This window comes from Mustelus asterias, chromosome 15, assembly GCF_964213995.1.
Source record: "Mustelus asterias chromosome 15, sMusAst1.hap1.1, whole genome shotgun sequence".
Lineage (NCBI taxonomy): Eukaryota > Metazoa > Chordata > Chondrichthyes > Carcharhiniformes > Triakidae > Mustelus > Mustelus asterias.
The window spans coordinates 78,608,599-78,889,987 of NC_135815.1; the positions used below are offsets into that span (position 1 = coordinate 78,608,599).

Consider the following 281,389-nt stretch of genomic DNA (forward strand, 5'->3'; position numbering starts at 1 on the left):
CAAGTGTGGCATTAGCAGAAAGGAATTCATGTCAAAAGATAATACTGCACTGATATCTGTGGCTGAAACTGTTGCTGATTTTTTTGTCTTGCCAGCTTGGGCAAAACCAGCAGTGCACCCAATTTGTCTTCAATCCCTAATCACACTGTTGATGCGAGAGCTATGATCTGGTCACAGTGCTTAAGGTGGAGCATTTGACTTGAATTGTTGTTTTCAGCTGCTGACCCATGCTGTTGACTCACTACTGGTGCCAGCATGTTGCATTATCTATTTCTAGATTAATGCAAATGTAATTAAAGAGCAGAGAGGTTGAACACAGAGCTTTAATGGCAATTTGTTACTGCTTCAGCTTACATGTGCTAATCGACTGTGCAAGAGGACTAAATCAGGTGATATTTCATCACTTTGCTTGATGTCATATATATTGGCATAAATAAATGATTTTATTTAACATATTAGCATAACACTAATGCAACAGCATTGCCAAAGGTGCACTTGCCTACTTCAGAGTGAAAGTGAGTCTTTAATATATAAATTTAACAAGTCCTGGATTCGACTGTTACTTAGAGTCAGTGCTGACAGTATCTGTGGCTGAAACTGTTGCTGATTTTTTTGTCTTGCCAGCTTGGGCAAAACCAGCAGTGCACCCAATTTGTCTTCAATCCCTAATCACACTGTTGATGCGAGAGCTATGATCTGGTCACAGTGCTTAAGGTGGAGCATTTGACTGCTTCTCTCCATGAATGGAGAGAAGATCAGTGATTCAATTTTGCTGTCAGATGAAAAAGAAGGAGAAGAACTTGCATTTATACAGTGCCTTTTACAACCTCAGGGTGTCTCAAAGTGCTTTGCAGCCAGTGAATTACATCTCCTAATGACCAGTTACACAGCAATAGCAGAGGGCCAAATGCAGGTATTTTGGAGGTATCGTTGATCAAAGATGAGTATAAGGAGGGACAAGAGAAAAACATTACTTTTAATAAACCCACATACTGTGGACAATGGGGATGGAATTCTCTGGCCACGCACACCCCAAGACCGGAAATTCCCACCCAAGCTCAACGGACCTTCAAATGGTCCGCCAAATTTTCTGTCTCACTCGCTATGATTCCTGCGGCAGGGAGATGGGAGAATTTCAGCCTAGAAATCTAAAATAAAAACAGAAAGTTCTGGAAATACTCAGCAGTTCTGATAGTATCTGTGGAGAGAGAAACAGGGTTAACATTTTGAGTCAAATATGACTCTTCAATTGATTCTGTGTTCTGAAGAAGAGTTATAATTGCCTTGAAACATTATTTTTTTAAATGGGAGACAATTTGCATTTAAAAGTACCAATAACAAAATAACAGTTATCCTTTGATTTGATGAGATCCAAATAATTTTTTTAAAATTCTAAAGTGCCCATTATCTTTGGCAAAAAGGACTGAAATAATCAGCAAAGTGCCCTATTCTAAATTATATAAAAGTAGATCTCATTAAGTAAGATACTAACATTTCAAAGTAATTAGTCTCTTTTAAAAATAAACTTTGGTGCTTCTCTAAGGCACCGTATTAGCACATTGCTGAATTACAGAATATGGGTGTTCCTGAGTTATTTCCCATGAGTTTCTGACCTCAGCCTGGCTGTCTGGGTAACAAATCAAACTGGGGGCAGTACTTTTAAAAAGAGGCGATAATATGGAAGAGATCAAAACCACTGTGACAAAATTTTACAACCTATTCAGAAATAAGGGTTACCTTCTCTCTCGCTCGTGTGGGCCAATATTACTGAAAGACACCTCGCATAAATTTAAAAGAAAAAATAATTTTATAAAATATATGCACGGTAGCACAGTGGTTAGCACTGCTGCTTCACAGCTCCAGGGACCTGGGTTCGATCCCCGGCTTGGGTCACTGTCTGTGTGGAGTTTGCACATTCTCCTCGTGTCTGCGTGGGTTTCCTCCGGGTGCTCCGGTTTCCTCCCACAGTCCAAAGATGTGTGGGTTAGGTTGAGGGGGATGCGGAGGTTAGAGGGATTAGCGTGTAAATATGTGGGGGTAGGGCCTGGGTGGGATTGTGGTCGGTGCAGACTCGATGGGCCGAATGGCCTCCTGCACTGTAGGGATTCTATGATTCTACATATGTATGAAGAAAATTAGATGCTTTATCATTATTTGTCGGATTCTTTCTTTTATTTCCCTGTATAATGTTTTCTTGACTATTTTATTAGTTTAATTCATTGAGGCTCTGTCTTGAACTTATCTTTATTCTTTTGCCCCAGTACTTTCACTTTTCATTTTGAAAGTGATAGAAACCTGTTTACAAAAGGGTTAAAAGATTGGCTTTCCAGGTAATAAAAAGCTGAGATTGTGATCATTAATACAGTCCTAAAATAACTGAACACCATCCAAAACAATATGAGTAAGGTCTAGGACACTGAACAAACAACTATACTGCCTCTTACAAGTTGGCTTGGACACATAGCAAATATAGAAAGAAAGAATTCCTCACTATTTTTTACCATTAAATCAGATGCTCTTTTGGGAAGACATATTTAACAAGCTGGTTCCTACACTACTTTTACTAGTTTTATATTTACCTCATCATTGTTCAGCAATTTCAGGAAGATATCTCCCACAATGCCTTGCCATTGCCATCTGTTCATCCTCTCCTCTAGACTACACAGCAGAGCAATGTGAAGTTGGGTGAGGGCTCTGAGGGAACTGGGTAAAATATTACTGCAAAGAAAAGGCAGTCAAAGAACAATTGATCAAAACAAATTGTGTCAACATGTCGCGTATCACAGATTTATAAACGACTTCCAGCGCAGGGAAAGATCCAACTTTAATTTCTGTTTAATGTCAGCTCTCAAAATTTCCTCGATGGAATTTTACAGCCAACTCCAGGAGTGGACTGGCAGGTGGCCATAAAATCGGGGGTCATGTTGTCAGGCTCCGTGCCCAAAGCATACTTGCCTTCACTGGTATTTTAACAGTGGCAAGGGTGACACCAGGCAGCCTTCCCAACTGTTAGTTGAAGCCCTGAATGATAAACTGGCCATTTAAGGGCTTCCTCATGCCACCGGTGGTATTTTACCAGTGGAGGGAGGTGTCAAAGCCACATGGCAAGGCTGCTGGAACGGTGCGTTCCCAACAGTTCTGAAATGAGGAAGAATAAGTTACAGTAAGAAACTGTGCGATGAGTTTTAGTTTCAACTCACTGGGGATGTAGGGAAGATCACAAAGAACAAGAGGAAAATTCTGAGGAACACTCACATTGTTAGAATAGAGAGAGAGAGAAAGAAAGACAAGAGAGAGAGACATACAATTGTGCAACACCTTGCAGACCAACAGAACATCCCAATGCACGTTGCAGTCAATACTTTTGATGGTAGTCACTGTTGTAATGTAGAGAAAATACAACAGCCAATTTGCACATAACAAGCTCTCACAAACAGCGATGAAATAAATGAACAATTAATCTAATCTTGGAGATAGGATATATGGATTTCTTGAAACATCAGCATAGCTGCAGGTGCTGAATTGTGATGAAGGGTGAGGAGATGCAAGTTGCTATTCGTGGATAATTCAATTGTTGAAATGTTATTATCTTCTTACATAAAGCTATTGAAAGCAATCAAAATGGCCTAGATACACAGCTCATTTATTCATTATTATCCATTCATTGTGGGCACAGAGGAGCACTCCTGCTCAAGAAAATTTAAAATAGACATTATGATAAATAAAGAGTGAGGTAGTGATTGAGTGGCTATTTAACACAAAGCCATTTATCTAGTTCATGATATGTTTTGAGATTTTCCATTGAGAGAGGAATCCTTTTGCCAAAAGATTTATAAGGATTCTATGCTGCAACTTTGTTTTTAAAACAACAGTGATGGGTCCGTGCCTCATCTCCTCAGTCAGTCTCTACGGTCATCCTGGACTATGGCGACTTTACCTTTTTGCCACAGTATGGAAAGATGATAACATACTGCACTAGAAGTAAGTGTGAAGCTGATTACAACTTCATTCTGGGTGCGTTTGTGTTCATTATTTACAATTAAATCTCATTCAATGAGTTCAACTCTAAGAAGTGAAGTTACTAAAAGCAGCAATGTTTGATAGCTCTTCAGAGATGGCAGGTGCTTCAGTTATGTAACTGTCAGGTGGTGAAAAATAAACATCACTGTTGTTTCCATACATTCAGTGCCACTGCCTTCCTTAACTTCACCAAAATTCTAAATGCCAAATTTATTTTTCACCACCTGACAGTTACATAACTGAAGCACCTGCCATCTCTGAAGAGCTATCAAACATTGCTGCTTTTAGTAACTTCACTTCTTAGAGTTGAACTCATTGAATGAGATTTAATTGTAAATAATGAACACAAACGCACCCAGAATGAAGTTGTAATCAGCTTCACACTTACTTCTAGTGCAGTATGTTATCATCTTTCCATACTGTGGCAAAAAGGTAAAGTCGCCATAGTCCAGGATGACCGTAGAGACTGACTGGTGGTGATTTAACCTGAGGATCACCCACACCTCAGACGAGGGCACAGTTGGGAAGGCAGGACCTTCATGAATAACCTCAGCCAGTATGGGAATTGAACCCTCACTGTTGCTATCACTAACCAGCTGTCCAGCCAACTGAGCTAAACCAAGCACCAAGGTAGTCTTCAGGAAGTTACCTAGTGGTTCTTAGATTCCTAGCAAGGCTAATAGAGACCTCATCAGAACTAATGAGCATTTTGTATCCAATGGTTTCAAAACCGTACCTTCTTAATATTTCCTTCCATGCTTTGGACTTAGTAAGAGTGAGTTATTAGTAGCAAAATAGCTTAAGACCAATGTCAAGGGTAATAGTTAACTGCAACATTCCAAATTCATTCTGCTTTGTTGCTAAACTGGAGTTTCCCTCCAGGGGCAGTAAACAGAGAGGGCGGTGTCCTGGGTCCGTGCCTCATCTCCTCAGTTATTGACCTATGATTTTCACAGAGTGGCCAATTAACTACCAGAGGGCATGTTCAACATCTAATTAAAGATGGCAGGTGGGCTCATGAAACTAGAGGGTTTCATAGAGAGCAGTTCAAATGGAGCCACCCTCTCTCCAACTTTTAAAGTCATTAAGTAAAAAATAGATTCAACAGTCAAGTAACCGCTGTGGGGGAGGGAAGGGGTAATCCCTCTTCAGTATGGCCTGTGGCTACTCCTGTCCCCAGTCAGGCAAGGAGCGCCTTTAGGTTTCCCTGGAGTGTTGGCCTTCCAAACTGCTGCTTGGTGTCTGCCTCATGCACCTAAACTGACCCTTGCTCCCTGTGGGAACCTGGAGACTGACTGGAAAATTCTAGTTGGTCTCTGTTAATTGACCTTAATAAACTGAATTGGCCACCTGTCACATGTGGGCCCCAGATCCTGTGTTTGCAAAAATGACCTGGAGGTGGGATAGGTCCAGGGAACTGGCACACAAGCTGCTGGAGCTAATTTTCCTCTGATCTTGTCTCTGACATATAAGATAATGAAGGGGCTAGACAGGTTAGAGGCAGAGAGATTCTTTCCACTTAGAAAGGAAACAAGAACTAGAGGACACAGCCTCAAAATAAGGGGGAGTCAGTTTAGAACAGAGTTGAGGAGGAACTTCTTCTCTCAGAGGGTAGTGAATCTCTGGAATTCTCTGCCCATTGAAGCAGTGGAGGCTACCTCGTTAAATATGTTTAAGTCACAGGTAGATAGATTTCTGATCAATAAGGGAATTAAGGGTTATGGGGAGCGGGCGGGTAAGTGGAACTAAACCACTATCAGATCAGCCATGATCTTATTGAATGGCGGGGCAGGCTCGAGGGGCTAGATGGCCTACTCCTGCTCCTTTTTCTTATGTTCTTATGTTCTGACAGGAGGGTCATAAATCCAACCCACAATGTTTGGAATTTTGCATATACCAAAAGGACTACTGACATGATGTGCACTAGATGCAGTGCCTCTTCCGACCAATGCAGCACTGTTCCTGGAATGACTGGAGAGTTGCCAGCCATTCTGATTGGCCGGCAGCTCTGCAAGGGAGGACCTCCACCTGGTGATGGACAAAAGTCCCACATTCTGCCAATCAATGTTTGTTAGAACATGAAACAGCATCAGGTTTTCAACAATACATAAGAAATGTAATAAACCCTGAAGCACTGCTTCCTACCTGGCTCAGCCTGAATTGGTGGCCAGAGAGAGGGGTAGCGTTGGTGTCAAGATAGCTTTAGTATCTACAATGTTCAACTGATTGAAGTTATGTTTCATGCAAGGCAGGTTCTTCATACTAACAGATTTTCACAGTAATTCCATTACAGTGTTAATGTAAGCCTACTTGTGACACTAATAAATAAACTTAAAACTTAACTTAGATTGTCAAATAAGCTATCTGATAACAATGGAGACATTACAAAATGTAGTGGAGAGGTAGTGGTGAGTTTTGTTGCTATACATGTGGAAGCTGACACCACGGGCTGGGTTTTACAGGGCACTGTGCTCTCCAAACACACCCACCCCTCCCAACCCACCTCACCTCCCCTCCCTTGGCTAAAAGTTCAGAGAGGAGAGAATCCATTCACAATTCCAACAATTGCCCCACAACAATTTAATAATTGGAGCAGTGTTAATTGCTTTAAAGGCAAGACTTCCGCCTCTCTCCCAGGAGAGAGTGCTATCTTAGAGACCAGCAGTGGCCACTGGTGGGACATCAGACAGGAGTGTTTTACAAGCAAATTAGGCCTGAGACTGGAAGGAACCAGTGTACTATGGGGTTTGGGTTCAGGAATGGTGGGACAAAAGTGGCAGGGAAATCTGGGAGAGGGAAGGGCAGGATGGAGGTCACACTGTGGCTTCATGGAATTGTTAACTTCAGATTATGAGGCTCCAGTTGGGTGGGTTGAGCAATGAAACACGGAAGAAGCTTTATGAAGCAAGCAAGTTTCATTAGTGGATGGAGAAGAGAGGAAATTTGAAACTGAAAGTTGGAATTGATTTTTTTTTTGTTCATTCATACGCTTACTATTATAAACCTAATTTGCAGGAGTCTGTTTGGTTATGTGAGAAGTTGTCACGGATTGAGATTTTGTTTACATTGTGGAAAGTATTTTATCCAATAAAATTGGTGAGATAATGGAAGTAGAAAATCAGCAGTTATAAATTAGATAAATTGAAACATTTACACACAACCAATGAGAATGAAGTAAATTGACAAAGAATTGTAAGACAGCAACTGCGATGTGGGCATAATGAGAACTATTCATTATATATGAAGAGGAAGAAATGAGGCTGGGTCCCAAAGACAGGGTTTACATAATTTATCAGTGAGATGCTGGACTCATGACAAGGAGAACACATCAATCAAACTTATATGCGAGAGCTGTCTTTGAGGAAACAGCACAATGTGTTTCAGTAAAAGAATGATCAGGACCCATGAGCCTTGCAGATCCCAAACTTGAGATGACGCTATATTAATCCCACATTTTACTTGGGACTAACTGAAAGCATTCTATAACAAGTGAGATATTATAGATTGTTAAATTCTTCTCATTATATTTGTCAGATTTTCTTGATTCTCCGTCATTTGTAACTTTTTTGAAACTGTTTCTAGTGCACGCTATAACAATGAGCATTTGTTGAAAATAAAATGAAAAATTGTTGCTAAATCCATCAGAAGTTCAAAACAAGTCTTAAGTTATCATTTTTAAAGATATTGCAAACTGTACCTCAAATCTTTGCTCTTCAGTATCAGATTCTTTCCACTCACACTGAGATTTGTCTTCAGAATTAGTGAAAGATTGAATGTGTACATTCTTTCTGACTTCAGTAGTTCCATAGCAGCTTGGTACCTTTTGACTAGAAAGTGTAAAGGCAGAGAATGATTGGTTGTAAAATATGTTTGGTTACCTTATTTGTTGTTATTTTAATAGTTTTCATGAAATATTCATAACTTTGGCTGTAGTGTAATTTATGCTGTGTAACAAAAATGTTCATAGGTCAAAATTTTGCGCTCCCCCCACCACTCACCTGGAGTTTTGACCTAATCTCTGACACCCCAATCAGCCCCCCCACAGGCTTTCCCTGCACATGACCCCACCACCTCCTGCCAATTACCTTTCCTCCAGTTCCTGGCATTTTTTTGTTCCAGGCAGTTAGCTGCAGTGCCTCTTCCGGCCACTGCAGCACTGTTCCTGGAATGACTGGAGAGCTGCCAGCCAATCTGATTGTATTTGTTAGAATATTTGTTAGAACATGAAACGGCATCAGGCCTGATGGAGTTGGCAGGGATGCATTCCTTGTGGCCCCCGGCCATCCTGAAAATTCAGACCCTTGAATCACATGGCACAGGAAGAGGCCATTGGGTCCATTGTACCTCTTTGAAAGAGCTATCTAATTAATTCCATACTTATATAAACTTCTTTTACTCTAAGACTATCCTTAACATTCTTAGTAAGCCACAGAAATCTTGCTGAGTTTATTTTTCAGTGGAATATATTTTTGTTGACCTTCTTGAATTTTTTCTTTAAATGTTTCTGTTGGTAACATACTGTTACAATTCTTAGTCTATTTATTCAATCAATCTTAGCAGGCTCTCCCCTCATACCTACATAATTGGCTTTGTTTAAGCTGAAGATTCTTGTTTGGGATTCAAATATATTGCTCTCAAACTTAATATGGAATTCAACTGTATTATGATCACTATTTCCCAGTGGTTCTTTTGCTATGAGATTCCTAATTAACCTTGCCTTATTGCACAATACTAGATCTAAAATAGCTGTTCTGTTCAAGGAAATTCTTATGAAAGTATGGTACAAACTCATTTTCCAAACTACCTTCACCAATTTGATTGCTCTCGTCCATATTGCTTAAAGTCATCCATATCATCACACTGTGTATGTTACATGCTCCAATAATTTCATTCTCAATGCTCAGACCAATGGTATAACTACTGCTAGGGGGCCAGCATTTTGTGATTCTTGATATTCCTAATCTCCACCCATATTGATTCTATTTCCTGACTTACAAGCCAAGATCCTTTCTCACTAATGCCTTTACTATCAGGACTAAATGTTGTGTACCCTGGAGTATTTATTTGCCAAACTTGATCACCTTGTAACCATGTCTCATAATGGTGATTAGATTGGAACACCTATTAGTGTCACTAATTAATCTGTCTTTAATGCAAAGGAGGTTCACCAGGATGTTGTCTGGTCTCAAGGGTGTTGATGATGAGGAGAGGTTGAATAAACTAGGATTGTTTTCACTGGAAAGACAGAGACTAAAGGGAGACCTGATAGAGGTCCACAAAATTATGGGAGGCATAGACATGGTGGATGGTCAGAGCCTTTTTCCAGGGTGGAAGTGTCAAAAGCAAGGGGGCAGAGGTTCAAAATGAGAGGGGGAAAGTTTAAGGGAGATGTGTAGGAGAAATTTTTCAGAGTAATGGGTGCCTGGAATGTGCTGCCAGAGGAGGTGGTGGAAGGAGACATGTTAACAACATTTAAGAGGCATCTGGATGGGTACATGAATTGGAAGGAAATAGAGGGATATGGATCAAGTAACCCCTGCAGCAGAGCTGGTACCAAACAGTATTGGTTTCACCTTTGCCTCTGGACAATACTAACAGTTGGCAGAGGGAGATCCTGATTCCTCAACGGTTCAGAATCTCTATTATATTTGACCAGGACTGTACCCTGGAAAGGAGACCACACCATTGTGGCCACCGTTAGCGCAATACAGGAAGGAACAGTAATCTCTCACTCGATTGGCACAGAACACAAGTACCAGGGTTTGCTTTCAATAGTTTGTGAAAGCTTCAGGCTTCAGTGAATAGCTACCGTCCATTGTACCAAGTGTGTTTGCTACTGTCCCACTATGGCCTACTGGACCATTGAAGCTTAGTGAATCCTCTCTCAGCCGGAAGGTTGCTAATCTCTGCACTAAGTAAGAAAAACTCAAACGAAGGCCATTACCAAAGAAAAGCCAAGCAGCCTGCCATAAAAAGGTTTTTTAAATTTAGTTAGGGCATCATGATCAACACGGACTTGGAGGGCCAAAGGACCTGTTCTTATCCTATACATTCTTTGTTCTTATTGTAGATGCTTTGCATGTTCAGATAATCATAGAATCATTGAATCATAGAATCTACAGCACAGAGACAGGCCCTTAGGCCCAAACTGGTCCATGCTGACCAAAATGCCCATCTAAGTTAACCCCATTTTCCTGCATTTGGCCCAAATCCTTCTAAACCTTTCCTATCCATGTATCTGTCCAAATGCCTTTTAAATGTTGTCAATTTGTGTTAGTATTTGCGTGTTAAGAAAAGGTTAAGAATATGGCTTTTGCTTAGTTTGCCTATTGTTTTGCATGGACTGTGTACTTACTGTGTAAATTAGAGTATAAAATAGATTTATTTTGTATTTTGTGTCACCCTAACAAATCTGTATGGCTGCCATTCTCAGTGCCAACGCCTGAAGAAATACTGAAGGGTTTTGCACTGATGCTGGGAGTGTCTGTCAGGTGGGATTCACCCAGCTGATGGATGCAAATTCATGCACCCCAACAACCCACCGGCCAGCCCAGCTGTTTACAGATTGGGCACCTGATCTCCATGCTCAGAGACAGGCCCCCCACCCCCCCAAAAAAATGAAATGTGACCCCACCCCACTGTCCTTGGGAGCGCCGCCAACCACTCACAAAAGAGGGACATCCTCCCCACTCACCCATATATAACGGGTCACCCACCCCTCGACACCACACAGGCATGAGGGTAAAATGATGCCCTCCCACTCAGTCTCCCATTCATCCCCCCCCCCCCCCTCCACATTCAGACCTGCCACTCATCCCCCCTTCCCCATTCAGGCAGTCCATCATGCCCCACACCTTGGTAATGCCAGTGGAAACTACCCCATGGGACCCTGGCACTGATACCCTGGCCTCGCACTTTGGATAACGAGAGTGGTCAAGGAGATAGGTCCAGTGGGCATTTGCCCCTCTGCTGCTGCCAGGCTGCAGAGGGAAGGTCCCCTGCAGATCCTGGGGGTTGAATGGGCTCAGGCTGGGGGCAAGGGGCTGACCTCACCACTCTCCCCTAGGATGAGGGTCTCGTGGCTGGACTGCCCCATCTAGCCTGGGCAGATTTGAAGATTAGCCCCGGCATAGTGATTTCAGACAGCCGTGTGATCAACATCTTAATTCTTTAATCTCCTTGCCCCCTGGACAGCTGGCAGGCTTTTAAATCACAATAGCATTCCATTTTGCAGCAGGGACTTTCCCTTTCTTTCTGTAAGAAGCTGCATGTGTGAGCAGATCTCTTTGAAGTCTCTGACAGAGAGAAAATGTCAATTTCACTGTTGGGGGCGGGAGGGGGGGTCCATTCTCCACAGCTATGCAATCATCCCCAGTATATTCATGCAGCTTTGATTTGAAGTCAATAAGTGGTTTAACTTCCTCTTTTGCAGACTAATTATTCCTTTTGAAGAAACCAAAACTGTCAATCAAGCTTCAATTGTCTGTAAACATTGCAATTAGAACAATAGAGGTACTTGAGATGCATTCAAGCATGAAGGGAAATGAAAATAAACACAGATGACTGGAGGCTGAGTAGAAATACATTAAGGTGTCAATGGAAGCTTATTTCAAAGCATTGCACTTTGAAATTGACAGAGATCAAAGGTTTCTAATGCAATAGAGAGGGTTTCAAAGCTCTCAAGGCTTGCAGACTTCAAATCATTGTGAATACATTGGGGCTGAATGCACAGTTGTGGAGAATGGAAAGTGGCAGTCAAGCCATGAGACCCCTATCTTGAGGGAGACTGGTGAGGTCAACCTCTTGCCCCTTGCCCAAGCCTACCAATCCCCAGGACCCTTGAGGGAACCCTTTCTCTGCAGCCTGGCAGCAACGGAGGGGCAAATGGCCACTGGACATACCTCCCTGATTCCCCTCTGGGCCCAAGGTGCCAAGTCAGGGTGTCAGTGCCCCCAGGATGCCAGGGTGCAGTGCACCATTGGCACTGCCAAAGTGTATGGCCTGAAGGTGAGCCTGAATGGGGGGTCTGAGGGAACCGGGGTTGAGTGAGGATTCTGAGGGGGAGGGGGGGGGGGGGCTACAGGGGGGTCTGAGGGGGAAGGGCACCTGAGGGGGCTGTGAGGAGAGGGGGGGTGCTGGAGGGGAAAGGGGGCTGTGGGAAGGGGGTCAGGTCACCCTCATGCCTGCGTGGTGTGGGGGACGGGTAACCTGTTATTTGAGTGGAGGAAGGGAGGCTGCCTCTCTTTGCTGAGGGGTTGGTGGTGCTCCCGTGGACCCCTTGGGGCCCAGCATACCAGGCCCACACTAGTCAGCACCAGCAGCAAAGCCTGCCTGGTGCATTTCCTGCTGGAGAGTTGGGCCAGTGAATGGGCCATCAATCCCGCTAATTGTAACGGGAGCAGGTGCCAAACCCATTTTTTGTCCTACGTCTGATTCTCTAGGCTATCATGATTCTCTAGGCTATCGTGATTCTCACCAACAGCTAGGGGGTCCAGAGAATATCGCATATCGGAAAGATATAGCTAGGGTGAAGGAGTATTGAATTATAGTTCATCTTTTCTTGTCGAATAAATGTTTTATTCTTTTGTATGAAGTTAATTACTCTGTTCAGTAGCCACCTTTCACACCCCTAAACAAAAAATACAAGTTAGGATCTATCAAGCCGGGTTCCATCCTGGGATCTGACTTGTCCAATAGTAAAATCAGCTGGAATTGTAACAGAAGTATGAATGTATGGACTTTAGCTTTGGACAAGATTGGACTCTGCAGGTTCTCCCTGCCCCCTGAATGATGAAATAGATTGTTGTGACTATAAAGGTTCTCATATGAATACGTTAATAGCCACCATAATAGTGGAGATGGAATCATTAGCAACAAGGAACCTAAATGTTCAGGAGGTGGAGGGAGAAACTTAGCCAATTATGTTTTTTCTAATTCTGAGGAGACTTCAAAAAAGGAATCACCAATCAACAGAGTACCTATGAACACATTTTTTTCCTTCCAATACAACATTATAAAAAGTTGTATTATTATTTAAACAGTAACATGTTACCTTGGTATTTCTTTTTCAGATATTGAACATTCTTGCTGTCTAACTGACTTGTGACATGGTTGGTTTCCAATCCATTTTCTTGGGAAGTATATCTGCTTTGGTTCAATTCTTTGCAACTGTCTGAATATTCCACCATTGGTTTTGTGTCAACATGTTGCTGAAACTCGTGATCATTTCTCACCACTGGTGACATCAACTCATGTATTGGGTGAGCATTGCCAGGTGAGTTTTGCCCTCCTTCCATGTCTGTTTTATGCACAGCTGGAATACAAACAGATCTACTGAACTATCAGAATGGGTTAGCATAACTTCAGGCAGTTGACATCTTTATTTTGTGAATCAGCTTCAAAATATAAAGGTAGCAAGCAAATTCACCCTGGAAACCTTACAAGTAGCCTGCAAAATCTCAAAGAAAAAAAGGGCAAAAAATTCAAGAAAGGTCACCCCACCCCACACAAAATGTAGGGTGGGATTTTCCAGCCGCGCTCAGCCCAAAAGTGGAAAACCCGCCCGAGGTCAACAGATCTTTGCATGCCCCTACCCCCCTCACGCCACTACGATTCCCGTGGCAGTTGGGATGGGAAAATTCCCCCCATAGAGTTTGATTGGAGGAGCAGTGAGTGTGGAATAGACAGGTCTGTGAGGAGCTGCTTCTCCAATCACAAACTCTGTCTCTCTCATGCATGATGTTCCAGCTCCTCCAATCACAAGTTCCCTCCCTCCTGCTCTTGCTGCCCCTCCAGAGACAGAACCTATGATTGGAGGAACAGGAAGGGGGGGAGATAGGGAACCTGTGATCAGAGGTTGAGGAGCACTGCGTAAGTTACTACATAGAAGTTTTTTTTTCAGCCCAAATATATTTTGCAATTACATCCATTACATTGCAAGAAGGCTAAGAATCTGGAATAGGAATTAAATAAAACTATATTATACAAAAAAATAGTTGCAGACTAACATTCAAATACAAATAATGATTCACAGACATTCCCTCGAGACCACCCCTAATTGTTTTTCAAATCATAAAACAGTTCTGTATCACACAAGCAGAGTTACTCAGTGAGTAAGGGCTCGGGACAGGGACGGTGAGAGGGAGGGAGTGGGAGAATCAAGGAAGGAGGTAGCAAGTGAGAGAGGAGGAGAGGGAAGCATGAGGTCATTAGGAAAGAGGTGGTGGGTGAAGCAAAAATAACGACTCAATTCCCTTCAATAATCAAATATAGTACTGAGGTGCAATATGTTGGGACTGTGTGCCAATGTTGTGGAATGATAGGAAAGAGTTATATGACATACTGTATCTGTCAAAAGTAGCAAAGTCAGTAGGACAACGCATAAAGTAAAAACTGAGGGAATGGCACTAAGTATTTTCTGACAGAGGGAGAAAAAAGTTCAAAGAAAGTATAGTACGAATCTTACTTTACTCAAAGAATTTGAAGTCATCCCTACCTTTCTGGAACATGCTATGGGGAAGGCTCACAGAATAGCGTTTATTCAGTGTAGGTTCATAATTCACGTACATTTTACAGTATAAAGCTGGGTCTACCGGATATTTCTCTCCTGTGTTTTGAGCTTCCCAATTCCACATTTTATTGCTAAAAGAAAATTATGAACATTAATTCCTCAAGATTATGCATTTGACAATCATTCTATATCACCATCACGTGAAATAATAAAAGGCAATTTGAAAATGTCAACCAAGATATATGAATAAAAGAATTGCACAGCCATTACTCCACTTGGCTTTTACTTAAAGCCTAGGATAGAAAGCAAGGTGGTAGACAATGTGCACCACATATCAGATAGGTTATTTATGCTTTGTAGCTTTCCCTGGGGAAAAAGGAAGTCACTGGTTTAGTAGCATGAGGGAGAGGGATGTACTAAGTTTTTGTAGCATTGGCTGGAGTTCTCGTGTTGCTTGGAAGAATCATAGTGTAGATAGTAGGACTTTTCAGCACTGTGGTCCTAACTTTAGAGGTAACTGAAAGGGAGATAGTCCACAGCATTTGGACTGGGAAGGCCATGGAGTTTGACAACACTGAAGCCTGATGCTCCAAGGGCCAGGCAGCAGGGAAGAAGATAAAAAGGGAATAGATATCCCCCTTCTCCAGAAGAGTAAATAAACAAATTGCACAAAAACAAAATATGCCGGATGTTGGCAATTTGAAATTAAAACAGAAAAAGCTGGAAACACTCAGCAGTTTACAGATGCACCATAGAAAGCATTCTTTCTGGTTGTATCACAGCTTGGTATGGTTTCTGCTCTGCCCAAGACCACAAGGAACTACAAAAGGTCATGAATGTAGCCTAATCCATCACGCAAACCAGCCTCCCATCCATTGACTCTGTCTACACTTGCCGCTGCCTCGGAAAAGCAGCCAGCATAATTAAGGACCGCACGCACCCCGGACACACTGTCTTCCACCTTCTTCCATTGGGAAAAAGATACAAAAGTCTGAAGTCACGTACCAACCGACTCAAGAACAGCTTCTTCCCTGCTGCCATCAGACTTTTGAATGGACCTTCCTCGCACTAAGTTGATCTTTCTCTACACTATGACTGTAACACTACATTCTGCACTTTCTCCTTTCCTTCCCTATGAACGGTAAAACTTTGTATCTATGCAAGAAACTTTTCACTGTAGACTAATACATGTGACATAAATCAAATCAATAAATCAAATCAAATCAGTTCAGCAGCATCTATGGAGAGAAATGGAGGTAACATTGCAGATCGTGTCCTTGCATCAGAACTGAAAAATGTTAGAGATGTAACAGTTCTTAAGCAAATAAACACATGGGTTGCTTTCATCAAAATAACTCAAAAAGTAAAACCCCTATAGGCATATTGTTTTGAAAAAGAGTTTTAAAATCCTTGTTTTATACTTGTTTTGATGGAATAACTCAGGTAGAAGCCTCAATCTGCATGGTTGCCCAGAGCTAAGGAATTACTTGGAGCTACTCTCATTTTGTCCCTTTCTTTCTGACAGTTTATTTACAATAAAAAGCACCCAATTTTATCGTTACTGGAATTTCTCTAATCTTTTTTAAAAAATCAACTTTGAAAATCAACAGTGCAATAAAAAAGTGCAGATAAATATTTTGGTATTTCAGTTTAATAAATGCTGCTGGTGCATTGTGGCAATTAGGTGTTCAGACTGCACAGTCCATATTTGGTAAATTGTCATACCTTTGGGAATGGATATCATAAGTACTGGGGAAGACTGAAGTTTTCAAGTAATTGTTTTGATAAAGGCATTACAATAACAATGGATTCATGTTCTCATGAAATATATGTTGAATTGATTTTCAGTTTAAGGGGGACAGCATGGTGGCACAGTGGTTAGCACTGTTGCCTTACAGTAAGAAGTTTAACAACACCAGGTTAAAGTCCAACAGGTTTATTTGGTAGCAAAAGCCACACAAGCTTTCGAGGCTCTGAGCCCCTCCTTACAGTGCCAGGGACCCAGGTTCAATTCCAACCTCAAGTGACTGTGTGGAGTTTGCATGTTCTCCTCATGTCTACATCAGTTTGCTCTGGATGCTCTGGTTTCCTTTCAAAGATGTGCAGGTTAGGTGGATTAGCAATGCTAAATTGTTGTTTAGTATCAGAGGATTAGCAGAGTAAATGCATGAGGCTATGGGAATAGGGCCTGGTGGGGTTGTTGTTGGTGTAGGCTCGATGGGCCAAATGGCCTCCTCCTGCTCTGTAGCGGTCCTTTGATTCTTAGCTGAGAATTCAGAAATGTTGGTTACTGAGAAAAATGCTACATGATATTTTAATTCCTGGAAACATATTCGCTGGAATTTTACCACCCCACGCACCATGGGAATCGGACAATAGGAAAGAACATTGACCTTGGGCGGGATTTTCTGGCTTTGGGGCAAGTGCAGCCAGAAAAACCTGCCCGATGGACACGGACCTTTGCGCGGTCTGTGTCCCGCCCACCACGGGAATCTTAGTGCGTGGGATAGGAACATTTCTGAGTACAATGTAGAGAAAAGATAATGAACCAAATTTTGCTGTAAAAGCACAGAAACATAGAAATTAGAAGTCGGAGGAGGCAATTTGGAGATAATACATTCAGTTCCAGCTTCCAAATCATTAATATATAATGTGAACAGTTGGGGTCCTAACACAGATCCCTGTGGAACCCCACTAGTCAATGACTGCCAATCAGAAAAAGACTCATTTATGGTAACTGTTTGCTTTCTATCCATCTCAAGACATTATCTGCAATCCCATGTGCTTTAACTTTACATAGTAGTCTGCTTTGTGAGACCTTGTCAAAAGCCTTCTGAAAGTCTAAATAAATCGCATCCACTGGTTCTCCTCGGTCAACTCTACTCCTTACATCCAATTCCAATAGATTCGTCAAGCACAATTTCCCTTTTGTAAATCCATGCTGATTTTGTCTGATTATACCACAGCCTTCCAAATGCTGAGTTCTGAAATCCTTGATAATCGACTCTAGCAACTTCCCCTGTACCAACATTAGGCTCACTGATCTATAATTCCATGTTTTCCCTCTATCTCCCTTTTTGAATAGCTGGCTTACATTAGTTACCCTCCAATCTGTAGGAACTATTCCAGAGTCCAAAGAACTTTGCAAAATAACCACCAATGGATCTACTATTTCCAGGGCCAATTCCTCAAGTACTCTGGGATGAAGATTATCAAGACCTGGAGATTTATCCACCTTCAATCCCATCAACTTCCCCAAAACCATTTCTCTACTAATGCTGATTTCATTCAGCTCCTCACTAAAACATGTTTCTCTCAGCACTTCTTGTACATTATTCATGTCTTCCTTTGTGAAGACTGAAGCAAAGTACAAATTTAATTCCTCGGCCATTTCTTTATTCCCCATTATGAATTCTCCCATTTCTGACTGTAAGGGGCCTATGTTCGTTTTTGTCAATCTTTTTCTCTTTACATATCAATAGAAAATTTTATAGTCAGTTTTTATGTTCCCCGTTAGCTGACTTTCATATTGTATTTTTCCCTTCTTAATCAATCTCTTGGTCCTCCTTTGCTGAAGTTTAAATTGCTCCCAATCCTCAGGCCTACTACTTTTTCTTGCCAATTTTTAATGCTTCTTCCTTGAATCTGATGTATCTCTAATTTCCCTTGAGAGCCATGGTTTGGCCACAATTTATTTACCATTCTTGTGCCAAACAGGAATAAACAATTTCTGGAGTTCACCTATTTGTTCTTTAAATGCCTGCCATTGCCTGTCCACTGTCTTTCCTTTCAGTAGTGTTTTCCAGTTCATCATGGCCAATTCAGGCCGCATACCATCATAGTTCCCTTTATTGAGATTCAGGACCCTGGTCTCAAAATCAACTACATCATTATCCGCCTTGACAAAGCTGATCATCTAACAGAATCTACTCTACTTATTTAGATTTTCCCTTGTATGTTAAAATATTACATTATTTGTATGGCAAATTGCTGAGGGTGCAAGCTGATAATGTCACAACAAGGGAAATAGGACCTGCGTCCTGAATGAACAGGAGAAGCATTGTGTATCTCCATAATCAATCAGACTGAAGGATTGTGAAATTAATAACGTAAGAACTGAGGATATGCCAATTAGAATGGGTGAATTCAATGTCAATCAGGGGCGGCACGGTAGCACAGTGGTTAGCACTGCTGCTTCACAGCTCCAGGGTCCCGGGTTCGATTCCCGGCTCGGGTCACTGTCTGTGTGGAGTTTGCACATTCTCCTCGTGTCTGCGTGGGTTTCCTCCGGGTGCTCCGGTTTCCTCCCACAGTTCAAAGATGTGCGGGTTAGGTTGATTGGCCAGGTTAAAAATTGTCCCTTAGAGTCCTGGGATGTGTAGGTTAGAGGGATTAGCGGGTAAATATGTGGGGGTGGGGCCTGGGTGGGATTGTGGTCGGTGCAGACTCGATGGGCCGAATGGCCTCCTTCTGCACTGTAGGGTTTCTATGGTTCTATGGTTTCTAGATGCAAAAATTAAATAAAATGAGGGAAAGAAAGAATGGGTTAAGAGAGAGGGAGATAGAAAATAAAAAAGTTATATTTTAATCATCTCTAATTACAGTTAAAACATGAAGGAATGAGACTTCACATTTGTAATAGTTAATTTTTAATGAGAGAGATTGATTGGCAGTAATTAAAACTAATCATGTTTGGAACTCGGGGTCACAGTTTGAGGATAAGGGATAAACCTTTTAGGACTGAGGTGAGGAGAAATTTCTTCACCCAGAGAGTGGTGTATCTGTGGAATTCACTACCACAGAAAGCAGTTGAAGCCAAAACGTTGTGTGATTTCAAGAAGAAATTAGATGTAGCCCTTGGGGTTAAAGGGATCAAGGGATATAGGGACAGTGGAGGCAGGATCAGGATATTGAATATGATGATCAGCCATGATCAAAATGATTGGCAGAGCAGGCTCAAAGGGCCGAATGGCCTGCTCCTGCTTTTATTTTCTATGTTTCATCAGCCTAGAATGGACAAGACTTAAATATCTGTGGCAAATTTAGTTTGTATTCACCACACAAATACAGCAACTTCATGCCACTTGATGTATTTCAGCCATCAGATAGACAGCAAGATGCTGTTTTTACAAAGCTAATGGCGGAGTATTGCAGCTCGGACAGCATGTTTTGGGTTAAAGGCTGGAAATTTACCGCCTCGTGCAGAATGGCATTCTCTGTTGGCCTCAGGTGGGATCTCACAAGCCTTGGGCGGGCGAGGTCGTAAAATACCGGCAAAAGTGTTTAACCATTTATTTGTTCCTCATATACCATTTGTGCATAAATAACGGTGAGCATCAATTGTCCTCACTATTATTTTGACAGGAAAATCTGGGTCACCATGCCACCTAATGTCATGAGAGATCATTATTGTCAGCCAAAGTTGTAATTTAACATTGGATTTCCTGTTAGATCATCACAAGGTGCATCATAGGTAAGGTTATGGGTAAGTGTATTACAGCTAAATGTTTACATTTTAATGAACTTCTCCTTAGAAGTTTTTACAATAGCATTTTACAGTGTAAACTCGTGACGCAGTGTGGATCCCACACAAGACTTTTAACAGTACATTGATATACATGTTCATGGTGTGGGAGAAAGCATGGACCATGATTGCATCAAAAGTAAATCAAGGATTGGATCCTGGACAGGCATGTGTATTAGCTGAAATTCATATCAAGGAAGGATGCATTATTCAAGTCATTTGAACTCCATTATGTAGCATTTGAGAATTTAAAAAATTTGGTGTATGTAACTCTGAAACAGTGAAAGTGGGAGGAGAATATTGGATGTTAATGCAGGCCAGCAGCAAGAGAACATATGTGAAGGATGGATGGAAAACTTGAGTAAGTGTCTGAAGTGAATGTAATCTTGATCTGAAATTGAAGAAGGTCTTGTAGAAAGGGAAAAGTGAATGAACATTGCTGGCAACAATTGCATGTGTTGCAATCATTAGTACTGAGGGCGCGAATGAGTGAGAAAACGGGAGAGAATTGCACCCATTTTTGGCAAGCTCCGAATCACAATCTTATGGCACATGGTGCAAAAAGAGTGATGGTCATCACATCTGGTCTCCCGTTGGCGGAGACCATCTGTGATTCTTGCTGCTGAGAAGCTCGACCGGCGAGTTAAAGTGAGCCCAGAGACTAGTCCGGTACGATCAGGGGAAGCGGGAAACCGGGCATGTTTCTCCTTTTTTGCCTCTCACCCAATCGTACCACCTTGCCTCACCGAAAGTCGGGCAGGGCGAGGTCGTAAGATCACACCCTTGAGTAACAAAAATTGCTGACCATACTTACAGGAGACTTGGATTTACTCAAACAATCCTGTTAGATTTTATGCAACACTTTGTCAACCTATTCTTTCCTCTATACTTGAATGCTTCCATTTCTTAAAGCATCTCAATCAAGAACTAATGGTGGCTATCCAATTGACAGAAGCTTAACTAAGTGACTAGATAATCTGTTTGAGCTTGCAACCTTCTAGCTAAGTTTCAAAATCTCAACCTGGGCCCCTTCCTGAAGTTTCCTGAACCACAGCATACATTTGTACCTTGTTCAGAAAGCAATTCATTAACTTCTTCTATTTCACAAAATGCTGTTTTCTAAAAATGTGATTAGATTCATACAATTAGAGGCACATTCCCTGCACAATGTGATACCTATTTTGTGCTGATGTAGAGCTTGTTTTTTTCTGATTCTGTTGATGGTCGTGCTGGAGTATTTCTATAAACTCTGTCATTTCTTTCTGTCTTTCACCAAGTTCTTTGATTTGAGTGGTTGCTCCTTGAAGTTCATCCTGTAAAATGAATTTTTAAAACAACCTTGTTACAAAAAAAAACTTCCAAGTCAGAATCCTACTCCAGACACTGAAGCATGTAATCCAGCCTAGCACTCCAGTGTGCTACTGAAAATGTGCTGCATTATTAGACCTGCCGGGGGGCGATTCTCCTGGCTTTTGCAGCTGGGAGACTCAAGCGGAGGCCATTTCGCGGGCTTCCCGCTGGGCGCTACAGCCTCCACAAGTATCCGGCCACCGGATTTCCAGCGCCGTCAGCTCTGCGCCAGAAATCGGCACGGAGAGATATAAATTATTTAAATCGTGATTTACATATAATTCGCAGGCCCGGGACTGAAGTCTCTGGGTCCACTAGCAACCCCCCCCCCCCCCCAGCTCCCCCCCCACCTTCCCCCCCCCACCAGGAGTGTTTCACTCCAGGTGGGGTTTACAACGGCTCCCCACTAATGGGGAGCTGGTGGCCCGACCCCGCCTAGGTGAAGGACAGCCATTGAGGTCCCCCAGGAGGTCAGGGGTGAGGGGGGTTGCCCCCTGGGGATTGCCAGCCTGGCAATGCCAGTCTGGCCTCCTGACACTGTGCAAAGGGCAAAGTGGCAATGCCCAGGGGCATCTTGGCATTGCTCACCAGGCATGGGACAGTGCCAAGAGGGGCCCTAATGGAGGTGGGGCCTTTGGGGGCAATCAGTAGGGTTGAGGGGGGAACCCGTTGCCACTCTGCACTTGGGATCGTAGGCAGAGTTCTATGATCTCTGGCCAGCGATTGGGGCTGGCCATCAGGGTTGGGGGGGTCAGCCTGCTGGGAGGGTCGGGGCTGTTGGGGGGTGCAGATCGGGACTGCAAGGGGGGAGATCAGAACTGCAGGGGTGGGAGGGAGTCGAGGCTGGCCCGGACATGTCTGGGGGAGCCAGCGATCGGGCTGTGACAGGATCAGAGAGGCAGCAATGCGGGGCTGGCCAATGATTGAACTGGCCAGCAATCGGGAGGCTGGCAGTGCGGGGCTACTGCGCATGCGCCGATCTCGATGCTGACAGATCGGCACATGCGCAGTGGCCCGCTCAGTGCTGAGCTGCCAGCCTCTCCATTGGGAATAGGCCCTGCCCACTGATTTTTAGCATGAATCACGCTGGTGCACTCAGCAATGCTCAGAATATGGGAGATTCACTTTGAAAATCCCGCTAAAAAAGCGAATTAGACACTTAGAATTTTTTTGGGAGAATCCCACCCATCACCTTTGAAGCAAGACATTAAACCAGGGCCCTATCTCCACTCTTAAGTGGATGTAAGAAAGCCCATAGCATTATTTTGAAGAAGAGCTGGGGGGTTTCCCCCAGTGTCATTACCAACATTTTCCTGTCAACTGACAACACTAAAGGATTAACCGGTTATTCACCTCGATGCATTTGCTATGCAATAACTGTTGCACTTTCCTACATGATAACAATGATTACATTTCAAAACTGCTTCATATGTTTTAGGACCCCTGAGGTTGCGAAAGGCACTATTTATGTGCAAGTTTGTTTATTTGTTACTATGCAAATTATGCCAATAGTGGAGTCTAAGGGAAAGATTTTTGTCATGGAGGCAGGAAACCTTCCAACTCGGCAGACCCATCTCCATGGAAATGATGCCCACACACACGATTTACGCTCCTGGTGGATAGGGATGGGCGTCAGACCTGCTGCCTCTGAAGGTGGTTCGGAGGTGGTCGGGTGCCATGGCAACTTGCTTAGAAGGCCTGCCTCAGTTCTCTGAGACTTCAGCCCAGTCTTATAAAAGGGTGTGGAGGCCCCCTAGACCTCACCCTCCACCTCACCCACTCCTATAAGCCCTCATACCCACATGCGTATCATGACATCTTTAAACTGTCAATCAAAACATCGCTTCTCGGCCTTTTGGCTAAGATCAAGTGTAGTATGGATCGCCTGCACTTGGTTGAGGTCATTAGGTTACGCTGAGGCTTCATATGTTTCATATGAAGCAATTTTTAAAAGCGGCATCTCGGCCTTTTGGCTAAGATGCAAATGAGCTCAAGTCTTGGAGGAGGATCCTCCCCCTTCTCCAATCAGCTTGACACATGTAGATCAGGCCCAGGACAGGGTGGTTTTGGTCTCCCGTCCTGTCTTGTCAGCCTGGATCTGAAATGTCTCAACTTGTTGAGACTCTGAATTGGATTTGATTTGATTGAATTGGAAAAGTATATTTTTAAAAAAACTGTCAATCAAAACATGAACTCAATCCCCCTGCTGAGGTAAGTGAATTTGGAGCTTTTGAAACTCAAAGCGTTTAAATGGATCAACTGTAATAACACTTCTTGGAAAATGTCAATATTTAAGTGTATCAGAATTGCAGGAACAGGTAGTATTTTTTAAGCTATATCAATGGCCTGTCAATCAATACACTCCAGCGATGTTTTTTAACTCTGACAGTTACAGCCTGCTTTCCCCCCACCCCACTTTTGAAGGGCTAGAGATTTAAACAACTTCAGATCATGATACTTAAACAGACATTATCAGCTCTGAAGAGCATTTATGCTTCCTCCATAAATTAGTGACTCCAATACTGCCCTTGGAACAATGAAAATGGGGTCTAGTTGAACTCAGCACAAATTTCAAATAGCCTTGCTGAGTTTGTGTTTCCCACCTGTATAGTCCACATGCTGTCCCTTCCTCCGCTAACAAAAATAGGATATGCCAGAAATGGGGCGGCACAGCCCACCATCTTCAAAGGCCTCCAGAGTCAACTCGACTCTGAAAACCTGGCCCTAAATGTACTTTGTAGGGACATTGAGAAACAATAGAAGTGTTAATAGCAGGCTAATGCTACAGACGAGAGGCTAATGTATAGAATTCAGAGGTTTGTGACATTTCATGTTCTTTTAAAAAGCATTATCAGGGACATAGACAAGCGGTTTGTTTGCTCATTCTCTGTCTGGGAATGGTTTAACATAAATGGGGAACTAAGAAAGAAGAAATTGTATGTTGTTTAAAAAGTACATTAAGCAATCAATAAGTAGTGTGGAGTACTTGAGGAACCATTACTGTTTTAGGAAGGAAATAAATATGGAAAACCATAGCCTTATTTTCAATCTGTGCAAAAGACATGGGGAGGGTGTGATTTTCTGCCCCAGTTTCAGCAATCAGGAAAGCTGGAGGGGGCAGAGAATCCAACGGAAGTCCCAAAATGTCTTTTATGGCAGTAGGATTTCCTGCTGTGATTGTCCCTGCCCCCTGCCAATGACATTGTGCCGGGGGCAGGGGTGTACTCTGGGGACACTCCTATGTTCTTTGGGAGAGTTTCTGGAAGGTTCTGTGTCCACGGGGGGAGGGTTCTGTCCCTGTGCTGGGGGGTGGGGGGAGGTCAGTTTTTTTGTTTTTACAAAACCCTAATCTGTTAGAAACTAAGGTTGCCAGCGGGGCAGGCTCATTCAAAGCGCCCTACCAGCATAACTTCACGGGACCCGCTCTTCCATTTTTTGTCTCTAAGTGTTCACAGCTGATGGACTGCTCTCTACTTTTTCCCAGTAAGAAGTCTCACACCAGGTTAAAGTCCAACAGGTTTATTTGGCAGCACTAGCTTTCGGAGCCTCAAGCGCCTTCTTCAGGTGAGTGAGGACTTGTGTTCATAAACAGGGCATATAAAGACACAAATTCAATTTACAAGATAATGGTTGGAATGCGAGTCTTTACAGGTAATCAAGTCTTAAAGGTACAGACAATGTGAGTGGAGTGAGGGTTAAGCACAGGTTAAAGAGATGTGTTTTGTCTCCAGCCAGGACAGTTAGTGAGATTTTGCAAGCCCAGGCAAGTCGTGGGGGTAGACATAGTGTGACATGAACCCAAGATCCTGGTTGAGGCCGTCCTCATGTGTGTGGAACTTGGCTATTAGTTTCTGCTCAGCGATTCTGCGTTGTCGTGTGTCGTGAAGGCCGCCTTGGAGAACGCTTACCCGAAGATCAGAGGCTGAATGCCCGTGACTGCTGAAGTGTTCCCCGACTGGAAGGGAACACTCCTGCCTGGTGATTGTTTTTTTCTGATTCTGAATACAGTCACATTGTCTGATTCTCAAAGGGGTGATTGTTGAGCAGTGCTCATTCATTCGTTGTCGTAGCATCTACATGGTCTCCCCAATGTACCATGCCTCGGGACATCCTTTCCTGCAGCGTATCAGGTAGACAACGTTGGCCGAGTGCAAGAGTATGTACCGTGTATCTGGTGGATGGTGTTCTCATGTGAGATGATGGCATCCGTGTCGATGATCCGGCACGTCTTGCAGAGGTTGCTGTGGCAGGGTTGTGTGATGTCGTGGTCACTGTTCTCCTGAAGGCTGGGTAGTTTGCTGCGGACAATGGTCTGTTTGAGGTTGTGTGGTTGTTTGAAGGCAAGAAGTGAGGGTGTGGGAATGGCCTTGGCGAGATGTTCGTCTTCATCGATGACATGTTGAAGGCTCCAAAGAAGATGTCGTAGCTTCTCCGCTCCGGGGAAGTACTGGATGACGAAGGGTACTCTGTCCACCGTGTCCTGTGTTTGTCTTCTGAGGAGGTTGGTGCAGTTTTTCACTGTGGCACGTCGGAACTGTCGATCGAAGAGTTGAACGCCATATCCTGTTCTTATGAGGGCATCTTTCAGCGTCTGTAGGTGTCTGTTGAAATCCTCCTCATCTGAGCAGATCCTGTGTATATGGAGGGCTTGTCCGTAGGGGATGGCTTCTTTGACGTGTTTAGGGTGGAAGCTGGAGAAGTGAGGTTATCCGTGGGCTTGCGGTAAAGTGAAGTGCTGAGGTGACCGTCCTTGATGGAGATGCGTGTGTCCAAGAATGCAACCAATTCTGGAGAGTAGTCCATGCTGAGTCTGATGGTGGCATGGAACTTGTTGATGTCATCATATAGTTGTTTCAATGATTGTTCGCCATGAGTCCAAAGGCAGAAAATGTTATTGATGTATCTAGTGTATAGCATCGGTTGAAGGTCCTGTGCAGTGAAGAGGTCTTGTTCGAACCTGTGCATAAAGATGTTGGCATTTTGAGGTGCGAATTTGGTCCTCATGGCTGCTCCGTGTGTCTGGATGAAGAACTGGTTGTTGAAGGTGAAGACGTTGTGGTCCAAGATGAAGCAGATGAGTTGTAGAATTGCATCTGGAGATTGGCAGTTGTCGGTGTTGAGTACTGAGGCAGTTGCAGCAATGCCGTCGTCATGGGGGATGCTGGTGTAGAGTGCTGAGACATCCATTGTGACGAGGAGTGCTCCTGGTTCAACTGCTCCATTTCTGTAGGAAGTCCGTAGTGTCATGACAAAAGCTGGGGGTTCTTTGTACAGTGAAACTGATAGCCAAGTTTCGCACACATGAGGACGGCCTCAACCGGGATCTTGGGTTCATGTCACACTATCTGTAACCCCCACGACTTGTCTGGGCTTGCAAAATCTCATTAACTGTCCTGGCTGGAGACAATACACACCTCTTTAACTTGTGCTTGGCCCTCTCTCCACTCACATTCTTTGTACTTTTAAGACTTGATTACCTGTAAAGACTCACATTCCAACCATTATTTTGTAAATTGAGTTTGTGTCTTTATATGACCTGTTTGTGAACACAAGTCCTCACTCACCTGAAGGAGGAGCTTGAGTCTTCGAAAGTTTGTGCTACCAAATAAACCTGTTGGACTTTAACCTGGTGTTGTGAGACTTCTTACTGTGTTTACCCCAGTCCAACAACGGCATCTCCACATCATCTCTACTTTTTCCACCAAAGACAACACTTAGAAGAAAATCTGAAAAGATCATGGATTCCGTTCATCATACAAAGACATTTCTACAATACAAATTATTGCTTTGTTAGTCAATAAACAGCATTGGAAAGTTTTTGGTAAATCATTTAAAAAATGATTGAATCTATGGGCAAATTTACAGTTGGGTCTTATTATGTGATAATAAAACAATGAGATATAAGCAAGACTAACCATCTCCAACTTTCCAAACTGCTTGTCTGACATTCAGGCCTGGTTGATCAGAAGTTTCCTCCAATTAAATATTAGGAAGACTGAAACAAATGCCTTCAACAATTTACTGTTTCCTAACAATTATCCCTCTTGTTGGTAATTGTCTAAGGCTGAGCTAGAACATTTGCATCCTTGGTATCCCATTTGACCCTGAATTGAGCTTCAGACCACATAACCATTCCATCGTCAAGCTTGCCTACTTCCATGTCTGCACCATTGTCCAACTCCACCCCACCTCAGCTCATCTGCTGCTGAATCCTTATTCATGACTTTGTTACGTATAGACTTGACTATTTCAATGCTTTCCAAACCTACCCTCCATTAAACTCATCCAAAGCTCTGCTGCCCATATCCTAAATTGCACTAAGACCCTTGCACCTGTCCCCTCAATGCTTCTTCCGGTCTGTAAACACCTCAATTTAGAAATTTCCATCTTTGTTTTCAAATCCATCCATGGCTTTGTACCTTCCTATCTCTGTAATCTCTTCCAGCCCTATAATACTTAGAGATCCCTATGCTCCTCCAATTCTGTCCTCCTCTGTTTTAATTACTCAAATTGTGGCACAATAGCACAGTGGTTATCACTACTGCCTAACAGTGCCAGGGACCTGGGTTTGATTCCAGCCTTGGGTGACTGTCTGTGTGGAGTTTGTATGTTCTCCCCGTGTCATCATGGGTTTCCTCTGGGTGCTCCAGTTTCCTCCGACAGTCCAAGTTTAGGTGGATTGGCCATATTAAATTGCCCTTTGGCGTCCAAAGATGTGTAGGTTGGGGGGATTAGCAGGGTAGATGCACAGGGTTACGGAGACAGGGTGGGTGTTGGGCCTGGGTAAGATGCTCTGTTGAAGAGTCTGTGCAGACTCAATAGGCTGAATGGCCTCCTCCTGGACTGTAGGGATTCTATAATTCTCTGATTGTCAGCTTTACCTTCAGCAGACCAGGTATTGCAAGTCAACTTAGCTAATTGAATGGTGACACAGGCTTGAGGGGCTGAATAGCCTACCATTTTCGTTCCTATGTTCCTATATCAACAAAGATTGTAATTCTGTCTGCATAATGATTATTTAAAAATGTTTCCCATGTGAACAATAGAAAAATAAATGTTTGATTGTTTCTACATCCTGATTACGTAATGTATAACAACAGAGTTCGTAATTATATGCAGAAATCAGAAAATTACTGGATGCCTTGCTGAATTGTGAGGTGAGTGAGTTTCCTTTACTTTAAGTTGAAACAGGGGATACTATTGTGATATGATAGGTCACAAAGGGACCGTGTAATGTGAAAGGATCTACAGAGACAAAACACTTATTAGCAAAGTGAGCAGCAACCTTTATTTATCGTTATCAGCTTCTGATCCAGCCAATTCGTCAAATTTAAAATCCTCATTCTAGTACTCAAACGACCCTATGGCCTTGCCTCTCCCAACTTCTATAACATTTCCCAGTCCTACTGTCCTCCAAGAATTCAGCGTTCATACAATTTTCATCTCTTTGTATCCCGCACCCCATCCAGGCCCTAAGCTCCAGAATTCCCTCCCTAAACGTCTCCGTCCCTCTACCTCTCTGTCTTCCATTCTGACAATCTTGAAAACCTACCTCTTTGACCTAACATTTATTCACCTGTCCTAACATCTCTTAAAATGGCTCAGTGTCAATTTTAATCTGAAAAATATATTCGCTTTCAAAGGCTAGATTATAATGCCAGCATTGATGGACTTGAGACTGAATGATCCCTTCCAAGCATTTCTGAATGCCTACAATCTGTTGAATCATTGAATTATAAGTCTAAAAAACTTCCTACGGCAGAAAATATTTACATAGAAACATAGAAGATAGGAGCAGGAGGAGGCCATTTGGCCCTTCGAACCTGCTCCGCCATTCATCACGATCATGACTCATCGTCCAACTCAATAGCCTAATCCTGCTTTCTCCCCATAATCTTTGATCCCATTCGCCCCAAGTGCTATATCAAACCGCGTCTTGAATACATTCAATGTTTTAGCATCAATTACTTCCTGTGGTAATGAATTCCACAGGCTCACCACTGTTTGGGTGAAGAAATGTCTCCTTATCTCCGTCCTAAATGGTCTACCCCGAATCCTCAGATTGTGACCCCTGGTTCTGGATTCCCCCACCATTGGGAACATCCTCCCTGCATCTACCCCATCTAGTCCTGTTAGAATTTTATAAGTCTCTATGAGATTCCCCCCCTCATTCATCTGAACTCCACCAAAACAATCCTAACCTAGTCAATCCCTCCTCATACGTCAGTCCCACCATTCCTGGAATCAGCCTGGTAAACCTTCGCTGCACTCCCTCGAGAGCAAGAACATCCTTCCTCAGAAAAGGAGACCAAAACTGCACACAATATTCTAGGTGTGGTCTCACCAAGGCCCTGTATAATTGCAACAACACATCCCTGCTCCTGTACTCGAAACCTCTTGCAATGAAGGCCAACATGCCATATTTATTTTCCTATGTGAGTCTGACGAGGAGAAGACTTGCATAGCTTATCGATGAGGCTGATTGCATTTGTGGCAGGGGAAAGTTGGAATCTTTAATTAAAATTGAATAACTGAATATTTATATAAAGAAAAAAGCATGAGAAAAACCTGGGGGACAGATAGGATAAGAAGAAATTATTTTAAGCAATAAGTTATGGGTGGGATTTTTTGGTTTCACATGCCTGAAACTAGAAATGACTGCCCATGATCAATGGACCTTTCCATGGTCCGCTAAAATTTCCATATGAGTTGTGATGATTGCAGTGGCGGGACTGGAAAATTTACCCATGATCTGGAATGCACTAAAATTGTGGTGAAAACCAATTCAATGGTAAGTTTTCAACAGCAATAATTTGCACTTGTTTGGTGCTTTTAATTAATAAAATGTCCTCAGGCACTTTACTAGTGTTATCAACCAAAATTTGGTAAGGAGTCACAGAAGGAGATATTAGGACAGGTTACCAAAGAGGTATGTGGTGGTAGGAGCATTTTAAAGGAGGAAAGAGAAATGGAGAGATTTGGTGAGGGAATTCCAGAGCTTGGAGCATTAGCAGCGGATGGCACAATCACCAATGGTGGAATGTTCAAAATGATCAAGAGGCCAGAACTGGTGAAACACAGAGATGGTTTAAGGCTGGAGGAGGTCACAAAGATAGGGAGTGGCAAGGCCATGAAGGGATTTGCAAACATGCTGCCGGTTTGGGGAGGTGGGGGGGGAGATTCATCGTGGGCGGGCACTATGGCATAAAGCTATTTAAGTACATTTAAATTTATTCAAATTAATGGAAATCAGGTTCATGTCCTTTCTGGGTATGAATTTGGTCACTTCACCAGTGGGAAGAGGGAAAGATCTCAAACTGAGATCTCGCAGGTGCAAATCCCATTATGGCCCTCTTGTGAGACCTAGCAGCCATAACGGGATTTGCACCTGCGGTGAAAGGGTCCGCTACATTCCACCCATTGTTTAAGAATAGTTTAGATAGATAAGGTTAATATGGTGGGCCCATAGTATTAGGGCTACTGCTTATGTGGAGGATAAAAACCAATATATTCATTTAGAGTTGATCAACAATTCTACCCTGTTCTTTGGAAAGAAATGGATATAATTTTTTTGATGACTAGAAACATTTTCACACCTTAAATAAGCTTATTGTGTCTTTAAGCTGCTTCAGTTTTTCTTGCCATTCCAGTTCAAAAGTTCGAATGCTTTCCTTCAGGAAGTGTTTGGCATCCTCAATTCTGGCCAACACTTGCATGGATCCTGTGAATTCAGCTTTCAGGTCAGCGACCAAAGCCTGCAACTAAATAACACTGCATGAGTTAAGCACAGACTACACATTATGGAACTCTGCCAACAACTCCAGAGCCTTGAGCACATTATCCAGGCTGACACACAGTGCAGTGCTGAGAGAGTGCTGCACTGCTGGAGATGCTGTTTTTCAAATTAAACTTTAAACCGAGGCCCAGTCTGCATTGGATGTTGAAGATCCCATGGCATTAATTTGACAAAGAGCAGAAAAGTTCTATTGAGTGTCTTGGTCAATAAAAATCCCTCAACAAATATCACAAAAATCAAATTATCTGGTCATCATCATGTTGCCAGTTATGGCACTGTGCTCTGCATAAACTGGCTGCAATATTCCCCACACTACAAGTGTGATGACACTTGAAAAGCATTTCATTGGCTGAGAAGTGCTTTGGTGGGCTCTTGAGGTCATGTAAGGTGCAATATGAATGCAAGTCATTTTTCTCTTTTATAATTTCTAGCTTGTTAAAAATTCTCATCCCTGTTTTCAAATCATTCCATGGCCATGCCCTTTCCTATTCCTGTAACCTCCACCAGCTTTAAAATCCTTTGAGATACTGCACTCGTTCAATGTGAACAATTTGCACATCCCCAATTTAAAAATAAAATGTTTTTATTGAAGATTTTCCATTTTACCAAATGATGCCATGATGCCACAAACCCCCAAAACCCAGTACAGCGCAGAATAATCATCATTCCGCATGTACATTCAGAAGACACTGGCAAATGACGTAACAATTGATTCGGATTATCAATTACAATTTGTTATAATCAGCGCCTCCCTTCGCATGGATGATGCAAAAAGTGGGGGATATCAGCATAACAGGATAAAGCCATGGGAATATGGCACAATGGTGCACATTCACCCTCAGGATAACATGGATCAAGCTATCTAGCATAAGGGAGACCCAGGGTGTCAAATACAATCAATTGGAGCCTAAAACAGTACCTCAAAACCTCTGAAAGGATACCCCAGAAACAGGGGGACATCAGGATACAACCCAGACCCAAGATGTGGCGTGACAGTGTACATTCTCTCACACAGGATAACAGGAGCAGAGCTACACAGCCTCGCCGGAAGAGTGCGGATAAAACAGTGCCTAGGTATCTAAACTCATCCTCAGGCCCCACAGATAACAGGATACCTTCCACTAGGAGTATAATTTCCACACCTCCCAAATACAAAATTTCCTTGCCTACACAGCCTGAGAAAGAATGCACTATTTAGACAAATAGAAGGACAGCCCATAAGCCAAAGATTCTAACACCATGCTTGGGCTCACAAACAAACAAGTCTCATTCATCCCCAGCCACACTGGAGGTGCTGCTCAAGCCCCACCATCAGCTAAAGAATTTAACCCATTTTCTACCAAGGAGATCCCACCAACTGGAAGTAGGAGAATTGCCAAGACACCCACAAACGTGATATCTTCTTTCACTCCAGAGAGTGTAGCATAGTATCTGGGCTGACTTTGTAGTACTGGCGGAGGACTGCGCTGTCAGTGATGCCTTCTTTTGGATGAGATGTTCACCTGAGACCTGTCTGTCCTTTTGGGTGGGCAATGAAGATCCCACAGTGCTCTCTGGTGTCCTGGTCAATATTTATCCTTCAACAAGCATCACTAAAAACAGATTATCTGCTTATTAGCACATTGCTGTTTGTAGGACCTTGCTTTGTGCAAAATGGCTGTTGCATTTCCTACATTACAACAGTGATCTGAAGTAGATCAGTTCCACTTACCCGCCTGACCCCTATAACCCCTAATTCCCTTACCGATCAGGAATCCATCTATCCGTGATTTAAACATATTCAACGAGGTAGCCTCCACCACTTCAGTGGGCAGAGAATTCCAGAGATTCACCGCCCTCTGAGAGAAGAAGTTCCTCCTCAACTCTGTCCTAAACTGACCCCCCTTTATTTTGAGGGCCTCTAGTTCTAGCTTCTTTTCTAAGTGGAAAGAATCTCTCCACCTCTACCCTATCCAGCCCCTTCAATATCTTATAGGTCTCTATAAGATCCCCCCTCAGCCTTCTAAATTCCAACGAGTACAAACCCAATCTGCTCAGTCTCTCCTCATAATCAACACCCCTCATCTCTGGTATCACCCTGGTGAACCTTCTCTGCACTCCCTCCAAGGCCAATATATCCTTCCGCAAATAAGGGGACCAATACTGCACACAGTATTCCAGCTGCGGCCTCACCAATGCCCTGTACAGATGCAGCAAGACACCTCTGCTTTTATATTCTATCCCCCTTGCGATATAGGCCAACATCCCATTTGCCTTCTTGATCACCTGTTGCACCTGCAGACTGGGTTTTTGCGTCTCATGCACAAGGACCCCCAGGTCCCTTTGCACAGTAGCATGTTGTAATTTTTTTCCATTTAGATAATAATCCAATTTGCTATTATTTCCTCCAAAGTGAATAACCTCGCCTTTGTCAATGTTATACTCCATCTGCCAGATCCTCGCCCACTCACTCAGCCTGTCCAAATGTTTAGTCTTTGATGTTTAGTCTTTGCAAGGTAAAGGTCCATTTGCCAAACAATAACAGTGCCACCTTGTCAACAGGTTTAATGACAATGTTATGGTTGGACCATTGCCCTCCTCTGTTTGGCTGAATTTATTCTTGCCTTGAACAATATATTTGACTCACTCCTTTACGCCAAATAAAAAGGTGTTCCCATGGGAATTCCTAGGGTCCTAGTTATACCTGCTTTTTCTTGTGATACATGCAGCATTCTTTGTTCCAGCCATACACTGTTCCCCTCTTCCACCTCTTTTCCTAATATATCAATTACTGTATTGGTGCCATTTATTGCTCTCATCTCAATGTGCTGACATGGAGGAAATTGACCATGTTTCAGAAACCCGATAGAAGTTATTTAATGACGATTCACATTGAGTCGCCCATACTTCTTAATAATTCAGCTTCTGCTCACAAAATAAGCACATACAAAGAATGGTGTAAGAACGTTTACCTGCGAGATCTGTAATGTTAACTCTGTCCCTGCAATGACTTCAGTCTCTGCTCAGAAAAATAAAATGAGATTCAATTTATGAAGAGTACATAATTTGAGGACATCGAGTTAAGATAATTGACAAAAGAACAAGAGGGGAGAGATGAACAACATTTTTACAAAGTAAGTTGTTATCAGCTGAAATGCATTGCTTGAAAGGGTGGCAGAAGCAGATTCAATAATACATGTCAAAAGATAATTGGATATTTGAACTGGAAAAAAAAATCAGGCTTATGGGGAATAGATCTTTCAAAGAGCTGGCACAAGGCATGATGGGCTGAATGGCCTCCTGTACTGTATCATTTTATGATTCTATAGAAATGTTGTGTTTATATATATATTTATGTTTCAATATAAATGGAATGTGAAGTATAATTCTATCTGGGTATCCAAGAGTAGAGTAAAACTACCATCAGCTGGGACTATTGACAGTGAGATACCCAAATGACCTCCTGGGAGGAGATATGAATGTATTACAAAAGCAAAATACTGCAGGTGCAGGAAATCTGAAAGAAAAAGAGAAAATACCAGAAATACTCAGCAGTTCCAGCACATCCATGGACAGAGACATAGAATTAACAGGCCTGATTTTCACCTTTGAGACCGGAATTGTGAGTCGGGCCATTTCCCAGCATCACAATCCCGCCTCTTGTCCAGCAGTGCCTGCCCATGCGGGGATGGGCTGGAGTCGGGCACGCTGCATCTAGAAGCAGTCCTGGGCGGAAACACAGGCAGGTGAATGTTGAGGTGGGCAGTTTAGAACGCCTGCCTCCATATGATGGGATATCTGCCCAGTTCTCCTTATTCCTCACCCCTCTGAACTCATGCCCTCTTGAAATGGCCTATGCGCTTTTGGGGAGAAACCTATATTTTATGTTGGCATGATGGTCCCTTTAAGAAGTAGCTTTCTCTAGGGATAAGATTTTTCAGATGGGGTTTCCCACCCAGCCACCCAAAGAGTTGGTAGAGAACACAGCGCTATAAATACTTGCTGACATGCATTCATTTAACGCAGCGAGGACCATTAGTTGGCTGGAGACAATATTTCTACCCCTCATTTGGGAGGAAATCCAGTTTCAGTGGTTACTTATGTTTTAAGAACAAAACCCTATTATCAATCATTGCATTACAAAATTTGTCATGACACCAGGTATTGCAGATACACTAGCCATGATTTTCCAATCCCACTTAAATTCAGGGGTGTTGCCAGGTGACTGAAGAATTGAAAATGATAAACTCTTGTTCAAAAAAGGGAGTAAAGATAAGCCCAGCAACTACAGTGCTAATCAGTTTATCCTTGGTGGGGAACTTTTTAGAATTGATAATCCAGGATAAAATTAAAGGTCCTTTGGGCAATGCGAGTTAACTAAGGAAAACCATCAGCGATTTGTTACCGTCAAATGGTGTTCAACTAACTTGCTTTATTTTTTTGATGAGGTAACAGAGGGTTGATGAGAGTAATGCTGTTGATGTTGTCATGTGACTGTACCTTTAAGAAAGTTTTTTCTTTAAATCATGCAGCTTCCAGCTTCAGTGATGTCATTGTGGGTGGAGCTAAGCTGTGGCAGTCAGGTGATTGGGCTTTCAGTTTTGTTTGTGGCAGTCAGGTGAAAGGGGTTTTTTCCTTTGGGCTTTCAGTTTTGTTTTGCGGTGTGTTGCAAGCAGTTATAGCAGCAAGCTAAGAAGCAGTCTCTACGCCCCGCCCCCCCCCCCAGTTCTTCTCTATAAGGAGCTGTGTTTTGGGGAAACAGATTCGATTACAACCTCTTTTGAGTTTCTTCACAAGGGATTTTCAGCATTAAACCCAGGAGGCTGGATTCCTGTAACAAGTGGACATTAACCTCTACTGTATTGTACTTATTTGGAGGGTTTTGTGTATTGGATGTTGGCTTTGGTTGGAACACATTAGAGATATTCCTCAAGAGTTGTACATTATAGTGGTTGTTGTGTTTCTTGTCTGTAATTGTTAAAAGTTCTTGCTAATTGTCTTACTATACATGTCAACAATATTCTTAATTAAACTTTGTTTGTGATAAAAGCTCCTCATGGATCAGTTGAATCATACCTGGAGTGAAACCTCTCATGCTAATCCTAGCCAAATTCAACGTAAGACATTATAGGTCAGGCAAGCTTCACAGAACACCTTGAAGTATCCGACCTGATTTGTAACAATGTGGTGTTACATGAACTTCAAAAAGACATTTAATAAAGTACTGCACAACAGAATTGTGAGCAAAGTTACAGCTCATGAAATAAATGGGACAGTAGCAACATGGATATGAACTTCAAAAGGACATGGACAGGTTGGTGGAATGGGCAGACAAGCAGCAGGTGAAAAATGTGAAGTGATTTATGTTGGTAGGAAGAACTTGGAGAGACAACATAACATAAAGGGTACAATTCTGAAGGGGGTGCAGGAGCAGAGGGGCCTGTGTGTGTACATAAATCATTGAAGGTGTCAGAACAGGTTGAGAAAGTAGTTAATAAAGCAGTTTGGGTCTTTGGCTGTATTAATAGGGGCAGAGAGCACAACAGCAAGGAAGTTATGTTAAATTAGTGTAAAACACTGATTCAACTTCAACTAAAGTATTGTATCCAGTTCTGGGCATCACACTTTAGGAAGGATGTGAAGGCATTATAGTGGGTGTAGAGAATGGTTCTAGAGGTGAGGAATTGCAGTTGCATAAATTGGAGAAGCTGGGACTGTTCTCCTTGAAGGAGAGAAGGTTGAAAGAAGATTAGATAAATGTATTCAAAATCATGAAAGGTCTGGACAGAGTAGATAGGAAGGAACTGTTCACATTGCTGTTGCTTCTTTCTCAATCCTTCCACCAATGTGAGGAAAACTTTTTCACTTAGTGAATGGTTAGGGTCTGAAATGCACCACTTAAGAGGAGAGTGGGGACAGAACCAATCAAGGATTTTATCTGCAAAGGAAAAATTTGCAGGATCATGGGGAAAAGGCACAGGCAAGTGACACCTGATGAATTGCTCCTTCAGAGAGATGACACAGACATGATGGATCAAACAGCCTCCTTCTGTAACCGTTTGTTGATTCTAAGAGGGTGATTATTAATCCTGTAGCATGATAACCCATGCATAAGAATTAAGTTTTAGATTATTGGAGGCTCAGCCTTTTGAAGTGAGCACATGTAAAGAGGGTTGAATTTGTTGAGGCATGTAACAAGAAAGGCTTTGTTTTCGACGTGACCTAAAAAACATCTCTGCAAATGACGATGGGACTGTTCTTCACAGCCTCATCTACTCAGTTTATTTATCACACTGGCTTTCCAATAGTAACATATGGTTTAAGAATTTTAAAGCACTGCAAACTTGTAGAAACTTTGCATCCTTTTTGGTGACTAGCTCAAGTGGGACAGAGATGAAGGTTTGGTAGCAGGATTTGGCACTGTCTTTCATTGTAATGGGGCATGTACTGAAGGGACCCAAAATGGGGATAAATAATCACTAAATGGTATGAAAATAACAACTTGCATTTATATAGCACCCTTAATTTAATAAAGTGTTGCAAGCTGCTTCACGGGAATGTTAACAAGCAGATTTGGAACCGAACCACATGAGATGATCCTATTAGGATAAGTGACCAAAAGATTGGTCAAGAAAATAGGATTTAAGGAGAGTTTTGTTGTAAAGGCATAGGAAGGGAATTTCAGAACTTATGGCCTAGACAGCTGTGGACATATGGATCAATGAAAATTGGGGATGTGCAAGAAGTCAGAATTGAAGGACTATAAAATCTAGGAGAGTTGCAGGGCTGGAGGAGCTTAAAGAGATAGGGAGGGATGATGTCATGAAAACAAGGATTTGAGGCATTACCAAACCAGGAGCCAGTGTATGGGATTCTGTGCAAGTTAGGACATGCCTAATAGAGTTTTGGATGAGCTAAGATATTCAAGATCCAAGATGTTTCTGGTATCTCAGCCAACTAAATGATATGGAAAGTCCATGAATGGAACAAATGAAGGAATTAGGATATTTACTAGCTAATGAAGTGGCAACTATTTGAAAATTACAGTAATGTTTCTGTCCCAAATAAAGTATACAATGCAGAATTACGATATTATCTTTAAGTTCGTTTTTCTGCATTGAGGTAAAGTCTCCTCTAATCATTTCAATGAAAGAATTGGCTCAACTGAAGTTCCATTGAAAGACCTTCAATTGCAGGATGCAGTAAAGTGAGAACATTGCATTTCTGATTCATTGTTGCAGCATATGATGCTGGGCAGGATTTTCCATACAATCTGTGGCCCACTGTTGGCTGACAATGGGATCTTCTGGTTCGCCCTTATCAACTGAGTTTTCCATTGTATGCAACCCTTGCTGCTGGGAAACCTGCAGCAGGGGTCTACTGCGGGACCGGAAGTTCCTGCCGACGTGAACAACCGGAAAATTCCATCCACTGTCTTTGTAAAGTATCCCCCCTGTTCTTTTTCCCAATCTCCTCTGAGTGGTAGAACTTCAATAGTAACTATCAAGATGAAATTGGATATACACTTGAAAAGGAGAGATCTAAAGGGCTATGGATAAGAAGTAGGGGAGTAGAGCTATTTGGAAAGCTCTTTCAAAGAGTTGGCAAGGGCTAATGGACTAAATGGCCTTTCTCTGTGCTGTATGACTTGATGACTAGGCATTAACTGCAGCCAAAGCGGCTCGAGAAAATAGGGCTTATTCCTAGATCTTCATCAATTCTACTCTGAACCATCTTGAACCATCCGTTTGCTATATGGATACATATAGTGGAGACATTGAGCTGCATCCAAAAATCCTTAGCTTAGTGTGTTGTCTCACCTTTTAGCAATTTTAAATAATGGCAAGTATGTCCGCAGCTGTGGACCATTGTGGTTATTTGATTGACTAAGACAATGCACAGAGATACCAGATAGAGTGGGCAGTGCCAAATATAGAATGATTTTAAAAAAGGAGCAGCAGGAGGCCATTCGGCCCTTCAAGTCTGCTCCACCATTCATTGTGATCATGGCAGATCATCCATCTCAATAGCCTGATCCCACCTTCTCCCCATATCCTTCAATCCCCTTCACCCCAAGTGCTATATCTAGCTGCTTCTTGAAATCATACAACGTTTTGGCCTCAACTGCCTTCTGTTGCAGTGAATTCCACAGGCTGACCACTCTCTGGGTGAAGAAATTGCTCCTCATCTCTGCCCTAAATGGTCTATCCTGTATCCTCAGACTGTGACCCTCTGGTTCTGAACAGCCCCTCCATCTGGAACATTCTTCTTGCATCTACCCTGTCTAGTCCTTTAGAATTTTATAAGTTTCTGTGAGATCACCCCCTTTCCCCCACCCCCCAGCTCCCCCTCATCCCCCAGCTCCCCCTCATGTCTCCTGACTTAGGATATTCTGCTATGCTGTGTGGTGAAAAATAAATGATTGTTATTGATAGATAGTTGGAATGTCAGCTGTTCTTTGTTTCTTTATGATGGAACTGAATAGCTTATGACTTTGGCGAAGAGTAGTCAAATAAGTCACCTGATTTTTCTTGTATGTTTCAGAAATTACTTTAATTATTCATTTGTTCCGCACCTTCAGTTAGGAAGTTGGGTATTGAATTATCTAGTGAAATTCAATTAATTTGGATTTCAAGCAGAATTATTACTTGAAGGAAGCACATTGAAATATAATAGATAAAATGTACCAAACGTACATACAAACATGCAAATTAGGAGTAGGCCATTTGGCCCCTTGAGCCTGCTCCGCCATTCAGTAAGACCATGGTTGATCTGATTGTAACCTCAACTCCACATTCTCATTAACCCCCAATTACCTTTCGCCCCCTTGCTAATCAAGAATAAATTTACCTCCTACCTTAAAAATATTCAAAGATTCTGCTTTACTGCCTTTTGAAAAAGAGTGTTTCAAAGACTCATGACCCTCATCCCTGTCTTAAATGCATGATTCCTTGGCTAAGATTCTCCCGTCCTGCTGCAGGGAATGGAGATGTGGCTAAGTGCCAAATTCTCTGTCCTCTCTGGCAATGGCGGTGAGGCATGAACGGCCAGAGAATTCCAATCCTTATTTTTAAACAGTAACCCCTAGCTCTAGATTCTCCCACAAGAGGAAATATCCTCTCCAATCCACCCTGTCTAGACCCCTCAGGATCTTGTATGTTTCAATCAATTTACTCTTCTAAACTCCAATGGATACAAGCCTAGCCTGTCCAACCTTTCCACATAAGACAACCCACCCATTCCAGGTATTAGTCTAGTGAACCTTCTCTGAACTGCTTCCAATGCATTTACATCCTTCCTTAAATAAAGGAGACTAATACTGTGCACAGCACTTGAGCTGTGATCTCACCAATGGCCTGTACAACCAAAGCATAACCTCCTTACTTTTGTGTTCAATGCCCCTCGCAATAAATGATAATATTCTATTGGCTTTCCTGCTGTACTTGCATACTAGCCGATTCATGCACCAGAACATCCAGATCCCTCTGCATCTCAGAGGTTTGCAATCTAAATTGTATGCTTTTTTATTTATCCTGCCAAGATGGACAGTTTCCTACAATATACTCCATTTACCAGATCTTTTCTCACTCACTTAACTTGTCTATATCCCTTGGTAACCTCCTTATGTCTTCTTCACAACTTACTTTCGTACCTATGAAATGTACCATTCTCCTCGTGTCTGCGTGGGTTTCCTCCGGGTGCTCCAGTTTCCTCCCACAGTCAAAAGATGTGCGGGTTAGGTTGATTGGCCATGCTAAAATTGCCCTTAGAGTCCTGGGATGCGTAGGCTAGAGGGATTAGTGGGTAAATATGTAGGGATATGGGCGTAGGGCCTGGGTGGGATTGTGGTCGGTGCGGACTCGATGGGCCGAATGGCCTCCTTCTGCACTGTAGGGTTTCTATGATTTCTTTCTATGATTTCTATCTTTGTGTCATCAGCAAACTGAGCAATCAAACTTTCAACCCCTTTATCCAAGTCATTTATATTGTACTCTTACATTAACACTTTTGTCTGTTCAAATAGTTCATGGCACAATTACTTAGAAAATATTATTTTGCATCTATCAGCAATAAATAAACATTTCAACATCATACCTTCATTTTTCTTCTCCATTATTGATTTCTTAAATTCTCAACTCCAGGCTTCCTTTCGATGGTTCCAAAATGCCCACTGATCATGCAGCTTGGGTGACAAAGGGTGGCTGTTTGTCTATTGTAAGCATCAAGATGTTGTGATAAACCACCATTATATGTGCGATGAAAGGTGGCTTTATATGTTCAGTGCTTTGATGTTCCCTATGGATAGAATGGAAGCAGCCTAATTAGCAACGCATGTGAAGTGTAGATAGCTGTGCAAATTGAACTTGAGCAAGATGTTCATGAAATGATCGATTAATTTCTGCATAATATAAGGCTAGGTTTCAAAGGTGGGACTAAATAGTATGTTCTTTTAATTTAGGCTTTGTTAATATCAGAAAATGTGCAAAGAATAGATATAAACAATCCATTACACTCTCCATCACTTACACACACAGTCCGTGCTTAGCATGAGTAGCAGCCATATTAGACAAATGGCACCAACCATTACAATAGTGCGGTTTATAAATCTATTAATGGTGCCAACTATTTTGGGCAATTCACTAAGTACCCACTCATTTAAAAAGTTCTGCTGAAATTATCCAAATCAGGCTTTCAAGCAGGTTAGGGTCTTAAAGCAGCTATTTATATCAGTTAAAGGTTGATTACCTTACTGATAAGATTTTGAATGTCACTGCTCATAATCAGGAGAGGCTGTTGCTAAGTGAGATTTCCTCTTTAAAAAAATTACTTTTTGGTTTACCAGATATCACCTATAGCAAATTGATTGTGTTAAAACCATGGGACTGCCAAAGCAGTGGGGACTGATCTGGAAATGCAATAATGAATGAACACAGATTTAGAAGGCACCTGATCAACATCTCCAGGTTGAAATTGCAATGTGACATGATGAAAGGTACCTAAATTTATAGAAAGATTTGGATAAAGTCTCACAAATATGCTACTTCACAAGCTCTGGATATCCTACACGAATTTTCGGTTAATAAGGAATGAGATTGGAAAGTACTAGCTATGGGTTGTGATGTGGCACTGGGGAGGTTTGCTGAATGAAATACTGTCTTAAATTTACACCCTATCAGAAGATTTTGACTTTCAGGTGATTGATTGGCAGAGGCCCCCATCACTTTGAAGCTCCAGTCTCAACCACATTTGGTAGAATACCAAAGAATACCAAACAGGAGGCTTGATACATAGAAAGAAACATAGAAAGAAACATACAACTTGCTAAATAGAACATTGAAAATTGGATGAGAGCTCCCACCAGAAAGGCAAGTTGTGAGGGTGCAGGGAGGATAGTAGGTCATGATCGTGGTGGGTGTGGTTCCTGAGGTGGCAGGAACCTCACTGCTCTGAGATCCACTAAGATAATTGAGCAATTATCTTTGGGATATAGCATCTTTTCTTTCATCAACTGTAGTAATTCAGCCACACGCCAGTTTCCCATTACCGTCACCAACCTTTATTGTGTACCAAAGGAAAAGGCTGCTCCCGTGGCTTACAGTCAGGTAGTCTTCAATTCAGGACCTACAACACCAGTCCGGGTAAAGCTACAGGCTTAGATACTCCTGCTGGCTGATTCCCATTGAGCGAGCCACTGCTCACTCAATAAGGCAGCTCGTACTCTACAAGGTCCATGGGTAGACCTATTAATGATTCCCTGTGGCCTTCGTGGTCATCATAACATCCCTCCCCATTAAGTCCACACCTCTCCTAGTACCCTCTTTTCGAGGATGTCACCGTCAAATCATGTAACCAGCTCTTAAAACAATTATTCAACTACTTAAATATATAATAGTTCTGACCTAAAATGGCAATTCGGGTTTTATTTGTGCAATAGGAATCTGATTTCCACATTCCCTTCGTCAGACCCCACTTAGAGTACTGTGCTCAGTTCTGGTCACCTCATTACAGGAAGGATGTAGAAATTATTGAAAGGGTGCAGAGAAGATTTACAAGGATGTTGCCTGGATTGGGTGGCATGCCTTATGAGGATAGGTTGAGGGCGCTCGGTCTTTTCTCCTTGGAGAGACGAAGGATGAGAGGTGACCTGATAGAGGTGTACAAGATGTTGAGAGGTATAGATCGGGTGGATTCTCAGAGGCTTTTTCCCAGGGCTGAAATGGCTGCTACGAGAGGACACAGGTTTAAGGTGCTGGGGAGTAGGTACAGGGGAGATGTCGGGGTAAGTTTTTCACTCAGAGGGTGGTGGGTGAGTGGAATCGGCTGCCGTCAATGGTGGCGGAGGCAAACTCGATAGGGTTTTTTAAGAGACTTCTGGATGAGTACATGGGACTTAATAGGATTGAGGGTTATAGGTAAGCCTATATATAGGCCTAGGTAGGGAGGGACATGACCGGCGCAACTTGTGGGCCGAAGGGCCTGTTTGTGCTGTAGTTTTTCTATGTTCTAAAACAGGACCTATTGCTTGAAACAGAGCAGTATTTTAGATACCTAGGGGTTCACCCCCTTTTCAAAATGGAGCCTGCTACCTAGGCTGTTAATAGGGTAGTTATGCTACCAATCCTATTTTTGAGGTCGCTAATGCACTGTTAAAGCCAGGCAAGAACAGAGAAATCAACCCTTATAATCATAAGTATAATAACGATTAATTGATTTTGCAGGTGAGAGTGGAGGGCAAAAATAAGCTAGATGAAATTCAATGGGTGGGATTCTTTGGTCTTGTTCATCCTGCCCTCTCTGCCAGTAAGAACAGAAAATTTGGAGCTCGGCCAAAACTCGATTTTCTGCAGTGGCACTGAAGAATTCCAGCCACGGACGAGGTCAGAGGTTTTTTTTACGGCAAATATGGTTAAGTGCAGAGTAATACACAGTGATGCAAGTATAAGGACAGCTACACTTCTTATGTGCATTTCTGTGAGAGGCTTTTATTAAACCGATCTCAAAATGTCTGCCCCTAGAGGCAGAGTGGTGATCAGCACATCTGGAGCAATGCAACACGATGGCAGAAAGTCTTTGTTGCGCTTGCCTTGAGGTACTTGTGAACTGAGGACTGCCTTGTCCATGTCACTCTTTAGCAATTGTGTTTTAGACCAATGTAATTTCACACTAGCATGGAGGCCTGACAGGATGCTGGCAGGTACCTCTCTGACGAAGGGTCTTCCACACTTGAAACATTGGCTCTATTCTCTGTCCACAGATGCTGTCAGACCTGCTAAGATTTTCCAGCATTTTCTATTTTTGAATTGGGAAAACTGCCAAGTTTGCCACACATCACTGGAGATGGGATTAGAAAATTTACTGCAGCCATTTTTATTTACTCAATTTATTTGCCAGTATAAGGTCAGCTGTACTTCTTTAGTGTGTTTTGGTGAAAGGATTTTATTGCAATGATCTCAAGATATCTGTCCCCAGAGGCAGACTCCTCACTGCAAACTTACATGGCAAACCAGTTAGTTATAGAATCATAGAGGTTTGTCCATGCCACCCCTTTTTTTAAATCCCTAAGCTAGTCCCAATTGCCCGCATTTGGCCCATATTCCTCTGTACCAATTTTACCCATGTAACTGTCTAAACGCTTTTTAAAAGACAAAATTGTACTCGGCTCTACTACTACTTCTGACAGCTTGTTCCAGACACTCACCACCCTCTGTGAAAGAATTGCCCCTCTGGACCTTTTGTATCTCTTCCCTCTCACCTTTAAACCTATGCCCTCTAGTTTTAGACTCCCCTACCTTTGGGAAAAGATATTGATCGTTAGTACATCATTGCACTTCCAAAACCCAAACGCACAGCCTCAGAATGGGAGAGAGACTGGGGAAAAATTGCACAAAACAGTCGATTAAATGGTGGGATGAGACTTCCACCCAACTGATAACATGAACATCTGATCATATTTTTCCTGGGGTCGGGAAAATTGTTCTCACTGTGTATGCAGGGCACAATCTCCGTGACAATCCTGATCCTGGTCAGGTTTCTAACAGGCTGTTGGAGGGGAAATTGGGCAATCTGTTGCAGCTAAAAGTCTGCAGCAGCAGAATTGGGCACAAGCGTAGCATGTCAGTCAGAAAGAGGAGAGAGGGAAAGTTGGAGCACTAGAATACTGATTAGTAATGGCAAGAGGACCAAGACTTAAGGATTGTCAGATGATGCTAGCAGTAATAAGGGTCAGAAGACACAGCCATTTGGCATCCAGGGAGTTTTGTCCCAGGAAAGGATGCAGCATGGAGGAAGGTCGTACTGTACTGGGAGATGGAAAATCTGGGGAAGAGCTGTCAGAGGCAGATGGACAATGGACGAAGAGAGAACTTGCGTGCACAGATATAAATGTTTGTTACCTGCTAACAGTGTGATGCAAAGCCTTGTTGTTATTGTTCAGTTAAGCTTTTCTGATTCACAAGTTAGAAGCAACATCCCAGGATGAATGCCATCTTGTGTCCCTCTCAGAAGTTGAAATAAGGATCTGGTGAGCAGTGTAGCACTTGTTGGGGACTCCTTTCCCCACTCCAACATTGCAGCTTAACTACTCAAGCACAAGTCCGGCACGGTGGCACAGTGGTTAGCACTGCTGCCTCACAGCCAGGGATCCGAGTTCAATTCCCGGCTTGGGTCACTGTCTGTGTGGAGTTTGCACATTCTCCCTGTGTCTGCGTGGGTTTCCTCTGGGTGCTCCGGTTTCCCCCCCACAGTCCAAAGATGTGCAGGTTAGGTGGATTGGTCATGATAAATTCTCCCTCAGTGTACCCGAACAGGTGCTGGACTGTGGCGACGAGGGGATTTTCATAGTCACTTCATTGCAGTGTGAATATAAGCCTATTTGTGACTAATAAATAAACTTAAACTTAAGTCCAGATTCATCCAAGATGATTCATCCAAGGCTGAGAACATTATTAATACAGGAGAAATCACTGTGGACCATGATGAACTATGAGAAGTGAATGGAAAGGAAAAAAATGTGTTCCACTGAGATGGGGTGGAAGCAGACAGAAATGAGTATTTAATGATAGATATTGTCCATGACACCAGTGAAAACTCCCCTGTTCTTTTTTGAAATGTTGCCTTGGGATCCTTGAAGTCTGCATGAGAGGGCAAACCAGGTTAAAGTCTCATCCAAAAGACAACACTTGTGACATTGCAACTCTCCCTTAAAGAGACACAGGAATGTCAAATTGTGCTTAAATCTCTTTGATGGGGCTTGGAATCACAACCTTCTGACTCTGAAGTGAGAGTGCATCCCACTGAGCTACAGCTGACAGTTAAAACAGATATTTTTTACCATTTTTTTTTCAAAAATGAAATCGTCTGTACTATTACTGCTATAATATACGAACAAAGAACAAAGAACAAAGAACAATACAGCACAGGAACAGGCCCTTCGGCCCTCCAAGCCCGCGCCGCTCCCCAGTCCAGGATTGAATCCTGAATCCAGGATCCCCACCCAATTTTCCAGCCTATCTACATACCAATATCCTATCCACCGAGCTGTCCCTCACAGCTACGATGCTTTGTTCATTACAACCTATTAACTTACCCCCACCCCCCCATTCCAGACCATGTGATCTCCAGGGAGAGTTAAATACATCAGCTGAAATTTAATTACAGATTATACTTAATGCAGACATTACTGTTAATTATAAATGACCAAAACCGAAAATGGCGTGTGTTTTTTTTGGCTGCAAAGGGATTCTTCCTGTTTGTAGTTATGCACTATTTATGGGAGAGAACTTTTCTGCAGTTAGTCTCGAAATTGTGTTCACTATTTTGGATCACACAATTTCAAAATAATATTCCAATAGTCCTAATAAATTTATGTGGCAGTCTCAGATCATTGTGAACTATCAATTGAAGTGCAAGACGAAACTCCCAGATCAAAGTACAAGCATAAAAAAATCTGCTGTTACCAACCAGTCTTGTGAGTTGCAGCTTAGGGATGATTACACCATTTCGTCCAAAGAAGTAACAAATTGTGCTGAACGAAGAGAAAAACATTTTATCCGATGAATAAAAGTTTTCTAGCACCACATATTTAAAATTCTTTTGACAAATGTACCTATGCAACAAACATTAGAAAGAAAAGTTTGAAAATATACTCACGGGCAATTTAGTTGCTTATCATCTTCTTTAAATACTGCAGTATGTTGCGAAGATGAATCTTCTGCCCAAGCTCTGTTAACAAAAGACTCAGTGTTGAGTAACTGCTGGATGTTTACTGGATGTTGATCATGTCAGAAATTGGTCATGAACTTAAATAAGGCAGTTAGTATCTTATGGATCACCATTCATGAGTCAGTGTGTTAGCTCCCGAAACCAGAATAGCCACTGTCAACAGAGTGCCTTTTGTATCATAACCTTAATGCTGCTGGTCCAAAAGGCTTTGTAAGCCTTTAAAGCAACTGGCAGATCCCCTGTGGCATTGCATGCATTAAACAAATTGATACACTATTTTATAGAGAAAGAAAGACTTTCATTTATATAAAACCTTTCGTAACCTCAGGAAGTCAGAAAGCACTTTCCAACCAATTAAGTACTCCAGAATTATACTGTTAGTTAATGTTAGAATGTAAGATTCCTCAAATAGCAATGTGATAATGACCAGGTAATCTGCTTTAGTGATTTTGGTTGAGGTATACATGACAAGACATTGGGGAGAACTCCTTTTCTTTGAAAGGTCTTGGTTAATCATCAAAGTCACAAAGTGGGGCACTGTAGCACCCATAGTTTCAGAGCCAGTTTTCTAACCAAAATGACATCCACACCATGCATGCACACATCTGGCATGGCCCAACCCAAATATCATCTAGGTGAGGATGTTAGCCCTGGAGATTAGGAGCTTGCACTGGGTGTAAGGAAGGGCAACACCTCTCATGGGTAGGATTGCTGCACTCTTTGGACTGACTCACCCTGTTTGGTCCTCACCTTCATCCAACTCTCACCAATACTCCAAGTAGTTGTTAGCATGCAACAGTGGCCCACCCCGGTAAACCGCTTTGAGCCACTAAGGGTAGCCATTGGGTTTCCTACCTTTGGCGACTTAGAGATTTGTCCAGAGAAACATATCCACTTTCACTTGAGTTGGCTTTGGAAACTTCTGCAGATCAGATGACAGGACAAAATATCAGACAGTGAGGTGTTTACCCAGGCTGGCCTGCTAAGCATCCACTCCATATTGAGACAATCAACAACTGAGTTGGGCTGGTCACGTGGCCAGAACACCTGACACAACATGCTTACAGAAGCAAATCTTCTATGGAGAGCTTGAGTCTGGGATGTGCTCTCATGGTGGTCAAAGGAAGCACTACAAAAACACTCAGAAGGTTTCACTTAGGAAACACCAAGCCTTGGGAGAAGCTTGCCCAAGATCGCTGCACCGAGCACAATCAAATCAAAAATGGTGAGGCTTCTTTTGAAGGCAATTTCATGAGGCCGACAGAAAACATAGTAAGAAGAATCTTTAGCCAGAAACTCATCCAAGACTCAATCTTGGATCTTGTTCAGTTTGCAGCAGAATCTTCTAGGTGCATATTGGCCTTAGCAGCGATCACCCATCAGAACCCTACCAAACATCTCGGATGATGAACATGGTCACTTTCACCTCAAAAGGTGAACAAGATGAGGAGCTTGCACCAGAATTGTGCAGAAGGATTTGACTTCAGTCAACATGTAATACTGATTTAATACCACCTTGTTGCTTTAGCAAACACCCTCTCTTAACTTCATGCAGCTGGGAGGATTTTCCACAAGCAATATTTAAAGGGATCATCAACAACTTGCAGGTTAGTTGCTGATTCCTTTCTACTTGCCTTGTTTGAGTTCATGGAACTGCAGGGTGGCTTGAGGAGATGTTTACAGCTGGGGACGTCTTGAAGGAAATTGACACAAATGGGGAAGGCATTTGCCTTCAAGAGTTCTGAACACACCACCTGCTCCCTGTCACGGGTGGTATGGTTGAAATATGCCTTGGGCAGAATCATAGAATCCTTGCAGTGCAGAAGGAGGCCATTCGGGTCAGCATCAACCACAATCCCACCCAATCCCTATTCCCGTAACTCCACATATTTACCCTGCTAATCCCCCTGATGCTAGGGTCAATTTAGCATGGCCAATCCCGCACATCTTTGAACTATGAAATATGAGAGAGAGATAGAGCAGAGGCAGCAGAAGACAAACTGTTCACAGAGAGGAGGAAAAGGCAGATAAGGACTCTCAGCAGAAAGCCTTATCCATCTAGGGATCTTCTGGGAGCATTTTTCTTGCCTCCACTTAAGCCAGGAGTATTGTGTGTACATTTCTTATACTTTACAAAGATAGTTTGCACAGAACTCTGCCATGTCTTGAAACCAGACCTGCAACCAAAGAGCAGGGTATGGACAGTGCTGCCAGTTGCTGTGAATGTGGCTGTGGCTAAACTTCTTCACATTGAGTTTGGGATCCTTCCAGATTGGAACAGATTACATATTTAATTTCTCCCAGTTGGCCATCCATTGCTGCATTAGAGAGGTGACATTATGGCAGGAGACAGGAGTTCATTGTGTTCTCTTAGAACAGAGAGAAGCAGGTGGAGCTGGAGACTCGATATGTCCATGGTGCAGGATGACAATGAAAGCAAGTGGCTTTGTGCGCACTGCATCTCAACACTGATCTCAATACTGCAACTGCAAAGATTGCCATTTGCTGAATGTGCAGTTGGCTTGTGACAATGCTCAACATATGATGCTGGTGAATACTCACTAAGCTAGAAGCAATCATGATGCTTTCTGCCTGAGCCAGCCCACTGTTCCCTCAGTCATTGCGCCACCATGACAAACCAGAGGGTAGCTGCTAGATGACGAGCTATCCATTTAACATTTGGCTCATGATTCACAACACAAGCATACATGGCCAGCCTATGTAAAATTAGAGCATTGCTGCAGGGGACACATTATCGAGCAGATTATTGGGGTGCTCAAGCAACAGCTTCAGCTGCTCTGGAGAAGCTCTCCACTACTCGCTGGAGTGTATGTCCTGATTTGTAGTGGTCAACTGTATTCTCTGCAACCAAACCATCATGAGGGTACAACGCTTGCCACTAAGGATATGGCAGCCACCTCAGGAGGAGGCAACTGGCATACAAATGTTCCAGTTGGGCTGTCCCAGATCACTTCATCTATATACAATGGTTGTCTTGGCTCCCAGCCAAATATACATAATGAGGATTGTACCAGACACATATTAAGCTTGTTGGCTGCAGTCACTGGCTTGGTGCCTCACTATGTGCAGTTCCTGCCTATATGCTATCCTCTAAAATAAAGGCAGTGTCAGTACCTGAGTTGGTGGCTGTGAGTGTGAGATCGAGTAACGCTGTTTCTTCATTCAGCATGTTGAAATAGCCGTGCCCCAGAGAAAACATTGATTGAATGACAATTCAAGCTATGATCTCTGCTGTCAATTTCACATGTTTGTTTACACAACATTAAGCGCTTTCAAGCATTTGTGGTTTTTGTTATTGATGCTTTAAAGGATCTGGATGATTAACATTTTTATTAACTTGTAGTGAAATGACTTTTTTTAGTCATGAATGAATTACCATTTTCAAAGCTTTTATGTTTACCTGTTCCACTGTCTCAACAGGGTTCATTAATTCTAGACAATGTTTTGTGGCTTAATGGGCATGTAAGTGCCATAGCTTGACATGGAGTGCATGAAGGGCCATGAGTGATGGGTGGAATAGCAGAGCTTGGCATGAGGGACCAGAAGGGATAGGTGGGGGCATCAGGTGGTTTGGAGGGTGAGGGGGTTTGAGGGGTAAGGGCTGGAGGGTCTTTGCGTTTTTATTTTAACTAGGACAATTGCACCAAGGCGGGCCTTTTAAACGGCCTGCCTCCATACCTGGCAGCCTCTGCGGATGCCTCCAAACGTCTCCTTGGGTCGGCTGGCTTAACTCCAGCCCACACCCACCCCCGGCAATGAAGATCCTGCCTTTGCAAGCTCTTTCTCCTGGGGCAGGTGAGACAAACTGGGAATTTTTGCAACTCCCGCTACCTGCTTCAAGGATGAAAATCCAGGCCAATGTTTCTTTACTCTGCACGATGCACAGGCCAAGACTGAGCTGGAGTTCATAGAATCATAGAAACACTACAGTGCAGAAAGAGGCCATTTGGCCCATTGAGTCTGCACCAACCACAATCCCACCCAGGCCCTACCCCCGTATCCCTACATATTTACCTGCTAATCCCTCTAACCTACGCATCTCAGGACACTAAGGGGCAATTTTTAGCATGGCCAATCAACCTAGCCCGCACATCTTTGGACTGTGGGAGGAAACCGGAGCACCCGGAGGAAACCCACGCAGACATGGGGAGAATGTGCAAACTCCACACAGACAGTGACCCAAGCCAGGAATCGAACCCAGGTCATTGGAGCTGTGAAGCAGCAGTGCTAAACACTGTGCTACCGTGCTGCCCATTTTCCATTCTCCGTGGCAGTGCCAGCATGTGTTCTGGCAGGCCTACCAATCCACCAATCATTTCTATGCACATTGCCCATTTAAATCCCCATCTGAATTCTCTGCAAAAGAGTTTGTTTATGACCTCCTCCTGGCTGCAGTCACTTGCTTGTTGCCTCATTATGTGCAGTTCCTGTCTGTATGCTACCCTTTAAAAAAGGGCAATGCCAGTATCTGTGTTGGTGGCTGTGAGTATGAGATCGAGTAACACTGTTTCTTCATCATCAGTGTCCTGCTCCTCTTGGCCTTCACGCTCCCACGTCACTGCTTGGCCAAATGGTATTTTTGGGTATCTAAAAGAAGAAAGGCACATCTGTAGCATTGTGCTGAATGGAGAGAGAAATGTAAAATGTTCATGTTGACCACATTTGCAGCTTGTGTATCAGCAGAGATTGTGGGATGAGGGTGAAGTTGAATGTGAGAAGATGGGTTAGGTAGAAACATACTAGGTGGGATTCTCTGATCTCATTCGTCCTGCCCCTGCTGCAAGTGAGAATAAAGAAACCCATCCGCATGCGAGGTTGGAGGTTTCTGGCGACTGTCTTCTTCTGAAGACTCAGCCCTGTCATTAGCACAGTTTTAGTGGTGGCCTCTCCAATGATGGTGACTATGTTCCATGAGGCTGAGGACAAGCAGCTCTGTCTGTTCCTGCTGGTTAGCTACGCTGCTTGAGGTTATGCGCCACTTTATCCTGCAAGAAAAAGAAAAGCGAGTCAGTGAGTGTGATGCAATATATTTGGGTAATGTGGCTATCATGATTGAAAGCTGGCAATGTGTGCAAGATGTGAGGTAAGTGTATGAGCTTGCAGCAGTGCTATGCGTATGAGGCTGGTCTGAATGTGAGTTATGAGACATGCTTGATAGAGACTGTTGGTAGATGAGAGAAGAGGGTGTGGTGAGTTGAGCAGTGAGGCTAGTGGATCAGTCATAAGGATATGGCATTTAAAGATTCATTTACTGACAGTGACCACTTTCAGGAGGTCATTAATCTTGCAGCACTGCATCCAAGTCATCGGGATGACATTGTTTTCATTGAATTTGAAGGCTATTTGTTCCATTCCCTTCTAAGTGCTGGACGGCCTCCAGGTCTCCTGTAGGAGAGGATTTCTCTCCTCCTGTTCACCTCCTGCATCAGGACCTCGCGTTTCGCATCAGACATCTGGGAACCATTTTTGGTCAGGTTGTGCCATCCTGCCTACTTTTGTTGGTTACAATGCTCTTCAACGACTTCCAGTAGCTGTGGCAGCCACTGTGCTGCTTTTAAGAGATACTGTGGCCATAACGGCTTCCTGCAAGTGGCAGGTAACCAGTTAAGGTCATATAAAGACCAATTAAAGCTATGGATCATAGAATCCCTACAGTGCAGAAGCAGGTCATTCGGCCCATCGGGTCTGCACCAACTCATCAACAGAGCACCTTATCCAGGCCCTATCCCTCTAACCACACATATTTAACCCACTAATCCCTCTAACCTACACATCTTGGGACACTAAGGGGCAATTTACCATGGCCAATCCACCTAACCCACACATCTTTGGAGTGTGGGAGGAATCTGGAGCACCTGGAGGAAACCCACACAGACACAGGTAGAATGTGCAAACTCTGCACAGTCACCGGAGGCCAGAATTGAACCAGGGTTCCTGGTGCTGTGCGGCAGCAGTGCTAACCCACTGTGCCACCATAACCTCAGTTTTGAGTGGCAATAGATTTTTGGACAATGAGAGGATTAAGAGATATGGGGAGCAGGAAGGGAAATGGAGATGATATAGAATATTTATATGAAGCCTTGGTTAGGCTGCATTTGGAGTATTGCCTGCAGTTCTGGTCACCACACTACCAGAAGGATGTGGAAGCTTTGGAGAAAAAGCAAAGAAGGTGTATCAGGATGTTGCCTGGTCTTGAGGGTGTTGGCAATGAGGAGAGGTTGAATAAACTAGGATTGTTTTCACTGGAAAGATGGAGGGTGAGGGAAGACCTGATAGAGGTCTACAAAATTATGAGAGGCATAGACAGGGTGCATAGTGAGAAGCTTTTCCCAGGGTGGAAGTGTCAGTTACAAGGGGACACAAGTTCAAGGTGAGAAGGGGAAAGTTTGAGGGAGATGTGCAGGGGAAGTTTTTCCACACAGAGTGGTGGGTGCCTAAAACATCCTGCCAGAGCAAGTGGTGGAAGCAGGTACATTAGCAACATTTAAGAGGCATCTGGATGGGTATATGAATAGGGAGGGAATAAAGGGATACAGACCTGTACCTGTACAGTACCTGATACGCTGCAAGAAAGGATGTCCCGAGGCATGGTACATTGGGGAAACCATGCAGACGCTACGACAACGGATGAATGAACACCGCTCGACAATCACCAGGCAAGACTGTTCTCTTCCTGTGGGGGAGCACTTCAGCAGTCACGGGCATTCAGCCTTGGATCTTCAGGTAAGCGTTCTCCAAGGTGGCCTTCACGACACACGACAGCGCAGAGTCACTGAGCAGAAACTGATAGCCAAGTTTCGCACACATGAGGACGGTCTAAACCGGGATGTTGGATTTATGTCACATTATCAGTAACCCCCACAGCTTGACTCCTGGACTTGCACAATTTCACAAGCTGTACTGTCTGGAGACAATACACATCTCTTTAACCTGTGTTGAATGCTCCCTCCACCCACATTGTCTGTGCATTTAAGACCTGGCTGGCTGTAGAGATTTGCATTCTAATCAGTATTCTGTAATTTGATTTCTGTGTCTGTGCCCTGTTTGAGAACAGAGACCACTCCATCTGACGAAGGAGCATTGCTCCGAAAGCTTATGGTATTTGCTACCAAATAAACCTGTTGGACTTTAACCTGGTGTTGTGAGACTTCTTACTGTATAAAAATTGGTGCAGAAAGAACATTTCACTAGAGAGTAACATACTGAAAAACACTTTCTACTTGTTTTGAAATTTTGGTTGTATATATAGGGCAATATTTTGGAAGCCAACCAGAGGTGGGAACGGAGGCAGACGGGCTTGGAATATCCTGCCACTGGTTGACATGCCAATTTCCCAGCATAGTCTTGCGTCTGAACTATTTCTAAGGAGGCTGAGTCGGGGATGAGACAACTGCCCATCTGCAAGTGGCCAACTGAAGCCATTAAGGCCAGTTTCACTGACTAGAATCACCCAATGGGCAATTGGAACACAGACAGTGAAAAGGGACCGTTTCCCAGAGGCAGACTGGGGAGCGAGCACTCCTAAGAATCCTCTTCCATTGCACTAAAATTACCCTCCGCAAAGGCAGCTGTGGCTATTGTTATTCTCAAAGATTTTAAAAAGGCAGAGAGGGCCCCTCCACCTTGAGGCATCCTCTCTCTCTAAGTGGGCTATAACCTTTTCAATGTGAAGGACTTCTATTGGCCCTGCAGCATTGTGAGCCCACCTACTATCCTTAATTGAATGGTGTGCACACCCTCTGGCCATTAAGTGGCCAATCCAAGTAAAATCAGTCTTTACGTGTCACTGTGTTGGGACTGGCAAACAATCCTGACTCTAGACCAAAGATTCGGCAAATAATTTTTATTTTAAGGTAGAGAAGGGAATCTGTTAGTTCTACATTAATTGTAGGCAGATGATGGGCATTAACTAGGGATTCACTTGTGCCCCTATAACTACATGCACTGTCCCTCCATAGTTTAACTGGTTCATCATTTTGCTCCAAAAGAGTATAAATACACACAGACTGCAACTGCAATGATTATAGTAATCCATAACTGTGTAAATAAATGCTTATAAGAGATCGGTTCCAGTTATATCCTTCATCAACTGGCTTTAGTAATAGAAGTATCCAGCACAGAAAAAGGCCCATTGGCCCATCATATCTGTGCCAGTCAAAGATAAACCATCCAACTATTCTAATGCCATTTTCCAGTACTGGGCCCACAGCCTTGTATGCCTTGGGAAGTGCACACCTAAATACTTCTTAAATTTTATGAAGGTTTCTGCCTCCACCACACTTCCAGGTATTGAGTTCCAGACTCCCACCGTCCTTCAGAAGAAAAGGTTTTTCCTTACATTCCCTCTAAACCTCCTGCCCCTTACCTTAAATCTATGCTCCCTAATCATTGATCCCTCCACCAAGGGGAAAAATTCCTTCCTGTCTACTATAACTATGCCCTTCATAATTTTATACATCTCAATCATGCCCCCCCTCAATCTCCTCTGTTCGAAGGAAAATAACACCAGTCTATCCAATCTCTCTTCATTATTAAAATTCTCCAGCCTAGACAACATCTTGGTTAAAATCTCCTCTGCACCTTTTCCAATGCTATCACATCCCTCCTATAATGTAGATTCCAAAACTGCACATAATACTCTAGCTGTGGCCTAACCAACTTTTTATATAGTTCGAGCATAACTTCCCTGCTCTTAAACTCTATACCTCAGCTAAGAAAGGCAAGTGTACGTTATGCCTTCTTAACCACTTAACCTGCTACCTTAAGGAATTGGTGTACATGCACACCAAGGCCCCTCTGATCTTCAGTGCTTCCCAGGGTCTTGCTGTTCATCATGTATTCTTGCATCACCTCACACTTATCCATCTTTTTGACCAACCAAATAAACTAAATCAAATTATCAAGGGACAAATTAAAAGGGGCAGCTCCTAAAAGGAGGGGAACCGCCCGAAACAAAAGACGAAGTAGAAAGGAAACTTAAAACATAAAATTAAAATATGATTAAAAGAGTCGATAATGCACCCCAGCCCGTGGTGCCCAGCAGGCACTGAAGACATTAACAGTGCCCTCAGATACTGCATACTCCCTCTCCAGGAACACCCGGCCACGAATATAGCCACAGTAGAGGGGCAGACAGTCGGGTTGGATGATCCCTCGGTCGCCCGCTGCCTGGACCTGTTTATGGCGAATTTTGCCACTCTCACACTTATCCTGGATTGAATTGCATTTGCCATTGATCAGCCCATGTGACCAGTTATTTAGCCTGTAATCTAAGGCTATCCTCTTCACTATTTATTTCCTCACCAATTTTCATATCATCTATGAACTTACTGATCAACCCTCTTGCATTCAAGTCTAACACTAGTGCACTCCCTATGTTATGCAGTGTGTGCCGGCATTGTCACATTATTAAATATGTGAGTTAATCTCTCGGTGCAGCATGAGGTCATCCCACGACACTAGCAATATACACTCAACAGAGCAATTGGACAGCAACCTCACACCTACAACACATTGTTAACTCCATTATTTGATCAGGGATACAACAGGAGATAATCAAAGTATTCTCGTTAATATTTTGTTGTTTTATTTGTTTCATTAAAGTAAACATTTTAGAACTATCCAATTGAATGTTTTAGTGTAAGCTAAACAGAATGTGCATAATATGGATTCTTTGAAAGAAGATTGTATTTATACCTGTAGCAGGGGATACGGAAACCCCTGCTTTCTGAGAGCATTAAAACAAAGTAGATTAGTTAAAAAAAAGGGACCACAGTGTGCCTTAACTACATCAAAAGGTATCACAATGTGCCTCACTTATATATTATACAAAGGTATTGTCTGTATAAGCACATATATAACCATTTTTGAACACGCATTATAGATTTAAACTGTATTTTTGTATTTTCTTGTGAGCTTTGGCCAACAAGCAATTTACCCCTTGGCATAATGGGAAATAGGTTTGATTAGACAGACCGCATTCTTTTGGAACAAAGAAGTATAAAGCATATACCCTGGGGTATATGCTTTATATAAGGGGCAGGCCAGGCAGATACAAGCTATCAAGGTTTTTGAAATGAATAGAAAGATTTAACTTCTAGCTGCAATGAATATGAAGGAACTGGATAGGGTAGAGATGGAGAGATTCTTTCCACTTAGAAAGGAAACTAGAACTAGAGGGCACAGCCTCAAAATAAAGGGGGGTCAGTTTAGGACAGAGTTGAGGAGGAACTTCTTCTCTCAGAGGGTGGTGAATCTCTGGAATTCTCTGCCCACTGAAGTGGTGGAGGCTACCTCGTTGAATATGTTTAAATCACGGATAGATGGATTCCTGATCGGTAAGGGAATTAGGGGTTATAGGGATCAGGCGGGTAAGTGGAACTGATCTACTTCAGATCAGCCATGATCTTATTGAATGGCGGGGCAGGCGCGAGGGCTACATGGTCTACTACTGCTCCTATTTCTTATGTTATGTTCTTATGTTCTAATAGACATATTCAGCCTCCACTGATTATAAGGGACAAAAAACAGATAAGGAAGATGACTCCTTTCTCGTTCCCAGGACTGCAGGTGTTAGGAGTGACCCTTGAACCTACCAGATTTGCGTAGGTGAAGATACTAGGCAACGGGGGGGATGAATCAATGGGTTCAGTTGACGAATGAATCCCTAATTCTGCTAGAAGGTCAAGTGCTATTGGCCAAAGTAAATAAAGAGTATGAATGTAATTGGACCATCCAGTTTGGATGACAGGTGGGGCAGGAGGATCAAATCTTCAGAAGTGTATATCTGTTATACTCATGTGATGTAACATCAGAGAGAGATTAGAATCCTCTGACCATCTCTCTCCCAATACGTGTTGGTCAAATAAAGAACGTCTTTAACTGTATGCTGTCTTTCGCAAGTCTTTGTGTTTGCTGAGATTGGCTGAATATAAGACCCCCAGTGGGACACCCCGAGAAAATCTCCTTACGATACTCTAATATTTCAGTTGGACATAAAGACGATGGTGATGTTTTTAAAAAACTATATTAAGATTGCATAACAATGTTCCAGGAATCAGTCCCATCCAGAAAGGGATTACATATCCAGTTTCAACTTCAGTCCCGGCGCAGCTTTGTAATGAAATGTGCCAACCCATTCATAGTCATCTTCATCTATGAACTTGCCTTCTCCTTCCAATCTGCAAAGGAACAACTTGTGAAAAAGTATATAATTGCAATGACATTTATAAATTCCTTTATATAAATTATACATTAAAACATCTAAGTAGGATGGAATGAACATTGAATAAAATAGATAAGCTTATTAAAAGCTTAGCTCTCTACTAATATGCTTGTTAATGAATTCTCTAAGAAATCAGTATAACAGCCACTCATGTGTGTTCACTAAAGCCTAAATAAAACCTAATATCTGAACTCCAGAGAAGAAATTTGGTGAAACATTGGCTCACAAATCAAATATGATGGCATTCTGCGTTGAGAAAATACTGAAAGCATCTTTTGATAGATCAGCTAGAGAGGACAGTGCGAAACTGAGCCACGTACGATCAGATGATACAGCACAGGAGGAGACCATTCTGCCCATTGTGCCTATGCCCGCTCCTCAAAAGAGCTAACCAATTAGTTGCACTCCACTGGTCTTTCCTCAAAACCCTGTAAATTTTTCCCTTTCACTAGTTTATCGAATTTACTTTTGAAAGTTAATAATAAATGTACTTCCACCACCTTTCAGGCAGTGCATTCCAGATCATCATACCTCATGTTATAGAAAACCTCTCCTCATCTCACCTCTGGATCGTTTGCTTAAATCTCTGTGCTTTGGTTACTGACCTTCTGCATTGGAAATAGTTTCTCCATCAAAACTTCATTATTTTAAACACTTCTATTAGATTTCTTCTTAATTTTCTCTGCCCTTAAGAAAACAGTTTCTCCAAATAACTGAAGATCCCTCATCCCTGATACCATTTTTATAAATCTCCCCTGCTCCCTCTAATGCCTTGATATCCTTCCTAAGTGTAGTGCCCAAAATTGGACTCAATGGCCGGAATCTTCCGTTCTGGAGTCTAGATTTGACAGCAGACATGGAAGTGGGAGTGATTCCTGCTGAGGTGGGCAGGACGGTTGACCATGCACAATCTTGTGCTGTTCAGTTTATTACGAATGCATCTGCGAGGAGCTTGTTGAATCAAAGAACAAAGAACAAAGAAAATTACAGCACAGGAACAGGCCCTTCAGCCCTCCAAGCCTGCACCGACCATGCTGCCCGACTGAACTAAAACCCCCTTCCCTCCCAGGGACCAAAGCCCTCTATTCCCATCCTAATCATGTATTTGTAAAGGCGCCCCTTAAATGTCACAATCGTATCTACTTCCACTACCTCCCCAGGCAGTGAGTTCCAGGAACCCACCACCCTCTGTGTAAAAGACTTGCCTCATATATCTCCTCTAAACTTTGCCCCTCGCACGTTAAACTTATGCCCCCTAATAATTGACTCTACCCCCCCACTCAGAACAGATGCAGGACGTTCTAGAGGAAGAGGGTGAACAGCCAGCTGTTGTGGTGCATATAGGCACCAACGATATAGGTAAAAAATAGGATGAGGTCCTATAAACTGAATTTAGGGAGTTAGGAGTTAAACTAAAAAGTAGGACCTCAAAGATAGTAATCTCAGGATTGCTACCAATGTCACATGCTAGTCAGAGCAGGAATGTCAGGATAGCTAAGATGAATACGTGGCTTGAGAGATGGTGCAAGAGGGAGGGATTCAAATTCGTGGGACATTGGAACCAGTTCTGAGGGGGATGGGACCAGTACAAATCGGATGGTCTGCACCTGGGCAGGACTGGAACCAATGTCCTAGGGGGAGTGTTTGCTACTGCTGTTGGAGAGGGTTTAAACTAATGTGGCAAGGGGTTGGGAACCGATGCAGGAAGTCAGAGGGAAGTAAAGTGGGGACAGAAACAAAAGGCAGTAAGGGGAAAAGTGAAAGGCAGAGAAACCAAAGTCAACAATCAAAAAGGGCCACAGTACAGAGACTGTGGGAAACTCAGTGAATGGGTGCAGTAAGGCTAAGAGAAGTAAAACACAGGGAGAGTGTACAAAATCTGACCGGACAGATGGTCTGAGAAAGCAGGGCAGAGAGCAAGGGAAGTCTATTTAAATATAAGATGCCTGACGGGCAAGGCAGATGAACTCAGGGCATGGACTGGGATATTATTATAGCTATACTGAAACGTGGCTAAGAGATGGGCAGGACTGGCAGCTCAGTGTTCCAGGATACAGATGCTATAGGAAAGATAGAACAGGACGTAAGAGAGGAGGAGGAGTTGGGTTTTTGATTAGGGAAAACATCACAGCAGTGCTGAGAGGGGATATATCCGAGGGTTCGCCCATTGAGTCTATATGGGTAGAATTGAAAGATAAGAAGGGAGAGATCACCTTGATAGGATTGTACTACTGGCCCCCAAATAGTCAGTGGGAAATTGAGGAGCAAATCTGTAAGGAGATTACAGATAGCTGCCAGAAAAATAGGGTGGTAATAGTCGGGAACTTTAACTTTCCCAAAATTGACTGGGACAGCTACAGCATTAGGGGCTTGAATGGAGAGAAATTTGTTGAGTGTATTCAGGAGGAATTTCTCATTCAGTATGTGGATAGCCTGACTAGAGAGGGGGCAAAACCTGACCTCTTCTTGGGAAATAAGGAAGGATAGGTGACAGAAGTGTTAGTGAGGGATCACCTTGGGACCAGTGACCATAATTCCATTAGTTTTAAGATAGCCATGGAGAATGATAGGTCTGGCCCAAAAGTTAAAATTCTAAATTGGGGCAAGGCCAATTTTGATGGTATTAGACAGGAACTTTCAAAAGTTGATTGGGGGAGTGTGTGAGCAGGCAAAGGGATGTCTGGTAAATGAGAGGTTTTCAAAAATGTGTTAACCAGGGTTCACGATAAGCATATTCCTTTTAAAGTGAAGGGCAAGGCTGGTAGAAGGAGGGAACCCTGGATAACTCAGGATATTGAGGCCCTGGTCAAAAAAAAAGGAGGCATATGACATGCATAGGTAGCTGGGATCAAGTGGATCCTTTGAAAAGTATAGGGGGTGTAGGAGTAGAGTTAAGAGAGAAATCAGAAGGGCAGAAAGGGGACATGAGATTGCTTTGGCAGATAAGGCAAAGGAGAATCCAAAGAGTTTCTACAAATACATAAAGGGCAAAAGAGTAACTAGAGAGAGAGTAAGGACTCTTAAGAATCAACAAGGTCATCTACGTGTGGATCCACAAGAGGTGGTTGAGATCCTAAATTAATATTTCTCATCAATATTTACCCACGGCCCGGAATGCAGCCCCCATGGACCAGACCTATCGCGGGCCCGCCGCTCCCCCCCCCCCCCCCCCCCACCCCCCCACCGATCACATGCAGAGTGGCAGCAGGCCCCCCTCCCTCCCCCACCGATCGCATGCAGAATGGCAGCAGGCCCCCCCTCCCTTCCCTCCCCCCCCCACCGATCACATGCAGAATGGCAGCAGGCCCCCCTCCCTCCCCCACCGATCGCATGCAGTGGGCCCCCTCCCCCCATTGGTCCTGTCCCCTGGCCCACCCCCATTGGCTTTGCCCCTGGCCCATGCCCCATTGGCCCCACCCCCTGGCACTGCCACCACAGGCCCCATCCCCCATTGGCTCTGCCCCGGCACTGTCCCCCACAGACCCTGCCCCCATTGGCCCCACCCCTGGCACTGCCCCCACAGGCCACACCCTTCATTTGTCACACCTCCTTGGCACTGCCCAGTGGGCATTGCCAAGGTGCCAGGCTGGCACTGCTAGGGTGGCACTGCCAGTCTGGCCCTGCCCAAGGGGCACCCCCACTTTGCACTCAGCCTCCCTGGGGAGCCTCAATGGCCTCCGGTTCCACCGGCAATGCTAACACAACTGTTCCCCATTATGGGGAGCAGGTGTTTTCCTCGCCGGAGAGAACCTCTCCTGGCGAGGTCACAAAGGCAAGCAGGCCCAGACGATTGAGCGCCGGGCTCATTAAACACATTGAAATGTATAAGTTAAATAAATTAACCAGCCTCTCGCCCATTTCCGGCGAGAGGCTGACCGCACCAGAAATCCGGGTGTTGTAAAATCGCAACAGGTGCGATAACTGCCGCCATTTTCTCCAGCCGCTTTGTGCCCGATTTTATGACATTTTTCCGCTGCAAAATGGGCGTAAAGTGGCCGAAAAATTCCACTCCATGTGCCAAATGGTCTCCTTCAGTGCTGTAAAGTTTTATGATTCTATTCACGCATATCTTCTCCTTTAACTAAATAACCAGATCTCTTTTAATGTTTATAGTCACTCACTTGTTCTCATTGAAGCTTCCAATATATTTGAACCCATTTGGCCATGTATAGGTCCCCATACCGTGGAATTTGTTGTCTTTAAATTCTCCTTCATATATCGCACCTGATGGATGCTCTAGTTTTCCAGTGCCATTTATCTTTGAGAAAGAAGCACAAAAGTTCCATGAAGGTAATGCAATGTATTAGAAAATTGTTATTGAATGACTTACTGAAGGAATGTAAGGAAAGGAATAGGTCAATCATTCAATGATGTTACCATCACTGAAGCCCCCACTGACAACATCCTTGGTGTTACTCTTGACCAGAAACACAACTGGACTAGCCATATACACAGTGGCTACAAGAACAAGTCAGAAGTTTGGAATACTGCGGCGAGTAACCCACCTCCTGACTCGCCAGAGCCTGTCCACCATCTACAAGGCACAAGTCAGGAGTGTGATGGAATACTTCCCACTTGCCTGGATGGGTGCAGCCCCAACAACACTCAAGAAGCTTGACACCATCCAGGACAATACAGCCTGCTTGAATGGCATCCTTCCAAACGCAGGACCACTTCTATCTACAAGAAGGGCAGCAGATACATAGGAACACCACCACCTGCAAGTTCCCCTCCAAGCCACTCACCATCCTGATTTGGAAATATATCGCCGTTCCTTCACAGTTGCCGGGTCAAAATCCTGGAATTCCCTCCCTCATTGGCATTGTGGGTCAACCCACAGCACATGGACTGCAGCAATTCAAGAAGGCAGCTCACCACCACCTTCTCAAGGGCAACTAGGGATGGGCAATAAATGCTGGCCGGCCAGCGACGCCCGTGTCCCACAAATGAGTAAATAAATGAATAAATAAAACCCACAGGACGAGGATTGCAGTGTTTCAAGAAGGCAGCTCACCACCACCATCTCAAGGGCAACTAGGGGTGAACAATAAATGCTGGCCAGCCAGCGACGCCCGTGTCCCATGAATGAATTTTAAAAATCAGCTCTTTGAGCCTCTCCCCACCCCCCAATCAAATAGCTCATGGCTAATCCATATCTTAACTTCATTGACCAGTCTGATTCCTTGTCTAACAAAAATCTATCAATATCAGTTTTGAAATGTTTTATTGGCCTAGACTCTCCAACAACCTTGTGGGGGAAAGTTCTGTATTTCCAGTTCCCTTTGTGTGAAGAAGTGCTTCCTGACGTTACCACTGAATGGGTTTATTAAATCATGTCAAACACTCTGAACATGGAGGGTATCTCAAACATCACAAGCAGAAGAAAAGGATGAATGAAATCAATCAGAAAATAAATTAAATAAATTGCAAAACAAACGGGCCTTTTAATGCAATTCTGTGAATTAGCTGAATCCTTTGCTAGACCAGCTCTCATACCATAACCTTGTTATAAAATTGGGAATGTACATTTTTGATAACTGACTGGAAATCCTGCGAGGTGGTAGCATAGCAGTATAACGCAGAGGCCTGGACTAATGGCCTAGGGGCATGAGTTCAAAGCCCACCACGGCAGCTAGGGAAATTAAACTGCATTAATAAATCTGGAACAAAGACTGATTGGGAAATGGAAGGGAGGAAGGAACTCATGAAAATTACAATCACCAAGTAAGTGGTATTGAGCAAATTGTTGGGTCTGCAGGTAGACAGATTCCCTGGTCTGGATGGATATCACTCTGAGAGCTTGAAAGAAGTGGCTAAGGACATAGCTGATGCATTAGTTTTAATCTTCAAAAATTGCCTAGATTCGGGGAAGGTTCCATTAGATTGAAAGGTAGAAAATATCATTCTTTTATTCAAAAAGAGAGGGAGACAGAAAGCAGGAAACTACAGGGAAAATGTTAAAAGCCATTACTAAAGATGTTATAGTACGGCACTTGAAAAAAATTCAAGGCAATCAGGTAGAGTCAACATCGTTTTGTGAAAGGGAAATCATGTTTAAGCAATTTACTGGAGTTCTTTGAAGGAATCATGTGAGCTGTGGATAAAGGGGAACTGGGGATGTGCTGTACTTAGATTTCCAGATGGCATTTGATTACATTCCACATCGAAGGTTATTGCGTAAAATAACATTGTGGGGGTAACATATGGCATGGATAGAAAATTGGCTAGCTAATAGGTAACACAGAGTTGGCATAAATGGGTATTTTTCTAGTTATGATGTGGAGATGCTGGCGTTGGACTGGGGTAAACACAGTAAGAAGTCTAACAACACCAGGTAAAAGTTTGTGAGCAGACCTCCCACTCCACCTGACGAAGGAGCAGCACGGTCTGAAAGCGAGTGGCATTTGCTACCAAATAAACCTGTTGGACTTTAACCTGGTGTTGTTAGACTTCTTACTCTTTTTCTAGTTGGCAGGATGTAACGAGTGGTGTGCCACAGAGATCAGTGCTGGGGCCTCAACGTTTTACAATTTATATAAATGTCTTGGCTGTAGGGACTGAAGGTAGGGGGCGGAATTTTCCTTTTTTTCTTCTAAGTGCTGGGCCAGACGAGAAAAGTGGTGTGCAGCTTGCCAGTTGCACAGATGGCTTTTCTCGCCATATTGTCCAGCACTTAGAAGAAAAAAATTCTGGAGGCATGTCTCACACTGTCACGGTGGTGGGGCAGGGCCTGAAAAAGCTGACAACTTCGGGTATCCAGAGATGAGGCCCCCTTTTTAAAGGGCGCACTGATCTCTGGTTAAAAAATAGGAGACGCCCCCATGCACATCAGAAACCTCACCCACCCCCCCTACATACACGGGGAACCCCCTCCTATGGAGGTCCCCATAGGACGGCTTAGTACTAGGATGCCAGGTGGCAGTGCCAGGAGCTGTACTTACCTGTGGGCCCTGGCAGGTTCCCTCTACCTGGTTCCTATTTCTAAAATAAAAGCAAATTACTGTGGATGCTGGAATCTGAAACAAAAACAGAAAATGCTAGAAAATCTCAGCAGGTCTGATGGCTTCTATGGAAAAAGAACAGAACAAAGGTTTCGAGTCTAGATGACCCTTCATCAAAGTCCTGGGTGGGAAATAATTACGTCATTGGTGGGCTGGGGACAATCGCATCCTGAGCCGGTGAGAATCTTGGTTTTGATCTCTCGTGGGATTTTGCACTGGTGTCAACATTTGCGTCCACAGCTAACGTGGGCACAAAATCCCAGTTATAGTTTGGTGACAAACACAAAGATAGGCAGGGAAGTAAATTGTGAAGAGGGAGTAAGAAGGTTACAAACAGACATAGATAGGTAAAGTGAGTGGGCAAAAATCTGGCAAATGGAGAATAATGTGGATAAATGTGAAATTGTCCATTTTGGCAGGAAGAATAAAAAAACTTATCTAAATGGTGAGATTGCAGAACTCTGAAATACAGAGATCTGAGTTCCTAGTGCATGAATCACAAAAGGTTTGTATACAGGTAAAGCAAGTAATTAGGAAAGCTGGGAGCTTATTTGTTGTTATTTGTCATAATTTGTTATTATTTGTTGTGAGGGGAATTGATTACAAAAGTAGGGAGATTATGCTTCAGTTATACAGGGCATTGGTAAGATCGCATTGTAGTATTTTGTACAGTACTGGTCTCATTATTTAAAGAAAGATGTAAATGTGTTAGAAGCAGTTCAGAGAAGGTTTACTAGATCAATACCAGGAATGGGCGGGTTATCTAATGAGGAAAGGTTGGAGAGGTTAGGCTTGTATCCACTAGAGTTTAGAAGAGTAAGAGGTGACTTGATTGAAACCTTTAAGATCCTGAGGGGTGGCTGTGGAGAGGATGTTTCCTCTTGTAGAATCTTGCACTAGGGGTCAATTTTTAAAAATAAGGGGTCACTCATTTAAGATAGATATGAAGAGAATTTTTTTCTCTCAGAGGGTCGTGTGTCTCTGGAACTCTCTTCCTTAAAAGGCAGTGGAAGCAGAGTCTTTGAATAGTTTTAAGGCAGAGTTAGATAGATTATTGATTAACAAGAGGGTGAAAGGTTATCGGGGGGAGACAGGAATGTGGGGTTGAAGTTACAATCAGATCAGCCATAATGTTATTGAATGGTGGAGCAGGTTTTGAGGGCCCAAGGGGTCTACTCCTGCATCTAATTTGTATGTTCACAACTAGTACCTGTAATAATGATCATGAAACTACTGGATTGTCATGCAAAGCCATCTTGTTCACTGATAATTAGTCTTTAAGGAAGCAAATCTGCAGAGTCGTACCTGGTCTGGCCTATATATGACTCCAGACCCACACCAATGCGGTTGACTTTCTCTAAAATGACCTAACAAGCCACTCAGTTCTAGGCAGCTGATCACCATCTGCGAAAGAGCATTATGGACGGGCAATAAATGCTGGACTGGGTGGCACGGTGGTTAGTACTGCTGCCTCACAGCTCCAGGGACCCAAGTTCAATTCCAGCCTTGGGTTACTGTGTGTCTGGAGTTTGCATGTTCTCCCCATGTCTGCGTGGTGATTGGTCATGCTAAATTGCCCCTTAATGTTCCAAAATATATAGGTTGGGGGATTAGCAGGGTAAATATGTGGGGTTACAGGGGAAACCTGATTACGGGTCGGTGCAGATTCGATGAGGTGAATGGCTTCCTGCTGCCCTGTAGGAATTCTATGAATGTCTGCATCCTAAGAACGAACATAAAATCGTATCAAATTATAAGTTTAGCATTGTTAAACTTAGATTAACATATCAACCATCAGCTTTTCAATCCATTGCATCAGTTTGTTAATGTTTTACAAGAGAAATAGTTACTTTTTTAAACTGGCATTGAAAGTTGTCAACATCAAATAATCATTTATTTTGAGATAAAAAGAGAAAATGCAGGAGATACTCAGCGGGTCTACATCTTTGTAAGTGAAACAGAGTTAATTGGGGCAATTCTCTGGCCCTGCGCACCCTGGCACAAGGGATGGGGCCTGAAGGGTGTTCCTGAAGGGAGCATGGCTTTAGGCAACCCCATAGAGGAGCGTTGCGCACTTGGTGGGGGGTGCCTGAGGCCTTGTGTCGATGAGGATGGATGGGGGTGTGCCAGGTCACCCTCATGTCTGCATGGGGGGATGGGTGATCTGGACATTTAGTGACGGAGTAGAGGTTGGTCCTCTGGGGTGAAGGGTTGGGGGTGTTCCCATGTTGGAGGTGTGTTGCAATGTCTGTGGGAGGGGCAGGGGGACCTTCAACTTAACTGTGAGATTTAAAAGCAGTATCCCAATCTCTGAAGAGGCGGATTTACCGGCTTCCTTTGGTCCAGCACATCTCATTGCTGGCAGGAAGCTCCCCAATCTCCAAAAAAATGACTTAAGTGTGGGTGGATTGCGATGTGGATTGGGCTGAACCACTTGGCAGAATTCTCACTGCTCTTCACGCCGGAGATGACACTTAGGGGGGGGATTCATCGACCCTGTTCACCACCAGCGGGAATCCCAATGGCCTGCTGAATAGGGCATTGGGGCTAAAATGGGATTCTCATTTACCCGGCCCGCCCCACTGGCCACGATTGGGTTCTTACCGGGTAATTATGCAAAACCCCCCATGCACCCACATCCTCAGCTGGAAGTCACGTGTGTTCGATTTGGTGATGTTCTTGAAAAGTGGGGCCCTGGGGCAATGAAATTCAAGGGGGAGCAAGGAGGTAAGTGGCCATTGTTAAATTTATCTGTGTTGCATCGGGAGTTGAGCGTCTTAACTGGGGAAAGTGAGGGTCAAGCAGTAGGGAAGGTGACCTCGGGGTCCCCCTGGAACACGGGTGCCTTGGCTAACCAGCTTCCTTGTGCGTTTAAACATTAGCAACTAACTCTCACCACGTTAGTTTCAGGCACCTGACTGTTAAAAGTGTCTATTCCCCTTTGCGTCCTATAACAGCTCTGAAGATTCTGCTCAGTGCTAATCCATGCACTATGCCCATCTGGACCCCTGCATACTTCTTCCAATCTGGCCTAGCCCTGAGTTTATTAAATGACCGCCAGCTGTCGCCAGCCCTCCCAGAACTCCTCTCTCTCACAGGATATGTTAGTGCACCAAGAGCTCTCTGCCTTGTAAGCCTGAATGAGCACAAGCTGTTGTTCAGCTTGTTAAAGTGAGAGTTCATGGAGTTCCCTTCATTCACAGTCCCACAGCAGATGAGGGAAAGGAAATCGCTGAAGTTAGTGCATACAAGGATCAGATGCTCCAGTAGCAAGTGAAAGATGTGCTGGCAGCAGCCCACATCACATCAAAAGCTGCACTGACAAGACATTCATTGAACACTCCATGAAGGCTGCTGCTCTCTGTCCCTGCCCCACATCTGTTCTCTCTGGTCTCATCCTTATCCCTCTGGATAACATGAATACACTGGAAAGCTTGCAGGAGATCATAAGTGCCTTTTGACAAGACTCTCACCTTAGCCAGTGGCTATATCACTCAGTGATGCCAAGGTTCCAGCAAAGGCACATCTCTCACTGACCAAATCCTTAGTCTGTGGCACCACTTCAACTTCTTCAGAAAGATGCTTGCCTTCACACAATTAACATCCTGACCACACAAACAGCTGCCACAGCTCAGGCAAGAAGCCACAAGGGGCCCTCATTGAGGAGAGGCCCACTTGCACTCTCTGGGAAACCCAGAGGAACGGCCACAGCGCACTTTACTAACACCCAGTGTAGCACCCACAGGCTCCTTATGTGTGAAGGAGGGATTGTGACTGCAGCATTTCAAACCAAGGAGTCGCCGGCAACTCCCTGAAGGCTACCGGGGTGTAGTGTCAACTGTGGTTCCTGAAAGGGGCTGGGGCTTTGTGGGGTGGCGGGCGATGTACTGTCAATCGAATGTTGTGTGGCAGGTCATATTGTGTCTTCCCAGCTCTTTGGAATCTGCCGACCTGCCAGGAAGAAGGTGATGTGATGCTCACTTAGGAGGTTCCACCAGGCATCCTTCCTTGCCTGAGACACCAAGAGGTGCCCTCTCTCATCCATGCTAGTCCTGGTCCTCCTACCAAGTTCCTCAGCATCGATAAATCAGCTATCCCCCATGGACTAAACTTTATCAAGTCTTAGGGAAAGAAGCAGTCACAGGCAGGGACATGAGGCTCACAAGCATGGGACCACCGAGTGGCCTCCACTGTCACCACATCATGATGCGCTCCATAACTGATGAGGTGAAGGGAGGGATGATGCGGACAGGAGGCCATGTGGCAAGATGAGGAGATATGGGGCAGTGTCTGTGACCATGCAAGCTATCTGGTGTGGGCAGCAGCTGCTGTAAAGCAGCTGGGTAGCAGAAATGCTGAGGGTTGGTCAGCCTTTAACAATTTGATCACAATCAGGATTAGAGGGGAGGTTACAGTGAAAGGATGGATTATATTGCTCACTATCTCTCTCTCATTTTTCCACATCCTCACAGATTGAAGATGAATACTGGTTTGGAGCCAGGCCAGCTTGTATTATTGCTGCTGATAGGTATCAAGGTACGTAGGAGGTGGTGAGAGTGCCAGGGCAAGCCCAGGCTTGACCCAGAAACCACAGGAACCAGCCATCAGGGTACTGCCACAGAGGCTCAGGTGCTGGCCGTCCATCAGGCTGAGGTGGGGAGGACAACGATACTGTTGTACACATGTCTACAGGAGGCCCTCGCTGGTCTTTTCATGAGCTGTCAGAAAACATGTGCCGCTGACAACACCACCTACACAGGGACACAATGTGGCACCTGTGGCAGGTACTTGTACACCTGGAACAAAGAGGAGGAAGAGGACACCCACTTCAGTGGCTGTGAAAGTCACGGTTGCCCTGAACGTTTATGAAATTGGATCTTTCCAGGGCTTGAATGGGGACCTGTGTGGGATCTTACAATCCTCCATGCACAGGTGTATCTGCAAGGTAATGAATGGCTTGTATGCCCGAGCATCGGACTATATCACCTTGAACATGGACCAGGTCCACCAGGATGCCCAGGTTGCAGGATTCATTGTCATCACTGGGATGCCCCAGGTCCAGGGGGTGCTTGATGGCACCCATGTTGCTCTTGGAGCACCATGTTGAGAGGGAGTGCCCTTCATCAATAGGAAGGGGTTCCACTCCTTTAACATATAGCTGGTGTGTGACCACCAGCTCAACATTATGCACGCCTGTCCACATTTTCCTGGGAGCATGCACAATGCCTTCATTCTGGCAAACTTGGAGGCATCCGATGCCTTTGAGGGTAAACCTCGACCAAGCGGTTGGCTAGTGGGGGACAAAGATTACCTGCTAAGCCATGGTTAATGATGCTTGTGCGGAGACCCCAGACCGAGATGGAGAACTGCTACAATGAGGTCCACTCTGCCTCCAGAGCATCATCAAGCGGTACATAGATCTTCTAAAGATATGGTTCCGTTGACTGGACTGCTCTGGCATGGCTTTCCAATACAGCCCCCAGAGCTTGGATCATGGTCCCTTGCTGTGTGTCACAAAATAACCCAACAGCAGGGTGACATGCTGGAGGAGGAGCAGGAACAAGCAGTCTCATCGGAGGAAGAGGACCGGAAGATATTGAGGAGGAGCCCAAAGAGGACCCGGAGGATGCTGGACAGGCGATGGCCAGGGTGCTACAGGGCCGGAGGACCAGGGAGGCTCTTGGAGCCTCCAAATATGCTGACTAGGAGGATAAATATTCGACAGCTCATTCCCTACTCGCCCCCCTCTTTTCCTCAGACCAATGGTTTAATAGTGAATGTTACATTTTGTGCCCCTTTCTCTCTAACGCTGTAAGACATCACCCATGCCAACTCAGTGGTCCTGCAGTCCAACTTCTTAATCTTTCGTGGCCTCCCACTACTTCTAGGTGTTTCCAAAGATGGCATATCAGAGCGGGGGCGGCCTGTTGTTTTCTGCACCCTATGGTCTGTGATGCCTTTGGCAGGCATTCTCTGGAGGGCCTTGACTTGGAGGGCTCCGGCCAATTCTGGGTGTCACAGGTGATTTGTCACCTTGTTCTGCCTGCTTCCCAGGAGATGCACTGGTGTCAAGATAGGGGGTGTGGGGGTTCCGAATGACTAGAGACAGTCTGGGTCTACCTAGAGGAAGGTCCAGGGATGAGCTCCAGTGCATCTCCCTCTGTCAGGTGCTCTGTGGCTAACCTGGGTCACTCGCTGGGATGGAGGGGCTGCTGAATGAACTCCAGATGCCACAATGTGATCTGGCAATGCCAATCCTGGAGGCCCGTCATTGTCTGAGCCATGTTGGCAATGACCAACGAAGGTCCAAGTTCTGGAGCACCGCTGCAATGTCCAGCTGCACCTGTGAGATGTCCGTGTGTGACTGCGTCCTTCTGTCCTGCGCCTTAGCCATTGACATCGCGGAGTGAGCTAAGCCTTGGAAGTCATGAGACATGGCTGGGATGTCTTTCCCGAGGCTTCCTACTGCAGACACCACCCTTGCAGTATTGGTTTGGGTACCAAGCATTGCCGACACCATCTCCTTTTGGAAGCATTGGACTCCTCCAGGTGGCCTTGCAATTTCTAGAATATTGTTGACACTTCCTCCTGTAAAGCCTGGCTCTGCTTTTGCATCTGTGCCAGTGCTGGGATGACCTTTTTCAGTGAATCAACATCTGCCTTGGGGGGAGCTGGTTCGTGGGAGCCAACAGACCTCCGAATGCCACCTCGCTTGGAAGTTCCTACTTCCATCTGATGTGCAACAGCAGCCGTGTGGTACTCACCACAGAGTGCCCCAGAAGCCTGTCCACTAACATGTCCCACTGAGGTGAGTGTCTCTGCGCTGGTGGAAGGTGCTGGTGAAAGCTGTGCCGAGAATTTGGTGTCCTCCCCAGAGCTGTCTGTGGTCAAAGGTGCTCTGATGGGGTCTGGGAGCCCAGATGGTCTAGCCTCATCTGATGGAGATCCTGGAACAGACATGACATGGGGTCAGCTGATGGGAATATCAAGGGTGTGGAAAAGGATAGTCACTTGATATAGGTCATCTGGATAAAGGTGCATCAGACTCTCACTTCCTTGGGGCATTCTGACCTTTCAGTCTGCCACTGCTCGCTCAGGGGCAACCCCATGATTACCAGGGCCCTCTCCTCACAGGGGGTGAGGACGCATAGCTCGGGCATGCACCTGCCTGTCTTCCCACACTCCCTCCTGTTGTGGCTTATCTTGTCCTATGCTGGCACAAAGAGGATATTGTGAGACGGTGGCCCAGCGGTTAGGGGGGGATTCACAGCAGGTGCTATTTATGAGCACTGCAACTAGTGATGAGGATTGCTGCAAACAAGGGTGGGGGAATATAAGGAAGATTAGTAGTTGGGTGCTTGAAGGTTGTAAGGTTTTAAGTGAAATGCCAGATGCTGCCTGGTTTGGAGGGTAGGTCTTATGAGGAAAGGTTGAGGGAGCTAGGGCTGTTCTCTCTGGAGTGGAGGAGGCTGAGGGGAGACTTAATAGAGGTTTATAAAATGATGAAGGGGATAGATAGAGTGAACGTTCAAAGACTATTTCCTCGGGTGGATGGAGCTATTACAAGGGGGCAAAACTATAGGGTTCGTGGTGGGAGATACAGGAAGGATATCAGAGGTAGGTTCTTTACGCAGAGAGTGGTTGGGGTGTGGAATGGACTGCCTGCAGTGATAGTGGAGTCAGACACTTTAGGAACATTTAAGCGGTTATTGGATAGGCACATGGAGCACACCAGGATGATAGGGAGTGGGATAGCTTGATCTTGGTTTCAGATAAAGCTCGGCACAACATCGTGGGCCGAAGGGCCTGTTCTGTGCTGTACTGTTCTATGTTCTAGGTTAGGGATGGGAGTGATGCCAGGGGCAGACAGATGGGTAGTCACCCTTGCAACTTGGAGCATTCATATTCTTCCAACATTGAAGTGCGGTCCTCCTTGGGATGCTGTTGCAACTGACTGCCTCTGCCACTGTATCCCAGGTATCAGCCACCAGGTTGTCTCCTCCCAAGCCTTGGAAAGAGAGTGGCCACTCTCTCCTCAACAGCATCCGGCCCATATCAGCATTCAGAAACCTTGGTGCAGGTCTTCTTGCAGCCATGGTTCTGGCTGAAATGAGCTTGGATGCTGCAGGGAGCGCTTAAATGTTGCTCCCACTTGTCAGGGCTAAGAGCTGATTCCAAACTCCAGCGACTCAGCCACTGCTGGAGTGGGAAAATCAATGTGATTTACATTGGGGCCAGGCTGGCCAATTAGAATAGGCTAAATGAGGCCTGCTGAGCACTGCCAGCATAGGCATTTAGAGCCGATTCAAGTGAATCATGCCCTTGGTCATTTTTTGGGAGAATTCGGCGCAATGTTTCAAATCTGTATTCAAGTCAGGTGCTGCCAGACTTGCTAGGTATTTCCAGAATTTTCTGTTTTTATTTCAGAGTTCCAGCATCAGCAATATTTTGCTTTTATATCCAGTTACAGGTATGTGTCTAGTCACCCAGAGAGATTTATTCATCTCCTCTGCAGCATTGGCAGAGGGTTGGGATGCTGCTACCATCTTGCCATTTTAGCTGGATAAAATGTGTGGGATGGGGAGATTACAGAAGTGAAACAGGTAAAGCAGATAAATAATTTAACACAATAGTTTGAAATGCAACCATGCTGGTGTTTATGCTCCTCTCAAGCCGCCTCCCAACACCTTTCATCTAATCCCGAACAGTGGCAAACTTGTACTATCTACAAAATGCATTGCAGGAACTCACCAAGGTTCCTTAGGCAGCACCTTGTAAACTCATTGCCCACTACCCTCTAGAAGGACAAGAGCAGCTGATATCTGAGAACACCACCACCTGGAGGTTTCCCCTCCAAGTCACTCACCATCCTGACTTGGAAATATATCGCCTTTCCTTCACTGTCACTAGGTCAGAATCCTGGAACTCCCTCCTTAACAGAACTCTGGGTGTGTTTACATCTGAGGGATTGCAGTGGTTCAAGATGGCTGCCCACCACCACCACCTTCTGAAGGGCAACTAGGGATGGGCAATAAATGCTGGTCTAGCCAGCAGCGCCCACATACCATAAATGAATTTTAAAAATCCAATCAACATATCCTTCTATTTCTGTCTCCTGTACCTGCTTATCTAGCTTTCTCTTGAATGCATCAGTACTGTTCACATCAACTACTCTTTGTGGTAGAGAATTAGTTGTGGGATCGGGTAACTGTGTCTTATCGTATGCTGCTTCCATTGCTTGGGCATGCATACAGTCCTGTGTTGTAACTTCACCAGGTTGGCATCTTATTTTTAGGCATGCCTGTTGCCGTTCTTGACATGCCCTCCTGTGCTCTTCATTGAACCAGAATTGATGCCCCAGCTTGGTGGTAATGGTAATATGCCAGGCTACGAATTTACAAATTATGATTGAATACAATTCTGCTGCTGCTGATGGCCCGCAACTTCTCATGGATGAGACCCGCCGCAACAGGTCCATAGCAGACGCCATCTCCCTGGCCCTGCACTCAACCCTGGAACACCTAGATAACAAAGACACCTCTGTCAGACTTCTATTTCTTGACTACAGCTCAGCCTTCAACACCATTATTCTCATGATACTCATCTCCAAACTCCGTGCTCTGGGCCTCGGCAACTCCCTCTGCGACTGGATCCTGAACTTCCTAACTCACAGACCACAATCGGTAAGGATAGGCAACAACACCTCCTCCATGATCATCCTCAATACCGGTGCCCCACAAGGCTGTGTTCTCAGCCCCCTGCTATACTCCTTATACACCTATGACTGTGTGGCCAAATTCCCCTCCAATTTGATTTTCAAGTTTGCTGATGACACCACTGTAGTGGGTCGGATCTCAAACAGTGACAAGACAGAGTACAGGAATGAGATAGAGAATCTGGTGAACTGGTGTGGCAACAATAATCTCTCCCTCAATGTCAATAAAACGAAGGAGATTGTCATCGACTTCAGGAAGCATAAAGGAGAACATACCCCTGTCTACATCAACGGGGACGAAGTAAAAAGGGTCGAGAGCTTCAGGTTTTTAGGTGTCCAGATCACCAACCACCTGTCCTTGGTCCCCCCCCCCGGCCGACACTATAGTTAAGAAAGCCCATCAACACCTCTACTTTCTCAGAAGACTAAGGAAATTTGGCATGTCAGCTATGACTCTCATCAACTTTTACAGATGCACCATAGAAAGCATTCTTTCTGGTTGTATCACAGCTTCGCATGGCTCCTGCTCTGCCCAAGACCGCAAGGAACTACAAAAAGTCGTGAATGTAGCCCAATCCATCACGCAAACCAGCCTCCCATCCACTGACTCTGTCTACACTTTCCGTTGCCATGGCAAAGCAGCCAGCATAATTAAGGACCCCATGCACCTCGGACATTCTCTCTTCCACCTTCTTCCATTGGGAAAAAGATACAAAGTCTGAGGTCACATACCAACCGACTCAAGAACAGCTTCTTCCCTGCTGCCATCAGCCTTTTGAATGGATCTACTTTGCATTAAGTTGATCTTTCTCTACACCCTAGCTATGACTGTAACACTACATTCTGCACTGTTTCCTTTCCTTCTCTATGAATGGTATGCTTTGTCTGTATAGCACACAAGAAACAATACCTTTCACTGTATACTAATACATGTGACAATAGTAAATCAAATCAAATCAAATCAAACCGATGTCCAGTTTTGAGTTGCTAGATTGGTTCAAAATCTATCCATGAAATGAAACAAATCATTTGGAAAAACAAATTAAATCTTGAAAAACATGTTTTGAAGTAATTGAAATGAAATCACTATTGAAGTGGAGATTCAGATAAATTTTGAAATGTAAACTGATTCCTATGGCTTTAGGTTTCCACCTGGAATTTCTGCTACTTAATTAAAGTATCTATGTTCCAAATTAGTAGTGGTTCTTCAATGGTAAAACAACCAACTGATATTCCCACATTGAAGGGCTGCCTGCAGTTCAAGGGCCATTTAATTCTGTGTTATGACTGTTTGAATTGATGACTAGTTTTACATTTGGGTCATGCAGTGCCAGATTAACCAAATCAATAGTCTCCATAAGTGTGGAACATCCAGCAGTCCTGAAAATGTGGTGGTCATTTCGATCATCTGTTTGGGAGTATGAGCTGTCCTGACCAAGAAAGCACTCAACTTTTCGTATTGAGGAGTTTCACAGCAAATAATCTGTTTAAAAAGTGCTCTGTGGTTCTCCAGAATGAGCTTGTGGCATAAATGTTGACAGCTATGATCATTTTCTCTGTGCTTTAAGAACTTTCAATGCTGTGGTCTTGGTTACAGGTCCAGCTTCAGAAACCTCCAAAGCTGCATGGCTGAAGTCCAGCCTTCAGAAAGAGTGTCTGGATAAGGTCTTAGAAAGTGTGCCTCAGTGTTATTATATATCCTACTAGATGGCCATAATGGCCTATCATTCCTCTGGTGCTGCTGGGTTAACCTAGCTTCCCTTACTTGTAAGTTTATTTATTAGTGTTACAAGTAGGCTTACATTAACAATGCAATGAAGTTACTGTGAAAATCCCCCAGTTGCCACTCTCCAGCGCCTGTTCGAGTACACTGAGGGAGAATCTGGCATGGCCAATGCACCTAACCAGCACGTCTTACAGTCTGCTGACTCCTCTTCTTTTTCCTCCATTCGAATCATGTAAAGTGTGATCCCTACTGTTCAGTCCTCAAGTCTAGCTCAACAAATGTGTTGAAATACTGTATCCTCCAAAGGTATTGCAAAATGTAGGGGAAGGCTTCCTGAGTACAACAATAAAAATTAAAATTTGAGTAGCTGTAATAAGTCGCAACATACAGTCAAAAGTATCAACAAGTAATTTAAGTGCATCTTTAGCCAAATGCTCCTGCACTGACGAATATGCCTTGGCGTATAACAAGATTTAAGGTAATCCTAGCCTAATTTCTGTTGTTCACACAAAGCCGGATGAACCTTCAGCGCTCACTGAAACTCCATGGAATTTACGCCATGCCAAAACACTTCAGCAGTATGAACCTCAGTGCACATTAGTACTGTCATAAATTTCTGACTAAGCCAGCATGCAATACTGGGCTCATCCACCCTCAAAGTGCTTGCAATTTCCAAATGGGGTCAACAGTCAGGAACAGGGACTTTCACAGATTGTTGTTGAGCTTGGGGTACTGAGGCCAACTTAAGTGGTCCAGTCATAAATCCTGTGAAGAGTAACTAATTCATCACCAACCAGTGATATAACTCAGGACCTTCATAATCTGTAAGTTACTTTCCCAGTGAATTATCAGGATAGATTATAAAGCTTTTGAAACAAGCAAAAATAAATGTTTTAAACACTTCCCACGTAATTCTATTTGGCAAAGACATAATTTAAAAATAAATCTGCTTTTTGAGAGGCCTATTATAAACTAATTACCAATACCATTGCAGGTGTGGGCACTTATTGTAAATTTATTCTTACAATACCAAAACACAAAGTTTAAGTGGCTGTCATGATTCATAGAGAGGTTTTCAGGAACATGGAGCCCCTTTGCAGTTTCCTTTGTTTGTTGGAGCCAACAGATTTGACTTGTTCTTCGATTGATAAGAAAAAATAAAGGACTGGCCATGGTTTCAAACAGGATGGAAAGCAACTGAAAACAATAAAGACTAATGTATTTTTGTAGAACAGATTGCTGGCGCACGTAATCTTGAGTAAATTGTTGGGGTAATATCTTTCAAAGCCTATATTCATCACACAGTCTTAGTACCTAACAGACAGTAAATCCTTTCCTTGCATCATATGTCTTCTGCTCCTAGCTCCTATTCTCTGGGGGTCAAAGGTCTCTGTTGAAATGAAAAAGTTTGATATTTTTACAAATAGTTTCTATTCTTCTAATCAATTGGTTTGAATAGACAAACGGAATCATTGGAAGAAAAGTACTCATTAAGATTCCCCTTCCCCTTTAAGGGAATCAATTTAAGAAAAACCTCTCTTTTGAAATTTTTAACCTTATTAGCAAACAATGTGTCAACATATTGCAGCTAGTAGTCACACCTCTCCCATCCATGCTTGCTACTGTTTATCTTTCAAATATGAGCACTGGATTGTTTAAATACATTCCTTACCTTGTCATTTTTCCATTGCCCTGTGTAGATAATACCATTGGGCGTCGTATGAGTTCCAAATCCATCTCTTTCCACTGTACCATCTTCAGTTCTTATACATTCCCCATCTATAGAAGAACATATCTGATTTGGGCAGGATTCCAAGCTGGACAGAATAAGTAGCTCAGATGATGTAATAAACCTTGAGAGTGACACTCCAGCATATGTAATATCAATGAATCCTGAGGTAACCTTGCCTGTTGAAATATGCAATCCAACTCGCCTGGTGATTCAGTTGGGTAAGGTGATGAATCACAGAGTTCAGGGCAAAATATTAACATGCAAGAGAGGAAAGGGGGCCGGTTGCTGCTGCGGGCAGAGGGAGGTTAAATCAGCATAAAGACTGGTGTGTCAGAAACCCACCATGATAAACTTACTTGTCTTTAACTGGCATGTGTTTGGAGACGTACAGGAAACCTTAAATACATTGAGCGAGAATTAAATCAAAATTTAAGTGAGAGGACTATGGAATTGACGGAACTGACAAGGGAGAAAAGGCTTTAAGTATTGAGATTTAAAACCTGCTTCCTTGCCTAAGTGAAGTTGTTCAAAGAGTGTGATTTCAATGTTTTTAGAGCTGATTTCTGATATTTCAGACTTTTTTTGTCTTTGATCTGCACTTTGAGCACTTATAAATCTTTACCTTGGACCTCAAATGGGGAAGAAAAAGAACACCAACAGCAGCAAGAGGAGCAGCACTAGAACCATCAACTGCTCCACGGGGCAAAGGGAATGGGTACAGATCTCCAACTTGCAAGAGGCAGCACACCCAAAGCAGAGGACAAGATTCTTGGTCATGACTGAGTACCACCCTTCAGGAAGACCAGACATTTCTGTCAGGTGGACACTGAAATTTCTGGGAGAAGACCTCATTCCAAATCAACCAGGTGAGCAAGATTTACCGGCAAGGTCACCACAGCCCTTAATTTATTCACCTCCAGCTTCTCCCAATGATCTGTTGGTAATATTTGTCAAATCTCATAATCTGCTCCTCACAAGTGCATTTTACAAGTGACCAATGCCATGTTTGCCAGGGGTGGCGCTTAGGTACACATTACTGCTAAATAGGCCAGTCAGAATGAGTAACACTTGGATTTGTTGCTCTGTCTGCATGTGTGTGCAATATTCCAAGGAAACTGCCAAGACGTGTGTTCTTCCTGAACCAGTCAAGTCGCCCACAGATGTTCACACCTTAAAGCAGAGAGAGCAGATGGCTCCTTGGAAATGAGTATTATTTTCTAAATGATGATGATGTGTATTAGGAGCCCTAGCACTGGGGGGGGGGGGGGGGGGGGGGGGGGGGCGAGTGGGAGGGGCGGGGGGGGTCCTTCCTTCAGAATGCACCATCCAGAATTGTAGTGGTTTGCTGCTCCATGCAAAACATTACACAGCACTGAGGAGGAAGGTAGTGATCACCCTGCATCCTCGGAGGAGGAGGAGCCTCATGTGGAAATGACATTTTTTTGTCAAGTATTTGGCTGCCAGGGATGCCTGGGACAGACAGATTCAGACATCCATTTGGCTATTCTGAGACAGTGCAGCCATCCTGCAGTCTGAGAGGCAAGAATCAGCAAGAGTAACGGGTCTATAAAATATAAAGAGGGGGAAAGCAAGAGCTCAGACCAAAAGGCAAAAATCAATAAGAGTAGCAGGTCCACAAAGAATGCAGAAGAGGAAAGAGAGAGCTTATTATGAGAGGCGAGAATCAGTGAGAGCAGTGGGGCTACAAAGAGCACAGAGGGAAGGTGAGAGCACAGTCTGAGAGGCAATCAATGAGAGCAGTGGGGCTACAATAAATGGAAGGCACGAGCTCCGTGTGAGAAGCAAGAATCAGTGAGATCAGCAGGGCTGCAAAGAGTGGAGGGGGAAGTTGAGAGCTCAGTGAGAGAAGCAAGAGGCAGGGAGATCTTGTTATATAGGAGCTTTTAAGGAAGGGTGATCACAGTATGATTAAATTTTAATGAAGTTTGAAAGTTATGCTGGTATTCAATCTAAACAAAGAAAACTAGGAAGGTATGAGGGGCAAGTTGGTTAAGGTAGATTGGGGAACTACATTAAAAGATATGATGGCAGACAGACAATAGCTCACATTTAAAGAATTATTACATGATTTGCAATGAATTTACATTCCTTTAAGGACCAAAAAGCCAGCAAGAAAAGTGATCCAATCATGGCTCACAAGAGAAGTTAAAGATCTTAAGATCAAAGGAAGAGACAAATAAAGTTGCCAAAAAAGTAGTAAGCCTCAGGATTGGGTGCATTTTAAATTTCAGCAAAGAAGAACTAAGAAATTGATAAAGAGAGAAAATAGAATACGAAAATAAACTAACGAGGAACATAAAAAAGAACATAAAATTTCTGTAAGTATGTAAGAAGAAAAACTTTAGAAAAGACAATTATGGGCCCATTAAAGGCAGAATATGGAGAATTTATAATGGGCAATATGGAAATGGCAGAGAAACTAAACAAACACCTCGGGCGAAATCTTACTAAATAATGGCAATGTTGGTTCTGGAGAAAAACAGTGTGTTTCTCTCTATATCTTGCCACACTCTGTCACAAAAAAACAGGTGGGCATGTTTCACACCATCATGTGGGGGGGGGGGGGGGGGGGGGCTGCAGGGCCTCAACATGCTGGCAATGCCCGGCTGCACTGAGATTGAGGCACCATGTTTAAAGGGCACACCAATCAGACCAAAAAGTAACCTCCCCACCCTTCCACAGAGATCTCAGGGGCTACCCCCATCACCCACCTTCCACTGATCAGAGATAGCATGCACACCACAAAACTCCTCCTGATCAAAGTCAGCATTCACCCCTGGTGATTAGAGGCTGTATTCACCACCAACCCCCCGCCCCAGAACATTGGAACCTTTCCCGCCGACCCATACAGTCAATGCCCGTCCCGACCCCCCACCCACACAGTCAATACCAACATCCACATTCCCCTTCCCCCCCCAAACATGGGACTCCTTCCCCCCGATCCTCTACCCACACAGTCATAGAACATAGAACATAGAAAGCCACAGCACAAACAGGCCCTTCGGCCCACAAGTTGCGCCGATCACATCCCCACCTCTAGGCCTATCTATAGCCCTCAATCCCATTAAATCCCATGTACTCATCCAGAAGTCTCTTAAAAGACCCCAACGAGTTTGCCTCCACCACCACCGACGTCAGCCGATTCCACTCACCCACCACCCTCTGAGTGAAAAACTTACCCCTGACATCTCCTCTGTACCTACCCCCCAGCACCTTAAACCTGTGTCCTCTCGTAGCAACCATTTCAGCCCTTGGAAATAGCCTCTGAGAGTCTACCCTATCCAGACCTCTCAACATCTTGTAAACCTCTATCAGGTCACCTCTCATCCTTCGTCTCTCCAGGGAGAAGAGACCAAGCTCCCTCAACCTATCCTCATAAGGCATGCCCCCCAATCCAGGCAACATCCTTGTAAATCTCCTCTGCACCCTTTCAATGGCTTCAACATCTTTCCTGTAATGAGGTGACCAGAACTGCGCGCAGTACTCCAAGTGGGGTCTAACCAGGGTCCTATAAAGCTGCAGCATTATCTCCCGACTCCTAAACTCAATCCCTCGATTAATGAAGGCCAGTACGCCATACGCCTTCTTGACCGCATCCTCCACCTGCGAGGCCGATTTAAGAGTCCTATGGACTCAGTGCTGGCAACCCCCCCCCGCAGCCATTTCCGACATCCCCAGCTCCCACATTATCTCCCTCCCACCACCAGAAGTAAATTAATTCCTCCCCTCTCCCCCATGAAGCTCCCACTGGGCATGGTGCCAAGCTGACAGTGCCAACCTGTATCAAGTGGCAGTGCCAGGGGGTACTGCTAGGCCATGTCCCTTTCCCCCAGGGTTATACTCACCATTATGCCCCCACGGGATCCCCACGACAGGTTCACGTCTGGGTGAAACTGTTGTAAACTGTGCCAGGCCCAAGAGCGAGATCTTTAATAATATTCAAATATATGCATATGTATTTAAATCAGGTCCATGCCCATTGTGGGGGTGAACCTGATTACGCCACCGATGAGGAACAGCGAAAATCAGAAATCGCAATCTTGCCGGTGAGTTCACAACTATCTAGTTTCGGAGAATCTCGAGCCCCCACCAGCATTCCCACAGACAACAAGCACAGGCTCCAGATTACCCCCCTTGTGTCTGTCTTCACAGAGGAAGATACAAAATAAACCTCCCTGAAATACTGGGGAGCCAAGTGAGATTGAGGACCTGGAAGAAATTGGTATTAGTAAAAAAGTTGTGTTGGAGAAATTAATGGGACTGAAAGTAAGTAAATCCCTGGACCTGATGACCTACAACGGGGTTCTGTGAGAGCCTCCCAGGGGTTCTGTGGGAGCCTCCCAGGGGTTCTGTGGAGGGCAAGCTGATCTGTACAATTTGGGTATTGTGCTGTTTACAAATTGTCCAATCATAGGTTGGAGTCTCCAGAATCCAGCCTCTGATTGGACAAGCTGGAAAGTGCACGAAACTCAAATTGTATGGATCAGAGTGAGACAGGGAAGAGCGAGATCCCTGTTGGGGATGGGGACGGTTGAGGGGGTAGGGAAGAGCGAGTGAGAGATGTGTGTCTGTGTGTGTGTGTCCAATATGAGAATCCAGCATTCTAGCAGTACTCTTCCCATTTGAACCATAGCTGCAGCAAAACTCTCCCCATTAAAAATGGCAAAGGTAAGACCTGAATGCGTTTTTTAATAGGATAACTTTTTGAATCAAAATAAACAAATACATCTAAGAAATAGAAAAGACTTCTTTAAATTAGGTTTGTGTAAGTTTCTACCCATTGCGCAAAAGCAATCTTTTTTGTGGTTTGGCTCTTCAACACAATAAGAATGCTTCTCAGGGGTTCCTCCACTACTCTTGGGAGGTCAAAAGGTTCCATGGCTGGAAAAGTTTGGGAAACCCTGATCTTACAAGACTGTTGAAGGAGGTGGCTATAGTGATAGTAGATGTATTGATAATCATCTTTCAAAATTTTTTAGATGCTGGAGCAGTGCCTGCAGATTGGAAGGTAGCAAACAATTTAGGAAACGAGGGAGAGAGAAAACAAGAAACTACAGACCTGTTATCCTGACATCAATAATGGGGAAAATGCTAGAATCTATTATAAAATGTGTGATAACTGAGCATTTGGAAAATAATAGTAGGATTGGCAGAGTTAACATGGATTTATGAAAGAGAAATCAGGTTTGACAAACCTGTTGGGACTCTTTTGAGGATGTTTCTAGCAGAACAGATAAGGAAGAACCAGTGGATGTGGTGTATTTGGATTTTCAAAAGGCTTTCAATAAAGTCTCACACGAGAGGTTAGTAAGCAGATTTAGAGCACATGGAATTGGAGGTAATATACTGGCATGGATTGAGGATTGGTTAATAGACAGAAAACAGAGATTGGGGATAAACGGATCTTTTTTAGGCTGGCAGGCTAAAAACGTGGGGTATCGCAAGGATCAGTGCTTGGGGTAATCACAATCTATGATTGGAAGTGAGGACCAAATATAATATTTCCAAGTTTGCAGATGACACAAACTTGGTGGGAATGTGATAGGTGAGGAGGATGCAAAGAGGTTTCAAGGAGATTTAGACAGGCTAAGTGAGTGAGCAAGGACATGGCCGATGGAATAAAGGTAAAGTCGCCATAGTCCCAGGTGACTATTGGCTGTTCTCTCCTTTGAGGAGGAGAGCTGACTGGTGGTGATTTAACCTGAGGATTACCACACCTCAAATGGGGGGCAAGGTGGAGAAGGCAGGTCTTCATGAATAACCGCAGCTGGTATGCTAACCTTTACTGCTGGGGGATTTGAATACAGGAGTAAAGAAGTCTTACTGCAATTGTATTGAGCCTTGATGAGACCACACCTGAAGTATTGTGTGCAGTTTTGGTCTCCTTACCTAAAGAAGGATATACTCCCCATTGGGAGTGCAACAAAGGTTCACCAGACTATTCCCTAAACTGGGAGGGATTGCTCTATGAGGAGAGATTGAGAAGACTGGGCCCATATTTTCTAAAGTTCAGAAGAATGAGAGGTGAGCTCACTGAAGTGTACAAAATTCTTACAGGGCTCAACAGGGTGGATATAGGAAGGATATCTCACCTGGTTTGGGGAGGGGGGTGTCTAGAATCAGGGGTCGCAGTCTCATAATAAGAGATCGGCCATTTAGGATTGAGGAGAAGTTTCTTCACTTAGAGGGTGGTGAATATTTGGAATTTTCTACCCTCTTCAATTTTCTATTACTCCTACAAAATGCAACACATCTGGCTTCAGTACAGCTAGAGGCAGGCTATTCATATCCCAGCTTTGCCAGCTTAGATGTTCTTAGACAACTTCCTCTGGGTTTTGGAGACTGTGAGGGCCTTGTCAAACACTGTCTCACTTGCACTTGTGCAAGCAGAGAGACTGCCATCAGGATGGGAGGCAGCAGGTGGGGCTCTGAATGGTGGGATGCAAGGGTAAGAAGTGGATGCACTTTGAGCAAGGTCCCACTTCCATCTCACCTGTTGTGGCCCACCTGCACTTGTCTGTTAACCAAGAGCTGGAGAACATTTTTTGGACTTAACTGAGGTGCTGTATGGCCAAGGTGAATCTTTTCACCTATCTTTGGGGTCATCTTTGGAGTCCAAAGATGTGCGGGTTAGGTTGATTGGCCATGCTAAAATTGCCCCTTAGTGTCCTGAGATGCGTAGGTTAGAGGGATTAGCGGGTAAATATGTAGGGATAAGGGGGTAGGGCCGGGGTGGGATTGCGGTCGGTGCAGATTCGATGGGCCAAATGGCCTCTTTCTGCACTGTAGGGCTTCTATGATTCTATGATTTTCACATTTCTCAATAAGGTAGTTGGCTGAGAGTGCAGGTCATGGTGAAAGCCAGCATACACTCAGTTACCTGCTGTGTCTGATTATCTGTGCAGGTGGTCACTCTTTCTATGGATGATAGGGCACAGATTTAAAGGGATTTGTAAAACAAGCAAATGTGATGTGAAAAATGTTTTTCACATGAGTAGTTCGGGTCTAGAATGCACTGCCTGGAGGCATTCAAGAGGGCGTTAGATGATTAGTTGAATAGAAACTCCTCCAATCTCTCTCCAATCGTGCGTACCACATCTGGAAAAGCTGACAGAACCTCCCACATTTTCTCATGCTGCTCCAGAATAGGTGTTTTCTCTTTATTGAAGGCCTCGGGGTTCAACAACAGTGTCCAGCTGAACTCTACTTGGTGTGTCCTGCGCCTTCTGACAGGGAATCTCCACAGCTGCAACTGTTTCCACTGCTTTTTCGGTCTCCACCACTTGCTCCTTCTCACATGTGGCATGCGCTTCATCGTCTGACAACCCAACCATCTGTCTTGGCCAAGCCACCAAGGTGTGTGTATTTGAGTTAGCGGAGGGTGCACATGAATCCTGTGATGGTGCAGGCAGAATGACCTCTTCTCAGAAGACTTTGTTCTTCTCCGCATCATTTCCCGAGAGATGCCCGAGGACCTGCGGGAGATGAAATAATCCTCTTACCTTGACATTTCTAAATCACTATTGTGCAGATCATCATATTTCAGTGGCTGTTGACATCAAGTCAACATCAGTGAGCATTATATGCCATGTAGTTATGTTATATTTAATTTTATCATCAGGTAGCTGGAAGACTCCTACTTCCAATGGCCGGAATGGCAAGACCTACCTTATCTTCATCACCACCTCCACTTCACCAGTGAAGGTGGAGATGACAGAAGGGCTCTCTGCCTCTCCCTGTTGTTTTTGTTCTCTTCTCCTGTAAGGTAAGAAAGAAAATACCTGTAAGTATGCTGAGTGAAATGTATTGAGAAAATGGAAGGCCAGCATATGTGGAGGGATGAGTGTGACATTGTTATAGGATGAGGGCGAGCATCACTGATGGGTTGTCAACTTTGGATGCGAGGAGATGCCTCGACAAAGAGGGATGAATGCAGCTGCAAGGTGTGCTGACATGATAAGTGATGTGTAACAGAAGGCTGAGGAAGGCACAGTAAGGGACTTTTTACTTTAATGTGCCATGCGTTCACCTATCCTATCCTGATCAGGTTACCAAATCTTTTGCAGCACTGTATCCAGAAGCGAAGCAACCTCCTGCTGCTAACCTCTTCTGCCACTTGCAGCCACTCTTCCTTGTTTTTCAGAGTCTGCCTTCTTTATCCTGTCTGTAAGGATCAGAATATTCCTGTGGGCCCATACAGCCTATAGCATTATCTCCAGGGACGAAGCACTGAAACATGATGCTGCCTTGCCATCTGCGCAGGTTCTGGCTCTATCAAAACATATCCACAATGCTTCAATTCCTTCCCCACCGAGTGGATCTGAAAGTTAAGATTCAACCATAATTTTATTTGTAAATAAATATTGAACAATGGTTCAGCCTGAATGCAATTTCATAGTAACTAAGCGTTTTCTGCTATCCTGCGTGACATGAAAACATCCTATGTGTATTTCAGTCTGCAACTTATCAAGATTCAGAGTTTATTATATCTGAACTGCACTAACCAAAATATGGTTAAAAAAAGACACAAGTTTCAATTCGTAATCAACTATAGAAACTTTAATTTAGTTAAGAGATACGAACAAAATATTTTCATAAACACTCTTCGGCACATGCTTGGTAAACTACAGAGCTTTTCCTTTACTCTCTCTAGCATTCTAAATGGACAAATGTGAGGTAATGCATTTTGGAAGGTCTACTAAAGATAGGCAATATACATTAAATGGCAGAACCTTTAAGAGTATTGATAGGCAGAGGGATCTGGGTGTATAGGTACACAGGTCACTGAAAGTGGCAATGCAGGTGGAGAAGGTAGTCAAGAAGGCACACGGCATGCTTGCCTTCATTAGCCGGGACATTGAGTTTTAAAATTGGCAAGTCATGTTGCAGCTTTGTTAGGCTGTACTTGGAATATAGTGTTCAATTCTGGTCGCCACACTACCAAAAGGATGTGGAGGCTTTGGCGAGGGTACAGAAAAGATTTACCAGGATGTTGCCTGGTATGGAGGGCATTAGCTATGATGAGAGGTTGGAGAAACTTGGTTTGTTCTCACTGGAACGACGGAGGTTGAGGGGCGACCTGATAGAAGTCTACAAGATTATGAGGGGCATGGACAGCATGGACAGTCAGAAGCTTTTTCCCAGGATGGAAGAGTCTATTGCTAGGGGGCATAAGTTTAAGGTGCGAGGAGCAAGGTTTAAAGGAGATGTACGAAGCAAGTTTTTTTTTTACACAGAGGGTGGTGGGTGCCTGGAACTCGTTACCAGGGAAGGTAATGGAAGCAGTTACGATAGTGAGTTTTAAGGGGACAAATACACGAATAGGATGGGAATAGAGGGATATGGTCCCCGGAAGGGTAGGGGATTTTAGTTCAGTTGGGAGGTATGGTCGGTGCAGGCTTGGAAGGCCGAAGGGCCTGTTCCTGTGCTGTAATTTTTTTTGTTCTTTGGCGCAACCCAATGGCTGTAGCTGAAGCCATGACAGACTGCTCTGACCTTGGTCTAACTTTTGTATGCTAATGGCTAACAACCACTGGATCTTGATACCTTGCCAAAGTCTGTCCCACCTGCACCTGTGCAGGGAAAAATTACGCTATGAGGAGAGAAGGTATCATGGCAGATACTGCTTGAAGGGATGGTGGGTGTAACAGATCAGAAACAGCAGTGCTTTGAGTAAAGTTCCCACTTTCATGTCCTTTTTCACGATCATTCCCCTCCTATGCTGACAGCATGTCACTCCTGTCTCTGGGGTAAAACAGCTTAGAGCTGATCAGTGTAAGACCACTGCTAATGTATCTGTCATCCTGTTTAACGTGGCAGAAATGTTAGCATCTATATTTGGTATGGTTGTCATAAGGGCCTGCAGGGATTCATTAAAGTTCCACAGAGAAAGCCACTAGCTCCTTGGAAGCCACCCCACAATGGGCCTGCAACATCAAGCCCCACCAATGTTTGAACTGGACTCCTTCATCCAGTGTTACTGGCAAAACCGTTCGCACCTTGCTGCTGATCCTCTGTCATTTTTCTTTTCATTGATGCCTCGCCATGTTCAGCAACTCTCTCCAGTTGAGCAGATCTTGGAAAGAACTGTGTCCTCTGACATGAATAACCACCATTCTGCTGAATTGTGATTGTTGTGCTCCAACACCAGCAGCGGAGTTAAACTGAAGATTTTAAATGACCCCTATTCCAGGCAACAACAAATTTATTTTGTACAGTTTTTAAAAATATGTCTGTGATCAATCAGCGACTCAATTTTCACACTAACATGACTACAACCTCGTGTTTTCTATACTTAATCTCTGCCTAGAAAATGATCAATCAACTATGGAAAGAAATGAAAGGCAGCTCATGTGACAGTGGGAGTACTGGTGCTTAAATCAATTACATCTATTTTATAATTATCCTCATGCATGTATGTACAGGGTACATAATGGAGAATACCGATCTTTCAGCTTAATCAATTTAGGAAGGGGAACTACATAACTCACTTATAATCACAACTGTCAGTCATGTTATCTTTCCTAGCTAGCTGATGAAATAGACTGCCAGTCATACTGTTCCCCATTTTGTATCATGTACCTTTTTTTTAAAACCAGGAGTAGAGCAGAACTTAAATAAACTACTGAATTCACTGGCTGCAAAGTAAATTGGGTGAATATGATGAACAATTAGAGTTTAATCTCCCGCTGAAATGATTCATTTCTAGCACCATGCACATCAAGTGTAACTGGATCACTTTTAAAAACGTGTAAATTTCAATTGCTGTGAAGTAAAGTCCTCTGCTAAGTATTTTGAACCCAGTATAGCTCTAATTTAAAATTATATCTGAACATCATTGAGTATAATCTGGGCAGAAATTCAGGAGAATCTTTGGAATCACTGTTTGTCGTAAAGTCACATTGTAGCAAAAGGCATGTGACAAAAACAAGTATACTGATTTCAGCAGGTCCAAAAGACACACTGACAACTGGGGAAGGGAATCAGAAAAATAAAAACAACCTGGTGAAAGAACATTTTTGCACAGCACAATAGAATTGTGCTTTACCGCTGTCAACTACCATTTGGAGCACAGATTATTGACTTACCATATCTTTCTTCATTGGGAAAGATGACGTGAACAGTTAAAACTTCAGGAATTGCTTAAAGAAAGATAAGGAAAATTGTAATCTTGTTTATAATTTGTACTTGCATAGCCGTAGAAGTTAGCATCTCATTCAGATTTTGATATTACATTAATTGAAGGTAAAACTGCATTTTGTGAATCAACCATCCATGTTTTGCACTGATATCGCTCTTTCAACCCATATGTCTTGCCTGTGTTGCACATCAAAAATCTGCATTTTCCATATAAACAATTTGGATTGGTGTGGATGAGGGGAAGGATACTTCCTCTGTACATTGTGTGTAAAAAAAACTGTAAATCTGTTCTTTATAAACATGTTTACCAGGGTTTGAACTTGTGACTTTCATAGTCTGCATAAAGCTCATTTGCTCACTGGCTAAATTTAACAAGTCTTTTGTTTGGAGTAACAGCCAAAAACAAGAATGTTTTAACCTTATGTAGTGCTGGTGCAATGGAGTCACGGGTTTGTACCATTCGTACTCACACTAGTTATACTGCACCTTGGAGTGAAATGGCTCAATCTTGTGAATTTGCTAGCAGAGAGAAGTACCAACTGGAAGTTATTATTTGCTTCTGCAAAGTAGAAGTGGTAAAATGGGATTGAAGCTATTGAGGGATTTAGAAATAAAGACAAGAATTTGGATCATTGAGAGAAAGAATAGCCACTGGAGGTTGGAAAGGGTAAAAGTGATGGATTAGTGGGGCTTGGCGTCGGACAGAATGTGAGTGGTGAGGTTTTGGACTAGACAGAAATTTGTACATGGAAAAGCTTGGGAAGCAGCTAATGAGGGTGCTACAGAAATAAAGATGAGATAATGAAAGTATGATGTGGTTGAAGTCAGGGTAAAGACTGACAATGTTTTGGAAGTAGAAGTTTGATGAAGGATTTGAAGTTTGATTTTGAATCATAGGAATAAGGCCAGAACAAACCAATGTGGTTCTCTAACCACTTTGTGTGTGTCAAGCAAAGCAGCAAAATTGAGCACTGTCTGCTTCAACCAAAGTGAGCAAATGGCAAAAGGAATGGCATTAGGAGCTAGGTAAAGGCAGGAAGCTTTTAACAGTATTCTAATAAGATTGCTTTTCCTGATGTTCAACTGCAGAAAGTTGAAGCATAGTTACAAAGTAATTAAACATCTTCATCTAAACTTATATTCTTGTATTGATCAAGCTGTAAATAACAGTATAGAAGAATGGAATACCTATCTACGTTTTGCACAAGTGTGGCTATTGAGTGCCCTCAGATCAAGTGTTAAATATAAGCTCTCACTAAACTCCCCTAACTCTCACAAACTCAGCTCAGATGGGCCCGTGTGAATTATTCTATTTTAGTTTCTCGTCACCCATATAGCCTGTTGGGGATGTAAGGTTGACAATTTTTAAAAATCTTTCATGGAATATGGGTGTCACTGACAAGGCCAACATTTGTTATCCTTCCTAATCGCCCTTGAATTGAGTGGCTTTCTAGACCATTTTAAAGGGGAGCTAAGAGTCAACCACATCATGTAGACCAGACAGGTTAAGGATGGCGGATTTCCTTCCCTAAAGGATATTAGGGAACCAGAGCTTTACAGCGATTGATAACATTTGTTATGACCAACATTATGGTACCAAGATTTCAAATTTATTAACTGAATTCAAATCCCATCAACTGCCAGGGTGAGATTTGAACCTGTAACCCTCGAGCATGGACTTGTGGATTGCCACCATCTCCCCATTTTGTGTTGCAAACATCTAGAGGTGGAACTTTCACCCCTTACCTAGGAGGAAGTCCCACCTTGGAGAGCAGTTGGCCAATCTGATTGGCCAGCAGCTCTAGCCCCAGCTCACCAGAAGCTGCAGTGGCCAGGACTGGGATTGCAAGCAATCCCCAGAGTCTAGGTCCTTGAAGTCTAGAACCAGGTAAATCTGGGGGTCCCAGGAGATGAGGCCTGGTGTGGTGGGCAGAGGCAGGTAGGAGTCAGGGGGGAGGAAGCACTTGCAATGGCCAGACCTTTTTGGGTGGGGTTGCAGGCACCCAATGTTAAAAGGTGGCCACACTCCCACCCAACCCATCTGAGACCTGAGCAGGGTCACTTTTCAGGCTCCCCTCTTGCCCTTGAACTCTTCCCGCCAGCCTTAAAATTGAGGCTGGGTGGGTAATGGCCCTTAAGTGATCTTTGATTGGATATTAAAAGGCCTCAATTGGGGCAAGAGCACAGGGGAAGGAGGTGGGAGTGGAGCCTCGGTCAGACCCATCCCACTGTAAAACTGTGGTGAGATCCGGGAGGGCAAGAACCTCCACCTACAAACCTGCCAGCAGGGGAACATAAAATACTGCCCTTCATATCTTAGTGCTTTAAATTCTATGGAAATTTAAAAAGATTATTAACAATTAAATAAATAACAGTTCATCTAATTAATTTAACTTTGCCTGAAATGCTCAAGTTTTCTGAGTTGGGATGAATAACAAATAATTCTCCAATTTTATAAAGAAGGGTATTTAAATAAATTTCAAATGAGAGCAAGAGGTTGTGAAGAAGACTTACCTGTTTTTTCCCCGGATTGCGTTTTCTTTCTTGGTTTCACTATAAGAAGGTAGCAAACATGGAAGTTAGTGGCAACTGGGAATACAGACACCAACACCTTTGCACAAGGGGCTGGATTTTATGTTCTCTCCTTTGGTGGGATTGGTGGTGGGGAAAGCATTTAATCAGGTAGGATGGTGGCAGGTGGGTATTCTGCCACCTTCCTGTCTCCACTCCATTAAGTCTGTGACAGAAAGCCCGAGGATGGTCTAGCTACCCCGTTGAAATGGATGGACAATTAAGATAAGAAATAGGAACAGGAGTAGGCCATTTAGCCCATTGTGCCTGCTGCACCTTCCAATAAGCTCATGACTGATCTGACTGTGGTCTTACCTCCACTTTCCTGCCTGACCTTCATAACTTTTGATTCTAGCATTCTTATTTCCATTTTACTGGTGTTCCATTTTAAAGTACACATGTCCAATTTGGACCAGCATTCATATTTGGACCAGCATCCATTTTACTGCTTTTTCCTTCTGGGTGGTCTGGGTCACTCCATAATCCTGGACCTTTAATGGAGGAATTCCAGCAACAGCCTCTTGGGAGGTGCTTCTGAGCAAAAGAACTGTCAGTCCTGTTGGCCTCTTAATTGTGAAAGGAGGCAATGCAGGTCTCATTAGCAGCCAAGACCCCTGTCACCTTCATAAAATTGCCCCAAGAAGTACAAAACAATTGATTTTATCCAGTCAAAAACAGAGAACAAGCCTAATGAAAGCTATTTACAATGTATTTGGATCTTTAACAATATAATTGTTCTCAATCATTCATTACAATTCATGTTACTTAAGAACTTAGTAGCAGCAGTAAGCGTGCAGTTCACGGAGTCTGCACCACTGTTCAATAAGATCGCATCTGAACATCAATTCCATTTTCCTTCCCTAAATACATATTCTGTGACTCCCTGCATGCCCAAAAATTTATTTCAGTCTTGAGTATACTCATCAACTGAGCATCTCCAGCCCTTTGGGTTAGAAAATTCCAAAGACTCATAATCTTTTCAGTAAGAAGCTTTTCCATGTCTCAGCCAACCCTTTAGTTTAAAACTATATTCTGGATTTTGGAAAACAGCCTTTTAGCATCTATCCTGTCAAATCACCTCATTAAAAAATCTCCTGAAAAAACAGTAGACTTAGATCATAGAATCTTACAGTGCAGGAGGAGGCCATTCAGCCCATCGAGCCTGCCACGACAATAATTCCACCCAGGTCCTATCCCCGTAACTCCACACATTTACTCTGCTAATCCTCATGACACTAAGGGACAATTTACCATGGCCAATCAACTTAACCCACACATCATTTGTCAAACATAATTTCCTTTTCATAAAATTGTACTGACTTTGCCAAATCATATTATGATTTTCCAGAAGGAAAAATGTAACAATTCCATCAAGTGAAAATCAGAGAATCTGACACACTAACTTTATTTTTTGGTTTTGTGCACCCAATCTCCCCTGAAATCTCCAGGCCCTGTCTGCATGGCACCCACCATTACATTAAACATAGAAACATAGAAAACAGGAGTTGGAGTTGGCCATTCAGTCTCTGAAGCCTGCTCTTCCATTCAATATGATCATGGCTCATCTCTATCTCAATGCCATATTCCCACTCTCCCCCCCTATCCCTTGACGCCTTTAGTGTCTCAAAATTTATTTCCTTCTTCAATATATTCAGTGACTTGGCCTCCACTGTCTTCTTCACAGGTTCACCACCCTCTGAGTGAAGCAATTTCTCCTCATCCCAATCCTAAATCCAACCCCATATCCTAAGACTGTGATCCCTTGTTTCATGGTCCCAATCAGGGGAAACTCATCCCGACATCCAGTCTGTCCAGTCTTGTCAGACTTTTATATGTTTCAATGTGATTCCCTCTCACTCCTCTAAACTCCAGAGAATACAGGCCGAGTCAACCCAATCTCTCCTCATATGACAATCCTGCCATCCCAGGAATCAGTCTGGTGAGCCTTTGCTACACTCTCTCTATGGCATGTATATCCGTTCTTATGCAAGGAGACCAAGATGGCACACGGTGCTCCAGATGCGGTCTCACCTAGACCTTGTACAACTTCAGTAAGACGCCCTTGCTCCTGTACTTAAGTACTCTTGCAATGAAGGTCAACATTCCATTTGCCTTCCTAACTACTTCCTGCACCTACATGCTTGCTTTTAATGACTGCACAAGGACATCTAGCTTCCTTTCTACGTCAATATTTCCCAAACCATCACCATTTAAATAATACTCTGCCTTCCTGTTTTTCCTATCAAAGTGGACAACTTCACACTTATCCACGTTATACTGCATCTGCCATGTATTTATCCACTCACTCAACTTGTCTAAGTCATCTTGAATGCTCTTTACATCCTCCTCAGTACTCACATTCCCCCTAGTTTTGTATCAGAGAAAACTTGAATATATTGGTTCCCTCCTCCAAATCATTGATATAGATTATGAATAGCTGATGCCCAAGCACTGATCCCTGTGAAACCTCATGAGTCACTGCCTGCCACACCAAAAAACATCCATTTATTCCTACTCTCTGGTCTGCAAACCAATTCTCAGTCCATGCCAGTATATTACTCCCAATATCATGTGCTTTAATTTTGCACACAAACCTCTTATGTGGGACTTAAAAAGTTTTGGTGATTTTCACCGACATGCAAAGGTATATATGATGCAAGCCACATAAATAAATGTTGAATCTGGGTGTTTTCCTTTCTTTGGCCCCACATGGCTGCAAAATTGAAGTGATTGGAGGATTGTCGGAAGTGTCCTGTCATGAGGAATGGGGCAGGCTGGTTTAACCAGATGGCCTTTTGGTGCTTGTCAATTTTATAAGGTTGTATAAACTTAGCCATTTATAAAAAAAAGTCACTTCCTTGTCGCTGTGCGTGCTTAAAAGCCTATTATATTTCTAACTTTTCCCAGTTTTGATGAAAAATCATCAACTTGAAATGTTAACTCAGTTTCCCTCTCCACTAATGCTACCTGGCGTACTGTCAGATTTTCTGTTTTTATTTCAGATTTCCAGCATATACAGTATTTTGGTCTATCTAGGTATAAAGTGACAACTGATACAAAAGTAAAATACTGTATATGCTGGAAATCTGAAATAAAAACAGAAAATCTGACAGTACGCCAGGTAGCATTAGTGGAGAGGGAAACTGAGTTAACATTTCAAGTTGATGATTTTTCATCAAAACTGGGAAAAGTTAGAAATATAATAGGCTTTTAAGCACGCACAGCGACAAGGAAAGGAGCAGTGGAGAGAAGAGAACAAAAGTAAATGCGGTTTATCTGGATTTCCAGAAGGCATTCGACAAGGTGCTGCACTAAAGGCTGCTGCATAAGATAAAGGTGCATGGCATTACGGTAATGTATTAGCATGGATAGAGGATTGGTTAACTAACAGAAAGCAAAGAGGATAAATAAGTGCTTTTCTGGTTGGTGATCAGTGACTAGTGCTGTGTCTCAGGGATCAGTGTTGGGTCCACAATTGTTTACAATTTACATAGATGATTTGGAGTTGGGGACCAAGTGTAGTGTGTCAAAGTTCGCAGATGACATTAAGATGAATGGTAGAGCAAAGTGTACAGAGGACACTGAAAGTCTGCAGAGGGATATAGATAGTTTAAGTGAGTGGGCAAGGGTCTAGTAGATGGAGTACAATGTTGGTAAGTGTGAGGTCATCCATTTTGGTAGGAATAACAGCAAAATTGACTATTATTTAAATGTGCAGAGGGACCTGGGTGTCCTTGTGCATGAATCGCAAAAGGTTGGTTTGCAGGTGCAGCAGGTAATTAAGAAGGCAAAGGGAATTTTGTTCTTCATTGCTAGAGGGATGGAGTTTTAAAAACAGGGAGGTTATGTTGCAACTGTATAAGGTGCTGGTGAGGCCACACATAGAATACTGTGTACAGTTTTGGTCTCCTTACTTGAGAATGGATATACTGGCACTGGAGGGGATGCAGAGGAGATTCACTGGGTTGATTCCGGAGTTGAGAGCGTTAGTTTATGAGGAGAGACTGAATAGAGAGGAACTATACTCATTGGAATTTAGAAGAATGAGGTGGGATTTTATAGAAACATGTAAAATTATGAAGAGAATAGATAAGATAGAAGCAGGGAGATTGTTTCCACTGGTGGGTGAAACTAAAACTAGGGAACATAGCCTCAAAATAAGAGGGAGCAGATTTAGGACTGAGTTGAGGAGGAACTTTTTCATCCAAAGGGTTGTGAATCTGTGGAATTCCCTGTCTAGTGAAGTAGTTGAGGTTACCTCGTTGAATGTTTTTTAGGCAAAGATAGATAGATTTTTGAACAGTAAAGGAATTAAGGGTCATGGTGAGTGGGTGAGTGAGTGGAGCTGAGTCCACGAAAAGATCAGCCATGATCTTATTGAATGGCGGAGCAACCTCAAGCGGCCAGATGGCCTACGCCTGCTCCTAGTTCTTATGTAAATATCTGGGATACATTGGAAGATAGGAGTCATCAAAGGACAAAGGGTGATGGTACAAACCAAACGGAGTGGTAATGGGACAAAAAGTAAATCAAAAGATAAGTCTGGAGGAGTTGTAAGTGACAACAGCAGAATCATTACTTGAATCTGTTGTTGGAAAAAATGTGACCAGTGCTAATGATCCGAAATTGCGGAACTCAATATTGAATCTGGCAAGCTGTAAAGTGCCTGATCGAAAGGCGCGGTGCTGTTCCTCTAGGTTTCATTGATATTCATTAGAATCAAGTAGGAGACTAAGAAGAGAGTGGTCACAGTGGGAGAGAGGCAGAGAATTTAAATGACAAACAACCAGAAGCACAGAGTCATGGTTGCAGACTGCCAGAGATGTTCCACAAAGTGATTATCTAATTTGTGTTTGATCTCCCCAGCGTAGAGGAGACCGCCTTATGAATGGTGAATACAGCCTACTAAGTTGAAAGAGGTACAAGTGAATCCCTGCTTAATCTGGAAGGAGTATTTAATGGTAGATGGGGAGGAGGTAAAATGGCAGGTCTTGTCTCCTGCACTTTCATGGGGAGGTGCAATGGGAGGGGGTGAGGATTATTGAGGTGATTAAAGTGGACTAGGGTGTCACAGAGGGAAGAGTCCCTTCAGAATGTTGAAAGTGGAGGGAAAGATGTGTTTGGTGGTGGCATTACACTAGTGGTGTTGGAAATGACAAAGGGTGATCCATTTAATGTTAAGGCTCGTGGAGTGGAAGGCGAGGACTATGAGAATCTTATTATAGTTTGGGAAGCGAGGTGAAAGGTTGAGGGCAGGGAAATTGGAAAGGCACAATCAAAGGGCCCTGTTAACCATGGTGGAGTGGAATCCTCAATTGAGGATAAAGGAAGACATACTAAAAGCACCAATATGGAAGGTAATATCATCAAAACAGATGCGATAGTGACAGAAATAGGGAGAATAGTATAGAATCCTTTCAGGAAGTCAGGGAAGGGAGGTATAATCAAGGTAGCAGTGGGAATCAAAGGGTTTACAGTACCCAGAAGGAAAAAACAGTAAAATGGGGAAATCCGAGCTGTTCTTTCCTTCTGGGTCGGTGCTGATCAACAGCCTAACCCTAGAAATAAAGATAGAGAAGTCCGGGAAGGGAAGAGTCAGAAATGGTTTGTGAGGGCAAGTAAGGAATGGAAATTGGAAGCAAAAGTAGATGTAATTTCACCACTTGGCTTGAGAGCAGGAAATAGCACTGATGTAGTTATCAATGTGCCAGATAGAGAGGTGGGAGAGGATACCGAAGACTCTAACAACTAATATGTGCTTTTATACATTTTCCATGGAATATCTTCAATTTTCAAGTTTGCTGATGACACCACCGTAGTGGGTCGGATCTCAAACAATTACAAGACGGAGAACAGGAAAGAGATAGAGAATCTGGTGAACTGCTGCGACGACAATAATCTCTCCCTCAATGTCAACAAAACGAAGGAGATTGTCAGTCATTGACTTCAGGAAGCGTAGTGGAGGACATGCCCCTGTCTACATCAATGGGGTTGAAGTAGAAATGGTTGGGAGCTTCAAGTATTTAGGTGTCCAGATCACTAACAACCTTTCCTGGTCCTTTCTTACCTACGCCATAGTTAAGAAAACTCACCAACGCCTCTACTTTCTCAGAAGACTAAGGAAATTTGGCGTGTCCACTACGACTCTCACCAACTTTTACAGTTGCACCATAGAAAGCATTCTTTCTGGATGTGCACAATCAGGATCCTGATTGCTTGCCATTTTAACACATGATCCTGCTCCCATGTCTGTCCTGGGATGTTCCAGTGAAGCTCAGCGCAAACTGGAGGAACAGCATCTCACCTTCTGGCTAGGCACTTTACAACCTTCCAGTCTCAACATCGAATTCAACAACTTCAGATGATTAACTCTACCCACCTCGACCCCTTTGTTTTCATTTTATTTAATTTTTTACTGTTCTCTACCTTTTATTTAGTCTATCTTCATTTTTCTTTCCCCCATCCACTCTTTCCCCCTACTTTATCCTCCCTTTCCTTCCCTTTTCTCCCCCTTTCCCCTAAATTTTACCTCTCTCCCACCCATTTCTCCTTCTCGCCCCACATCTTCATTTGTCACAGCTTATCCTCTGATTTTAGTTTCTCTGCCGTTTGGCCATTCACACTCTTTATTCTCTCCATGGACTGCCATTAGCAGCCCTTTCCCTGGTTTCTGTGGCTATGACTCATCTTTCATTCCCTCACCCTGCAGTATAAATATCTCCCATTTTCTATGCCTTTTAGCTTTGACAAAGGATCATCTGGACTCAAAACGTCAGCTCTTTTCTCTCCTTACAGATGCTGCCAGACCTGTTGAGATTTTTCAGCATTTTCTTTTAGTATAAGCATTCTTTCTGGTTGAATCACAGCTTGGTATGGTTCCTGCTCTGTCCAAGACTGCAGGAAACTACAAGGGGTCATGAACGAAGCCCAGTCCATCACTCAAACCAGCCTCGAACTCATTGACACTGTCTACACTTCCCGCTGCCTCAGAAAAGCAGCCAGCATAATTAAGGACCCCACGGACCTCGGACATACTCTCTTCCACCTTCTTCTGTCGGGAAAAAGATACAAAAGTCTGAGGACACGTACCAACCGACTCAAGAACAGCTTCTTCCCTGCTGCCATCAGACTTTTGAATGAACCTACCTTGCATTAAGTTGATCTTTCTCTACACCCTAGCTATGGCTATAACACTACATTCTGCACTCTCCCCTTTCCTTCTCTACGTATGGTATGCTTTGTCTGTATAGCATGCAAGAAACAATACTTTTTGCAGTATACTAATACATGTGACAATAATAAATCAAATCAAATCAAAACGTATTGCTCCAAGTAGTTAGACCATGCCATCCCACCTGTCCCTTGTGGAAACATTTATGCAGAGAAACACCTCTGACCACAAGTACATCAGGCAGTGGTCTGAACATAATGTCCTAGAGGCCCTATGGAAAAAGGAGATGGTGGAGCCTGTTGGATGATTCCCTGAGTAGACTGTCAAAGTCATTTGGAAGAATGCCTCATCATCTGAACTTTCAAACAAGCTTGGCTGGTGGTGAGAAAGGCCCTTCCCATCAGATCCTTCCTACATGCCTGGAGTATAGCCCATCTGCACATTGCCCTTGAGGTGACTGGTGGGGAAGAGACCGTTGTCCACCTCCTTGTGGAATGTGCCTTTGAAAAGAAAGTCTGGAGAGAGATAAGGTGGTTTATGTCGAGGTTCATCCCAAGCTCCATGACGCAGGACTCTGTGCTCAGCGGGCTGTTCCCAGGGACACACTGAGACAAACATCAGCTGTTGCTGGACGGTCGTCAACTCAGTGAAAGACGCTTTTTGGTCTGCCTGAACTTTGTTGGTCTCCCAGTGCAAGGAGTTGTCCCCAACCGATTACTGCCAACTGGCACATTCCAAATCCCAGGCCTACGTTCTGAGGGACATACTAAAGCTTGGGGCAATGACTGTAGGCAATGGGGAAAAGTCGCTGTCTAAGACCTACCAGCCACAGTGAACTGAGGGGAGTGGAACTGTACAGATCCCCCTCAGGCTGTATTGAATATATACAGCCAATATTACATGTATCACAACTGTATTGAAGCACCCCAGAGTGCAACTTGTTCTAGGTAGATAATTTAAATATCTTTGTACCATTTGTAATGACCATTTTGAAATATCTAACATTCCTTTAACTGTACTGAATCACTTCAAGAGTGCAACATGATCAATGTAGAGAACCTGAATATTATCATACTTTTGTGTGATGGCTATTTTGAAATATTTGTACATTTGTGACAGTTAGTGGCTAAGATTAAGATTAAGATTAGGAATAGGGTTTAGCAACTAGGATTAAAATTAAGGGCTGGGTACGGTACCCAGGCGGTTTTACCAGGACAGTCCTGGTTTCTATTATATATCCCGGTGTCTTCACAATTACCTAAAATTAGTTCAACTGTCTCAGTTTTCACCTTTTCCTTTCTTGTCAAATATAGAATCATAGAATTCCTACAGTGCAGAAGGAGGCCATTTAGCCCATTGAGTCCGCATCGACCACAATTCCACCCACGCCCTATCCCCATAACCCCACGTATTTACCCTGCTGGTCCCCCTCACACTAAGGAGCAATTTACCATCGCCAATCAACGTAATCCGCATGTCTTTGGACTGTGGGAGGAAACTGGAGCACCCGGCTGAAACTCACCTAGACACAGGGAGAATGTACAAACTCCACACAGACAGTGAACTGAGGCTGGAATTGAACCTGGGTCCTTTGTGCTGTGAGACAGCAGTGCTAACCACTGTGCCGCCCCAAATATGAACTATTTCTGGGGGAGAAAATCTGTACAAAATGTTATCTTTCATCCTGTAAACACCCATCGCATTGCCTGCACCAGATCTGTATCCCTACTTTTGACTTCTCCAAGGGAGTTGTCACCACCACTTTAGCAGCAAGGTCTCCATTGCTGGTTATGCCTTTGAAAGGATCTATGGAAAAGTGTTGCCATCTCCGGCTGGACCCATTCCGGGAGATGCCATGACCTCCAAACTTCAACTACCCCGCCCCCAGGCGCATTGGTCACCCATCGTGTCAATCATCACAGAGCTCCCACGGCTTTTCCAAAACTTTGACATTTTAGTCAGGATAGGGTTTGGGATTAGTGGCTGGAGATAGGGTTAGAACCCGCTCTTGATAACGCCCTTGTCTCTCTTTTATGTTTTTAAATCATAAATAAGTATTATTGAATAATAATGGTGGGGTAACCCGTGGTTGACAGTAGTCTGTGTGCCCTGCAGCCCTTCGATTCACAGTCCAGGAGAAGAGCAAGTGGCACTTACCCGGCATTTTCACAGGTAGAACCGCATTAAAGGCCCAAGCCGCGCTCTGGGTTTTACTTTATAAATTTGCTCGGCGGCAATCACACCCGCCGGAGTTTCAACCGAGTGAAGCGAGGAGGCGGATACGGAGACATCTCCATGGTGACCAGCACCACCAACTTGACCCGGAACTCGAAGACCAGGTCGTTTCCGGGGCAGCCGGCGTCCCCAAGGTAGCCGGTGCTTTGTGTGGGAGAGAAATATCTGGAGGGGCAAGAACAGCAGAAGCAGAGACATCTCCTTCAGACTGTATGTTATGGTTGAGGCAGTGTTTTTGTTTTAATGTTACACACATTAGCTGTAGACTTGGGATAATCCCTTTCGCCTCTTAAAAGAACTTACATTTATTAAGTACCTTTCACGACTGAATTGATCTATTTAAATTCACATATATTGGAATACAGTGAAAAGTATTGTTTCGTGCGCGCTCTACAGACGAAACATACTGCATATGAAGTATATGGGAGGGGGAGGAAAGAAGAGGGTGCAGAATATGGTGCTACGGCCATAGCTGGGGTGTAGAGAAAGATCAGGAAGTTCCAAACACTTTTCAGCCGATTGAGTACTTTTTTTTCTGAAGAACTGCTGTGATGTTAGAAATGGGGCAGCCAATCTGCATACAGCAGTGTCTAGCAATTTGTTAATGACCAAGGTGATCTGTAGTAGTGATGTTGTAATGGTTTGCCTAAAGGTAGGTATGTCCCCTGCCCATTTTTCACTTCTCTTTAGTTGCTCCTAGGAGCCTCTGGTTTTCAAGTTCAATGAGCAATATGGTTAGGGAAAATGTTACATGAGATGTTGCCTTCCTTGCATGTGCTTAAAGACAATGCAAGTTCTCTATCCCCAAGATCCTCTGCCTATAAACAGGCATTGCCCCTTGAGGTGCTAGTTCTTCTATCAGCACTGAAAATTTGTTGGTTCTGCTGTTGGCTATGACGTGTAATCACATCACGTCCTTGTCTGGGCCGAGAGTGACTTGCAAAATGGCAGGAATGGCCCTTTAAAGTGTGATTGTTGATTGTGAGGATTGGATTTGTAAACATTTTCAAAAATGTCTGACTTTTGCCTTCATTGTGGTTGATGTTACTAATTTATCTTCAGTCTTCATTAGGATAAGAAATGGATTTGGGAAAATAAAGCACCTTGCATAGTTGAACAACCCAAGAACGTGGAATAATGAACTAATCCATTCATAACCTGTCATACAAAGCTCCTGTGTTGATTGTGATTGTTTCTTTTTCATTTTGCTGCCATTAAAAATGTGGACAAGTGCACTGAAGGCACTCTGGTTTTTGAAGTATAGTCACTGTTGTAATGTAGGAACTGCAGGAGCCAAGTTGTGTGTAGGAATGTCCCACAAGCAGCAATGAAATAATGACCAGATAATCTGTCTGTTTTAGTAATGTTTCTGATGAATGAATATTGGCTAGAACACTGGTTAAAACTCAGTAGCAATGTATTATAAATGTACAGAATTGATAACTATTTGGTTGTAATTATAATCTGTAATATATAACAAGTGTTTAATCTTTTTAACAGTGATCACAGAAAATGAATTTTGGAAGGAGGCCAAACCGAGGAGGAGGAAGGTTCAACAAGCCTTGTGGTGGTGCAGGAGGAGGAAGTAGGAAAGCCTCGGGAAAAGCATGGGACGATGGGGATGATTTCAGTTTTACCCAAAAGCCAACTCTCCCGACCAGGCCTCGAGGTAGAGGTAGAGGTGGAGCAGGAGCCAGAGGTGGAGCTGGAAGTAGAGCAGGAGCCAGAGGTGGAGTTGGAAGTAGAGCAGGAGCCAGAGGTGGAGGTGGAGCAGGAACCAGAGGTGGAGCTGGAAGTAGAGCAGGAACTGGAAGTGGAGCTGGAAGTAGAGCAGGAACTGGAGCTGGAAGTAGAGCAGGAACTGGAAGTAGAGCAGGAACTGGAAGTGGAGCCGGAGGTGAAAGTAGGAAATATCCCAATGACCTGTTCCAGGAGCAAAGCGAGTTCAACTTATTTGGTAATCTGGTCAAAACACAAAGGTAAGTACAAAATATGACCAACACGGATTAATGACTTGCTTGTGTTTGGATCATTTGAGCCTTTCTCTTAAGTTGTAAATAATTTTTAGTGAACGTATTAGAATTATGGCTCCCTGTGCTACTGATATCCGCTATCTATTCAGATCAGCCATGATCTTATTAAATGGCGGGGCAGGCTCGAGGGGCTAGATGGCCTACTCCTGCTCCTATTTCTTATGTTCTTATCTAGTAAAAGAAATGCTCCAAACGAGTCGGATAATTCATCGCAAGTTGAAAAGAAATAATTCAACCCAACTGATTCTTGTGCTGCTTGTATCAGCTGATAAACAAGTGACCTTCGAAGATGCCTGTGAGCAATTCATTTGAATGGTCAGTTTGTGAGAAATGGTGCTTTGGAATTGTAGACGCTGTAGAAACCAATATTTTGTTTTTAAAATCAGTAAGCAGTCTCACAACACCAGGTTAAAGTCCAACAGATTTATTTGGAATCACGAACTTTTGGAGCGCTGCTCCTTCATCAGGTGAGTGGAGGTTAGTTCACAAACATGGCATATGTAGGCAAAGACACAGTTGCAAGATAATTACAGATTGGAGTGTGAAAATATTTTTTAAATGGAAGAGTTTTAAAATGAGTGGTGTTTAAAAATGTAATCACTGGATAATGGATGTTATTTGGTATAAATTGTTTTGTATACTGGGGGAAATGGCGAGAAGATGAGAAATGTTGGTTTCATTACAGATAAGATTCAAGAAATATTTTTGCTTAAATAAAAACAAAGTGCTGGAAAAACTCAGCCAGTCGGGCAGCACCTGTAGAGAGAGGAGCAAGCTCAATGTTCCAAGCCCAATATGACTCCTCTTCACTTCTTGCCAGGTACTCCAGAATGGAATGTTCAGCTGGGTGTGCTTTATTGTCCACTGAATTAGCAGAAAACCTTGGGGATGAAATTGGTCTCCACTTGAGAGTCATGAGTGGGGTAAAATGAGCTGCTGATTCACCATGAGCCTGTTTTGTTTTAATGGCAAAGACTAGTTTTGTCCCCTCTCTTTCTGTTGTCCAATTCCATTTCTGGACGCCATTGGGTATATTAAGTAGACTGATGCTGTGTAACTTTTCAAGGATCACTTTAGTAATTCGGTGCAATTCCTCTTACTTTGAACACAAGTGAATTTGAATATATTATCTATTTAAAATAATTCATGTGCTGCATAGATTTTGAATGCATGCCTTTAATCGGAAAGGCAAGTTCTGCTGCAATGGTTATGTTGATATTTTAATTATTTCCCTTTCTGTAGGTCGAACAATAATAGCCAAAAGGGAGGCAAATTTAAATCCAAATCTGAACACCGAGTACATTTGCAGACTATAAACATGACAACTGAAAACCAGAAGGATGTTAAACAACTTCTCCGGGAGCTGCAGAACCATGAAAAGGAGACTACAGCAGAGTAAGTGTATCACGTTTTCTCCCTTCAAACTCTCTCTTTTCATTCTGTCACAGAATGAAAGCTAAAAGCAAATCCCTTTTGAATGTTGTAATTTATTTGTGGACTGGTTTGGATTTCCAGCCAGTTTCAACAATTGTACCTTGAATTAAATCCGACTCAGTCTGACTTATGGGTATTGTTCTGAGTAATGAGATTGGCCAGTCTCAATCCAATTCGTGACTGCCTGAAATTAAAAGGTTCCATTCTCCAGAAGTAACATCTCTCCCCTTCTAGTGACTCCTGCTATGTAGCACTCCAGCAAAGACAACACTGGGCTTGAATGTGATGAATGACTCAGTTAAATATATAAAAAGCAAAGATATACATTTATATGCCACCTTTCATGACCACAAGAAATTGCAAAGTGCCTTACAGCCAAATAAGTATTTTTGAAGTGTAGCCACTGTTTTGTAGGAAACACAACAGTCAATTTGGACAAGGTATTTGAAGGTGACAGCATCTGTAGAACTTTATTTACAAGTGAAATTATACATTGAAGCAAAAAGACATAGCAAGTTACTACTGGTCTAAGGGGAGTAAAATAATAAATAAGCAAGTTGGTCTACAAAGAATATAATGCTCTCTTCTCGAATAGTTAATTTAATGCTGACATTTTTTGTCTTTAATTGATTTTTTTTTTCAAAAATGGGAAGGACACTCTGGGGCAGCCTGTATGTATCATGGACAATCAGTCTGCTCCCACGAGTTTTCCATCAACAATGGAAATAATCCCAGAAATGTTGGTTTTAGGAGTTGTACTGGATTTGTGAAAAGCCGACAGTATCTATCCCACATCAGCAGCATCTAGATGAAGAGGTGTCTATCCCTCAAACAAGTTCAGAGATGCAAAGGAACCGCTCGTGTATAGATTCACTTGGCAAACAGATGTTTATACCTCATCCAGACCTCTCATATCTGTTATGATTTTGTTCTTGGGGCCAGTTAGCTCGGTTACCTGGTGTGTGGTGCTCGATAACACTGACGGTGTGGATGCCAGGAAAACATACTTTTGTGTAATGAGTGCAAATTCAATCCTTGTACCGGCTGATGTCGTTCTTAAGGCCTGCCTCCTCCTCTTTCCCCTTTATCTCATGGTATCATTGAACCATGATTAGCAACCTTGTCCAATGAGGGTGCTACATCTGCAAGAGGTGTGTAAAAATGATTGGCACCTAAGATGTAGCTTGTATATAATTCCTAGTTACTGTACAGATCAGAGAAATCATCTGTGTCTTCTAGGCATCAATCCCCATTTGAAGTTTGGTTGAGAACAACAGCTTCCATCTTGATGTTTATCTAAAATGTGAACCAGTCATGTATTTTTAAAAAAAAATACACAAATCTTTATACAGCTGACAAAATATCCGTCCTTTCCCCATTCACCAGTTGTCCCCTGTGTGCTTATTCTTTGGGTGTATGCAATATATTTTTTCTAGTTTGTTTCCCTTTAAATACAGTAAAGCTTAGATTTTTTCTGTTTCAGGAATTCATGTTCAGAATCTCCCTATTGCACTCTTGTAGCCGAGGTGCTCCCTCACTGATCATTGGTGTCTAAGAAGCAACCCTAAAAACCTGACACCTCAATCCCATGTAGGATGGAAGCGGGTTGAGCGTACTCATGTAATTTTGAACCTTGTTAAAGACTCACTAAATACGTTGCCTAATTTAGATTTGAGATAAGCTCTAAATTGCGCTTTTTGGAATGAATGGTTGCCTTGGGCCCTGTGACTCATCAAATGGCAATGGAGTTGGCAGGATTTGATGGAGTTTTTTGCATGTATCCAACAGCTTCGTGGCTGCCTTTCCCCTTCTCTCATTCCTCTGATGGTTAAATGCTCAATGAGACCACCTCTAACTTGACCCCAATGCCTAGTATAGTCTTGCTTAAAGGTGCACTATGAGTTACTGGTTCAAATCCTTAATTTTTTAATAAAGTCTTTGTGAGTTCTCTCAGCTGAGCCTCTCCAAGCTGAAATTCCAATAGGTATAAAGTTACCCCCGAAAAGGCCCCTTTCCACTGCCTCAGACCCCTGCCTTGGCAATTTTCTTTTTCTCTAGGTTCTCTTTTAAACTGTTATTGATTTTGGGTGTCTCAATATTTTGCTGCATTTTTACTTCAAGACCAGCTTCGACTCTTCCGCCATCACTATTTACATCTCTCCGATCGTCTTGGAACCCCACAATGTGCAGGTGGACCTCCCAATGGTCGAGAAGGCAACTTTAGCGTAGCCTCCAGCTTCTCCCAGTAACTGTGGAGCCCAGGGTGATTGTTGTGGAGATTCCTTCTCTCCCCCTGAACCCATCATTATAGATGTTCCCATGCCCTATGTGGACTTTGCCCCTCCTCATCTTGAGACAGTGTGCATGATACCCAGCCCCTGAAGATCTTCAAGCACCACATCCCCCTCCCCCCTTTTGATACTTTCCCTATTTACAGGCTGAAGATGCCTCCGCTGACCATGAGTATTTCATCTGCAGCCAATGCCAAGCCAGCCACCCCAATGATCACCATGAGTGAGACATATGACCATACCCTGCACATCCTATTGTGCACGGTGCCCATTGAGCAGATAGGCCTTGCCCGTGCCTGGACTGGGACCACAATGTGCTTGCTTTGTATTCGCATGGCCTCTGCAAATCTCCATGATTGCCTTTAATTTCTCACCCCGACAATGTGGTCCACAGAGCCCCAGGACAGCCTTTAACTTCTCACCCTGATCATTTGGCCTTAATACTAGGACTGTGTGACAGGATGACACTCCCCGTCTCCATGCTGGTAGACTGCCACCCTGCCTTTGAGCTCTCAGTGCCTAATGCAAACAGTCCAGCCTGCCAACCCCATGTCTCACCTGAGAGTGCAGCTTTGGCAACAGTGACAAGTTCGAGCAATGCTGTTGCATGTAGGCTTACAATGTGCGTCATCAATGGAGACGGGAGAGGTTCCGGAGGATTAGAGGATTGCGGATGTGGTTCCGTTATTCAAGAAAGGGAGAAGAGATAGCCCGGGAAATTATAGACCACTGAGTCTAACCTCAGCGGTTGGTAAGTTGATGGAGAAGATCCTGAGGGGCGAGATTTATGAACATCTGGAGAGGAATAGTATGATCAGAAATAGCCAGCACGGCTTTGTCCAAGGCAGATCATGCCTTACGAGGCTAATTGAATTTTTTGAAGATGTAACTAATGAGTCTTAATGAGTCAACATTAAGAGCATTCAAATGGTTATTGGATAAACATATGGATGATATTGGAATAGTGTAGATTAGATGGGCTTTAGATTGGTTCCACTGGTTGGCGCAACATTGAGGGCCGAAGGGCCTGCACTGCGCTGTAATGTTCTATCTATCTAGACACCTTGAAATTATAAGGGGAGTGAAGGTGTGATTCCGACCAAGCTAGTTTACTGCTGGTGTGGCATATAATTAGGAAGGAGAGTGTAATTCTGGTGAGTTGCTTTTATAATGTGTTAATGCATGCAAATGGAGTTTTCAACATGGATCAGCGGGACGTCAACCTGTCATTCGACCACCGTGAAAGTGCTGAGGGAAAATTTTGACTTGTTTTTCTGTGTGGTGGAAATCTGACTTTTGACCTTGCTTAGAATTTTCCACTTTCACCCACCATGCTTCCCCCTGCTGGCAGAACTGGAAAAATCCATCCATGGTCTGTCATTCTCCTTACTGTACCATTACCATCTAGGTATGGGATCAACCCTGAGGAGCTTGGAAGAGCACCAGGCATATCTAAAATTGGGATGTAAATCTGGTGAAGCGACCACATAGTACAGTATGAATGCCAAACCACCGAAGCAGCATGCATTAAGCAGAGCTAAATAGTCCCACAGCCAATGAATCAGATTGCGGCTCCGAAGTCCTGCCACATCGGTCATGAATTGTGGTGGACGAGTAATCAACGAACAGGACGAGAAGGAGGCGGCTAAAAATACATCTCTATTCTCAATGATGGCAGAATTCGGCACATCAGTGAAACATTTACAATCAGCTTCAACCATATATGCGATCTCTGTCCCCTCCTGAATTCCCTCCCATCACAGATGTCATTCTTTATCCAATTTGATATACTCCACAATCATGGTTCAAAATCATGGTTTGATTGAGTAAATTTCCAGTGGTCACATGGTTGGTAACTAGAGGATGCAAATCTGAGATGATTGGTAAAAATATGAAAGATGAAATGAGGGGAAAAAAATTAAGGACAAATTATTTTGTGATGAAATAATTGGTAACTGGAGGATGCAGATCCAAGATGATAATAGAGTGAAAGGCAGCATGAGAAAAAGAAAATTATGTAGCAATTATGTTGTGTTCAGGCAAACAGTGCCTGATAGGGAGACAGAAACAAATTCAATAGCAGCTTTCAAAAAGAATTGACTTAATACTTCGGGGAAAGAATTTACATGGCTCTGGGGAAAGAGCAGCAGACTGGGATTAATCGGATACTGAAGAGCCAAAATAGGCAGGATGGGCCAAATGCCTTCCTTTGCACTGTATCACGCTATGATTCTGTGAACATGGTTGAGAGTGCTTTATTTCAACAACAACTTGTATTTATATAATGCCTTTGTAGCAGAATGTCCCAAGGGACTTTACAGCACACAAATCTCATCGATAATAAAACTTGGTGAAAACAATATGTTTTGAGGAGCATTTTATAGATGGAGAGATTTATAGAAGGATTATCAGGCTTTACAGCTTGGGCAGCTGAAGGCACAGCCATCAATGGTAGAGTGAGGGATGGAGAGGAGACCACAAGTAAAGGATTTTATTGGAGCATGTTCAGGCTGGAGGAAGTTTCAGAGATAATGGGGGTCGAGGTCATGGTGGGATTTGTTCACAAGGATATCAATCCTTAACTATGGACGTGCTTTGTTACCTTAATTTATATGCTGGCAGGAAGTTGATTTCAATGAAAGAGTCCCAAAAATTGTGTTCACACTAAACATGAGGCGATTGTTTCCGTTGTGGTTGAAGTGAATGAACTTTTCTTCATATTCAGTTTTTTTTTGGTCATGTCATTGTTATAGTATATCCTGAAATTTACTTTTGCAGGTGCAAAATATCTTTTCTTTTAGCATTTACTATTATATCTCCAATATAATTTTGTTTTGATGCATACAATGCATCTCTTTTAGTAATAATGCAAACCTATTTCCCTTCAAATAGAGCGAAAATTTAGTTTCAATGTCAGGAAATCTTATGTGCCCGTAGTGATCAGAGATAAAACTCTGACCATTGAGCAAGCTGTTTCTGTTACAAGAGGAAAATCTTCTGATGTTCAGCATCGTACTTAAGTTAGTGCAAACCACTCCCTCCCCACACTTGTCTCGGAAACAGCTTCCTATGAAAAACATTCTCAGAGCAAATGGGAAATGTAGAATTCTTCTGCACGTACACAGATACGTATACATGCGCATTCGCTCTATGGTTGACTCGGGTATTTTCCATAAATTAGGGAAGCACGCTAAGCAATATTAGTCTTCAAACATTGGCTTATAAACATCTATTATTCAAGAGAAAATATTACCACAATTTGGAACAGTTTTGAAAAAGTGCTGCTTATACTTGTCCATATTTGTTTGTGTTTAGTGTACGATTTAAATCTAGTTTTGTTTTTCACAGACCATCATCATCATTGCAACTGGCCTATTTGTTGTTGGGTAGCTTCAATCACTGTAATGTATTTCAAGCAATTAAAAGTTTCAACTGACAAAATTATCACTTCTTTTTAAAGTTCACAAAGCCCGGTGTAATTGATGATTTATCTCAAAACATGATTTTAATTTCTGTTGATAATTCTCCATGAAAATGCTGTAACATATTCGTCACAAAATACCCATGGCCTCTTCGAAGGTTAGATAAATTTGCATTTTGGGGGAAGCCAAATAATTTCACGAGGGAAAACTATGACTGGAAGGACGTGCTGATAGGGATAGATGAAGTAAGTTAGGGTGAGGCTGGAATGAAGCAGAAGGACACAGACTAATTGGGCCAAATGGCCTGTTTTTGTGCTATAAATTCTATGTAAAACTTGACCATTGACAAATCCAAGTTGATCTTGCTGGTGTTTGATTGTGTTTTGGATATTAATTTTTATAATTAACACTTTGTTTTTCCCCTTTCCCTCTTTTTTTTTTCTGTAGAAGTGAGGATTCTGAAGAGGACTGTGATCTGAAAGAAGAATATGATGACCTGGATTACAGAGATGAAGATCAGTATTGGTCTACAAAGGAAGAAGGTTTGGCGGTAGCTGAAAATAGTCCTCTTGTGTACCATCCTGTCGATCAACAAACCAGTTTTGAACAGCCCGAGATATCTCTATTTGCTGTTCGGAAGCTAACTAGGTTTGTTGGTTTAGATTTTTATTGAACCCATGTTAAATGTATTGGTTAGTCACATTTTAAAGCTGCAGATTAGCAACGTGAACATGGAACTTGCTGCTGCTTGGAGTGTTTGAACAAATAGCATGGATGAATTTAAGGGGAAACCTATGAGAAGCTCAAGTACATGATGGAGAAAGGAATTGGAAATATTGATAGGGTGCGATGAAGTAGAGTGGGAAGAGACTTGTGTGGAAAGTAAACATGTCATAGACAGTAGGGATTCTAAGACAGTCTGTGCAAAAGATTAGTGACTTGTGCTTTTGCAGGTAATGATGCCAAATGCTCAAAATATTCTGAATTTGAAGTCATTCTGTGCTGTTGTGAGATGTAGTTGAGGCAACAGAATTAGTTATCGTAGAATCTACAGTGCAGAAGGAGGCCATTTGGCCCATCGAGCCTGCACCGAAGACAATCCCACCCAGGTCCCATCCCTATAACTCCACATATTTACCCTATTAATCCCCCTGACACTAAGGGACAATTTATCATGGCCAACCAACCTAACCCACACACCTTTGGACTGTGGGAGGAAACCCACGCAGACGTGGGGACAATGTGCAAACTCCGCACAGTCACCCAAGGCCAGAATTGAACCCGGGTCCCTGGCACTGTGAGGCAGCAGTGCTAACCACTGTGCCACCGAATATTTTGTAAATATTTCAGTACCTTTGTAATCTTTATGAAGCATATTTTTCTCAGCAATGTTTCTGTTTGAGAAGAATTGGGGGACAAATACAATGCCGTCAAGAAAAGGACAAAAATAATCATCTTCCCAAGTGGGTTGAGTCTTTGTGTTCAGGCTATGAAATCTTACTGATGTAATTTGGTTAGCTTTAGCTGAACCACAACAGGAGGTTGTGTATTGTGCTGTTTTTAGAAACTGCTGAGGGTTTGGCTTAATCAATATATACTATGGACAGTTACAATTCATAGAATCTGAATAACACAGCATAGAAGGAGGCCATTTGGCCCATTGTGTCTGTGTTCGCTATTTGAAAGATAGCCCCATTATCCTGTCCTCACTCCACAGCCTTGCAAATTTTGCCTTTCAAGTATTTCTACAATTCCATTTTGAAAATTATTATTGAAACTTCTTCCTTCACTCTTTCAAGCAATGCAATCCAGATCATGACAATGTGTTTTTTTTTAACAAAAAAGGACCTCCTAATTTCACCTTTTGATTCTTTTGCCAATTACTTTAAGTCCATGTTCTTTGGTTATTGATCTTACTGCACTAGAGACAGAATGAATAAGGAGAAACTATCAAAACCCTTTAGGAATCTGGACAACTGTAGTAAATCTCCTCTTGACCTCTACTCCAAGGAGAACAACCACAGTTTCCACGTGACTGAAGTCTTTAATCCCTGGTACCATTCCAGTAAATCTCCTCTGCATCCTTTTTAAGGTCTTGACATCCTTCCTAAAGTGTAGTGCCCAGAATTGGACACAATATTCCAGCTGGGACCTTGTGATTTGTAAAGGTTAGGCATAACTTCCTTGCTTTTGTGCTATATGCCTCTGTTTATAAAGCTAAGGATCCTGTATGTTTTTTAACAGACTTCTCAACTTTTCAACTTATCCTGCCCCCTTCAAAGATTTGCTGGTGTATCTTCCAGTTCTCCTGCATTGTGCTACGTAGCCGATTTGTCACTCCCCATTCTTCCTACCAAAATGCATCACCTAGCACTTGGCTAAAATTTGTCTGCCCATTTCACCGGGCTGCTTATGTCCTCATCAATTTGCAGCACTGTATGTCTGTCCTTACCATAGAATCCCTACAGTGCAGAAAGAGGCCATCTGACTCAAGTCTGCACTGACTCTCCAAAAGAGCATCCCGCCCATGCCCATCTCCACCCTTTCCCCATAACCCTGTGCATTTTCCATGGCTAATCCAAGTAACCTGCACATCTTTGAACTGTGGGAGGAAACGCAGACACTGGGCGAACTCCACCTAGTCAATTGAACTCGGGTCCCTGGCGCTGTGAGGCAGCAATGCTAACCACCGTGCTGCCCCTTATATAGCCATTAAACCAGCAGAGCAGTTTGCTACTTTGTTGAGACTGAACATAAGCTCTCAACATCACCTCCTACCTTATGACCATAATCCCACCATCAGCATCATGCCATTGTTTTCCAGACTGTCCTCTGGAGATCAGATCCACTCCCACCATGGCCTCCAACTTCATAGTTCCCTAATACCACACAATTCACTTCTACTTCTTCCCAGGATCCACAAACTGGTCAGTCCTGGAATATACATCCTGTCCCATTGAAATAATTTCTAACTATCTTGATTCCACATGGTCAATCTCTTCCAATCTACATCTGCAACTTGTCTGCAGCCTGCTGCCACTTTAACCACTTCCAGTTTCATGACTACTTATTTCATTTTCATGGATGTCCAGTCCTTCCACCTCCACTTTCTAGCCTCAGGTCATCTGTTTTTCCTTTCAATTAAGGTGCAACTGGTTTCTCTCTTAAACTTCTCCTCCAACTGCACTCATTTCTTCCAAATAAAAGCTTGGTATGGGAAACAACATGGGTCCTAGCTATGTTTGTGTTTACATGGAACACATGCATTTTTGTCCTGTCCCCCTTCTTCACTACTGTTTCTGGTGCATTGATTAGTGTGTTCCTGCTCCTGCCTTGAACTGCAACGTTTCATCAACTTTGCTTCTCATTTCTTCAGCCTCCAACACTGTTTCAGTTAACTTCCGTGCAAGCTTGAGGGACAGCACCACCTCTTTCATTTGGGGATTTAGCAGCCTAAACATTGATTTCAGCAACTTTAGATCATAACCACTGCTCCCATTGGAGACCGGAGGGGGGAGGGGAGGTGCGTGCATGCGTTTCAGGAATTCACACTGGGCACCATGACCTCCACACTCTGCCAGGCTACGTTTTTTTTTGCATTGTCAGCTCCATACTGGAAATTGTATTCTCCGGACTCACTAGTGACTGCTCCCCACTAACAGGGAACAGGCGTCCAACCCCGCTGGAGGGAATTGAAGCCCCTCTGGGAGGTTGGGGGTAAGTGGGGGTGCCCCTTGGGCAGTACCAGCCTGGCACTACCCAAGGGACAGGGCTGGGGGTGGGGGGGGGCAATGGAAGATAAAATTCCATTTGCGGTGGTACAGAGGTTAGCACTCACAGCGCCAGGGACCTGTGTTCGATTCCCGGCTTGGGTCACTGTCTGTGCAGAGTTTGCACGTTCTCCCCATGTGCATGGGTTTTCTCTGGGTGCTCTGGTTTCCTCCCTTCATCCGAAAGATGTGCTGGTTAGGTGATTGGCCATGCTAAATTCTTCCTCAGTGTACCTGAACAGGTGCTGGAGTGTGGCAACTAGGGGATTTTCACAGTAACTTCATTCAGTGTTAATGTAAGCCTACTTGTGACAATAAATAAACTTTAAAAACTTTCAACTTAATTACCTGCTGTACCTGCAAACCAACTTTTTGTGATTCATGCACAAGGACATCCAGGTCTCTCTGCACACTTACCAAAGTGAATCCCGCTGAGGCACTCTGCAGTGCCCAGAGTGTCGTGGATTCGCTCTGGGAAGTACGCGAAATAGACTGGTGGTAATTACTCCCATTTTCCTGCACGTTGGGGATTTAGAATTATTTTGGGAGAATCACGGTCCAAATGTTGGTAGGTGGTTTGCTATAACCATCTACACCTCCAATAGACCCATGTTTTATGTCTTTAACTTGTCCTATTACCACCGCTTTCAATTTGCACAATGATCCACTTTGTCATTTAATCTGCCCTGCCTTCCAACCTATTGTAAACCTTCACCTTTGATTTGTTCTCACCCCAATCCCCTGCCTTTTAACCTCGCATCATACATGCAGATAAACTGTCAAATCGCTAATATTTTTGAGTTCTGATGATGGGTCTTTGACCTAAAACCTTAACACCGTTTGTAACTCCACAAATGTTGCCTGATGTGCTAAGTGCATTTGCTGTTCTTAATTTCAGATTTTCAGAGTCTGCAGTATTTTGCTTTTATTTTACATTCTTCCCGAAGTCTGTTACTATCCTCCTCATTGCTTTACTAGGTTTGAGTTTCATGTCATCTGAAAACTTTGAAATTATGTCATGTCATTAATATACATCACAAAGATCAGTACTCTTGATTCGAGCCACCTACGTATTTCCCTTCGGTCTGAAAAACAATCATTCATCACTGCTTTCTGTCACTTAAATCCCATGAGCTTTGAGTTTTCAAATGTGTTTATTACATGGTGCTTTATTAAACACCTTTTGAAAGTCTGTGTACATATTACTGCCTCGTCATCGTCAACCCTCTCTGTTGCTTCATCAAAGAGTTCAATGACAGCCAAACATGGTTTACTGCACAAATCTTAACGAATGGCAGAGCAGACTTGATGCGTAGAGTTGTCTACTGTTGCTCCTGTTTATGTTTATCTTATGAAATCTATGCTAACGTTCCTGTTTTGGATCATAATGTTCCAAATGTCAAATATTTATGTGCCCTATTATTGTCCCTGAAAGTTTCTCCACCACCTGACTGCCGTATAGTTGTGGTTTAACCTTTTCCCCTTGTTTGAATGGATGTAACATTTGCAGTCCACATCTATATCTAAAGTGAATTGAAAGAATGTGGGGTTTTGGGAATTTCTTCTTGCTTGCCTTCCCGGCAGGCCATTCATAATAGTAAAGGTTAGTTCGTAAAAAAGATAGCACACAAACAACACCGGGCATAAACCAAAAATGGGCATCTCTCTCAGCTGTCTCTGTTTTAAGACTCTCTCCCAAATTTTAGCTGTTAATTTTATTTAGTGTTATAGTTTACTTTGTGTCGTGTGACCTACTGTGAGTCTTATAATAGACAAAATGGATTCCTTTGCAAGACTGTGGGATGATGTAGGTGAAGTATGTGCTTTTAATAAATAGGGACACTGCTAATTTGTTTTCCTGGTGTTTGGATAATTCTTCTGCTATAGAGAACAGTTCTTTTTTTTTTATTCCTCATAGTTAATTACCTAAAACTCAGTTAGTTCAACACCACCATGAAAACTAACCCCCTTTAAAAGAGAACAAAATACAAAGCTATACTTCTATCTAATTCTAATTATTGAGAATGTATCCTGTTTTGCTCAAGTATCAATAGTTGTTCCCCTCCTGGTAAATATGTCAAGCTAAATTGAATAGTGCACCACAGAATTTTTTGGGACTGAGGCCAGCTTGTAGGCAGTGCCTTTCCTCTAGCTTGGCAAAGTCCCAAAATGCTTTACACTATGCTTATTTAGAATGCATCCTGTTTATTTTTAAATGTGGACTACAATAAGAAATGCATGCACTCCATACGGGATGAGGTTTTAACTCATTCAAAACCAACTTATTTGCATAGAGATAAATAAAATCAAATTACTGCAGATGCTGGAAAATCTCAGCAGGTCTGATAGCATCTGTGAAGATAGAACAGAGCTTACGTTTTAAGTCTGGCTGACCCTTGAATATTGACCAGGACACTGGGGATAATTCCCTTGCTCTTCTTTGATAGTCCCACAGGAATCTTTTGCATCTACCCAGGCAGGCAGATGAAAGCCAGAACCTCTGACAGTGCAGCACTCCCTCAGAACTACATTGGATTGTTATCCTTGATTTTTGTGCTAAAAATGCAGCTTAGCACTCGAACCTGGAATCTTGTGACTCCAAGGTGAGAGTATACCCAACTGATAGGCTGCCTGACCTGCTGAGTATTTCCAGTGTATTCTGTTCTCCTTTAAGATCTCCTTTAAGCATTTGCGGTATTTAAGTTATTTAAGGGTAGGTTTCATTTAACTGCAGTTAATATAAATAGTTTTAGCTCCTATTCCCTCGCTGTTTACCATGACTTATCTTGTACTAGGTACAGAACTTGTAATCTATTTTTCCAATTGCACCAAAGAGCTGATTTTTGCATATATTCATGGTTAACGTGTTCTGGCATAGAGGCAAATTGTATATTGCAATGAATTCAGTTGGTGAATTGTTATGATATGTAAAAATAACATGCTTATTTTTATTTTAGGTATGGTTTTCACTCTGAACATTGCATATCGGCACTCAAGATGTTTGATGGGGATGTAGGATCATCTTTGGAATATCTGTTGCAGCATTGCTTTCGGGAAAAGTTTAAAGATAGGATCAAAGCTCCTCCCAGATGTGGTACCATTAGCATGGAGGATTGTGTGGAGCGGAGGCAAGAAGAAGCACTTGCTCTCAGCTCCATATATGAGAGCAAATTCTCCGAAAGGATTCAAAACCAGGTCTGGAGCGTGGAACTGGCACTTGTGTTTCTGACACAGAAGCTTAGTAAATCGAGAAGCTGCGAGACTGAAGACTTGTCAACAAAGACTCTGAAAGATGTTTGTCAGTTTTACCTCAAGGGTAATTGTCGCTTTGGGTCGCGATGCAAGTTCAGACATGAGTTGCCTTCAAAGAAAGAAAGGAAAGAGGACAGTCATTTGCGTTGTGACGCCAATGCTCTCCTATACACACTTGAGATCCGATTTCCATATGGTAATAAATATCCATACGAGGCCCCACTTATAGCCTTTTCTTCTACCAATGACAATCTCCCTCAAGCTTGCCGTTTGCATATAACTGAACATCTCTATGAAGAGGCCTTGTTGGCAGCAAAAACAAATGAACCAGTGGTTCACACGCTGATCATGTGCTTGGAAAATGAAGTGAAAATGAGCGAACTACTCCTTGAAACTACCCATAAATACAGTATGCCTCCTATTGTGCTCTCTGTCTTGACTGAACAAACTAACGATCAACAAACACCTCGCAACTATCCTCTTGGTCATCAGCTGGCAGGTACTATTGTGAACCTGGAGTCCTTGAGATTTGTTTTGGCACCAATTACACCCTGAAAAGTTTGTTGCAGAGCTAAGGAAAGCACAAGCTACAATGCGTTTTTAGGAGTAATTCCTTGAGTTTTGAAGGAGTAACCCTGTGGAATAGCATGGTACTGCAGTGAACATAGTCTTGGTGGAAACATTTTTTTTTTAAAAAGGAAAAATTCCAGGATGCTGAGATTAACAGATTTAGGATCAATACAGCAGGCAACAGATCTTGAACCTGGATCCAATGCTGGAGGGTGGGGAGTTGCTTAGAGTCAGAGGTTTACAGCATGGAAACAGGTCCTTCGGTCCAACTTGTCAATGCCACCTTTTTTTTAACCCCCTAAGCTAGTCCCAATTGCCTACATTTGGCCCATGTCCCTCTATACCCATCATACCCATGTAACTGTCTAAATGCTTTTTAAAAGACAAAATTGTACCCGTCTCTACTACCACCTCTGGCAGCTTGTTCCAGACAATCACCACCCTGTGTGTGAAAAAATTGCCCCTCTGAACACTTTTGTATCTCTCCCCTCTCACCTTAAACCTATGCCCTCTAGTTTTAGACTCCCCTACCTTTGGGAAAATATATTGACTTTCTAGCTGATCTGTGCCCCTCATTATTTTATAGACCTCTATAAGATCACCCCTCAGCCTTCTACGCTCCAGAGGAAAAAGTCCCGGTCTATCAAGCCTCTGCTTATAACTTAAACCATCAAGTCTGGATAGCATCATAGTAAATCTTTTCTGCACTTTTTCTAGTTTAATAATATCCTTTCTATAATAAGGTGACCAGAATTGTACACAGTATTCCAAGTGTGGCCTTATCAATGTCTTGTACAACTTCAACAAGACGTCCCAACTCCTGTATTCAATGTTCTGACCAATGAAACCAAGCATGCTGAATGCCTTCTTCACCACTCTGTCCACCTGTACCTTCCACTTTCAAGGAGCTATGAACCTGTACCTCTAGACCTCTTTGTTCTATAACTCTCCCCAACACCCTACCATTAACTGAGTAAGTCCTGCCCTGGTTCAGTTTACCAAAATGCATCACTTCGCATTTATCTAAATTAAACTCCATCTGCCATTTGTCAGTCCACTGGCCCAATTGGTCAATATCCCATTGCAATCGGAGATAACCTTCTTCACTGTCCACTATGCCACCAATCTTGGTGTCATCTGCAAACTTACTAACCATGCCTCCTATATTCTCATCCAAATCATTAATATAAATGACAAATAACAGTGGACCCAGCACCGATCCCTGAGGCACACCTCTGGTCACAGGTCTCCAGTTTGAAAAACAACCCTCTACAACCACCCTCTGGTTTCTGTCATCAAGCCAGTTTTGTATCCATTTAGCTACCTCACCCTGGATCTCGTGAGATTTAACCTTATACAACAACCTACCATGCAGTACCTTGTCAAAGGCCTTGCTAAAGTCCATGTAGACAACATCAACTGTTCTGCCCTCATCTACCTTCTTGGTTACCCCTTCAAAAAACCCAATCAAATTTGTGAGACATGATTTTTCATTCACAAAGCCATGCTGACTGTCCCTAATCAGTCCTTGCCTCTCTAAATGCCTGTAGATCCTGTCTCTCAAAATACGTTCCAACAACTTACCCACCACAGATGTGAGGCTCACTGGCCTGTAGTTCCCAGACTTTTCCCTGCAGCCCTTTTTAAGCAGAGGTACAACATTTGCCACCCTCCAATCTTTAGGCACCTCACCTGTGACTATCAATGATTCAAATATCTCTGCTAAGGGACCTGCAATTTCCTCCCTAGCCTCCCACAATGTCCTGGGATACACTTCATCAGGTCCCGGGGATTTATCTACCTTGATGTGCTTTAAGACTTCCAGCACCACCTTCTCTGTAATGTGTACACTGCTCAAGACATCACTATTTATGTCCCTAAGTTCCCTAGCATCCATGCTTTTCTCAACAGTAAATACTGATGAGAAATATTAATTTAGGATTTCGCCCATCTCTTGTGGATCTGCACATAAATGACCTTGTTGATCCTTAAGAGGCCCTACTCTCTCCCTTGTTACCCTTTTGGCCTTTATGTATTTGTAGAAGCTCTTTGGATTCTCCAAAGAGACTTTTTTCTTATTTGACTTCAGGTAGCAACAAAAATTATGTTTGTGTAGTGTCTTTCATAATCTCAATGTCGCAAAGTGCTTTCAAACCAACTAAGCACTTTTGAAGTGTTGTCCCCATTTGCAGTGTATGAAGCACAGCAAGCTCCCAGAAACACCAGTTTAAAAAAAATGACCAGATCATTTGCCTTGATTGTGATTGGGGGATAAATATTGGCAGCAACATGTTGTCTTTGTGTAAAGTTATAGGATCTTTTCCATTCACCTGAGCAGGTGATGGGGCTTCAATTTATCGTCTCATCTGAAAGAACAGGACCCGCCACTGTGCAGCACTCCCTCAATACTGAAATGGGCATGTCAGTTCAAGCCTCTGATCTAGGACTTGAACCCACAGCCTTTTGACCCTGAGGCTGGGTTGCTTTCACTGAACCAACATTGGTACATGGTTTTGGTATAGTTACCATCGTAGTTTAGCCTTTGTCTGTTTTAACCAACATAGTTGATGTATTATAGCTGCAGTGAAAGATAACGCTGGGGCGGAAGTGGAAGATGATGACTTACCAGAGGAAGAGCCTGAGGCTGTGGTTATGGAAACTGAGAGTTATGTTCATCTGAAGAAGAGACAGTTGAAGAAATATAACTGGAAACTGGAGAATGTATATAGGGAAAACCAAAAACTTTGTAGTCAGTTTCAAACCAAACAGGTAATTTTATCCGTGCTCTAATTTTATTCAAGAGGGGAACAGTATTTACAGTATATGATGGTTAATAGTGGCATGCTTTGTACTTTCTATTGTGAATTTTATTGCCCAGGTCACTTCTTTCAGTAAAGATCCGTCCTTTAGAAACACACAATACCAGTTAGATTGAATTCCCAGTTGTAAGATTTGACTTGTTAGAATTAAATAATGAATAGTGGAGAGCAGTTCTGCAATTCTAAGTTAAATAAATATTGTTGATATTATGGTATGAGGAAGCAGAAAGACATAAAGAAGTTGGGTATTTTTCATTCAAACAACAACTTGCATTTATATATCTCCCTAATGCAAAACATTCCAAGGCACTGCACAGGAGCATTTTCCAACAAATTTTGACACCACCTCCCCCCTTAGGAAAGTGACCAAAAACTTGGTCAAAGAGTTTTAAGTAGCGTAGTAAAGCAGGAGTACAGAGGTGGGAAGGATTGGGAAAAAAATCCCAGAGCTTGTGCACTGGGCTGCTGGAGTAATCGGAACTGGGGATGTGCAAGAAGTCTATAATTGAAGGAGCACAAGGATCTTGCAGGATTAAATGGCTGGAGGAGGTAGTAGGGATTGGAAGGGGTGATGCCATGGAAGGGTTTGAAAACGCATTGCTGGATCAGGATTTAGGTCAGCAAGCAGTGTTGATGGATGGTGGAATGATGTGTTAGGTTACAGGTGACAGAGTTGTTGAGAAGGTTCAAATTTACAGAGGGTAGAAGGCCAGTTCAAGTAGTAAGTGGTGTCCAGAACTAATAACGGCTTGGATAAAGGTTATAGTTACAGGTGACAAATTAAATCTTGCTTCGAGAAGCATGGGTTGTAAGGGATAGCCAGCATGAATTTGTGAAAGGAAAATCATGATTAACTTTATTGGGTTATATGAACTAACAGAGAAAGTTGAAGAAGGTAGTACATATATAGACTTTCAAGAGACATTTGACAGGATACCTCATAACAGCCTAAGTTGGAAAATAGGAGTGGCGTTGAAAGGATGATGGGATCTTGGGTGCAAAATTGGCTAAAGGATAGAGTGGTGGTGAATGAATATAAATTTCTCACCAGTCAGAATAAAACAGGGCTTTCCCAAGGTGCTTTTCTTACAAATAAATAAATGACTTAGTCTTGATTGTTAGGGAGAGTACAATTTCAATGTTTGCAAATGATCCAAAACTTGTCAATGTAGTAATATTGAGCATGATATTAGCAGGCTTCAGGAAGACATTGACAGGTAAAATGGGCACACGCGTGGCAGGTGCATTTAATACAGGTAAGTGTGAAGTGATCCACTTTGTAAACAGTTTAATCTTGATGACGTTATTTTGAGAGGGGAGGGGAGTTCAAGAGCTGAGTGCTTGGGGATGAATATTCACAAATTTTTGAAGGTGGCACTGTAAATTGGTAAAGCGATTAAGAGAACACACTTGGACTCTTGGCTTTGTGAATTCTGGCATTGAGTAGAAAAAACAGGAAATCATGCTAAACCTTAACAAGACTCTGGTTAGGCCTCAGCTGGAATATACAGTTCTGGGCATCCCACTATAGGAAGGTTTGTCAAGACCCTGGAAACGGGGCAGAGGAGATTTCACAGAATGGTACCAGGGATGAGGGACTATGTGGAGATAATTGGAAAAGCTGGGATTATTCTTCTTAGAGACCTGAGAGGTGCATTCAGAATTGAGGAGTTTTGATAGAATAAATGGCAAGAAACTTTTTTCTCTGGCAAATGAGGGTGTACACAGTAAGAAGTTTAACAACACCAGGTTAAAGTCCAACAGGTTTATTTGGTAGCAAAAGCCACACAAGCTTTCGGAGCTCCAAGCCCCTTCTTCAGGTGAGTGGGAATTCTGTTCACAAACAGAGCATATAAAGACACAAACTCAATTTGATTGAGTTTGTGTCTTTATATGCTCTGTTTGTGAACAGAATTCCCACTCACCTGAAGAAGGGGCTTGGAGCTCCGAAAGCTTGTGTGGCTTTTGCTACCAAATAAGCCTGTTGGACTTTAACCTGGTGTTGTTAAACTTCTTACTGTGTTTACCCCAGTCCAACGCCGGCATCTCCACAAAATGAGGGTGTAACCAGAGGTCATAGGTTTAAAATGATTATGAAAGGAACTGGAGGAAATTACAGGAAATTTCTTTACACAAAGAGCTGTTAAGATCTGGAATGCACTATCTGAAAGGGTGGTAGAATTGGATTCTGTCAGAACCTTTTAGAAGATAATTGGACATGTACTTAAAGAGAACTAATTTGCAGCATTGTGGAGGAGAAAGCTGGGGTGTAAATCTAAATTTCCAAGAGCAGCAGAGGCATAATTGGCTGGATGCTTTCCTGTAAGATGCTTTAATCCATTATCCTATAAATTGAGTCAAGGATGTTCATGAGCAGTATTACAAACATGAACGCATGTGGTGATGATATGGGATTTGGAAGTCAGCACAGGAATCGGATAGGATGACAAAGTTTAAAGTTTATTTATCAGTCATATGTAGGCTTACATTAACACAGCAATGAAGTTACTGTGAAAATCCCCTATTCGTTGCGTTCCGGCACCTGTTCAGGTACACTGAGGGAGAATTTAGCATGCCCATTGCACCTAACCAGCACGTCTTTCAAACTGTGGGAGGAAACTAGAGCACCCGGAGGAAACCAACACAGACACAGGGTGAACGTACAGACTCCACATAGACACTGACCCTAGCCAAGAATTGAACCCAAGTCTCTTGCACTGTGAGGCAGCAGTGCTAGCCACTGTGCTACAGTGCCACCCCTATTGCAACGGTTCAACCAAAGAAGGTGCTTTGGGAGAGTTGAATTCAGTGATTAGCAAATGGAGATTTTTGTAAAGCACTGTAGGTAATGGCTTTGGTCCTCCTAGTACACATTTGGAAGAAATTTCCACTTATCCAATATTGGATGTCAGACCAGCAGCTTGACAAATCGGAGACCCTGGAAGGATCAAGAGAGCTGGTGGTGAGGTAGAACTGGGTGTCATCAGTGCGTACAAGTGGAACATGACATTGTGTTTTCAAATTTGTTGGCAAGGGGCAGCATCTAGATGCAAAAAATGAAGGGACTAAAGATAGACCTTTGGGTGACTCCCAATAATATGATACAGGAATTGAAAAATAAGCCATTGCAGGAGATTTTGTAGCTACAACTATAGAGGTAAGGTTAAATAACAGCACAGATTGTGGAACAATATATCATGTTTAAAATTATGAAAGGATGGCACTGGGTAAATAGAAGGAGATTGTTTCCAGTGGTTCTGGGGTCAGAGTGCATGGGTCAAGAATGAGGAGACATTAATGCAAGATTAAATAGAAGAGATTTAGAACATAAAACTTGAGGAACATCTTCATAATGAGTTGTGAAGCTGTGGAAATCACTTCTGAGGTTGGTGATGAAGGCAGAAACTATGTCAAGATTCAGTTGGACAGTTGCATGAAGGAAAAAAAAGGATATGAGAACAAGGCTGGTAAATGTGATTAGAACTATTTGCTTACTTGGAGAGCAAACTCGAACACATTGTTTGACTGGCCTGATTCTGTTTTGTAATTTATATGTATTTCTGTGCATCATCTTGCCTGAGAACTGATGTCTGTCCTTGGTTCCAAGTCATTTCCTGATTTTCAAGTTATTGTTATTTCAGTCTTCCAGACGCTATCAGTCAATGTTGCAGGAGAGGAAGAAACTTCCAGCATTTCATGAAAGAGAAGCAATCTTAGCTTTACTGAACAAGGCCCAGGTGCTGGTAGTGAGTGGTATGACGGGGTAAGTTTAAGCAGAGTGTATATGGGAATTGACAGAATTTAATGCTGGCACCATTATTTGAATATTTGTGCAATTTCTCATAGTCAAGTATAGACAATGTATAAGTAATAATACTGTCCATTAACTATAACAGATTGAAACCTGATCTGTAAGTTGACAACATAAAAGGGTGCAAATTAAATTGAGCTCCACTGGAGAAACTTGAATGTTCCCAATATGATGGAACATGTTTAACTTAGCATGGATGGATGCATTTGCCCCAACACTCGAAGCTCTGTATATTCTGGGACAAAGCAGTCTGCTTGATCAACCCATCCGCCACCGGTGTACCCTGGTCACAGAGTGTACAAACTATAGAGTGCACTACAGCAACATACCAAGGCCTCCTAAACAGCCTGTTCCAAAATCACAGTCTCTGCTACTAAGACTGACAAGGGCAACAGGTATGTTGGACAGCAGGCACATTGGACAGCAGACACTGCCTCCAAGACCCCCCAGGCAAGTCGCACACCATCCAGACTTGGACCTATATTGCAATTCCTTTTTTTCAGCTGGATCAAAATCCTGGAATCTCTTACCAGCAGCACTCTAGGAGCACCAACACTAGGGGGGGAATTTTACCATTTTGAGCCTCAGTGCCGAATCTAGGCGTCAAATAGATCCGCGCCTGGAATCCTCTTTGCAGCGCGCCCATATGCGTTTGGCTGGCTCCGGACCGATTCGCGCTGTGGGCGGGGCTTAGTGCTGGCGGACTGAATGGAGCTCTGAACTGCGCATGCGCAGTTCAAAAAAAAAGCTGACAGAGCGCGCCCAGGCTCCAAAAAAAAGCAGAAAGCGGAGAGTGCGGCTCTTTGACGTTCATCCTCTGGTCGGGGTGGGGATGCGGGGGGGGGGGGGGGGGGGGGGGGTAAAGAGGGGGTGTGACGTATCATCCCCTGGAGGCGGGGGGAGAGGGGGTGTGACGTATCATCCCCTGGGGAGGCGGGGGGGAGAGCGGGTGTGACGTATCATCCCCTGGGGGAGGGGGTAGGTCAGCTCCCAGTCTGCGGCCGATCCCTCCTGCCGGAGTGGACGTGTGGCCATGCCATCCCACGAAACCTTCAGGATGAAGCGATTCCTCGCTAAGAAGATGAAGCAGAACCCGCTGAGTCTACAGAGTAAAGGGATACACCATCACTGGTACACTACCAGCCACAACCATCTCTCCCGTTCTCTTGCCCCTGCAGGGAAGATTAATATGTGGCTGGTAGTGTACCAGTGATGGTGCCAGGAGGGATCGGCCGCAGACTGGCAGCCGACCGCAACTCCTCTGCCCCGCCCGCCCCCGACCAGAGGATGACCTGGGTCAGAGAGCCGTTACAGTCTCTGACCCCGCTCTTCGGAGGCTGCAGCGGCAACTTCAGACTTTTATTTTGCAGGTCGGTAACAGCGGGGACGTGGATTGGGCCAGAAGACGGTATAGTGGGATTTGGCGGTAGGGTTGGGCGCGCGGTTCATTAAGTCAATTTAAATGCATGCTAATGCATTTAAATCGTCGCGCCGCCCGATTCGGGCGCGGGCCGGACCCATGCCGAATCGGGTGTCAGTAAAGGTGCGATCTGCTCGGATTCGGGTGCAGATCACGTTAAAGGCCCGACGCCCAACTTTACCGCCATTTCGCGCCCATATCAGTCCCTGGATTGAAGCTGTTCAAGAAGACCGTTCACCACCACCAACTCCTTGGACAGAAAATAAATGCTTGCTTTGCTAATGACACCCATAATCAACAAATAATTTCTTAATAACCTTAAATGACTGATGGTGATCAATAAATCTCATTAAATAAGCCTTGTTGGTTCTTAATTAGATGTCAAGAGATTAACTACATGTAGCTGTGAGCCAATGCAACTTCAAATGGAGCAGATCAGACAATAATTCATCAAGTTTTTAAAACAAAACATCAACATTTTATACTTGTTTCAAGTTTCAGCCTCTGCTATTGATTCTCTTCCCCAGTACTCACTTTTTTATTTGAAATATTTAGAATTGGGTATTGGAAAGTATTTGGAGCTGGAGGCTGATTGGAATATTAGCTGTTTAATTTTTAATGAATTGTTCAGAATTCAAATAACTATTTTTTGGCTCTTTGTTGAAGGATTAATTTTCCAAAAAGTACACAAATTTAGACTTGGAAGTTATTCCTTCAATTAACCAATGGATTAACAGAGTTTCCAGTTTCTTAAAGCCTCATTCAGTTGTTCAAGTATAAAGAGGGAGGAAGGGATTTATTTTGTATTTCCACGGTCTTGAAAAGTTTGACAGATATGCAAATAAGTTATTTTTGAAATTCCTTAGGTGTGGAAAGACGACTCAGATTCCTCAGTTTATCCTGGATGACTCTCTCAGTGGTCCTCCAGCAATGGTCGCCAACATCATATGTACTCAGCCTCGGAGGATTTCTGCTATTTCTGTCGCTGAACGTGTAGCCAAAGAACGGATTGAGAGGCTAGGAGGAAGTGTAGGATATCAGATTCGACTTGAAAGTGTGAAGGTTGGTATATATTTATCAAATAAGTAATATTTTCAGTGTTATCCCAAACGATTTTAGAATTTCTTTTGGTGCAAGGTGGAGTGAATAATATCAGTTAACCTTTGATACAAAGAGAGCAATTCAAATGCTAACTCACCTCCTGACTCTCCAAAACATGTCCAGCTTCTGCAACGCACAAGTTAGGAGTGCAAGGGAATACTCTCCACTTGCCTGGATGAGTACAGCTCCAACAACAGTCAAAAAGCTCAACACCATCAGGTCAAAGCAACCTGCCTGACATGGCACCCCATCCACCGCTACCATACTGATGCACAGTGGCAGCAGTGTGCGCCAACTACAAGATGCAGCAGCTCACCAGGTTCCTTCGACAGCACCTTCCAAACCCGTGACCTCTATGTAGAAAGACAAGGACAGCAGGTGCATGGGAACACCACCACCTGCAAGTTTCGCTCCAAGTCACAAACCATCCTAATTTGGAACTATAATCGCTGCTCCTTCACTGTCACTGAATCAAAATCCTGGAACTCTCTTCCTAACAATACTGTGGATGTTACTACAACACATGGACTGCAGCAGTTCAGGAAGGCAACATGCCACCACCTTCCTGATGGCAATTGAGGAGGGGCACTAACCATTTTGATCTCCATGCAACCCCTGAGAGACCTCAAAATATTTTTTTCTCTATCTTCAATATTCTTGATTTATTTTGAATCAATAATCCAGGTTTTTCTTACCTACACACTACTTAACCTATCATATAATTCAGTGAAGGTTACTCCTGAACTGTTGCCTTTCTGGACTATCAAGGTTAAACCACTATAATTTTTCCTCATCCATTATGCCCTCATGGTTAGGCATAATCTCTGTAGACTTGCATTATATTGTTTTAGCTATGATTGTATCTGTTTTACCATGCCACTTTGGTCATTGAAAGTATATCTAAATTATGTCAACATCTCTATCCAAGACCTGTGCTAATTCAGTTCCATACATTTTACATAATAAAAGCAAATTTACTGCGGATGCTGGAATCTGAAACCGAAAGAGAAAATGCTGGAAAATCTCAGCAGGTCAGGCAGCATCTGTAAGGACAGAAAAGAGCTGACGTTTCGAGTACAGGTGACCCTTTCTCAAAGCTAAAAGGCATAGGAATTGGGCGATATCAATCTCAACATCGAATTCAACAACTTCAGATGATTAGCTTACCCTCCGATTTCGGCTTCATAGCCTTTGGCCATTCGCACCCTTTATTCTCTCTATGGACTGCCATTAGCAGCCTTTCCCCTTGTTTTTGTGGCTATGACTCATGTTTCATTCCCTCAACCTGCAGTATAAATATCTCCCACTATCTATGCCTTTTAGCTTTGACAAAGGGTCATAAATGTCCTGGAGCATAAACGTCAGCTCTTTTCTCTCCTTACAGATGCTGCCAGACCGGCTGAGATTTTCCAGCATTTTCTCTTTTGGTTCCATACATTTTACAGTTTTGTCCCAAATACCAATATTTTTGTAGTACTTTACGTGTTATTGATATTTATCTGCTTTTGATTTTCTCAGGTGCAATATCAATGTTAATTCTTCTGTAACACTCTTGCTACATTCTTTTGCTGCTCAACCTTGATTTTGCACTTTCAACAAATATGATCAGAATATAGTTTAAGTTTATTTATTAAAAATTAGAATCCAAGCAGTGATCCTTCTGAAATTGCACTCAACATTCTCATGTTTCCCGTGTTTATTATGATATCTCCTGAGTTCTATTTTTTTAAAAACCCAAAAAGCTGGAATCACTCAACAGGTGTAACATCTGTGGGGAAACAGAGTTAACATTTCAGGTTGTGACCTTTCATCAGAACTGTTCTGATGGAGAGCCACGATCTGAAATGAACTGTGCTGAAGAAATGTTTGGACCTGAAACATTAACGCTGTTTCTCTCTCCACAGATGCTGCCAGACCTGCTGGGTATTTCCAGCACTTTTTTTGTTTTTATTTCAGATTTCTAGCATCTCTGATATTTTGGGTTCATGTTTATTTTAGCTAGCCTCTTACCTATTTTCATGTTCTACCCTGGATTCCTGTGGTTTTTTAAAAATCTTTTTCACGTGTAAATTTGGACAAAATATTAATAATTCTGCATAATCACTTATTTAGGAGTGTGCTATTTTTATTCAGTGGAGATGCTTTATCAGCAATATTTCCCAGTTGATATGGTTATTCCCTCATTCTTTTGAACTTGTTTTCTTTTACATGCACGTGCATACAGAGACACTAATAATACTTGGGCTTTCTACTCTTTAATCTCGTATGCACTGTGTATCTTAGAAACTTATTTATTGTATTTATATTTTCAGTCCTCCTCAACTCGGTTGCTTTACTGCACTACAGGATTGCTGCTCAGACGACTGGAGGCAGATCCAGATCTTCAAGGCGTGTCTCATGTTATTGTAGATGAAGTGCATGAAAGAACAGAGGAAAGGTAATCCTATTTTTCATTTGGACGAGCTTATTATGAATTTCAATACAACACAATGTTAGTGCAAGAAGCCATCAAAGTAGAAAAGAATTTGGGAACGGTGATCAGCTTGTATTTTAAGGCAATTAATTGTATTCGAGGGAAAAGAGAGCAAGACTGAAAGAAAGCAAGGGGTTCTGTCATGAAGTCACAGAAAGATTAAAATAGTGATTACAGATTTGAGACAGTAGTGATTGTAGGGAGGGAACTGTGTGTGCATGAGAACACATTTAGAGTTGAGAAAGAATAGAAGGAATTTCAGAAGAGCAACAGTGATGATAATGGAATAAACAAAAGTGAGGAGAATAATTGCAATAGATCAAAACAGAGCTTACAACCTTCAGTGCAGAAACATGTTTTCACTTGTGGAAGAGACCAAAACAAGGGGCCTTGGATGTAAAATAATGACCAATAAATCCAGTAGGGAATTCAGAAGGAATGACTTCATGCCCAGTGATAAGAATGTGGATAAAGGCAAAATACTGCAGATGCTGAAAGTTGAAACAAAAACAGAAAATGCTGGAGAGATTCAGCAGGTCTGACGGCGTCTGTGGAGAGAGAATAGAGCCAACGTTTTGAGTATGGATGACCCTTCATCAGAACTCAGAACCTCCAGGTTCTCCATGATCTGCACATATTGCCACAGTTCCCAAATGTCCCAGTTCTGGTCAGTCAAGGCTCTTGCCTGAATCCAATATGATAATGTCAGGAACACCACCTGACCTGGTGAGAAGCACCTTGTGAAGTGCCCATTCCAATGTTCCTGATTCCCACACAGTTCCTTCTTGCATAGTACAAGCATGAACAGGATTCTAGCTGCAACTGATTCACTTATAGTTTGATGAAACAATTAGATTTTAATCCTTTTCCATGTTGTCACATTGGTCTCATAATTGATCATATTCATTTATTGAAATAGTTCAGAAAAATAAATGCAGTATATGTTTAATACTATTTCACTGCTCATGAAGGATTATTAGTAGTTCAATTCCGGCCTCAGGTGACTGTGTGGCGTTTGCATATTCTCCCCACGTCTGCGTGGGTTTCCTCCAGGTGCTCCGGTTTCCTCCCACAGTCCAATGAAGTATAATATCTATAAGCTTGAAAGGTGAATTGAAATACAGCAGACAGTTTGTCAATAATACAAGAACTTTTATCGGATATCTTTCAATAATGGTACACATTGGTACCAACGACATAGGTAAGAGAAGGGACGGGGATATAAAACAGGAATTTCGGGAGCTGGGCTGGAAGCTGAGAGCCAAGACAAAACATGTGGTCATCTCTGGTACGTTGCCGGTGCCACGTGATAGCGAGTTGAGGAACAGGGAGAGAGTGCAGTTAAACATGTGGTTGCAGGGATGGTGTAGTAGGGAGGGTTTCAGATACGTGGATAATTGGAACACATTCTGGGGAAGGTGAGACCTGTACAAACAGGACGGGGTGCACCTGAACCAGAGGGGCACCAATATCCTGGGAGGAAAATTTGATACGGCTCTTCAGGGGGGTTTAAACTAATTTGTCAGGGGAGTGGGAAAAGGAGTTGTAGTCCAGAAGTCAGTGTTGAGGTTGGTGAGGTATTGGGGAAAGTATCAGGGTCAAGGGTGGGTACCGGTAGACAGGAAGGTGGGTTGAAGTGTGTCTACTTCAATGCAAGGAGCATCCGGAACAAGGTAGATGAACTTGGGGCGTGGATTGGTACTTGGGACTACGATGTTGTGGCCATTACGGAGACGTGGGTAGAACAAAGACAGGAATGGTTGTTGGACGTTCCGGGGTATAGATGTTTCAGTAAGTGTAGGGAAGCTGGTAAAAGAGGTGGAGGAGTAGCATTGTTAATCAAGGATAGTTTAACGGCTGCGGAAAGGCACTTCGAGGGGGATCTGCACACTGAGGTAATATGGGCTGAGGTTAGAAATAGGAAAGGAGCGGTCACGTTGTTAGGAGTTTACTATAGGCCCCCAAATAGTAATAGAGATGTGGAGGAAGAAATTGCTAAGCAGATTATGGATATGTGTGGGGGTCACAGGGTAGTTGTAATGGGGGACTTTAACTTTCCAAATATTGATTGGAACCTTTGTAGGTCAAATAGTTCGGATGGGGCAGTTTTTGTGCATTGTGTGCAGGAGGGTTTCCTGACACAATATGTGAATAGGCCGACAAGAGGTGAGGCCACATTGGATTTGGTACTGGAAAATGAATCGGGCCAAGTGTTAGATTTGGTTGTGGGAGAGCACTTTGGAGATAGTGACCACAATTCGGTGTCTTTTGTTATTGCAATGGAGAGGGATAGGGCCGTACGGCAGGCAAGGTTTACAATTGGGGGAGAGGTAATTATGATGCGATTAGGCAAGAATTAGGGGGCATAAGTTGGGAACAGAAACTGTCAGGGAAAGGCACTAATGAAAAGTGGAACTTTTTCAAGGAACAAATACTGGGTGTCCTTGATAGGTATGTCCCTGTCAGGCAGGGAGGAACTGGCAGAGTGAGGGAACCATGGTTCACGAAAGAGGTGGAATGTCTTGTGAAAAAGAAGAGGGAAGCTTATGTAGGGATGAGGAAACAAGGTTCAGATGGCTTGATTGAGGGTTACAAGTTAGCAAGGAACGAGCTGAAAAAGGGGCTTTGGAGAGCTAGGAGGGGACATGAGAAGTCCTTGGCGGGTCGGATCAAGGAAAACCCCAAGGCTTTTTACTCTTATGTGAGGAATAAAAGAATGACCAGGGTGAGGTTAGGGCCGGTCAAGGACAGTAGTGGGAACTTGTGTATGGAGTCAGTAGAGATAGGCGAGGTGATGAATGAATACTTTTCTTCAGTGTTCACCAAGGACAGGGGCCGTGTTTTTGAGGAAGAGAAGGTGTTACAGGCTAATAGGCTGGAGGAAATAGATGTTCGGAGGGAGGATGTCCTGGCAGTTTTGAATAAACTGAAGGTCGATAAGTCCCCTGGGCCTGATGAAATATATCCTAGGATTCTTTGGGAGGCAAGGGATGAGATTGCAGAGCCTTTGGCTTTGATCTTTGGGTCCTCGCTGTCCACGGGGATGATGCCAGAGGACTGGAGAATGGCGAATGTTGTTCCTCTGTTTAAGAAAGGGAATAGAAATTACCCTGGTAATTATAGACCGGTTAGTCTTACTTCGGTGGTTGGTAAATTGATGGAAAAGGTCCTTGGGGATGGGATTTACGACCATTTAGAAAGATACGGATTAATCCGGGATAGTCAGCACGGATTCGTGAAGGGCAAGTTGTGCCTCACAAATTTGATTGAATTTTTTGAGGAGGTAACTAAGTGTGTTGATGAAGGTCAGGCAGTTGATGTCATATACATGGATTTTAGTAAGGCGTTTGATAAGGTCCCCCATGGTCGGCTTATGATGAAAGTGAGGAGGTGTGGGATAGAGGGAAAGTTGGCCGATTGGATAGGTAACTGGCTATCTGATCGAAGACAGAGGTTGGTGGTGGATGGAAAATTTTCGGATTGGAGGCAGGTTGCTAGCGGAGTGCCACAGGGATCAGTGCTTGGTCCTCTGCTATTTGTGATTTTTATTAATGACTCAGAGGAGGGGGCTGAAGGGTGGATCAGTAAATTTGCTGATGACACCAAGATTGGTGGAGTAGTGGATGAGGTGGAGGGCTGTTGTAGGCTGCAAAGAGACATAGATAGGATGCAAAGCTGGGCTGAAAAATGGCAAATGGAGTTTAACCCTGATAAATGTGAGGTGATTCATTTTGGTAGAACTAATTTAAATGTGGATTACAGGGTCAAAGGTAGGATTCTGAAGACTGTGGAGGAACAGAGAGATCTTGGGGTCCATATCCACAGATCTCTAAAGGTTGCCACTCAAGTAGATAGAGCTGTGAAGAAGGCCTATAGTGTGTTAGCTTTTATTAACAGGGTGTTGGAGTTTAAGAGCCGTGGGGTTACGCTGCAACTGTACAGGACCTTGGTGAGACCACATTTGGAATATTGTGTGCAGTTCTGGTCACCTCACTATAAGAAGGATGTGGAAGCGCTGGAAAGAGTGCAAAGGAGATTTACCAGGATGCTGCCTGGTTTGGAGGGTAGGTCTTATGAGGAAAGGTTGCGGGAGCTAGGGCTGTTCTCTCTGGAGCGGAGGAGGCTGAGGGGAGACTTAATAGAGGTTTATAAAATGATGAAGGGGATAGATAGAGTGAACGTTCAAAGACTATTTCCTCGGGTGGATGGAGCTATTACAAGGTGGCATAACTATAGGGTTCATGGTTGGAGATATAGGAAGGATATCAGAGGTAGGTTCTTTACACAGAGAGTGGTTGGGGTGTGGAATGGACTGCCTGCAGTGATAGTGGAGTCAGACACTTTAGGAACATTTAAGCGCTTATTGGATAGGCACATGGAGCACTCCAGGATGATAGGAAGTGGGAAAGCTTGATCTTGGTTTCAGATAAAGCTCGGAACAACATCGTGGGCCGAAGGGCCTGCTCTGTGCTGTACTGTTCTATGTTCTAATGACTTGTGTATTAGAGAAAGCCTTGCTCTACTTCTAGCTCTCCTGATATTCTTGCATGTGTTCCCCAGGAGAATGGCAGACTCCTGATCTTAGCTAGGATATTGGGTACAGAAGGAAGGGTGGGCACATTCCTTGCACCAAAGCCAGAATGAGTAGCAGGAAACCTGGATCAACAGGGAACGCTATTTTGGACCTAACATAGATTTCAGCATATTAACAACATGGAAATGGGAAAAGTGCAGGAAAATGGTGTTGATCTTATTGAATGGCAGAGTGGGCTCAAAAGGTATAATGGCTTACTCCTGTTCATTTTTCTTATGGTTTTAAATTCTTATGGAATAAAAGAGTAAAATTGCAAAATTATTGATTTTGTTTTAACATTCAAGGTAGATGAAATGATCCTGGTCAAAAAAGAACATTAGAATCATATATTCAGCCTATCGAGTCTGTACTGACTCTGACAGAGCATCTTACCCAGGCCCTCTTTTTCCCCGTCCTATCCCTGTAACCCCATGGCTAATTCATCTAATCTATACATCTTGGGACACTAAGGGGCAATTTAGCATGGCCAGTCCACCTAACCTGCATATCTTTGGACTGTGGAAGGAAACCTGAGCACCAGGAGGAAACCCACGCAGACACAGGGAGAATGTTGCACAGTCACCCGGGTCCCTGGTGTTTTGAGGCAGCAGTGCTAACCACTGCCCCACCGTGCTGCCCAAATAGGTTTATGACAAAGCTCTTTATCTCCACCCTGTGGAGGTAACATAAAATACTATTCTGCATTTTCAAGTTTTTTACTTCAGCGTGTTCATGATAGATGTTCATGTTTGCAAATTGGGCTGAACCTTTTTAAACCCCATAAGGTGTTCAGTTTCCACGGAATCGTCATTGATCAATCATGAAGAGCTTGTGAAGACTGGTTCACTTAAGGATATCGTTTGACCTTGGTAACTTTATTGCATTTGTCCCTCCTATCCGATGTAGTTGTTCTCTGGTCATGACACAGTAGAACATTCAATGTTCCTTTTGGGCCTCTCCCCTGTTGTTTACTTCCATTGCATTAACTTCATTTGGTTCAGTTTCTGTAACCTGTGAAATGCTGTCTTCCCCTGCCCTCAAACCCAATCACTTAAAAGGGATGCACCTTGCTGACTCATCCAATAGCATGGTGTAGGTATAGTGATGACATTGAGCTCCATTTTCCTCTACCAGCACTCTATTTACTTGTCCAACATCAAGTTATTAATGAACAAGAACTTTCTCCAACTTAACATTGACAAAATTAAAGCTATCCTATTTAGTTCCTGACTCGAACTCCGTACCCTTATCTTTGGTTGTATCTAACTCTCTGGTTGCTTTTCAGTTTAAACACGATGACATGCAGCTTCTGCATTCTAATATAAAAGCCAAATACTCAGATGCTAAAAATCTGGAATAAAAACAGGAAGTGCTGCATAAACTCAGCAAGTCTGGAAGCACCTGTGGAGAGAGTAACAGACTTTTTGAGGCTGTATGACTCTTCTGTTGTGTCCAAATGCAGCACCACCTGGACAGTTTCCAGGCTTGGGCTGACAAGTGGCAAATAACATTCGTGCCACACAAGTGCCAGGCAATAACCACCTCCAACAAGAGACAACTTAACATCATGCCTTGACTATTGCTAAATCCCTCACTATCAACATCTGGAGATTACCATTGAACAAAAATTGAACTGGACCAGCCATATAAATATTGTGGCTACAAGAGCAGGTCAGAGACTGGGAATTCTATAGTGAGTAACTCTCCTAAAGCCTGTCCACCATTCATAAGCCACAAGTCAGGATTGTGATGGAACATTCTCCACTTATCTGGATGAGTGCAGCTCCAACATTACTCAAGAAGTTTGACACCAACAAGGACAAAGCAGCCTGCTTGATTGGCTCACCATCCTGACTTGGGAATATATTGCCGTTCCTGTACCTTCGCTGGATCAAAATCCTAGAACTCCCTTCCTAACAGCCCCTCCCTACCTACACCACATGGATTGCAGTGGTTCAAGAAGGCAGCTCACCACCACCACCTTCTGAAGAGCATTTGGGGATGGATGATGAATGCTGGCCTAGCCAGCGACACTCGCTTCCTGTAAATTATTGAAACAAACTTATCTGCATCTGCTTGGGTCGATTTCTTTTCCATGTTCAGGAGGCATTTATTTTGCCTTTCTGGATTATAGTTGGATAACTTGTGCGATAGATTTTGGTCAGGCTCCACCTGGTGTTCTGCTTTCGTTTTTCGGCAAAGCCCTTAGAAGTGTGCAGCAGAGATTCACCAGAATGAAAGCAGATTTAGAGGGTTAAGTTATGAGGACAGTTTGTATAAACCCAAAATTTAGGAGATTAAGGGATGATCTGATTGCGATGCTTAAAATGTTAAAAGGATTGATCATTTTTGGTCTGGATATTAAGAACAAAGGAACATAATCTTAAAATGAAAGGCAAACAATTTGAATGGTGAAATTAGGAAGCATGTTTTTCACAGAAGGATGGTATAATTTTGGAACTTTCTTCCCCACCCCTGAAAGGATAAAGGGGCAAATTAAATTTTCACGACTGAAATTGATGGATTTTTTTTTTAAGTAGGCCTATTAAGTGATTTGAACATGGCAGGAAAATGGAATGGAAGTGCAGATCTGCCATCTTCTAATTCATGGGTTCTCAACTGTGAGTCTGTGATGAGATCTCAAGGGGTCTGCCGACAGTTTAGCCTATTGTGGTCTCCTTCCTGCCGATTTTCAGTGTTTGCATTGCGAGTGGATGATCTCACAAAAATGACTATTTGATGAACAGATGGCTATGAAGGGAGTTTGTGAAAGAAATCTGTGTAAAGAAGATATCCCCAAGCTATGGGAGATGAAGCAGATGATTACGTGATCTGGGTGAATTGAAGCCAGATGTGTCTTTGGACCATATGGGGGTTTTTTCTTTCCATTAGAAGATAGGGTTGACAGGTCCAGGGAGGGGAACTGCATAGCAATGCAGATTCAGCTTGTTTAAGAAACACACAATCCCTGGCTGGGCAGGCCAGAGTACATTTAGAGACAATGAATATTCCTCAGAAGAATGTTGCTCCGCTCCAGCAACACATTTCTCATTTATTAAGTGCAACAGAATAATAAATGTAAATGTTTAACTGTTTAACTAATTTTACAGAAAAATACTTCTGCTGTGTTGCAGGGAGATGGTGTAATATTTATATGGTGAGTTTGAGAACCCATGTCCTAATTTAGTGGTGGACCAAGTCTGAGAGGCTAACTGGCCTCCTGTTTCTAACATTTTATAGTGAGGTGCTTCGTTAGAAATAGTGTAGAATAACATGAATGAATATCTTGTTTCTTTATGTTAATTATTGGACTTTTTGACATACCTAATAACATGAACATATGAGAAAGATGGCTATGAAAATCTTTTGCCACATATTGACCTGAAAAATATTTTTATAATTCACTGGTATGTCTTGTTATTTGTGGTCTATTGCTATTGAAGTAATAATGAAGTGATTGAAATTTCAACATCGTCATGAATTTTTAGAAATAACCCTTAAGATGAATCTTCCATGTTTGTGGAGAGAATTGGCTGTTCTGATAAGTAGTTACACAGTTATGTTCTGTTTTCAAAGTCAACTATTATAATTACAATTGTTACAATACTGGAGGAGGCCATTCAGTCATTGCGCCTGCACCAGCTATCCAAAGGAGCAATTCACCTATTGCCAATTCCCCTGCCTTCTCCCCATAACCTTCCACGTTCTTCCTTTTCAGATAACAGTTTGACTGCCTCGATTGAACCTGCCTCCATCACCCTCTGTGTGAAAAAGTTTTTCCTCATAGCGTTTCTGTTTCTTTTGCCAATTACTTTAAATCTGTGTCCTCTCATTCTCGATCCTTCCACGAGTGGCAACAGTTTCTCCCTATCTACTCTGTCCAGACCCCTCATGATTTTGAATGCCTCAATCACATTTCCTTTCAGCCTTCTCTTCCCCAAGGAAAATATTATAGTTCAGTGTTTGTATGTATATATTTAAGCTTGAACTTGAATGTATATTTGTTGTATTGTAGTGACTTCTTGATGTTGGTGCTGAAGGATCTAATAATGGCTCGACATGACCTGCGCATTGTTCTGATGAGCGCAACTCTGAATGCACAGCTATTCACAGAATACTTCAATTCTTGCCCTAGTATTCATATTCCAGGTAGGAACTGATCTATTTAATGTATATATTTGCTTTAAAGTCCCTTCTCTTGTCTAAAGTTGCAGGAGTACCAGATCCTTGAATAATACAATATGTGAATTATTTGTTTAATTCAAGAGTGTGCTGCAAATAGGCAAGATCCAGCGTTCTAGGTCTTCTCTCTGTTTTGCTTGCACGGTCAGAATTTGACGAATGCCATTCCCAGAAGATAAACACCCCACACCATGAGCAACATAAAATTCAGCCATTCAATAAAAACAAAGATGGGACAGAATGATGAAAAGCAAATTATTCCGTGTATTCTTGTGGTCATTAGCATTGCTCAAGGCCACAGAGCAGATTCTACATTGCTTAAAAATATATAAATCAAACAGAAAATTATTATAAGAAGCTACTTTTACTGTACATACAAAAAAACTATAGATTTGGTTTAAAATGAAAGATGCATGTAGTAAATTGAAATATGATGTGGAGATGCCGGTGTTGGACTGGGCGGGGCACAGTAAGAAGTCTCACAACACCAGGTTAAAGTCCCAACAGGTTTATTTGGTAGCACGAGCTTTCAGAGCGCCTCTCCTTCATCAGGTGAGTGGAGAGTTGGGTTCACAAACAGGGCATATATAGACACACTCAATTGCAAGATAATGGTTGGATTGCGATTCTTTACAGGTAATCAAGTCTTTAAATGTACAGACAATGCGAGTGGAGAGAGGGATAATGACAGGTTAAAGAGGTGTGTATTGTCTCAAGCCAGGACAGTTAGTAGGAGTTTGCAAGCCCAGGCCAGGAAGCCCCTAACCAGCACATCTTTTGGACTGTGGGAAGAAACCGGAGTACCAGGAGGAAATCCACGCAGTCACAGGGAGAACGTGCAGACTCCGCACAAACAGTGACTCAAGCCGGGAACTGAACCCGGGTCCCTGGAGCTGTGAGGCAGCAATGCTAACCACTGTGTTGGGGAGATGAGACAAGATTAAGAGGAAGCTTTTAGATTTGGAGATAATGGGCATTTAGAATGTCAGATCTCAAGTATGGGGCACAATGACTAGTCTCTGCCACCTAATGAGGTGTACCATTCACAGAAAACATGCTTTTGCAAATACGGGATGCAAATGGGAACATAGAGATGGAGAAGAGAAAAACTGAGGCACATTTAAGGAGGGATTAGAATTAGACTACCAGAATTAGTGATTGGAAAGCAACTGACGGAGTATGACAACATTTCAGGATAGGTGATTGAAGGAAGGAAAAATGCATAGATATGAGAGCAGGTTAGGCACTTGGAACTAGGACTTCCTCTCATCCAAAAACACCAACTTGAAGTGATTGGGCCAAATAATCCTGCTTCGAAATTCAGCATAAATTTGGCAACATGTATAATTATAACTGGATTCAAGTAAATTTGTTTAAAGGAATATTTTCGGAAAACCTTCCAAAGATATATCAAGAACCTTTTGATACCAAATTCATGAGACAAAATAAATATACACTGGATGATTGTTAGTTCCATTCTTGTGATATATTTATTAGTCACAAGTAGGCTTGCATTGACACTGCAATGAAGTTACTGTGAAAATCCCCGAGTCGCCACACTCTGGTGCCTGCTTGGGTACTGAGGGAGAATTTAACATGGCCAATGCACCTAACCAGCACATCTTTCAAACTGTGGGAGGAAACCCACGCAAGCACAGGGAGAACGTGCAGACTCCACACAGTGACCAAGCCAGAAATCAAACCAGTGCTGTGAGGCAGCAGTGCTAACCACCGTGCCACCCCCGATACTTCATTCACTCATTTCTTGGAACACTATGATGCCTAGGAATAATACAGGATGACTAAGTGCTGGACAAAGATTCCAGTGTTTTAATGTCAGCTGTGTACACTTGCCACTGAGCTTATTGAGTCTGGTGGATTTGAGCACAAAATCCAGGCTGCAACTCCAATGGAAATTGTGGGAGTTGCTCACTGCAGATAAAATCTGAGTACAACACTGCCCAGAGGCTGCTCTTTTATACTTTTTATTTTCTAAAACTGTGGATGTAAAGACGCGTATGGCAAATGCCAACCTTTCCTGGGTTCTTATTTTAAAAGATATTTCAATAATTTGAGTTCAAAGCTTCTGTGACATTGAGAGCAAAAAATAATTTGGCACCTTGATGTAAAAGTCTAAATTAGATAACTAGATGAAAGTAAACACAAGTATTACTGAAAAAAGGCACATGTTGAAACTTTTCATCTTGCACTCATTCGAACAGTTCACAAGAATACCAAATGTAAAGGGAACACCAATTTATACTTCATGTGAAGAGAGTGCTGATTGGTTGTCATGCTTCATGAGAAGTTGTTATGCTTCATGTGAACTGTTTTGCGCTGCTACAAGTGGCATTCACTACTTACAAGATGTTGTCCTCAAACCACAAAGACATTCTGTCTACCACGCAAACCAGTAATGTGGAATATGAATTTCAGTGCTGGTGTGATGCTAGGTATGTAGACTGTACATCCCAAAACTGGCAGATTATATCAAACAACATGTCCCTTCACCTATTCAACAGCACCCAACAAGCCTATGCTTGCCACACTCAAAACACAGTGTCTAACATTAGATGTGATTGTGTGTTTGGATAACATTTGCTAAACAATCCTGAGTGTGCCAAGAATTATGCTGACAACCAATTTAAGATCACAATGTGACGCATTAACAGTGCTAGAAACTACATAAATTACACAGGGACATGTTTGTTGCAGACAGAACATGTATGCACGTTGCACATGTTTCAATTAAACAAAATAAGTGACAGCCATTCTCTGGTTCATTACTCGGGGCAATGCCTTGACCAATCAGTCAACCTGCCTGGTTTGAATTTAAACAAAGCTTGGCAGTTAATTATCTGTCAACAATTAACTGGTGCATTTTCCATGGTGAAGCGTCTATCATTCAGAGTCCACTTGCCAACCAATCAGCTCTCTTCTAATGAAGTATCAATCGTTGTCCCCTTTGCATTTGGTAGTCTTGCAAAATGTCTTGCTGAGTGCAAGAAGAAAAGGTTTGACGTGACTTTTTTCCAACAATTAAATTCTGTACTACTGAACGGCTATTTGTGAACATACTTAATTTTATCATTCTGGTGTTTTAGGACATACATTTCCAGTAGATCAATATTTCTTGGAGGATGCACTTACAATGACTAGGTAAGTTGTTTACATTGCATCAATACGTGGCATAAGTGACTACCATAAAATTAAGTGATTGTGAACTACATTTTCTTTTAAAGTCTACCACAGACTGTAATTGTAAATTGAATTTGAAAGAATTGAGCTGTGATTTTAGGGAATTCGGGCACATCATTCAGCCATTTTGCTTGCATATCTACACTGGATGATGTCTATGTTTGGGCATAGATCAGGAATTCTATGATTCATATTAATGCATCTACATTTCTTCTCATGGTGGTTTCTCTCCATGCTAGCTGGACCCTCCGAAGAGGTAACCACAGGATCTGCTTTCTGTTCTCACATGATTAACACCGCTATTATCAAGCTGATCCTATGTTATAGCAAGAACCCTTCCAATAAAGCAAAAACAGTAAATAGACTTTCGACTGTTTGTAGGTCAATGAACTTTATATACATGCACAAAAACAAATAAAATGTTTTCCAAAACCCCAATTTCTTAACCATATTCTGATACTAAAATTTTGACAGCCTTGGAATTGGACTGGGATATTCTAGCAATGACTGAAAAATGGCTATGGGAGGGACAGGACTGGCAGCTCAATGTTCCAGGGTACAGATGCGCTAGGAAAGATAGAACAGGAGGTAAGAGAGAGGGAAAATTGCACTTTTGATTAGGGAAAACATCATGGCCGTACTGAGAGGGGATATATCCGAGGGTTCGGCCACTGAGTCAATATGGGTAGAACTGAGAAATAAGAAGGGGGAAATCACTTTGATAGGGTTGTACTATAGGCCCCCAAATAGTCGGCGGGAAATTGAGGAGCAAATATGTAAGGAGATGACAGATAGCTCCAAGAAAAATAGGGTGGTAATAGTCGGAGATTTTAACTTTCCCAGCATTGACTGGGACAGCCATAATATTAGTGGGTTGGATGGAGAGAAATTTGTTGTGTATTCAGGAGGAATTTCTCATTCAGTATGTGGATGGCCCGACTAGAGAGGGGGCAAAACTTGAGTAAGGGAGGACAGGTGACAGAAGTGTTAGTGAGGGATCACTTTGGGACCAGTGACCATAATTCTATTAGTTTTAAGATATCTATGGAGAATGATAGGTCTAGCCCAAAAGTTAAAATTCTAAATTGGGGCAAGGCCAATTTTGATAGTATCAGGCAGGAACTTTCAAAAGTTAATTGGGGGAGTCTGTGGGAAGGCAAAGGGACGTCTGGTAAGTGGCAGGCTTTCAAAAGTGTGTTAAGCAGGGTTCAGGGTAAGCACATTCCTCTCAGAGTGAAGGGCAAGGCTGGCAGAAGTAGGGAACCCTGGATGACTCGGGATTTTGAGGGCCTGGTCAAGAAGAAGAAAGAGGCACATGACATGCATAGGCAGCTGGGATCAAGTGAATCCCTTGAAGAGTATAGGGGGTGTAGGAGTAGAGTTAAGAGAGAAATCAGGAGGGCAAAAAGGGACACGAGATTGTTTTGGCAGACAAGGCAAAGGAGAATCCAAAGAGCTTCTACAAATACATAAAGGCCAAAAGAGTAACAAGGGAGAGAGTAGGGCCTTTTAAGGATCAACAAGGTCATCTATGTGTGGATCCACAAGGGATGGGTGAGATCCTAAATGAATATTTCTCATCCGTATTTACTGTTGAGATAAGCATGGATGTTAGGGAACTTGGGAAAATAGTGATGTCTTGAGGAGTGTACGTATTACAGAGAAAGAGGTGCTGGAAGTCTTAAAGCGCATCAAGATAGATAAATCCCCGGGACCTGATGAAGTGTATCCCAGGACATTGTGGGAGGCTAGGGAGGAAATTGCAGAGATGTTTGAATCATCGACAGTCACAGGTGAGGCGCCTGAAGATTGCAGAGTGGCAAATGTTATGCCTTTGTTTAAAAAGGGCTTCAGGGAAAAGCCTGGGAACTACAGGCCAGTGAGCCTCACATCTGTGGTGGGTAAGTTGTTGGAAAGTATTTTGAGAGACAGGATCTACAGGCATTTAGAGAGGCAACTACGGAGCTGGGTCCACTGTTATTTGTCATTTATATTAATGATTTGGATGAGAATATAGGAGGCATGGTTAGTAAGTTTGCAGATGATACCAAGATTGGTGGCATAGTGGACAGTGAAGAAAATTATCTCCGATTGCAACAGGATCTTGATCAATTGGGCCAGTGGGCTGACGAATGGCAGATGGAGTTTAATTTAGATAAATGCAAGGTGATGCATTTTGGTAGATTGAACCAGGGTGGGACTTACTCAGTTAATGGTAGGGCGTTGGGGACAGTTACAGAGCAAATAGATCTACGGGTACATGTTCACAGCTCCTTGAAAATGGAGTCACAGGTGGACAGAGTGGTGAAGAAGGCATTCAGCATGCTTGGTTTCATCGGTCAGAACATTGAATACAGGAGTTGGGACGTCTTGTTGAAGTTGTACAAGACATTGATAAGGCCACACTTGGAATACTGTGTACAATTCTGGTCACCTTATTATAGAAAGGATATTATTAAACTAGAAAGAGTGCAGAAAAGATTTACTATGATGCTATCCAGACTTGATGGTTTGAGTTATAAGGGGAGGCTGGATAGACTGAGACTTTTTTCTCTGGAGCATAGAAGGCTGAGGGGTGATCTTATAGAGGTCTATAAAATAATGAGGGGCACAGATCAATATCTTTTCCCAAAAGTAGGGGAGTCTAAAACTAGAGGGCATAGGTTTAAGGTGAGAGGGGAGAGATACAAAAGTGTCCAGAGGGGCAATTTTTTCACACACAGGGTGGTGATTGTCTGGAACAAGCTGCCAGAGGTAGTAGTAGAGGCGGGTACAATTTTGTCTTTTAAAAAGCATTTAGACGGTTACATGGGTAAGAGGGATAAGGGCCAAATGTGGGCAATTGTGATTAGCTTTGGGGTTTTAAAAAAGAAAAGGGCGGCATTGACGAGTTGGGCCAAAGGGCCTGTTTCCATGCAGTAAACCTCTATGACTCTAAGTGCATGCATATTTCAGTGTGGCCTGGCATTGATTTCATTTCCTGGGGAGAGATCAAACTAATTTGAAGTCGTGTATCCTCTGATGTAAACTCCTACAACATTTATTCCAGATACGTTTTGGAAGATAAAAGCCCCTATGCACGAACTGGGAAACCGAACCAATATGCTGACGCCTGGGGAGCTAAAGGTAAAAATAACTGGAATTCAGTGGAATTGTTTGAGGAGCAGCTAAGATCTTTACATCTTCAAGATTCACCATCAATCAAAGACAGCATCCCAGACCAGCATCTTACTGTTAGTCAACTGATGGTCCGATACAAAGGTAGGCTGCTATACTGAAAAAAGCACCATTTTTCTGCATGTGATTGTTGAAGAAAATGACTGAATATTGTCCTTACAACCTTAGGAATTGGACTTGAATCCAGTAAGAATATGAAACTATAATCTCCACTTCCCCAAGTCTTGATGGCATCCTTGGTCAAAGTAGTTTGGGCAACATTGGCCGAATTGCTCGTGAATATGTGGCATCACAAGTTTGCAGTCTTACTTAGTGACCCAGAGGTGTAGATGTGTACTTAGTGACCTCCCCCATCCATACAACCCTCCAAAATCTCTGCATTTCTCCAGTTCTGACCTCTTGTGCATCCCCAATTTCCTTTGCTCTACCATTGGCAGTTGTGCCTTCAGCTACTTTGACCTACAGCTCTTGAATTTCCTCCCTAAACCTTTCCACCTCTTTTTAAGATGCTCCTTAAAACCATCTCTTTGACCAAGCCTTTGGTCACATGTTCTAATATTTCCTTATATGACTGTCTCATTATGTTCCGAGGAAGCTTTAGAGATATTTTTTTTTCATTCAAAGTTCGAATAAATGCAAGATGCTATTGTTGCAGTTGTCAGTGTTTCTCTGCTGTTAAAGGTGAGGTGCATTGTTTGGACATGTGGAGTTTAGGTCAACTAACTTGCTCAAGGGCAACCTATGTCTGTATTGTGCCATAATGTCACTGACCAGGACATGTACATTGCAAACACCAGGAGGAAAAGTTGTTCCATAGAGAAGTGCTGTCATTCATCAGGAAAGTATTTACAGGTGTTTTCTTTTAAAGATTGATGGTTCTAATTAACAAACATGAACATTCATCTATTCACTTCCTCAACTACAGTTGATTGAGATGGTTTTATCAAGGATCCATGGCTATCCAGAACATTAGCTTCCCCAAATGGACAGATAAGGAACGCAATGCAATCCCATCGTATTGTCTGCATGCTCTGAAGCTTTTAACACATTGACCACACTATCCTTCTCCATTGCCACTCCTCCAGTGGTTGGTTCAGCTGGAATCCTCGCGCTTAATTCAACTCGTAGCTGATTGTAACAAGAACATTTCCAAAAATGAATTTTGTTCTGACCCTCACTCCATTACCACCAGGGAGTCAAAGGAAACTGACTTCAAATGAGCAGCTTTAACACGATCAAGGAGCTCAGCCTATTTTGTGATTTGCACTGTTAAGCACTTTATGTTTCAGGTTGGTTGCATGAAATTCATGTCAGCAGATACAGCTTTTTTTTTCTATGTGTACACTATAATCAACAGTAATTAATCATACATTTAACAGCAGCACATGTGGTCAACTCTTGAGTTCAGCGAATTTCACAGTTAACCATCTGGAGCTCAAGGTTTCTGTGTTCTGAAGCCTGATGCAGCAGTTACTCCTTTTTCTATATCTATTTTACAATCCTGTTATGTTTCAGCATTCAACATTTCTATCAATTTCAAATTTTAAACATCCTGATTGTTCTGCCAATCAAATTTTTGGTCTGAACGTTGCATCAGAAATTTATGAGCTATCAGACCTTCTAATACTTGCTACTTTTCCACCACATTAGTCCTTATCCCTTTATAATTATAACCCTTTCCTTCCACCTTCATCTATACAGATGGGGCGGCAGTGGTTAGCACTGCTGGCTCACAGCACCAGGGACCTGGGTTCGATTCCCAGCTTGGGTCACTGTCTGCAGAATCTGCACGTTCTCCCCGTGTCTGCGTGGGTTTCCTCTGGGTGCTCCAGTTTCCTCCCACAGTCCAAAAGATGTGCTGGTTAGGTGCATTGGCCATGTTAAATTCTCTCTCAATGTACCCGAACTGGCACCGGAGTGTGGCAATTAGGGGATTTTCATAGTAACTTCATTGCAGTGTTAATGTAAGCCTACTTGTGACAATAATAAATAAACTTTAAACTACCTAACTATCATAAAAAATCTGATTTTTCCTGCATGCTGTGAAGTGTAAAGAGGAATAGACTTCTTTAGGCCAAGTCTGTGCCATGTTCATTCTCATGACTTTGTTGGATTCCTCTGGCAATGTATCCTAAGATCCAGGTAGGCTTCACATTGCTGCTGACACTGTGCTCTTGTTTCAATGAACTGCCCACCAGTGTTCCTAGATCACCTGGTGTCCAATAACCTGGAGCAAATTAGTTTATCTTTATTCTCTCCTCCTACCTCCCAGCTGATTTCCAATCCATGTCAGCAGGTTACCTCCAATTTTGAGTTCTAATGTTTGCTAATAATCTCTTGTGTAGACTCTTAACAAATGCTTTCTGGGAGTCCATATAGCTAGCTTCAAGAGACACACTCTCCTTTCCACCATGTTACTGACTGACCTCAAATAGTTTGGTTATATTAGTTAGACAAGACACATCAACTCACTCTCTCCCTCTCTCTTGACCAGTTGATATTTGTGAAAGTGTTCAGCCATTGTTCCTGATTATAGATTCCAGTAAAATTCCCACAATTTGATGTTAAAAATGATGATGAAAGAACCTGTTCTTTCCTGCCTTTATTAAATAATGGAGTGACAAGTGCAACTTCTCAATTTAACCTGAAGTTGCTGAAAGCACAATATTTAAAACAAATATGAAGAAATCAATCAAAGGAGGCTAAAATGCCAATAGCAGCTTTCATTTATATAGTACCTTGAACTTGATGTGAATATCACATGAGGACTGCTGAGCACAAATGCTAAATAAATAAAAGCAAATTACTGCGGATGCTGGAATCTGAAACCAAAAGAGAAAATGCTGGAAAATCTCAGCAGGTTTGGCAGCATCTGTAAGGAAAGAAAAGAGCTGACGTTTTGAGTCCAGATGACCCTTTATCAAAGCACAAATGCTAATTTCTTGCATGGCTTGATTAGCAACCAGGTATTTACATTAAACAGTCTTCTGGCTAATGGGTTCACATGGCTAATGTGAAACTCCAGTCCACAGTTCCGATCTCTCAAATTAATGCTGACTGAAATAGCAATTGCTGGAAGAGGTTACAGAGCACAAGAGATACTAGGATTAATGCTTCATCAGACTAGAATTCGGCACCAAACATAAAAAGACTTAGACGAGATGTCCAAAACTATGTTTGAAAATTTAAGTTTTAAGGAAGTGAAGAAAGACCTTGCACTCTTTTTTTCTGACCTTGGGAAAACTTGAAGCACTTTACAGCCAATGAAGTATTCTTGGAATTTATCCATTCTTGTAATGTAGGAAACATAGCAACCAATTTGTGCACAGTAGCTGTTTGTATCCTACAAACAGTGATGTGATAATGGAGGCAGATAATCATTGACAGGCTGGCAATAACATCTTTCTTGATTTCTCCATCTCCATTGTGTAGCTAGTTGGGATCGCCTCATCTGGTTCCATTCCTAATTATCCAATCATAGCCAGAGAATCACTTGTAATGGCCTCCCTACCAGTTCCTACACCATTAACTCTGGAATTCCCAAATCCCATATTTCTTATTTCCGTGTTGCACCACAGTGACATCATCTCAAAACAAATCATGTGTGTTAACGATAACCTGCCCTACCTCACCACCAACTGTTTTGACCCCTCTGCTGCCTTTCATTTGTCACGCTTCTTGTCTGACATCAAGTATCGGATGAACATAAATTTTATGAGTCAAATATTGGGAAGACCAAAGCCACAGAGTTTGGTCCCTACCAAATCTCCCATTTCATCACAATCCTGCACCTCTGCGCTTGGCAACTCTGAGGCTGAACCAGACTATTTAAAACCTTGGTGTCATATTGGTGAGATTTCAACCATAAATTTGCCCCAATCACCAAAACAGCCAACTTCCACTGCTGTAACATCATAGAATAGAATCATAGAATTCCTACAGTGCAGAAGGAGGCCATTCGGCCCATCGAGTCTGCACCAGCTGTCTGACAGAGCATCTTACTCAGGTCCACCCCATTCCCATAACCCTGTTAATCCCCCTAACCTGCACACCTTGGGACACTAAGGGGCAATTTAGAGTGGCCAATCCACCTAACCTTCACATCTTTGGACACTATGGAGCATTTTGTTTTACCATGGCCAATCCACCTAACCTGCACATCTTTGGTCTGTGAGAGAAGACCAGAGCACCCAGAGGAAACCCACACGGACACTGGGAGAACATGCAAACTCCACACAGATAGTTACCCGAGGCCGGAATTGAACTTGGGTCCTTGGCGCTCTGAGGCAGCAGTGCTAACTACTATGCATCTCCGTCCCTGCCTCAGCTCATCTGTTGCTCAAATACTCATACATGCCTTTGTTGCCTTCAGACTTGACTATTGAAATGTTCTCCTAGCTGGCCTCTGATCTTTCATCCAAACCTCTACTGCCCTTATCCCAACTCCCATCAAACTGTTCCAGTACAAGTATAGCACTGATATCTAACTGGCAATGTAGAAAATTGCCCTGATATGCCCTTTTCACAAAAAGCAGGACAAATGTAACCTGGCCCGTTACCACCCCATCAATCTACTCTCCGTTGTCAGCAAGTGATGGATAGGATTGTTGACTGATATCAAGTGGCACTTGCTCAGCATGGGTTCCACCAGGGACGCTCTGCTCCTGATCTCATTGCAGTCTTGATCCTAACATAGACAAAGGGGCTGAACTGCACAGGTGAGGTGAGAGTGACTGGGCTTGACATCCAGGCAGCATTTGACTGAATGCGACGTCAAAGAACCCTAGCAAAACTGAAGTCTGCGGGAATATGGGATAATTCTGCTGATTGGAATCCTATCCAGAAGATGGTTGTGGTTGTTGGAGGCCAATCACCCCAGTCCTGGAGCATCGCCGCAGGAGTTCCTCGGGCGTTTCTTAACCCCAGCCAACCTCAGCTGCTTCATCAATGATCTTCCCTCCATCATAAGGTCTGAAGTAGGGATGTTCACTGATGACTGCAGTGCACAATATTCAGCACCATTTGTGACTCCAGCAATACCACAGCAGTCCATGTCCAAATGCAGCAAAGATGTGGACAATATTCGGGCTTGGGCTGATGAGAGGCAAATAGCATTGACACAGCAGTGCCAGTCAATAACCATCTCCAAAAGAGAGATTCTAACTATTTCCCCTTGACATTCAATGGAATTACAATTGCTGAATCTCCATTATTTCAACATCCTGTCAGTTACCATTGACCAAAATCTGAACTGGACTAGCCATATAAATATTGTGGCTACATAGCAGGTCAGAGGCTGAGAATTCTGCAGAGAGTAGCTTGCCTTCCTGGTTCCCCAAACCATCTGCAAGACAAGTCAGGAATGTGATGAAATACTCCCACTTGCCTGGATGAGTGCAGCTCCAACAACAGTCAAGAAGCTCGAGACCATCAAAACAAAGTAACCCCCTTGTTTGGCACCCCATCCATGCCACCTTAAGCATTCCCTCCTCCCACCCCTGGCTAACAGTGGCAGCAGAAACATTGCAGCAATTCACCAAGGCTGCTTCGCCAGCACCTACCAAACCCATGACCTCTACCATCTAGAAGGCAGATGCATGGGAACACTACCATCTGCAATTCCCCTCCACGCTACTCACCACCCTGAGTTGGAAATATATTGCCTTTGTTTCATGGTCGCTGTGTCAAATTTATGGGCACTCCCTTCCTAACAGTATTGTGTACCTAGATGAACCTCAGCGGTTCAAGAAGGCAGCTCACCACCACCTTCTCGAGGGCAGTTAGAGATGAGCAACAAAAGTTGGCCTTGCCAATGGGGCCCACATCCCATAAAATAATTAAGTATTCTAATGAAGAGTCGTCCATAATCTGAAACACTGTGGGCGGGATTTTATGGCCTCACTTGACCCGAGAGCAGAAAATCCTGCCCAAGGTCGACGGCCATTTCCATTGTCCGCCCCTCGTTCGCTCTGATTCCGTGGCGGGCAGGGTGGTAGAATTCCGGCAAATATCTCTTTCTCTCCACAAATGCTTCTGACCTCCATCAACATTAGGAAGAAGTGAAGTGGAAACATGCGATATGCAGTTAAGAGTGCATGTTAACTGCACAGCAAATGGCAACAGCATACATTGTACTGCATGTTCTCGTATTGTTTTGCTCAAGTTTCTTCTCCTTTTTAGGGGTTAGTAAATCAGTATTAAAGACTATGGCTGGTATGGACATGGAAAAGATCAACTTGGATTTAATAGAAGCTCTACTAGAGTGGATAGTGGATGGAAAACACAATTACCCTCCAGGTTAGTAGAGCCATGTACAGTCTACTATGCACTTACAACGGTAATTTCTAAGAGTAGCTGTTTAAGCAGCCATTGAACAATATGTGCCTGATAACTTGAATTTTACTTAGAGGTCGGTTCTACTGAAGGCAGTTGTACAGTGGAGGTGCAAATGGGGCAGTGTGCAGTTCTGCCCTCAGTGTCCCTGTAAGATGATTGTCGTGAGCTTCGTTGAACAAGAATATTTTATTGAGAGATGGGGAGAAAGAGGAAACCAAAGCTAAGAGAAAATCAATGATTCCTCGACTTCAAGACACATCACAACACTTTGAAGCTGATTGTGTTACTCCAGCAAAGCCTTTGTTTAGTTGAAAAAGGTGCAATACATGGACATGCTCCTTCTGTCTGCAAAGGACAGGGCCTTGTGTGTGAATATATGTAGCTTCTAAATGTGTTTCCTCAATGGACAGTACTTGCAATCCTGATTTATATTGAATATCAATTTTAAAATAAGTTGGGCTCGTAGTATGGCTCATTTACGAGTGCTAAAAGGGAACGTGATAGGTTGTTTCCTTTTATTAAGGAAGCTTAGTTGCTTAAAAAAAATTTATAAATCTTTGTGATTGTTAGGCATTACAAAGGTAGTGTAAAGTATGAGGATAATAGTCATGTTTCGTGATTTTGTTTTAATTTTTATTTGATTTAATTATTCCAATAGGTGCTGTCTTAATATTCTTGCCTGGCCTTGCAGAAATCAAGTTATTATATGAACAACTTCAATCCAACCCTTTCTTCAACAACAGGCGTGAAAAAAGGTTTGTAACTCAGAGGGGTAAAGTAAGAAGGGCTAATTTTTTAAGGATATCTTTGGGTGCTCTACTTTAACAAGGATAACAAGGGTCATGAAGAGATTCACTAAGATGAAACCAAAGAAAAATTAAAAGCAGAACCTCAAAGGTAGCAATCTCTGGTTTATTACCTGAGCCATGAGTAAATGTAAATAAGATTAGAGCAATGAATGGTTTGGACGAAATGGATTTTCATTCATGGAGCATTGGTACTGGGAAATGTGGGAGTTGCACTGTTGAGATGGTCCTCACCTAAACCATTCTGGCAAGTCCTATATCTAGGGCAGTGGAGAGGGCTTTGAACTATGTGGTGGGAGGAGAGGGATGTGTGAGAAGAGATGTGTAAATCAAAGAAAACAAAAGTGAGGTAATACAGCAAGGTAGTGATCTGGATAATGATGGTCCATGTTTGGCAGGAAGAGGGAGAGCCCATCAGCAGATCAGGCCAGAAATTGCAAAAATGGTAAAAGGTTAAGACTCTTATCTGAGTGCATGCAGCCTTGCTAACAAAATTGATGAATTGTCAGCCTAGATGGAAATAAATATGTATGATCTAATAACCATTATAGAGACATGTTTACAAGATGACCAGGGCTGGGACCTGAACATTGAAGAGTATTTGACATTTTGAACAGACAGGAAGCTAAGAAAATGTGATGGGGTAGCTCTGTTAATTAAAGATGTCATTAGTATAGTCGTAGTATAGTTGAAACAGCGAGAAAATGTGATGGGGTAGCTCTGTTAATTAAAGATGTCATTAGTATAGTCGTAGTATAGTTGAAACAGCGAGATGTAGAATTAGTTTGGATAGAGATAGGAATAGAAAAGTTAAGGTCATTTGTGGGAGTAGTTTATAGGCCCTCTAACAGTAGCTATGCTATAGTCAAGACTATACTGGAAAAAATAAATGGGGCGTATAAGAAAGCGTGACTAATCTATATGTAGATTTGGGCAAATCAGATTGGCAAACGTAGCCAGGAAAATGAGATTTCTTAGAGCAGTACCTTCTAGAGCCAGCCAAGGAGCAGGCCTGGTAATGTGCGATGAGACAGATTTAATTAATGACCTCATGGTAAAGGAGCCTCTCAGCGACAGTGATCGTAACATGATAAAATTTAACCTTCAGTTTGAGGGGGAGAAGTGTAGGTCTAAGGCTAGTGTTTGAAACCTAAATAAAGATAAGGGTGTAAAGGCAGAACTAGCTGAAGTGAACTGGGAAACTAGGTTAAAAATTAGGACAGTAGAGATGCAATGGCAGACCTTTAAGGAGATATTTAATAACTCGCAGGAAAGGTTTATCTCGAGGAGGAAAAAAAGACTGAGAAAAAAATCATAATCCGTAGCTAAGTAAGGAAGTTAAGGATAGTATCAAATTAAAAGAAACACTGTACAAATCTACAAAAGTTCGGGGTATATTAGAAGATTGGACAGATTTTAGAGAACCACCAAAGAATGACTATTTTAAAAGAGGAAGAAAGTAGAGTGAGAGAAATGTGGCTAGTAATATAAATACAGATATTAAGAGTTTCTACTAGCATTTAAATGGGAAAAGAGTAACTAAAGCTCTCTCTGGAGAGAGAGACTGGGGACTTGATGAAAAACAAGGAAATAACAGAGACATTGAACAGGTATTTTATGCCAGTCTTCACTGCAAAAGACTGGTATAAAAGTTAACTGTAGAACAGTAGAATCCTACAGTGCAGAAAGAGGACATTTGGCCCATCGGGTCTGCACCAACTCTTTGAAAGAGCATCCCACCCAGACTATCCCCTTCGTCTTGTCCCCGCAACCCTGTATGTATACCATGGCCAATCCACCTAACCTGCATATCTTTGGACTGTGGGAGGAAACTGGAGCACCCGGAGGAAACCCACACAGACACTGGGAGAACGTGCAAACTCCACCCAAGGCCATAATTGAACCCGGGTCTCTGGTGCTGTGAGGCAGCAGTGCTAACCACTGTGCTGTTATTTGAAAATCAAGAGGTGAAAGGGAAGGAGAAACATAAAGCAATCACCATCATCAGGGGAAAGTGCTGGGAAAATGATTGGACCAATGATTGGACCAAAAGGCTGACAAGTCCCTGGGAGCAGATGGCCTGCATCATAGAGTCTTAAAATAAGTGGCTGCAGAGATAGTAGAGGTGTTATAATCATCCAAAATTTCTTGGAATCTGGAAGAGTCCCACTGGATTTGAAAAATAGCAAATTATCTTTATTCAAGAAAGGAGAAAGCCAGAAAGCAGGAAGCTATAGGCCAATTAGCCTAGCATTTGTCATAGGGAAATTGTTAGAATCCATTATTAAGGAGATTATAGCAGGATACTTAGAAAATCATAATACAATCAGGCAGACTAAACAGGGTTTAGTGAAAGGGAATTCACGTTTAATTAATTTGAGTTCATTGAGGGCATAACAAGCAAGGTGGATGAAGGGAAGCCTGTAGATATGGTATACTTGGATTTCAAAAAAGCATTTTATAAGCTGCCACATCAAAGGTTACTAAGTCTTTATCTTGTTCTCTTGTATATCTTGTTCTCAATCAGTTTCACTATGCTGCATGTGTAATTTGCATTTTGATGTAGGATCCATATGATACGGACAGCTGATCCTCTACTTGTGGAAGTTTTAATTTTTGGTCATATGTTAATGGTAGTTGTTCCACAGAATCCAAAAGCTCTCAAAAAAAGAAAATCATAACGGAACCACCCTAGGTTCCAGCAGCTGGTTCCAAACCAACAATGGTGAGGTCGCCACTCTGGCATTTTCAGTAGAGAGAGTTCAGCACCGAGATGCAAGTTATTTTTAAACTATGTTTTTGTGGGCAATAATAAATCTAACTTGGTGTCGCTGTTTCAGAATTTCTCTTGTATTAATTCATGGCAAAACAGTATTGTCAACGAATGTTCTTCATTGACAATGAAATAAACTGGCTGTTCTCTTCCAGGTGTGTTATACACCCACTGCACTCTTCACTATCCAGTGAGGAACAACAAGCTGTCTTCTTACGTCCTCCTAAAGGAACTACCAAGATCATAATCTCTACCAACATTGCTGAAACTTCAGTCACCATTGATGATGTTGTTTATGTTATTGATTCTGGCAAGATGAAAGAAAAGAGGTACAGAATAATATTACAAAATAATTTAAGAGTTAATGGAGATGGTAAAACTGTGGGTTAGGGTGTCATCTCTTTACCTCTTGAGCAAAATTTCAATCCTGCAAAGACAACCACCTTATGTTCAGGGTTATCACTGCCATTGGTTTGGGTAGGTCTTAATCAGGAATCTAATTGACTAGTGGCTCTTGGCAATACAGCTCATCAAGTCAGGAACTTATAAGGAGGCTGATGCTCTTTGGTTGGGGTAAACCAAGGATGTGTACGAGTGGCTATGAAACTGGAGCAAAAGAACCAGAGAGATGATGAAAAGACCATTTCCTTTTGCACAACATGTGGAATGCACAGCCTGAAAGGATGGTGAATGTGCAAACTTTAGGGCTATGGAGAAATTCCAGCAGAGCAGGAATAATTAGAAAGTTATTTCAAAGAGCTGTCCCAGGCATGATGGGTCGAATCAACTCCTGTGCTCTGAGAACACCAATACTAACCTTCCTAAATGATTGAGAACATTTTCAAAATAGTTAGAACTGCCATGTGAGATACCTGCACCTAATTCAAGGAGGAAGAAAGATTTTCCATGAACATTGATACAGCAATTGGAATTAGTTTTAAATAGATGAGTGGGGGGAGAGCAGGGAAGTAATCCAATCCTAGCCAATATTGATCATAAGGCAGAAGATATTTAAGCAGTGGATGTGAATACAGAAGCCCAGAAACTTACTAATACTAAGATCCAGAAAAAAACAGACACTGGAACACAAAATGAGGCAAATCTCCAAAAAGTAACTTCTTCATGTATGATAGAAGTTACTAGAACTGGAAGTAGTTGTAGCATTAGGGAACAGTGATGTAACTGGAATGTAACAGAAGCATGACTAAACACAGAGGATGGGAATCAATTTAATATTGAGGATGTGGAGTGCTTACAGAGGTCAGAAAAGGAGGTAACAAGTAACCACATATGTCCGGGACAGTTGGGAGATAAATAAGGTTGATCTTCCTATAATCACAGAATCTTCCAGCAAACACAATGGCATTTGTTTCATCGTGCCTGTGTCAGCCCTTTGAGAGAACTATCTGATTAATCCAATTTCTCTGATGATACATTCATCATCATTTGTGCTGCAAGGTATTTTGGCTTTTGTCCTCAAATTTGAAATCTCAATGCTGTGTGGGAGTGCAATCAGTCTCGTCTGATGTGTCACATGTTTATTGACCTGCAGGTACGATCCATGCAAAGGGATGGAGAGCCTAGAGGACACCTGGGTATCGCGAGCTAATTCCCAGCAGAGGAAGGGTCGAGCTGGGCGTGTAGCTTCAGGGATCTGCTTTCACTTGTTTACCAGTCACTGGTACCGTCACCACCTCCAGGAGCTGCAGCTGCCTGAGATCAAGAGAGTGCCTCTGGAACAACTTTGTCTAAGGTTGGGGACAATTATTTATGGAGTCGCAACAGTTACAAAATAACTGTGTATGAAGAAAAAAATATTGGTTCCAACTTAACAAATCTGCAGCTGTTTAAAATGTAGAAAGAAGGAATTTGCATGTCTGTTGCATCTTTCATGACTTTGGGGTCCCAAAACACTAACATGGAAGTATTTTTGATGTGGCAGCAAATTTGTAAGCAGTTAGATTCCACAAGTGTTGTGATAATGACTGGATCGTTTGTTTTTAATGCTGATGATTTGGGGATGAATTTGACCAAGGGAGTATCCCTGCTTCTCTTCGAAATGGTCCCATGAAATCTTTGACATCCACACAAGAGAGAGGCTTCAGTTTAACGTCTCATCTGAAAGGCAAACTCTAAGCCCTAACCCTAACCTGGAGTGTCAGCCTAGATTTTGTGATCAAAACCGTAAGAGTGGGACTATAACCCAAAACCTTTTGACTCATGAGGGCTACCAACTGACCCATGGCTGACACATAGCATGTACATTCTCTGTACAGCAACCTGTACAAACCCCAAAATGAACTGAATGTGGGCAGTGTCAAACCGGACTCCACTCTGCTGCAATGCACAACACTGTGTGTTTGATGCTAAAAGTAGATGAGGATGAACTGTTTCAAATGGTAAGAGGACCGGTAAAGATTTTAAGATAATTTAAGATAATTAGCAAAAGAACCAGCAGGGAGATGAGAATTTTTTTTTTAACAAGGGATGATTTGTTCCTATGATCTGGAATGCACCACCTGAAAGGGTGGTAGGAGCAGAATCACCAATAACATTCATAAGAGAATTGGAATTAAACTAGAAAAGGAAAACTTTTCAGGGTTCTAGGATAGAGCGGAGAAGTGGAACTAATTGAACAGCTGTTTCAGGCGCAATGGACCAAATGGTCATCTCTTTTGGTTCTATAAGATGCTGACGTTTATTTAGTTTGTCCTTGTGCTGTAGATAATGTTCCATTGTGCAGAATGGTTTGCAATTTTGTAGCAACAATTGGGACTGACGAGCACAGGAGTGAGAGGTGCACACTGAGAAACTGAGCAAAAGACTCAATGTGCCCAAGAAGCAGTTGGTTTGAGGTGTCAAATTGAACTAGACCTGCCACAGCAGTAGGAGTGGGGTTATTCACCATTGGCAATCCGTAGAACAAGTATCCTCATTAGTATATTCCTATGGATGTGAATGCTATTAAATATGGAGACAGGACCACTGTAATCATAGCTATATGGTCTGCTTTCTCATTCAAAGAAAATTCTAGAATCACTTTCGAGCCAATTTTGCAATGTACTTATTGTTGTAGTGTAGGAAATATGGTAGCCAATTTGTGAACAGCCCAGTCCCAGAAACAGAAAGAGATAATGTCCAGATCTGCTTTAGCGATTTTTGGTTGAAGGATAAATATTGGCAAATCCTCCAGCTCTTCTTGGAAGTAGTCCCATGGGATTTTTAATATCCACGTGAGAGAGCAGACAGAGTCTTGGTTTAATATTTCACCTGAAAGCAAGCACCTCTGACAACGCAGCATTCCCTCAGTGCTGCACTGCAGTCTGGCAGAGGTACACGTTGTGGTGAGAATGCTGAAGGGAAATAATAATACTTGCTAAAGTAAACTGCATCAACAAAATAACTTATCTGCTCATTTTCCTTCTGATTTTTATTGCCAGAATGTGGTATTGAATATAAACCCTTTCAGTTTGCTGTCATATGTTTAAACTACAAATGTGTCCCAACACCACCCCCCCCCCCCCCCCCCCCCCCCCCCCACTGGACTAAGTTATCATTTATGACTGCAGTCTTTGAAGTCGCTTTGTAGTATGTATTCCGGACCATACTACATAGTGTTGAATATGTAGAATTTTTAAAAATGAATTTGAGTTATTTCTTTTCTCTTTGCCTAGGATCAAAGTTCTGGATATTTTTGCAGACCATCATTTGGAATCTGTTCTTTCGCGTCTGGTTGAGCTACCCATGGAAGAAGGTTTGAAAGCAGCTAAGAGTCGGCTGCAGGACCTCGGGGCCCTCACGCCAGATGAAACACTCACTCCCTTGGGGTATCATTTAGCTTTTTTGCCAGTGGATGTCCGCATTGGAAAACTAATGTTGTTTGGTGCCATCTTCCGTTGCCTTGATCCTGCTTTGACCATTGCAGCCAGCTTGGCCTTTAAATCCCCTTTTGTAAGTAAAATTGATCCTTCAGACTTGCGCTAACACACATGAAATACAGTTAAACAATAACTTCTACTGAAATATTTTGATATACAATAGTATTTTATAGTTTACTTTACTTTAGCAGCTATTCTGCATTAATCCTATTTGCTGTATTGTTGTGAAGTAATTAGCTCATGATTATAAACCCCAAAGTGCACATTTTGGTGGAATTTGTATCCTGCTGAGGCAACAGAGCAGCCCTGGAGAATGGAAGTAAAGGATCGCCCTGTACCTGCCAGGTTCCTGTACCTGGCTGGCCCTCCAGTCACATGTTGAAATGTCGTATGAAGCTCAATTCGTGGAATATCAGAACATTTCTAGATAGCAGAACAACTCTCAAAGCCATAATGCTGGGCAGCTACGACATCAGCCCTTAACGGAACCAGGCTTGCTGAGGAATCTCTACTTTGAAGCGATTAGTGCAGGCTACACATTCTGTTGGATTGGCAAGTCCAAGGACCGGCCTCAACAGTCGGCCTGGGCTTTGCCATTCTATCTGAACTAGCATACAAGTTTGACTTCCTTCCTATGGGAAATGGCAATCAACTCGTGGTTCTTCCCTTAAGTCTTATGAGTAACTAACATGCAACAGATCTAGGCTCCAGCAATGATACAGACAGATGACTTCAAAGAAGAATTCTATGAACATCTCAGCAAGATAATTTGAGGAGCACCCCATCAGGACAAACTCATCGTTCTTGGTGATTTCAATGCCCGAGTGTGCACTGACTGTAATACATGGAGAGGAGTATCAGGACACTATGGTATTGGCAGAGCAAAATCCAATGGCAAGCTCCTTGCCTCTTAAAACCATTGCAAATACAGTCTTCCAGAAAGCAGAGAAACTGTAAACAACATGGATGTACTGCAGATCCAAAAATTGGTACATGTTGGACTTGATTACCTGTAAAGACTTGCATTCCAGCCATTCTTCACATTCCAATCTGTAATTATCTTGCAGTTGTGTCCTTCCCTATATATGCCATGTTTGTGAACCTACCTCCACTCACCTGATGAAGGAGCAGCGCTCCGAAAGCTCGTGATTCCAGATAAACCTGTTGGACTTTAACCTGGTGTTGTGAGATTTCTTACTGTGCCCATCCCTATCCAACGCCGGCATCTCCACCTCATGTTGGACTATGTTATTGTACAGCAGAAAGATATCAAGTACATATGTTCTACCCGCTCCCTCAGAGGTGCAGAATGCTAGTCTGACTATCGGCTTGTCAAGATCATTGCATCTTTGAAGATTAAATCCAAGACACTTCAGCACAGAGTCGATCCTCAAAGGAAGCTTGATGTAACTGTTCTCAAAAACATGGCCAAGAGACAAGAACTAGAACATAAACTAACCACAGGAATTGCTGATACCCCAGAGGACAATATTTCCATTGAAGGTTCTTGAGGAAAAGTTAAAGGATGTTACTTGTATCATGGCATCTGAGGTCCTAGGATTCGTTCATTAGAAGCACCAAGACTGGTTTGACAACAGTGACTAAGACATAGGCAAGCTTTAGATGAAGTGCACAGCTTTTACAGATCTTTCAAAGCTGACAAGAAATTACAAGCAAGGAACACCAAATATTATCTCACAAAATACATGCTCCAGGCCAAACTGTGGGAGATGAAAAACCAAAGGCGAGGAAAAAAGTCAGATGAGCTTCAAGCAGCTGTTGATTTTAAAACAACTGAAGGCTCCATATGAATTTATTTGATCAGTTTATAGCCCTATCACCAACAGTCTGACACCAATCCTCTTAGCAGATGGCAATCAGTTCCTAATAAATAGTCATGAGATTCCCTCTCTCTCTCTCTCTGTCTCATTGGGCAGAGCACTTCAGAATTTCCTAAATTAACAATCCATAGTGTGCAGTGATATTGTTGAGTCACTTCCACAGCATTGCACTCTGGAAGAACTTGCTCTTCAAGCAGAAGACACGGAGGCTATAAAGGCTCTGAGGGTAAGTCACCAGGAGCTGATGGAATTCCACCGGAAGTATTAAAGTACAGAGAGACTCGTATGGTTGGGAAACTCGGTAGTGTCTCCTGCCTATTCTGGAACCAGGGCACTGTGCCCCACTATTACAAGGATTGTTTCCATAACTAATATCTCCAAATGGAAAGGGAGTAAGTAATATCATGTAATCAATTATTTCAATGGCTGGAAAATTTCTTGCAAGGGTTATTCTTAATCAGATTGTTGCTCACCTTATTGACACTTCGTACCTGGATTCACAGTGTGGCTTCCGTGCAGCACAGGAAACAGTGAACATGGTCTTTGTAGAATAGAATAGGGATCTCCTATATGGGGCGTTCTTTGACCTGATCAAGGCTATTGATGCAGTAAACCAGCAAAGTCTATGAAGGTTCTGCACAAATATGGCTGCCCTAAAAATGTGATGAGTGTCAGTTGCTCGTTTCACGATGGTATAATAGCCAGCGTGATGAAAGTGTTATGCCATCAGATGCCTTTTCTGTCACCAATTGCACCACACAAGGCTATATATTTGTCAAGCTGTTTCCCATATACTTTTAAGCTATGCTCCTGTACACATTCTCTTGACACAGGAGTTCACATTCAATTCAGGACAGATGGCAGGCAATCTCTGCAATTTGCAAAGGCTCGAGGCTTGCGCAATGTTTACTGAACAGCTACTGAGTGAGCCCTGGTTCACAGACAACTGTGTTGCCATAGCACATACTCTGGGAAACATTCAGCTGCTTGTTGATTGCTTTGCCCTAGCCTCATAACACTTTGGCCTGACAAGTCTAAAGAAGACCGGGATCTTGTATTAACCTTCCATTGGCCGCATATTCTGAGACCCCACAACCACCATCAACAACATACCCCCTCCATTCAGTACAGAGGTTTTGCCTTCTTGGCAGTATTATCTCGTAACACTACACTGGCTGACGGCACCAACATTAGCTCTCAAAAACAAGCTCCGCTTTCGGCAGGCTCACTTACACATGAAATTTTTCTCAAAACAAAGATCAAAGTCTACCGGGTATTGATTATTGCATCACTTTTTGTGGGTGCAAAACTTGGGCGGGCAACCAACCAGCATCACCTAAAACAACAGGAAACATTCCATCTTCGTTGTCTGATATCTATTTGCAACATCAGGTAACAGGACAAAATTCCCAGCACTGAGGTTCTTGCAAAGCATTGAGTGCATGTTCATCAGCGCTCAGTCTAGCTGGGTTGACCATGTGGTTCTCATGGAGGATTTTCGCTTGCCAAAAGCAGTACTCTACAGCCGGCTGACCATGGGAACCTGCACCACAGGACGTCCCAACTTGGATTTAAAGACAATCTGAAAGCAGACCTCGGGGCTTGCAAGCTGGATCCCAATCCATGAGAAAAAAGAACTTTGGACAAACTGAAATGGAGACGTCTCTGTCATCAAGCAATTTTGACATTTGAGGAGAACTGTCGAGTGCCTTTGATAAGTGCATCAATACCTTCATCCATTCCTCCAACACTGTCTTCATATGAAGACAATCAGTAATGCAAATCAAGACAGCCTAACATCACACATGAGACAACATCAACCAAGACTATAAATCAGTTTTTAGTTGCTGAATACTGATCTGTTAAAGATGGGAGAATCTGTCATCTGCTTTTTTTTTTGTAGGTGTTAGTTGAGGGTTGAATATTGGCCAGGACATCAGGAAAAACTCATTTGTTTTTATTCAAAGTAGTGTGGTGGGGATCTTTGACCATTTGCGAGGGTAATCAGGTTCTCAGTTTAAAGTTTTGTCTTAAAAATGCATCTCCAACTGTGCCACTCCCCCTTAATACTGAACTATAAGACCATAAGACATAGGAGCGGAAGTAAGGCCATTCGGCCCATCGAGTCCACTCCACCATTCAATCATGGTTGATTTCAACTCCATTTACCCACTCTCTCCCCATAGCCCTTAATTCCTCGAGAAATCAAGAATTTATCAATTTCTGTCTTGAAGACGCTCAACGTCTCGGCCTCCACAGCCCTCTGTGGCAATGAATTCCACAGACCTACCACTCTCTGGCTGAAGAAATTTCTCCTCATCTCTGTTCTAAAGTTACTCCCTTTTATTCTAAGGCTGTGCCCCTAATGAAGACTGAAGTGTCAGTCTTCATTACCCTCAAATTCCTGGAGTGGGACTGAAGCCAACACCATCTGTTTCAGAGGTGAGAATGTTACCACAGAGCCTAGGCTGACACCTAATTGGAGCATGCACAGTTTGTAGAGAGATGTGAAAAACTGGGTTGAACTCAAAATGATTTTCAGGATTTTTGATTTTAATTGCAATTTTCTTAGAGCAGCAAAGAAAATGAAACCTTGGGGATAATCGAGAGAATAAAACACTAATGTTTGTAGTTAAGTATTTTAATCAAATGCAGTTATTAGTTGATAAATACATTCTAAAATAAAATGCTTGTGCTGTTGAAAGGTTTCTCCATGGGACAAGAGAGAAGAAGCCAAGGCGAAGAAGTTGGAATTTGCTGTGGCTCACAGTGACTTTCTTGCTTTTCTCCAAGCCTACAAGGTAAGACAACTGAGCACTCCCTGTGTATTGTCCTCAGCATTACTCATTCCTACCAACGACTGAGCTTTCCTGTGCCAATCTGAGATGCGTTTACTTGGATGGACAATGAAGAGCAAAATTTGTTTCCAATTGATTGCTGAAGACCTTTGAACTTCTGTCTTTGAGTTCAATCTGCCCTCACTGGTATACCTTAACCATCAGGTATACCAGAACAGCAGGTGACAATTAGCCACCGGCTTTCTCTCTCCCTGTGGCTAAAAATCTGGTCTTTTGTTCACTGCCTCTCATTTAACTTTCAAAAAATAATTGTATGTATACTTGAAAAGGAAACATTTGCAGAGCTTTGGGGCAGGAGCAGGGTAATGAGACTAATGGGATAGCTTTTTCGGCAAACTGATGCATGTACAACAAACCAATTCCTTCCTTCAGTGCTGTGTGCCTCTGAAAGAACAGGATTAAAAATTCTCAATCCTAAAAATCAACACTCAAATCTACATCCTGCCACTTCTTTGGAATGCCAGTGAGTTTCATTGTTCAATGTTGATTTATTTAATTTGCACAACCTCTTGTAGCAATGTAACCACATATTAAATTTGCAATCTCAGTTGGGTAATGCTAAGTGGATGCGTGGCATTTTCCCCCAAGGGAGAGAGGAAGGATTAGAAGCTACAGTAACTCTAACATCCAAGTACACCTCCCTACCTCTTCCCAATGTAGCTTCATGTTTTTTTAAATTATCCTTGTGGATATGAAGAACACAGGGGAAGTCTCATTTCATTTTCTCCTTATGATTTTAGTTAGGGACCTCCAAGATTTGCATCAAGGAACAGTGAAGTGTGTGGTATGTGTTCACATCGGTACATGCCTTAAAGGAGATGAGGAAAGCGATGGTCATAAGAGTAACTTACAGAAGAAATGGAGCCTATCAAATCCATGCCGACTCTCAATCCAGTCAGTCTCACATCCCCCCTCAATCCCTGTAGCCCTGCAAGTTTATTTCCTTCAAGTGTCCATCTAATTTTTATTTTTAATTCATTGATTGTTTCCACTGCCACCACTTTGTGGGTCACAAATTCCAGGTCATTACCATTCGCTGTGAGCTCTTCCTCGCATCTCTTGCCCAAAACCTTAAATCGGTGCAAATTTGTGTCTCCCAGTCCTTGTACTATCAGCCATTGGAACCGTTTTACCCTGTCTACTTTATGCCAACCTGCCATAATCTTGTGCACCTCTATCAAATTTCTCCTCAATCTCATTTGCTCGAAGAACGCCCAGCTTTTCTAACCTAACCTTGTAACTAAAATCCCACAACCCTGAACAAATCTGATAAATCTCTAATGCACCCTCTCAAGGACCCTCAGGTCCTTCCTAAAATACACTGCCAAAAACTGGACCCAGTCCTTTGGTTGGGACTTAATCAGAGCTTTAGAAAGATTCAACAAAACTTTCCTGCTGGTGTTGCCATGATTTTGCTGCTCATGCCCATTTTAATGGCGGAGGTGTAAAGTCTATTGGGTGAGTTACTGCCACACATCGTGGAAATTGCAAATATCACAATCATAATGTGTTTGTGGCAAAAGGAGCCAATATCAAAAAAGCAACACCACTCGCCTGACTCTTCTAGATGATGGCAATGCATTAGGAGGTGAGCCTTCAAACTCTGTCTTGTTTCTTGTTGTTAATGTAGTTGGTCTAACCCAGCTTCTGGTCTGCGGTAACTACCTAGGATTCTGATGGTGGGGTCTTGGCAATGGTGGTGCCATTGAACATCAAGGGGAGGTGACCTCACTGTGCATTTTCTTCTTGGAGATGATCATGAACCATCACTTGTGATGTGAATGTTGAGAGTATCTTTTTAAAGTTTTAAACATTTTTTAATTCAAATTATCCATCTAGGGATGGAGCGTTGCCTTAAAGATGGGCTCTCAAGCAGGATACAATTACTGCAGACAAAATTTCTTATCTGGAAGAATATTACAGGTAGGTGGCCTTTTAGCTCTCTGACACCTAAATGTAGTGAATGAATCAAAAGTCATAATGATTCATATTATTTTCTGATGTGTTTCTCCGCATTGTAGGAGATTTCGAGCATGAAGAGACAATTTGCAGAGCTGCTGTCTGATATTGGTTTTGTGAAGGAAGGACTGAGAGCCAGATACATTGAGAAGATGTCACCACAGGGAGGAGATGGAATTGTTGAAGCCACGGGCCAAGAGGTTAAAGATATGTTTTTCCTTTTGTATTGTAGGAGTGTTTTCAGAGACGATGGGCAGGATTTTACAGCCTGGCTCGTCCTGAAACCGTAAAATCCTGCTCGAGTTCAATGGATATTTCCATTGTCCCGCCCCTCGCCCGCTCCAAATCCGTGGCAGGCAGGGCGGTAACATTTCGGCCTATGTATTATGCTGGCTTTCATGTGGAGGATTTCCCCTCTTATTTACGGCTCAGCTAACACAAAGACTCGGGGAGACAGTATTCTGGTAAAAGACATTCTTTATTTTCCAAGCTTGGTCAACATACAAGGGAGAGCGATATGGGGCAGTTCCAAATCAACTCTGAAATTACATTACTCATAGAAATCATAGAAATCATCATAGAAACCCTACAGTGCAGAAGGAGGCCACCCGGCCCATCGAGTCTGCACCGACTACAATCCCACCCAGACCCTACCCCCACATATTTACCCGCTAATCCCTCTAACCTACACATCTCAGGACTCTAAGGCAATTTTTAACCTGGCCAATCAACCTAACCCGCACATCTTTGGACTGTGGGAGGAAACCGGAGCACCCGGAGGAAACCCACGCAGACACGAGGAGAATGTGCAAACTCCACACAGACAGTGACCCAAGCCAGGAATCGAACCCAGGTCCCTGGAGCTGTGAAGCAGCAGTGCTAACCACTGTGCTACCGTGTCCTGCAATTATACCCAAGCCCAGTTGGGTATGAGCCAATCATTATAAGTATAGATTACATACCTTGACCAATAATACCTATTCCTGGGTAGCATGGGCCTGCGTGATCAGCTCATGGATCTTAAGGGTCTTATTCATAGTCTCCTGATGTTTATCGGACCTTCTTATCCGGTGTCCTTGGTTCAATGTGTATCCCATTCAGAAGGGCTATCTGGAACCTCCTGATAAGAATTGTATCTTTTCCTTTGCTCAGCAGCAATATTGTGTTTTAACAAATATGGTTCTTTTTTGTTAACTACGTCCCATCGTGCCTTATGAGCGTTATGTTGTTAACAAAGGCTTTAAATACAAAATATGTTTTCAAAAATACATGTCTAAATTCTCTAATAGTGGTTATATGTACTCCATGCGAGTGCTTTACAACTCTTTCTGTATCTTATCTACCCCGATCTGCTGATCTTTGGTCCCAAACCATTCTGAATCCCCTTACATGTATACTTTCTTGACTCATGGTATAATGCAAATTTGTGTTGGTGCCTGACCTTTTAAAAAAAAAAGGTAGACCATTCAAGGGTGATGTCAGGAAGCAGTTCTTCACAAAAAAGATAGTGTAAATCTGGGACTCTGTCCCCTGAAAAAGCTGTAGAGGCCAGGTCAATTGAAAATTTCCCAACTGAGAGTAATAGAATTGTGTTAGACAGGTGTATGAAGGAATCTCGAGCAAAGACAGGTCTGATGGAGTTGATCTAGGTGAATAGTGCAATAGGCTAACGGGGTTGAATGGCCTATTCTTCCAATTTTCCTATCTGGTATAATACAGACCGCTTGGTAATTTTTAGGTGCATGCCCTAGCTGAGCTCGTGTTGCCATCCCTTCATGTCCCCCCTGCTAATGGCTCAGCCAATAATCAACTGTGTCTTGTAGCAATGAACCATGCTGAAGAGAAGGGTTGCAGACACATTCTATGTTTCGCTCAGTCAGGGACAGTAGCAGTGGGCCCTAAATAAGGAAGTGTAGTTAGCTGGAAAAAGGTGAGCTTAATCCTTCATATCACTTTCCACTCAGCACTGCTGTTAATGGACATCAATGGATACAAGACTGAGGTGGAGATGCCGGCGTTGGACTGGGGTAAACACAGTAAGAAGTTTAACAACACCAGGTTAAAGTCCAACAGGTTTATTTGGTAGCAAAAGCCACACAAGCTTTCGAGGCTCTGAGCCCCTTCTTCAGGTGAGTGGGAATTCTGTTCACAAACAGAACTTATAAAGACACAGACTCAATTTACATGAATAATGGTTGGAATGCGAATACTTACAACTAATCCAGTCTTTAAGAAACAAAACAATGGGAGTGGAGAGAGCATCAAGACAGGCTAAAAAGATGTGTATTGTCTCCAGACAAGACAGCCAGTGAAACTCTGCAGGTCCACGCAACTGTGGGAGTTACAAATAGTGTGACATAAACCCAATATCCCGGTTGAGGCCGTCCTTGTGTGTGCGGAACTTGGCTATCAGTTTCTGCTCAGCGACTCTGCGTTGTCGTGTGTCGCGAAGGCCGCCTTGGAGAACGCTTACCCGAATATCAGGCATTCGGCCTCTGATATTCGGGTAAGCGTTCTCCAAGGCGGCCTTCGCGACACACGACAACGCAGAGTCGCTGAGCAGAAACTGATAGCCAAGTTCCGCACACACAAGGACGGCCTCAACCGGGATATTGGGTTTATGTCACACTATTTGTAACTCCCACAGTTGCGTGGACCTGCAGAGTTTCACTGGCTGTCTTGTCTGGAGACAATACACATCTTTTTAGCCTGTCTTGATGCTCTCTCCACTCCCATTGTTTTGTTTCTTAAAGACTGGATTAGTTGTAAGTATTCGCATTCCAACCATTATTCATGTAAATTGAGTCTGTGTCTTTATAAGTTCTGTTTGTGAACAGAATTCCCACTCACCTGAAGAAGGGGCTCAGAGCCTCGAAAGCTTGTGTGGCTTTTGCTACCAAATAAACCTGTTGGACTTTAACCTGGTGTTGTTAAACTTCTTACTGTACAAGACTGAGGTCAGGGTTGCTGAACAAGACTCACTAAGAAGTCACTTAGGCCAAGAACCAAAGAGTGTCATCAGAGAAATAATACCCAAGTGGGAATTGCCAAATTGGTAGAGAAGGGATGAGAGGAGATAAATAGCAAGGCTTCTGTTGTTTTTCAGTGTGTGGGATATCAGATTGATTATCGTCTATAAACTGGATTTTATTTTTGGACAATAACTGTTCAATCTTTGATTTCTTCAATAATTTAATACCTCTAGTGTTCAATATCAACTTTCTACAGTCTACAACCCTGACCTCAATCTTGTATCCATTGATGTCCATTAACAGCAGTGCTGAGTGGAGAGTGATATGAAGGATTAAGCTCACCTTTTTCCAGCTAATACTTTAGCAATATGCATTATATATGTCTGTGTATATGGATACATTTTTAATATGTATGTAAAAACATATGTAGCAAGTTTTTTTTAAATGCTTGCTTGTTTTAATCATCATGTCATGTCTAGTTCTGTTTTGTCAATTTGATCTTCTATTTTAGGCGAACTCCAATGCGGAAAACATGAAGTTAATTTCAGCAATACTGTGTGCTGCCCTCTATCCAAATGTTGTCCAGGTCAGTTCAGAATTTTAAAAAAATGTAACCGTACAATTTAATTAGAGTGAAAATGCTTAATTTTGTTTTTTGCGAGGTCAGATGGGTTGACTAAACAAAGGGAAAGGAAATTATGAGGATAGGTTGCATAAACTTGGCTTGTATTCCTTTGAGTTCAGGAGACTATAATGTTTAAAATGGTAAAAGTTTTGATATACGGAGAAACTTTCCTTTGGTGGACAAATAACAAGGGGGTATAACTTTAAAATTAGAGCTCAGATGTTCAGTGATGATGTGAGGAAGCACTTTTTCTCACCCAGGCAAGTAGAAAGAAATCTGGAACAGTCTCGGGTGCAGATCAGCTATTTAGATGAATAGAACACCTGGCTTTTCACACAGAGACGTCTCAGTTTGCAACTGAGTCAAGAGCTGATGCAAAGTGTAGCAGATGTCCTGAAACTTGTTCCATGTGACCAAAGTCTCAACCATACAGGAAGTGAACTGAACACATGAAATTTACTATTCTGTGACACAATTCATTTTCTCTTCAGATACATTGCAAAATGATTATCTTATCTGTCAAATTTTCCTCTTTCTCTTGTAACTTGTTGCTCATTGTTTCTGTTACACATCGACCTCCACAACAGCTACCTTTTCTTGCCAGGTTTGATCGGTAGTATAGCTGACAAGCATCTTGATTTCCAAACATCTGCTGTTCTATAGATGGCCACTAGAAGGTGTGCAAGATTCACTTAAAATGGCTGGTTTTAGTTTTGTTACTCCCTTGGGGAAAAAGGTCTGGTCCTCTATTCTGCACTATTTCACGATGGCAAGGCAGAAATTTTAAGTGTATACTTGGACTCCCAAATGTCTTTACTCCTCCACAGTCCCTCGAGACTCACCATTTAGAAAATACTCCAATATTCTGAGGAATAACACTCTTCAGTGTTGATCCCTGTCAATTTTCCTTGTTCATTAGCTCCAGAGAGAACACAGCTGTGTTCGTTGTGTAGCGAATTGCAAATTCAAACTTCCATCCTATTGTTCAATGTCTGTAGTATTTAGAGCACAGAAGCAGGCCATTTGGTTCAACTGTCTCTGCTGGTGTATATGTTTCATTTGAACTTCTTCCCACTTTGTTCAATGTATCCTTCTATTCCTCTCGCCCATGTGTACTTATCTAGCATTCCCCTTAAATACATCTATGCTATTTGCCTCAATCACTCCATGTGGTAGCTGATTTCATATTCTAACCACTGAGTAAAAACGTTTCACCTAAATTCCTTATATTGAATTTATTAGTGACTACCTTGAATTTATGGCCACTACTTTTGGTTAACCCCACAATTAGAAACATTTTTCCTGGGATCTTCCCATCAAATTCTTCATAGTTTCAAAGACTGCTGTTAGTCATAACTTGGCCTCTCTTTCTAGTGAAGAAGAGCCCCCAGCTTGTTAAATATTTTGGATAGTTAAAATCTCTCAGTTCAAATCATTACTATAAATCATTTTTGCACCTTTATCCATTATATCTGTCCTTTTTTATAATAGGTAGACCAGATGTCAGGGCAGTGCTTTTAAGTTTGTATTCAATCTTCTATGCACTGCATATTTCACCTAGGACGTTCATTTTATTGGCAGGAAGAAAGTCAACCATCTTTCCCTAACATTTTAAGGAATAGTATGGGAATGTAACAAAAAGACATAGGGTATTTGTATTAGCGGCTACCTTCATTAAGAATCAACTAGTTTTGACACATATATAATGAAGCTTTTGAAAACATTCCTGAACAAAATTATTAGTCACTTGGACAAATGTGGGTAATTAAGAAAAGCTAGCATGAACTGGTTACAGGCAAATTGCGCTTAACTAAGTTGATGAAGTAATAACGAGGGTAATGAGATTGATGTGGTGTATATCGATTCAAAAGCCATTTAAAAAATGTGCCATATAAAGTTGAAGCCCATGAAATAAAAGGGCAAGTGGATACAAAGTTGCCTGAGTAACAGGAAAGCTGGGATAGTGGTGGATGGTTGTTTTTCAGACAGGGAGAAGGTATACAATCATGTTCCCAGGAGTTAGCATTGGGACAACTGCTTTTCTTGCTCTACGTTAATGATGTGAGCTTAATTTTGAAATTTGAAGATGACACAGGATTTGGAAGTCTAGTAAACTGAGAAAGATGGCGATAACCTTCAAGGGGACATAAATTGGTGGAATTGGTGAACGTGGCAGGTGCAATTTAACACTGAGTGCAAGGTTTTACATTTTGATATTTAGATATTCACTATTGCTGCCATAACCTCCAGGGCTATGGGCCAAGTGCCGGAAAATGGGATTAGTGTAGTCAGATCCTTGTTGACAAACATGAACGCTTCTTTGCTGTAAATGTTTATGAAAATCTAGGAAGAATGAGGAAAGGCAATATAAAGTAAAGGGTACAATTCCAAAGGGGTGCTGTAACAGAGACAAGTTGAGAAAGTGATTAAAAAGAGATCTTGAGCTTTATAAATAGAGACATGGAGGGAGTACAAAAGCAAGAAGGTTATGATGAACCTTTATAGAATACAGTTTTGGTCTCAACTGGAGTATGTTCCCACTTCTGGGCACCGCACTTCACAAGGCTTTAGAGCAGACTTAGAAAACATTCAGGCGAATGGTTCCGGGGACAAGGGACCTCAGTCAGTAGAAGCTGGGATTGTTCGCTGAGAAGTAGAAGTTAAGCGTAGACTTGATAGAGGTGATCAACATCATGAGGGATCTATACAGAGTAAATAAACTGTTCCCATTGGCAGAAGGGTCAAGAGTCAGACAACACATATTTAAGGTGATTGCTCAAGAGCTAAAGGTGACATGGGGAAAAGCTTTTATATGCAGCATGTGGTTACAGTCTGGAATACACTGTTTGTAAAGAGGGTGGAGGAGAGTCAATCATGGCTTTCAGAAGGGAATTTGCAGGGAGAAAGGCAGGAGGATGGAAGAAGCTAAATTACTCTTGCAGAGGACTGGCACAGGCTTGGTGGGCTGAATGGCCTCCTGCTGTGCTGTAACCAACCACTCGATTATTCTAATGTCATTGAATGGATATAAAATTGAATTTAAGTTTTCAACATGAACCATTTATCAAATGCTGAAAGCCACTTCAAGAATTATTTAACAATGTTCCTTCTCAGAATGTGTGAATATTACGATCCCCATAGAGACTGACAACTCAAAAAAAATTGTATTCCCAATTGCTAACTTAAAACAAGACTGTTACTGTAACTTAACTAAAATCATCAATCACTAACCATTACTTAGTGGACAACTGATAATCTAAAATATCTCTTATAAGTGCCTGAATACGGCTGGTAACCCCACGCGACATTTATACATTAAGGCACGGTCTTGCAGAATTGCAGTCTTTACAGGAATCAGTCCACAGTCATTCCTTGCTTCCAACAGTTCACTTTTCTTTGTTTTGCTGAGTCATACCTTGAAAGTCATTTCCCTCAGTCTACTGGAAATCCCCAAACAGACTTCTTGCAGCAAGGCCCACTCCAGTGATTCCTTCTCCCGGCCTTGCCGGGTGAATTTTCCAGCGTTCTTAAAATCTGTGCACATTCTGTCACTTTACCCAGCATTCTGCCTGATGGCTAGCACAGAACCAACATTTCCCTGCTGCTTACGATGGCAGCTGCTTTCCTCCCTCCCTCTCTCTCTCTCTCTCTTGCATTCGCATTAACATGCTCTCTCTCTCCCTGCCTGAACGCCTGTAAGTCTACCCATGGCAAAGCCAATATTCTGTCCTTTGTTTTCAAATGTTGAACCTGGCACATTCATTTCAACAGCACTCCATCTGGGTGTCCTATTCTCCTGGTAATTGGGCCACATTGGTTTATTGCTGGCAGAACTAGCTGGAGATCACATGCTGCTTTTTTACCTTGAATTACAAGAGATCACCTAAAACAAAACCATCTTATAAAACCTCGCATTATGAACAAGAATGGCCAACCGAGAGCAAGTCTATTGATGCGAGAGGGAGAAAATCGAGATATGTAGGTTCAGTGTTGCATTGTACCTGAAGACAAATTAAAACCTCTGGGATCATTCTCTGTAGTAATCCAGTTCTTTTTATAGTGGAGGGAAGACATTGAAGAAAGGGAGGGGGATCCATAATACAGATCAACTTGAAAATCTTAATTTTCTTGTACCTAGGTGATCACTCCTCAGAGTAAGTATGCGCAGACTATGTGTGGCGCATTAAAAGTGCTGCCAAAACCAGAAGAACTGCACTTCGTCACGAAGAATGATGGAAATGTCCACATCCACCCATCTTCGGTCAATTATCAGGTCAGTGTATATGCATTTTTCCCAATGCAAGGTCACTGGGAGCCAGCAGAAGCAGACCCATGCCTTGCTCATTAGTATGGATTCATCAGGCAAGGAAGATTTTATGTTGAAGTTCATAAGATATAGGAGCAAAATTAGGCCATTCGGCCCATCAAGTCCGCTTTGCCATTCGATCATGGCTGATATGCGCCTCAACCCCATTTTCTTACCTTCTCCCCATAATCTTTCAACCCATTACTAATTAAAAATCTGTCTTGACTCCTCAAATTTACTCACTGTCCCAGCATCCACCACTTTGGGGTAGCGAATTCCACAGATTCACAACCCTTTGGGAGAAATAGTTTCTCCTCAACTTTGTTTTAAATTTTCTACCCCTTATCCCAAGACTATAACCTCTCATCCTAGAATGCCCCACCAGTGGAAGCATCCGCTCCACATCTACTTTATCCTCACCTTTTATCATCTTGAATACCTCAATTTGATCTCCCCTCATGTCCGACTGCGTTTATTAACTGCTGCATTATCTACCTGAACAGTTCAACATTAGAGAAACAAACATGGCATTACTTAACTAAGTTTATATATCATTCCTTAAAACTAATGAATGGAATCATAGAACCTTGAAGCACAGAAGAGGCTAATCATTCTGTGCTGGCTCTTGGAAAGAGATTTCAATTTAGTCCTATTCCTTGTTCTTCCCACAATCCTGAAAATATTTCTCTTTCAAATATTTATCCAACTCCTTTTTGCAAGTTACAATTGAATTTGCTTTCACCTCTCAGATCATAACTCTTCCATTATGAAAAAAGGGTAGACTCAATTATCCTTTTGTTCCTTTGCAAATTATCTCAAATCTGTCTTCTCTGTTTACTGGTCCTCTTGCCAGTGGAATCAGTTTTTCCATGTTTCTTTTATCAAAATTGTTCATCATTTATTAAATCCTTTTGCCTTCCCTTCTCTAAAGAGAACAACACAGTCTCTCAAGAAATGAAACGGTACAAGTAATTACGACAATATTCTAAATTTGACAATAATTACTACAATACTCTAAAGTATTGTCTCTTGTAAAATGAACAGACTCTTGATAAGTTAGCCAGGACAACTGCAATCTCACAATGGTCTCCCAGTGATGATTGAGTACTAAGCATATTGAGACATTTCCAAGATGTAACAACGCGCTCAATTGATAAAGAAAAATAACTTGAATGTAAAGCACCTTTCATTTCTGCCAGATGTCCTAAAGCAGTTAAAATACAAGAAAGTACTTTTAAAGCATTAGTCACTGTTGTAACATAGGAAAAATGATAGTACAGTCCCACAGCAGTAAATGACCAGACGATCCGTTTTGTGAAGGTAAATATTGGCCAGGATACCAAGGAGAACATCCCAGCTCTTTTTTTGAACGACTGCTGTGGGATCTTTTATGTTTTCCTGAGGGGCTGGACTTGACACAAGTCGTTATTGTCTTTCACACGATTGTGCAAGTGAAAACTCGGACCACAATGTTTAACCTGCAGCATCAATTGAATCTAGATCAAGTGTGCTGTGCATTTTGCCTGAAAATGAGCTATAGACATTTGTTTTGCTCAGTTCACACTTCACCACTGATGGTACCCAGTCTGTTCAATTTTTACAACTAAAGGGTGTGGCCCTTGATTATGCTAATCCTTGAGTATTGCTTTTCAAAATGTATCTCTATTCTTTTAAGTGTTAGCAATCATAAAAGTATGTACCACAAGAAGTTCTGTGATTCTGCTCAAAAGAACAGTGGGATGTTCTGTTCATAGCGCGCAATTTGTAGAAAGTGGTATGGCAACGAGGATCTCTCGCCTCAGACGATGACACAGCCAGCATTAGGAGGAAAAGCTTAGTATTTCCTGGTACAATTCAAGTTATGTGCGAAAGGAAAAAAGTAAGAAGGTGTATTTTTAAATGTACAGTAATTCCCGTTTAGATTGTGACTGTAACAGCAGTACTGCAGCTTACCTGGTCAGTGGGTCATGAGAGTCGCTGGGGGGAAAAAAGTTTGAAAACCACTGCTTTAAACAAAGGTCTGCCACAGAATTTTCATGACGTTCGTGCTTCCTGCAATCATGCAACTTAAATTGAATGTTTAACTGAGTAGCAATGTTGAATGTGTTCCCCAAAATCCCTGTGGCATTGATGCATAGGGTGTCAGCCAAGGCTTGGTGGCAGCAAACGTACCTCCAAGTCGGAAGGGTTGTGGGTTCAAGCATCGCTGCTGAGACTTGAGCGTAAAGACTGGGATAACGCTCCTAGTCTATTACTGAGGGAGGCGTTGCATTGTTGAAGATATAAAGTAAAAGATTGTAGGGCACTATTTTGAAGAGGTGCAGATGAGTTCTTCTGGTGACCTCGAGAATATTTATCTCTCAATCAACATAGCCAAAACTGGTCTTTATCTCATTGCTGTTTGTGGGATTTGCTGCGCGTAAATTGGCAGCAACATTTCCTACATTAATTACATGGACTACACTTCAATAATAGTTCATTAGCTATAAAGTGCTTTGGAACGTCAATAATGATTAACTTTTTTTTGCTTAAATAATACATTTTCAGCGATCTGCCCTATGTAAAGAACATGGATATTAAATCATTCACTATATTTGAACCCTAGGTCCGGCACTTTGAAAATCCTTATTTGGTGTACCACGAGAAGGTGAAAACCAGCAGAGTATTTCTGCGAGACTGCAGCATGGTTTCTGTGTATCCTCTGGTGCTGTTTGGGGGTGGCCAGGTCAGTGTGGAACTCGAGTTGGGACAGTTCATCATCTCCCTTGATGATGGATGGATTCGATTTGCTGCTGCTTCCTCTCAGGTAAGGAGGCATTACGGGGTTGAAAGTAATTTGTTATTTCTTTGAAATTATCATACTGTGAATGAAATTGAAACTGAACAGTGCCTCGCCAATAGTGACTCATCTGTAAGTTGCAGCAGCCTGTAAACACAGCTTGTGTAGGTAGGAAGATCCTGCATTCCATCGTTGTTTGTGCTAAATTATCTGACTCCACAGCCTGAAGTATTAAAACGTGGGTAATTAAAGCTGTCATCATTCTCTTGGTCTGGAGAGAAGGAGTAGTGATCCTGACTGTAACCTGGGCAGCACGGTAGCACAGTGGTTAGCACTGCTGCTTCACAGCTCCAGGGTCCCGGGTTCGATTCCCGGCTCGGGTCACTGTCTGTGTGGAGTTTGCACATTCTCCTCATGTCTGCGTGGGTTTCCTCCGGGTGCTCCGGTTTCCTCCCACAGTCCAAAGATGTGCAGGTTAGGTTGATTGGCTAGGTTAAAAATTGTCCCTGAGATGCGTAGTTAGAGGGATTAGCGGGTAAATATGTGGGGGTAGGGCCTGGGTGGGATTGTGGTCGGTGCAGACTCGATGGGCCGAATGGCCTCCTTCTGCACTGTAGGGTTTCTATGAAAGTATACTGGGTGCGATCAGGATTGAGTTTGGCAATAATGCCAACTTGTGGAATAGTCAGTCATCAATCACTTGTGCCCACATCTGGGGAATGATCACTTAAGGATGACGCTAAAAAGCGTTTTGCTATAGAACTGTACAGCAGCAAGAGTCAGCTAACTATTGAGAGGATTAAAGTAGGAGAAATAACTTGAAAGTGACACTATCACAGCTGTCACGGTTAGTATGTGTTCCCTGGAGGACTGAGCCTTGAATAGATCTCAATACTAATACGTTATTACTGAATTCTTTAACCTAACTTTGAGAACAACAGGGCAGGGATAACAGTAGAAGAATTGTGAAACACCTGCTTTTCACCTTTCAAAACCCTCCCTCCTCAAAACAGAGAATGGCAGATGCCTGACTGAGTTTTCTATCTTGATACACTGGGGCATATGATTAATCAGAATTACCCTCCTTCCCTCCCTTCTCACTGGAGAAAATGTCTCGTTTCCCCTCCTTCCGACAATTTATTTGCAGGTGCAAATCTGAATCTCCATATATCCAGCATGATTGTATTTTATATAAGCGTAAGTTAGTTAGTGGTACAGTGTCAAGTGCAATTTAATATTGAGTAATGTACTGATCATAGTAAGGAAATGCATGTTGCTTTGAAGGGGGGGGGTTTGGTATTATATGAATGGTGACAGTAGTTAGGGATAAAGTTCAAAGTGATTTCAGAGTCTGGGTGCTCAATAGATCTAACCAGCGCAGAGCAGAAAATGAATAAAACAAATAGAAACTGGAAAACAAAACCATTGTGTACAAGTCAGGAAGTTATAAATAAGCTGCTTGGGTCGGTCCACACGTTTAAGTAATGTGTCCATGTCCTTCCTAATCGTGCCAATTAGCCTCTCTTAGTCTACAACAGACATGGATAGGTGAGGTAAATGCCCAGTGTCAGAGAACTTTGGGTGTCATAGATCCAAAACTCACATTGTTCCTCGCAAATGCTGCACTTTCCACTTGTCATGTCTCAATTTGCTGGCCTACTGCAAGCCAAAATGTTATTTTCTGGAAGTAATTATCTAATTTGCTTTTGAATTAATCAGTTTTGTTGCATCACTTGACTGTTCTCTCACTGAGATAATATTCCTCTAAATTAGTTTTTGTATTTGTACACAAGTGTCCACTGGATTCTATTGTTCTCAAGGTGAAGTGACCTATCATCTATGTTATCTAATCCCATTAGAATCCTAAAGCAGCAATCATACCACTTCCCAAACTTCTCCCTTCTAGCAAGAACATGCCCAATATACAAATTCTTAATACAATCCCTCCATTGTCTCAATAAAGCGAGTTGCTCTCTTTTGTATCTTTTCAATAGCTGCAATATTTGCTTGGTCCAGTAGTATGCAGAACTGTACATAGTATTCCAAGTGTGGTCACACTAATGATTTGTAAAGTGGCAGATTTAACCCTATATTTCATCTCAATATGGGCTTTATAATAATCCCGACATCCACTGTGCTTTCGTCACTGACACCAAGCTTTGTTGCAATTACTTCAATTTATAAGCATTCAGGATCTCCATGCATTTTCGGTACACGTTATTTTCTATTTAACTAACCGTACCTTCTTAGATGTTTTGTCCCTACTTGAAGCAGTTTGCTTCACACTCTAACATTGCTTTACATTCTAACACTAATCTCAAATATATTCAAACCCTCCTGAAGCTTACCCTGTTCAGCTTTGCAATGTACTGACTTCACTAGCTTTGTATCATCTGCAAATTTCACCACTGTTCTTGTGACTCCTAGCTCCAGATCATTAATAGACAAAATGCACTGAGACCTCATTGGTAATATTACCCCAAATATACCACATGCTTCTTTGTTACGCTCTCAAAGAAAGTCAGTAAATTAGATTGCAAGGCCTCCCCTTTGTGGATCTATATTGACTATATTTTAAGATTATCTTAAAGATACTCTGTGATCTTTAATAAGAATCTCCAAGTCTTTACACACAATAGATGTCAAACTCGCTGGTCTGTCATTTCCTGGGTTATTTTTGATACTTTTTTAAAAAGAGAGAAACACTTCTTTCTCTGGGCATCAGTATTCAGCAATATCTGAAAGATTTGTATCAGAGTTCCTCCTGTTAATTCATTAACAATCATCAGGGGGATGAGCAGGGTAAATATGGGTTTATGGGTATAGGGCCAGGGTGGAAATGTTGTCGTTGCAGGCTCGATGGGCTGAATGGCCTTCTCCTGTAGGGATTCTATGATAGTACCACTGGCTTAATGTACTGACAGGTTTCAGAGAGGCTTGGTTTGAAATTGGTAAATTACTTTTCAGAGCTTGAGGTTCGTATTCCCACTTTGACAAATAAGTGATGAGGATGGATTTATTTCACCACTTTTCCTTTGAAGTGAGCCATTTTGCAATGTCAGTTTTTTTAAGTCTCCGATGACGGGGAACAGATATGCTTATTACCTTTACTTGGATAAACATCAAGTCAAAATTACATTTTAGATTTTTCTTGGCAATTAAATATTCAGAAGACATGTTTGGTAATCAAACAGTGCTGTTATAAACTGGGACTTGAGCAAATATTTAGCACCATCTTAACACACACTGAGGCTCTTCTGTGGCCTACATTGAAATTATAGATAGGAATCGGACAAACTATTTATTTTAGTGGCTTTATTTTTTAAACCTGTACCATTAAAATAAGCTCTTATTTTTATCTTGGTATAGTTTATAGATAAAGCGTTTACATTGATGGTTCAGGTAAAATAATCAGGTGGCTTAAGCTTTTAATATCAATAGGCTTGTTTTGATTGCCCAAAGAGGCTAGAAAGAAATTTTAATTTTTTTTCCCTTCTTGGCTGGAGGCTGTATCAGATATTTTACCTGCCTCAGGAAATTACATGACTCAAGGTGGGTAGGAACCCAAGACATCACAACAATATGGGAAAGGCTAGATAAGATGTGGAGATGCTGGCATTGGACTGGGGTAAACACAGCAAGAAGTTTAACAACACCAGGTTAAAGTCCAACAGGTTTATTTGGTAGCAAACGCCACAAGCTTTCGGAGCTCCAAGCCCCTTCTTCAGGTGAGTGGGAATTCTGTTCACAAACAGGGCATATAAAGACAAACTCAATTTACAGAATAATGGTTGGAATGCGAATACTTACAGCTAATCAAGTCTTTAAAGATACAAACAATGTGAGTGGAGAGAGCATTAAGACAGGTTAAAGATAAAGGCTAGATAAAACAGTGAATCTTTTGCTGTCCTTCATTTTCCTAGCTTCCTGTGTATGTATAGATGCCTACCATATGCAGTCTCCTTTTTAACCAGTAATTCTTCTTCCTCTTGTACTATACCCAGATTGCTGAGCTAGTTAAAGAGCTTCGCTGGGAATTGGACCAGCTGCTGGAAGATAAAATCAAGAAACCTAATATGGACCTATGCACTTGTCCACGGGGGTCACTCATCATTGACATGATTGTGAAACTAATAACCACTCAGTGATGGCCAAGGGGGAAAAGATTTCCTGCTGACATTCAAAAGCATCAAGAAGTTGCAGGGGAAGCTGGTCAGCCATTTTCACTACCTTCCCAAACACTGGCAGCTGAATTTGGATCTGTTCCCCTTGCAAGGTGAAAATAGAAATGATTGAATTGCTTGGTCCAGCAACATTATGTATGCACAAATATTTGAAAGAGCACAGCAAGCAAAAACCTACTGGATCTATTAATAAAGGATATGTTACTGACAAACTCGGATCCACAACAACTTTTTAATACACGTCACTTGCTGTTCAACACAGGGTGCACATGGAAGCTTGCAGACTCCGTGGATTATTATCACTGTAAATTTACCAGCCAAAATCTTAACATGCCTCTGGGGCGAAGTTAACCAGTTTCCAAATTGTAGAACCGAGCTTTCCCCAGAGAAATGCCTGCTGACATTGGTTTTGCATTGTGGAGTGATTGTTGCTACAGTTTAAGATTTTGGTTGATTGACCCATTCACAAAGAATTTGCATCTGCCAGAAGAAAAATACAAAATGCATGACTTTGATTGTCACACTTTCCTCTCTGCGACATTGGACAAAGAAATATTAAGAGCTAAGAAATAAACATCAATCTTTAAAAGACTCTCCAGTAACTAAATGAACTGTGTGAAAGTTGTTGCACTTTAAGGTGTATTGAAATATAAATTAGTACCATAAATCCTTAATTAAAATCAGTATATATTTGCATCACGTATTGTTCTTGCAAAATGTCTTTGTTCTGTGTTGTGTGGTGCTTTTACAGGTTAATGAGCAGATGCTCACTTTAATGGAGAACTAGCTCAAATGCAACTTGATAGCTGGAGGTAAGTAGAACAAGGAATGGTAAGATAGTAGTCTGTTATTGGACTAGTAACATGGAGGCCTGGACTAATGATCTGGAGACGAGTTCAAATTCCAAAATGATGGTTTTGGAATTTAAATTTAAATAAATCTGGAATAAAAAGCTGGTATAAGTAACATGACTGTGAAACTATTAGATTGTCATAAAGGCCAATTTAGTTCAGTATTGTCCTTTCAAGAAACCTGTCACATTTACCTGGTCTAACCTATGTGTATACTCCAGATACACAGCAATGTGGTTGACACTTAAATCTTTTCCTCTTCAAAATGGTACCGTTGGATCTTTTACTTTACTGTCCGAGAAGGCTGGCATTTAATGTGTCATCTGAAATACTGTACTTCCTCTAGATTTTGTCTGGCACCTGTTGAAGTACAGCTTTCAATTTTATTCGTAAAATGTCTCGAAACTAAGAAAAGGATTTTGAAATAAATTGAATGCGACGGAATAAAACAAATATTTAGAAACCTATATTTAGTGTCACTGAGATGTATCCTTACTCTGTGCAGCTATACCCAATCCTTTCTTGACTTGAACTTTGACAAAGGACTACAAGATTCATATCTATATTTTTGTTGTAATTAATTACATTGTGTAAATTTTTTAAATGGGCTAATCAATGTGATTTTTGAAATATTTTGTTTCCATGTATTTTAAATCTGTGTTGTAGTCTTTTTTTTCTTCTGTCCATCCCTTTCTCCTTCTTTCGAGTACAACTGCTTCTGATCCAGGAACACCTCTGATATTTCTGCTGATGAGATCAATGGTGCTGAAGACTTCTTGTTGGTAGCAGTGATGTTGCCTATATTTGTTCCTTTAGCAGATTCTGTAGCGACTGATTAAGAGCAGAACCTACACAGCAAGCTCCCTGCTGGATATACTGATGCATTCAGGTTCAAATAATTAGTTTAAGGAACAATTAATTCAAACATATATGTTGCCCAGATAGGAAGTTAAAAGCCGTTCTGTTATGGCTGTTTGCATCCTTTTCCATTGTATATTTCGCACAATGGGGTTTAAGTGTATGGGCGGGAAACTGAGCAAAGCATTTGAAGATTTCACTGCAGATATGGATCGTGTGGCTCATGTTACATTGGTCATCCCTGCATCTGATTGTGTTAACCACTTATAAATATCTGAGTACAAGCCTGAGGATAAAACTGTCTCTCCAGTGTCTCGGAGGAACCCTGTGAAATAGTAAGGCGGCAGGTTTTTTTTCCCTAGAGAATAACTGGGACAATGTTGAATGTAGTTGATAAACTAAAATTCCCTCAATAGTACACATTCAGGAAGATCTAGGTTGCAGACCCCACGTTTCAAAAGAAATTTACCCTATTTTGGAATAGTATTTCAACTTGTCTGGTTTCTGGATGTACCAGGCACAAAGATTGGCTTAACAGCTGCAAAATAATTTTTTGAATGTATTCCTATATCTCTTTAGATTATAAGATAAATGTGGAAGAAAAAAAATGTTCATCCTTTATCATTCTCTCAGAACCTTATAATACTCTCATTGCTGCATCCAATTGTTATTCAATTTTTGTCTCTACTCCACCACCTGGTAGTCCCCATTCCTTGTGTTGATCACTGTTTATGTGAAAAGGATTTACCAATTGGCACTGACACCAAGGGTCAAGTGTATGGCTATTTTCTGCACTGTCTCTTGTTTCTTGGTGACCAAATATGGCTATATGATTTGAGTCACTGTACAGTTTGGTCAATATTTCATTTAGACTGCTCTGGCACAGTTTTGGTTGTATATTTCAATAATCAATTGCTTTTGTTGATTGCAGCTTTGCATTGAATAGACATGTCAAAAGCCAAATCCACCAGAAGTTGGAGGCCCTACAAGCTTTCCAAAGGGCATTTGACCAAGTTTGAAAGTCCATGTCCACTTTTTCAAATAAGTCAAGGAGTTTGTTCAAGTAGGATCTGCTGCTCCTGATACTGCTATGACAGCTATTTATTAGGTTCTTATTGTACAGGTAATCTTCATATTTACTCCCGATAATTTACTCCATTACGTTAGATGGAATTCAATTAAAGCTAATGTTTGCAGCCATCTTGTGGTTAATTTTCAACCACTTTTTGACGAGTTATATTGGTTTGTTTCCAATCCAGTATTATCTCCCTAGTATCTATTGATTTCTTCATGAATGCTTATTAATGTCTCACAAATGTCCTTGATAGTCTCAATTCTCTATGGGATTTGTTTTAAGTCCTCGCTGCTTATCTAGACTTTCCTTCATCTTTAGCGGAGTTGTAAATTTTGTTTTGGACTTCCCAAAAAAGCAAGTTGTTCACATCTTACATTGTGAATATATGCAAACTATTTTTGTGCTAGTCCTCAATGTCACATCCTATTGCAGCTTTTATTCTTCTCACTTCTTCTGACAGTCACTTTGCTCTTAAGAGTATTGAATCAATGTGTAATTCAATTAATGTTATATTTTGCCAAGTCTCACTTTGTCCTTCTGATCAAAGAATCCTATCCACTTTCTCCCTGTAGGATTCGTAAGATTGTTTCCCTTTTTAATTTGTTAGTTACTCAATTTAGAGTCAAACTTAGTTGGTCTCAGCTTGCTATTGAGATTTGTATTTGTCCTAAATGCACAGCATTATTCCTTCAAAGATATTCCATACATCCTATGGTAAGTTGTTGAAAAACCTCTTCAAAATCCATTGGATGAAACATTGAGTCAGATTTTGAATTATACCTTTTAAATTTGCTCTGCGAAGTTCCTTAAAAGAACTGGTAGAAATTGATGCTTCAGGCACCATACTCTGCTTGTCAACTAGAGTAATGACTGGAACAGGTGAAAGGGGTAATTGTATGCAAGTGGAGGATGGGATCTGACTGCTGATTGATCAGGCTATTGTACCTGTAATAGGTTGCTATGTGTTAAGACTCATGCTGCTGATCAGTCGACTGTAGAATGGATGTTAAGTGTGCTTCTTGAGGACGGCACAGTGGTTAGCACTGTTGCCTCACAGCGCCAGGGACCCAGATTCAATTCCAGCCTCTGGTGACTGTGTGGAGTTTGTACGTTCTCCCTGTGTCAGCGTGAGTTTCCTTCTACACTCAGATGCAAGGGTTAGGTTGATTGGCTATGCAAAATTGTGCCTTAGTGTCAGGGGTAAATACATAGGGTTACCGGTATAGGCCCTAGATGGGATTGTGATCGGTGCAGGCTCGATGGGCTGAATGGCCTCCTGCACTGTAGGGATTAAGGGTAGTTCAATGTCACTTATGAAAAGGCCGTATTGGAGATTTCTATGGTCTCCCTGACATGTTTTGTATGCCAGTGCATGATGGATAAGTGTAAAACTGGACCATTGGATGTGGTGGTTATTGAGCATTCTGTGTTTGATCCTTGATTCTTGAATGTAAGCTGCGGCCTGTTTTCCACAATGTAGATTAGATTACAGGCACTTGGTACGCTGTAAATTCCTGCTTTATTAAGAGATGGTTTCTTGGCTGTAGGAATGAAGGACACAGTGAAGCTTCCTAGAAGATTTGTCCACAAGGGACTGACTCTTGTCTGAGTGGAAGTAGTTGTTATGGAGCATGTTCATCTTGTGTAAATGAAATCCATTGAGTTGAAGTGTAGACTTAAGAAACATCTACAACAAAATCTTTGCTATATTGTCACTGATGGTGTAAGCTCTCCTAATGATTGTATTGGAGTGTTTGAAGAATGTTCTTCACTTCGCCAAGATACAACCTATACCTCAAATCAACAATAGAAGTCTGACAAATCATCTAAGAAATTTCACTCCACCTTTAAAACACCATCTCATAATAAACAAGTGGAGAGGGTCATACCTCCAACATTAGTTCAACATTACAATTACACAGCTCCTCTCAGGCTTTTCCCTGCCTGGTTGAAAACTCTACTTAGTGACGATCCACAACATTAAATGGGAGATGAGGCAAATTGTCTATTTTAACAGATCCTTGAAGAAAATATTCCTTCACCAAAAGCTAATCAGGTCTTTCAGTGGTAGCTGATCTGTGTACCAAGTTTCATTGAAATCTATTTATTAGTGAAAACATTACCTCGACACCATGCCGTAAGTTGCGATTGTGGACTCATCTACAGTGGGGAAAACAAGCTGCGGCTTGTACCCTAGACCCCAGGAATATTAAACCTGCTTCAACCACAGTGAATGGGATAAGTCAGCTATCGTCAAACACGCCCAACTTAAAATCCACCACATCCACTTGCTTAATTCTAGATTTAGCCCATCTATTTTGCAGAAACATGTAAGATGTGTTAGGAAGGTCCTGGGAATCTACTACCATCGCATTTCTCCCAAGACGATGGCTTCTCAGCAGTGACTTATAGCTCTCCTTACCCAAGAAACAGTTCTGTTCTGTACAGTCAACCAATCCACTGTAGGAAGGTTAACATAAACTGATCTATTACAAACAAGTGGTCTGACCCATCAGCAGTAAGTACTCCACCTATATCCTCCACTGCATCTAACACCTCTTTCCCTGTTCCAGTCATTCCTTCAACATCCAGATCTAATAGTCCTTCAAAGGAATTCGTTAAGGTAACAACTGCTCTTTTCTGAGCAAATTATACAAGTGTGTAACCATAAAATCATACCGTTCTCACCATGAAAACATTCAAACAACTTTTAACTGGCGGAAGATATTCATTCATTCTTTGGATAATTTTGAGCTACACCCTTTCACACTTGTTTTCAAAATGCATAATTTTTCCATGGAAATTTGAAATTCAAACATTACACTACACGAAAAGTACATATGATTCTGCCACATATAACACTAACAAATAGGACCAGTTGCTTTGGACACATTTTTTTACTATTAAATTGGATTGGTGGATTCTAGAATGGGAAACACATACACAACAGTATCTTATTTCATGAGGTGAATGCATATGAAAGATTGCTGCAAGGATAGCAGATAATTACGACAATTGAGGGAGATTTTGTTCTGGGTTTCTCAAATATGGCACATCAATTTGGGTAAGATGAACTGTAACTTTCAATTTTACTAAGCACACCAGCAATAAAGTCACCACCACATCATTGCAAGGCTGGGGACCAATAACAGAAGTACAGCTACCGTTAAACAATAATGATGAAGAATGGACACCAAATTTACCAGAAGAAATATATATTTAATAATTTAACATTAAGTATTCCCCTTCAATCAGTTTTATGATCAGCATTTGGATTACAGTTGATGAGGCTTTGAACCCTGGATAGGATAATCTCATTGGAACTATTGCAGTCTTCTGGATTGTATGGTGGAGATACTGTCAATACCCCAGCCACACACAGCTCTGTGTGTTGGTCCCCCTGCTCTGTAACAGGAATCCGATTTTTCTCTAACCAAGATTTAAGGCTGGACTTCCTTTGTTCAAGTTCTTCATTGCTGTAGACCTTGGCAGCTAGAGGCATGAATAAGGCAGAGAGTTTCTCAGTTGTATTGTTTTCGCCTTCGTTGATTAGTTCCACTGTCTGAATTGCGTGGCCCATAATAGTCACAACAGACACCTTCCCAGTGTCCACGAAGTTTACCAGAACAATGCTGAGAGAAATGAAAGATTAGTTGATCACTGAGGACAATTAAACAAAGGTAGAAATTACAGTTGAAATTTTTGATGTTTGAACAGAAAAAACACTATATCCAAACAGATGCTTGCAGCCAATGGACACCTTCCCACATGCAAACTAATCAATTCTAGATACCACAGAGAATATGGCTAGCCTTAGGAGCAGACGTAGACCATATAGCCCCTCAAGTCAGCTTCAACATTCAATACTATCATGGCTGATCATTGGCCTTAACTCCTTTCCTGCCAACTCTCTCTTGATTCCCCAAAATTCTGTCATCCTCAGCCTTATATATTCTACGATGGAGCATCTATAATGCTGTGGTAGGGAATTCCAAAGATTCACGAACCTTTGAGTGAAGATATTTCTCATCTCAGTCCTTAACCAAAGATTGTGCTCCTGTGCTCTAGATTCCTTAGCAAGGGGAAACAGCCCCTAACCGTCTCCCCTATCAAGCCCCTTCAGATTCTTTACTTTTCAATGAGATTATCTCATCAGTCCAAAGACGTGCGGGTTAGGTTGATTGGCCATGCTAAAATTGCCCCTTAGTATACTGAGATGCGTAGATTAGAGAGATTAGCAGGTAAAATATGTAGGGATATGGGGGTAGGGCCTGGGTGGGATTGTGGTCGGTGTAGACTCGATGGGCCAAATGGCTTCTTTCTGCATTGTAGGGTTTCTATGATTCTATGATCGTCTAAACTCCTGGGAGTAAACACTCAGTTTATTCACCTTCTCACCAGAGGACAACGTTTGCTGCACCACATCCAAATGGAAGTCAATTCTTCCTTCAATATAGAGACCAAAATTGCATTGCGCTGGAGTGTGGTCTCAACAAACCTCGTACAAATGTAGCAAGGCTTTCCTATACTGGTACTCAAATCTACTTGCAATAAATGCCAAAGTGCCCTTTGCCTTCCTAATTGTTTGCAGAACCTGCATGCTAACTTTGTGTTCCTTGCCCAAGTCCCTCTGAACATCAACATTTTAAAAAAGTTTCATACCTTTTAAAAATTATTCTTATCGAAGTGAATAACTTCATACTTCATCTATCACCTTACTGGATACCCTTTACCTGTCTATATCTCATTGCATCCTCTTTGTACCCTCCTCAAAGTTTACATTCCAACCTAGCTTTGTATTATCAGCAACTATAGTCTTAATAGATGAGCATTGGTTCTTGTGGCACTCTTGCTACTCAGTCTCCAACTTGAAAATGCCCTGTTTATCCCTGTCTACTTCCTGACTATTAACCTGCCTCTAACATATTACCCCCAATTCCCTGAGCCCTTATCTTGTGTATTAACCTTTTCTGTGGCACCTTATCAAACCTCTTTTGGAAATCCAAGTACACTATATTTACTGGTTCGCCTTTATCTACCCTACCAGTTATATCTTCAAAAGCTCCATTAATTTTGTCAAATACAATTTCCCTTTCATAAAACCATGTTGATTTTCTAAATGCACTGTTAAGACTTCCTTAATAAGGGATTCTAGCATTTTGCCAACAACTGGTATCAGGCTAACATGTTGGTAGTTACCCGTTTTCTCTCTCCCTTCTTTCTGGAACAATAGTTACATTTGCTAACTTCCAAACCACAGATTGTTCTGAGAATCTAGAGAATTTTGGAAAATAACCATTGAATCGATGATCTCCGCAACTACCACTTTTAAAACCCTATAATGTACGCAGCCTGGGGATTTGTTGGATTTGAGTCCCTCAAGTTTCTCTAATACTTTTTCTCTGCTGCTATTCATTACATTAAACTCACTTTTTCTAGCCCCTCTTTCTCGCTGGTATATAATGTGTGTTTACTGTGAAGTTGAATATTTTGAATTGTTTCTTTTGTGTTTCTTGTTGTTTGTCATCCTTTTAATCTATTTACCCAGTGATCCTAGTCAGCTCTCCCTTCATCCCTACATAATTGGTATTAAGCTTTAGATTTTTGTATGAGATACATGAGTTAACAGTTCTTCACTGCTAGCTGCAAGATTGCGTTGGGATTAAAAGACAACTGAGAACCTTAGTGTTAGAAATTTTAAAAAATAACCTTGAGTTTTAATTAGTAGGGTTTTATACCTCGAAACCCTAAATCTTAGAGGAGTCAAAAGAGGATGTGGAGGTAGAGCTGGGTATCATCAGTGTACATGTGAGAAAAATGCTGCGTTTTTGGAATATATTGCCAAAGGTTAGCATGTAGATGATAAATCGGGGGCGTCAAGGTTAGCTCTTCAGGAACACCAGAGATAATGCTGTGAGAGTGGGAAGAGAAGATAAGAATGAATTAGGTAAGTGCAGTCCCACCCAACTGGTCATCAGTGGAGAGGTATTAAAGAAGGATGATGTTGTCAATTGTGTCAAGGTCTGTAGACAGGTTGTGAAGGATGAGGAACATTAGTTTACCTTTGTCACAGTCACATAAGATGTTATTTGTAATTTTGGTAAGAGCTGTTTTGGCACTGTGGCAGGATAGAAACCAGATTGGAGGGATTCAAACTTGCCGAGTTCTGGGAAAGTTGGATGCGGCACAAGTGATGGTTGCCCTTTACTTGTTACTAGAAGAACACTTGACAGTTCAAGGCAGGTTTGTAGATAGGGAAGACATAGTGAAGATATTTCCATTTGAGTAGGAGATCAAAAACTAGGGCCTATAAATATGATGATAATTGGATTAATCCAATCAGGAATTCAGGATAAACTTATTTTTCCAGTGTTTAGAGTGTGGAACCCGCTAAGGAGCCATTGAGACAAATAGAATAAATGTATTTAAGGGAAAGTTACAAGTACGTGGGTAAGAAAATAATAAAATGTTATGTCAATAGTTTTAGAAAAAAGGGGGTGGGATTTAAAGAGATGTTCATCAAATTTAATTTACCTTCCCGATACAGGATCAACTGTAAAGACCCAGCCTTGATATGCATTTTTTTCATCTGCAGTGACTTTTACTTCTTTGTTCAGATATTTTTCCCATTCCAAAGGTTTTTTGGTAATCCATTCATTCATATTCACTGTACAAATGCTCGCCCAATCTATTGAAATATATAAAGTAAAAACATTGTATTCATATCATTACTTGAAGGCCTTTCTATATTGTAAATAATTTAAAATGAATCTGCAGATAGGATCAATTCAACTCAATGGTTAAACCACATTTAAAAATCATGTACGTTGATTCCAAATCAGGCATCACAGAACTAGGTGACGTAGAAGTGTAATAAAAGCAAAATACTACAGATGCTGGAAATTTGAAATAAAAACAGAAAACGCTGGAAAACTTCAGCAGGTCTGGCGGCATCTGCGGAGAGAGAAACAAAATTAACATTGAGCCCATACGACTCTTCTTTAGAGCTTCTTCCACAAAGATATAGACGTGTGTTGTAATTTTCTTCAAACTAGGCATCTTGTGCCACACAGGAGGTTGTTACACAAGATGAGGGCTCATGGGATTGGAGGTTTTAGCTTGGATTGAGGATTTCTTAATGGGTTGGCAGATTGTAACTAGTGAGGTGTCGCAAGCATCAGTGCTTGGGCCATAACTACTTACAATCTATATAAATGACTGAGTGGAATAAGAATAATTCTTTTCTCCCTTTAGGTACTTACAGCTTCCTCTTACGTCTCAACAGCTCCTTGTGGTAGTGAGTTCCACACTCTTCAACTGCTTTCTGGAGAAGAGTATTCAGGTTTGCTGATGATACAAAGCGAGGTGGAAAATTAAGCTGCGAGGAGGATGCATGGACACTGAAAGAGATTGCGGACAGGTTAAGTGAGTGGGCAAGAAGTTGGCAGATGGAGTATAATTTGGGAAATATAAAATTATCCACATTGGTACAAAAAAGGGAAAAACAATGTTTTTAAAAGGTGAGAAACCAGTAAATGTTGGTATTCACAGGGATTTGAGCATCCTTGTAGAATTTAAGGCAGTCTTGATCCAATTATTACAGTGCCTTAATTGAGTCTCCTTAACCGAGGAAAGGAATACGAGTTTGGGATCTAAAAAAGGTTTGTTAGATTGAATCATGGGATGTGATGGCTGTCCTACGAAGAAATAGACCAGAATGAGCTAATATTCTCTGCAGTTTAGAATAAGTGATCTCCTTGAAAGGTATACATTTCTTAGGAGGGTTCAAGACAGGGCAGACACAAGAAGCTGTTTCCTCTGATTAGAGTTGAGAACTAAGAATCATAGTTTTATGATAGGGAAAGTATTTAAGACCGATTCGGAGAGAGAGAGAGTATCAAAGGATATGGGGATAAGGCGGGAATGTGTAGTTGAGGTAGATAGGCCTCAATCTTATTGAATGGCAGTACAGGCTTGAGGGGTTATTGTGTTGCTGCACCTATTTCTTATGTTCTTAACTCCCCTTGAATGCTAACATCACTCAATAATACATACATACGTGGAAAGAATTGAGTAAGCTTTAAAAAACACTGCAATGCTATTAGCTGAGCAACACAGACTAGGAAGTTTCCAGACTGGATCCTAAGTCAGAAGGTTGGGATTCAAATCCCATCCCAGCACATAAACTATCAGCCTGATTAGGTGGACTTTGAAAATCCTGTGGCACTAATCAGGAAGCATGGAGTTCCCTTGGCATCCTGTCCAAAATTCAGTTTGCCCAAACCAACACCAATAATGTTTTAATCTGGTCATTCATTCATATATTGTTTGAGACATTGTTGGACTGCAGCGGTTCAAAAAGGCAGCTCACCACCACCTTCTCAGGGGCAATTAGGGATGGGCAATAAATGTTGGACTAGCCAGTGACACCCACATCCTATGAATGAATGTTTTAAAATATTTGTTGCATTTGCCTACGTAACAGTGGCTTTAGTTTAAGTAATCCACTGATTATAAAGCACTTCAGGATGTTCTGAGGATTTGATAAGATACCCTAGAAATCAAACTATCCATTTTATATTCAGCTGATTTTAATCAGAACTGAAAGAACGGCAGTACAATTGGTTTCAACTTCCCAAGCATGGGAAAGTTTTCTATAACTATATTCATTGTACCTAGTCAGAGAAAGATCCAACTCAGCTGCAAATGCCTGGCCCTACACAATTATTTGGGGAAGGTGTTAGATGAGTAACAAACCAAGCTGGACTCATTGTCCTTTGTGTTGGCAGTAAGTCCAGAGAAACAGGAGGCCCTTGGTGAACAGAGAGAAAACCAGGGTAAACCTACTTGAGTAACAGCAAAATACTGAGTCCCAGTCTGCTGACTCCAAATTCCGCCCCCCCTCTCCCCTCCTCCTCCAACCTCCCATCCCCTGATCCCTGTGCAACATCTACATCTCTTGTCCATGTCTTTTCCCCTATCACAACCACTCCCCTCCACTAAAGATTCCTGACTCTCCACCAGTCAATTGTTTGCTCCCTGGGTATGATGGAAATTATTCTGTTTAAAGTTAATGCAGTCTAACTATTGCCTGTTGCTTTGCTAATAGTAATTATTTACAATACTTCACATCACTGTCTGGTGTTTATGCTGGTGCACTGTGATAGAAAATTTTAATTGTTGATCTCCTGGGCCGGGTGAAGAGGAGATGGGGATAACATTGGCAGAAAAAGAAAACAAAGATAACGTGGGATCCATTTGCACTAAAACAATCACTTAATGTCAAATCCTGCTATATTTCTTATACACCTATCACTGTGTGGCCAAATTCCCCTCCAATTCGATTTTCAAGTTTGCTGACGACACCACTGTAGTGGGTCGGATCTCAAACAATGACGAGATAGAGTACAGGAACGAGATAGAGAATCTGGTGAACTGGTGCGGCAACAATAATCTCTCCCTCAATGTCAATAAAACGAAGGAGATTATCATCGACTTCAGGAAGCATAAAGGAGAACATGCCCCTGTCTACATCAATGGGGATGAAGTAGAACGGGTCAGGAGCTTCAAGTTTTTAGGTATCCAGATCACCAACAACCTGCCCTGGTCCCCCTATGCCGACACTATAGTTAAAAAAGCCCACCAACGCCTCTACTTTCTCAGAAGACTAAGGAAATTTGGCATGTCAGCTACGACTCTCACCAACTTTTACAGATGCACCACAGAAAGCATTCTTTCTGGTTGTATCACAGCTTGGTATGGCTCCTGCTCTGCCCAAGACCGCAAGGAACTACTAAAGAATGTGAATGTAGCCCAATCCATCATGCAAACCAGCCTCCCATCCACTGACTCTGTCTACACTTCCCACTACCTCGGCAAAACAGCCAGCATAATTAAGGATCCCACGCACCCCGGACACTCTTCCACCTTCTTCCTTCGGGAAAAAGATAAAGGTCTGAGGTCACGTACCAACCAACTCAAGAACAGCTTCTTCCCTGCTGCTGTCAGACTTTTGAATGGACTTAACTTGCATTAAGTTGATCTTTCTCTACACCATAGTTATAACTGTAACACTATATTCTGCACTCTCTTGTTTCCTTCTCTATGAATGGTATGTTTTGTCTGTATAGCGTGTAAGAAACAATACTTTTCACTATGTTAATACATGCGACAATAAATCAAATCAAAGTCTGAAACATCGCCTCCTGTACTCTCCAGAGCAAAGGTCTGACCTAACTTCAAGGAGAAGCAGTATGGGGTACCATTCAGAAGGCAATCTTACACCTGTCAAGTTTAATGCCGTGTAAAGTTACACTTGGTGTGATGCCAAAACACATTTTAAAACTACCCTGGGATATCTTGGATTTTGTAAATGTTTAAATTAACTCAGACAGGTTTACAATGTGCAGACACTGTTGCATGATGTTGTGACATTATTTTAACAAAGGGGAGAAGAATGCTTTCTTGGACAGATGAGGAGCTATGGCCAGTCTGTGAGAATGGGGCACCACACTGTGCAAAGAATTTGAGGAGGATTTATACCTGAAAAATTAACTTGCCATTTGTTTTCTTGATGATTGACTGCTGGCTAAAATTCCCAATCCTCCCACAATGACCGAATGTCTACCAGAACTGGGGTTCTTATCTCAAACTATAGGTCAAAAAATCCAGGAGATCACCAATTGAAATTGGCCATCATTGTACACCCACATAAACAACAAACAATACAGGTTATTGCAAATAATTACAATTAGCCTGGCAACAGGAGACAGAACAACATTAAACTGCATTAACTTCAAACAAAATAATTTCCATCATTCCCAGGGAGCCACGGCTGGTTGGTGGGGAAGAGATGTAGGCAGGAAAGCCGGGACAAGAAAGATGTACATTTTGCATGGGCCCAGTGGATGGAGTTGGAGATATGGGAGGGTGGTGTCTCAGGGGAAAAGGAGGGGACTTGCAGATTTGGGGACTCAAGTGGGTTTGCCCTGCTATCCTCTCTGCTCACAGATGACTTCCTAATTCTCAGGAATTGTCGCACAGAGCAAAGATACTCAACCACAGAAGGCCCATTGCTATAAGGTAACTTTTGTAGAATCGTAGAATCCCAAAGGTGCAGAATGAGGCCATTCGGCCCATCGAGCCTGTACTGACAACAATCCAGGCTCTGTGCCCACTAGTCCCACTAAGGGGCAATATAGCATAGCCAATCAACCTAACCCACACATCTTTGGAAAAGGCATAAGAGAAGGTGTCACATGATCATATAGTCAGAACATCATGTGGAATGCCTTCAACATGAAATGGCAACCCCACGTTTATCCCACTGAGTTATCTCCACTGTTTAATTTTTATTTGGATTCCAGCATTTGCAGACTTTTGGATTCTGAAATACAAGGGAACAGATTGTGGTACAAATCAGTGCTGCCTCGCCGGGAGATGGTAAAGGTGGCAGTCTGGGTGCAGGTAAACAAGAATATAATTTTGTATAAAATAAAAAATCCGAAATAGAAAAAATGCAACATCTATGGGGTAACAAGAATTAACGTATCAGGTCGACAGGCTTCCATCAGTGTAATTTTAACCCACTGTATCGAAATATTATTGTTGAAATATAATTCGATGCGATATTAGACTCAACAATTTGCACGAAGCAGCCTAAAGAGCCGTTTTCATACTGAGGAATTCAAAGGCACCGGTTCAAGCCACTCACCTGCTTACTCCTGGGCTCCAGCGCTTCCCAATTACGTCAACGAATTTCGGCGCTTCCTAATTACGTCAACTAATTTCGGCGCCTCCCAATTACGTCAACTAATTTCGGCGCCTCCCAATTACGTCAACTAATTTCGGCGCTTCCCAATTACGTCAACTAATTTCGGCGCTTCCCAATTACGTCAGCTAATCCCGGCGTCGCATGTTCATGACGTTTAATTGGGCGCCTTGCAATGACATTTTAACCGTCCGGCATTCGCAATGAATCACGTGAGGGTATAAGAGGACGAGTCATTCTAATCCCCTGAGCCGTGGTCAAACTTGGAGTGAACGAGTAATGTATGTGGCAGCAATGTTTCCGGCATCATTTTAAAAGAATGTTTAAGTTTCGAACATCGGGTCTCGATGCTGTCTTGTAGAATCCCCCCCTCCTGTAATGTGAGAGATATTTGTGTCTGTCAGGGCTGCCACAGGGGAGTGTCTTCACGAAGCCTCCCCAAATGGCGGGGAGCCTCGCCTGCTCTCAGAACTAACCCCCCCCCCCCCCAAACAATCACTGAGTTGTAGGGTGCAAAGGAAAGGGGGAATCATAGAAACCCTACAGTGCAGAAGGAGGCCATTCGGCCCATCGAGTCTGCACCGACCACAATCCCACCCAGGCCCTACCCCCACATATTTTACCCGCTAATCCCTCTAACCTACGCATCCCAGGACTCTAAGGGGCAATTTTTTTAACCTGGCCAATCAACCTAACCCGCACATCTTTGGACTGTGGGAGGAAACCGGAGCACCCGGAGGAAACCCACGCAGACACGAGGAGAATGTGCAAACTCCACACAGACAGTGACCCGAGCCGGGAATCGAACCCGGGACCCTGGAGCTGTGAAGCAGCAGTGCTAACCACTGTGCTACCGTGCCCCTTAAAGCAAATGAATGAATGCCCCTTACAGCAAATCAACACTCCTCGTGCAGTTAAAAGCAAATTAATGTGGATGCTGGAATCTGAAACAAAAACATAAAATGCTGGAAAATCTCAGCAGGTCTGACAGCATTTTAGGCGAGAGAATAGAGCCAACGTTTCGAGTCTGGATGACTGTCAGAGTTTTGTGTGGGGAGGTCTTTTACCTCATTTTCTTGTGCCATGTCACTGAACTAGTATTCCAGAGACCCAGGGTAATGCTCTGGGGGCCCAGGTTCAAATCCACCATAGCAGGTGATGAAATTTGAATTGAATTAAAAGTGACCATGACTTGATTGTTTTGTAAAAACCCATTTGTTTCACTAATGTCTTTTTAAGAAAGGAAAACTGTCATCCATACCTGGTCGGGCCTGCATGTGACTCCAGAGCCACAGCAATGTGGTTGACTTTCAACTGCCCTTTGAAAAAGCCTAGCAAGCCACTCAGTTGTTTAAGAAGACAGCTCAACGCCAGCTTCTCAAGGGCAACAAGGGATGGGCAATAAATGCTGGCCAGTCAGTGACCCACAAATGAATAAAAAGTCTGAGCTCTGTTTTGGTGAGGCTCCTGTTGTTGCTGTTCTTTTCCCCAATGTAGCATCTCCACATCTTTCAAAACAATTATCTCAACAGAGTTCCTTTTTTGTCTCTCTCCAGTCATTTTTTTTGGAGCTTAGATTCATTTATCATGCACAGATTGCCTCATTGAGCAATCATTTTTTGGTGCAATGCTTAGAAAAACCTCGCTGTCCTTTAAGTGGAATAAAAGGAGTAACAGAACAATTTCCTTGTTTTATAAGAGTACTGAGGATTCTGGAAATCTGGAATGATAGAATATACTGAAAATACTCAGCAGGTTAGGCAGCATCTGTGGAGAGAAAAAAGTTAACATTTCAGTGAAATGACTTCATTAGAATTGAGGAAAAATAGAGATGTAGGTTTTGAGCAAGGTGGAGGAAGAACAAAAGAAAATGATAAAATGAAAGGCATAAGAAATTAAATGAAAAGGGTCTTGTAATGTGTAAAGAAACAAAAGATGTGTCAAGATGAGCGGTGAAAGCTGGGTAACAGTGGAACAAGAAAAATCAAACCAGCAAAACAAAAAGAAAAATTGTGGAGGTCGAGGCCCTAAAATTGTTGAACTCTTGTTGAGCCCAGAAAATGAGATGCTGTTCCTCAAGCTTGCATTGAGCTTCACTGGCCCAATACCAGGCCAAAGTGGGATTAAAGTGGAGAACTGAAATGACTAGTTATGGGGAGCTCAGGATCATGCCTATTGACTGAACAATGGTGTCCCATAATGTGCCTACCTTGTGAGCAGTATACTAAATTGAAAAAAGTATATTTCAATTGTTAATTAAAACAAAATGCTGGAATTACTCAGCAGGTCAGGCAGCAACTGTGGAGAGCAAAACAGTCAATATTTCAAGTTGATTTTTCACTAGAGTTGAGAAAAGTTAGAGATGGAATACCTTTTGAGAAAGGAGGGATCAGATCAGGACATTTGCTAGGGTGAAAGATAGGAAACATTGAATGACAATCTTTGTCAATAAAAAACTGAAGACTTTGTCTTTCAGGCCAAAGGAAATGGTGATGAAGCAAGAAATGAGACAAAGGATGTCCCTAGAACAGGTGTGCTGCTGTTTCATTTGGAGTGTTTAAGAATTTGGATGGTGTGATCCATGTGCTAGGAAAAAAAGCCATATTTTCTTTTGTACAATACTTTAAGAACAAAATGTGCTGGTGAGTATTTTGAAAGAGAGTTAATTGGTTTGCTGATTATGAGAGTGGTTGCAAGAAATGTGCATGTGACATGGGGTTATCGTAAGGGTGAACAGCAAAGAAGCAAATGATAAATAGAAAGCCAATTGCAGAGTCAGACTGCTTCTCTGTTTGGCAATTCATGAGACTGGGAATTGGTGCAAAAAGAAAACAAACTACACACTCTGGCACTTTTACAGTAGATTCTGACATCGAAGCAGGGCACTAAGAACAGTAGTGTGTGTTATATTGTTGGAAAGGACAGAAAACTGAAACAAGGAGAGTGAGGGATTGTGGGTTAGACAATAACCCTTGCTGCTGTTAAGTGGTGCCAGACTGCTTAAGTAGATTGGGGAACAGATTTGGAGGCTTCAGCGGAACTATTGCTGATGGAATTTTTCTAGCACCCTTATGCATCACCACTACACAGTTCAGGTCTCATTGCAGTACAGGAGTATGCTGACGACAATTGGTCTAGGACTTTTGTTGACTTGCCCAATGTGTTTGTTATCAAACGCTCACTGCCATGGTTTGTAGAAGGCTGAACTGGCACAGCTAATCAGTTTTAGATCTCCTCATTAAGCTGCCATGTGAAGTGCTCAGCTGTATGGGAGGTGGAATGTTTTGTTGACCAGGCGTGAGTTGATGGACAAGTTTTATTTTGGCAACACTCAAGGACAAGTCAAGTTTCTTGTATGCAGAATTGAAGAGATAATGTCAGCTGTACTAGATTCCTGTGCCCAGACCACTAAGCTAGAGCATTGTTGTCACCAGTACTGGTTCAACAAAAATGATGTTCAAGTATCGGAACTCCTGGAACAAAAGCAAACAACCTTCATTGCTTGGCAGAAAACCCCAACGTCACAACTCAAGAAGGCAGCATTCCAACAACTCAAGCTTAGCATCCAAAGATAAAGGTGCGGATTTAAATTTGGGGGGCATGCATAAGAAATTTGCCGATGACACAAAAATTGGCTGTCTGATTGACAAACAGAAAAGTGGTAAACGGAATTCAACCCAGAGAAATTGAGGTCCTGCATTTAGCAAGGGCAAACATGACTAGGAAATGCAAAACACGTAGTTAGATACTGAGAATGTGGAGGAACAGGGTGACCACACATGTCCACAGATCTCTGAAGATGGCAGAAGAGGTGGTTAAGACGGCATGTGGGATACTTTCCTTTATTAGCCAAGGCTTAGGGAATAAAAAATGACGAGGCCACAATTAGTACACATTACAAGAAGGATTACATATGTGGTAGCAATTGAGAGGGTACATAGGAGATTTACAACCATGTTGCCATGAATGGAGAATTTTAGCTATGAGGAAACATTTGGATAAGCTTGTTGTTTATGGCTTCTTGCTATGAGCCAAGCCTCATGTTACCAACTTCACCATAATGCTGCCATTTGTTACACAATAGTTTAATGAAAACAATTGAACTATAGAAAAATGGGACAAAGACCAAAGTCTCAGTAACAATTCATTTGGAAAAAAGGTTAACCAGACAGATTAATTGAGACAGGATGCTACTGCTCTAGCTGTTTCCTACGATTTTCTTCCCCCTTCCCTGTTTTTCACTTAATTATAGTTGACATGGATGAAGGCAGCCATCAGGTACCTCATTCAAATTAGCTTTCCTTAATCATGAGCCAAGTAAGCTATTCAACTAAAGAGAGAATCACAACTGAGCCTGATCAAGTCCCCACGATTCACCTATACTACATATATGCAACTGGCATGAAATTTTAAATATCAATTGGGAGAAGAATCCCTTGCTTTGATTTGTATCCATTTTCAAACCAGAGTCGCACTGATTCATTCTAACATTACAAATACTGCTTCAGCTAGTACAGACTGGAAATCTAATTGTGCAGCTTCGAGCAGCTATGGCTTAATGTGACACAAGTACACCAGGTGAATGTTTCCATTGGGACATCAAAGTCTATGAGAAAATAAAACAGTGAAATTTTAATTTTTGCAATTTTACAATTATTTTGTACAGATTTTATCGCTATTTATGCAAAATAGAGAGAAGAAAACAAGAAATTATTTATTGAGACTCCTGTGTATAAAACTAGCCTTGGATAGGTCCCTATTTCCTGAATTAAACCAGACCTAAAAGATTGCCATCTGGACAACATATAACAAGGAAATCTCTGAAACTGCAGTTTTAAAAATACCACCGTTGCCATGGCAATGCATTTCCTTTAGCACGTATACAGAGGAAATGCAATTAGATGGAATGATGTCAGCTGCACAAATTATTTCACTTGTAAGACTCAAATTTTAAAATCATATTGAAAAGGACTAATGCTGAAGCTGATGTGAGTCTGAACTTAAAGCGTTGCTTTTTCTGTTGGCAAAAGTAGTGACTAGTGTTTTCCATGCAGGCTGTTATCAATCTGCCTAAAAATCCCTGAAGTGACAACACCCGTTTTAATCCTTTCAGTGCCCGATGCTGCCTTATAGATTTTCAAATATTCTTATTTTCATCAAATTAGTTACTCGGCAACCTTACTTGGAAAACACCAGGTGCCACAATTGCAACGTTTAGTTTGAATATTTGAGTGAAACAGATTCATTTTATTTGAATTTTGGGCACATCACAGTGAAGCATGTTAGTGCTAGAAAGTGGAGCATTTTGTATTTTAGACTCCCGTGTCAGGAAACACTCCCAGATATAACATGGTCAAGTAAAATTCTCCTTCGCTAACCTCAAAATAAAATCACTCGGATTAGTGTGCTCTTTAAAAAATTTCCATCTCTAAACTAGGCTGATACCAACCCAGAGTCATTTCACCAAGGATGTTTTACGATCAATTGACAGGGGAAACATTTGTCTTAATTAGTTTGTATTGGTATTGATTTGAGATCCCAGAAGTGAAAGGTCAGTGCCTAACTTACTCGATTGCACAAGTCCAGGAAAAAATCATAAGTCTTGTTACATTTTGGTATGAAAATGTTAATAAAGCTCTGTGGCTAAATTAGCACTAGGAGACTGCTCTTCCAAGTTGTGCTGTGAAAATTCTCAACATTCAAATATCAAAATAACAAACATTTCATGATTTAGCGATCACATAAGAAATATGTTAACACGTTGAATAAATTTGAAATTCTGTTGTGAAGAAGCTAGAATTTGCCTTCCACTGTAATCTGTCAATAAGCTTTTTGTCTGTGCCATATGTTTAATGTCTTTTGGTGATGCTGAAACTTTCCTACGCTTCAGAAGACTCAATTTTTTGTTCAAGAGAAATGGAGACACAATCTGATTTTAATGAGAATTGTTCCAGGAGAAATTTTTCTTCGTGGGGTGAGCAACATCTATTTAGTGCCTTCCAGATGCTATGATTGAAATTACTTTATAGAGAAAACCCACTTACTGCTGTTCACCACCCAAACTATATCAATGAACTAACATGTTTTATCACCACTGCTGCCCACAAATAAACATTCCTAATATGACATGATTGCCTGATTGATGCTAAGATTTTACAGTATTTATAAGCCAGTCTCTTTTGCTAATAACTTATTTTCTATTTCTTTTTCACAAATATCTAAAAAAAACAATGGACTGCACCAGTTGTAGATTTGATCACAATGACTGTAGTTAAATATAATTACATCAACGTGCCATATTATTAACTAGTTAACTCCCACTCTGACATCTCTGTCCCCAACCCTATGTTGTTATCATAAGAATAGAATAATAGAAAATCCAATGATGCAAGCAGTGAACCTTCAACACCCAAGACTGATTTCAGTAACTTCAGATTGTAACTGTTGCTTTCAGTTTTTCAGACAGCAGGTGCTGATAATGTTTCTGTCATCTACAGCTCTAGTCTAGATCAATATTTGTCCCATTATCAATCATTTTGTCATTTAATCATTCCTACCCAGAATCACAGAATTATTATGGTAACAAAGAAGGCCATTTGGCCCATCACGTTAGTAGTGGCTCTGCAAATGAGCATTATAACAGTGCCAATTTCCTGTCTTTTCCCGTAACTCTATTCTATTCAAATAATCATCTAATGCCCTCTTGAATGCCTCGATTGAACCTGCCACCACCACACTTCCAGGTAGTGTATTCCAGACCTGAACCACTCACTGTGTAAAAAGGTTTTTATCCCATATTGCATTTGCTTCTTTTGTAAATCACATTAAATCTTTGCCCTCCCGTTCTCAATCCTTTTGTGAGCAGGAACAATTTCTCCCTATGTACTCTATCCAGCCCCCCCGTGATTTTGAACACTGCTATCAAATCTCCTCTTAGCCTTCACCTCTTCAAGGAGAACAGGCCCAACTTTTCTAATCTAACTTCATAACTGAAGTTTCTCATCCCTGGAATCATTCTTGTAAATCTCTTTCATACTCCCTCTGATGCGTTCTCATCCTTCTTAACATGTGGTGACCAGAACTGTACATAATATTCCAACTGAGGTTTAAATAGTGTCTTATACAAATTCAGCATAAGCCCCTTGTTCTTGTACTCTATGCCCCTATTAATAAAGCCTGGGATACCGTGTGCTTTAATAACTGCTCTTCCCACTTGTCCTGTGGCCGTTATGAGTTTCATATATATCCCTCTGCTCCTGTACAACCTTTAGAGTTGTACCCATTATTTTATATTGTGTCTCCACGTTCTTCCTACCAAAATGAATCACCTCATACTTCTCCGTATTGAACTTCATCTGCCCCCTCTCTGCCCTATCAACCAACTTACCTGTGTCCCTTTGAAGTTTTACACTGTCTGCACAGTTTCTAATGCTTCCAAGCTTTGTATCATCTGTAAATTTTGGAATTGTCCCCTGTGCACCGAGTCCTAGATCATTAATATACATCAGGAAAAACAAGGGTCCCAATAGCTATAAACCTTCCAGCCTGAAAAATAACCATTAACTATTACTCAGTTTCCTATTATTTAGCCAATTCTGTATCCACGTTCCTACTGTCCCTTTTATTCCAAGAGCTATAAATTATCTCTCAAATCTGTGTTGTGGCACTGCATTGAATGCTGTTTGAAAGTCCATATACAGCACATCAACAGCATTACCCTAATCAACCTTCTCTGATATCTTTTCAAAAAACTTTGTTTAAACACTCTTTTCCCTTAAGAAATCCATGCTGGCTCTTCCTAATCAACCATCATTTTTCGATGTGATTATTAATTCTATCGCAAATAATTGTTTTTAGAAGTTTCCCCACCGTCAAAGTAAAACTGGTCTGTAATTGCTGGGCTTATCCCTACAACCTTTCTTTGAACAAGGGCAAAATGTTTGAATTGATTTGATTTATTATTGTCACATGTATTAGCATACAGTGAAAAGTATTGTTTTTTGCATGCTATACAGACAAAGCATACCGTTCATAGAGAAGGAAATAAGAGAGTGCAGAATGTAGTGTTACAGTTATAGCTAGGGTGTAGAGAAAGATCAACTTAATGCAGGGTAGGTCCATTCAAAAATCTGATGGCAGCAGGGAAGAAGCTGTTCTTGTGTCGGTTGGTACGTGACCTCAGACTTTTGTATCTTTTTCCTGACGGAAGATGATGGAAGAGAGAATGTCCGGGATGCGTGCGATCCTTAATTATGCTGGCTGCTTTTCCAAGGCAGCGGGAAGTGTAGACAGAGTCAGTGGGTGGGAGGCTGGCTTGCCTGATAGATTGGGCTACATTCACAACCTTTTGTAGTTCCTTGCGGTCTTGGGCAGAGTCGGAGTCATACCAAGCTGCGATACAACCAGCACCAATTCAAGTCTAAGGGAGTCTGAAAGATCATGGCCAGTGCCTCTGCAATTTATACCCTCGCTTCTTTCAATATCCTTGGAATATCTCATCTGGTTCCAGTGCCTTGTCAACTTTTAAGTATTGACAGTTTATCCAATACGTCAGTTTTGGACCCTTCTATATCCTCTGTCACCATGGCCTGGTAGTATCTGATTCCTTGGTAAAGATATGCAAAGTATTCATTGAACACCTCAGCCATACCCCTTGCCTCCATGTGTAAACCCCTCTTGGGTCCCTAATAGGTTCTATTCCATTTACCACCCGTTTACTATTTATGTGCCTATAGAAGACTTTGGGATTCCCCTTTATGTTGGTTGCCAGTCTTTTCTCGTAATCCCTCTTTGCTTATCTGAAACTGCTGTTTCACCTCCCCTCTGAGCCTCCTGTATTGAGGCTGGTTCTCAATTGTATTTTTTTCCCTGACACCTGCTATGAGCACACGTTTTCTTCTTTATCTTGATTTCTATTTCTTTTTTCATTCAGGGAACTCTGGATTTGTTTGCCTTACCTTTCCCTTTTGAGGGAGTACACTTTGATTGTACCCAAACCATTTCTTTTTTTTAAGTTGGCCCATTATTCAGCCACAGTTTTTTCCTGCTGACCTGTGGTTCCACTTGATCTGGCCTAGTTCAATTCTTGCACCATTGAAGTCAGCTCTCTTCCAGTTGTTCTTACTCTGGATTGCCCATTGGTCTTTTCTAACATCATCCTAAATCTTATGATACAATGATCACTCTCTCTTAAATGTTCCCCCACTGACACTTGATTTAGCAGGTCCACCTCATTTCTGAGAACCAGCTCCAGCCCTGCTTCCGTTCCTGTTGGACTGAACTCATACTGATGTAGAAAATTCACCTGAACATTATACACTTGCCCACTATACTACCTCTGAGCCAGTCTACATTTGAGTAATTTAAGTCCTCTATTATAACTACTCGATAATGTGTGCACCTCTCTGTAATTTCCCTGCAGATTTCTTTCTTTATGTCCTTTACGTCCTTCCCACTCATTGATGGTTTGTGGACTACACCAAGCAATGTGTTTGCACCTATTTTGTTCCTTAGCTCTAGCCAAATTGATTCTGTCCTTAAACACGCTGGAACATCCTCTTTCTCCACTACTGCAATGCTCTCCTTAACCAATACTGCCACTCCATCACAGACTTTCCCCTTTATTCTTTCCTCCCCTCCCTCCACCTTCCCTACTACCACATCCCTCTTCCATTTTTCTCTGAATTTGCTTATTAAACTATTAAATCTGTAACTTCTCCCAGTTCTGAAATGTTAAATTTGTTTCTCTGTTGTCAGATGTTGGCTGACTGGCTGAGTATTCCAGCAGTTTCTGTTTTATTTCAATGGATCTGTTCCAAGCTTTTCTAATACCCCATCGTTACCTCTCTGAACCAGTTATCATGAGGCAAACAAGAGCAAACTGGCACCTTTTCATTCTACACCACTTTTTGCCATCTTGGTGCCTCCCTACAGTGACAAAACTGAAGTTGGGAGCTCAGTAGATGTGGATACTGATCCTGCATTTTGTCACTGTGCCACTTTGTGTCAATGTTCAAATGCACCACTCTTAAGATTTTTAAAAAAATGCATATTCATTAAAAATAATACTTCATGCAAATAGGGCAGTATATTCTTAGTAAAATAGCACTATTAAGGTTCTTTATAACCAACATATTTTTTAAAAGTTTATTTATTAGTGTCGTAAGTAGGCTTACATTAACACTGCAGTGAAGTTACTGTGAAAATCCCCTAGTCGCCACACTCCTGCGCCTGTTCAGGTACACTGAGGGAGAATTTAGCATGGGCAATGTACCTAACCAACACACCTTTCGGACTGTGGGAGAAAACCGGAGCACCAGAGGAAACCCATGCAGACACGGGGAGAACATGCAGACTCCATACAGTGACCTAAGCTGGGAATCGAATCCGGATCCCTGGCACTGTGAAACAGCAGTGCTAACCACTGTGCCATCATGCCGCCCTCTCAATAACCTACTGCGAAGTCCTTTTGGGATTTGATCCAACCCATTGAGTTGTAACATGGCAACTGTCAATGATAGGTGATGCAAATGTCAAACACAAAATTTGGAACAAGAGAATGTGATTGTTTGAATGACAAACATGAGGCTATTGTGTCATTGCTGTTATAGAAATGTGCAGCGTCCTTTTTGTTGTTACTACAGCAGAGTTAAACCATACAAAGACTGTGTGCAGTAACCTTTGGAACACCTGAACACAAACCTCCATATAATTTCAAATTCTCAAATTGATAACAGGATCTGCTTTAGGCTGGGTGCTTTTTTTTTGTTCTTACAATTGGACTTACACTCTGGCCCAGTAACTGCTCCAGTTCCTCCCCTCATTGATGGCATCAAGTGCAATGTTCACCTAATCAATTGTGCAGGATCATCGAAGAAATTCAGTGTTGGTCTCGAGTTTTAGTTATGAGATACATGAATTTTCTTGCTGATTATGCAATCTCCTGGTTTATTTCTGGTAAGATTTCCCATTTCATGAGTTACAAAGAATATTCATGAGCAAACTAATAAAATAAATATACCCTCTAATATTTTTGACATTCACATTTTGAGTGTGGTAAAACTGTTGTATTACTACAACAATGTTTCTAACTCAAATATGTTATTCCGTATCAGTATAGTTTTTTTTTAGTGATTAGTCACAGCTAGTGAACTTCAAGTGTTTACATTATGAGGATATGTACTTCTATTACTGTTATATTAAGCAATTATATCATATTTGTATTCTCAAAACTTACATATTCCTTGTGAGGCAGTTTAAAGGATTTTTATGTATCCCAAAATAAATACAAGATTGTTACTATAATGTAACCATGTTATTACTGAACTAAACTTTTGAGCACTGTATGATACTTAATTTGGTGACTGAAGGGAATAAAAGCAAGTGTAAATGGTTGCTTTTTAGAAATCTGAAATTCTTTATAACTAGTAAGAATCCTTAATCTTAGTAAGACCTTTCATTCCTAAAGTTTATCTATTGACTGTAACACAAGTACTTTTACTGAACCGTCAGATATAAATATAGTTCCTGCTAATCAGTCCACAGTGAAAATGGAAAAATCTGACTTTTTGATATCGGATCAAAGCCCACCTGTAATAGAAGCTAATTATGATAATATTGCTGCTATAAGTAAATCTTTACCAAGTCCCAGGGTACTCTTGTCTTTATGCTGGTATAGCCATTCCTGCTATATTGTTAAAAGCAACTTCCTTTGAACAAATTCCACTCCAACTGTTACAAGCTGAAAGTAACCAGTATGGAATTCACTTTTCATGCAACATCTCTGTGATGTTTGAACTTTGTTCTCAAGATGTTTTGTAATTAGAAGTTAGCCAGGTTAGCCCTTCAAAAAGTCCATCTCCAGTGGTTGCTGACGAAGGTTGAACGTACCAGTTGCGATCTCGTATCCTAGTTAGGCCCAGTTTCTCCTGGATCTCATGGGGTTTCATGGCATCAGGCAGGTCTTGCTTGTTTGCAAAGATCAGGATAATGGCATCACGCATTTCTCTGTCATTTATGATGCGGTAGAGCTCTTGCCTGGCTTCGTCAAGGCGGTCTCTGTCGGCGCAGTCTACCACAAAGATCAATCCCTGGGTGCCTGTGTAATAGTGCCTCCAAAGAGGTCGAATCTTTTCCTGACCACCTACATCCCAGACGCTGAACCGAACCTTCCTGTAAATCACTGTCTCCACATTAAAGCCTACAGTCGGAATAGTACTGACAGGCTGTCCCAGTTTGAGTTTGTACAATACCGTAGTCTTCCCAGCTGCATCCAGGCCCAGCATCAGAATTCGCATTTCTTTGTTTCCAAAAATCTTCGACAGGAATTTCCCCATTTTAAAAAAATCAATGTCAAAATATGTTTCCAGAAACAATATTGAATGTAAACTGTGTAAACTTTACCAGTGTCTGCTCATCCAGATTACCCTGAAGAACTGTTAATCACTAGTCTTGTCTCAAGTAATTCAGAAACAAAAGCCCACAGGAGCTGAATGATAACCTACTGCAGGAGAAGTAGCACCAAAGTGAGGTCTCTCACTATTCTGCCAGTTTCTTCTTGCTTGAGCAGTTCAAATCAAATGCTAACAAAAAAAAAAGTTTTCCTCCTGACCTAACAGTTCAGACTGCAGTAGGAAATCTCTACTTTGGGAAGGAAGTTGATCAGCTTCCGAAATTCTTCGGCTCACTGTAATTGAGCGATTTTTCGGTTTGTATGTTAAATGGCCCCAAGTTAACTGCACAGATTACCAGAAAAGTGTAGAGTGAAACAGATTTGAAACAACTCCTTCATTTTCTTCTTCCATTTGGTAGCTTTAAAGCAGTGCTCAGGCCTATAAACACCATCTGCTGGAAGAGATATACAATTACAGTAAAATCCTTATTATCCAGCATGCATGAGCCCCGGTTCATCAGGAATGCCAGTTAATGGAATACAGTTGCAATGCCTGTAGCATGAATTAATATTCAAGTACTCGGGAAGTAAAGAAAAGTATTTTTTAAACTTCTAATCTTCAACAATACATTAAAACCAAATAAAGTATCAAATAATATGAATCATAGAATCCTACAGTGCAGAAGGAGGGCATTCGGCCCATCGAGCACACCAACCACAATCCCACCCAGGCCCTGTCCCCATAACCCCATGCATTTACCCTAGCTAGTCCCCCTGACACTAAGGGGCAATTTAGCACGGCCAATCCACCTAACCCACACATCTTTGGACTGTGGGAGGAAACTGGAGCACCCGGAGGAAACCCACACAGACACGGCGAGAACGTGCAAACTCCACACAGTGACCCAAGCCAAGGATCAAACCCAGGTCCCTGGCGCTGTGAGGCAGCAGTGCTAACAACTGTGTCACTGTGCCGCCCCTTAATGGTTCCAGATAATTTTGTAATTGCTTCTGGTCAGTAAAGTCATAGAGTCATAGAGGTTTACAGCATGGAAACAGGCCCTTCGGCCCAACTTGTCCATGCCGCCCATTTTTAAAAAAATCCCTAGGCTAATCCCAATTGCCCGCATTTGGTCCATGTCCCTCTATACCCATCTTACTCGTGTAACTGTCGAAATGCTTTTTAAAAGACAAAATTGTACCCGCCTCTACTACTACCTCTGGCAGCTTGTTCCAGATACTCACCACCCTCTGTGTGAAAAAATTGCCCCTCTGGACACTTTTGTATCTCTCCCCTCTCACCTTAAACCTATGCCCTCCTGTTTTAGACTCCCCAACCTTTGGGAAAAGATATTGACTATCTAACTGATCTGTGCCCCTCATTATTTTATAGACCTCTATAAGATCATCCCTCAGCCTCCTACTTGTCAGCCTAAGCCTGAGTCTTGTCCTGGTCTTGCTACATGTCGATGAAGCCCTGAAGTGAATGCTTTAATTAGGCAAGGAAATTTGAATGCAGCTTTCCTGCAGTACTGAAAAGATCTCCCATTAATCAAATTTTAATGATCAGTCAGAAATATTGATTTTGAAGTTTTGACATTGTTTGAAAGTAGTGACGTGAAAAGGCCTGGACAAGAATAGCACTGACCTCCTGGTGAAATATATTTATCAAGTATATCTTGGACAATAGGTGGCAATTTTAACCTGTAGGAATCAAATCTGTATACTGAAATTCAACATGTCAGCTACAACTCTCACCAACTTTTACAGATGTACCATAGAAAGCATCCTTTCTGGTTGTATCACAGCTTGGTCTGGCTCCTGCTCTGCCCAAGACCACAAGAAACTACAGAAGGTTGTGAATGTAGCCCAGTCCATCACGCAAACCAGCCTCCCATCCATTGACTCTGTCTACACTTCCCGCTGCCTCAGCAAAGCAGCCAGCATAATCAAGGACCCCACGCACCCCGGACATTCTCTCTTTCACCTTCTTCTGTCGGGGAAAAAGATACAAAAGTCTGAGGTCAGGTACCAACCGACTCAAGAACAGCTTCTTCCCTGCTGCTGTCAGACTTTTGAATGGACTTATCTCGCATTAAGTTGATCTTTCTCTACACCCTAGCTATGACTGTAATAGTACATTTTGCACTCTCTCGTTTCCTTCTCTATGAACGGTATGCTTTGTCTGTATAGCGCGCAAGAAACAATACTTTTCACTGTATCCCAATACATGTGACAATAATAAATCAAATCAAATCAAATATTTCTGTTCAATTGCACCTAACACAATTTAAGTCATTCAGCAGGCCTGTGAGGCGAGTTTGCTAAGTTACGCTTCCTCACTATGGGGCACTAGCTCTGATCACAGGAAATGATGCTGATCTCTGCCTGGTCCAGCACACAGCCCAAATGGTGGGGTTAATGACAATTTGAGGTGTTTTTGCTCTGCTCAGTAAAGATTGTTGCGAATGGTTCGTATTAGGGGAATTTCAGAAATTCTGGTTAATAGAGTGCGAACACTCTAACACAAAATTGATCGTATTTTCTTTACTCTTCCTTGCATCTAATCTGTTTAACAAAATGTAACAATGGCAATACAAATTCAATCAACAGACATTGATATAAATTAAAAGCATTCTTATAAAATGAACTCTTATTTAACATAATTCCAACAGAGATAGAACATAGAACAGCACAGTACAGGCCCTTCGGCCCTCGATGTTGTGCCGAGCTTTGTCCGAAACCAAGATCAAGCTGTCCCACTCCCTATCATTCTGGTGTGCTCCATGTGCCTATCCAATAACCACTTGAAAGTTCCTAAAGTGTCCGACTCCATTATCACAGCTGTAGTTCCTTTTTCAAAAAATTAACTTTATTCATAAAGTAAAGGTACATTACATAACAGTTCAAATTTGACATTACAAAGTGCAAAACGCAGTTTATTTCAATAAGTAAGTGAGGTGTCTCATTAACCTTTTAATTACAGGTTATCTTTACAAGGTACGTTTATATTTTATGTCAAACATTCTCTGATGCATATAGTTCAAGGAGTTCGACATGGCTTCCAACCCTTTGGTGTACTATTCAGTCTTTGCATGTCAAGTTTTAGTACATCCTTCAGCATGCAATCCTGGACCTTTGAATGTCTCAGTCTGCAACACTCGGTTGTCAATAACTCTTTGCACTGGAAGGCAAGCAAGTTTCAGGCAGACCAGAGTATCTTTCATTGAATTGATGGTCCTCCAACAGCAGATAGTGATTATCTTAGCATGGGTCCCTGGAAACAACCTGTGTAGTGCAGAGTACTGTATTAGGGGGCTTGGGGTGAACCTCCACAAAAACCACTGCTGTTCTTTCCAGATCAGCTTTGTAAAAGTACATTTCAGAAGGAAGTGATGGTCCCTTCCTCACCGCAGCTGCCTTGAAGGCAATGTGCAGAGGTGGTAAGACTCCAGACATGCAGGAAGGATCTGACACGGAAGGCCCTTCTCGCCACCAGCCAAGTTACATTTTGGTACTGGCTTGTAAGTTCTGGTGATGAAGCAATCCTCATATAAAGTATTGTTGTCAAGAAAGGACAATTCAGCCTATTGAAACTCATTTCTTTGATACCCTATTACCCCCAATCTAGCTACCGACTTCATATTGAACCCCTTTGTTTATGCTAACTTGCCTGGCAGATTATTCAAAACTTAACCTCTGAGAAAATATGTTTTTTCTGATATATCCATTTGAACATGTCCTTTTTGCTGAATTAAATTTATGTCTGTTGGTTCTACTCAACTTACTTTGAAACAATCTTCATTTAACTTGTCAATACTATTTCAGAAATCTTTTTTATGCTCTGTTTCTCTGACTTTTTCTCATGGTTCATTCTCTTTTCATTTGAGATCATTCTTGCTGTGAGATTCTGCACCCTCCCATTGCTTTCATGGGCTTCTGTGGCATGGTGACCAGAATTGGTCACAGTGCTCCAGTGCATTGATGAGGGTCAGATTTTAAACTGTCCTCTTAGATGGATAGAACATAGAACAGTACAGCACAGAACAGGCCCTTCGGCCCACGATGTTGTGCTGAGCTTTATCGGAAACCAAGATCAAGCTATCCCACTCCCTATCATCCTGGTGTACTCCATGTGCCTATCCAATAACCGCTTAAATGTTCCTAAAGTGTCTGACTCCACTATCACTGCAGGCAGTCCATTCCACACCCCAACCACTCTCTGCGTAAAGAACCTACCTCTGATATCCTTCCTATATCTCCAACCATGAACCCTATAGTTATTCCCCCTTGTAATAGCTTTATCCACCCGAGGAAATAGTCTTTGAATGTTCACTCTATCTATCCCCTTCATCATTTTATAAACCTCTATTAAGTCTCCCCTCAACCTCCTCCGCTCCAGAGAGAACAGCCCGAGCTCCCTCAACCTTTCCTCATAAGACCTACCCTCCAAATCAGGCAGCATCCTGGTAAATCTCCTTTGCACTCTTTCCAGCGCTTCCACATCCTTCTTATAGTGAGGTGACCAGAACTGCACACAATATTCCAAATGTGGTCTCACCAAGGTCCTGTACAGTTGCAGCGTAACCCCACGGCTCTTAAACTCCAACCCCCTGTTAATAAAAGCTAACACACTATAGGCCTTCTTCACAGCTCTATCCACTTGAGTGGCAACCTTCAGAGATCTGTGGATATGGACCCCAAGATCTCTCTGTTCCTCCACAGTCTTCAGAACCCTACCTTTGACCCTGTAATCCACATTTAAATTAGTCCTACCAAAATGAATCACCTCACATTTATCAGGGTTAAACTCCATCTGCCATTTTTCAGCCCAGCTTTGCATCCTATCTATGTTTCTTTGCAGTCTACAACAGCCCTCCACCTCATCCACTACTCCACCAATCTTGGTGTCATTAGTAAATTTACTGATCCACCCTTCAGCCCCCTCCTCTAAGTCATTAATAAAAATCACAAATAGCAGAGGACCAAGCACTGATCCCTGTGGCACTCCGCTAGCAACCTGCCTCCAGTCCGAAAATTTTCCATCCACCACCACCCTCTGTCTTCGATCAGATAAGAGTTTTAACAACACCAGGTTAAAGTCCAACAGGTTTATTTGGTAGCAAATACCATTAGCTTTCGGAGCGCTGCTCCTTCGTCAGATGGAGTGGAAATCATCTGACGAAGGAGCAGCGCTCCGAAAGACAATGGTATTTGCTACCAAATAAACCTGTTGGACTTTAACCTGGTGTTGTTAAAACTCTGACTGTGTTTACCCCAGTCCAACGCCGGCATCTCCACATCATGACTTCGATCAGATAGCCAGTTACCTATCCAATCGGCCAACTTTCCCTCTATCCCCCACCTCCTTACTTTCATCATAAGCCGACCATGGGGGACCTTATCAAACGCCTTACTAAAATCCATGTATATGACATCAACTGCCCTACCTTCATCAACACACTTAGTTACCTCCTCAAAAAATTCTATCAAATTTGTGAGGCACGACTTGCCCTTCACGAATCAGTGCTGACTATCCCGGATTAATCCGCAACTTTCTAAATGGTCGTAAATCCCATCCCTAAGGACCTTTTCCATCAACTTACCAACCACCGAAGTAAGACTAACACAAGTTCCCACTACTGTTCTTGACCGGCCCTAACTTCACCCTGGTCATTCTTTTATTCCTCACATAAGAGTAAAAAGCTTTGGAGTTTTCCTTGATCCGACCCGCCAAGGACTTCTTATGCCCCCTCCTAGCTCTCCTAAGCCCCTTTTTCAGCTCATTCCTTGCTAACTTGTAACCCTCAATCGACCCATCTAAACCTTGTTTCCTCATCTCTACATAAGCTCCCCTCTTCCTTTTTACAAGACATTCCACCTCTTTTGTGAACCATGGTTCCCTCACTCAGCCATTTCCTCCCTGCCTGACAGGGACATACCTATCAAGGACACACAGTATTTGTTCCTTGAAAAAGTTTCACCTTTCATTAGTGCCTTTCCGACAGTTTCTGTTCCCATCTTATGCCCCCTAATTCTTGCCTAATCGCATCATAATTACCTTCCCCCTCCCCCAATTATAAACCTTGCCCTGCCGTACGGCCCTATCCCTCTCCATTGCAATAACAAAAGACACTGAATTGTGGTCACTATCTCCAAAGTGCTCTCCCACAACCAAATCTAACACTTGGCCCGGTTCATTTCCCAGTACCAAATCCAATGTGGCCCCACCTCTTGTCGGCCTATCCACATATTGTGTCAGGAAACCCTCCTGCACACACTGCCCAAAAACTGCCCCATCCGAACTATTCGACCTACAAAGGTTCCAATCAATATTTGGAAAGTTAAAGTTCCCCATGACAACTCCCCTGTGACCCCCACACCTATCCATAATCTACTTAGCAATTTCTTCCTCCACATCTCTATTACTCTTTGGGGGCCTATAGTAAACTCCTAACAACGTGACCGCTCCTTTCCTATTTCTAACCTCAGCCCATATTACCTCAGTATGCAGATCCCCCTCGAAGTGGCTTTCCGCAGCCGTTAAACTATCCTTGATTAACAGTGCCACTCCTCCACCTCTTTTACCAGCTTCCCTACACTTACTGAAACATCTATACCCCGGAACGTCCAACAACCATTCCTGTCCTTGTTCTACCCATGTCTCCGTAATGGCCACAACATCGTAGTCCCAAGTACCAATCCACGCCCCAAATTCATCTACCCTGTTCTGGATGCTCCTTGCATTGAAGTAGACACACTTCAAACCACCTTCCTGTCGACTGGTACCCACCCTTGACCTTGATACCTCCCCAATACCCCACTACCCTCAACACTGACTTCCGGACTACAACTCCTTTTCCCACCCCCCTGACAAATTAGTTTAAACCCCCCTGAAGAGCCGTAGCAAATTTCCCTCCCAAGATATTGGTGCCCCTCTGGTTCAGGTGCACCCCGTCCTGTTTGTACAGGATGCGAAAGATTCCATGGTACTATTAAAAAGAAAAACAGGAAACTTCTCCCAGTGTCCTGGACAATATTCAATTTTCAACCAATCTCACGAAAAACAAAATATTTGGTCAGTTATCTCGTTGCTATTTGTGGGACTTTGCGGAGTGTAAATTAGTTGCTCCGTTTACCCAGAAATCTAAGTAGAAAATGAACTAAATATATAAATGTGTCATTACAATTAAATATTCATATTCAGGTATAATAATTATATTCCCATGTGTTCTAAATATATATCTACTCCATTTTTTAATTTTAAAATGTAAAATTTTGAAACCATGCAGTGAGACAAATCATGCTGCCACTTAATGATCAGGCATGGATTAATGGTTAAATTTTCCATTCAAAGTTACTGTACAAAGGCAATGAACAAGGACTTCATCACAGGTTTTGGGGAAAATCAGCTACTCTCCAGTGTTAGAACGTAACCAGTGACAAATTTGTGTTGGATGCAATGTGACCAATGGAAACAAGATGTAAGGGTCAGCTGACCCAGTAAAACATGGAACCAATCACAGAGTGATGTAATAGTCAGCTGACCAATTGATTCACTATAAATAAGGAACTATGTAGAATTGTGGGAAGCTTGGAGTGGCCCAGGGCGAGGCTCCAAGTTTGGAGTAATGATGTTTCTTTATTAAACCCTTTCTTTGATTTATAAGTTGAAGTAAGTTTTGTTGTTGTTTCATTTGCTGCATTTTGAAGAGTTCCTTCTGAAGAAATATCCAGCAAACCCTCATCTCCTACTGGCCAAAAGTTGTGTGTCATGTACAGATAACTGGGAGATGGTTGCCCATCAGGATTTTGCCAAAATGGAGACGTTAACATGCGAAATAGGAGCAGGAATAGATCATTTGGTCACTTCAATTAGAATGTGGTACTCACGACCACTGGGAGTGGTCGAAGTGAACAGTATTGATGTGTTTAAGGGGAAGATAGACAAGCATAAAAGGCAGAAGCTATGATGAGCAAGAGGCTTGAATGGAGCATGTCTACATTGCAGCGGTGACTACACTTGGAAAACCCTTCATTGCCTGGAAAGCACTTTGAGATTTCCTGAGGTTGTGGAATATCTGAGGTTGTGGAAGTTACTTCTTTAAAAAGAGAACACTATTGTCTTTCATTCATGAAACGTACAAACAGAATCCAGAACTGGATCCAGAACTGGCTTGCCCAAAGGAGGCAGAGAGTGTGTATAGATGGGTCTTTTTCTAAATGGAGGTCGGTCACCAGTGGTGTGCCCCAGGGATCTGTTCTGGGACCCTTGCTGTTTGTCATTTTCATAAATGACCTGGATGAGGAAGTGGAGGGATGGGTTGGTAAGTTTGCCGACGACACGAAGGTTGGTGGGGTTGTGGATAGTCTAGAGGGATGTCAGAAGTTACAGAGGGACATAGATAGGATGCAAGACTGAGCGGAGAAGTGGCAGATGGACTTCAACCCAGATAAATGTGTAGTGGTCCATTTTGGCAGGTCAAATGGGATGAAGGAGTACAATATTAAGGGAAAGACTCTTAGTACTGTAGAGGATTAGAAGGACCTGGGGGTCTGGGTCCATAGGACTCTAAAATCGGCCCCGCAGGTGGAGGAGGTGGTTAAGAAGGCGTATGGTGTGCTGGCCTTTATCAATCGAGGGATTGAGTTTAGGAGTCCGGGGATAATGATGCAGCTATATAAGACCCTCGTCAGACCCCACTTGGAGTACTGTGCTCAGTTCTGGTTGCCTCATTACAGGAAGGATGTGGAAAAGATTGAAAGGGTGCAGAGGCGATTTACAAGGATGTTGCCTGGATTGAGTGGCATGCCTTATGAGGATAGGCTGAGGGAGCTTGGTCTTTTCTCCTTGGAGAGACGTAGGATGAGAGGAGACCTAATAGAGGTATATAAGATGTTGAGAGGCATAGATCGGGTGGACTCTCGGAGGCTTTTTCCCAGGGTGGAAATGGCTGCTACGAGAGGACACAGGTTTAAGGTGCTGGGGGGTCGGTCAGGGGAAATGTTAGGGGGAAGTTTTTCACAGAGGGTGGTGGGCGAGTGGAATCGGCTGCCGCCAGTGGTGGTGGAGGCAAACTCAATAGGGTTTTTTAAGAGACTCCTGGATGAGTACATGGGACTTAATAGGATGGAAGGTTATAGGTAGGCCTAAAAGGTAGGGATATGTTCGGCACAACTTGTAGGGCTGAAGGGCCTGTTTTGTGCTGTAGTTTTTCTATGTTTCTAATAACAGTTCAGCTTTTTGTCTTTGAAAGGAATCAAGCCTGAAAAGAAAATCAGCCTTTTTACAGAGTGAAAAATGTATGCTATTTATTTATAGTAAAAGTAGAAAATGCTGGGAAAACTCGGGCCTGGTAGCGTCTGTAGAGAGAGAAATAGAGTTAACATTTTGAAGCTGTGTGACTTTTTCAGAACTAGAAAGAGAGAGAAATATAAACAGAAAATGCTGGAAAGTCTTTTTGTTTCAGAATCCAGAATCCGCTGTATTTTGCTTTTATCAGAGGGAGAAATATGATGGATTATATAATGTATCAAAGGAGATGGAGCAGCTGGAGCAGACTAGAAGGTCAGTGATAGGTGGGAGCTAGGAGAGATTGCAACAAAGATGTGTAGGGCATGAGACAGAGGAAGCGTTAATGGCAATGTGAAGGGCTATAGAAGATGCTGATAGTGGCATAATGGAAGGATAGCAGAATGTATTAATAGGAAACAAGGTCAGTACTCAGTGAAGGCAAAAACTAAAGAACAAGTGACAGATGGCCCAGTGGGGGTAGGGGAGTTTTGCATTGGGACAACAAACGCTTTGGATAAAAGGTGTCAAAATGGATGAGAAAGGTCACAGTCTAAAGTTGTTGAACTCAGTGTTCAGTCCAAGGATTGTAATGTGCCTAACCGGAAGATGAGGTACTCCTCCTCCAGTTTTCATTGGGCTTTACTAGAACGTTGCAGCAGGCCAAGGACGGACATGTCGGCATGAGAGCAAAATAGTAAGTTGAAATGGCACGCAACAGAAAGATTGGGATCATGCTTGCAGACTGAGCAACGGCGTTACACAAAGTGGTCATCCAATCTGTGTTTGGTCTCCCAAATGTAGAGGATACAATATTGGAAGTAGTGAATACAGGAGACCAAATTGAAGGAGGTGCAAGTGAAATGTTACTTCACCTGAAAGGAATTTTTGGGGTCTTGAATAGTGAGGAGGTAAAGGGGCAGATGTTGCACCTTTTGTGATTGCAGGGGAGGATGTTGTGGGGAGGGGGATGAGGAGTTCGGTGTGATGGAGGAGTGGACCAGGGTATCACGGAGAGAGCAGTTCCTGTGGAATGCTGATGAGTGGACAAGGGAGTGAGGGGAAGATGTGCTTCATGGTGGCATTATGCTGGAGTTGGTGGAGGATGAGCCTTTGGATGCGGAGACTGGTGGAGTGGAAAGTGAGGACGGCGGGGGGCCCCATCATGGAGCAGACTAGAAGGTCAGTGATAGGTGGCAGCTAGGAGAGATTGCAACAAAGATGTGTAGGGCATGAGACAGGAAGCATTATTGGCAGTGTGAAGGGGAGGGGAAGGGGTGAGGGTTAAGGTGCTGGAAATGGGTCGCTCTCAGTTGAGTACCTTGTCAACCAGGGGCAGGGGAACCTCAATTAAGGAAAAAGGCAAGTATGTCAGAAATGCAATCTTCAAAGGTGGCATCGCTGGAACAGATGAGACAGGTGAAAAAACTGGGAGAATGTGATGCAGTCCTTACAGGAAACGGGGTATGAGGAGCTGTGGACGAGGCAGCTGTGGGAGTTGGTGGGCCTATAATGAATATTGGTGGTCACTGGAAATGGAGACAGGTAAAGGAAAGAAAGTGTCAGAAATGGACCATGTGAAGGGTGGAAATTGGAAGTAAAAATCGATAATTTTTTCCAGATTCAGACAAGAGCATGAAGTGGCATCTATACAGTCATTAGTGTAATGGAAAGAGTGTAGTGGGAGTGGGTCTGAGTAGGACTAAAATAAGGAATGCTTTGATTTATAATTGTAATGGTTTGGCCTTAAAAACTTAGCTTTTCCTGAACTGATACACAACCATAAATTATAAACAAAGGAAGATGTAAATAAAAGGAAGTGTGAGGGAATCTTTATTGTTGGGTGGTGGGTTTTTTTGGGCGGTTGCCAAGGACTACAGGAGTTCTGGTGCAAGTGCAGAGAGTAGCAGGGGGTTCCAGGGAAAATGCAGAGAACAGCAGGGCTTCTTTCCATTTAATCTTTGAAAGCAGCTTTGGAGACTTCAAGCTGAGAGCATGGTTCACATTGCGTTTGGTTCTAAGGAGAGGCACAAACCAGCAGCCGAGGCTCTGCCTCAATGAAAGCTGAAGGGCTCGGCCATCCTGACAGCAGTGCTAATGTGCGACGGTTGGCATGAAAAGAACAACCACCAGACTGGGATTCAACATAAAAGGTGTCCCACTTTGGCAGGTAGTGGGGAGCAGTCAGAGAGGAGGATCGGCTTCATACAGCTGAAGTATGGCCATTACTGCAGTGCTGCTAAGGGGGCTGAAGCTCAGAGATGTCCTGGGAGCCAATAGTAGCTCCATGCTGCTCGGGCCTGGGACTCAAAGAAGCCCAGGAGCAGTGTTGCTCGGTGTGGATGGGGAGATTCGAGCTTGGAGAAACATCGGGGCATTACCATCTCAGTGAAGCTGGCTGTTGGGCAAAGTTTAAAGTTTATTTATCAGTATCACAAGTAGGCTTACATTCACACAGCAATGAAGTTACTGTGAAAATCCCTTAGTCGCCACACTCTGGTGCCTGTTCGGGTACACAGGGAGAATTTAGCATGGCCAATGCACATAACCAGCACGTCTTTTGGATTGTGGGAGGAAACTGGAGCACCCAGAGGAAACCCATGCAGACTCCGCACAAACAGTGACCCAAGCCGGGAATCACACTCCGGTCCCTGGCACTGTAAGGCAGCAGTGCTAACCACTGTGCCATCATAAACTTGGAAACAGTTGTGTTCTTCTCACAGTATTAGAGAGCTGTAATCATGCTAGTAGTTCAATGTTGGTGCACTCTCGAGGACCCAGTGGGACGCAATTTCAGGGGCAGAGATTGAGCAACTGAAAAATGAGCAGTGGTTAGGGCAGTCAGAGTTGAAGCAGCTGTTGAGAGAAATCAGAAGCTATATCCCCAAAAGAGAGGAACTGAAATCCCTCAAGTTTAAAGGATTTTGTGACTCTCAGTGATGCCTTGGTGCATTGCTGAGAAATTCATGGGGTCTGCCATATAATGTGCAGTTTGTGGTATGTCCATCAACCACAACTTCCCTGTTAATGCATGTTTATCTCATGTTAATTTTAATGTTAGAATACAAGATAGATAGTGTTGGTGTTTTGCTTTGCTGTATTTTGATTTATTATTGTCACATGTATTAGTATACAGTGAAAAGTATTGTTTCTTGTTACTTTTGTATAGTAAAATTTATTCCATTTGATTAAAACCGTGGAGTGACTTTCGTCTCTTAGTAACTGGGATTTCAAATTTTGTCTATTTTACAATAAAAGTTAGTGGTCCCTAATCAGTTTATAACAAAATTGGGAATCTGGTTTGGGATCATAACAAAAGATATTTTTAAAAAGTAACTGCTGGAAATCTGAAACTAACATGAGAAGTATCAGGAAATGCAGGTTGAGCAGGATCTGAAAGAGGCTAATTTTTCAGGTTGCATATTAATCAGAGTTTCATTATAAAGGAAATAATTCAAAGATCTCTTGTTTCTAAACCAGATATATTTTGACTAAATATTTCAAATTTCTGGAGAAAAAATTAAGAATGGATTGATTGCCTATTGAGCCTGATTGACTGGCATCCTTCAGTAACGCTCAGCCAATTTATCAAGTGAGTTGCCGCACTACTGTTTCCTCGCAGTTATTACCTAACTCAGTATAAATCAGAGATTGAATCTAGGAAGTGGCTAATCTAGGTCAGGGAGCAGTAGAGATGATACAATTAGTTTGGTTTCACCAAGATTTTGTTTCTTTTACTGAACTATGATTGCAAATCCATTGACTATAACTTTAATAAATAGCCTTTACTTAACTCTGCATACAGTATGAAATATATCCTTTAGATCAATTTATTGCATAAAATCCCATCTACCATGTTAAAAATCTCAGTTGAAACTGCAAAAGAATTACTTTGTGGTGATTTTTAAAAAAATATATTCTGGGCAATGGAAGATGAATAATGGCCTGTGACGGTCATAAGATCACAACATAGAAGGTGAGAAATTCCATTCAGTCCATTATAATTCATTCATTCAGAATGATCTATGTTTTTCCCTTTATGGCATTCAATTTTCTCTTTGACAAATTGAAGGTTTTCCATCCACCATCCAACATGGAGATCAATTCCAAATGTTGGTCATCCAGGGACCTGGGTTCGATTCCCGGCTTGGGTCACTGTCTGTGTGAAGTTTGCACATTCTCCTCATGTCTGCGTGGGTTTCCTCCGGGTGCTCCGGTTTCTGCCCACAGTCCAAAGATTGGCCATGCTAAAATTGCCCCTTAGTGTCCTGAGATGCGTAGGTTAGAGGGATTAGCAGGTAAATGTGTAGGGATATGGGGGTAGGGCCTGGGTGGGATTGTGGTCGGTGCAGACTCGATGGGCCAAATGGCCTGTTTCTGCACTGTAGGGTTTCTATGATTCCATCTAAGCAAGCACTCAAATGCTGCAGTACAGAGAGATCTGGGTGTCCTTGTACATGAATCACAAAACATTAGCATGCAAGTACAGCAAGTAATTAGGAAGGCAAATGGAATTTTGGCCTTTTTGCAAGGGCGTTGGAGTATTAAAGTAAGTCCAGGGACAGCTGTATAGAACATTGGTGAGACCACACCTAGAGTACCGTGTACTGTTTTGTCTCCTGATTGAAGGAAGGATATGCTTGCACTGGAAGCAGTTCAGAGAAGGTTCACTCAGCTGATTCCTGCAATGAAGCGATTTGCCTTATGAAGAAAGGATGAGCAAGTTGGAACTATACTCAGAAGAATTTAGAAAAATGAGATGTGATCTCATTGAAACATATAAGATCCTCTCAGGGTGAGGATGCTGAGGATGTGTCCTCTTGGGGAAATCTAGAACTAGGGAGCACAGTTTAAAAATAAGGAGAATCCCATTTAAAACTGAAATGAGGAATTGCTTCCCTCGGAGGGTCATTGACCTTTGGAATTCTGTTCCACGGGGAGCAGTGGAGGCTGGGTAACTGAAAATATTCAAGGTTGGATTAGACAGGTTTTTTGATCGACAAGGTAGTCGAAACTTATTTGGAGGATGAAGGAAAGTTCAAGCAAGGCCAGAATCAAATCAGACGTGATCTTATTGAATCACAGAGCAGATTCAGTGGGTCGAATGGCCTACTCCTCTTGTTTCTTGTATTAAGATATCATTATTTGGAACCCATGTCCCTCTATCCTACTTCAACATATGGATGATCATTTTCAAATTGTTACAATTATGGGATAATTCCATTTTAATTTCCACAATTGGTTATTTGTTTGGGTTTTGAAATGCATCAGTAGTACATATTCTATCTAGCTTACTGTAGTCATGTGAGCTTGGCCTTGAGAGATGCTCTGTAAGCTGCCATTTTACAATTAAATAAAGTCTTACTATGAGGAAGCACTGCAATCATCGAACTCAAAACATGGTATTGGGATGTGAAAATAAAGTGAAGTTTTGAAATCCTGGAAATACTGCAGAGAAGGACACAGCTCAGAAAGGCACACAGAAATGTTCAAATCTTCTGAAAACACATACTGAAGGCAAAGCTGCAAGTAAAATACTGGGCAGGAGAATCATCATAGAACATAGAAACCCTACAGTACAGAAAGAGGCAATTTGGCCCATCGAGTCAGGCCCTACCCCCGTATCCCTACATATTTACCCACTAATCCCTCTAACCTACATATCTCAGGACACTAAGGGCAATTTTAGCATAGCCAATCAACCTAACCCGCACATCTTTGGACTGTGGGAGGAAACCGGAGCACCTGGAGGAAACCCACGCAGACACGAGGAGAATGTGCAAACTCCACACAGACAGTGACCCAAGCCGGGAATCGAACCCAGGTCCCTGGAGCTGTGAAGCAGCAGTGCTAACCACTGTGCTACCGTGCCGCCCGCACGGAACATGGCAGTAAACTTTCCACTCCCAGCTCCAGTAGAAGTGAAAGGACAGAACTGTTTTTTTCAACATGAAATGGCAAAACTATGAGTTTGCAACAGATTTAATTACAATAAGCCGGAACCAATAGAAGTAGCCACACTTTTAATACTACAAGGGAGGGACAGCCATGAATTGTACCCTGAATCTAACCGAGAAACAAAGAAAGCAGATGGCAGAGATTGTGAGACCCTTGAATTAACACTGAATCTCGAGTGAACGTCATTTATCTATTCAATACTAGTGCTCAAGGGGACAAAGAACCATAGAATGGTATGTGACTGCAGTAACACAGCTTGTAGAATCATGTGAATTCAGACAGCTAAAAAATGATCTGGTTGAAGATAGAATATTCATTGGCATACAAAACTCTGTGAAAAACGTTCTTCTGGAAAATTAGAAACTTGTGCTCAGAGAAGTGATAGCTGTGTGTAGAAATGCGGATCTTAGTTAAAGTACATGTAAGACCAAACAGACCAGGCGATGCGTTATGCTGAGAGACATTCCAGCCAAAAGAGCAGAACAATTGTAGAGAAAAGGTAGGATACAAATTTTGCAGATGACATCATACAAAGGAAAAGAAGGATTGCCCAGTATAGGGAATGCAGTGTTTTAACAGCAAGAAGCCCCAATCATTTCGCACACAAGTGTTTGGCTAGAAAGAAACAAAACAAGTCTATAGAGATGGCCACTGGAAAGATATCAACAGAAGAGTTTGATGAAGCAATATACACAACACAACAGGTTAGTTTGGTCGAGTCTGTAAGTGATAAATGGTTTGTGATTGTTACAGTGATGATGGCAGAAGGAGAGTATCAAGTGAATGAGTGGCAGATAGACACTCGTGCAATATCATGACCTTCACAGACTTGTGTGAAGTGGCTGAACATGGCACTGAAGCCCACGAAAGTAAGGTTGAAGCTATATGATGGCACAATACCCATCAGCAAGAAGGAAGATCGAGGGTTCCATATCATGGATGGGACACAACAGCCACAAATCGCAGCTGAAGCAAGTCTAAAGCTTGAACTGGTAACCCTGAATGTACGAACAGAGATGTACAAGGTGTTAGAGCACACAAAATCATTGACTGCCAAACAGATTTGTTATGATGTGGAAGGTGGTATGTGCCTTTGTGAACTAAATCCCAAAGGGAAACTTGGCAAGCTATCACAATGATTTTCACTTTGTATTTTATTACAAGAAGATACAAGTGCTAAACTAAGTCAAAAATTCCAATAATACTTTTGGAGATTTTAAATTGTAAGTTAAAACATTTATTAACAAAAGAAAACTTCAACATACAAGATTATGTTTACACAATTAAAAATTAGTTTTGAAAAACATTTCCCCAATAGATTCTTACTTGGTTAGACTGAAAAATAAGCACTCCTCTAGGCAACTTTCCTTATAGAAACTTAAGCTATGAAAAAAATTCCAGTAATGTTACCACAAGGTAGGACCCAGTGTTGGTATAGGAATGATATGTCACAGGATTTCTCTCTATCACTCGACTGTGGAAACCCAAGGCTTTAAACAAAAGCCTTATTTCTGGGACAAACAGACAATTCTCTGGGGTGGCTGCAGACTGTTTCACTTTGCTTCTTTTCACAGCTCTGACCCAGCACACTCTGGGGTCTTACCTGGAAGCATATTGTTTCCTCTTTCATCTTTAAAAACCATTGTTCACAACATCTCTCTGAACTTAAACCTTCTTCAAAATATAAAAATCCTTCATGTTCTCTATTGCTTCCACTCTTGGGTCAAATAAACCTTAATAACCTTTCCCAAGTTTCTTAAGACCTTTCTTTAAGTTGTAAATCCTTTTAGTTCCCTTTGAAAGTTAACAACTAAAAATCCAAATTCTCACTCGCCTCTTAAAGCAAATTTCTACTCAAATTGTGTTTACTGGTGGAACATCCACTTGGTCCTATTCACTTCAAATGCCTGCTTTTCATACCTAGCCTCTTTGATGGCCTCAATTCCATATACAGTCCCCATCTTAATTAAATTATTCACACGCACAACATTTCCATGGGCCAACACAATATCCTTAAATATTAAAATGATATTTCTAGCACAGATCCGAGAGGAGTACAAAGGTGAGTTTACAGAGTTGGAATGTCTGTCAGGAGAACATCATCTTGAAGTAGGTGAGAGCGTAAGAACAATTCAGCATCTGCCAAAAAGAGTTCCAGTTGTCCTCCAGACAAGCCTAAAGACAAGATAGAAGAGCTGGAAAAGCAAATGAAAGCTCCTACAGACTGGATTAGCAGCATGGTAACAGTGAAGCAACCTGGAAAACTGAGAGTTTGCTTAGATCCAAAGGATATAAATAAAGCACTGAAGAGATCACACTACCCCTTGCCAAACATCGAAGGAACTTTGCCACAACTTGTTAATGCAAAGATCTTTACTACCCTAGATGCGAAGTATGGTTACTGGCAAGCTGGATGGAAGTGGCAGCTGCGTTCTATCTATATTCTGGACACTGTTGGGGGGTATGGATGGTTGCAGATGCTGTTTGGCATTTCCACATCTCCAGAAGAGTATCAATGCAGACAGCATGAGATAGTCAATGATCTTCCTGGAGTAGAAGCCATAGTGGATGATCTAGTGGTCTATGGATGTGGAGATACAATGGAAGAAGCTATAGCTGACTGATCAAAATTTAATATGACTGCTAGCTTAGGGAGAGGTTGCCAGATGAACCTGAAACGGAATAAGAAAAAATGCAACTAAAGATGCCTGAAGTCAAGTACATTGGTCATGTACTGACAGCAAAAGGTCTTCGCCTGAATCCTGACAAGATGAGAGCTGTAGCAGTGACCAAAGGAAATAGAGTGATCATCCTTAAGGAGATGAAAGAGATGCTGAAGCTCACCTGGGCAAATCACCAAGGAATTGAATCAAGTCTGAGAAAGGCAAGAGAAGTACTTTATTAGCCAAACATGAGCAATGAAATTAAAGCTCAGATAAGCCAGTGCAATGTTTGTAACAAGTACCAAGCTAAACAAGCTAGAGAGCCATTAATGATATATGACATCCCAACAGACAACGAATGAAGCTGGGAATAGACCTCTTAACGATAGCAGGAACTGACTATCTTGTCACTGTGGACTGCTATTATGATTACTGGGACTTAGACCAGCTGGCTTCAATGGCAACAGGAGAAATAGTAGAATTTCACTCATTACAGTATTCCAGACATTGTGATGAGTGATAATGGCCCTCAATTCACAAGTGAAGAATTCAGGCGGTTCACAAAGGATTGGGAAATTCAGCACCATAGAGAATATATCTCTGCACTATCCCTAGTCGAATGGGACAGCTGAGGAGGCAATGAAAATCGCCAAAGGAATCATCAAGAAATCAAGCAAATCTAACACAGAAGTACACAAGGCAATCCTTGAGTGACAAGTGCCATGGAATGACACACACAGTAAAATAGAGATGTTTGTGTCTTTTGTTCGTTATAAAATGGGAGATGCCTGGGTTTTGAAATGCAACAGTGTTACATGCCCTATCTGGCGTGCTATAGTCATGTGTCCAAATGATGAGGGAAGTTCTGTAAGCTGCCATCTTACAAGCAGTTCAATATAGACCTAATATAAGAAAGCACTGCTGTCTTTGAACATAAAACAGTATTCAGCTGGTTAAATCTTAATTTTTGTAGTTATTTGCTTAACTGAAAAAGGATGTTAGATTAGGTGATCATCCTAAACTCTACACTGTTGTCTTATGACCACAGGACCAAGCGTTTTGCAGCCAATGAAGCACTATTGAAGTGTCATCACTATCTTAATGTAGGAAACACAGCAACCAATTTGTGCAAAGCAAGATCCCACAAATAGAAATGTTATAATGACCAGAAAAACGTAATACTGCAAAACTTAACAAAAATGTAAGATTACAAGGCCAACATTCCTTTGAACAACATTATTCCTAATATAGTCTACTGAAGAGGTCTGGGAGTTTATTTTACTTCCCTTTAAGGAAGAAAATGATGCTCTAGTAGCTAGGCAACACAGTTCCTGGTGCCCAAATTTCTCTCTCTCACCCCAACCTCACATTGCATAATCTTTAGGTAACCCGGAAATTAAGAGTTAGATTTTGGATGGGAAGAAGGGATGATGCCTCCATCAGAAGCCCTCCAGGCCTTCCCTGCCCTCCCCATCCTTGCCACTCGCACAATCTTTTCTCTGGTTCCCAGAACTTAGGGTCAGGAAGCTTCATGCAGTTCCTCTTCCGGCCACTACAGTGCTGTTCCTTCAGTGGTTCCCAAACTTTTTTCACTGGGCCGCACTTTTGGAATAAAAATTTGCTCACGCCACACCAAATTTTTTATTGATAAGAAATACATTCAAAAACAAAAAAAAAACTCCTAGCAGTGCTTGATTCATAACATAGAACTCAACTACTTTATAATATGATCATGGGGCATCCAGAAAGTATAAAACAATGCTTGTTTAAACCATGTTTAAATGTTTCTTTGATTGTCCTTGAATCTTCCCGCCACACTTGCCATCCTCTCTCGCCGCACCAGTGTGGCGCGCCGCACCCTTTGGGAACCACTGCTTTAGGGACTGGAGAGATTGGCTTACAGCTCTCCATGGTGTGAGGGGCAGACTGCCATGTACCAATCAATGCTCGTTAGAGCATAGTATGGCAGTGTAATAAGCCAAAACTTAGACCAAGTCTCCACATCCTAAAAATTCAGGCAATGAGATCGCAGATCATGTAACATCTAAATAATATGGCATTTCTGGTGAAGATATTTCGGCTACATGACAATTTCAACCATAATGAAGACCAGTTTTTTTTTTACTATATTTTTCTATCGGTGATTCATTTTGAGATGAAAGTCTTCAAATTAATGTTGCCAACATTAGTGGATGGACACTTCATGTATTCATACAACATTCCTTTATCCACTATTAAAGAAGATATATGGTAATTTAGAAAGTAGAGGCAGGAAAATCTTTTTTTTTCAAGCAAGGGATGTGAGCTTCACTGGCTAGGCCAGCATTTATTGCCCATCCATAATTGCGCTTGAGAAGATGGTGGTGAGCTACCTTCTTGAATCGCTACAGTCCATGTGATAGGTACCCCCTCAGTGCTGTTAGGGAGGGAGTTCCAGGATTTTGACTGAGTGACAGTGCAGGGTCGGCAATATATTTCCAAGTCAGGGTGGTGAGTGGCTTGGAGGGAAACTTCCAGGGGTTGATGTTCCCATGTGTCTGAAGTCCATGTCTTTTTAAATCATAGTGGTCATGGGTTTGAAAGGTGCTGTCTAAGGAGCCTTTGTAAGTTCCTGCAGTGCATCTTATACACATACAGACTGCTGTTACTGTGCATTGGTGGTGGAGGGAGTGAATGTTTGTGGATGGGGTACCAATTAGGCAGGCTGCTTTGTCTGGGATGGTGTCAAGCTTTTTGAGTGTTGAAAGTCTGGCCAAAACTGGGGAGTATACAAACACTGTCCTTATCTGGTCAGAGCTGTGCACCTTTGGTTCCAGCATCCCTGGCAAGTCCAGACTTGCCCTTGCTGGCCTCTGACCTTTCAACTTGGCCTATCCAAATTCCCATCAGGCCTGGCTGCGGAGGCTGTTGACTGCTGTTTAATTTAGGTTGTCCAATTCTATATCTAGCCTAGCTGTTCAGGCCATGGGCCACTCAACTACACTTGGCTGACTTTTCAGTGTATAGAGGAAATACTGTATTATCAGAGTTGTCATCTTTTAGTCGATAGACGAAACTAAGACCCCACAACACTAGTGGTTACTGTTTTGAGCTAGCAACCCAAAGCAAATGTAAAAAAGAGTTAAGTAAATCTTTTTTTTTTGTTGGCATTAGATAAATTGACCACTGGTGCTATAAATTGTTACAGAAACCTAGTGATTCATTACTTGCTTCAGGTAAGGGAATCTCCCAAACTACTTGATTATTTTTGCTCTTTGAGGTGACCTAGCAAGCTTGATGAAAAATAACTACTACCAAGTAAATCAATTAGATATAGACAATAAATGCTGCCTTGCCAGAGACTTATTTATTCACATAATAATACAGGAAGTTGACATCTCTGGCATGAAGCTGTACCACCATGCTGCTGCTTAAATGTTAAATATACTAACAAGTACATCCAGCTTGAGGAGATCTTATGGCACAGTAGGTAGTATCCCTGCCTCTGAACCAGAACCTCCAAGTTTGAGTCCCACCCTAGGACTTGATCGCCCAGGAAGGCATGTCCATAATGTGGCTAAACAAGTTTAAGTTTTTTTTATTAATTCATTGGATATGGGCATCACTGGCTGGCCAGCATTATTGCCCATCCCTAGTTGCCCATGAGAAGGTGGTGGTGAGCTGCCTTCTTGAATCGCTGCAGTTCATGTTCTGTGGGTTGACCCACAATGCCGTTAGGGAGGGAATTCCAGGATTTTGACCCACAACTGCGAAGGAACGGCGATATTTTTCCAAGTCAGGATGGTGAGTGGCTTGGAGGGGAACTTGCAGGTGGTGGTGTTCCCATTTACCTGCTGCCCTTGTCATTCTAGATGGAAGTGATCATGGGTTTGGAAGGTGCTGTCTAAGGATCTTTGGTGAATTGCTGCAGTGCAACTTATAGATAGTACACGCTGCTGCTACTGAGCGTCGGTGGTGGAGGGATTGAATGTTTGTAGATGTGGTGCCAATGGGCTGCTTTGTCCTGGATGATGTCAAGCTTCTTGAGTGTTGTTGGAGCTGCACCTATCCAGGCAAGTAGGGAGTATGCCATCACACTCCTGACTTGTGCTTTGTAGATTGTGGATAGGCTTTGGGGAGTCAGAAGGTGAATTACTCGCTGCAGTATTCCTAGGCTCTGACCTGCTCTTGTAGCCACTGTTTATGTGGTGAGTCCAGTTGAGTTTCTGGTCAATGGTAACCCCAAGGATGTTGACAGTGGGAGATTCAGTGATGGTTATACCATTGAATGTCAAACTTTAAAATGTGGGTATTTATTAGTTACAAGTAGGCTTACATTAACACTGCAATGAAGGTACTGTGAAAATCCTCCAGTCGCCGCACTTTGGGTACACTGAGGGAGAATTTAGCCTGGTCAATTCACCTAACCTTCACATCTTTGGACCTGTGGGAGGAAACCGGAGCACCCAGAGAAAACCCACGCAGACACAGGGAGAATGCACAAACTCCACACAGTCAGTGACCCAAGCCAGGAATCGAACCTGGGTCCCTGGTGCTGTGAGGCAGCAGTACTAACCACTGTGCTACTGTTCTGCCCCAAGGGGGGTGGTTAGAGTGTCTCTTATTGGTGATGGTCATTGCCTGGCATTTGTGTGGCTACTTGTCAGCCCAAGTGCAAATTCTTCTAACACATGGCAGGAATGGGAGAGATTCCATGTGATGGAAAAAAGTTGAAGCTTTTATCATCACTATCCAGAGCTCCAGACTACAAAACACATGTTCAGGTACATGTTGCCACACCAACTTGGACCATGCGAGTGAACTGTAACATACCACCAATATTCACTTTGTGCAGCTGGCTTGTCTAACAAAAGATTGAGAGTTTAGAACCAACTTTAGATGCACCTAATCTTTGTTGATTCTGCACTTCAAAATTTATACCGTTTAATCAATAGAAATAATAATATTGTGGTGTCATTTTAATGTAAGCTTCAGTTGTGATTAAGATCCATATTCAGAATAGTGGCCCAGTTTTTATGGTCAGCAGTAAAGTGAGGATGGTCACCATTGACTTCATGCAAAGCTGTCCACCTATATCTAGCGATCTCATGATTTTGGCTTCTCGGGTAGTACAGTGGTTAGCACTGCTGCCTCACAGCACCAGGCACCCGGGTTCGATTCCTGGCTTGGGTTACTGTCTTTGTGGAGTTTGCACATTCTCCCCATGTCTGTGTGGGTTTACTCAGGGTGCTCCGGTTTCCTACCACAGTCCAATGATGTGCAGGTTAGGTGCATTGGCTATGCTAAATTCTTCCTCAATGTGCCCGAACAGTCATCGAAATGTGGCGACTAGGGGATTTTCACAGTAACTTCATTGAAGTGTTAGTATAAGCCTACTTGCGACAAAAATAAATAAACTTTAAAACTTTTTAAAATGGCAGTTTAAATTTGGTGCCAAACCAAGAGGCAGAATTGGTGTGGTGCTGTAATAGTGATATCAGCAAGGTGTCCAAATACTCTCTCACTGCAAAGCAGCAAGTTAAGCACTTAATATTCCTTCACCTATAATTTTGTCTTCATTCAGTGAAATAAACAATAATGATTAGATCAAAATACAAGCTAAAAGGTAAACAAACGTTTTTAATGTGTAATTTTATTATGCAGAAATGTAATAATTTAACATCAGTAAGACATTTAGCAATAATTCTGAGGCTAGTACAGATAGAAAAACAGTTACACTGCATTCATGAAGGTGTAGCTTTTCAAAGGTTTTTACTAGAAAGACTAAGCCCAGAAGTGGATTTTTTTTTTCATGATTTCAATTTAAATTGCAGTCTGCAGGAATTTCTATAACGCATCCTATGGAATGTAGACTTAGTGACAGCAACTTCCGATTTTCTGTTATTCTGTGCATACCTGGACACCTGAAGTTGCAGTCAGTTTCAGTGGAGTAATAATGGCGATTGTTGAGTTTTTCTTCATTTCCATAGTAAACTCTTACTGTGACAGGACATTTGGGGAACTATTTTTTTCAGTTAGTGATGTTGAAGGAATCCAGTATCACCTATATTTCGGGTTGAATTCCATTGCAGTTATTGAGGGGGATGAAGTAGTTATGCCTTGCATGAGATGTCCTTAGGAAGTTATGTTAAAATGAGGTGCTCTCTAATTGATTCTGGATTTCAGTCCCATTCAAGTAAGACCTTGCGCCCCACACTTATTCCTTGCTCAGTCACTATCACCAGAAATTCAATTAACTGGTCCTTCATATCAGAACAAAGAACAGTACAGCACAGGAACATGCCATCGGCCCACCAAGTCTGTGCCAACACAGATGCCTCTCTAATCTAACATTTTTTGCCTCTATGTGGTCCATATCCCTCTATTACCTGCCCATTCATGTATCCATCCAGATGCCTGTTGAACGCTGTTATAGAATCTGCTTCTACTATCTCCTCCGACAGCACGTTCCAGGCATTCACCACCCTGTGTGTGGAAAAACTTGCCCCTTTCATCTCTCTCAAACATTCCCCCTCTCATACTCAATCTATGCCCCCGAGTAATTGACCCTTTGACCCTGGGAAAAAGACTCTGTCTATCCAGGCCTGTCATAATCTTGTAGACCTCTATCAGGTCCCCCCTCATCCTCTAATGCTCCAATGAAAACAATCCAAGTTTGTTCAACCTTTCTTCACAGTCCATATCGTCCAAACCAGGCAACATCCTGGTAAATCTTTTCTGCACCCTTTTCAATGCATCAACATCCTTCCGGTAGTGTGGTGACCAGAATTGTACACAATACTCCAAATGCGGCCTAACCAAAGTCTTATGCAGCTGCAACATGATTTTCCAATTCCTATACTCAACGTCCCGACCGATGAAGGCCAGCATGCCATACGCCTTCTTGACCTCCTGAGTTGCCACCTTCAGGGAACAGTGGATCTTGCATGCCTAAATCCCTCTGTATGCTAATATTTCTAAGGGGTCTACCATTTACTGTATACTTTCCTTTTGCAGTACACCTTCCAAATCGCATCACCTTACATTTGTCCGGGTTAAATTCCATCTGCCATCTTTCGGTCAAGGTCTCCAGCTGATTTATATCCCAGTGTATCCTCTGATAATCCTTCTCACTATCCGTTACTCCCCCAATTTTTGTATCATCTGCAAATTTACCAATGAGACTACCTACATGTTCCTCAAAATCTTATATATATTTATATATAAACAATGGCCCCAGCACTGACCCTTGTGGAACACTGCTTGTCACAGATTTCCAGTTAGAAAAGTACCCTTCCACTGCAACTGTTTTCTATGCCCAAGCCAGTTTTGTATCCATCATATTAGCTCACCTCGGATCCCATATGACTTCACCTTCTGTATCAGCCTGCTATGAGGAACCTTATTGAAGGCTTTACTAAAGTCCATGTATACAACATCCACTGCCCTGCCCTGGTCAAGTTTTCTTTTCACTTCAAAGAACTCAATCAAGTTTGTGAGACACAACCTCCCCTTCACAAAACCATGCTGTCTACCGCTAATAAGCCAATTCTCTTCCAGATGTGAGTACATCCTGTCCCTAAGAATCTTCTCCAATAATTTCCCCACCACTGATGTAAGGGTTATAGGCCTGTAATTTCCCGGATTGTCTCTTCTGCCCTTCTTAAACCGAGGAACAATGTTAACTACTCTCCAATCCTTACCCGTACAAAGATTTTGGCCAGGGCCTCCGCAATTTATTTCCTCGCCTCTCTCAGTATTCTGAGATAGACCCTATCCAGCCCTGGGGACTTGTCCACCTTAATGTTTTTCAAAATCTCCAATACCTCCTCCCTTTTTATCTCAACATGTCCTAGAATGTCAACATCCTCCTTTCTACACTCACCATCCACCAAATCCTTCTCCTTTGTGAATACTGATGCAAAGTACTCGTTAAGGACCTCATCCACCTCAACTGGCTCCACACACAAATTCCCTCCACTGTCCTTGAGTGGACTTACCCTTTCCTTAGCTACCCTCTTCCTCCTTATGTATGCATAAAAACCCTTGGGATTCTCCTTAATCCTTTGACAAAGGGTCATCTGGACTCAACGTCAGCTCTTTTCTCTCCTTACAGATGCTGCCAGACCTACTGAGATTTTCCAGTGTTTTCTCATTTGGTTTTAGATTCCAGCATCTACAGTAATTTGCTTTTCTCCTTAATCCTGCCTGCTAAGAACATTTCATGGCCCCTTTTTGCCCTCCTAAGTCCCTGGTTAAGCTCTTTCCTGCTATCTTTGTATTCCTCAAGAGCCTTATCCGTTTTCAATTTCCTGAAATTTATGTACGCTTCCTCCTTTTTCACTAAGCTCACAATCTCTCGTCATCCAGGGTTCCCGAATCTTGTCATCTTTATCCTTCATTTTTACAGGGACATGTCCTGAATTATTAACAACTGACTTTTAAAAGACTCCCACATATCGGATGTGGATTTATCCTCAAACCCCCAGTCTACATTTCTATAGCTCCTGCCTAAACCTGTTGTAGGTAGCCTTCCCCCAGTTTAGTAGTTTCATTCTGCGACTACTTCTATCCTTTTCCACAAGTATCTTGAAACTTATAGAATTGTGATCACTGTTCCCAAAATGGTCCCCCACTGAGACATCAATCATCTGTCCGGGCTCGTTTACCAGAACCAGGTCTAAGATTGCCCCTTCCCAAGTTGGACTATCTCCATATTGCCCCAAGAAGCACTTTTGGACAAACTGAACAAAGTCTGCCCCAGCTAAAATTGCCCTTGGTGTCCTGGGATGCGTAGGTTAGAGGGATTAGTGGGTAAATATGTAGGGATATGGGGGTAGGGCCTGGGTGGGATTGTGGTCGGTGCAGACTCGATGGGCCGAATGGCCTCTTTCTGTGCTGTAGGGTTTCTAAGATTTCTAAGCTACCAAATAAACCTGTTAGAGTTTAACCTGGTGTTGAGATTTCTTACTGTGCTTACCCCAGCCCAACGCCGGCATCTCCACATCATTGTACACTGTCCCAGTGTTTTATTTCCCTTAGCCTTACTGGACCCATTCACTAAATTCTCCACAGTCTCTGTACTGTGGCCCTTTTTGATTTTTGTCTTTGGTTTCTCTGTCTTCCACTTTTCCCCTTTCTGCCGTTTGTTTCTGTCAGCACTTTACTTCCCTCTGACTTCCTGCATCGGTTCCCACCCCCCTGCCACATTAGTTTAAACCCTCCCCAACAGCACTAGCAAACACTCCCCCTAGGACTTTGGGTCCAGTGCTACCCAGGTGCAGACGGTTAGATTTGTATTGGTCCTACCTTCCCCAGAACCGGCTCCAATGTCCCAGGAATTTTGAATCCCTCCCTCAAGCCACATTCATTTTAGCTATCCTGACATTCCTACCCTGACTTGCACGTTTCTCCTGGGATCTTGCCATGCGTGAATTGATTCTGCTTCAACAATGACGAACTTAAAAATAATGAATTGTAGTGAAATTGTTTAGGCATTTTTGAGAGAGACATAACAAATGCAAATATGACGATAAACGAACGTTCAAATTTGATTATTTAAAGGATGCATTTGATTATTTAAATGACTGTGACGATGAATGAAAGCTTCTAATTGGTTTCCTTTATTTAAAGGATGCATTTGATTATTTCCTTTCTGGTGGTTACAAAAGACACATATGAACCGTAAAGACAGTATGAACCACGTGGATAAAAAGGTGAGGATTCAAAGTGTGCAAAAAAAAAACCCAAACCGCAGTCTGAGCCAAACCCGGTCACAATCATCAAGCTTAGTCAGACATCAACTCCGCCTACTTCCTCTTCCCGATCTGAACGCTGCGAATTGTAGGATGCGTGTACGCTTCTGTTGCGTGCTGGAAGCCATTTTGGAGTTGTTATTATTCAAAAAGAAAACACGGTGATCAATATGGATCCCGGGGAAGGCATCGCACGACAAAGGGCTCGGCGCGCGTACTGCGCACGTGATCTCCATTCCCAACCGCCACCCGTTCCAATCCTCTCAGCCCGCCCGCGCGCTGCACTCTGCCCAGTGCCCCGGATGTGCCCGTCTCCTCAACGCGCATGTGCGCACGCGGCAGAGGCGGGGCAAGCTGGGCTTTCAGTTAATGGAGAACGGGCGGAGGGAAGAGTGAGTGTGTTATTATGTCCCGATACAACCGGTGCGGTGGAGGTGAGGATCCCCCCCCCCCCCCCCCTTAGCACTGAAGGAACCCTCCCCCGCCCGAACCGAAAATAAGACCACCGAAAACAGGCCAGCATTTCATCCCTTGCCGCACTTTCCAAATTGGATGCTGCTTGTACAATCCCGAAAGGTTGCGGAAGCTGCCTTCTGCGCGATGGTAGCACGCCAGCCTCCTTCAGCATGGCGGGGGTCGGAGCTGCGTAATGGCGGCAGCTTGTTCTCTCCCCTTTAACATCGTTTTCATTTTTCCTCGTTGCCCTCTGCGTGTGTCTGTTTTTTTAAAAGCCGCTTTACCTCGATGGGTTTAACTGTAAAGGCTGTGGGGAAGATGCCTGGGAGCAGCCACTGAAGCCGAAAGCAATCGAGCGCGCTTTGGCGGGCCGTGTAATGCATCCATGTTGTTAAGAGGGTACACCTCTCCGGTTCGTGATTAAATGATTTGGGAAGGTGGTAACCAAATTGTGAGCCCGGCACGTCGGTGGTACTTGACCCTGGGTTGGGGGGCAGAGAAGAAAAGGAAGTTCGACAATGCGCCAAGCGATTGAACCTTAATGCAACATTTTGACCCCTATCCCCCGTGAACGTTTAGCTGTTGTCTCGTCCAGTAAATTAAGATTTAGCATTGTTCTTTGTGGGGATTTAATGATGTCTTATTTAAGCTGATAATATGCACCATTGAAGCTGTGCCCCAGGTTTAGAGGATCTCGGATTACAATTCGAAACCATATGTTGAGAAATTAATTTTATATACAGCAATGTAAATAATTGGAGCTTGTGCCACTACCATCTTGTATCTTTGCTGTATCCATTGTAACAGTTGAATTTTGCCTTGTGACCCCTATGGTGAGGAGGAAATTTATAAGAGAAATTGATTGCCTTATGAAATTAAGTTTTATGATATAATACAGATAAGATGTTTCGTTAAAATTAAAGAAGTGTCAGGTTATGTCCTAAACCGTGAATTATGTTAATAGCTAATAGAATTAGAAATGCTGGTACGTGGAATTATTTGATCCACACTGTCTGCTGGTTCAAGCTCCACATTCTAATGTAATCTCAACTATTGCTTTACATAAACTTCTATTTTTATTTTTTGTTAGTATTGCTCCTTCATAAATGTTGTTTTCCTGCTTCATTGCCACTTGTTAGTAAAGAATTCCATTTTCTATTATCTGAGAAAATTAATTCCAATCATCTTTGTTTTTAGAGCTAAAAAGTGTTAGCCTTGACTCAATGGTAGCACACTCATCTGAGTGAGAAGGTTGTGGGTTCAAGTCCAACTCTAGAGACTTGAGCGTGTAACCCAGCTTATTCTTTGCAGTATTGTGGGGATACTGCACTGTTGGGTGAACTGTCTTTCAGATGGTACATTAAACTATGGCTCTTTCTGCCCCTTCAGACGAATGTAAAATGCCCCATAGGATTATAATTGAAGAAAAGTAGGGGTTTTCTTCTGTTGCCCTGCTTTGTACCAGTATCTCAAAAAAATCTGGTTATTTTGTTTAAGTCTGTGGGATTATGTTGTATACACATTGTCTGCCATGCTTCCTACATTACTTCTGAAGTGCAATCATTGTTGTAAGGTGCTTTGGGACAATTTGAGGTTATGAAAGACACTGTCAATGCTAGTTATTTTTCTAATCCTGAATTTGGGACTCCTCATTTCAGATTCAGTGAAAATATACTTGCATTAATGCATGGAAACGCTTTCCTAATTTTTGCCATTCTTAATAGATTTCTGCTTGATCATCTCTGCAAGAACCTTTTAACATCTGATAACTCTGTCCTGTCATTTTTAAGCTGTTGACTTCATGACCTACCTTTAAATCTATGGACCCCTTATGTAGGATTCTATTTTATTTCTTCAGAACTTAGTCTGACCTTTTTTAGGATGAATATCCTTCAATTTTCAAAAACGTGCTGCATATTTGTATTTGACTGCAGTTGTCTCACAATTGCCAATTATAATCTATCTGTCTTGTACTGTTTGTTTCACCTTCCTTACGGTTTGCCAGCTAGTTTTGATGATCCCTCTGTTGTGTGTGCAGGTCACATTTATTTATATAGAAGCAGGTTGTTCTGGTACATTCCTGGAATAAACCATTAGTTATTCGAAGAAATGTCCATTTAGTGCAGTTGTCCCTCTACAACTCCACAGTTAATTCTGTGGGCTTTGACTTTAAGTATCTCGTGTGACGTGTCAAATACTTTGCAGTAGTCAAAATATAACATGACTTCTGCATTTACTTTCTTGCTTGGTAAGATTGCTGTTTTTCTACATAGCCAAACTGAACAAATGTGTAAAATATAGTTATTAAATAGGAGTAAATATATTGAAATTCTTATTCAGGTGATATATTGTGGTCAATATGCTGCAAGGCACTATAGTTGTAATGTTAGGAACCACTAATTTGAGAATTTGGTCTATAGTTGACTCGAGAAATAATACTGTTGGTAAGACTTAACACCATTGAAAAATTCTGAAAGCACATTAAACAGGCTCTGGCAATTTGTTTTTTTTTTGCAAAAATTGTTGATCAAATATTTTTGATTATGTACACTACTGAAATTTCTTGACTTTACTAGAAAGCCTATTGGCTTTTCATGTGATGAACCAGGGTGATTTCCACTTACAGAGTAATATAATTTAATTGGACAATTTGAGTGTACATTTCAGTTGGATTGTCGCTTTTGTAGCAGAGAGGTGTTTACGGTTTACAAAATGGGAGATTTCGAATAATGTTTTCACAGCTATTTATGTTTCTTGTACACAAAGAACAAAGAAAATTACAGCACAGGAACAGGCCCTTCGGCCCTCCAAGCCTGCACCAACCATGCTGCCTGACTGAACTAAAACCCCCTACCGTTTCGAGGACCATTTCCCTCTATTCCCATCCTATTCATGTATTTGTCCAGACGCCCTTTAAAACTCACTATCGTATCTGCTTCCACTATCTCCCCCGGCAGCGCGTTCCAGGCATCCACCACCCTCTGTAAAAATAAACTTGCCTCGTACATCGCCTTTAAACCTTGCCCCTCGCACCTTAAACCTATGCCCCCTAGTAATTGACTCTTCCATCCTGGGAAAAAGCTTCTGACTATCCGCTCTGTCCATGCCCCTCATAGTCTTGTAGATTTCTATCAGGTCGCCACTCAACCTCCATCGTTCCAGTGAGAACAAACTAAATTTCTCCAACCTCTCATAGTTAATGCCCTCCATGCCAGGCAACATCCTGGTAAATATTTTTTCTACCCTCTCTAAAGCCTCCACCTCCTTCTGGTAGTGTGGTGACCAGAATTGAATACTGTATTCCAAATGCGGCCTAACTAAGGTTCTATAAAGCTGTAACATGACTTGCCAATTTTTAAATTCAGTGCCCTGGCCGATGAAAGCAAGCATGCCGTATGCCTTCTTGACTACCTTCTCCGCCTGCGTTGCCACTTTGTGACCTGTGTACCTGTACACCCAGATCACTCTGCCTATCAATACTCTTAAGGATTCTGCCATTTACTGTATATTTCTTACCTTTATTAGACCTTCCAAAATGCATTACCTCACATTTGTCCGGATTAAACTCCATCTGCCATCTCTGCCCAAGCCTCCAACCGATCTATATCCTGCTGTATCCTCTGATGGTGGTCTTCGCTATCCGCAAATCCACCAACCTTTGTGTCATCTGCAAACTTACTAATCAAACCAGTTACATTTTCTTCCAAATCATTTATTTATATATATTTTATTACGATTAGCAAAGGCCCCAGCACTGATTCCTGAGGAACGCCACTTGTCACAGCCCTCCATTCAGAAACACAACCTTCCATTGCTACCCTCTGTCTTCTATGACCGAGCTAGTTCTGTATCCACCTTGACAGTTCACCTCTGATCCCATGCGACTTCACTTCTATACCAGTCAGCCATGAGGGACCTTGTCAAAGGCCTTACTGAAGTCCATGTTGACAACATCTGCTGCCCTGCCCTCATCAATCATCTTCCTCGAAAAACTCGATCAAGTTAGTGAGACATGACCTCCCCTTCACAAAACCATGTTGCCTCTCGCTAATACATCCACTTATTTCCAAGTGGGAGTGAATCCTCTCCAATAATTTCCCTACCTCTGATGTAAGGCTCATCGGCCTGTAATTACCTGGATTATTCTTGCTCCCCTTCTTAAACAAAGGAACAACATTGGCTATTGTCCAATCCTCTGGGACCTCCCCTGTAGCCAGTGAGGATACAAAGATTTCTCTCAAGGCCCCAGCAATTTCCTCCCTTGTCTCTCTCAGCATTCTGGGGTATATCCCATCAGGCCCTGGGGACTTGGCTAACATGTTTCTCAAGAACCCCAATACCACCACCTTTTTGATCTCAACATGACTCAAGCTATCTACATATCCTTTCCCAGACTCATCATCCACCAAGTCCTTCTCTTTGGTGAATACTGACGCAAAGTACTCATTTAATACCTTGACCATTTCCTTTGGCTCCATGCATAGATTCCCTCCCCTGTCGTTGAGTGGGCCAACCCTCTCCCTGGATACCCTCTTGCTCTTTATATATATATATATATATATATATATAAAAAGCCTTGGGATTTTCCTTAATCCTGCTGGCCAATGATTTTTCATGACCCCTTTTAGCCATCCTTGCTTAAGTTTTTTTCTACTTTCGTTGTATTCCACACTTGCTTCATGTGTTCCCAGCCTCCTAGCCTTGACAAATGCTTCCTTTTTATCTTTGACAGGCTCTCAATATCTCTCGTTATCCAAGGTTCCCAAAACTTGTCATACTTATCCTTCATCCTTATAGGAATGTGCCGATCCTGAATCCCTATCAACTTACATTTGAAAGCCTCCCACATGCCAGATGTTGATTTGTACTCAAACATCTGCCCCCAATCTACATTCTTCAGTGCCTGCCTAATATTGTTGTAATTAGCCTTCTCCCAGTTTAGCACCTTAACTTGAGGACTACACTTTTCCTTATCCACCAGTACCTTTAAAGATTACTGAATTGTGTTCACTGTTCCCAAGCTGCTCCCTTACTGAAACGTCGACCGCCTGGCCGGGCTCATTCCCCAATACCAGGTCCAGTATGGCCCCTTCCTTAGTTGGACTATCTACATACTGTTTCAAGAAGCCCTCCTGGATGCTCCTTACAAGCTCTCCCATCCACACCTCTAGCACTAAGTGAGTCCCAGTCAATATAGGGGAAATTAAAATCTCCCACCACAACAACCCTGTTACCTTTATACCTTGCCAAAATCTGCCTATGTATCTGTTCCTCTATCTCCCGCTGGCTGTTGGGTGGCCTATAGTAAACCCCCAACATTGTGACTACACCCTTCTTATTCCTGAGCTCTACCCATATTGCATCACTGTATGAGCGCTCTCATTTCTAGTTCAACCTTTGCCATTGGTTAGAAAGGTGTCCTCCCACAGTACAGCTGTGATATTCTCCTTAACCAGTAGTGCAACGATAGAAGATTGAAATTTTTTTTGCAATAAATGTAAATCAAGAAAGTGGTTTGCCAAAGTTAGCATACATGCATATTATTCAAATAACCTATTTTTATGATAGTTTCAAATAGTCCCATGTATTGGGGTTAGCTATTCTGGTCTACTCCGATGTTCCAAATTAAGACCATAAGACATAGGAGCGGAAGTAAGGCCATTCGGCCCATCGAGTCCACTCCACCATTCAATCATGGTTGATTTCAACTCCATTTACCCGCTCTCTCCCCATAGCCCTTAATTCCTCGAGAAATCAAGAATTTATCAATTTCTGTCTTGAAGACGCTCAACGTCTCGGCCTCCACAGCCCTCTGTGGCAATGAATTCCACAGACCCACCACTCTCTGGCTGAAGAAATTTCTCCTCATCTCTGTTCTAAAGTGACTCCCTTTTATTCTAAGGCTGTGCCCCCGCGTCCTAGTCTCCCCTGTTAATGGAAACAACTTCCCTACGTCCATCCTATCTAAGCCGTTCATTACCTTGTAAGTTTCTATCAGATCTCCCCTCAACCTCCTAAACTCCAATGAATATAATCCCACGATCCTCAGACGTTCATCGTATGTCAGGCCTACCATTCCTGGGATCATCCGTGTGAATCTCCGCTGGACCCGCTCCAGTGCCAGTATGTCCTTCCTGAGGTGTGGGGCCCAAAATTGCTCACAGTACTCCAAATTGAACCCATTCTAACTCTTATCTTGGTATTGCTGTACGGTATGTTTTGTAAATTAGGTGTGATAAACTATTTCTTAAAATCTATCATGTTTCTGATCTTGGGTGTGTTGCAGTGAAGAAGTAGCCACATTTATTTTGTAGTGAGGGAAAACTTGAGGGATACTCTCTCCAAATGTTATGCAACTGTTAAGTTTAAATGGTGTGCATGGGTGTGAATTCTTGAGTCAGGTTGGTTGCAGAGAGCAATGCAATTCCTTCTCAAATTATACTAATGTGGGACCAGCTTGTCAAAATTTTGGATTATTCTACATCTAGATCTAGAACCTTTGGAGCAGTGTGAATGATCACCTATTCTGACCAACCAATTCAATAATGTGTTTCTAATTCTCTTCCCTGTCCAACTTGAAATTGAATCCTAGCTTGTTCAGAAAGTACTGTTTTACTTGTTTTTTGTTTCATATTGTGTGGAATATGTTTTCTATTTGTAAAATTGTGTTGGAAAGAGGAGGTCTTAAATGCAGAATATCATGGCTTGATGTTAAAGGTGAAAACTTTGCGTGCTCAGAAAACCGAACCGCGTGCTGTAACAAAGATATTTTAAATCTATCTTACTTCAGAATTCCGATTTTGTCTGCAATTGTTCAAGGAGGCACCAAGCCGAAGATGATTGGAAAGAAGTTTGAAAGGAAATGTCCATTTACCTGTAGTTGTGGAGTTTTGGGGTATCTGGCTAGAAGTGACCATACTGGTCTTTGGCCAGTTTCCTGCCATTCAGTGGTAAATCTGTGGCTGCAGGAGAGCTAGTCCAGGGAACTTAATTGATCAATTCCTGATTTGTGCAATTCTGAAAATTTGCTCATTCTGAAGAGTATTAATTTTTGATTTTGAAAGTTCAGCATTTATTCCAGTATGCAACTCAGCTTGGAGTTTATATTAAAGCCATTACTCTTTGAATTGCATCTAAAGGTCTTTGCCTATATCCAACAATTAAGTTCTTGCCTGTGTGAATGAGAACAAAGTCTGCAATGTGGATGAGCAAGCTGACTGGCACTGTGGTATGGGAAGCTGTTAAAATAGGCTTGAAAAGGCATACATGACTGGTAGAAGGGAAAACGGTTTGGCCGATACTGTTGTCCAAAGCTGCGACCAAGAGTTTGAGGCTGTTTTGTCTGCATGGTGACAAGGCTAAGAACATCCCTTTTGAGGTTGGAAAGTAATTTGAAGTGGAATGGAGAGGATCCAATTGTTGTGCCCCATGTTGGAACCAATGGCAAGGGTTGAACTAGAAATGAGGCTCTGAGGGGCGAGGGTGAAAATTATAATGCAGAACTTTGATTTGATTTACTATTGTCACATTGATTGATAGAATCATAGAATCCTACAGTGCCGAAGGCGGCCATTTGGTCCATCGAGTCTGCACCGACCATAATCCCACCCAGGCCCTATTCCCGTAACCCCACATATTTACCCTAGCCAGCCCCCACCCCCCCCCGACATTAATGGGCAATTTAGCATCAGCAATCCACCTAACCCGCACATCTTTGGACTGTGGGAGGAAACCCACGTAGACATGGGGAGAATGTGCAGACTCCGCACAGTCAGTGACCCAAACTGGGAATTGAAGAGGCAGCAGTGCTAACCACTGTGCCACCGTGCTGCCCCATGCACTGAGATATAGTGAAAGTACTGTTTCTTGCATGCTATAATGGGCAAAACATACCGTTCATAGAGTACATAGAGGAGAAGGAAAGGATAGCGTGCAGAATATGGTGCTGCAGTTCTAGGTAGGGTGAAGATAAAGATCAGCTTAATATATGACATGAAAAGTCCTGTGACAGGGAAGAAGCTGTCCTTGAGTCATTTGATACACGTTTTCAGACTTGAGTCTTTTTCCCGATGGTAGAAGGTGGAAGATAGCATATCCGGGGTGCGTGGGGTCCTTGATTATGCTAGCTGCTTTCCTGAGGCAGTGGGAAGTATAGACTGAGTCGATGGATGGGAGGCTGGTTTGTGTGATGAGCGGGGCTACATTCACAACCCTTTGTAATTTATTGCTGTTGTAGTCAGCAGGTGCCATACCAAGCTGTGATACAACCAGGTAGGATGCTTTCTGATGCTTCGGTTAAAAATTGGTAAGAGTCATAGTGGACATGCCGAATTTCCTTGGCCTTCTGAGAAAGTAGAGGCATTGGTGAGCTTTCTTAACTATGGTGTCGGCATGGAGGGTTGAGGACAGGTTGTTGATTATTCAAACACCTCAAAACTTGAAGCTCTCGACCATCTCCACTTCGTTGCAGTTGGTGCAGACGGGCATGCAATTAATATTTAATACCTGAGATGTACAAGTTGGCATTGAACAAACAAATGAGCTTTTTACAAAAGTGAAATGCTGCGGATGCTAGAAATCTGAAACAATTGCTGGGATAATCTCAGGTCAGGCAGCATCTGTGGGAACAGTTAACATTTCTGAGTGATCTCACATCATAACTGAAGAAAGGTAGAAATGTAAGAGTTTTTAAACCAGTGGGAGGAGGAAGAACGAACAAATGGAATGCTCTATGATAAGATGGAGAGCAGGGACAATTAAATAATAAAAAAATTGAATGATGCAGCAGCCAAAGATGGTGGTAATAGATATAATAAAGAAACCAAAGGTTGTGCCATAATGAGCCATGAATGACTAAATAAAAAATATTTGCATGCAATATGAAGGGATAAAGAAAGAAACAAGGCCATCACAACAAACAAAAAAAGTGGGGGGAAAAATAGAACAAGATGAAGATAATCGTTGAATTTGATGTAGAGTCCTGAAAGCTGTAGAGTGATACATTTGAACTTGCATTTAGCAGGCCATGAATTGAAGGGTCAGCATGGAGCAAGATGGAGAATAAGATAACAAGCAACCAGAAGCTTGCAGGCTGTTCATCCAGTCTGTGTTTGGTCTCCCCAATGTAGAAGAGACCACATGGTGAACAGAGAATACCATGTACTAAATTGAAAAGTACAAGTAAATCACTGTTTTGCTTGGAGGCAGTATTTGGGGCCTTGGATGGTGACAAGATAGGTGAAATGACAGTTGCTGTCTCTCCTGCATGGAAAGGTGTCATAGGGAAAGGAGCAGATGTTAGGGGTGACTGAAAAGGAGACTAGGGTGTTGTGGAGGGAATGGTCCTTTTGGAAAGCTGAAGGGGAGGGCAACGGAAGATGTGTTTGCTATCATGTTGTAATTGGCAGAGGAAGATCAATTGAATACAGAAACTGATGAGGTGGAAGGCAAGGACAAGGGGGACCAAATTGTGGGTCTGGGGAGGAGGATAGGACTGGCAGTCAACGAATGTGAAATGGATCGGCCACTGGAGAGCCGTGTAAACCATATTGGGAATTCTTGAGTGAGGAAAAGAAAGACGCATTGGAAGTGCTGGTATGGAAGGATGCATCTTGGAACAGATGTGACGGAGAAATTGGGAGAATAGAATAGAACCCTTCCAGGAAGCAAGGATCCTTGCCTTCCACCCCACCAGCCTATGTATTCAGCAGATCATCCTCCGCTAGCTCCAGTATGATACCAAACACATTTTCTCCTCCATGGCACCCAAACTCACCCTTCCTTCCCCTAGGCAGCTTTCCATGCAAGTGAAGGTGATGCAACACCTGTGTTTTCACCTCCTGCCTTGTCACTGCCTAAGGCCCCAAACACTCCTTGCAAATGAAAGTGATTTACTTGTACTTTCAGTTCAGTACACTATTTGCTGTTCACGATGTGTCTCTATATTGAGGAGACCAAACACAGACTGGATGACCACAGGATGAACATCTCTTCACTCCGCACGAATGACTCCAAGCTTCTGGATAGTTGTCATTTTGATTCTCTATTCTGCTCTCATTCTGATATTTCTGTCCATGGCCTGTTACAATGCAAACTCGAAGAACACCACCATATCTTTTAACTCTGCTCTAAAGCCTCCTGGGCTTGGTATCAAGTTGAATGTCTACCTTCATCTTGTTTTCTTTTCTTTTTAGTTTTGCTGTGTTGATCTTGTTTCTTTTTTAAACTTTCATGTTGCATTCAGGTAGTTTTTATTTGGTCATTTGTGGCTCATTTGGACACAACCTTTGGTTTCCTTACTATATCCATTCCCAATCTTTTTTTTAGGCTGGTGCATCATGAAATCTTTTCTTATCTAATCTCCCTGCCCTCCTTCACACGAGCACAGAGCTTGCCTTTTGTTCTTCCTACTCCCTTAAAAACGTTTACATAATCTCCCTTCACTTCTGATGAGAGGTCTCTTGACCTGAAACGTTAACTCTGTTTTTGACCTGCTGAGCTTTCCCCAGCAATTTTTGTTCTGATATTAAAAATGCTTAACTGAGAAAATGGTGTGGGAGGCAGGACATTGGCACCAGTACTAGGGAAAGAGGAAATGTCATTGAGATGAGCTCCACTTGAATTGACCTGGGATCGGTGTTCTAGCAAATCAAATAATTAGGCTTGTACAAAGGAGTTTAAACTAATGAAGAAACAGGTGGGAGAATTCAGAAATGGGTAACTGCAGAGCAATAAGAATGTCAAGGATGTAAAGCAGGGAAGGGACTTCGGTAAAATCAGTGTGTCAGGAAGGGTTCTAGAGCATATCATTAGTTGGATAACATCAAGGAAACATCAAAAGAAGTTCATACTGAAGACATTTAGGCAAAGTATTTACAAAATAGTTGAATAAATAGCACTGAGATTAATATTTGGGTTAGTGGACTTTATATTAGTGCAGTTTACTCTCCAATTCATTAATTGTAACATGGTTGCAGAGAACCAGATTCTGATGAAAGGTCATAAACTGAAACATTAAGTCTGTTTCTCTGTACGTAGATTCTGCCTGAGTATTTCCGGCATTTTTTGTTTTAATTTCAGATTTGCAGTATTTGCAATATTTTGCTTTTGAATTTGTAGAAAATTTAGATTTTAACCAATATGGAGACATGGTTGCAGTGACCAAGTCTTCCAAGATATTTGACCTGAAAAGAATGGATTGCCATGATAAAATTACAGGGTAATGACAATAGATAATTCTTAACTCAGAAAATCAAGATGTAGAATCAGTTTGGTGGAGCTAAGAAGCAAGGATGGCAATATAATAGCAGGAGTAGTTTATGGACCCTCATTGTGATTGTAGTGCTGGGCAGAGTGCAAGTCAGGAGGTGCATGTAATATGGATAATGCAGAAATCATGGTAGATTTTAATCTTAATTATAGACTAGGCAAACCAAGTATGGAGGATAGATTCACCAAGATAGTGTTTGAGATCAGTGTCAAGGAATGAACAAGGGAACAAGCTATTTTTATATTTAATTTTGGGCAATGAGGTGGGGTTAATCTGTAGTAAGGGAGTCTGAGAAGAGTGATCTTAATGTAATCGAATTTATATTGAATTTGTGTTTTAATTAAATTTGAAACTAGGGTCTTAAATCTGAACAAAGCATAATACGTAGGTAGGAGGGGTAAGTTGGCTACGGTGGGTTGTGAATCTAGATTGAAAGATAATAGTAGATGTGCACTGACAGATATTTAAAGAATTAATTGGTACTTGGCATTGATATATTTTTAGGAATGGAAGTTCCACAAAGGAAAAGTGGTTTAACAAGGGCCATCATCTTGAGTCTGAGAAGGTTTCGAGGGGGTCTGCTAATACTAACTAAAATACACTACTGTACAATATCTACACACTGCCACTTCACTATCCAGTAAGAGTTTTAACAACAAGTTAAAGTCCAACAGGTTTATTTGGTAGCAAATGCATCATGACTTCCCTATCCAAGCAGCAATTTGTCCTCTGTTTCTGGTGCTGATTTTGGTAAAATTCAGCTGTCAGCCTATTTTTTTTCCCTTTGCCTCATTTCGGCCTTTTGACTCCTTAGCCTGATCACCCATGCATGTAAACACAGTAATACCAGCAATACCATTGATATTTGTCTGCTTTTGCAGCCTATAGCATGGATAGGCTCAGCTGGATAGCAGCCCATGAGAAGTGAGGCAGGGTTTGAGCAAAACGATCCAGCACTTGCTTAAATTTGGGATGGGAGCATGGTATTTGGGGCAGTGATCTACAAACAATGGGTTAGACACGATTCGGCGCAATGATGGGCATCAGGGTTATTGCCAAGAAGTGTGGTGAATTTTTCAGTCCATGAAGCAGTGTTTAATCCTCTGGCACAGTAAGTCACATGTTTAAACCAACTTGAGTGACTCATTCCTAATGCATGGGACTCAAGGGTGTCTTTTGTTTCGTCATTTTCTAACTTTATCTTCCTTCCATGTTGTAGATGTTGTATTTTTGATTTCCATCTGTGAAGTTCCAATGCATCATCTGAGGAGGAACTATTATGCTTTCAAGACCCCACATATTAGCAGATGCTGGAAAAAGTATTTGTTGCAGGAATTTTTATAACACAGGAAAGGGGGCTCAAAAGAAAGAGTTGATAACCCCTGGTTTAAATCCACTCCAACTGAAGAATTCTCTCCATTGCTTTTTAAAATACTCTCCTCCTGATTTTTGTTTTTTTTTTCCACTTTAACTCACCCTTTGATACCTTTCCGTGTGTCTTACAAGCTAATGGGCTCACTCGTTTACTCCAATTCCCTCATTTGGTATTGTCCTTTGTCTGTTTGCTGCCAGGATTTCAGTGGCGTATGTCATGTTTGACCCTCCCCATCTCAGCATGTTTGTGCCCCTCAATTTTCTGATAAATGGTTGCTTTGCATGCATGTAGATGTACCAAACACTGAATGAAGCAAGTAAGATGGGTCCTTGTGTGACCAGATATGTCTTAATTGGTCTATAGTCTATCCAACCAAGAGTTGAGATTGCCCTCTCGCCTTGTAAATTAGTATAGGGTGTCCAAGACTACGGATAAGTCTTAGAAAGCTACACTTTGGCAACTCTGGCAAGTTAATTGTGTCTTCCATCTACGCACCATGATGCTGAACTGAACTTCTGATGTCAACCCCTTAAAAAGCTATATATAGTATAGAGACCATTGTGGCACAGGTGGAGGCCAGGCGGCCCATCAAATCCATGCCAGCTCAAGTGGAACAGTCCAGTCAGTCCCATGAAGGGGAGCTGATGGCCTAGTGGTATTATCACTAATCTATTATATCCAGAAACTCAGCTAATGTTCTGGCGACCCGAGTTCAAATCCCGCCACGGGCAGGTGGTTGAATTTGAATTCATTAAAAATTATCTGGAATTAAGAATCTACTGATGACCATGAAACCATTGTTGATTGTCAGAAGAAACCATCTGGTTCACTATGTCCTTTTTAAGGGAGGAAATCTGCCATCCTTACCTGGTCTGGCCTACATGTGGCTCCAGAGCCACAGCAATGTGGTTGACTCAACTGTCCCCAGGCAACTAGGGATGGGCAATAAATGCTGGCCAGCCAGCAACGGCCATGTCTCGGTCAAGATGACTGAATAAAAAGAAAATTCCTACTCAATCCATATAGCCCTGCAAGTTTATTTCTGTCAAGTCCATCCAGTTTCCTTTTGATAGTTTCTGCTTCCATCACCCTCATGGGCGGAGTTCCAGATCATTACAACTTGTGTAACAGATTCTTTCTCACATTCCTTCCTTTATCTCTCAACTAAAATTTTAAGTCTGGATACTCTAGCACATGTCCACGTAATTCATTTACTAATCTAACACTAACTATTATTTACCCAATTTGTATTTACAACTATAAAAAAATTTAGAATTTATTGAATATATCACATTTCAGACTGCGTTTAACACTTATTTATTAGTTTAAAGTTTATTTATTAGTCACATGTAGACTTGCATTAACACTGCAATGAAACTACTGTGAAAACCCCCTAGTCACCACACTCTGGCGCCTGCTCGGGTACATTGAGGGCAAATTTAGCATGGCCAATGCACCTAACCAGCATGTCTTTTGGACTGTGGGAGGAAACCGGAACACTCGGAGGAAACCCACGCGGACACGGAGAATGTGCAGACTCCGCATAGGCAGTGACCCAAGCTGGGAATCGAAACCAAGTCCCTGGCGCTGAGGCAGCAGTGCTAACCAGTGCATTTTGTAGCAATATGATAAATAGGCATTAAGTTAGCCTCATTTGCAGTGTGTAATTGTCTACAGTTTTGAAGCATCAGCTGAATGCAATCGGTTCAGATAGTTCTTAAATTAGTGGTGGCGTGTTTGTTCCCACATTTACACAGCCCATGTGGTATATTAACTTTGTTCCTATTTGAGTTGATGTGTACATATTTCAATGTATTTTCCCCAATTTTAGTGTATTCCCTTACTACTGAAACTTATGACCAAAAAGCTTCTAAGTGCAGTTGCTGCCACATTTTATATATACATTGTCCATCAGTGTAACTTAGTTCAAAAGTTCTAGGTTTAACTCCAGTACTCCCTTTGCATTTCCTCAGCAGCTTTTTTGTATTATTTTTTATCATGTGTCTTTGGTTGTGTAATGGTTATCGGAAGAATGTTGATCAAGACATCAGAATAGTTTTTGTAATGTCACTTTTTATTGGCTATCTAATTGCTGGAAGATGTTTAGTTTAATACTCATTCAATTGGCATATCCAACAAACACTTTCCTAAATGTCCAACTAGATCATATGCTAAAATCCTGGAGTAGCAGTTGAACCCACAGCTTTGACTGAGAGGCACGTGCTAACAGCTGAGCCATTTATTTTGAAAGTTTCTGATCAAATTACGGTACCATGTTGTCTAAATGGGCAAGTTTCACCCAGTGAATTGCTTCCATAGCTATAATTCTCGTGGCTTCCTGATACTTGTAACATAACCTACCTTGATTGCTTTCCTTCACTCACAGTGCTCCTACTCTGGACCACCTTTTTGCTGGGAGCCTCTTGCTCTTGGATTACCAGTTCATGCAAGCAAGAGATATACTTGTCTGCTGCGAATCTCTGCTCTTTTTCTATTTTATTTGTTTTGCTTCACATGAATACTTTCCTTTCTAATCAATCTTTACTGTTGCCAACACCAATTCCACTATGGCCTCCAGCAGTCAGTTTGTCACCTTGTATTTTTTTTTCCTGTGCAACATTGAGTCAGTGGCGTAAAAACAGAATATACTGGAAATACTGAACAGGTCAGGCAGCGTTTGTGAGAACCAGAGTTGACGTTTCAGATCAATGGCCAAAAACCTAAAACATAGATTCTGTTTTTCCCTGGAGAGATGCTGCCTAACCCACTGAGTATATCTAGCATTTTCTATTTTTGTTTAAGATTTCCAACATCCAGTGTTTTGCTTTTGTCAGTGGCATTCTGGCTCCAAATGAGCATCGCACCAAACATTTCCTTCGCACCTGCATCTCTTGAGCAGCTTTCTCTGCTGTCAGAAATTTATTGATCTTGAGCATTGACATTTCATCATGATGTTGCACTTCACCTGCCCCCATGAGAAATCATTTTTGCGTTCATTAACAGAACATTTTTATAAGTTAGTACAACATTTTTATTAAATCAGTCTGTTTGTGGAATAGAATCCCGCATTACCCTATAACAGATGTCTTTGCATGCTAAACATTTCTGTTCTTAAATATTTGGTATTTTACCTTGCCACAGGAGACTTTTGCCCTTCTCTATCTTTCTTAGTGTACATTAAAACAATACAGCAAGGTTTATTTTGTATGTATGTATCTAAAGCACACAGAGCCCCTATAGCTTTCACAGATAGTTAAGTATTGTATATTTAACATAGTTTTATTTAGTGTTTTGTTTTGTAGACTCTAATGATGTCTGATGTGCATCTCAACAGAAACCAAGGTCTATGTAGGTAACTTGGGAACAGGTGCCGGTAAAGGGGAACTAGAGCGTGCATTCAGCTACTACGGACCACTGAGGACAGTCTGGATAGCACGGAATCCCCCTGGTTTTGCTTTTGTGGAGTTTAAGGAGCCTCGAGATGCTGAAGATGCTGTTCGTGGTTTGGATGGCAAGTAAGTAAACTTTAAAGGGGATCTATACCCCATTGGTAAAGTCATTGCTTTCATTATCACTTGCTGTTCTTTCAAATTACATAACATGAATGTTTCCAGCTGTTTTTTAAAATTCTGGTCAGAGCACAGTTGTTTGGATCATGTAGATACTAAAAGGCAGGGTTTGTTCCCTTAAAAGTAGAGATAGAAGTAATAGTGCATATGTAATCTTTCCTATAAAATCAATGTCAGTTAGCAGGAACTTATTATTTAGGAACATAGTGGGAATTGTGTGCTCTGATCAGAGAAATACAGAACATCTGAGGAACATTCACAGTGCTTTAAATGGAGAGAATGAATAATGAAAGGACTGACTTTACCATTTGGATTTAGCTCCCCTTTAAATATGGGCAGTTGTCGATGAGTGACAAATGTACAAAATTGTTGTATATATGTGTGTGTGATTGGTGTGCTTGGTATCCATACATTTATTTTATTTATTACAGTAAATACAATAGTGTATGGATAAAAGACCAATGACAGCTGCCATTACTGTAACCAAACCTGTATTAAACACTCGTGTGGTCTGGCAACTGTGGAAATGACAAATTATTTCCACAGTTGTCATGTCATTCGCCAGCATACCAGTACTATTTTTCCCATCAGAGAGCCTGTCCAGTAACTGAATATATGCATAACTGCTCTTTGTCCTGTTTAGGCCTTAGCAGTCAGTTAAATTCTAACCAGTTAAGAGCCTTCTCTTGATTTTAATGTTTCGTTTTTTTCTGCCAGTTTCTCCCTTTGTACCAGGCATTCAGTGGTGGGAAGGAATGGCGATAGTTGCTCCTAAACCTCTATACTGTTTTGTACTTGTCCCATTTGCCAGGAAGTACTTGACTCCATTTTGTGAATTACAATGTGGGCAGTCTGGAGTATAAATCTGCATTGATGTCAATCAGAGGTTTCCAAATGTTTTGCTGAGGCACCCGTATCAAAAATTCAATGTTCTATTGGCGCGCCCTTTTAAGTAACAGTGGAAGAGATGAGTGGCAGCATAGAATCATAGAAACCCTACAGTGCAGAAGGAGGCCATTCGGCCCATCGAGTCTGCACCGACCACAATCCCACCCAGGCCCTACCCCCACATATTTACCCACTAATCTACGCATCCCAGAATTCTAAGGGGCAATTTTTAACCTGGCCAATCAACCTAACCTGCACATCTTTGGATGTGGGAGGAAACCGGAGCACCCGGAGGAAACCCACGCAGACACGAGGAGAATGTGCAAACTCCACACAGACAGTGACCCGAGCCGGGAATCGAACCTGGGACCCTGGAGCTGTGAAGCAGCAGTGCTAACCACTGTGCTACCGTGCCGCCCCTGCATGGAATGAGCAGTAGCAAATTACAGCCTGTTTTTAGATTGCTTATGATTTCCATTGAAGTCAACAGAAAATAAAAAAAGCGTGAGGTAAACCATGATGCTCATTTGTTATTTGGTCCCTTTTAGCACTACTATTAGAGACCAGTCTTCCCCACCTTTGTATTTTTGTGTAGAAGATTTTATTTTCTCAACTAAAATGACATTGCTTATGACAGCAATGTAAATAGCACTGTACTTGTATTATGCAACTAAATTAACTTGAGAGAATCCTTGATGACTCAACCTAGCTCAGTTGTTTCAATGAATCTGTTTGCTAATGCATAATTTGTGGAATCAAAATTTGATTTTTGGAGCATTTCAACCGTAAATCGGGCTTTATTTTCAGGCTGCTTGTATGCTTGTTGAGGGATGTCATAGTGAAAAGTTCTTTCTTTGTACACAAACGGACAAATAATTCAGTCACTCTTTAAGATAATTTGAGCATTTGTTTTACAATGAGAGCCAGAACTGGTCAAAAGACAAAACTGTAAATCTTTCTCCAAATGGAATCACTGATACTGTTGATCAAATTCTCTTTTAGACTCCATGTCAATCTTGAGCTTTGCTACAGAGTCCTCTGAAAATGGGTTTGAAACCCAGACAAAATCCTATTGAATTTTATACAAACTTGAGACAGATACTGTAGAATTGCGCCTCTGAATAAGGGCTGACATTTTCCAGTCCAGAATAGCAGAAGACTATTAGAAATATGGCCCAAAGGCAACCTTAAATAGGTAGATCCCAGTACAGGATGCAATGTTTGAATAGTAACTGATCAATGTGAAAGCCACCTCTGGTCCAGCCTTTGTATCCTGTGCTGAGATCGCCCTATGCAATACATGTTTTATATTTGTTTGAATTTCAACTTAAGATTTACTAAATTTCTTAAAAATTGAAGATATACGGATTCTTGACGTACTTCCTCTGGTTATGCCAGATTGCATTGGTGGCTCACCCTTCAGCCAGCTTGTCCTCCTGACATCTTTGTTGCCCTAGGGAACTGTTGTAAATAGCTGTCCCATCATTCCCTTTGATACCAGGCTGCCTATTTTTGAAAATATGCTATGGGAACGGGTCATCTTTATTCCCATTTATCTGTGAACCGTTGATTCCATTTGTCAGTTTGATTGTAGTTATCTGCTCTTGTGCTTGTGCTAATGTTTGGTAATTGACTATTTTTTAGGTATTTTAAGAGTCATTACTCTGGATCTTTCAGGTTTCACTTGTCCTAGTCCCTTTACTACATGCCAGGGATTTGGAAAGTTTGATGGAACTAGAAGTTTGAAGACTAGTTGAACTTTGGGACTTTGATACTACCAAATTCTACTGTCATTTTCGGAAGATATTTTAATTTGTTTTATATTGAGCGTGGAGTTGAGGATTTATTGTTTCATTGTTCACTGAAATAAGTAGAAATTATGGCTAAGATATTGTAAGTTTAATGTTGCAATATTGTTTGGATGATTTTGAAGTCAACTAGTTCTTTTTGAGAGAGGTGCTTCATAAGACCAATTGAAGTGTTTTGGAGTACCCTCAGCAATTCCAGTAGTTCTAATTTAAACCTAAATATATTCATCCTAAAAAAAAATTGTGACCACATGAGTGTTATAAATGGAATATGCTATGGAGGGAAGTGAAATACAGTTTTTATTTGCACTTTGGGACAGATTAATTCTCCTGCGACTTTGTCGCTCGTGAATTGTTAATTCTGCCAGTGGACAAATTGTATTTCTCCCTTTCTATCCTGTACCTTCTGTCAGCTGTCATTAATAGGCTATTTAAATTTCTTTTAAGCCATCGTTCTGATCTGTGGTCTCAGCTTATCCACAGGACCACAGACATGACTTGAGCTAATTGCTCACTGTCCTGAACTGCAGTTTCAAAAACAAAATTTTGATACATCATGCACGTACAGAGCTTTCTTTTTGTCTCCCTTTTCTCTCTACCTTTTTTCCAGAGGAAGTAAAGATATTACAATTTTTGCTAATAAGTGGCAAATGCCATCAAAGCATTTTACTTCAAGTAAGAATTTTGGATTTGCTCCAGTGCATAGGTGTTGGCATCAGTCCCAGTAAACTTTATTCTACAGTGGTAATTTCATTTCCTTTCATCAACAATTCTTTTGGCTTCTGTCACAGCTTTATTGGTGTCTATAACTTCTCACCCAATCCCTCCTACGACTGCTTGCTTTTCTTTCATACCCCTAAACTTCAAAGTGGATAACTGAAAACTCTGTGAATAATACATTGCCAAACTTAAGCTTCCTTTTTAAAAAGTAGACACCAGATGTCTAACAGGGACTCCACGTTTTACTAACTTGTGAACCGTTATTTAACTTATTTTTGCTATACATGTATCTCTGTTTGAGCTGTTAAGATTTAATTTTCACTAGGATCGATGGAGTTATTGTGCTGCTCCCTGCTCAGTTAAATGGTGTAGTGCCTTTAACTCTCTTGATTTGCTCTTGTTTTTGTTTTAATTTTGTGTGTTTTTGATTCTCTGTCTCAGTTGTGATACTGTTCTTTTTACTCTAGTCTCAAGGAAGGTAGGTACAGTTTGTCGTCTCCTCTTTCCCCTGACACCCCCTCTTTTCTCCCACCGCCCCCTCTCCCCACCCAATTCAAATTGATGTTTTGAATTTTATTCTTCAGGGTAGTGGGAGAAATATGCTTTTCATATAGACTTTGATCAGATCTTCAACTGCCTTGCCTGCTATTTTTCCCATATCAGACAGGTCTAATGTAAATATTGCCAAGCAACTTGTGATGTTACGAGCTTCATCGTAAGTTTACACTGTTCTATTTTTGGGCTTTAATGGAGTGATGATGTAATGTTCTCCTTGTTGTTGCAGAAAAACCTGTACAGGGAGGATGAAAAAGAATCTGAATAGCCTGATTTATCATTATTTTGTGATAGGCGTTGAAATAATAGCTGTGATGGAAAGGCAACTAATTTACTTTAGTTGTATGCAACATAAAGCAAGGGACAGGTTATGCTGTGAAGCCTTCCAGTGTCTGTCATTTTATAGCAATAGTATGGTTATAATTACAGATTTTAACTGATGCTTTATGTTAGGTTGTCTTTGGCTTTGTATAAACACTGATTTCTTTAACTTAAGGGTAATTTGTGGCTCACGTGTTCGAGTGGAACTATCAACAGGAATGCCTCGGCGCTCGCGCTTTGAGCGGCCACCAGCACGCCGACCCTTTGACCCAAATGATCGATGCTATGAATGTGGAGAAAAGGGTCATTATGCTTATGACTGTCATCGCTATAGCCGACGCAGAAGGAGCAGGTACAAGTTGTCAATTTAAATGACTTCTAATTATTGCTTAAAAGCATTTTAATTTAAGTATAACTAAAAACAAAAGTTTTAATAAGAATAAAGAAATGCAATGCTTTATTGTTCTTGCTTTATATTTTAAGTGATAATCAGGCCTTGTGGCAATTTTTGCTTGACTTTTTTGCGTTTCGCTTGTGAATGTTTTGAATATTAATGATCCACCTGGTCCGAACCTTTCAGGTTTCTTCGTTTGAGTCAGTCACCGCGATTCAGAATGTCGTGAGCCTCATGATATCAGGCTAAGGCATCTAGCAAATCCAACAGTTTTGATGCACCTAGAGCATACGGTGATTGGCATGAGGCCAGATCCCCTCGAGAACCTGCTACAACTAGCTTCACCTTAAGATTCTTTTGAGGGCAGAAAAAGTTTGAGAGTGAGACAAGGTGATCGCCGTTATGCTGTAAATTGGCTTTCAATTGGGCCCCTTTCTAGAGGAACGCCAGATTGACCTCATTCCCTCGTAGACAAAACATCCTGCGTCAATCAAGCCTCACTTTGGCTCATTTGGCTGTCAGTTTGATCGTCGTTAGATTGAAGAACATCTAGATGCTGCGATGGTCTGATAGATACTTCTAGATCGCCTAGATCTGCTAGACCTTGGTCCAAAGAGAGGGTCGACTGACCTGCAAACTTGCAAGGTTTACTTTACGTACCACTTACAACGTTTTTTTTACAATGCACAAAATACTAAAAAAATGTAAAATTTTTAACTGAATCTACATTATGTAGATATAATCTAAAAACAAATACATAGGGCCCCAAGTTATCTTCAATCTGATGAACACGTACTATATTGTAGCAATCTTGTTTTGATTCCAGCAGAGGTATTCCAAGAATTTAATGCTGAAATTGCTGAAGTTAATACTGCTTTTTTTTATTAAACCAGGTCCAGGACTAGATCACGTTCACGTTCACGGGGAAGAAGGTATACCCGTTCAAACAGCCGTAGCCGTGGTAGAAGGTACATTTTTGATTGTCAGGTTTAGCTTTGAGAGTGATTTCTAGCTATCCTATAAAATTTAAAATTGATATTCAATCTTCATCTAGGTCCAGGTCTTTTTCTCCTCGGCGGTCCCGCTCATTTTCACCAAGAAGGTCTCGATCGTTTTCTCCTAAAAGGTCCAGGTGAATGAACATTTTTCCTTTTCTTTCCCTCTTTGCAATTTAAATAAACTTGAAATTTATTGAACAGCAAATTGTTGTTTTTTGTTGTTGCTGATTAAACCGCTAAGTTACAAATGTGCTTTTCTGCCTGGCAATTTTTTTAAAAACTTGACCTTGCAAAGAGAGCACGTCGTGTTGATGACGTACTGAGAAGTTGCTGTGATGAGAAACATTGGGTAAAACTGGTGCTACATATGTTGCTGATGCAAAATTGAGCTTTTGATTCAAGCAGATTTGAGTTGCATACAAATAATTTGCCCATTAATTTGCACACATTTAGATGACAGAAGTTCAGCCCATGTAATTTAATTTTACTCATTTTACAACCAGGACAATTCATCGCTTGAATTCTTTTCACCTTGGTTGTTGACAGATTATTTTATATGCATCTAAGCTTCTATTTATGACGTGCTATTCCATGGGCTGCAGATTAAGCTGGTTTTCTTGCAAGATGAGGCATAGAAATGCTATTTGGATGTATCTTTTCATACACCAAATGAAAGGACCTATTGAAAGAGAACTATTTAATAGAATATTAGTGGCTCTGCAGCATTTATCTTTCTGGGAAGTGCCTAGCCTTCACTTGGCAATAGCTTAACTGGCTATAGGTAGAAAGAGGGATGAGGTCTTGCACCAAGAATTCAGGGAGTTGGGTAATAGACTAAGGAGCAAGACCTCTTGGGTTGTAATCTCTGGATTACTCCCAATGCCATGAGCTAGTGAGTACAGAAATAGGAGAATGGCACAGATGAATGTGTGGCTTAAGAGTTGGTGCAGGAGGGAGGGTTTTAGATTTCTGGACCACTGGGACCGTTTTTGGGGAAGGTGGGACCTGTACAAGCGGGAAGGTCTACATCTGAACCAGAGCGGGACTAACATCCTTGCTGGTGGTTTTGTTAGTGCTGTTGAGAAGAGTTAAACTAGTTTGGCAGGGGGAGGGGAACCAGACTGTTGGCAGAATAGGGACACAGTGTAACATAAAAATGGAATCAGGTCAGAAGGAAAACAGCGGTAGAAAATTTCAAGACAGTAAGACCAGGCTGGAGGGCCTTTACTTTAATGTCAGGAGTATTAAAGGTAAAACGGATGAGTAAAGGGCGAGGATTGACACATGTAATTATGATATAATAGCTATCACAGACGTGGTTGAGTGAGGGGCAGGATTGACAGCTCAACGTCCCAGGATATAAAATCTTCAGGCGAGATAGAGAGGGGGTAAAAGAGGAGGAGGCAGTTACTACAGTAAGGAGAGATGATAGCTTGGAGGGGGCATCAAATGAAACTTTGTGGGTAGAGCTTAGGAATAAAAAAGGGACCGGTATGTTGCTAGGTGCTGATCCCCAGATAGTCAGCAGGAAATTGAAGAGCAAATATGTGTGCAATTCAGAGGGATGTAGAAATAACGAGAGTAATTATATTAGGTGATTTCAACTTTCCCAGCATTAATTGGGATAGCCATCATGTTAAGGACTTGGATGGAGTAGAGTTCTTAATGTATACAGGTCAACATGTAGGGGATCCAACAAGGGAGGGAACTGTGCTGGACCTAATTCTGGGGAATGAAGCCGGACGGTGGTTGTTGTGTTGGCGGGGGGGTTCCTTTTGCTGATAGCGACCACAACATGGTTCAATTCAAATTTGTTTGATTTGATTTATTATTGTTGCATGTATTAACATAGTGAAAAGTATTGTTTCTTGCACGGTATGCAGACAAAGCATACCGTTCATAGAGAAGGAAACGAGAGAATGCAGGATGTAGTGTTACAGTCATAGCTAGGGTATAGAGAAAGATCAACTTAATGCAAGGTAGATCCATTCAAAAGTCTGCCCGCAGCAGCGAAGAAGCTGTTCTTGAGTTGGTTGGTACGTGACCACAGACTTTTGTATCTTTTTCCCAATGGAAGAAGGTGGAAGAGAGAATGTCCGGGGTGCGTGGGGTCCTTAATTATGCTGGCTGCTTTGCCGAAGCAGCAGGAAGTGCAGACAGAGTCAATGGATGGGTGGCTGATTTGCATGATGGATTGGTCTACATTCACGGCGTTTTATAGTTCCTTGCGGTCTTGGGCAGAGCAGGAGCCATGTCAAACTGTGATACAGTAAGAAGTTTAACAACACCAGATTAAAGTCCAACAGGTTTATTTGGTAGCAAAAGCCACACAAGCTTTCGGAGCTGCAAGCCCCTTCTTCAGGTGAGTGGGAATTCTGTTCACAAACAGAGTGAACAGAATTGTGAACAGAATTCCCACTCACCTGAAGAAGGGGCTTGTAGCTCCGAAAGCTTGTGTGGCTTTTGCTACCAAATAAACCTGTTGGACTTTAACCTGGTGTTGTTAAACTTCTTACTGTGTTTACCCCAGTCCAACGCTGGCATCTCCACATCAAAACTGTGATACAACCAGAAATAAAACTTTCTATGGTGCATCTGTAAAAGTTGGTGAGAGTCGTAGCTGACATGCCAAATTTTCTTCGTCTTCTGAGAAAGTAGAGGCGTTGGTGGGCTTTCTTAACTGTAGTGTTAGCATAGGGGGACCAGGACAGGTTGGTGATCTGGACACCTAAAAACTCGAAGCTCTCGACCCTTTCTACTTCGTCCCCATTGATGTAGACAGGGGCATGTTCTCCTTTATGCTTCCTGAAGTCTATGACAATTTCCTTCATTTTGTTGACGTTGGGGGAGAGATTATTGTTGCCGCACCAGTTCACCAGATTCTCTATCTCATTACTGTACTCTGTTGTGGACAAAGAAATTGACAAGTTGCGGAAAAAGGTTTTGGATTGGGAGAGAGTAAATTTTAACAAAATTAGGCAGGATCTGGCCAAGGTAGACTGGAATGAGTTACTTGTGGGGAATTCTACAGAGGAGCAATGGGGGGTGTTCAAAGGTTAAATGGGCAGGGTACAGGCCCAACATGTTCCCTCTAGGGTAAGAGGAAGATGTAACAAACCCAGAGTACCATGGATGACCAGAGACATTAGGATACAATGAGAAGGAAAAGAGAGGCTTTTTAACAAGTGTAAGGGGAGTAAGTCTGCGGAGGCATTAGTGGAGTACAGAAAGTGCAGGATGGAGCTTAAGAAATCAATTGGGAGAGCAAAGAGGGGATATGAGAGCGCTCCAGCTGGTAAAAGTAGTGAAAATCCTAAGATCTTCTGTAAGTATATCAATCGGAAGAGGATGACCAAGGGGGAAATCTGTGGGTGGAGGCAGAGGACATTGGTAGGGTATAAAGAATATTTCACATGTCTTCACCCATGAGAATGAGGAGGTAGTTATGGAATTCGGGGAGAGAGACTGTGAGGTTCTAGAGAAAATTATCATAGGGAATGACAAGGTAGTGGGCATAAAAGCAGACAAATCTCCAGGTCCGAATGAATTGTGTCCCAGGTTATTGTGGGAGGCAAGGGAGAAAATTGCAGGGGCTCTGACTCAAATTTTTAACTCCTCCCTGGTCACCGGGAAGGTGCTAGAGGACTGGAGAATAACTAATGTGGTCCCACTATTTAAGAAATGTTGTGGAGACAAGCCAGGGAACTACAGACCAGTGAGTCTTGCGTCTGGGTTGGGAAACCACTGGAAAAGATTCTGAAGGAGAGAATCTATCTCCATTTGGAGAGGTAAGGTTTGAACAGGGATAGTCATGGTTTTGCCAGAGGGAGGTCATGCCTAACAAATTTGATTGAATTTTTTGAGCATGTAACCAAGTGTGTGGATGAGGGTAGTGTGGTTGATGTAGTTTACATGGATTTCAGCAAAGCCTTTGACAAAACCCCACATGGGAGACTTATTAAGAAGGCTAATGCACATGGGATACAGGGTGATCTGACGAGGTGGATACATAATTGGCTTAGTGGTAGGAGACAGAGTGGTGACAGGTGGCTGCTTTAGTGACTGGAAGTTAGTGACCAGTGGCGCACTACAGGGATCCGTGCTGGGCCTCCTATTGTTCGTCATTTATATAAATTACATAGATAACTATGGGGGGGGTAGGATCAGTAAGTTTGCCGATGACAAAGATTGGCCAGGTAGTTAACAGTGAGGTTGCCTTCATCTGCCAGGGCATTGAGTTCAAAAATTGGCAAGTGATGTTGCGGCTTTATAGAACCTTAGTTTAGGCCGCACTTGGGATATAGTGTTCAATTCTGGTCGCCACACTACCAGAAGGATGTGGAGGCTTTGGAGAAGGTACAGAAAAGATTTACCAGGATGTTGCCTGGTATGAAGGGCATTAGCTATGAGGAGAGATGGGAGAAACTTGGTTTGTTGTCACTGGAACGACGGAGGTTGAGGGGTGACCTGATACAAGATTATATGGGGCATGAACAGAGTGGATAGCCGGAAGCTTTTTCCCAGGATGGAAGAGCGAATTACTAGGGTGCATAGGTTTAAGGTGCGAGGGGCAAGGTTTAAAGGAGATGTACAAGACAAGTTTACACAGAGTGGTGGGTGTCTGGAACTCGCTGCCAGGGGAGGTAGTGGAAGCAGATAAGATAATGACTTTTAAGGAGTGTCTTGACAAATACATGAATAGGATGGGAATAGAGGGATATGGTCCCCGAAAGTGTAGGGGGTTTTAGTTCAGTCAGGCAGTATGGTCAGTGAAAGCATGGAGGGTCGAAGGGCCTGTTCCTGTGCTATAATTTTCTTTGTTTTTTGTTGAGTGTCTTGGGTTACAGAAATGTATAGACGAGATGGTCAAACGGGCAGATAAGTGGCAGATGGAATTTAACCCTGAAAAGTGAGGTAATGCACTTTGGAAGGAGTAATTTGACAAGGAACTATACTATGAAAGGTCTGACACTGGGAAGTTCCAAAGAACAAAGGGACCTTGGCGTGTTTGTCCATAGATCTCTGAAGGCAGAAAGGCAGATAAATAGGGTGGTGAAAAAGGCATATGGCACACTTGTCTTCATCAATCGGGCTATAAATTACAAAAGCAGAGAGGTCATGATGGAGTTGTATAGAACTTTGGTGAGGCCACAGCTGGAGTACTGTGTGCAGTTCTGGTCGCCGCATTATAGGAAGGATGTGATTGCACTGGAGCGGGTGCAGAGGAGATTCACCAGGATGCTGCCTGGGATGGAACATATAAGTTCTGAAGAGAGGTTGGATAGACTTGGGTTGTTTTCGTTGGAGCGGAGAAGACTGAGGGGTGACCTGATTGAGGTGTTCAAGATTGAGGGGCATGGAGAGGATGGATAGGGAGCAGCTGTCCCCCTTAGTCGAAGGGTCAGTTAAGAGGGGGCACAAGTTAAAAGTGAGGGGTGGGAGGTTTAGGGGGGATTTGAGGAAAAACCTTTTTACTGAGGGGGGTGATGGAGGCAGGATGCCCCTCATCCTTTAAAAAGTACCTGGATGAGTACTTGGCACACCATAACATTCAAGGCTATGGGCCAAGTGCTGGCAAGTGGGATTAGATGGGCAGGTCAGGGCATTTCATGTGTCGGTGCAGACTTGATGGGCTGAAGGGCCCCTTCTGCACTGTAGTATCTGTGATTCTGGTTGAAATTGAGAACTCGCTGTTACAAACTATGGATGCAGATTTTCTGCTTCATCTCTCAGTTGCAGCATTCCTGAGAATATAGTTTGTAAGCCATCTGGCACGATTCTGGTTTTGTTGGCTTGTGGCCCTTGATGTAAATCTTTGAGTTGCTCCAGAACTGCAATTAATCACCAGTTGAGAATTTACTGCAACATTGAGCTGGTCCAGGTGCTTTAGGATCTTCCTAAGTTCAGGGGAAAATTAAACTAAGAGTGGCTTTTGCTAATATGTTTGTATGAAAATTCTACCGTCATTGACCAACATAAATGAGCACTGCTGGCTTTTAATATAGTTGGAGGCAAGTTTGTATAGGGCTGCGCTTGTAGGTTAGGTTCTTCCATTGTTTAGAAGATGATGCAAGGTAATTTGATGTGCTAAAATGGCCTAACAACTGAAATTTACATTCTGCCCCTTCCATCAAATCTAACTGCAGAGAGTTGGTATTTATAGACAGATATTAGATTTAAAATAAATGCTGTCTGCTGGTCTTGGTTATACAGCTGTTCTTTCTTAGAAGTACCTTGGTCTTTTGTTTAATACTGGAAGTTGATGAATGTATATAGTATGTGACTAATTTGATTTGCCCAATCTATATGCAGATTAGAGTCATCCACAATTACAGGTGTTCCTTTATCATATGCATCTCTAGTTTCCTGTTTAATACCATCCCCAACATCACTACAATTTGGGGTCAATATACAAGCCCCACTAACATTTTTTGCCCCTTGGTGTTTCTCAACTTTACCCATACAGATTTCACATTGTTGGAGCTAAAAATCCTTCCTCACTATTGAATTAATTTCCTCTCTAACCAGCAATGCCACCCCACTGCCTTTTCCTTTTTATCTGTTCTTCCTCAATATTGAATACCCCTGGATGTTCAGTTCCCATCCCTGGTCACCCTGCAGCCATGTCTCTGTAATCCTGACTATATCATGCCCATTTACATCTCTTTGCATGATTAATTTATCCAGTTTATTGCCATTGCTCTGCACATTAAGACACAAAACCATAATGCTTGACTTTTTAACATTTCCTTGTACCATTCCCATTATTTTTCCATTGTGGCCCTGTTTAATTCTGGCCCTTGGTTTCTCTGCCTATCACTTTTCTTCCCCTTTCTGTCTTTGTTCTTCTTGTTTCCCCCCTCCAGTAACTCCTTGCTTAAGCTCCCACCCCCCCTACCATTTTAGTTTAAATCCTCCCCAACCACTCGGGCAAATACTCCCACTAGGATATTAGTTCCGGTCCTGCCCAGGTGCAACCTGCTCAGTTTGTATTGATCCCACCTTCCCCAGGAACTGGAAGCCCTCCCCCTCAAACCACCTGTTCACCCATATATTCATCTGCTATTTCTGCTTTGACTAGCACGTAGCACTGGTTTTAATCCTGAGAGCATTACCTTTGGGGTTCTACTTTCAACTTGCTTCTTAATTCCCTATATTTTTTTGTATCTGTGTTGTTTGTACCAATGTGTACCAAGACCACTGGCTGTTCACACTTCACCCTCCCCCTCCAGAATGTCCTGTAGCCGCTCTAAGACATCCTTGACCCTAGCACCAGGAAGGCAACATACCATCCTGAAGTCTTGTTTGCAGCCATAGAAGCACTTATCCTCTGCCCGTTAGAATTGAATCCCCTGTAACTATTGCATTCCCACACTACTTGCTTCTCTCCCATGTAGTAGAGCCAACCATGTTGCAGTGAATTTGGCTGTTGCTGCTTTTCCAGAGAGGCCATTCCTCTCAACACCCCCCCCCTCCCTCCCCAAAACCATATCCAAAGTTGTTTTGCAGGTGAATGGCCACAAGAGATTCCTGCACTGTCTACCAAGTCCTTTTGCTCTGCCTGGTGATCACCTGCTCCTTTCCTGCCTATGGAATCTTAGCCTGCAGTGTGACCACCCCTCTATACATGCTATCCACAATCCTCTCTGCCTTGCAGGTGCTGCATGGTGTCCCCAACCACTAATCCAGCTCCAAAACCCGGGCTTCCTAGAGCTGCAGCTGGAGCACTTGCTGCAAAAGTGCTGACCCCAGACACTGGAAATGTCCCTGGCTTTGAGCTCTCCTGCGTGACTTACCCCTTTAAATTAAATCTTTTGGAAGATACTTGAAATCAAATAATAATTACTCTAGGGCCCTCTTCCCTGATCCTTGTTACTACAGAATAGAGCCCGTACAAACTATAACTGATAAAAGTATTTAATACTTACCCAACTAGGTGTCCAATCAGCTATTTCCACTTGTCCCGCGTCACTTTTGAATCCTGACGTCGCCTCAGCAGCTCCAAACTCCAAGCTAGCACTCTGATTTCTCCCTGCACTCCCTTGCTGTTATCAATCTTCCAACAATTAGCTCTCTCTCTCTCGTAGCCTCTACTCCAGCTTTAGGTGCTGCTGAATCTTGTCCTCTTGCGCTCTCCTTTAGCTGCTGCTCGAGATCCTGCATGTGCTTGGAATTTGAGTTATATTAACTTAGATTTTTTAATAGACTTGAGTGACTAGACTGTTTTTATAAAGTCCAGAAGCTGGCTGGCTCTGTCTGAATTAGCCAGGGTAAATTCCCATGCAGCAAACCATCCAAGCATGGTGGCACAGTGATTATAGCAAAGTTGTCTCTCAACGCCAGGGACCCAGGTTCAATTCTAGCGTTGGGTCATTGCCTGTGTGGAGTTGCACATTCTCCCCGTGTCTGCATGAGTTTCCTCCGGGTGCTCCGGTTTCCTCCCACAGTCCAAAGATGTGCGGGTTAGGTTGATTGGCCATGCTAAATTGACCCGAGTGTCAGGGGGATTAGCGGGGTAAATATGTGGGGTTGCAGGAATAGGAACTGGGTGGGATTATGGTCGGTTCAGACTTGATGGGCCGAATGGCCTCCTGCTGCACTGTAGGGATTCTACGAATGTTATTTGGGCCATTTGCAAACTGATGACATGGGCTTTAATTTTTAAACTTGTTCCCAACAATTTTTTTTTTTTTATAAGCACAAATTGAGTTTTAAAAAGACATGAATGAACAAACCAGCCTCCCATCCATTAACTCTGTCTACACTTTCTGCTGCTTCAGCAAAGCAGCCAGCATAATTAAGGACCCCACACACCCCAGACATTCTCTCTTCCACCTTCTTCCGTCGGGGAAAAAGATACAAAAGTCTGAGGTCACATACCAACCGACTGAAGACATCATCTTCCCTGCTGCCATCAGACTTCTGAATGGACCTGAATGGATTAAGTTGATCTTTCTCTACTTCCTAGCTATGACTGTAACACTACATTCTACACTCTCTCGTTTCCTTCTCTATGAACGGTATGCTCTCTGTATAGCGCAAGAAACAATACTTGTCACATGTATTAGCATACAGTGGAAATAATCAAATTAACCAAACGAAAACGATAAATCTCTCAGCTCCTTGTGGAGACATTGCTTTCTGATTTCACTTCAAGTTCCTTATGGAGGAAATGGATGACATCTAGGCTCTTTGAAGAGCTAATAAATAGTTTTTAAGTTAAAGTACCTGCAGGTCTTTCCTAACATACTTGCCCTTATCATGAAGAATATTAGAATTGATAGGTGTTTGATGGCCAGCACAGACACTGTGCCAAAGGGCCTCATTCTGTGCTGTGAAGCTCTGACTCTAAAATCTATGGTCTTATTTTTCTTAGGTCTAGATCAAGGTCACGGTCCAGATCCAGGTCTCTGTCGAGGCAGAGAAGCAGGTTGGTTTAACTTTTTTTCTGTAATATCCTAGTACTAGACCGGTCAGACAAGAGCAGGGCAGAGAGCAAGGGAAGTCTAGGTTAAACTGCATTTATTTCAATGCAAGAGGCCTGGCAGGCAAGGCTGATGAACTCGGGGCATGGGTGAGTACATGGGACTGGGATATTATAGCTATTACTGAAACATGGCTAAGGGAGGAACAGGACTGGCAGCTCAATGTTCCAGAGTACAGATCCTCTAGGAAAGATAGAACAGGTAAGAGAGGAGTGGGAATTTGTATTTTTAATGAGGGTGAATATCACAGCAGTATTGCGAGGGGATATTTCTGAAGGTTCTCCCACTGAGTCTATAAGGGTAGAACTGAGAAATCAGAAGGGAGAGATGACTTTGATAGGATTGTAGGCCCCCAAATAGTCAGTGGGAAATTGAGGAGCAAATATGTAAGATTACAGATAGCTCCAAGAAAAATAGGGTGGTGATAGTAGGGGAATTTAAGTTTCCCAACATTGACTGGGGCAACCATAGTATTAGGGGCTTGGATGGAGAGAAATTTGTTGTGTATTCAGGAGGAATTTCTCATTCAGTATGTGGATGACCTGACTAGAGAGGGAGCAAACTTGACCTCCTCTTGGGAAATAAGGACGGGCAGGTGACAGAAGTGTTAGTTAGGGATCACTTTGGGACCAGTGACCATAATTCCATTAGTTTTAAGATGGCCATGGAGAATGATAAGTCTGGCCCAAAAGTTAAAATTCTAAATTGGGGCAAGGCCAATTTTGATGGTATTAGACAGGAACTTTCAAAAGTTGATTGGGGGAGTCTGTTAGCAGGCAAAGGGATGTCTGGTAAATGAAAGGTTTTCAAAAATGTGTTAACCAGGGTTCAGGATAAGCACATTCCTTTTAGAATGAAGGGCAAGGCTGGTAAAAGTAGGAAACCCTGGATGACTTAGGATATTGAGGCCCTGGTCAAGAAGAAGGAGGCATGCATAGGCAGCTGGGATCAAGTGGATATCCTTGGAGTATAGAGGTTGTCGGAGTAGAGTTAAGAGAGAAATCAGGAGGGCAAAAGGAGGACATGAGATTGTTTTGGCAGGTAAAGTAAGGGAGAATCCAAAGAACTTCTACAAGATTAAAGCGCAGTGTATTGAGATGGATAGAAAACTGGTTGGCAGAGAGGAAAGAGTAGGAATTAATGGGTCCTTTTCAAATTGGTAGGCAGTAATTAGTGGGGTGCCACAGGGATCAGTGCTGGGACCCCAGCTATTCACGATATAAATGATTTAGATGAGGGAACAAAATGTAACATCTCGAAGTTTGCAAATGATACCAAATTGGGTGGGAGGGTGACGAGGATGCTGAGATCCTTCAGCATGATCTAGACTGGTTGGATGAGTGGGCAAATTAGTGGCAGATGCAGTATAATTTGGATGAGAGGTTATTCACTTTGGGAGCAAAAACAAGAAGGCAGATTGCTAGCTGAATGGCTGCAAATTGGGAGCGGGGAGTGTGCAGCAGGACTTGGGTGTCTTGTGCACCAGTCGCTGAAGGTAAGCATGCAAGTGCAGCAGGCGGTAACGAAAGCAAATGGCATGTTGGCTTTCATTGCAAGAGGTTTCGAGTACAGGAGCAGTGATGTGTTTGTTGCAATTATACAGGGCCTTGGTGAGGCCACACCTAGAATATTGTGTACAGTTTTGGTCTCCTTTTCTGAGAAAGGATGTCCTTGCTCTCGAGGGACTGCAGCGAAGGTTTACCAGGCTGATTCTGGGGATGGCGGGACTGATGTATGAGGAGAGATTGACTACGTTAGGATTGTTTTCATTGGAGTTCAGACGAATGAGGGGGGGGGATCTCCTAGAGACGTATAAAATTCTAACAGGACTAGATAGGATAAATGCAGGGAGAATGTTCCCGATGGTGGGAGTGTCCAGAACCAGGGAGCACAGTCTGAGGATTCGGGGTAGACCATTTAGGACAGAGATGGAGGAGACATTTCTTCACCCAAAGAGTGGTGAGCCTGTGGAGTTCTTCACCACAAGAAGTAGTTGATGCCAAAACATATCCCATGACCTTTGATCCCATTTGCCCCAACTGCTATATCTAGCTGCCTCTTCAATACATTCAAAGGTTATGGGGAGAAAGCAGATTAGGCTATTGAGTTGGATGATCAGCTATGATCGTGATGAATGGCAGAGCAGACTCAAAGGGCCAAATTGCTGCCTCCTGCTCCTATCTTCAACGTTTCTATGTTACAAATACATAAAAGGCAAAAGAGTAACTAGGGAGAGAATAGGGCCTCTTAAGGATCAGCAAGGTCGTCTTTGTGCAGATCCACAAGAGATGGGTGAGATCCTAAATGAATATTTCTCATCAATATTTACTGTTGAGAAAGGCATAGATGTTGGGGAACTTGGGGAAATAAATAATATCTTGAGGAGTGTACATATTACAGAGGAGAAGACTCTGGGGGGAAAAAAAGTGCATCAAGGTAGATAAGTCCCTGGGACCTGATGAAATGTATCCCAAGACATTGTGGGAGGCTAGGGAGGAAATTGCAGGCCCCCTGGCAGAGATAGTTGAATCATCAACATGTGAGGTTCCTGAAAATTGGAGGGTGGCAAATGTCGTGCTTTTGCTTAAGAAGGACTGCAAGGAAAAGGCTGGGAACTACAGGCCGCTGAGCGTAACATCTGTAGTGGGCAAGTTGTTAGGCATTCTGAGAGACAGGGTCTACGGGCATTTAGAGAAGCAAGGACTGATTAGGGATAATCAGCATGGCTTCGAGTGAAAAATCATGTCTCACGAATTTGAGTTTTTTGAAGGGGTAACCAAGAAGGTGGATGAGGGCAGTGTAGTCAACATGGTCTACACAGATTTTAGCGAAGTACCTACTGTGTGGTAGGTTGTTGCATAAGGCTAAATCTCTCGGGATTCAGGGTGAGGTAGCCAACTGATACAAAATTGGCTTGATGTCAGAAGACAGAGGGTTGTTTTTCAAACTGGAGGTCTGTGACCAGTGGTGTGCCTCAGGGATCAGTGTTGGGTCCACTGTTATTTGTCATTTATATTAATGATTTGGATGGGAATTTAGGAGGCATGGTTAGTAAGTTTGCAATGACGCCAAGATTGGTGGCATAGTGAACAGCGAAGAGGGTTACCTAGGATTGCAATGGGATCTTGAGCAATTGGGCCATTGGGCTGATGAATGGCAAATGGAGCTTAATTTAAATAAATGCGAGGTGATGCATTTTGGTAGATCGAACCAGGGCAGGACTTACTCAGTTAATGGTAGGGGGTTGGGGAGAGTTATAGAACAGAGATCTAGGGGGTGCAGGTTCATAATCGCCTTGAAAGTGGAGTCACATGTGGACAGGGTGGTGAAGAAGGCATTCGGCATGCTTGGTTTCATTGGTCAGAATATTGAATACAGGCATTGGGAAGTCATATTGAAGTTGTACAAGACATTGGTATGGCCGCACTTGGGATACTGGGTCATCCTATTATAGAAAGGATATTATTAAACTAGAAAGAGTGCAGAAAAGATTTACTAAGATGCTACTAGGACTTGATGGTTTGAATTATAAGGAGAGGCTGGATGGACTGGGGCTTTTTTCCCTTCGCTGTAAGTGGCTTAGGGGTGATCTTATAGGGGTCTATAAAATAATGAGGGGCATAGATAAGGTAGATAGTTGATCTGTTTTCCCACCAGTAGGGAAGTCTAAAGCTAGAGGGCAGAGGTTTGAGGTGAGGGGAAAGATACAAAAGGGTCCAGAGGGACAATTTTTTCTCTCACGGTGGTGAGTGTGTGGAATAAGTTGCCAGAGGCAGTTACAATTTTTTGTAGAAAAGCATTTAGACAGTTACATGGGTATAGAGGGATATGGGTCAAACGTGGGCAATTGGGACTAGCTTAATGGTAAAAACTGGGCGTCATGGACAAGTTGGGCCGAAGGGCCTGTTTCCATGCTGTAAACTTCTGACTCTAATATCCCTTCTAGTAATTGAGAAATATATTGAGTGTATGGTTAGTTGTCAGTTATATAATGGTAAGCCAATTTAAACTAAGGCCAAAGCTCCTATGACAGCACCTTCCAATCCATAGCCTTTTTCACCCTGAAGGACAATGACAGGGGGTGCATGGGAACACCAGGACTTGTAAGTTCCCCTCTGAGTATCTCACCATCCTGATTTGGAAATATATCACTTTTCCTTCACTGTTGTCGGGTCAAAATCTTCCAATTCATAGCACTGTGGGTGCACCTACACCATAAGGACTGCAGCAGTTCAAGAAGACAATTCACTACCTTGTGAACGAAGGCAATGAATGCTAGTGCAGCCAGTGATGCCTGTATTCCATGAACAACGTTTTAAAGAAATCCGTATTTGCATTAACAAATTAATATTGTAAATTTATGGGGGAGTGGAATCATTAAGGTGCATGCAATTCTGATTGCTGTCTTCTAGGAGAGGCAGGGATGGGTGGGCTGGGGCAGAAGCAGTGCTTGAGAGACCAAACAACTCATAGGAAGAGAGAAAATTGAGCATGTCATTGTGTTTTTTGAGCCTTAAGGGGTTGTTGAATGGGTAAGGGTCAAAAAAATAAAGTGGAATAATGTAATGTGTTTAGGAACTCGACAACTTGAGATAGAATATATGCAGAAATCACAGATTTATAACCATATTTAATAAGTTGGTAAAAACAAAATGCTACGGATGCTGGAAATCTGAAATAAAAACAAAATCCTGGGTAAACCTGGCAGGTCTGGCAGCATCAATGCAGAGAGAGAGTTGATGTTTCAAGTCCTTATGACTTCAGAGCTAACGAGGCGTAGAAATGTGATGGATTATGTAGTTGGAGAGGGAGTGGGGGACTATTTAATTCCAACGATATAATCCATCACATTTCTACCCCTTTTCAGCTCTGAAGAAGTCATACAGACTCGAAACTTTAACTCTGTTTCTCTCCACAGATGCTGCCAGACCTGCTGTGTTTATCCAGCATTTTCTGGTTCAATAAGTTGGTAATGTAACATGAAAGAAGAGATAATCATGAGTGTAGTGACAGCAAACACATAGAAAGCACACATGCAGCAATTTTGATGAGCAGGAAGGGCATTTATTAGTAGTTTATTCTGTACTAAACCTATATTTAAATTGTTTGCTATTAAGCTAGTAGAAAAGAAAACTTGAAAATATAGCATCTTTCAGCATGTTTGACAGCTTTTGAATTGCTTTTGAAAATGTTAAGATTATACAGCAATCACTGATACTTGTTTGTATAACCGAGTCCTAAAAACAGAGGATTTGCTCAGTGACCACAATCCATTTGGTCTTAGTTTAAGGTTAAATGTTGATTAAAGCACCAGGGGAATTCACTGCTCTTCAAATAGTGCTCTAGCCCCAAACTTTCTGGCCTGGTTTGCCGCTGGCCCCATCATCGCTGCTTTCCTTATTCACTTTAACAGCGCTGCTGTTACCCCTTCTCTAGTCTCTTCAAATGTTAATACAGGGGAGCCTTTTGAAATACCCAGGTTTAAAGGACTGCAAAAAGTAGCTTCATTAACATGAAAATGCTAATCTGATTAGCTGTTTGTACTTGAGAAACTGGAAGTTTAAACAACTGAGCTTGGAGATAGTTTTGAATGTAAATTTGCAATCAAACAACAGTTGAGTATTTCATAGCTGGGAGGACAAAGAAAACTCTTGAAAGGCACTCTGAAGCTATCCCTGCATTGTGGCAGTATTGATATTAATGATTGGGAGGAACTTGCTACCAATTATTCAAAATAGTGACCGCTTGTACATCAAGCTGTATCATACTTTGAACTATGTCTTAAAGCAGAGCAGCAGCTCACTCTGATATCACTGTCATGGGATATTGTGCCACATGTGTCCAAAGATCTGAGTCTAGAATCAGTCAGCCTGTTCATTTACATACAAACCCATGGCAGAAACTCGCAACCGAGTAGATAAGGCACAGCCGATGAGGAATCTCAGCTCGCAGGCCAGATTCAGAGTACCATATCTTGTCCAAGAAATCTAGAGATGAAAACTGTATGTGATTCGATGCAGAGTATTCTGCAATCAAAAATTGCATTAAATTAGAATGTACTACTTGATTTTACCATGATGCCTAGGATGGGAAATTGTAATTTAAGACTTGGTAGTTGTCATAATTGATCTTCAAGTGAGGTATAAATTTAATAAAAGCAAATTACTGTGGATGCTGGAATCTGAAACCAAAAGAGAGAATGCTGGAAAATCTCAGCAGATCTGGCAGCATCTGTAAGAAAAGAGCTAACGTTTCGAGTTCAGATGACCCTTTGTCAAAGCTTTGACAAAGGATCATCTAGACTCAACGCAGCTCTTTTCTCTCCTTACAGATGCTGCCAGACCTGCTGAGATTTTCCAGTGTTTTCGCTTTTGGTTGAAGGTATAAATTGAATCTGCAGCTAATAAATTTTATTGTTGTCAGTTAAATATTTTTATTTTGTAGGTCTCTATCTCTAAGAAGATCCAAGTCTGGATCTCCGGTTCGAAGGTGAGGAAACCAAAACTAGAATTCTTACTAATTGTTTTATACATGTCTTCTGTCTTCTCCCTATCCTATTCACCCTTCCATTATCAGTTTTAAATGGAATTTCCGGTACTGCATGCTATTCCATAAGCACATACTAAGTAATTGACCTTCTAACTATCTAAAGCTATTCTTGAGCCAGTTAGGAGTTTTGTGAGAATAGAATGGTTTAACTACGGTTTGTGCCATTTCGGGGTGTCTGCACTAATGATGGCATAGCTGTGATCAGAACTTATGTTGGAAATTCTAGTCATAGCATATTGAAATATTGCTGTGCTATTCCAGAGTGCCTCCTGCATTATGGGGACCCAATTGGATATTGCTTTACCTGTGGGACCTGTATTTGAATCAAGCCCAAACTGATCTTTGAATTCTTGGTAAAGTGAGTTTGGATTTATGAATGCAGACATTATTGGGCCATAACAAAATTGTCCATCAAATGGTGAAATGGCTAGGGAAATCTAAAATGGGAGAATCTTTGAGAGATGAGTCTGCTTGTTTAGGTAGAGTAAGAGCTTTACTCTGCAGTTTTCTTTGTGGTACCTGATCTGGGGTGGGGTATGATGCTGTTCAGTTCCTCACAATTAGTATTCTTCAATGTTGTTAAGAGAGACATGTTGCCAAAACTTTGTCTTGCACTCCTTAGGACAAACGCAGGAATGCCAAATTTCAAACGATCACAACAATTTTTATGACAAATGAAAAGGGTGCTGATTGATTGGCCGAGACATTGCCATGGAGAAAGCAACAGGCTCCCCATGCGTCCTGGTAATTAAAGAAGGTACAAGGCTTGAACACATTGCATTTGTTTGCAGAGAACCAATCCCTGCGTATGACTATGTCGCTTCTAGCAAGTGTAAAGAAGCCACGTTATAAGCTTAACTGATTATCTGAAATTGGTTGTTAAGTGTACTATTAGCACACTCTATTGTTTAGCAAGTGCTACTGATTGCGGAATCACATCTTAAAAAACATTTTTTTTTTGGTTTTACAAGCATGGGCTGGTTGAGTAAATCCTGTACTCTGCCTATTACAAATAGCCAGAGGAACATGTTTGATTCAATTAGCCAGTCATTGGGACGTACAGCCTACATACCTGGCATCACGTGAGCACTGAAATTCATACATAACTGCTCAATTGTGTCGTATGCAGAATGCATCTTTGGACTAATGGCAGTATCCTATTACTGAAAAATAACCACTCATGTAGCCACTGCACAGTAGTAATGGCTTGCTTCATCTGTTGTGCACATTGTTGAGATACTTTGCCACTCCTGTCAAGTGGAAGACAAAAAGCTTCAGCAACATATCTCTCTCTTCAGCAATATTCAGGTTCTGTCCTACCAATTGATATTCTCTCTCTCTCTCCCTTCCCATTCCCTCTATCCTGAAATATTTGTGATGTTAATATTAGTTTTGTATGCTTGGTAACCTGTGTACCTTTCTTTCTAAAAACAGTCGCTCAAAGTCTAGATCACTTTCACCAAAGCGAAGGTAAGGAATTATTAAGACAAAATTCCAACATAATTAACATAAGTTACCTTTTTCTGTTGTTTCGCATTTTTTATATTAATTTTATGAACATTTGAACTAATACATGGGAATTTTGTGCATTAAGAATTATATGCAGTTTTTGTCGCTGGATTGTACTGTATTTTTTGGCAATTTGGGACAATACTCCATTCTTGGATTCTGCTCGGTCTTCCATCTATTGCTGTTTATTGTGAGAGTTGAATATTTTAAGTTGCTGAAAGGTCTGTGAAGATTGTAGGACATTATGTTGAGGAATGATTGCTTTGATTTTTTTTCCCCTCTGCATACAATTTTGTGTACGTTAAATTACATCTGTCATTGTCTACCCAGTTCCATATTTTATCCAACTTAATTTCTCCAGTTCCTATGCTTCTTCTGAACCCACTGCCCTTTCTAGTTTGGTATCACTTACAGATTAGGGTTGAGGTTGAGTCACGTCATTTATATAAATTACAAATAGCTACTGAGGCACTGTACTCACTCTTTCTACCCCATCAGTATTTGCCCCCATAGTAATAACACTTGCATAAAGCAATCTCCCTCGATCAGTCTTTTGCTTTTTACTTAAGGCAGTGTTTAGCACAGGGAATCAGTAGAAAATGTAACATTGCAGATTTTTTATGTGAAGTATTGGGCTGAAAGTCCTAGTTAATTATATCCAAGATTTACTTTCTACTTGGCCTGAGTGAATTCACTTGGTATTTAGATTTTAAAAACTGTTGCAGATGTGTATGCTACATTAATTGTTGTGGTTATTGTAAAGGTTGTGTGCTACTTGGAGATATTTATACTTAAGTTAAAATTTTGAGTGTGCAGTGGATTCTCCTTCCCTATTTTTCTGTAAATGTTAGACCTTTTGATTAAGGTAATTTATTAAAATGTCTGAAGTAATTTGCTTTATTTCATGCTAGTTAATTCATACGTGCATGTAAGATATTTATTGCTTTAAAATTTGACTTCTGCATTGCAAAATACTCTGACAAAAACATTTTCCTATATATTCAGATTGGAACATTTTAAGTATATTGGTGTAGAATATAATGTTTTATTTCATCTAGCATACAAATGGGACCCAAATGAAAAAACCATGTATACAAATTCTATACTTGTTTAACTCACCCGCTTTTTGAAATGGAGTGTAGTATGGGAAAATGTGGGGTTGTCGGCAGGAAGAATAGAAAAGCAAAATATTTAAATAGAGGAGACTGCAGACTGACCTGAGAGTCCTTGTACATGAATCACAAAGTCAGCATACAGATACAGCAGTGATTAGGAAGGCAAATGGAAAGTTAGCATTTATTGAAGTGTGTATAAAAGTAGGGAACTTTGCTACAACTGTACAGGGCATTGGTGTGAATACACCTCGGGTACTGCGTATAGTTTTAGTCACCGTAAGGGATTATACTTTCATTGGAAGCAGTTCAGAGAAAGTTCACTGGACTGATTTCTAGGATGAGAGATTTACCTTCTGAGGAAAGGTTGAATAGGTTGGGTGGTTACTAGTTGGGAGTTCAGAAGAATGAGAAGTAATATTAGTGAAACACAACATCCTGAGGACTTAGTAGGGTAGATGCTGAGAGAATGTTTCCCCTCAATGGAGAATCTGGAACTAGGTATAATAAAGTAAGCAGTCTCCCACTTAAGGAAATGAGGAATTTTTTCTGAGGGAAGTTAATCTTTGGAATTCTTGTCCCAAACGAACAGCAGAGGATGAGTCATTGAATATATGTAAGTCTAAGTTGGACAGATTTTTGGTTCACAAATGACACGAGGGGAATGGGAGTGGGTGGAGCAATGGGCGCAGGCAGGAAAGTGGAGTTAAAGCCACTGTCGGATCGGCTGTGATCTTATTGAATGGTGGAGCACGCTCAAGGATGCCAAATGGTTTACTCTGCCCATTCTAGCTTATAGAATCATATCCTGCTGCTTGTCGTTTATTCAATGTATCCTTACTGCAGCTTAAAAATCGTGCAACTAATTCAATTCCAACTTAATTTATAAAATATTATCATCTAATAAATTATAAAGCAAAGCCTTGGAGTGTGATGCCTGACCGCTTCATAGGTCAGTGAGACCTGAGAGGCAGAGTTCTATCTTGAGAATAAAAAGGGGGAAATAGACAGTCTCCTGAAATGTAAATGAATTGAAAGATGAATGGATTTTTCTCATGTATTTGAAATGCTATTCTGATTTTTTTATTTTTCTCCTCAGTCGTACGCCATCTGAAAACTCTCGTAGAAGTGCAAGTCCTGACCGAAATGACTAAGTTGGAAAGCAAAACTTTAGAATGAATGTTTTTTGTTTACATTCTTGGAAGTTGTCTGGGAATCTTCATTCTTTGTGGGTTTTTGATTTGATTTTAAATGTAAGGGCTTGTTTCTAACTTAATTTTTCATGCTTCCTTTTCCCTCTTTGTGGAAAACATATGGCGCGGGTAGGACTGATTTTTTTTTAAAAAAGAATACACATCTTAGAGTAGAGACTAAATCCAGTAACCTGCATTTATTTTTCCTGCATAACTGTGTTGTATTTTGTTCTAATATCAGATTCCTGTTGAAGTGTATCACATTTTTGTATCTGGAAATAGAAATAAATAAATTGTCCTGAGAAATGTGTGTTTCTAAATTTGTAAACATTTGTTGGGAGCACCATTGCATTCAGACAAATTTACTGGCTGTCTGATCTCGTGTTGCTCAGGATGGAGATAGATTTAGAATGGGCATTACACCAAATAGTTTAAGACACTGATTTACAACAGAGCTCTGGGAATGAGGTCGAGCAATATTTTGAACACTTTCAAAATTACTGTACAGGGTGGTTCTTGGAACATGCTTGGGTCTGGCAGCATAGTGGTTATGCCACTGAACTAGTCAAATCCCACCATGGCAGCCGGAGTACTTAATTTCAGTGATTTAAATACTTTTTTTAAAAATCAGTCATAATGACCATGAAACTACTGATTACTTTTTTTAAAAATCTGTTTACTAATTTCCTTTAGGAAAAGACATCTGTCACCTTACCTGGTCTATATTTGATTCCAGAAACACAGCAATGTGATTGAATCTTAACTGCCCTCTAAAATGGCCTACCAAGCCATTCAGCTGTACAGGGATTTCCAATAAAAACTGGCCTTGCCAACCGCACCTATATCCTATGAAATAATCAGGATCACTGGAAATGCTGATGAGAGCAATATTGGAATTTGACACTTGTGAGTATGAAATGGTGGAACCGCTACTTGGGGCTGGTGAGCAATGGAGGACAGGCAAAAGTATGAGGAGGGATCTCCTGGGTCCACTAGTAATGGGGGGACAGGATAGGAATTTGGGACCACAATCTCTGCAAGTTTTGGCAGTAGCTGGGATCTTGCCTGGAGAAGCAAACCAAGGTCTGACTGCAGCTTCGTGAAGTAACAAGAAGCAGAGATTAGATTAGATCTTGGCTCCTTTTGTACCATGAAATCCTCCATCCATCAGCCTTCTCCCAAACAAATCCAGTAACCACTTTGATACTATTCACGCCGCCCCCCCCCCCCCCCCCCCCCCCCATTACTGTCCTAATCACCATGTAGTACTTACTATTTAAGTGCATTTTTTTGGTTTAAAATTAATGGATTTGGAAGATGTGGAATTCCTTACTTTGAAGCAAGTGGAAAAATGTATTGGTCTTGTTGCTGTTTTGTCTAAAATATAGACATCTATAAATAAGTTATTATAAATGAATTATTTATAGTTTGTGTTATAAAAAGTTCCTGTGGAGAAAAGGTCATTATTTATAGATGTAATTGGTCGAAGAATCATCACGGGTACAAGATTGTGGTGACTTCTGAATCGAAACGCATCACTGGAAAGTATGGTGGAAGTAGATTCAATGACTTATGTTCTTATGACTTGAGAATTGTATCAATACTTGAAGTGGGGGGTGGTGGCAGGGGGAAATATTCAGGGCAATGATGAAAATAAGCAAGACTAATTGTGCAGCTCTTTCAAAGACTTTAAATAGGCTGCACTGTACGTTGCGATTAAAAATTGTTAAATAAGGGATTTTATATTTTTCCTTATGCCATGAATTTTGGGTACTATTCTTACCAAAAGTCCACTCAAACATTTAGTTAATTGTTGAAATGTGAACTTGTTTGCACTGATCAGGTGAAGCATAAAAGAGGATGTAGTGTGATGATTAGGCATAGTATATGAAATTAGACATCTGTCGAGACAAAGGGTAAGTTGGAACAATTTAGAATGATAAATGGAACTTGGAACAGTTTAAAATGATTATATGTCATACAATAAGAAAAAGGGAATTCAAAATGACTACGCTTTTATCATTTTGTATTGCTAAACTGTTCCCAAAGATAGAAACATAGAAAAACTACAGCACAAACAGGCCCTTCGGCCCACAAGTTGTGCCAAACACATCCCTACCTTCTAGACCTACCTATAACCCTCCATCCTATTACGCTCCATGTACTCATCCAGGAGTCTCTTAAAAAACCCTATTGAGTTTGCCTCCACCACCACTGACGGCAGCCGATTCCACTTGCCCACCACCCTCTGTGTGAAAAACTTAACCCTAACATCTCCCCTGTACCTACCCCCCAGCACCCTAAACCTGTGTCCTCTCGTAGCAGACATTTCCACCCTGGGAAAAAGCCTCTGAGAGTCCACCCGATCTATGCCTCTCAACATCTTATACACCTCTATTAGGTCTCCTCTCATCCTTCGTCTCTCCAAGGAGAAAAGACCAAGCTCCCTCAGCCTATCCTCATAAGGCATGCCACTCAATCCAGGCAACATCCTTGTAAATCTCCTCTGCACCCTTTCAATCTTTTCCACGTCCTTCCCATAGTGAGGCGACCAGAACTGAGCACAGTACTCCAAGTGGGGTCTGACGAGGGTCTTATATAGCTGCATCATTATCCCCGGACTCCTAAACTCAATCCCTCGATTGATAAAGGCCAGCACACCGTACGCCTTCTTAACCACCTCCTCCACCTGCGGGGCCGATTTCAGAGTCCTATGGACCCGGACCCCAAGATGTCAAAGAACAATTTAGACTCCAAATCATCTGCATCCTAAGCACATACAAATTAATTTGAGCTCTAACCAGATAAAATATACACTCAGGCCATGAAAATAAATTCATATTAAGACAATGGGTAAATCTAATAGCGGGATCTTAATTTTGTAAGAAGCCTGGACCATACAAATTTTAGTTGCATCAAAATTTTTCATGAAGCATTTTCATTTGTGGGAAAGAAATACACTCAGTAGTGTGAGTCAGTGGACTGCTCCATTTTGAATTCCCACTGGAACTGCACATTTCAATAAAATGTTCATATATAGGACATGATTCAGCAATTCCAGAATATCGTGAGGAGGTTTGAAAAGCCTAATTTCAAAGGATGAGGAGCAACTTGGACAAAGGGATCATGGAGGTGGGAAGTTGCGAACAAGAGGAAAATCTTTGGAGGCATAATAAGAGCATGCAGGATAAATGTCAAAACTGCTAAAGTTTTTAAAAAACAGTAAACTAGTTGGCCTACTGTCTTGGCAGCTGCATGATACAATGATGGTGAAATTATTGACTAATCATAGTCATCAATCAGACTCTGACATGGTGTGAAGCACTCTTAATGATTAGAGCTGAAACTTATCTATTAAGGTTCTAGCCCTTTAAGTTAATTCTTGCTCTGGTCTGCTAACTTTTAACACAGTAAGAAGTCTCACAACACCAGGTTAAAGTTCAACAGGTTTATTTGGTAGCAAAAGCCACTAGCTTTCAGAGCACTTGCTGCTCCTTCGTCAGGTGAGTGGGAGTTCTGTTCACAAACAGGGCATACAGAGACACAAACTCAATTTACAAAATAATGGTTGGAATGCGAGTCTTTGCTGGTAATCAAGTCTCAAAGGTACAGACAATGTGAGTGGAGAGAGCATTAAGCACAGGTTAAAGAGATCCAAGGCGGCCTTCACGACAGCGCAGAGTCGCTGAGCAGAGACTGATAGCCAAGTTCCGCACACATGAGGACAGCCTCAACCGGGATCTTGGGTTCATGTCACACTATCTGTAACCCCCACGACTTGCCTGGGCTTGCAAAAT

General features: G+C 42.2%; 6 protein-coding genes and 1 pseudogene across 13 annotated transcripts; 3 read left to right on the plus strand and 4 right to left on the minus strand.

Annotated features, from left to right (window-relative positions):
• Positions 1 to 2,196: 2,196 nt before the first annotated feature.
• Positions 2,197 to 31,124, minus strand: arhgef33 (Rho guanine nucleotide exchange factor (GEF) 33). The gene is made up of 6 exons (XM_078230594.1): positions 31,001 to 31,124; positions 21,231 to 21,367; positions 14,516 to 14,661; positions 13,073 to 13,333; positions 7,718 to 7,847; positions 2,197 to 2,718 (listed from the first exon to the last, which is right to left on the minus strand). The coding sequence occupies exons 1-6, from the start codon at positions 31,118 to 31,120 to the stop codon at positions 2,550 to 2,552; spliced, it is 963 nt and encodes a 320-aa protein (XP_078086720.1). The 5' UTR covers positions 31,121 to 31,124; the 3' UTR covers positions 2,197 to 2,549.
• On the plus strand, positions 23,244 to 23,423 carry LOC144504916 (U2 spliceosomal RNA; annotated as a pseudogene).
• A 27,248-nt stretch (positions 31,125 to 58,372) lies between the features above and the next one.
• morn2 (MORN repeat containing 2) lies at positions 58,373 to 102,028 on the minus strand. 3 transcript variants are annotated; one of them, XM_078230207.1, is made up of 6 exons: positions 101,879 to 102,028; positions 92,494 to 92,532; positions 89,928 to 89,981; positions 78,760 to 78,866; positions 62,767 to 62,903; positions 58,373 to 58,601 (listed from the first exon to the last, which is right to left on the minus strand). In XM_078230207.1, the coding sequence occupies exons 1-6, from the start codon at positions 101,883 to 101,885 to the stop codon at positions 58,499 to 58,501; spliced, it is 447 nt and encodes a 148-aa protein (XP_078086333.1). In that variant the 5' UTR covers positions 101,886 to 102,028; the 3' UTR covers positions 58,373 to 58,498. The 3 variants fall into 3 exon arrangements, with proteins under 3 accessions (XP_078086333.1, XP_078086334.1, XP_078086335.1); XM_078230209.1 differs by having other exon boundaries at positions 58,457 to 58,601; positions 62,828 to 62,903; positions 101,879 to 102,000; XM_078230208.1 differs by lacking the exon at positions 89,928 to 89,981 and having other exon boundaries at positions 101,879 to 102,000.
• A 32-nt stretch (positions 102,029 to 102,060) lies between these two features.
• Positions 102,061 to 181,498, plus strand: dhx57 (DEAH (Asp-Glu-Ala-Asp/His) box polypeptide 57). Of its 3 annotated transcripts, XM_078230192.1 has the most exons (25): positions 103,027 to 103,141; positions 103,457 to 103,781; positions 103,830 to 103,935; positions 105,232 to 105,384; positions 111,584 to 111,784; positions 117,864 to 118,657; positions 121,307 to 121,497; positions 125,189 to 125,310; positions 127,645 to 127,840; positions 130,192 to 130,316; positions 138,941 to 139,074; positions 142,212 to 142,266; positions 145,355 to 145,566; positions 151,663 to 151,779; positions 152,477 to 152,573; positions 155,553 to 155,726; positions 156,950 to 157,150; positions 159,072 to 159,348; positions 163,822 to 163,917; positions 165,814 to 165,897; positions 165,996 to 166,133; positions 169,417 to 169,491; positions 173,669 to 173,803; positions 176,442 to 176,642; positions 180,620 to 181,498. In XM_078230192.1, exons 2-25 carry the CDS (start codon positions 103,469 to 103,471, stop codon positions 180,761 to 180,763), a joined length of 4,341 nt encoding a protein of 1,446 aa, XP_078086318.1. In that variant the 5' UTR covers positions 103,027 to 103,141; positions 103,457 to 103,468; the 3' UTR covers positions 180,764 to 181,498. The 3 variants fall into 3 exon arrangements, with proteins under 3 accessions (XP_078086316.1, XP_078086318.1, XP_078086317.1); XM_078230190.1 differs by lacking the exon at positions 103,027 to 103,141 and adding an exon at positions 102,061 to 102,166 and having other exon boundaries at positions 103,457 to 103,935; XM_078230191.1 differs by having other exon boundaries at positions 103,457 to 103,935.
• Positions 181,499 to 186,781: 5,283 nt separating this feature from the next.
• On the minus strand, positions 186,782 to 195,321 carry gemin6 (gem (nuclear organelle) associated protein 6). Of its 2 annotated transcripts, none has more exons than XM_078230597.1 (3): positions 195,297 to 195,321; positions 190,118 to 190,271; positions 186,782 to 187,215 (listed from the first exon to the last, which is right to left on the minus strand). In XM_078230597.1, exons 2-3 carry the CDS (start codon positions 190,243 to 190,245, stop codon positions 186,831 to 186,833), a joined length of 513 nt encoding a protein of 170 aa, XP_078086723.1. In that variant the 5' UTR covers positions 190,246 to 190,271; positions 195,297 to 195,321; the 3' UTR covers positions 186,782 to 186,830. The 2 variants fall into 2 exon arrangements, with proteins under 2 accessions (XP_078086723.1, XP_078086722.1); XM_078230596.1 differs by lacking the exon at positions 195,297 to 195,321 and adding an exon at positions 190,846 to 190,986.
• A 10,966-nt stretch (positions 195,322 to 206,287) lies between these two features.
• Positions 206,288 to 207,807, minus strand: LOC144504604 (ADP-ribosylation factor 6-like). The gene has a single exon (XM_078230203.1). The coding sequence runs from the start codon at positions 207,686 to 207,688 to the stop codon at positions 207,158 to 207,160; it is 531 nt and encodes a 176-aa protein (XP_078086329.1). The 5' UTR covers positions 207,689 to 207,807; the 3' UTR covers positions 206,288 to 207,157.
• A 27,941-nt stretch (positions 207,808 to 235,748) lies between these two features.
• srsf7b (serine and arginine rich splicing factor 7b) lies at positions 235,749 to 277,895 on the plus strand. 3 transcript variants are annotated; one of them, XR_013499676.1, is made up of 10 exons: positions 235,769 to 235,825; positions 251,826 to 252,006; positions 256,528 to 256,704; positions 257,640 to 257,714; positions 257,801 to 257,878; positions 267,121 to 267,174; positions 273,674 to 273,718; positions 274,401 to 274,535; positions 275,213 to 275,248; positions 277,499 to 277,895. XR_013499676.1 is itself a non-coding variant. In XM_078230201.1 (9 exons), the coding sequence occupies exons 1-9, from the start codon at positions 235,798 to 235,800 to the stop codon at positions 277,551 to 277,553; spliced, it is 729 nt and encodes a 242-aa protein (XP_078086327.1). In that variant the 5' UTR covers positions 235,749 to 235,797; the 3' UTR covers positions 277,554 to 277,895. The 3 variants fall into 3 exon arrangements, 2 of the variants coding, with proteins under 2 accessions (XP_078086327.1, XP_078086328.1); XM_078230201.1 differs by lacking the exon at positions 274,401 to 274,535 and having other exon boundaries at positions 235,749 to 235,825; XM_078230202.1 differs by lacking the exon at positions 274,401 to 274,535 and having other exon boundaries at positions 235,762 to 235,783; positions 251,794 to 252,006.
• Positions 277,896 to 281,389: the final 3,494 nt, after the last annotated feature.

Excerpts from the sequence above, each read along its gene's own strand:
- arhgef33 (XM_078230594.1), bottom strand. The coding sequence starts at position 31,120 with ATGCAAGTGTTGGCCAGAATTGAGGATGCCAAACACTTCCTGAAGGAA. Across the intron at positions 7,848-13,072 it reads TCTGAAAAAGAAATACCAAG|TCAAAAGGTACCAAGCTGCT; the intron begins GTAACATGTTAC and ends TACACTTTCTAG. Across the intron at positions 2,719-7,717 it reads CTGAAGAGCAAAGATTTGAG|TAATATTTTACCCAGTTCCC; the intron begins GTACAGTTTGCA and ends TTTTCTTTGCAG.
- morn2 (XM_078230207.1), bottom strand. Across the intron at positions 89,982-92,493 it reads GCAATCCGGGGAAAAAACAG|CAATTCCTGAAGTTTTAACT; the intron begins GTAAGTCTTCTT and ends TCTTTCTTTAAG. Across the intron at positions 78,867-89,927 it reads TCCCAATGAAGAAAGATATG|ATGGGGAATGTATAAGAACT; the intron begins GTAAGTCAATAA and ends GTTCTTCTATAG.
- dhx57 (XM_078230190.1), top strand. The coding sequence starts at position 103,469 with ATGAATTTTGGAAGGAGGCCAAACCGAGGAGGAGGAAGGTTCAACAAG. Across the intron at positions 142,267-145,354 it reads GATGCACTTACAATGACTAG|ATACGTTTTGGAAGATAAAA; the intron begins GTAAGTTGTTTA and ends CATTTATTCCAG. Across the intron at positions 157,151-159,071 it reads CTGGAACAACTTTGTCTAAG|GATCAAAGTTCTGGATATTT; the intron begins GTTGGGGACAAT and ends CTCTTTGCCTAG.
- gemin6 (XM_078230597.1), bottom strand. The coding sequence starts at position 190,245 with ATGAATGAATGGATTACCAAAAAACCTTTGGAATGGGAAAAATATCTG. Across the intron at positions 187,216-190,117 it reads GTTGATCCTGTATCGGGAAG|CATTGTTCTGGTAAACTTCG; the intron begins GTAAATTAAATT and ends CATTTCTCTCAG.
- LOC144504604 (XM_078230203.1), bottom strand. The coding sequence starts at position 207,688 with ATGGGGAAATTCCTGTCGAAGATTTTTGGAAACAAAGAAATGCGAATT.
- srsf7b (XM_078230201.1), top strand. The coding sequence starts at position 235,798 with ATGTCCCGATACAACCGGTGCGGTGGAG. Across the intron at positions 256,705-257,639 it reads AGCCGACGCAGAAGGAGCAG|GTCCAGGACTAGATCACGTT; the intron begins GTACAAGTTGTC and ends TTATTAAACCAG. Across the intron at positions 273,719-275,212 it reads TCTGGATCTCCGGTTCGAAG|TCGCTCAAAGTCTAGATCAC; the intron begins GTGAGGAAACCA and ends TTCTAAAAACAG.